General features: G+C 41.7%; 4 protein-coding genes across 17 annotated transcripts; 3 read left to right on the forward strand and 1 right to left on the reverse strand.

Annotated features, from left to right (window-relative positions):
* Window positions 1–2,803: 2,803 nt before the first annotated feature.
* On the forward strand, window positions 2,804–40,350 carry nek3 (NIMA related kinase 3). Of its 8 annotated transcripts, none has more exons than XM_063054400.1 (17): window positions 2,804–2,819; window positions 3,587–3,785; window positions 6,191–6,321; window positions 8,276–8,369; window positions 11,311–11,408; window positions 12,605–12,688; window positions 12,948–13,015; window positions 13,866–13,952; window positions 15,603–15,657; window positions 19,329–19,529; window positions 19,631–19,709; window positions 19,804–19,865; window positions 23,020–23,131; window positions 23,659–23,814; window positions 23,930–24,064; window positions 37,113–37,239; window positions 39,717–40,349. In XM_063054400.1, exons 3-17 carry the CDS (start codon window positions 6,202–6,204, stop codon window positions 39,784–39,786), a joined length of 1,548 nt encoding a protein of 515 aa, XP_062910470.1. In that variant the 5' UTR covers window positions 2,804–2,819; window positions 3,587–3,785; window positions 6,191–6,201; the 3' UTR covers window positions 39,787–40,349. The 8 variants fall into 8 exon arrangements, with proteins under 8 accessions (XP_062910470.1, XP_062910475.1, XP_062910473.1 ...); XM_063054399.1 differs by lacking the exon at window positions 2,804–2,819 and adding an exon at window positions 2,827–2,867; XM_063054398.1 differs by lacking the exon at window positions 2,804–2,819 and adding an exon at window positions 2,879–3,489.
* An 874-nt stretch (window positions 40,351–41,224) lies between these two features.
* LOC134349695 (serine/threonine-protein kinase Nek5-like) lies at window positions 41,225–85,258 on the forward strand. 3 transcript variants are annotated; one of them, XM_063054397.1, is made up of 21 exons: window positions 41,225–41,949; window positions 48,826–48,966; window positions 49,841–49,937; window positions 50,769–50,866; window positions 60,179–60,262; window positions 61,006–61,076; window positions 63,046–63,132; window positions 65,411–65,465; window positions 66,840–67,040; window positions 67,415–67,499; window positions 68,073–68,197; window positions 69,548–69,732; window positions 70,301–70,379; window positions 70,480–70,590; window positions 71,747–71,830; window positions 76,577–76,651; window positions 76,791–76,856; window positions 79,908–80,049; window positions 80,640–80,792; window positions 82,089–82,206; window positions 82,971–85,258. In XM_063054397.1, the coding sequence occupies exons 2-21, from the start codon at window positions 48,850–48,852 to the stop codon at window positions 83,251–83,253; spliced, it is 2,316 nt and encodes a 771-aa protein (XP_062910467.1). In that variant the 5' UTR covers window positions 41,225–41,949; window positions 48,826–48,849; the 3' UTR covers window positions 83,254–85,258. The 3 variants fall into 3 exon arrangements, with proteins under 3 accessions (XP_062910467.1, XP_062910464.1, XP_062910465.1); XM_063054394.1 differs by having other exon boundaries at window positions 41,317–41,354; XM_063054395.1 differs by having other exon boundaries at window positions 41,317–41,354; window positions 79,929–80,049.
* A 326-nt stretch (window positions 85,259–85,584) lies between these two features.
* alg11 (ALG11 alpha-1,2-mannosyltransferase) lies at window positions 85,585–93,657 on the reverse strand. Its single transcript, XM_063052915.1, has 4 exons — window positions 93,403–93,657; window positions 89,129–89,362; window positions 87,177–88,102; window positions 85,585–86,089 (listed from the first exon to the last, which is right to left on the reverse strand). Exons 1-4 carry the CDS (start codon window positions 93,438–93,440, stop codon window positions 85,812–85,814), a joined length of 1,476 nt encoding a protein of 491 aa, XP_062908985.1. The 5' UTR covers window positions 93,441–93,657; the 3' UTR covers window positions 85,585–85,811.
* Window positions 93,658–93,707: 50 nt separating this feature from the next.
* Window positions 93,708–236,289, forward strand: LOC134349697 (copper-transporting ATPase 2-like). 5 transcript variants are annotated; one of them, XM_063054410.1, is made up of 22 exons: window positions 93,708–93,765; window positions 139,650–140,877; window positions 143,470–143,697; window positions 150,293–150,453; window positions 152,560–152,721; window positions 155,193–155,269; window positions 155,359–155,530; window positions 166,611–166,844; window positions 168,079–168,170; window positions 176,889–177,016; window positions 183,241–183,395; window positions 192,880–193,014; window positions 205,408–205,602; window positions 211,960–212,142; window positions 212,342–212,467; window positions 212,959–213,160; window positions 213,856–214,002; window positions 214,913–215,055; window positions 224,186–224,389; window positions 224,508–224,625; window positions 229,285–229,387; window positions 234,860–236,289. In XM_063054410.1, exons 1-22 carry the CDS (start codon window positions 93,760–93,762, stop codon window positions 235,122–235,124), a joined length of 4,464 nt encoding a protein of 1,487 aa, XP_062910480.1. In that variant the 5' UTR covers window positions 93,708–93,759; the 3' UTR covers window positions 235,125–236,289. The 5 variants fall into 5 exon arrangements, with proteins under 5 accessions (XP_062910480.1, XP_062910481.1, XP_062910477.1 ...); XM_063054411.1 differs by lacking the exon at window positions 93,708–93,765 and adding an exon at window positions 121,291–121,622 and having other exon boundaries at window positions 234,860–236,288; XM_063054407.1 differs by lacking the exon at window positions 93,708–93,765 and adding an exon at window positions 126,574–126,915.
* The last annotated feature ends 29,680 nt before the right edge of the window (window positions 236,290–265,969 follow it).

Consider the following 265,969-nt stretch of genomic DNA (forward strand, 5'->3'; position numbering starts at 1 on the left):
GCCTTGTCTGGCTGGCTGCCGGTGACTAGTGGTGTTCCACAGGGGTCTATGTTGGGACAGCTTTTTACGTTAGAGGTCAATTATTTGAATAACGGATTTGATGGTTTTGTGGCCAAGTCTGCAGATGGTATGAAGATAGGTGGAAGGGCAGGTAGCTTTGAGGAAGCAAGGGGGCTATGGAAGGGCTTAGATTAGGAGAACAGGCAAAGAAGTGGCAGATGGCATACAGTGTTGGGAAGTGTATGGTCATTCACTTTGGTAGAAGGAGTATTTTCCAAATGGAGCGAAAGTTTAAAAATCTCAGTTGCATGGGGACTTGAGGGTCCTCATGCAGGATTCCCTACAGGTTAATTTGCAGGTTGAGTTGGTGATGAGGAAGGTAAATATGATGTCAGCATTCATTCCAAGAGAATTAGAATATAAAAGTAAGGAGGTAATGTTGAGACTTTATAAAGCACTGGTGAGGCCTCACTTACTGTATTGTGAGCAGTTCTTATTTAAGAAAGGATGTACTGACATTGGAGAGGGTTCAAAGGAGGTTCATGAAAATAATTCTGGGACTGAAAGGCTTATCATGTGAGGAGCGTTTGATGGCTTCTGGCCTGTACTCAATGGAATGCAGAGGGATGAGGGGGGAATCTCATTGAAACTTAATGAATGTTGAAAGAACTCCATAGAATGGATGCAGAGGGTATGTTTCTTAGGGTGGGGGAATCTAAGTCCAGAGTACACAACCTCAGAAATACAGGGACACCCATTTAGAATGGAGATGAGGAGGAATTTCTTTAACCAGAGGGTGGTGAATCTGTGGAATTCATTGCCATATGTGGCTGTGGAGGCCAGGTCATTGGGTATATTTAGGGCAAAGGTTGATAGATTCTTGATTAGTCAGGGCATGAAAGGATACGGGGAGAAGGCAGGAGACTGAGGCTGGGAGGGAAATGGATTAGCCATTACGAAACGGCAGAGCAGACTCGATGGGTCAATAGCCTAATTCTGCTCCTACATCTTATGGTCTATTTGCTTTCTTTTTTGACTAGATTTTGAACTAATTTTAATTATCTCCCCTCTTGAACCCTGAAATGACATTTCTACTGTTAACTGCTTGCTTGTTATAACTAATTTTCTCTCTCAATGATATAATTGAGATTGCTGTTGTGGATTTTGACTCACTTCTGGCTTTGGTAATAAGTATCTTTACTTATGAGAATAATTCCAGGAATGAAAGGGTTACTGTATGAGGAACGTCTGGCAGCTCTTGGGCTATATTCCTTGGAATTCAGGAGAATGGGGTGGGGGGGGATCTCATAGAAACATTCTGAGTGTTAAAAGGCCTGAACAGATTAGATATGGCAAGGTTATTTCCCATGGTAGGGGATTCTAAGACAAAAGGGCACAACTTCAGGATTGAAGGATGTCCTTTTAGAAATGAGATGCAGAGAAATTACTTTAGTCAGAGGGTGGTAAATCTGTGGAATTTGTTGTCATGAGCGGCTGTGGAGGCCAAGTCATTGGGTGTATTCAAGGCAGAGATAGATAGGTTCTTGATTAGCCAGGACATCAAAGGGTATGGGGTGAAGGCAGGGGAGTGGGGATGACTGGAAGAATCATCCCCATGATTGGATCAGCCCATGATTGAATGGCGGAGCAGATTCGATGGGCTGAATGGCCTACTTCTGCTCCCATACCTTATGGTCTTATAGTTTCACCCACAGGAGCCTACTCCGCTTGCTGCTTGGATCAGAATCTCAACAATTTGGTACTGGCCGTTTCAGCTCTGCGATCTTCCGTTCACCCCCCTTTTTTCAGCAATTTAAGACCAGAGTTGAATGGGTCGAATTGCCAACTCATGGCAGAGATAATCAATAGCATGTTCATGGAGTCAAGCGGTACAGACTCGGGTCTTTTACCTAACTATCAATATTATCAAATGCCCGTCCAGTGTGACACAGCAGATGGTGTTCCAGTGACACAGATGCAATCCTGACCTCAGGTGCTGATGTAGGAATGTTACAGGTACCCCCTGTGACTGCGTCCATTTCCCCAAGAGCTGTAGTTTCTTCTCGCATCTCAAAGACATTCTGTGCGGTGATTTCATTGGCCGATGTGAATTGTCCGCAGTACAGTACAGGTAAGTGACATAAGAATTCGTGGCCGTGGATCGTTGTGATTGATAAGCTGAAGACAGATCAGCTTTCCAGGGAATTAAGTGGTGGAATGGGGCCGAACGAGCAACAAATGCCTATCTGCTTAACCGAGCTGATCGGACTACATAGTAAACGCAACAATTACCGAGAAGAAAATGAACATTACAAAGTAATTCATGCTCGCATCAGCCCGAAAGAGAAGGAAAACTGGGCCGAGGAAGGTGGAGCTTTAGAAATTTGAATTTAAGCAGTGGAGAAAAAATGGGCCCTACACTTGCAATGAATAACTTTAGGTGGTAGAGGATCTGAGTGGCAAAGGAAACTCAGACTTGAATGAAGGCTTCACCAACTTTCTACGTTTGTGCATGTCGCTTCCAGCAGCTTCATTCCATTTCAATGTGAAACGGGTAGTGAGATGCTGTTTTTACAAAACTGACAGCTCAGTTGCGCAGAATGGTCCGAAGCTTTTGCCTGTTTTAGTTTAACACTGCATCTGCTCGTTGGCTGAAAACCGTTGCACTATCTGGCGACAAATAACGACCAAAAACCGATACACAGAGAGGGAAGTCTGATCGTAACAGACAGAACACAATTTCCGGGTACCCCAGCCACGTGATGATGGGACCGCCCGCTCCGACCTCAAATGCCGCTTATTTCCGGCCCTTGAAGTTGGTACGGGTGGAGTAAGAGCGGTTTGACTGTTTTATTTGTATTTGATTGGTTAGTTTACAGTATTTAGCGGGCAGCGGGGGAAGAGTGGGGTCCTAGGTTTCAGTGAAGTCCCTTTGTTTCATTGTATGAGATCGTGGGCAGCGCCAGGACCTGCTGGTAGAAATTAACGCCTCCGGGCGTTTATATCCACCCTGGATAGACGGGAAAGGTGGAGACGGCAAACGCCGGCTGCCCTGTTATCAGCCTAGTTCTGATTCCAAAAGTACTATGTAGGAAAGTTTATGGATTTTTTGATTGTCATTTTCCATCCCCTCTTATACTAGAAAAGTTTACATCCTGTCCTTAACAAAAATATCCTCTCATAGATTTTCCAGTGCTGACTACTGACTGGGTCATACCAACCTGTTGGGTTTAACACTGTTATAGGTACTACCAAATTACATCACCGTTTTGGTACTGAAAGGATTTGTTTGCATATTAACCGGCACCACTGCGCCCTCACTCTGACACCTTTAGCATTATGTGCCTTTGCTGCCGCTCGGAGTGGTGAAGTCTGAAATAGTTTATTTGGACGCTAAAGCCTCGGCCTTCATACCAGCTCTCCTTTAAGTCTAGTTCAGGCATTCAGGTACACAATTAGTCCTGGGTGAGGGAGCAGCGGCCTTTTAAGGTGTGTCTATTTCCCCTTACAGCTGTTCTAATATTACGTCTGCAATTATTGTCGTTTTAGTACCAAGCTGTCTCACAATTTATCAATTGACCTGCAGAGAATTCGGGGTTACACAGGTATCAAACCGAATTTATTGAGGGGGAAACCCCTTCTCCTCGCAAAGAGGCGGGGCATTAACAAACGAGGTGCTGGGAAAAGTATGGTTACACCACATGGAGGAAGCTTTCTGCTTGAATGAACTTTGTCACTGGGAGCCGAAAAGTGCATTTTAATCCTGCCCTCAGCTTTGTATTCAGGTAGCAACTTAAATGTGTACCAAATATTTGTGATCATTAGATATGATTTTAGAAGTTTGGCTGTTAATGTTGAAAATGTGGCAGCCAGTTTATGTACTGGAAGGTTGTTGTTGCAGGAATCTGGTTCAAGAAATGTGCTGCAGGCGATGTTCGTGAGGGAGGAACGCTGTCGTAGGGAACTTCTTTTCATGGTGATTCAGAATCATGCATTGGCCAGAGAAGTCAGAATGGGCTTTAGCTATCTGTTCATACAAAAGCATCATCACTTTTCCCTTTGTTTTGCAATGAAATTTCAAGCCTCTCTCATTCAACATGCTGAGTACACTTCAGCTCATAATCTTTAGAAACCATAGAAAAACTACAGCACAGAAACAGGCCTTTTGGCCCTTCTTGGCTGTGCCGAACCATTTTCTGCCTAGTCCCACTGACCTGCACACGGACCATATCCCTCCATACACCTCCCATCCCTGTATCTGTCCAATTTATTCTTAAATGTTAAAAAAGAACCTGCATTTACCACCTCGTCTGGCAGCTCATTCCATACTCTCACCACTCTCTGTGTGAAGAAACCGCCCCTAATGTTCCCTTTAAACTTTCCCCCCCTCACCCTTAACCCATGTCCTCTGGTTTTTTTCTCCCCTTGCCTCAGTGGAAAAAGCCTGCTTGCATTCACTCTATCTATACCCATCATAATTTTATATACCTCTATCAAATCTCCCCTCACTCTTCTGCGCTCCAGGGAATAAAGTCCTAACCTATTCAACCTTTCTCTGTAACTGAGTTTCTCAAGTCCTGGCAACAACATTATGTAACATTGAAGTTCAATTGGAGTTAAGTTTAAACCTGTAAGGAAAAGAAAAACAGGACTTACTGTAAATGCCCAATTATATTATAATATTAACTGAAAATAAAAATCCACCATTCCCACAGTAATTTGAGACTTCTGGATTCTTCCAAGGTTCCTGTGAGAGAGACAATGAATTCCCTGGCATGCTGGTAAATGAGAAATTTTCATCGATGCCCATTTTGTTCCATGGTATTTCACGTACTGGTTCACCACTTTCAATGCTGGAGAAGTGACAATACAGTTTAAAAGTAAAGCAAGTATCTATCTGTAGTGGAGGAGATCAAAGTTGTTCCCCTTATGTCACAGAACAGCCAGTTGTATGCTGGTACGGCCCCTCAGAACTTACACTTATGGAGGAACTTCAATAAAGTGATCACTTGATTTGTTATCTCCATAAGATATAGGAGCAGAATTAGGCCACTTGGCCCATCGAGTCTGCTCTGCCATTTCATCATGGCAGATCCATTTTTCATCCCAGCCCCAATCTCCTGCCTTCTCCCCGTATCCCTTCTTGCCTTGACCAATCAAGAATCTTATCAACCTCTGCCTTAAATATTTGTAAAGGCTTGACCTCCACAGCTGCCTGTGGCAATGAATTCCACAGATTAACCACACGAAATTCCTCCTCATTTCCATGCTAAAAGGCTGCCCCTCTATTTTGGGGTTGTGTCCTCTGGTCTTAGACTCTCCCACCATAGGAAACATCCTCTCCACATCCACTCTATCAAGATTTTTCATCATTTGATAGTTTTCGATGAAGTCACTCCTCATTCCTCTGAATTCTAGTGAATACAGGCCCAGAGCCGTCAAACACTCTTCATGTGACAAGCCGTTCAATCCTGGAATCATTTTTGTGAACCTCCTTTGAACACATCCTTTCTAAGATAAGGGGTCCACAACTGCTCTCAATACTCCAAGCAAGCAGAAGGCTACCTCTGATAGCCTTCTGCAACTGTCGCCCATCTACTTCAAGTTTCTACGTGTTGTGCATTCAGAGGTGCTCTTCCAGTGTTGTAGCGTGTGGTTATTTGAGTTATTGTCGCCTTCTTGTCAGCTTGAACCAATCTGGACTTCCTCCTCTGACCTCTTACTAAAAAGGTATTTTTGCCCACAGAACTGCTACTCACTGGATTTTTTTTCACACCATTCTCTCTCATCTCTAGAGACTATTGTGCCTAAAAATCCCAGGAGACCAGCAGTTTCTGAGATACTCAAACTATTCCGTATGGCACCTACAATCATTGCACGGTTAGTCACTTGGATCACATTTCTTCCCCATTCTGTTGTTTGATCTGAACAACAACTAAACCTCTTGACCACGTCTGCATGCTTTTATGCATTGAGTTGCTGTTACGTGTTTGGCTGATTAGATATGTGCATTAATGAGCAGGTGTACCTAATATAGTGGCCACTGAGTGTAGTTAGATCTATGAGGAATGAATAATTTTCATACATATAATGATTGTTCAATAATTGGACTTATAGAATGACTTATAAAGATTTTACTATCATGCACGGTGGTTACCCCGTTAAAATAAAAATGCAATTTTTTTTCCAGACAGATGATTAATGATGGACCGTTACAAGGTACTGAAAGTTATTGGGGAAGGTTCATTTGGCAGAGCTCTTTTGGTCCAAGCTCGTAATGAAAATCATCAATACGTGATGAAAGAAATTCATCTTTCAAAGGTAAAGGTGATGTGAGATTATACTTAACTCGTTGTTGTGGATATTTGATTAAATTCCCTCTTTATGGTCCTTCCTATTCATCCATGGAATAACGATGCAAAACAACACTGGATTAAGAGCTAAGTAAAATGGATGATAAAATGCCGCCATATTGATGTGGCATCAGACGTGTTAAGAGACCAAAGTAATCTCCAGTACTGTGCCATCAGCCCTTATTGACAGCATTTCCTATTGTTGACAGTCTGCTGTAGGAAACAAATGAAATTAATTAAATTAGAGCTGGAGTTCCCAACTTGGAGTCCATGGATCCTAGGGGTCTATGGCATAAGAAGGCTTGGGAACCCCTGAGCTAAAGCCTGGAAATCCGAAATAAAACCAGAAAATACACCACATACTCAACAGGTCAGGCAGCTTCTGTGGAAGGAGAAACAATTAATATATTAATACCTCACAGAGGCTCTTTGACTTGAAATGTGTAAGCAACATGGCACGGCAAGTGCAACTGACTGGGTTAGAGATTAATATGTTGTCTGGTCGCATGGAGTTGATGCAAATGCAGTAAATGAAAACCTCCACTGGAGATACTGGAAATCTCAACAAAACAGACAACGTTAGAAAAACGCAGCCGCTATCAGTGGATAGAGAAACAAAATTGGTATTTCAGGGCAAAGACCATTTGTTAGAACACTCAAAGTTCAAAGTAAATTTCTTATCAAAGTGTGTGTACTTCACCGTATACTACCTTGAGGCATTTACGAGAAAATAAAGAAGCACAATAGAATTTTTGAAAACTATAAATAACAAAGACTGACACACAACCAATGTGCAAAAGAAGAATAGTCCTTTTAAGATGGTTTCTGGTTAAGATGGAAGCGAAAATCTGCAGATGCTGGAAATCCAAGCAACACTCAGAAAATGCTGGAGGAACTTTGTTTAATCATTTCCATAGATGCTGCCTGGCCTGCTGAGTTCCTCCAGCATTTACTGTGAGTTATCTGGTTAAAATGGCGCTACTTTCTGGTTGTCAAAAAACTAAAAAATCTGACTAAAAAATCACTAAAAATACCTTCCCTGGAGTAAATTGTGTTAAATTATTGCCACAAACAATGAAACGGCGAGCGATGGTGAGGTGAGTTTGGGGGATGAGCTGAGATGGTGTGTTGCAGATGGAGTTCCGATGCCTGTACAACTGGTCCGGGAACGAGGTTTGGATTGCTCTGGGCGCTGAACTGATTTGAAGAGCTTGAGAGCGGCTTTGGGCTAGGTGACGAAATCGGGGCCCAGAGTGAATCACTGGGCGGTGTGGTCTAGGCCCAGAGCCTTTCACAGCAGCAGTGCCGGGTCCTAGTGCAAGGTACAAGAGCCAAATTCGAGCCAAGAGCAGAATTTGCTTATTCTCCACGACAGTCATCTCCAGGGTACTGAGGCTGTGAAGACTGCCCTGCCTGCTGTGCTCTGTGCCACTAATATGATGAACTGATAAGCGAGGCTTTGGGCCTATTCCGGGCTGTTCTAGGGTTCAGATCTGACGACTCACTTTTGGTTCGGAATGCTGTTGTTCGCTTCAGTTGTTTGCATGATTTGTATTTTTCTTCCTTCTCTTGCACATCAAGAGTTGGTCTTTTATTATTTTTTATTTTTATTCTTTTTCTTTCTTTAATTGAGTTCTTTCAGGTTTCTTACTCTGTGAGCAAGCAAATCTCAAGGCTGTATAATTTGTACATTCTTTGATAATAAATTGAACTTGGAATTTGAAGTTGTGCAAATAATAAAAAAAGTAAAAGTGTTTCCAGCATTTTCTGTTTTTGTTCCAGTGATCCTAATAGTAGGGTAGGGTACAATTTATTTAGTTGCATCTATTAATCCAAACAAGTAAGAAACATTATTAATATATTTTTCATAATATCTTTCCCAAGCAAAATGTGTCTACATTCTTTTTACTTTATTTGTTTAGAATCCTATAGGACTACAACAATCAAGGAGAGAAGCCATACTCCTTGCCAAAATGAAGCATCCCAACATAGTTGCATTTGTGGACTCATTTGAAGGTGAGTGATTTGCGAATGCAGTCTTCCTGAGGTTTTATTTTGGTAAATATCCTCATTTTCCTATTGAACACCACTGAAAGGACTGGATTTAATAGGTCTTTCAGCACAGAGATGGGCTATTTCTTGTGACAGGTCCTTGCTGTTGTTTGTGCACTGCTTGAGTCTTATATTATTATCCATTATATCCCCACCATGGAGCACATGTACAGGAGTGTTGTCACAGGAAGGCAGCATCCATCATCAGGGACCTCCGCCACCCAATCCGTGCTCTCTTCTCACTGCTACCATCAGGAAGAAGGTACAGGAGCTTCAGGACTCGCACCACCTGATTCAGGGACAGTTATTACCCCTCAACCATTGGGCTCTTGATCCAGAGGGGATAACTCCACTCACCCCAACACTGAAATGTTCCCACAACTTATGGAACAACACACACAAAATGCTGGAGGAACTCAGCAGGCCAGTCAGCATCTATGGAAAAAAGTACAGGTGACGTTTCGGGCTGAAACCCATTGGCACGATTGGAGAAAAAAAGGCTGAGGAGTAGATTTAAAAGGTGGGGGGGAGGGGAGAGAGAGAGACGCCAGGTGATAGGTGAAACTTGGAGGGGGAGGGATGAAGCAAAGAGCTAGGAAGTTGATTGGTGAAAGAGACAGAAGGCTGTGGAAGAAAGAAAAAGGGGGAGGGGAGAGGAGCACCAGAGGGAGGCAAGGATCGGGCAAGGAGATAACGAGAGAGGGACAAGGAGATGGGAAATGGTGAAGGGGGGGGGGGGGAGGCATTACTGGAACTTTAACAAATTGATGTTCATGCCATCAGGTTGGAGGCTACCCAAACAGAATACAAGAATACAAGGTGTTGTTCCACCAACCTAAGTGTGGCCTTATCCCAGCAGTGGAGGAGGCCATGGATGGATGTATCAGAATGGGAATGGAAAGTAGAGTTAAAATGGGTGGTCACTGGGAGATCCCATTTGTTCTGGCGGACAGAGTGTAAATGCTCAGCGAAGCGGTCTCCCAATCTATGTCGGGTCTCGATATACAGGAGGCCACACTGGGGGCACTGAACACAGTAAATGACTCCAACAGACTCACAGGTGAAGTCTTGCCTCACCTGGAAGGACTGTTTGGGGCCCTGAATTGTAGAGAGGGAGGAGGTGTAGGGGCGGGTGTAGCACTTGTTCCACTTGCAAGGATAAGTGCCAGGAAGGAGATCAGTGGGGAAGGACGAATGGACAAGGAAGTCACGTAGAGAGCGATCCCTGTGAAAAGCAGAAAGTTGTGGGGTAGGTGGGGAAGATGTGTTTGGTGGTGGGATCCAGTGGAGGTGGTGAAAGTTTCGGAGAATTATGTGCTGGATGCAGAGGCTGGTGGGGTGCCAGGTGAGGACAAGAGGAACCATAACTCTGGTAGCTTGGTGGGATGACAGGTTAAGAGCAGACGTGCGTGAAATGGAAACAATGCGTTTAAGGGCAGCATTGATGGTGGAGGAAGGGAAGCCCCTTTCTTTGAAAAAGGGGGACATCTCCTTCATACTAGAATGAAAAGCTTCATCCTGAGAGCAGAGGCGGAGGAATTGAGAGAAGGGGATGGAGTTTTTCCAAGTAGCAGGATAGGACGAGGTATAGGCCAGATAGCTGTGAGAGACCCACAATCTATGGACTCACTTTCAAGGACTTTTTATATCATGTTCTTGATATTTATTGCTTATTTATTTATTACTATTATTTCTTTTTGTATTTGTACTGTTTGTTTTCTTTTGAATGCCCAAGTTGGTGCGGTCTTATTACTCTATTACGGATTTATTGATTATGCCTGCAAGAAAATGAATCTCAGGCTTGTATATGGTGATATATGTGCACACTTTGATAATAAATTTACCTTGAACTTTGTATCAGGATTCCATTAAGTGGATTTATGCTAACCAGTTCAGGTACCTTTGAGTTAGGAAGAGTCTCCTGAATTCCCTCTTTGATTCATTAACACCTAATTTATATGTAGTTATGAGACTTCAACCTTGGAAACAACTTCTCCAAGCTTAATCAGGTGATCGCTTTACTGTTTTCTCAAAGCAAAAAGCATTCTTTTCCTGGGATGACATGATGATATATTAGGTTTTGTGCTACTAATTGGCAATGGAATTTATGGACCAGTGTATTTTATAATTTCTGTAGAAAAAAATAATTTTTATAATAAGACTGCAGAAGTTCACTTCAGCAGGCACAGTACCTCAGTCAAAGTAAATTTATTATGGAAGTATGTATATGCCACTATATGTTTTAGTGGCCACTTTATATGGCACCTGCTGTAGCTAACAAGGTGGCCACTGAGTCTGCTGCTGCTGTAGCCCATCCACTTCAAGAGATGCTCTTCACACCACTGTTGTAACACTTGGTTATTTCAGCTATTGTCGCCTTCCTGTTAGCTTGAACCAATCTGACCATTCTCTTCTAACCTTTCTCTGTAACAAGGCATTTACACCCACTGCTGCTCACCGATGTGTTTTTTTTTTTGCACCTTTCTCCGAGACTGCTTTGTGTGAAAACCCCAGGAGTTCAGCGGTTTCTGAGAAACTCAAATCCCCCCGTCTGGCACCAACAATCATTCCACAGTCAAAGTTACATTTCTTCCCCATTCAAGTGTTTGTTCCGGAGAATATCTAAACCTCTTGACCATGTCTGCATGCTTTTATGCATTGAGTGTGGCTGATTATATATTTGCATTAATGAGCAGGCATGCCTATTAAAGTGGCCACTGAGTGTATACTACCCTGAGATTCATTTTCTTGCCGGCATTCGCAGTAGATCTAAGAAATACATCAGAATCAATGAAAAACCATACAGAAAGAGTGACAAACAACCAATTTGCATTATAGATCTTTTAAAATTTAGTTTGTCCTGTACATCACATTAAACATAACAAGCATAATTTATTTTTTACAGTTGAACGGCATCTCTATATAGTCATGGAATATTGTGACGGTGGCGATCTCACACAGAAACTTCTGCAGCAAAAGGGAAAACTATTCCCAGAAGAAATGGTATACATGATTTGTTAAAATTGAAGTGGACTCTGATATCAGGAGAGCAGAATTAGCCAGAATATATCATATTCAGTTCCAGGGATGTCTGGGAATAAAACTGCAACAATCAGAGATTGAGGGTGAGATAACAAATATCTCATCCTCATTGAAATGACCGTGTCTTGCTGAGATCTTTTGCACTTTTGAGGTTCCAGACTGCATGTGAGTAATTCTCTAAACTGCTCAGCGCAGTGCGAAAAGGTTCCCAAAACCTCCACCTCTTGTTGATTGCATTCTAACTTCCCTGAGGCCATTGACGCTTGGAAAAATTGACCCTTCACATTGGGTAAGGCTTTCCAATTAACCGTTTAGATTGCTATTGATTGGCTTCGAAATTGCCCTCAACTCTGTAATGATCTCAGCAGCCTGGATTTTCCATATCAATGCTGTCAGACACAGGTTTTAGGGGATTTCTAGCATCCGCCAGTGGACTGATGCCCTGGTGATGGACTTTCGCACAAGTGAAACTTGTTTCATCAGAGCTGTCTCATCAGTGTGGCTCCCGTTTGTACGAAGTCAAAATGCTCTGACACATTGATATTTGGAGAATCACAGGCAACAAATTGGGGTGTAAGCAACACTCAACACGCTGGAGGAACTCAGCAGGTCGGGCAGCATCCATGGAAACGATGAGTTGACGTTTTGGGCCGGAACCCTTCGTCAGGACGTGGGGTGTAAAAAATGCATTTGTTGTAGATGTGATTAAGCAGAAATATCAAAACTTATTTTTTAAATTAATAATTTTAATTAGCAAGCAATTTTGAACCAATTACAGGAATAATTTACACAAACTTGGGTTGTATTCCAGGGAATTTAGAATGCTGACAAGTGGGAACTGTTAATGAAAATACTTATGGATAGTCTGTATGGGAATCCTGGACATGAAAGAATACTTTAGAAATTAAAACCTGACTACCAGGGCCAGTTGGAATCTGACCTGAGCCACAGACTTTTAATCTTTTTGATACCCAACCCAAACATGACTTGGGTCCCTTTGGGCTGGGTTAGATGACCAGTCGCTAACTATGATCTCATTAAATGATAGAAGAGGCTAGGGTTTCTGTTATCTGACAAGGTAATTTAATTGGAATATACAGTTATTCTTCATGATGTTTTTGCCCAGTTACACTGTGAATTTATTAATATTCCTACAGGTACTGAATCTGTTTGTACAAATCTGTCTTGGAATGAAGCACATTCATGACAAACGAGTTCTACACAGAGATATTAAAGCTAAGGCAAGTGTGCCTTATAATAGCTTAAAAATAAATTGAACAGAGAATGTGGATTTTGCTAAAAATAATATAATTCTGCCAGATTAATAGTTTTTTTAGTCTGTTTTTAAAATGTGAAAGAAGAAATGCTTGGCAGTGTTAATTGGCAGGTTTATTGAATTCAGTACTTAAAAAGCAATATTACCTTCAATGAATTATGAATATATAATATTTTAGAATATAATAAGCAAATAATTTACCTTTGCTTGATTTTAAAATTCAGAATATTTTCCTCACTAAAGTTGGAGTGGTTAAACTGGGAGACTTTGGATCTGCTCACCTTCTGAACAGGTAAATTCCAGGTGATGTCAGGGATTTGAGTCGATGCTTTTGATCATAGACCTTTTGACAAACCTCAAGTTGTATTAAGAACCATGCTGCAGGGTCAGCTTGCATAGGTGGGCGGTCTGGTAGCGTTAATCTATTATTGTGCTAATTGTACGATCGGGGTTCAATTCCCACCGGTGCCTGTAAGGCTATGATGACATTGGAAGCACAATGACACTTGTGGGCTGCCCATCATAATCCTCACTGATTTGAGCTGACGCAAACAATGATTTTCAATTGTATGCTTGGATGTTCAAATTTATTATCAAACTATGTATATGTCACCATAGACTACGAAATTCATTTTCTTGCAGGAATTCACAGCAGAGCAAAAAAAAATAATAGAATCAATGAAAAACAAAACACAACAAAGACAGAAAAACAACCTATGAGCAAAAGAAGACAAAGTGTGCAAATACAAAAACATATAATAAATAAGTACATCACTGATATCGAGAACATGATTTGTAGAGTCCTTGAAAGAGAGTCTTATAGGTTGTGGAGTCATTTCATATGACAAATAAAGCTAATCTTCAAATCTTCAGAATAAAAGAGTCATAAAATTTTACAGCAGTAAAAAGGGACCATCTGTTTGCTTGAAACAGCTGCTTAACACATACGAACTGCTGGAGGAACTCCGCGGGCCAGGCAACAGCTATAGGAAAAAGTGCAGTTGACGTTTCGGGCCGAGACCCTTCAACTCCCCTTCAGCTGCTCAAACTTGTACCCGATAGCCTTGAGTGTTACATACTGTCCAATTGCTTCTGAATTCAAACGTTGTTTTCTTAATGTAATATTTCTTTCCTGTCTACAGCCCCATGGCTTTTGCTCATACCTACGTTGGAACACCGTACTACGTATCTCCAGAAATCTGGGAGAATAAACCATACAATAATAAAAGGTTTGTACTTGCATACAGTTGAGATGATGGGCAGGAGCTGATCCTGTTATGGGTGATATCATACTTTTCTAGGATGGATTTTATTTTTAAAGCCTCAGATGATAAGTGGGACACAAAAGAGACAAATACTTCAAATAGCTCGTATCTTACTCTTAGTTCTTTATGACATAGAAGGAGGTCGTTCCACCCATACCTTCAAGCAAAGCCTAATTTCAGCTCAACAGGGGGTCTCCTTTTATGCTAAGATGTTAGTTTTCAAATCCATTGTTACGCAGTCACCATTAATCTGGAAAAGTAAACAGGTCTTTCAAACTTAGAGCAAAACAGAAGGCTATTCAGCCCATCGTGACTATCCTTTGTTGTGCAAGACAATAACAGTTTCCATTTTGTGAAAGGAACAGTGACTGTATTTGTTTAATTATTTAGAGCAGAAATAACACAAATCATCCTCTGTGGTATCATATTCATATCTGGCTTCTTGATAGACTAAGTAGCAGGTGACCTTTACCAGAACATAAATGTTTGGATGGTGGGTAGGAGCAAAATTGGCCTTGACCATAGGCCAAAGGATATAGGTGCAGAATCAGACCAGTCAGCCCATCAAGTTGAGACTTGGGTAACACCTGTTGGGGGGTGGGGGAAGAAAAGTGCTTAATGGCACTGCCATTAGCTTTCATTTTGGATGAGGTGTTTGATAAATATTGATACCTCCAACTCCCAGCAACAGCATTTTCATTACAACTAGAATCAGAATCAGGTTTAATATCACAGGCATATGTCACAAAATCATGGACTTTGCGGTAGCAGTACATTGCAATACATAATAAATGTAAAAAAGAACACTTACAGTAATTATATAATGCATATCAAATAGTTCAGTAAGTAGTGCAGGAACAGAAATAATAATAGTGAGGTAGTGTTCATGGGTTCAATGTCCATTTAGAACTTGTACGGCGGAGGGGAAGAAGCTGTTCCTGAATTGCTGCGTGTTTGGCTCCAGGTTTTTGTACCCCTCTTCCTGATGGGTAACAATGAGAAAGGGCTTGTCCTGGGCGATGGGGTCCTTAATGATGGACGCTGCCTTTGAGGCATTGCTCCTCGAAGAAGTCTTGGATACTACGGAGGCTAGTACCCATGACTAATTTTACAACTTAATGCAGCTTACTTCGATCTTCTGTAGTTACCCCCCCCCCCCACACCTCAAACCAGACGGTGGTGCAGCCAGTCAGAATGCTCTTCACGGTACCCCCATAGACATTTTTCAAAATTTTAGGGGATATACCTAATCTCCTTAAACTCCTAATGAAATATAGCTGCTGTCTTGCTCTTTGTGTAACTGCATCGATATGTTGGGGCCAGGTTGGGTCCTCAGAGATATTAACACCCAGGAACTTGAAATTGCTCACTCTCTCCACTTCTGACCCCTCTATGAGGATTCTATTCTTTCCGAAGTCCACAATCAGCTCTTTGGTCTTACTGACATTGTGTCGAGGTGGTTGCTGCAACACTACTCAGCTAACTGGTATATCTCACTCCAGAACTAGTTATTGAAGCAAAGGTTTCTTTAGGAAGAGTACACTAATGAAGACATAAAAGTGCTTTTATTTGATTGTAACAGCATTTTCAAATGTATTTCTTGTACTGTTTTAGCGACATCTGGGCCTTGGGATGTGTCCTATATGAAATCTGTACCCTGCAACATCCTGTAAGTAAGTTTTATGATGTTTGATGTGCTTCTGTAAGCAGGGAAAGCAGCTGAGGTATCTGGTATAGTTTAACATAGTTATCTTACCTGGTATAGTTTAACATAGTTATCGTCAAATATAACTTCATGGGTTGAAAGGGAAAAAGGCATTGTTGGCATGGAATACACAAGAAACTTTTAGTTGCTATTTGGACTTCAAATACTTGGTCCTACTGAAGTCAATGGAGCAGAATGTCAGGAGTTCAGTACAAATGGTGGCTGTGGAGAGGAAGATTTCACTATAGAGTCTGGGGTTCACCTTCAGAACAAACTTTCTCTTTACTACAAGCTGATGCCAGTGGGGAAGTCACCGTAGAACAAATGCTCCCTGATCCAAAGCTTTCATTATTTTAATGCTTCTTCCACTCCCCCCACTATCTCTACCCAACATGCATTTTTTATACATAGACTGAAGTAAACCTTCGCTGAGTTCTATACCTAATAAAGTGGCCACTGAATGTATGTTCATGGTCTTCTGCTGCTGCAGCCCATCCACTTCAAGGTTTAATGTGTTGTGTGCCCAGAGAAGCTCCTGTTCACAACACTGTTGTACACATGGTTATTTGACGTACAATCGACTTCCTGTTAGTTTGAATTAGACTGGCCATTCTCTGAACTCATCTCTCATTAACAAGGTGTTTTCACCCACAGAATAGTTTGCTCTCTGCACCACTCTCAGTAAACTCTAGGGACTAATATTTGTGAAAATCCCAGGAGACTAGCAATTTTTGAGGTACTCAAACTCCCATATGGCACCAACAGTCATTTCACAGTCAAAATCACATAGTTCACATTTCTTAGCTATTCTGGTGTTTGGTCTGAACAGGAACTGAACTTCTTGACTGTGTGCCTGCATGCTCTTTTGCATAGAGTTGCTGCCACATGATTAGCTGATTGGATATTTGCATTAACGAGCTGGTGTACAGGTGTATCTAATAAAGTGGCCACTGAGTGTATGTGATATTTGACCTGACGAAGGGTCTCGGCCCGAAACATCGACTGTACCTCTTCCTATAGATGCTGCCTGGCCTGCTGCATTCACCAGCAATTTTTATGTGTGTTGCTTGAAATTCCAGCATCTGCAGATTTCCTCGTGTTTGTGTTTTTAAATTTCCATTTGCCATTTTTCAGCTCACTTTTCCAGCTGGTGCAGATCCCGCTGCAAGCTTTGATAGTCTTTCTCGCTGTCTGCACTCCCCAATCTTGGTGTCATCTGCAGATTTTCTGATCCAGTTTACCACATTATCATCCAGATCGTTGATGTAGCTGACAAACAACAATGGACCAGCACCGATCCCTGTGGCACATCATTAATCACAGGCCACCAGTCAGAGGGGCAACCATCTGCTAGCACTCTCTGGCTTTTCCCGCAGTGCCTGTGTCTAATCCAATTTACAATCTTATTTTCAATTGCAAATGATTGAACCTTCTTGACTAACCTTCCATGTGGGACCTTGTCAATGGTTTTGATAAAGTTCATGTAGAAAATATCCACTGCCTTATCTTCATCTACTTTCCTGATAACTTCCTTGAAAAATTCTGTGCTTGGTTATAGGCCTGACTGCTTTGGCTTTCCGCCGCTAGGTCAAACAGTATCCAAAATGGTTTACCTGTTGTTGAGGGGGCGGCTACAGGGATACTCTTCACTGGCTGACTATCCCCTTTCCCCCTCCTGATGGTCACCTAGTTACCTACGTCATGCACCTTGGGTGTAACTACCTCCCTGTGTGTCCTACTTAACAATCCCTCAGTATCCCAAATAATCCGGAGTTCATCCAGTTCCAGTTCCTTAATACAGTCTTTTAAAAGCTGCAGTTGGATGCACTTCTTGCAGGTGTTACTGGCAGGGACACTTGAGGATTCCTCTGCTTACCACATAAGAACACAAGAAAAATAGGAGCAGCAGTAGGTATTCTGGCCCATTGAGCCTGCCCTGCCGTTCAATAAGATCATGGCTGATCTGACCATGGACTCATCTCCACCTACCTGCCTTTTCCCCATAACCTTTAATTCCCCTACTAGGCAAAAATCTAACCAACTGGATCTTAAATATATTTATTGAGGTAGCCTCCTCTGCTTCATTGGGCAGAGAATTTCACAGATTCACCACTCTCTGGGAAAATCAGTTCCTCCTCATCTCTGTCCTAAATCTACTCACCAGAATCTTGAGGCTATGTCCCCTAGTTCTAATCTCACCTACCTGTGGAAACAACTTACCTGCCTCTACCTGACCTATCCCTTTCATAATTTTATATGTTTCTATAAGATCTCCTCTCATTCTTCTGAATTCCAGCGAGTACAATCCAGTGCGACTTAATCTCTCATATTCTAACCCCCTCATCTCTGAAATCAACCTAGTGAATCTCCTCTGCACCGCCTCCAAAGCCAGTATCTCCTTCCTCAAACATGAGGAATTCTGCAGATGCTGAAAATTCAAGCAACACACATCATAGTTGCTGGTGAACACAGCAGGCCAGGCAGCATCTCTGGGAAGAGGTACAGTCAACGTTTCAGGCCGAGACCCTTCGTCAGGACTATCTCCTTCCTCAATTCTCCCTTCTCTTCCTTCAAGGGACCTACGTTCAGTTTAGCCACCCTTTTCCACTTTATATAATTATAAAATCTTTTACTATCCATTTTCATATTTTGTGCTAGTTTATTTTCATAATTTATCTTGCCTTTTTTTTATTGCTCACTTAGTAGTTCTTTGTTGCTTTTTAAAGTTTTCCTGATTTTCCAGTTTCTTGCAAGAGGAGCATTCTTCTATCCTGTCTGGCATCTGCACTGCTCTAAATGTGCAATAAGAAAGGAAGAATAAACACAGAAAAAAATCTACCTACGGCCTATGCCTCTACTTGCCGAAGCCTTGATGAGCCAAAGCCTCAACACTCCCTCTAACATTGGCCCATTCGTACAATGGCTGCCCCGCTTTAATCTAACTTGTTTTTATTGGACCCTGCCAAGTGCCTAATTATGTGCAATCCAATGCCTGCTCAGGAACTGTGACATGCAAAAAGTGCCGACTGCCCCCATTCGCTTCTTTTAAACTCTTCTCTCCCTCTGTCAATCCAGTACCTGCTTGGGAACTGTGGCATGGAAAGTATGCCGAGTGTCTCAACTTGCTTCTTTTAAACTCTCCCTTTGCGCAATCTAATGTTCCAGTGTCTCCTTGGGAACTGTGGCATACAAAATGAGGCCACTTATGAAGTTACTGCTAGGGCTAGCAGCCAGGCATGAGTTCATTATAGTGCACTGTAGCCTACAGTTGGTGGCTCTGGCCAGATGAATCTGTAGGGGCCACTTGAAGTTCTTTACTACACACTCTCTCTGCTGTGTACAGAACCAAGAGTGCAGTTTTCCTTTCTGTGGGCTCACTAGCACCTACTACACAGCTGATGCTCGTATATGTTTAGTACCGGTGATCAAAGATAAATTTCTCTTCCAGGATTCCACGAGATACAGCAGCTAAGAGGCAAATAGCAAAAATTGCTAACGGCTATATCCTTTGACAAAGTGAAACAAAATGCTCCATTGAATGAAGTGCTCTTTTAATATTATAATGTGTTCTAATTATTCTGTAAAATATTTATGATGGTGCAAATTAAGTTATTTTAACTATTTTGCTTCATCAGTTCCAGTCTAATAGTTGGAAGAATCTCATACTGAAGATCTGTAAAGGCTCTTACTCTCCAATCCCAAGGCATTACTCTTATGAACTACATTATATCATAAAACAAATGTTCAAAAGAAACCCAAAGGATCGCCCTTCTATTAACACCATCCTTGCTAGGCATTGCTTTGCTAAGCTAATTAGCAATTTTTTATCACCTGAGGTAAGACAATCTAGTCTTTTTTAAAAATTATTATTTAAAGGGCCATTCTTGTGCTGTAATTTTTCAGCATTTTGGTCCATTGTATTCAACTTTTTTCACAGATGATGAAAGAGGAGTTTAGTGAGCCGACAGCAAAAAAGAAAAGATATGCACAATCCAAGCAAAAGAAAGTACAGAAAGGTACTTAATAATTTTAAAGACGCACTGTCACACATATTCTAACAACGGTGAGATTTATTCCGTGTGCAGATCAGCATCTGTTAATCTTTTTCAGCCAGTATATCAAGTAAGTTTGAAGAACTGTCCTCCAGTGCAGGTGGAAGCAAAGGAAACACGGTTTGTATGAGTTCTTGGTAAATATGCTCTAATTTTAAAGTGCAAGAACATGCAAAGTACAAATGCTTATACGTTTAAAGAGTGAATATAACATGGAACGTAGAACATTACAGCCCAGTGCAGGTCCTCCAGCACACAAAGTTGTGCTGATCTTTTAACCTACGCTAAGATCAGTCTGACCTTTCCCTCCTAGATAGCCCTCCATTTTTCTATCATCCATGTGCTTCTTAAATGCCTCTATCACCATCCCTGGCAGGACCTTCCACACACGCATCAGAGTTCCTATTTATTATCAAAGTATGTATATCATATACAATCTTGAGATTCATTCTTCTTGCAAGCAGCCAGAAAAACAAAGAAACGCAGTAGAATTCACACAACAAAGACGGCGTCACATATCCAATTTACAAATGAGGACAAATCAAAGGTTTCAAAAGTACATTTGATGTCAGAGAAATGTGTACAATATACATCTTGAAATTCTTTTTCTTCGCAGCCGTCCACGAAAACAGTGGAGTGTTCCAAAGGATGAATGACAGTTAAATGTTAGAACCCCAAAGCCTCCCCAGTTCCCCATCCCACATGTAAGCAGCAGCAAAGCAACGATCCCACCTCCCCCACCAGCAAAAAAAAAGCATCAGTGCCCCCCACCGAGCACTCAAGTGTACAGCAAAGCATCAACAAAGACAGACTTGCAGTACCCCAAAGACTGCTCATTCAACTTGGTATTCGACATACCACAGGCTCTCTCTCTCTCCCTAATAAGGGAGAAAAAGGTGTCTCCATTTCACAAATAAATGGAGCAAATAATGGAAAAAAAGACAAAAAACACATGGAATATGAAGTGTAGAGTTCCCTGTAAGTGAGTCCATGGCTACGGAGCCTGCTCAGCGCAGAGGTGAGTGAAGCTGGTCGAGAAGCTTGATGGCTGCAAGGCAACAACTGCTCCCAAGCTTGGCGGTGTGGGGAGCCAAGTCTCTTGCATTTCCTGCCTGGCGGAAGTAGCGAGAAGAGAGGGAAACTGGTCAAATGCAGGCAGGCGGCACTGAACACTGGTTCAGTTTCCACTCTTATCCTCGACAATTTTAATCTTGCTTGATGCCTTAATCGGCACTTAATAATGGAGCGGCTACATGTTCGTCTTCGGTGCAGAGACCACCTCCAGCGATGGACGCCCTGACTGTACCTGCACTCGCGGGAATCTAGTTCGGCAAATTCCCCAAGAGATTGCGGAAGTGCCAGATTGTTTAGTCAATTCAAAAGTACATCATTAAAAGGGAAGTTGCAGACTGCAGCGACCGCAGTTCAAAACAAGCGTGTCTACTAGACTATCCAGTAGTTTTGTGAGCTGCCTGCAAATGTTGCCGTTGGTCGCTGATGTCGTCTTGCTGAGTCATCTGCATACACTCTCTGTATTAAAAATAACTTAATCTCTGACAACGCCCTGATACTTTCCTCCAATCACCTTAAAATTATGCCCCCTCATGTTAGCGGGAAAAAGTCTCTGATTGTCCACTCAATCCATGCCTGTTATCAACTTGTACTGCAGTCATTTCTCATCCTCCTTTGCTCCAAAAAGAAGAGCTCCAGTTCATTCAACCTACCCTTATAAGACATGCTCTCTAGTCCAGGCAGCATCCTGGTAAATTCTCTTTGCATTTTCTCTAAAGCTTCTACATCCTAAAGATGATCACTGTACCTTCATAGTTGTTCTGAATCTCTAATAGCACCTTAGGGATGGCACAGTAGTGTAGCACTTTAGTATAGCGCTTTAACACGCCAGCAACCCTGGTTCAATTCCCGCTGCTGTCTGTAAGAAGTTCTCCCCATGACTGTGTGGGTTTCACCTGGTGCTCCAGTTTCCTGCCTCATTCCCAAGACCTATGTGGTTAGTAGGTTCATTGGTCACATGGATGTGATTGGGTGACAGGGGCTTGTTGAGCTGTAAGGGCGTGTTACCAAACTGTATAAATAACAAAATAAGATTCATCTGAAGGACAGCATTGGTGTAAGAAGGTGATTCCTTGCTACCTTTTCAGGGTAATTATCGATGGCCAGTGAATGCTGGCCATGTCAGTATCCTGAAAAATAAGTAACGAACCCAAATTTTTGTGATCTCTTTCCACCTCTTCCCAATCTGAAGTAAGGTCTTGGAAAATAACACACACCACATTAGAGGATATAACTGATGATTGGGGAAATCCAGATGTCTTGGGAGAAGAATTTGTATTCTCAGTTATACAGAAAGTTGGGATTATGCAAATTGACAATGAACAGTTAATTAACATAAATCAGGGGTCCCCAACCTTTTTTGCACCGTGGACCAGTTTAATATTGACAATATTCTTGCGGACCGGGCGACAGGGGTGGTGTTCAAGTAGGGTTGCCAACTTTCTCACTCCCAAATAAGGGACAAAGGTAGCAGTCAAATACGGGACACTTGTGTTTACCCCAAGAAAGACTACCATGACCATGAAGCCTCGTGCGGGCACCTGTGTGCGCATGCGTAATGTGCACATACATGACGTGCGTATGCGTGTACGTGCCAATTTTTTTTTTTTACAAATTGGTTTTGGCTTAATCTTCCTGATTCTGTTAAGTGAAACTAAACTGTACATACATTATTTCTACTTTATATAGGCTGTGTATCGTATCATTCCTGCTTTTACTATATGTTACTGTTATTTTGGGTTTTATGTGTTATTTGGTATGATTTGGTAGGTTATTTCAAGTTCAACAGTGTGTGACAGGGAATGAGGAAAGGTGCAGCTGACTCATCGTTTCACATTGCCAAATTGTATCATTTCCTCGCGGCCTGGTAGCACATGCTTTGTGGCCCGGTGGTTGGGGACCACTGACATAAATCATGGGACGAGTGTAGGACAATCCCTGATCAATTCAGTGTTCTTAGGTCACTGCTCTGGTGTGGGTAATTTCACCTAGTTCCCTCCAAGCACCATTATTGTGAAGTGCACCAAGATTTGGAAACACTAGTTGCTCAGAGCTGCTTTCCTCACTAATGTGGGGCTTAGTGATCCTCCACAGTGTTGCAAATATTTTGACAATGATACTGAAATATTCAGAGAATGGGGTGTCACGGGAGATGTTAATTTTGGAATTCAGCACCTGTTTGTTTGATAATTCCTCTGTTAAGGAAACTTCAGCGGTACCTGCAGATATTCAGAAGTGGAATCTGGCAGAAGGGGAGAACATTGCCAAGAGCCTAGCACAGAAGACACTGGAAGAGACAGCTTCGCAAATGGAAGGTAAGGTAGTTTTTATCCTCCCTGATCTGTTCACCTGAACTTCCAAATGTGTAAATTGTTCACTATTACCTGGCATCATTTATAGATTGCACAGATTTTAAACTTACCTTGGCCATGCCACTTATGACGTATATATTTTTCATAATTTAAGGCAGTCTAACTTAATTATTTCTGGTATATTTGTTTTTGGTCTTTTTATATCCTATTTTCTGTTTTGTTCTGTACATTTGTCTCCCGTCTGCGTTCTGAGTGGAAAACAACTGTTCCTGTTGTTGAAATTACATATATCATGTCACGATCTTTATATTTTTTGAAATGTACAATGAGTTATTGCTCATATCTGATTAGATACAAGTTGGTTAGCACAATTAACGCAGCTTTTTCTCCTAAATTTAAACAGGTGGGATTAAAATCCATAACGGAATAAAATTGTCCATAGATTGTGTATATTGGAACCTTGATGAACAAAGCAGCATTTTCCTTGCATCCTGATCTTTATTTTTTCTTTTTTTTAACTTCATTCATAGCAACACCAAAGGGAAACCAAGTGATAATCCAGAGTAGGAAAGCCTCCAATGTGCATGCTCGAAAGAAGTGGAATGAATTCCCTCCAGACACAGTGTTAGGGATTCTTGAAAATGCTCCACTGTCATCTAGTGTCCCCGCTGAGGAAGTTAGCTGTGGTAAATTTGATTCTCTACGTCTTTGGCATTTTGTACAATGTACGTTGTTCATTCTTAATCTTCATGGGAATGTTCTGGTTTTCTGTGGAGATACTGATATGTTGCTGTTCATTAGGTGACAGTGTGACAGTTTATCCTAAATCCAATCAGCGAAAACAATGGAACCAAGTGCCTCCTGAAACAATAATGAATTTCTTACAAAATATTAACATCAACTTGGCTTCTAAGACCTACACAGTAAATAAAGGAGGTAAGAAATGGGTTTAAACTGCTTAAAATCCTTTTCTGTTATCTGTTTTGCTTGGAGTTCTGTATCTAATAATTTTTTTTTAACAAGAGAAAATCTGCAGATGCTGGAAATCCAAAGCAACACACGCAAAATGCTGGAGGAACTCAGCAGGCCAGGTAGCATCTATGGAAAAGAGTAAACAGTCAATATTTGGGGCTGAGATCATTCATCAGGACCCTTGAAACAGTCCCGACAAAGGGTCTCAGCCCGAAAGGTCGACTGCTTGCTCTTTTCCATAGTTTTTCTTTCCCTTATTGGTCATTAAATCCTCAGATCTTTCTGACTGATTTTTGTAACTACATAAGCCACTATTGCATTTCTGCCGAAAGTGGCAGTTGTGTCTGGTTACACATTTCTGCTAATGGTGCTAATGAAAGTTATCTTAATAAAAAGCAAATTGTCATTTTGTGCATCCCCCCCCCATTGAATCTTACAATTAATTGGCCTGACAGTGTTTCTCATCAAGCATTATAGGTGATCTAATTCCCGATTAGAGTATGTTTCCTTGAACCCATGTACTTTCTCAATTAGAAAACAACACCAGGTTTAACCACACACCAATACAATATGGTCCAGCTCCAGTGTGTTGATATGCTGTTATGGAGTTATCCAGCTGCTGTGCATCCTCTTTCAGCACAAGGAGTCACTAATCACAGAGGAACATGGAAAACCTACAGCACAATACAGGCCCTTCGGCCCACAAAGCTGTGCTGAACATGTCCTTACCTGAGAAATTACCTATGGTTACCCATAGCCCTCTATTTTTCTGAGCTCCATATACTGTCCAAGAGTCTCTTAAAGGACCCTATAGTATCTGCCTCCACCACCGTCGCCGGCAGCCCATTCCACGCACTCGCCACCCTCTGCGTTAAAAAACTTACCCCTGATATCGCCTCTCTCCTTCCAAGCATCTTAAAACTCTGACCTCGCGTGCTAGCCATTTCATCACTGGGAAAAAGCCTCTGATTATCCACACGATCAATGCCTCTCATCATCTTATACACATCTATCAGGTCATCTCTCATTCTCCATCACTCCAAGGAGAAAAGGCCGAGTTCACTTAGCCTATTCTAATAAAGTATGCGCCCTAATCCAGGCAACATCCTTGTAAATCTCCTCTGCACCCTTTCTATGGTCTCCACATCCTTCCTGTAGTGAGGTGACCAGAACTGAGCACAGTACTCCAAGTGGGGTCTGACCAGGGTCCTACATAGCTGCAACATTACCTCTCGGCCCCTAAACTCAATCCCATGATTGATGAAGGCCAATACACTGTAAGCCTTCTTAACCACAGAGTCAACCTGCAAGGCAGCCTTGAGTGTCCTGTGGACTCAGACCCCAAGATCCCTGTGATCCTCCAGTTCAATAGCCATTCTCTGTGAGAGTGCTGACCAGATCCCAGTTCCTTTCACTGTTCTGGCATTGGTACTTCCAGCCTCAACAGGAAGCCTCCTTGGGTTATTTAAACGAGCTCCTGGAATTAAAGTAGTGAGATCACCTTGAGGGTTTTGCCTCTCTCTCGACTCTACGCACTAAAGTCTAGACACAACGAAATTAAGATTATCTCAACAACTTTGCATGTTGTAAATGAGCAGAATATGATTTTTGAGCCACTGGAGATTAATATTGGTATAAATTATCCATAAAACCCCCCTTTCCCACATTCACCTCAACTACGGTATCTCAGGTGGGTTTTCTACGACCACTTCCTCAGATGTAGACAAGTGATCGCTATCCATTTTACGCATCCCCAATTATTCCTTCCTCCACCACCCCCCCCCCCTATTCAAGCTCACTTTCTTCAGTGGAAAAAAATTGTTCTCAGGTCACTGACAATGGCACTTTCAAACTCCTGTAGTTTGATCATTAGCCATGCTTGCTCTATCTGGACCCTGTTCTTTTTCTCCTGGTTAACTTTTCTCTCTCTACTCCTCTGCAAGATGTTTCACAATACTTGACAGGGACTGCTTCATTTAGTCAGAATTGTTTACATTTTAGTACGTTTCCTAATGTTACTGTCGCCATTAACTAGCAGAATACATTTAGTACTATAGCCCTGATCTATTATTGCAATGTAATGAATAACCATTCAATTTGAGAACAATGTTTTTAGCAACTTCATGTTTTATTACTAGTTCAAAAACTAGTAGCTTTCTGTTTTAAAACTTTTCATATTAATTTGATTTAGTTATCAGTGAAGGCTTAAAAGGTTTGATTGATATCTTTAAGTTAATGAGTTGACGTGGAGACTGTTGTGTAGTCATTCCATCAGTTGCCAAACAGGCTTGGGGAACCATCTTTTATTCCCCTAATCTTCTGAAGTGAAGGTCTGCTAAATGTAAGGATTTGAAAGTATCTATCAGAATTAGGACTTCTGATTATGGTTAATGTTCAATCTTTTCATTTTAAAGTACAGAGAATACTGGCACAAAAGTAAATATTTAAATTACAATGTCTGAATGTCTTGGTGCAATCAAGAACTATTTGTTTGTGACTTTGGACTTTTATTGAGGCTAATCCAGTTGTACCAAAGCTATGGTAAATGTGGCACTGCATCATACTGTAGAAAGATTGAGTATATTTAGCTGCTTCTCCAATAGGTGGAGCTGTCATCTTTTATTAACAGTTTCTTTCAAACACAGTGGATTCCGGGGGATTGCAGCACATTGGGACCAGTTCATTTGGCTCAGTTAAGTAGCTGCCCCAAATAGCTGAAGTTTTTATGGAAATATTTAAAAAGACAAACTACCATTTAACTCATAAAATATTATGTATTTAAATGAAATACAAAATAAATTAGAACACTACCAATGCTACTATAGTACCTTAAAACTGTGCTTTTGGTCCTAATTTTTATCAGCTGAGGAATTAATCCAGTGTACCTACATGCTGCCGTGCACTTTCGACTGTAAACGAAAATTAGTATAGACACCTAGTGTAGATAATGGACTGCCTTCATACAATGCTTTCGATGATTGCATCCTCCAAATCTTCATTTTCATTGTAACATTCAAGATAATTGTCGATACCTTCAAATTTTTCGTAGTTTCTAACTTATTGAGTGGCGCATGGCCAAGTGGTTAAGCTGTTGGACTAGCGATCTGAAGATCGTGAGTTCGAGCCCCAGCCGAGGCAGCATGTTGTGTCCTTGAGCAAGGCACTTAACCACACACTGCTCCAGTCCACCCAACTGAAAATGGGTACCGGCAAATGCTGGGGGTTAACCTGGCGATAGACTGGCATCCTATCCGGTGGGGGGCGGGGGAGTCTCGTACTCTCAGTTGCTTCACACCACGGAAACCGGCATAAGCACCAGCCTGATGAGCCTATAAGGCTTGGGACAGACTTTAACTTTAACTAATTTAATGAAGTAGTGAAATGGTTTAATTTTCACTCCCAGCTATTTCTGAATGCTTGAAACTGCAGTGAACAAAATGGTCCTGAACTGTCTTATCGCATATTTCCTGCCAACTATCAATGACAAAACCACTGATTTTTGAACAGAAGTGCATACAACTGACACCATTTAAAAACTGTTCACTCTAAGTGTGGTGTAGTGTCTAACGGACACACGAGTGCACACTTCTGGAGCTAGATATTGTTTGACAACAGTCTCCTGCCCCATTTAAGCAGCATTGTGTCCCAAATAAACAATGGGAATCACAGCTAGTTTTCGGATTGGTTTTTGTTCTTAAAGAGTTGTCTCAAATTTTGTCCAAATAAGCAGCTGCCCCAATTAACCAACGGCCCAATTAACCAGAGTCTATTGTATTCCATTTATTCATTGTTGGGCTAAGCTGTGCAACGAATCAGGCGATAATCCTGTGCCCTGTAACACTAGGGTTGACCCTGGGCTAGACTATGGTCGATTTCTGTACTCATCACGGTGGCAAGGTCTAAATTTGGTAGCTTGACAATGTCATTTTCAGAATTCTATACCCTGGCTAAGTTCGAGCATGAATGATGGTCCATCCATATCCAATAAATATAGTCTGAAATATATCGGCACTAGAGTATTTTGTGTGGGTTGAGTTTGAGATTCACAGGGAAGCAACAACTACAGTGAGACAGATTTCAAATACTTTAAAAAAAAATGATGGAATGTTATGGAATCTCCAGTCATTTGAAAACAAAAAACAATAAAGTAAATGTATAATTCTAAAATAAATAATAAAACATGCCCAACTCCTGTCATTGCCTCCCTAGGGGCTGTCTTTGTCTTTGGTACAAGGTGCCTTGCTGTTGGGCCTGAGATGTGTTTTCTCAGCTGCTCCCATCTCAAACTTGGATTGTGCCCAGTACATTTTCTCTGCCTCTGCATAATCTGGAAGATTTGTGACTTTCTTGTTGTTTGCTTGTCTGTAAAAGGAGCCACATGCTTGTAATTATCCTCATTTTTTTCAGCAATTTATTTGCACAGTATTCAGTGCTTTTTATACACAGCACCCGCTGCCCCCGCAGTCACAATCTTCTCCAGGCCTCAGTAATTGGTCAGTGTTGCCACTTGACAAAAAAAGATGAACCAACTTCAGAGAATCTTAAAAGAAGAATGAATGAAGATACAGAGAATAAAAATAACACAGAAATTGTTATAAACCAGCGATTAATGTAATTAGAAAGGAGATTTGTATTTGTTCTCTTTTCCACAATGTGGACCTCTCTAGCCAGAGCTGCACTTGCTCTCAGATTTATTATCACACATACAGGATGTGCTGGGGTCAGCCCACACCCAGTGTGGCCACACACTCTGCGTCAACATCGCGTGCCGACGATGCTCGGCAGAACCACGGAGAGCTCAACCAGGCACCCACAGCAAAACAAACCCCGTCCCTCTCCCCCACCGTCCCACGCACATCCACAGTTCTCCAACCCCAAGGTAAGGCCGTTGCTGGACTCCAGCCTTCGGCGGTAGGGTTGAATGCCCCTGCCCGGCTCCCCTTTGAGTAGGTGGCGGCAAGTTGCCTTCCTGAACTGAAGCAGCCCTCCTGAAACACTTGCTTCCATAGTGTTGGGGAGGGAGCTCCAGAACTCAGTCCAGATAACGATGAAGTAACAGGAATGTGTTTCCATGTCAGGAAAATGTGGAAAACAATGGCAAAAGAGATTTGCAAATTGATTTTTTTTTCAAATTACATTACAGTAGTTCTACTACAACAGAGATAGATAGGCTCTTGTTTAGTAAGGAGAAGGTAGGAGAATGAGGTTGAGAGGAAAAGTAAGTCAGCCATGATTGAATGGTGGAGCAGACTTGGTGGGCCGAATGAATTAATTCTACTTCCATGTGTTATGGTCTTAAGGTCTAAAAATTCCCTTTTGGGTGGCTGTAGTTTTAGAAAAAGACTGTGGCCATTCACCCTGTGTATACCCCTAATGATTTTATGGACCCCATTGAGATCACCCCTCAGCTTGTACTCTAGGAACAACAGTCTCAGCCTGTGAAGACTCTGCTCGTATCTCAAGCCCCTCAGTTCTGGCAACACCCTAGTGAATCTCTTCTGCAGGCACATCCTTCCTATAGCACAGTAATATGGATGAGATATTGGAAACGTTGGAGGGTGATGGAATTGCTGTATTTAAACTGATCTGAGGATTTGATCAGGGAGGTGTAAGGTACTTTTGATGGAAGCTGAAAGGAATGATCAGAACTTTAAAATTACAGCCAGACCATCCTGGCCTTTGTACAAAAGGCAGTGAAAATCTTCAACTCACATCAGATCAAAAAAAGATGGCCGCGCTGCTGTGTTTGGCTGCTTATCGTTGCCTGTTGCCATTCTTGTTTGTCCTGGTTCTGCTTGTGTCTCTGTGTATACATGATGTGCAAGCCACTATTGTTTACGATCGTCAAACACTACTGAATATTCGAGCCTCTGTTGTGGATTTATTCACTCGGGATTCCGGACAAAGAAGCTTTAACTGCGCTCTATTTTGCCAACTACCTGAAGGTATATGGGCTGGGCCCTGCGGCTACCACTGTAGGAAACGAGCTAGGAGGCAGAGTAAACGTGCAGGTGCCTCGGTTAAGCTGAGGAACCTTGCCCGCTCTCACTCGGCACCGGTCTACCTTTTGCAACTTGACGATGTTGGACCCGGTCGGCCACATCGCTCCATTCCTCGGCGCTCCCTCGAGACCAGGTATGCCTTTCTCCGACCGGCTATCCCAGACACAGACCAGGACGCCAGGCCGCTGCCCTGCGGGCTCCCCACCAGGCCATTTGTGAAGCGCAGTGGAGAAGTCTTCCAGAGCCTCCGCCCCTTGGCGAGGGAGCCGTTGTCGGGTTATACTGCAATCCCAGTCAAAATAGCTCTGATCAACGCGAGATCCTTACCCAATAAGACTTCTATACTCAATGACTTTTTCACTGCCCAAGGATTGGATTTCTTACTGGTGACGGAAACCTGGTTAAGCACCGGTGAGCTTGCTCCACTTGATGAACTCTGTCCAGATGACTGTAACTTTTTTAGCACGCCGAGACCCTCTGGACGTGGAGGGGGTCTAGCTGCTGTGTTTAAGAAACATTTTTATTGCTGTCTACAGAACTCTGATATTTCCCCAGCTTCGAGGTGCAATTAATTAAAGTGGGCCTGGTCAATCCCCTTTTAATTGCTCTTGTGTATCGTCCACCAAAAATACATAAAGATTTTATTACTCAATTTGCAGACTTACTCTCAAATACTTTGCCCAACTTTGATCGAGTTCTGATTCTTGGTGTCTTTAATATTCATGTTTGCTGTCCCGCTAAGCCTCTCGTAAGTGATTTTATGCATCTGCTTGAGTATTTTAATCTGGCTTTGCTTATCACCGGACCCACTCACATGCTAGGCCATACACTTGACCTGGCCTTATCGTCTGGTTTTCCGATCTGCAATGTGGAAATAATTGATGCGTGTCTGTGGGATCATAGTGCTGTTATGTTTGATGCACCTTTGCCTCTTTCCTCCACTAAATTTCATCTTCCTGTACGTTGCTCTCGTTACATTAACTCTTTGACTGCCAATAAGTTCTCTGAGGCTCTCATAGCTGCTCCTAATACCTGCACTATTGAGACTTCTCCCCATCTCAGCACTGAGAAACTTACTTCCTTATTTATTACCACCTGCTCTTCTATTCTGAATACTGTTGCTCCCTTTAAACTCAAAAAGCCTAAGCCTAAAGGTCTCCTTTGGCTTAATGACACCACCGGAGCCCTGAGGAGGAAGTGCAGAATATCCAAACGAAAGTGGAAGCGTGATAAGCTTCAAATTTCCTTTGAAATTTTGAGATACAATCTTTACAAATATCAGGTTGCAGTTAAGCTGCGAGAGGAAAATACTTTTCTAACCTAATTTCTAACAACTCTCATAATCCCAAGGTCTTATTCAGTACCATAAATTCTGTCATTTGTCCCGCCCCCCCCAGTATTAGTTTAGATGTGTCCCCTGCTAAGTGCAAAGAATTTTTAAAATTCTTCATTAGCAAAGTTGAAAACATTAGAATGAACATTTCCCCCCCCCTACCCATGACCTAACCGTCTCACTAGTCTGTTCATCTAAACTGGATTGTTTCCAACCCATCACGCTACCCTCTCTTACAAAGATTGTGTCCACCACGAAACCTGCAACCTGCCCCCTTGACATTGTCCCCACTGCCCTCCTGAAGGATGTCTTTGACATAGCCGCTCCCAGCATCCTCTCTATTATCAACAGCTCCCTGGCCACTGGGACTGTTCCAACCTACTTCAAGCGCGCTGTGGTCCAGCCCCTCCTAAAAAAAACCCAACTTAGACCCTACTTTATCTAGTAACTACAGACCTATTTCTAAACTTCCACTCCTGTCAAAGGTTCTCAAAAAGATTATTCTTAGTCAATTCCTGCCCTACCTACACCAAAACAACATCTTGGAAAGATTTCAGTCAGGTTTTAAGGCTTATCATAGCACAGAGTCTGCCCTGCTGAAAGTGCACAATGATCTCCTCCTCTCTACCGACTCAGGTGACTCTGCCATCCTAATTCTTTTTGACCTCAGTGCAGCATTCGATACTGTGGATCATGCCATTTTAATAGACTTTTTCCAGTACGGGGTTGGTGTTGATGGCACTGCCTTGAATGGGTTCGCATCCTACCTCAAAAATAGAAGCTTCTCCGTCAACATAGGCAAATTTTCCTCTTCTCCAGCTAGCTTCTCCTGCGGGGTCCCACGAGGTTCCATCCTAGGTCCCATTCTTTTCTCTATGTACATGCTTCCCCTTGGCCAAATCATTCAAAGACAACATTTCCTTCCATTGTTATGCTGACGACACACAGTTTTTTCTCCCCTTGAAACTAAATGACCAGTCAAACCTAGTCAGCCTTATGAACTGCCTTGAGGACATAAGGTTTTGGATGGCACAAAACTTCCTACAGCTTAATGAAGGCAAGTCTGAAGTTGTCCTATTTGGCCCCCCTGAATCCATCAAAGTGATTACCAACAGCCTTGGTAACCTGTCCACCCTTGTCAAACCCCGTGGCAAAAACCTTGGTGTGATATTTGATTCCGCCTTTCAGTTTGACAAGCAAGTTAGTGCGGTAGTAAAAGCCATTTTTTTCCAGCTTCGAACTATTGCCAAAATCAAGTCGTTTCTCTCTTTCAAAGATCTCAAGAAAGTTATCCACGCCCTTATATCCTCCCGCTTGGACTACTCCAGTTCCCTGTATACTGGGATTAGTCAGTCGTCCCTGTCCCGCCTGCAACTGGTCCAGAATGCCACAGCCAGGCTCCTGACAGGTGCCCAGAAGAGGGACCATATTGCTTCTATCCTGGCCTCACTCCACTGGCTACCAGTACGGTTTAGAATTGATTTTAAGGTTCTCCTGTTTGTTTATAAAGCCCTAAATAGGCTGCCCCCCCCTCCTATATCGCAGACCTTCTAACCCCTTATTCTACTTCCAGGTCCCTCAGGTCAGCTGACTTGGGGCTCCTGGCTGTCCCACAATCTAAACTTAAGTTCTGGGGTGACCGCGCCTTTGCTGTTGTAGCCCCAAGACTGTGGAACAGCATTCCCCTTCCTATCAGATCTGCCCCTCCATTGACTCAAAAGTCCAGGCTCAAAACTTACCTTTATTCACTAGCGTTTGAATCTTCCTGATGTGGCTGATTTTTTGGCTTGTGCTTAGGCTCATGTGTTGTTTATTTTGTGCCTATAAGCTGTGTGCCTTGTTGTTTATATCTGTGTTTCTTGCATTTGTGATTTTAGCTACCTGTTATGGATTGTACAGCACTTTGGCCAACATGGGCTGTTTTTAAATGTGCTTTATAAATAAATTTGACTTGACTTGACATCCCCCCCACAAAAAAAATCCCTGAATTCCAAATGAAGTGAAATTACTGAACTTAGCAGTCACTTTCTGTTAGATAGGAGTAATACAGGCTGTGGGGCAAATTAAGGTAAGTAGAGTAACATGGGCTGTGGAACAAATTAAAGTGTGTGGAGTAAGAATTAGTATCAGATTTATCTCTGATACGTGTCTTGAAATCTGTTCTGCAGCAGCAGTGTAATACAATACATTAAAATATACTCTGAATTACAATTAAAAAGTACAGCAGAAATATTGAGGTAGTGTTCATGGATAGTTCAGAAATCTGATGATGGAGGGAAAAGCTTACTTAGGCCCATTACGCCGCTGGCATTTAGGGCAGCAATGAAGCTCCTCCATCTCTGGCTCCGTTCATCATGTCAGTAGCTTCCTCTCAGATCTCACTACTATCAGTCATACAAGTCCTGAATGGAGACTCAGGTGGTCTCGCTCAGTTGTGGAAGGATTCTTCATTGCTTTCTTCATCTGTAACAATTTTGTTTTACCAGTCAGGATTATTAGGCCTGAGCTGAACCTCCGAACCTAGGGGACCGGTGGACCACCCTTTGACCTGTTTGGCATGGGTGACCCTACCAACACCCAAAACAAAAAGTCCTGACTCAAGCCAACATAGCTCTCCAGGTCTTTGAGGTATGCAAGCTTCTAAACCCAAAGACAAGGTTGTGGTCCTCTTGGAGCGATGGGAAAGAAACTGTCCTTAAAATGTGTGTGTATGTCTTTGGGCTCCTATACCTCCTCTATGATGGTAGTAAGGAGAAGAGGGCATGTCATGGTTGGTGGCAGTCGTTAATGATGGATGCCACCTTTCCAATGCATCGCCTTTTGAAGATGTCCTCAATGCTTGGGAGGCTGGTGCCCATGGAGCTGGCTGAGTTTACAACCTTCTGCAGCTTTTTTCCAATCCTAAACATTGGCCTCTTCTTACCAGATGCTGATATAACTGGTTAGAATACTCTCCATAGAAATTTGCAAATCTTCTCAAATTCCTAATGAAGTAGCCAGTGGCATGCCTTCTTCAATATGTTGGCCCCAGGATAGATTTTCAGAGATGTTGACACCCAGCAACTTGAAATTCCTTACCTTTTTCACCACTAACATCTCAAAAAAGTCTGGTGTGTGACTTCCACTTCCTGAAGTCTACAATCAATTTCTTGGTCTTACTGATGTTGAGTGTAAGGTTGCTATTGCAACACCACTCAGTCAGCCAATCTGTCTCACTCCTGCACATCTCCTTATCACCATCTCAGATTCTGCCAACAACATTTGTGTCGTTGGCATATTTTTTGGTGTTTGTGCTGTGCCTAGCCACACAATCGTGGTTGTAGAGAGGGCAGAGAAGGGGCTAAGCAGGAATCTTTGAGGTGTTGATTGTGAGTGAGGAGGAGATGTTATTTCTGATTCTCACTGACTGTGGTCTGATGATAAGTGGATGCAGATTAGATTGAATGTCCGACTCTTGTACTCTTGTTTCACCTTGCAAGGAAGAAATGAACAACAAATTAGTGCAAAGGAATCAAGAAACTATTAGATGACTGAAAAGCCATTTTTAATTTTTTTAGTTCATCTCAAAGTAAATGGTAAGAGATGAACTGGAGACATTAAAAATTTAACTGCCTGTCTTTTGGTTGTTGGGTTTATATGCCTGTTAATAAATCATTAATACTGACTCACAGAATCTCTTTTCGGACCTAATGTCTCATGACAGTCTATTGTCACAGTTCCTACCCTACTGTACAATTCTGGAATTTACTGGTATGGGATGGTAAATTTGACAAATGAAACCTTTTAGAACCTCGTAGAAGTTGAGGTGGACAGATTCAATTTATTCTTTAATGTTGCATCCAATGCACATTACAGAGGAGATAACATTTCATCTCATCACTCTAGTAATTATATTCCTTTTGTAAATCATATGGAATATATGAATGTCAGCAAGTTTCAGCAGAACAATTTCTTACCGCTCCAAAACAGACAATAAATATTTTGTATATTCAATATGGACGTGTGGTCGTATTTCTTAAAAAAATAGCAAAGCATGGTTAAGACTCGCTGAAGCAGTTTATGAGAGTTTAACCCTGTACTTAATGCATGTTGTAACTAAACCAACTTCTGCAAACACTTTAAAAAAACTTGTTTTTTTTTTCAACACAAACCGACATGGAACATTTTTGGGAAGAGAAAGGCCATAATAATAAAAAAAATTAGAAGCAATTCTGGAAATGTAGAACTAAAACAAAATATAGTGGATTCTGGTTAATTAGTCCATTTGGCTAATTGTGGCAGCCGCTTATTTGGGACAATTCTTAAAGAACAAAAAAAATTGGGAAAACAGCCGGGGTTCCCTTTGATTATTTGGGACACTATGCCGCTTAATTGGGACAGAGTCTGTTGCCAAACATTTTCTAACTAGCTTCAGTCGCATGAACCTCTGTGGCCGTTAGACACCTCACCGTGCTTAGAATGAATGGTTTTTGAATTGCGTCAGTTGTGTGTGTTTGTGTTCAAAAAGCAGTGATTTTTGTCACTGATAGTTGGTGAGAAATAGTTGAAAATTGTTTTGCTCACTGTAGTTTCAAACATTCTGGTGTGGAGATGCTTGAAATGGCTGAGTGGAAGTGAAACTATTTCACTACTTTAACAAGTTAGGAACTACAAAGAATTTGATGGTGTTGACAGTCATCTTGAATGTTACAATGAAGATGGAGATTTGGAGGATGCAATCACCCTAAGCATTGTATGAAGGCAGTCCATTATCTGCACTAGGTGTCTATGCTGAATTTGTTCATTTACACTCAAATCAAAAGAACGTGTCTGCAAACACTGGATGAATCTCTCTGTCGATAACTATTAGGAACTAATACAGTTTTATACTACTGTAGCAATTTTGGTGGTGTTCCAATTTGTTTTCTATTTCTTTTAAATACGTTTTTTTTACTCAGTTAAATGGTAGTTTGTCTTTTTTTCATATGTTTTTAACTATTTCCATGAAACTTCAGCTAATTGGACAGCCGCTTAACTAGGCCAAAATGTACTGGTCCCAATGTGTCCAAATTAACGGAATCCACTGTATATAAATTTTGTATGTAAATATAAAAACAGCATGAAAATATGAGTGGTCTTCTGTTATTTTAAACCCCAGCTCAGGAAGCTGTAAACATTTTTTGTGGGAGTGAAGGAAGAGTGGTGCCTTGCTGAGATTCCTGGTTGTCTCCATAGCAACCATTATCCTAATGCTCTCTATAAGTCAAAAGCCTTTCAATTTCCCTAGGTTCAGCTCTCACTAGTAACAAACAAGCAGAAAATGCTGTAAATGCTCGGCGAGTCAGGCAAAATTTGTGCTTTGTCTGAGAGCTGTGAGACCAGTCAGAGCACCTGCACAGCTCTGTTCTCACTCCATCTAATCTGGCCTCTCCTAACACATGGTCACATGGTCCTCCCTCCTGGGAAGCCTCAGGTGGATGTCCCCGTATCACATGGATACGGAGAGGAAGCTGTCCAGGGTGGTGCAGTGTTTACTGATGTTTCCAGACTTGGCTGACTTAATGTGTAGGTGGATCTATGGATAACAAATCAGCAGACAAGGGCTGAGTGTATTAAATGTTAGCAATCGCTTGGAAAGTGATCTTCTGCCATTAATATTTCAATTTGATCCTGATTTAACAGAGTATTGTTTTTCCAGTGTCAGGAACCTATCACATTGGCCCACTCTCGGCTGACACCGGAAAGGCTGATAATGTCGATGGTGAAATAGAAACTATTGAGTTGGATCCAGACAGATTTGAACCTAGATCTGATGATGAAGACACGTAAGTTCAAAAATGATTCAGGCAATGGTATAGCAAACTCCTCAGCACCTTCATTTAAAAGGAACTGACAGCATGGGATAGTGAGCAAAAGTACTTTTGCCCTTCTGGATAAGTGTTGAGTGGAAGGTCTCTTAAAAAGGGAGGGCAGAGCTAACACTGGGGTTGCTATCAGTATTTATCTCAATCTCATTGTGGTGATTATCTGCAAATTCACCTGATTGTTTCATTGGCTTGATTTGTAAACCTTGGGCAACTTACTTAGTCCTGATATTGCAAGATAATTACAGGGGACAAGGCCATTCCCTCTAAAAAGATATAGATTAGATTAGATTATTAGGACACTCAGTCCTCGTTTATTGTCATTTAGAAATGCATGCATTAAGAAATGATACAATGTTCCTCCAGAGTGATATCACAAAAAAAACAGGACAAACCAAAGACTAACACTGACAAAACCACATAATTATAACATATAGTTACAGCAGTGCAAAGCAATACCATAACTTGATAAAGAGCAGACCATGGGCACGGTAAAAAAAAGTCTCAAAGTCACAATCGACTCCCGATAGTCCCAATAGCAGGCGGCAAAAGGGAGAAACTCTCCCTGCCGTAAACCTCCAGGCTCCGACATCTGCCGATGCACTGAAAGCAGCCGACTCTGAGTCTGTCCAAAAACTTCGAGCCTTCAACCGGCCTCTCCAACACAGCCTCCTGAGCACCATCCTCTGCCGAGCGCTTCGACCTCACCCCAGCCGCCGAGCAACAAGCAAAGCCGAGGACTCAGGGCCTTCCCCTCCCGAGATTCAGGATCACACAGTAGCAGTGGCGGCGAAGCGGGCATTTCAGAAGTTTCTCCAGATGTTCCTCTGTGCTCTCATGTCTGTCTCCATCAAATCAGGATTGTGCACGGCACCCTACTTGACAGATAACAGACATCACCACCGGAGTGGCCACTGTGCGCTGTGTTGCGTCCCCATCTCCTCCTCCAGTTGCAGTTAGGAATGAAATGACTACTGTCCAGAAATTGCAACATCCTGTTGCCCCAGTCATTCTGTAATTCTTAAGCTACTTCCCTCCGATCCATTAGCTCTTCTAGGCTGTCCAGCTGAATGAAGTTTCTTAATTTGAGGCTCTCCATTGGTTGGGGTGGATGCTGGATGTTGTGTCCCAGCCGTCTACGTGATACACAGGTCAGTATGAAAGCCAGGGCAGTACAATATGGAGAGCAAGCTGTTGCCCATGTAGCAGACTGCTCCTCACCACCAAAGGAATGGCAAAGACCGATACTTCTTGGCCAAGCGGCATTGTGGGAGTCGCCAGTCAGCATTGAGCTCAATGAAGGACTGCTTAGGGACCCAGGCTTTGGATTTTTCCTTGGACTTTACTCATGACGCCTTCATTGTGAATGGGTATAGCTGCAAGGCAATAGAGGTTTGAGATCAGAGTTTTCCTTCTCCTAGATGAGCTGCCAACCTTGGCTGACAAGCCTCATTTGCCTGAAGCAACTGGTTTTAAGGCACCAGTAACCCACCTTTGCCTCTTATCAATAGAAATGGTTCTGCTGGTCTTGGTAGCTAAGCTACATTTGAAGCCCAGAAGCTAGACTTGGTTGTCAGAGGCTATTTGGCATGTATGCCATTGAGAGCATTTGATAGCTAGTGCAGTTTATCCCTGCTACAACCCCCCAGTTATAACTATCTTAAGGAGCCTTCTTAATCTATGCTTTTCATATAAACTAGAAATAGTTCCAGTACGATTCTGTGGCACAACAACCCACTTGATATTCCTCTCACTATCCCACCATCACGTCACCAGCACGATGCTATCTCGACTATCTACTCAAGTCAAGCTTATTCTCATATGCACAGAAAACAGTCTGCAATGAAAAACTTACTGGGAGCAGCATCAGAAGCACAACGTATCATATAAGGAATATTTACAGGAAAAACATCAATTACAGGTTTGACAAGAAAAAACATAATTATACCAAAAAACACATTTGAAGTTGTCATGGTGTTGCTACTGAGACAGGCTTGTGCAGGTTAGTTCAGGAGCCAAACGACTGAAGGGAAGTAGCTTGAACCTGAATGTGGTGATGTGGGACTTAGGGCTTCTGTACCTGCTGGCAGATGCCACTTTTTCCCATTATCGTGCACCCACATTCCTGATTTTATTTTTGCTTAATGTGTTATATCACTTTTCAAGTAGGTCAGCAAGGTCCAAGATTGGGGGGTTTTGGAGAGTAGCAGGTGTGTATTCTGCACCTGAATGCACTGGAATTCTAGAGCAACGTTAGGTTTCCCATGGCTTTAACATTTAGCATAATTCCTATGAAGGCAGGGCTGTCTGGAGTCATCTGAAATGATGCCAGAGCAGAGCTATCTGTCCAACTCTCAATATGATCCAGATTGAATAAAATACTGTAGATGTTTGCATGGAGCTTTCTGCTCTCTTACTGTTTGTTTTCTCTCTTACAGGGACTTTGAAGAAGAAGACGAGCCAGACTGGGTGGATGAAATGAAGAGTCTGCTGGAGAATAATCTTTAACCAAAATGTTATTTTCTTTTCTATTTAAATTCTATTAAGTCATCAGGTGTACATTGTTAGCCAAATGCCTGGTTGAAATCCATAAAGAAAATTGGGCTCAAAATGCAGAGGATTAGTAGTCTTCTAATTTTAATTTAGTAATTAAAGTTTGTTTAACTTTTTATTTTAATAAGCAAATCCCTGTTGAATCTTAAGACATTGAGAATAGTTTCCCTGCAATAACAGTAGTCAGTTTATTAACTTAAACTGAACGTTCTCTGGAAAAGCTGTGAATTAAAGGCAATACTGATTTTATGAACTGCACTTTGCACTCTTTGACTTTTCATCTCATCGACCAACAATACTAAGAATTTGTTTCTGCCCTTGAACTACATCTCCCTCTCATCCTCTGCTCCTAATTAGCTCTATCTGTCTGATCTGTTACAGGTGCCAGAATCTTCATCCTTCTTTACTTCGTGTTCTCTGTACTTCTTGTCTTGATTGTTTGCTCTTTTCCAAAGCTGCATTGCTACCTGGGCCTCCTGGAGAAGGCACAGTCTTGAGTACTCACACAAGACACTGGAGCAATATCTTAATTGTGTTTTTATTTATTCTGAATAAAGGTTGTTCGTATAAAAAGAACCTCAGAAAATGAATGTACTTGCTGGATTAAAAAATACACATCAGCGAGAGAAAAAATAATTAACACAAGATTCTGTAGATGCTGCCGGAAATCCAGAGCAACACTGACAAAATGGTGGAGGAACTCAGCAGACCAGGCAGTATCTATGGAAATGAATAGAGTCGACACGTCTTCAGCTTGAAACATTGACTCTTTATTCCTTTCCATAGATACTGCCTGACCTGCTGAGTTCCTACACTGTTTTGTGTGCAGCATGGGGGAAAAAGGCTGGCTTTATTTGGTTTTCCTATATATCTGCATGAAAATATAGGGAATGTCACATACCAGTCTTTCAGCCATCCAGGAGTATTGTACTTAACATCTAATCTACAATTGCAGGAAACTATCCCTGTTTCCAAGAGAGAGGAAAAAAACACATGAAAAGGAATAAAATTAAGAGTCATCAGTGCAGTCATGGACATCTCAAAAAGTTGCTAAAGAAAATAAATCCACTATTTAGCCATTTTATTTTCTAGATCAACAAAATGTTAAGTTCGCAAACATGAAGTTATCACCCATTAACAGGAGCAGTTATTGGACTATGTTCGTAACTTCTCGTAGGAGTAAATACTGGATCATTTGAAATTACTTTTTGCGCTGTGCTGGTGAAATTTACTTTGTAATCACGTGCCAAATGTTATTTTCATTTTGGAACACTATTCAATGCTCCTGATTTCAATGAATTATTACAGTCTCATCTACATGTCCTGGGTCTTTAATGTTTTCGACTCTGATTGCAGTCTATGAGAACTCTAATATGGTTGAAGAGCCTTCTCAACACAGATCCCACAGATATCCAGCAGAGAGCAGCATACTGAAAATGATACCGCATTGTGACACTTTGCTGACGAACTCGTGAAAGTCTGTTGGTTGCTGTCAGTCAGGAAATATGAGCTTCATTGTCAAGGTCAACCAAAATGCTACAAAATAAATTTAAGACCAACTTGCACCCTTCATGGATTTTCACTCTGTATTGAATATGCTGGAAATCCAAAGCGCGCACACAAATTGGTGGAGGAACTCAGCAGGTCAGGCAGCATCCATGGAAAGGAATAAAGAGTCGACACTTCTGCCGCCCTGATGAAGGGTCTCAGCCTGAAACATCGAAAATGCCCTGCAAATCAGACAGCAACTGCGGAGAGGGAAATATGGTTTCAGGTTGATTATCTTCCATCATAAGGCGACACTGTATTATGCTGCTGCCATAAAACGCTCATTTTCGTGGCATTTATTCCCATGATGATAATGAACTTGTTTCTTCTGCACCTTCTGATTGGCCAGTCAGAGCGACAGGACTCATGATTCCTGGTTGCAATGCATGTCGGAGGTTGTAGTTCTCCGTAGATCACCAATCTTGGTTTCCTTGCACCCATAGTCCCTGGGACCCATGTTGCTCGGTCTCCTTCTCCAGGGACGCCGGTGAAAGGCTTGATCTTTTGACCGGAGAGGTTGGGGTGTGGGAAACTCACGAAGGATAAGCGCTCCGATGGTTTTGATTGTCAGTAAGTACCTGTAAACTTCAGTAGGTGTTGGTTTAAAACCGAACTTCAGGTGTGCTGGTGCAAGGGAGGCTGTTGTTTGTTAGTCGTCATGGTAACCGCCCGGGATAGACGGTGCAAATCATTTTATGCCCGAGAAACCTGTCGGTCTGCAAACTGCAGGGCTGGAACTGTCACCGACAGCACAAGGCTCAGCAACTAATCCCGTTGTTTTGTAAACTGGAGCAGTTTGTTGGCGCGGTCGCAGTAATCCCGGGGGGAGCAACATTAAAAACGAATCTAAGACTGGGAAGTGTAGTCTTCAGATTAGTCCCGATTTCGACATTTGTTTATCAGGATAATTGTTAGGAATAAATAGGTTTAACCTCAAACTCCAAAAAAATCTAATCTGAAACAGTTGCTCTGTGTTGCCTGCCTTCCTCTGTTTTTTACATCACCGAGACAATAAATCTTCAACGTCCAACAATGTTCCCTTTAATTTGTTATTTTTTACAGCTGCACGGACCAGCCATTGTTCTGAACAAGAAATTTTTACCTGACCTGAAATCTGCGCGGCTCTTTAAAGGATTTTTTAATTGTAATATTTGGATTAAATTTGAAAAATCACATACTTTTGATTTTATTGATTAATTGAAGGATATAATTAAATACAGTACAGCAAAGAAAATCTTTCACGTTTCGAAAACCTTTTTTCTCGACTCTTTTCATTATAAGTCCATTGTCTATAAACTCTATCCGGATTAATTATGTTTCCAGATGAAATCTACGCCTTAACCCCCATTAGACCATCGAAGTGTTTCACTTCTAGTCTGTTTTTGGATTTACATTTGATTGATTCATACTTCAGACAGCACTAGAAGCTTGATATCCTACTGATATCACCAAGAATTGGCAGTTCTTCAAAGGCTTCATTTCTAAGCATGTAGTTCAGTGTAACAGTGAACATATTAACTTGCTCAGAAACGGGAAATTTGTAATTACTGTGTTTTTGAGGAAACGCTTTCGTAGTAGTTCGTAATAATAACTGAGTATTTTTTTGTCAGTCGTACAACATTCTCTTTTCCAAATTCATAATCGGTAGCGTTTGCAATAACAACAGGGTCAAAAGCTTGCCTTTCTCTTAACTCATCGTCAGGAAATCTGTTATCTAAGTGATTACACACACGGAATGAATCGAATAATAGGGGCGGTATCGACATCGGAAATTATAGATACAAGCAGATCTTTCACTTTTTCACTTCAATAAGGGGCGTCGCCAAGATACAGTGGCCGTAACTTGTTAATTTTTGGTTTTGCTTACTGAAGAGCTTCAATTATATTCCAACAGCTTTTCTGAAAGAATTTACAAAGAGATGCCGTATTTAACATCGTTAAGGACAGTTAACTCTTCTCGATATTGTGCATTTGTTAAAATCTTCAGGCAGTAGTTGCAAATTGGATCGTTACATTCATTAACTCGCTCTTTGCAATACTGGATCAACACTTATATTATCAAAAAATTATACTAACATTATATCAAAGTAAATTTCAGCTACGTGGGCTACAACAGCTATGTGCGCAGGAGCTAATCAGTTACTGCGCGGCCATGCACCCCCGCAGCTTAGAGAGAGCAGTGTGCCCAAACCGTGTATTTTGCTACCGAGACCTTGTATTTTGCTATTTGGAATTATCATCTGTTGCTGTTGATTATTCTCTCCTTATTATGAACTGCTACCATAAACTTTTGTTATGATTTAGTAAAATAAATTATATTGGAAAACAAGGCCTAAAATGAGAGGATTGGCCATGGTCAGTTCTGCTTGTTTCAATGAAAAGACACTGTTATTCTAAGCTTTATATTTTAATAGTGTTAGTCCATAGTGCATTATCGAAATTGGAACTGCTTCATGGGTCAAACTGAAATACACTCATTGGCCACTTTATTAGGTATGAGAGTGGAACACAGTCTGGTCTTCTGTTGCTCTAGCCCATCCACTTCAAGGTGTGTTGCTTCAGAGATGCTCTTTTGCACACCACTGTTGTAACCTGTGGTTATTTGACTTACTGTTGCCCATTTGCCAGCTTGAACCAGTCTGGCCATTCTCCTCTGACCTCTCTCATTTACAAGGCATTTTAGCCCACAGAACTGGCTCTCAGCGGAATTTTTTTTTGTTTCTATACCATTCTCTGTAAACTCTGGAGACTGTTCCCAGGAAATCAGCAGTTTCTGAGATACTCAAACCACCTCATCTGACACCAACAATCATTCCATGCTGGAAGTCACATTTCTTCTCCATTCTGATGTTTGATCTGAACAAAAACTGAACCTCTTGACCTTGTCTGCATGCTTTTATGTATTGAGTTGTTGCCGTATGATTGACAGATTAGGTATTTGCATTAACAAGCAGGGGTACAGGAGTATCTAATAAAGTGGCCACTATGTAGAGTCTTAAAGGGTCACAGAACACTACAGCACTGAAACGGCCCACCTGCTCCATGCTGAACCATTAATATCCCTCGTACCATCAACCCGTACCTGGTCCATAGCCCCCCATACCCTTCCCATCCATGTACCCATTTATTATTTATATTTTATCGAAAGGACAGGCAGGTAGGCAGAGGGGGTGGCATGGCTTTGCTGGTAAAAATGAAACCAAACACTTAGAAAGAGGTGACATAGAAATCATTGTGAGTAGAATTAAAGAACTTCAAGCATAAAAAGCCCCTGATGGGAGTTATATACAGGTCTCCAAACAGTAGTCAGGATGTGGGCTACAAATTACAATGGGAACTAGAAAATGCATGTCAAAAGGGCAATGTTACAATAGTCATGGGGGACTTCAATATGAAGGTAGATTGGGAAAATCAGGTTGGTGCTGGACCCCAAGAAGGGGAATTTGTAAATGCCTATGAGATGGCAATTTGAAAGGCGCAGGATAGAGATGGGGTTTAATAGAGCAAGATTAGTGAGAAGTTAGAGGATTGGGAAGCTTTTAACAGAAGCCATGAGGGAAAAGATGAAATATGAAGGTACTATAGCCAATAATATCAAAGAGGATACCAAATTTTTTTCCCAGATAAATAAAGAGTAAAAGAGAGGTAAGAGTAGATATCAGACCACTAGACAATCACATTGGAGAGGTAGTAATCGGGGACAAGGAAATGGCGAACGTACCAAATAAATATTTTGCATGTCTTCACTGTGGAAGATACTAGCCGTATGCCAGAAGTTCAGGAGTGTCAGGGGGCAGAAATGAGTGCCGTTGCTATTACTATGGAGAAGGTGCTTGGGAAGCTGAAAGGTCTGAAGGTAGGTAATCACCTGGACCAGATGGATCACACCCCAGTGTTCTGAAAGAGCTTGCTGAAGAGATTGTGGGGGCATTAGTAATGATCTTTCAAGAATGACTAGATTCTGGAATGATTCCAGAGGACCAGAAAATTGTAAATGTTACACCACTCTTCAAGAAGGGAGAGAGGCAGAAGATAGGAAATTATAGGCCAGTTGGCTTGACCTCAGTGATTGGGAAGATGTTGGAGTCAATTACAGTATTAAGGAAGAGGTTTCGGGGTATTTGGAGGTACATAGTAAAATAGGCTAATGTCGGCATGGTTTCCTTAAGGGAAAAATTTGTGTGACAGATCTGTTTGAACTCTTTGAGGAAATACCAAGCAGAATAGGCAAAGGAGAATAGCTGGATGTTGTGTACTTTCTGAAGGCTGCTGACAAGGTGCCACACATGAGCCTGCTTAGCAAGATAGGATCCCGTGGTACTACAGGAAAGATACTAGCATGGATAGAGCAGTGGCTGATTGGCAGAAGGCAAAGAGTCGGAATAAAGGGAGCTTTTTCTGATTGGCTGCTTATGCACAGTGGTGTTCCACAGGTGTCAGTGTTGGGACCGCTTCTTTTTCCATTGCATGTCAATGATTTGCATGATGGAATTGATGTCTTTGTGGTCAAGTGTGCAGATGATACGAAGATAGGTGGTGGAGCAGGTGGTGTTGAGGAAACAGGGAGGCTGCAGAAGGACTTGGACAAATTAGTAGAATGGGCAAAGAAGTGCCAGATAACTATAGCGTCAGGAAGTATATAGTCATGCATTTGGTAGGAGGAATAAAAGTGTAGACTATTTTCTAAATGGAGAATAAATTGAAAAATCTGAGATGCAAAGGGACTTGGGATTCCTTATGCAGGAGTCCGTAAAGGTTAGCTTGCGGATAGAATTGGTGGTAAAGAAGCAAATGCAATGTTAGCATCTATTTCAAGAGGACTAGAATATAAAAATGACAATGTAATGCTGAAGCTTTGTAAGGCACTTGGAGTATTGTGAGCAGTTTTGGGCCCCTTATCTAGGAAAGAATGTGCTGGCATTGGAGAGGGTACAAAAGAGGTTCATAAAAATGATTCTGGGAGTGAAAGTCTTGTCATATTAGAAGTGTTTGATGGCCCTGTGCTGTACTCACTGGAATTTAGAAAAATGAGGAGGTGTCTCATTGAGACCTAATGGTTGTTGAAAGGCCCAGATAGAGTGGATGTGGGGGAGGGTAGGAGCAGAGAGGACAACCTCAGAATATAGGGATGTCCATTTAGAAAGGAGATGAGAGGGAGTTTCTTTAGCCTTAAGGTGGTGGATCTGTGGAATTTGTTGCCACAGGTGGCTGTGGAGATCAGGTTATCGTGTATATTTACGGTGGAGGTTGGTTGATTCTTGATTAGTCAAGGCATGAAGGGATATGGGGAGAAGGCAGGAGATTGGGGCTGAGAGGGAAATGGATCAGCCATTATCAAAAGGTGGAGCAGGCTTGATGGGACAAATGACCTAATTCTGCACTTACGTCATATGCTCTTATGGTTTACCTAATAAAATAGCTACTGAGTGAATAAAGACATGGCCTTTAATAAATCCAGCCACATTATAATGTTGTTAATTAAATTATGACAAATCAGTTTTTATTGTGTATCAATTGCTCTCACAGCTGATTGGAACATTGGGTTTTATTATTTCCTTACCAATTAATGATGGTTCATTCCCAGGACAAAATATAAAGGTGACTTGTAAAATCTTGTACATGACTTTACCAGGGGTTTTCAGTCTGAAGTCTGAACCTGTGGGAATTAGTTCTGTTCATGGATAAATGTACCAGGTTCCCAATGTTAAGAAGAGATCAGATGGATTTGTTCAAAATTAGGGTTGATTTGAAGAAGAAAAATATGGAAAGTTATTTTCACTCTTAGCTGAAGCTGGAGATTGGTTCCAAAGGGAAAAGAATATTAGGGGTTCCTTGATGTTAGTCTGGAACTGAGCATCATTTTCACTCATTTTTATTTGCTCAAACCTGAAGAAATAAGAGACTATACTGTCTATAAAGACAATCATTCCTCAATAGAAGATGTAAGTCTGAAATAATGACATTGCTATGATTAGCCATATGAAGACCTTAAGGTGACATCAAATCCATCAAACTTAAAGTAATTATTATTCCCGCAGCTATTGGTTATACTCCACATTTTCTTGATAGTAACACATAAAATGCTGGAGGAACTCAGCAGGTCAGGCAATATCAATTAAGGGAAATGAAAAGTCAATTCTGGGAAGGGAGTTTCGGATAGGTCTTACAGAACGGATGCACAATGATTTGATTTTCAACTGCTCTGCACATGACTGCAAAAAAGTGCACCTAACCTGGGTTTGGTTGTACAAGTCGTCGGTTAGGTCGTATTTGGAATATTGTGTTCACCCTGCTTAACAACGATACCATTAAGCTTGAAAGTCTGCTTAGGAGATTTACAAGGATATTGCCAGGATTCAAGGGACTGAGTTATGGAGAGAGGCTGAGTAAGTTGGAACTTTTCTCTTTGGAGCGTAGGAGATTGAGGAGTGATCTTTTTCCTGGAGTTGGGGAGTCACAAACTAGTGTGCATCGGTTTAAAATGGGGGGGGGGGGGAAGATTTAATAGGAATCTGAGGTGAAATCTTTTCATCCTGTGAGTATATGGAATGAGCTGCCAGAGGAAGTGTTTGAGGCAGATAAATTATCAACATTTAAAAGGTTCTTGGGCAGGTACACAGATAAGAAAAGTTTATAAAGCTATGGGCCAAACACAGGCAAATAGGACTCGTTTAAATGAGAATCTAGGCCAGCAAGAATCTGCTGGGTCAGAGGTCCAAGCTTTGTGAATCTATGGTCTCACCAATGTAGAAGAGGCAATAGAATGTAGTAGACAAGTTGGAGGAAGAATCCATGCATCACTGCATCACCTGGAAGGGCTGTTTAGGTCCCTATGTGGTGGTTAGGAAGGAGCTGTCAAAACAAATATTGCACCTCCTGTGGGGTAGGGGGAAGCGCCTGGGCTCATGGGGTGGTGGGTAGAGATGGGTGAGCAGATCAGCAGTCACAGAGGGAGTGGTTCCTGTAGAAGAAGAAAGGAAGGATATTGGTGTGGAGGAGATGTGGTTAGTGTGAGGGTGCCAGTTGCTCTGAGACCCACTCCTACCCATATCTTCTGTTCCTACTCCTTTCTTCTTTCTGCAGGGACTGCCACCTCTGTGACTTCCTGTTCTGCTCATTATTACCCCCTGCGCCCCCCTCCCCAGCAACCTTCCTTTCTGATTCACTTCCAGTCCTCCTTCCGCCCTCCTCAGTCCATCAGTCCCTGCTGGTCCCTGTTTCACTTCTTCTTTATACTGGCTATCTTCCCTCTCCATTTTCAGTCCTGAGGCAGGGTTTTGACGTGAAACAGGTACAAGTCCTTTCCCACCATCGATGATGCTCAACCTGTTTGGTTCCTCCAACAAACCTTTTGGTGTTGCTTCAGATTCCAGTATCTACTGTATCTACTGTCTGCATAAAAATGATCTTCAAATTTGCAATTAAAAGATGTATTTTTTGTTTTAGGTTTCTTACAGATTATCTACCACAATGGATAAGTATGATGTTATCAGGCAGATTGGTGAAGGAGCATTTGGAAAAGCTTTCTTGGTTAAAGCCAAAGGTGACAGCACACGGGTTGTGATAAAACAGATTAAAATGGCAAAGGTGAGGGTGACATCCAAAATAAATCTACTCTAGACTGAAAATATGTTTAAATGTAAGATATTTAATGAACGAAACCAGTTGTTTCCTGCCAATAAGACAAAAATTGTACAGATTATATGTGGTTTGCATTTGTAATAACTACCTAACTGGTGAAACGTATTAAAGTGGTTATGATCTTTTTAACAATCTCTCTGGTCTTCACTCTGCTTCCTGGTCTTCTCCCCATTCTTTCTGACTACCTTCTAGTCTTTGCCTAATCTTATATTTTCATAGAAACGTAGAAACATAGAAAACCTACAGCACAATACAGGCCCAAAGCTGTGCCGAACATATCCTTACCTTAGAAATTACCTAGGTTTACCCATAGCCCTCTATTTTTCTGAGCTCCATGTACCTGTCCAGGAGTCTCTTAAAATACCCTATTGTATCCGCCTCCACCACCGTTGCCGGCAGCCCATTCCACGCACTCACCACCCTCTGCATAAAAAAACTTACCCCTGATATTTCCTCTCTACTTCCAAGCACCTTAAAACCGTGCCCTCTTGTGCTAGCCATTCCAGCCCTGGGAAGAAGCCTTCTTAACCACAGAGTCAACCTGCGCAGCAGCCTTGAGTGTCCTGTGGACTCGGACCACAAGATCCCTCCGATCCTCCACACTGACGAGGTCTTACCTTTAATACTATATTATATTCCGTCATCATATTTGACCTACCAGGACTATAAAAATATGTCCTGAAGAGTTTCCGGCATCTTCAGTGGGAGGTTAATGACCTGAAAAATTAACTCCTTTCCTCTATCCATGAGCTGAGTTGCTGAGTACTTCCACGATTTTCTGTTTTTATAACTTAAAAATATTTTATCTTTTTACTCTCAGATGTGCCAGAAAGAAAGAGAAGCTTCTTTTAAAGAAGTGATGCTTATGGAAAAAATGAAGCATCCTAACATTGTTACATTTCTGGATTCATTTGAAGGTCTCTATTTTTCTTTCTTTTCAGATAACTGCAGTATATTTTCAGTTAACTGGTGATTTAAAGTACTGATTTCTATCATATGGGTAAAGACAACGAACCATTTGTGATACATTGCCCCATTGCTTCTATTTCACAGGAAGTGTCCTGCTCGGCTAAAATATTTTGACTGAATTGATGTTTGACACTAACCCTCCTTCTCCTCCTTCCTTTGCAAAACAATATGTTAGGATAAAGAGCTGACCCCAGTCCTTTAAGTACGAAAAAGGATTGCATTAAAACTGCAAGTCTATATTTTGTGTTTATATACTTGAACATATATTCTGTGTTTAGAGTCCATTGTTATAGGTGCTGTGCTTCAGAAGCTGGAGAGACCCTCACACATTTGTATTTTATATGAACAATAAAGTAACTTCCTATGTGGGCCAGGTGTGATTGTTGTCTTGATCAATCCAAGGAATGTTTAGGTCTCCCATGGTCTAGATTTCTATAAATGGCATCCAGAACCCCATTCCAGAACCTATAGAAAGCCCTCTGGGCTTCCCATCATTTGGATTCCAGTCTGTACTTCCTACCAAAATATATTGATGCCGTGGCGTTAGCAGAAGTCTGAACAGTTGAGTTTTTGACTTATCCTGGCTCCTACTTGTTTAAGCACAGCCTAAAATTAAAGTTAATTCCCACAATCTGTTGTTTGTTAGTTGAATACTTTTTCTTCTTGACTGCTTTCTTGAATTTCATTTAAAGCCATATGGATGATGTTAGTTAAATAAATCTCCTTTTAAAAGCCATGGACATGATTTATAAAAGGAATCATTTGTATCTCATTTGCAGAGAGACAAAATCTATACATAGTAATGGAGTACTGTGATGGTGGTGACCTGATGCACAGAGTCAATATGCAACAAGGTGTTTGGTTTGAAGAGGACCAGGTAGGGACCAAATATGCTCTTGATTTGGTGGATAGACATGAGGCGTGCTGTATGCTGTAGGATGTGGAGCAGGGGAAGAAATCCTGGATTCACTAGACTTAAACAGAACAATAGAATAGTACAGCACGGGAACAGGTTCTTCAGCTCACTATGTCTGTGCTGAACACAATGCCAAATTAAACTAATCCCTTCTCCATGCACATTCAAGATTCAAGATTCAAAGTACATTTATTATCAAAGTATGAATGCAATATACAACCCTGAGCTTTGTCTTCCCACAGACAGCCACGAAACAAAGAAACACCATGGAACTCATCAAACACCCAACGTGCAAAAGAAGAGCAAACAAGGCAAATGGCAAAAATGAGCAAAAAACACAATATAAAACATCAAACCACAAAGTAATCGAAACAGTCTAGAAATGTTCAGTTTAGTTCAGTCCAGTTCAATTCAGTAGCTTGTTGTTCGTTAACTGCCGGCCGCAGAGCCAGTCTGCCCTGATCAAAATCGCACAAAATGGCGATGAAAACAGGAGTAATCATAAATCTGAAACACATCGTAACATGAACCATAGAGTCCAATTCACAAACCGCATTTATTAAACCTTGCCCAAGACCCAAGATTCCAGCGCCATCCTCCTGCAGTGTCTAGCAAGAGGGAGAGAGAGACCGGTCAACCACAGGCACTTTCACTCAGAAGCAGCGAGCAAGAGGGAGAGAGGGACTGGCCAAATGCAGGCAGATGACACTAAATACTCATTTTCCTTCCACTCTCATCCCCGTTGATTTCAATCTTGCTTGGTACTTTAATCATCGAGAAATGAAGTCGATCAAGGGGTTGCGCCTTGTCTCCTAACTTCTTGCCCTCAGGCCAAGCACTCTGCTCAGAAGTCCCTCACAGACAGCAGAGTGCCAGGTTGCTCAATCAGCCTGAAAACACCATCAACATGTAAATCACTGGTTCCAATAGGAGCAGTATCATAATTGAAAAAAGAAGAAGTAAAAGAAATAGCTTAACTCTCCATTCCCTCCATATTCATGTGTCTATCTAAAAGTAAACACATCCATTCTCAAACAAGAGAGAACCGCAGATGCTGGAAGTCTGAGCAACACACACACACAATCTCCTTTTAAGGTTTCCCTTCTCATCATAAGTGCACGTCATATAATATTTCTACTTTGTCGAGAGGCCTTGACGAAGGATGGTGAGGTCCCAAATGCTGAAGTACCTGAGGCAAGGATCAAGACAAGTTGTGAAAATGGAACGAGAACGGAGCGTAGAACAATATGCTGGACAATATCTTTAGTTGAGCTTATGATTGAGCATTGAACCTCATTTCAGATACTTCATAAATACTGAAGTTGGTGCCAACACATGATTGCCATTTAACGGGATGGTCCTGAGTCCGTAAAGGTGCTGCGCCAGTTACTCTGGGGCGTTTGAGCTTCTAGACCCCAGAAGCTGGCATGGTTGGGTGCTTGTCATACCAGGACACTCTTCCCCACAGCCAACTCCAGATGGCCCTGGCTGTCCAGAGAGATGCTGATGATAGTCATGGATGAGAACCGGATCCAAGATTGTCCTTTACAGGCATCCAGCACCTTTCCTCAGGTCCGAATACCTCCCAGTCCAGAAGGTGTTGCTGAGTATCCCAAACAGTTCATGAGTCCAAATTTCTGCTCACCATGAAGACCACATTCCCCATTGATAAACCTGGTGGTGGTGGTGGGGCCAAGGGACTGGTGCTGATAGGTTTTGATTTAGAGATGTGGAAAGTGGGATTGAGCTTCAGGGTACTAGGGAGCTGCAAGATGTAAGCCGCTGGGTTTACTTTCTTGAGGACCTTGAAGGGCCCAATGAACTTGGGCACCAACTTTCTAGACTCCACCCAGATAGAGAAATCCTGAGTGGAACGTCAGACCTGTTGTCCAAGTTGTGAGGCAAGTTCCTGTCTTCTCCTTCAATTAGCCTTGGTCTCCGACCTCCGGGTAGAGTCCAAAAGCTGCCTTACCTTAATCGATTTCTGCTTGCAGTGTTGGACAAGATCTTCGGCTGCAGAAACCCCAACCGCGGCCTGTTGCTCAGGGAAGAGTGACAGAGAATACCGTGTGCTGAATGCTGTAAAGTGTGGTGGGTGACTTCGGCCCACGTCAAATGACTGCACCTTTCCACAGGTCTTCCTGAGGCCAGGCATCTTAGGGTTTGTTTCAAATCTTGGTTGACTCTCTCTGTCTGGCCATTGGACTATGGGTGAAACCCACGAGAGACATGCTGGTGCACCAATCAGTTTACAGACACCCTCCAGAAACGGGATATGAATTGTGGACCATGATCCATGACAATGTCTACTGGAATACCATGGATTCTGAAAACCTGGTCCAGGACAATTTTGGCCATCTCCACTGCAGATGATGGCATTGTCCAAGGCAATTCTTTGACTCTGGTTGATACGTCAAGACAAAATTTAAACGGTTAAAGAAAAGAGGCCACCTGGGCTACCTGGAATTCAGATGCTTGGCCTCCTGAATATAAGCCGGGTTCTTGAGGTCTGTCCAAACAATAAACAAGCTCATGGCCTCCTCAAGCCTAAGATGCCATTCCTCTAATGCCAACTTAACTGCTAGAGGCTCCTGATTCCCAATGTCATAGTTTCTTTCTGCTGGACATAGCTGCCTGGAGTAGAATGCACGCAGGTTCAGTTAACTGTCTGAAGGTGACCATTGAGACAACATTGGACCCACTCTGATGTCCAAAGCATCCACCTCCACAATGAAGGGAAGGTCCAGTTAGGTGAAACCAAGTTGGGAGCCTATGTGAACCATTGTTTGAGCTCTGCAAAAGCAGCCTCTGCTTCAGTAGTCCAGATAAAGGGGCCCGTGGATTTCTTAGAGCCCTCAGTGGAGCTACCATGGAGTTGAAGTTCCTGATGAGCTTCCAGTAAAAGTTAACAAACCTCAGGAATCGTTGGACTCGTATGACATTGGATGGTTGTGATCAATCTCTGACTGCTTGGGTTTTGGTAGGGTCCATCTTGAGATTGCATGGGAGATGATGAAACCCAAAAATGAAATGGTCGTCATATGAAATTCGGACTTCTCTAGCTTGACATAAAGTCCATGGTCTAAAAGTCTCTTTAAAATATCCCTGATGTAAGTGACATGCTCCTCCATGGACTTTGAGAAGATTAGGATATCATCAAAGTAGACGATGGTGTACTTATGTAGAGTATCCCGGAGCATGTTGTTTATAAAGGCCTGAATCTGCTGGAGGTTTGCAAGGCTGAATGGAATAACCAGGTACTCATGGAGTCCTGTTGATGTATTGAATGCATTCTTCCACTCATCACCTTCCTTTATATGGACCAGATTGTATGCACTCCGCAGGTCTAACTTGGTAAATACAAACAACAGGAATTCTGCAGATGCTGGAAATTCAAGCAACATACATCAAAGATGCTGGTGAACGCAGCAGGCCAAGCAGCATCTATAGGAAGAGGCGCAGTCGACGTTTCAGGCCGAGACCCTTCGTCAGGACTAACTGAAGGAAGAGTGAGTAAGGGATTTGAAAGCTGGAGGGGGAGGGATATGATAGGAGAAGACAGGAGGGGGAGGGATAGAGCCGAGAGCTGGACAGGTGATAGGCAAAAGGGGATACGAGAGGACCATGGGACAGGAGGTCCGGGAAGAAAGACAAGGGGGGGGGTAACCCAGAGGATGGGCAAGAGGTATATTCAGAGGGACAGAGGGAGAAAAAGGAGAGTGAGAGAAAGAATGTGTGCATAAAAATAACAACACCTTATATTCCATCTGGGTAGCCTCCAACCTGATGGCATGAACATCGACTTCTCTAACTTCCGCTAGGCCCCACCTCCCCCTCGTACCCCATCTGTTACTCATTTTTATGCACACATTCTTTCTCTCACTCTCCTTTTTCTCCCTCTGTCCCTCTGAATATACCTCTTGCCCATCCTCTGGGTCTCCCCCCCCCGCCGCCCTTGTCTTTCTTCCCGGACCTCCTGTCCCATTATCCTCTCGTATCCCTTTTGCCAATCACCTGTCCAGCTCTCGGCTCTATCCCTACCCCTCCTGTCTTCTCCTATCATTTTGCATCTCCCCCTCCCCCTCCAGCTTTCAAATCCCTTACTGACTCTTCCTTCAGTTAGTCCTGACGAAGGGTCTCGGCCTGAAACGTCGATTGTACCTCTTCCTATAGATGCTGCTTGGCCTGCTGCGTTCACCAGCAACTTTGATGTATGTTGGTAAATACACTTGCCCCTTGGAGAATCTCGAAGGGAGTATTCATGAGTGGAAATGGGGTTACGATTCTTGGCTGTTATGTGGTTTATAATCAATGCATGGCTGCAGGCTCCCATCTTTCTTTCGAACGAAGAAGATGCCTGCGGCGGCTCATGAGGTGGAGGGCTGAATGAATCCCACAGCAAGACCCTCGTTTATATACGCTTACATTGCGCTTCTCTCTGGATCTGAGAGCACGTATAATTGGCCTCCATGGAGGACAAGAAACTGGCAGAAGATCGATAGCACAGTCGTAGGGTCAGTGTGGTGGAAGAGTCGAGGCCTTTCCCTTGCTGCAGACCTCCCTGCTGCACCTGATGACCCTGTGATCTCTGTCTCAGAGGCCGATGTTAGGCTGTGTTTAAAGATAGTGAACCATCACAAGGCAGAAGATCCTGATGGAGTACCTGGTAAGGCTCTGAAAACCTATGCCAACCAACTAGCAGGAGTATTCAAGGACATTTTCAACCTCTCACTGCTACAGGCAGAAATTTCTACTTGCTTCAAAAGGCAACAATTATACCAGTGCTTAAGAAGAATAATGTGGGCTGCCTTAATGACTATTGCCCGGTAGCACTCACATCTACAGTGATTAAATGCTTTGAGAGATTGGTTATGACTAGACTGAACTCCTGCCTCAGCGAGGACCTGGACCCATTGCAATTTTCCTATAATAATAATTTTCTTGAGGATGTAACTAGTAGAGTGGATAGGGGCGAACCAGTGGATGTGGTATATTTGGATTTTCAAAAGGCTTTTGACAAGGTCCCACACAGGAGATTAGTGTGCAAACTTAAAGCACACGGTATTGGGGGTAAGGTATTGGTGTGGGTGGAGAATTGGTTAGCAGACAGGAAGCAAAGAGTGGGAATAAACGGGACCTTTTCAGAATGGCAGGCGGTGACTAGTGGGGTACCGCAAGGCTCAGTGCTGGGACCCCAGTTGTTTACAATATATATTAATGACTTGGATGAGGGAATTAAACGCAGCATCTCCAAGTTTGCGGATGACACGAAGCTGGGTGGCAGTGTTAGCAGTGAGGAGGATGCTAAGAGGATGCAGGGTGACTTGGATAGGTTGGGTGAGTGGGCAAACTCGTGGCAGATGCAATTTAATGTGGATAAATGTGAAGTTATCCACTTTGGTGGCAAAAACAGGAAAACAGATTATTATCTGAATGGTGGCCGATTAGGAAAAGGGGAGGTGCAACGAGACCTGGGTGTCATTATACACCAGTCATTGAAAGTGGGCATGCAGGTACAGCAGGCGGTGAAAAAGGCGAACGGTATGCTGGCATTTATAGCGAGAGGATTCGAGTACAGGAGCAGGGAGGTACTACTGCAGTTGTACAAGGCCTTGGTGAGACCACACCTGGAGTATTGTGTGCAGTTTTGGTCCCCTAATCTGAGGAAAGACATCTTTGCCATAGAGGGAGTACAAAGAAGGTTCACCAGATTGATTCCTGGGATGGCAGGTCTTTCATATGAAGAAAGACTGGATGAACTGGGCTTGTACTCGTTGGAATTTAGAAGATTGAGGGGGGATCTGATTGAAACGTATAAGATCCTAAAGGGATTGGACAGGCTAGATGCGGGAAGATTGTTCCCGATGTTGGGGAGGTCTAGAACGAGGGGTCACAGTTTGAGGATAGAGGGGAAGCCTTTTAGGACCGAGGTTAGGAAAAACTTCTTCACACAGAGAGTGGTGAATCTGTGGAATTCTCTGCCACAGCAAACTGTTGAGGCCAGTTCATTAGCTATGTTTAAAAGGAAGTTAGATATGGCCCTTGTGGCTACAGGGGTCAGGGGGTATGGAGGGAAGGCTGGGTTCTGAGTTGGATGATCAGCCATGATCATAATAAATGGCGGTGCAGGCTCGAAGGGCCGAATGGCCTACTCCTGCACCTATTTTCTATGTTTCTATGTTTCTATAATATAGAAATAATAATATAATTGTCAATAATACAGAAACTAGTGTCTTCCACATGATCCCCTATCTTCTTCTGCAACACCACTGTCTGGAACTTGGTGGTTGACTGTCCAAGACAGTTGTGGACATGGGCTGGCTCAACTCTTGCAGTGATATGTTGAGTCAACGGGAAGCCCCCAAGTCCAGCTGCCCCAGAGTCCACCAAAGCCTTCACCCGTCTTCTGTTAATACCCCAGGAGATCTCTGCCTTTAGTGTGATGCTTGAATCCTTAGGGTTGGGAATGGAGGCTGTTTCTGTCACAGTCCTCCCAGCCCAGGACAGTCTTACCAGTTGTCCTGATGGCTGCAGCTTCGGACATTTGGCCCACGGGTGACTTGCTTCCCTGCAGTATTAGCATCAGCCTCGATTCCGACGCCAGGACCTCTCATTGGCAGAGAGCCTTGTGTAACTGATCTGCGTGGGGTCGACTGAGTCCCGAGCAGGAGGCGGGCTGATCATCGAGGGGGGTGGAACCGTGATGGGTTGGGGCCAGGCTTGAGTTAGCCCTCTTTGGCCTCATGATGTAGTCCCTCTTATGATCCACCAGACGATTATTGAGGCGAATGGACAGGTCAATGAGAACCTCTCCCCCTTGCTGGCTCTCTTAAGGTGATGGCAGCCTTTAGTTTGTCCCGGAGTCTGTGGTGGTATAGAGTGGCTAAGGCTTCTCTGTTCCAACCACTCTCTTGGGCCAAAGTCTGGAACTCAATAACATAGTCAGCCACTGACTGTCCACCCTGTCAAATCTTCATCAGGCAGTCTTCATCTTCATCTGGCTCCACTGGGGATGGAACATCTTCCTCATGGTGTCCATGAATTCCTCCAAGTCCAAACAAATCTCTGACCTTCGTTCCCAATGCACAAAGGCCCAGGCGTGGGCTCTCCCGGTCAAGAGGGAGATCATGAAGGCCACCTTTCTGTGCTCTGAAGGGAACTGGGATGGCTGGAGTTGGAACACTAATGAGCATTGAGTGAGGAAGCCATGGCAAGAACCCAGATATATTGGCTCCACAGAGTGACCGACAGGCTCATCCAAGTGACTCTGTCTTCCTGCTTGTGGAGGTTGACACTCGGCAGCCTGGAGGCTGTGCATCTCCAGGCTCTGTCTGGAAATCTTTTCACTGTGGCTGGCCACAGCAGTTGAAAGACACTGATACCCTGCTGGATCCATGTTTAGGGTCAATCATACCGTGACGAGAGACCTTGATGAAGGATGGTTTGGACGCAAATGCTGGAGTATCTGAGGCAAGGATCGAGACACGGTATGAAACTGGAACAAGGACTGAACACAAAACAAAATGCCCAACCATATCTCTGTTGAGCTTACGATTGAGCACTGAGCCTCTAGATGTGTATTGTAACATCTACTCTGGGAGAAAGATTCTGACTGTCTATCTATACCTTTTATAATTTTATAAACTTCAAGCAGGTCTCCCCTCTGCCACTAATGCTTCAGAGAAAATAACTCAAGTGTGTCCAACTTCTCCTTCTCCTTCTAATCCAGTCAGCATCCTAGTCAAACTCTTCTGTATCCTTTCCAATCTCTACACATCCTTTCTGAAATAGGGCAACAAAAATTGCACACGTCTTTTGTGCATGTACTATCTAACAAGTCTCCTCAGGTATCTTCCAATTCTGATGAAGGGTTGTGGACTTGAAATATTAATTCTCCTTCATTCTGCACTGATGCTGAATCATTTTCAGAACTTCATTATTTGATGCCTGTGGTATTTTGATTTTCAATCTTGTGCAGGTGACAGGGAGGATGCCAAGACTAATTTGAAAGGGAAGGTGACTGCTGGGTTTGCAGACTGAAAGAACAAGGCAAAGCCAAATAGCTCAGACACCCTACAGATTCCATTTAATCAAAGGCCCATGACTCACATCTGACACGTGCAGATGCTCTCATCTAACACCAGAGGACTGCAAGTCAGCAATCAAGACAGAAGTTGTTAGTTATCAGTCTCGCAGGAGGTGGAAAGAAGACTTATAAAGTAGGCAGCTTTCCATGACAATTGGGGAAGGCCAAGCTCAGAAGTTGTTCTCATTGTTTCATGGTTAGGTACAGTACAGAAAGAGACCCCTTGGCTCTCCAAGTCTGCACCAACCACCAAACATCACATCTTAACCCATTTCGTTTTCCCCATGTTCCCATCAACTCCCCAGATTTTATCAGCAGACACCAAGGGTAATTTACAGTGGCCAATTAATCTCTCAATTTGCATACTTTTGAGAAGTGAGAGGGAAGTGGAGAACCTGAAGGAAAGCCAGGCAGTACTTTGGAAAATAAGGCCAGAATCAAACCTAGGTCACGGTGAGGCAGCAACTCTGCCAGCTGTGAGAAAGTCATTTTACAAGGCCAACCTTGGCTGCCTTGATTATGCTGCTGGATTGAAGTAAATGTTGTACTCCCATATCAATAAGGCTAATGGGTTACAACTTTAATTTGTAAACACGAGATTCTGCAGATGCTGGAAATCTTCAAAGTTTTAAAGTACTTTTATTATCAACAAATAAATAAATTATATAACCTTGAGATTTGTTTGCTTACAGGCAGCCACAAAGCAAGAAACCCAAAAGAACCCAATTAAAAAAAAATAAAGACCAACGCCAGATGCACAGAGAAAGGGCAAAAACACAATTCATACAAACAATAGATGTGAGCAAGAACATTCCAAACCAAAATGAGTCCTGAATACTCAAGAAGGGTCTCACCCTGAAGTGTCATCTCCATAGAATATTCCCCTCCGTAGATGCTGCCTGACTTGCTGAGTTCTCCTAGTATTTTATGCGTGTTACACTTTAATTTGTATGCTTAGACTCCCACCTTCCTTAAGTTTGGAACCTACATGAGGCTGGTTGGGAATAAGGCAGGTTGGAGCCAGAATGCCAAGTTTTCAAATTCTGACCAGTCCAGGGGAGAGGATGTGGGTACAGGGAAGGAAAGTGGGATAACTGCTAAAATGGCACTTATTAGGGTTTCCACAGTTGATTGTTCTTGAACTTAAATGTGAAACCTAAATGGTACTTCGCTAACCTTTCCATTAGGTCTTGGACTGGTTTGTACAAATCTGCTTGGGACTGAAGCACATTCATGATAGGAAGATCCTGCACCGGGACATTAAAACACAGGTAAAAGGTGAAGAAAATAGTAATAATAAGCAGATATATTCAATCCTGTTGGAAACATTTTGAGTTTTTTTCAAAATATTTTACCTTTAAAATATCTTATCACTCTAAATATTTGATGGTTTGCCAATCGCTAATCAAAATTGAATATACTTGAAATATTTGTAAGTGAAATAGTATCTAGAAATATAATTGTAATCGTTTTCAGCGATTACTAGATTTCAAATTAATAAATGTGAATGGTTTAATTAAAAGCCATTCTAGGAGCCTTTGTGTTGTGCCACACTCAGTTTATTACTAAGCTAACAAGACTTTCTGAAATGTCTATAATCCTAAATATATCTGAATTTCTTACCTGTGTATTCTTTTTCTGTTCAAAACTGTTTGCTACTCCCTTATGTTGGGAGTACCAAGTGAAATAGGTCATAAATGAGTACCACTGGCCTCGGGACAATGTTCCAATGGCCACTCCTGATAAAGAACGACCATTTTTTTCACTACCTCATTTTATCGTGGTGATACAAAACGTTTCAGTTCCAATGAATTAAACACGGTGCAACTATGTTTATGTTCCTTCTTTTCTTTTGACTTTGTGATATTAACTGGCATTTGGGAAAAATAGTGAATTTCATGACTGGAATTAAACATTGGTTTTTCACGCTAGAAAAATGGTCACAATTGGCTTGTGAGTATGCTGTCTTTGTCATAGATATCTTTATGAAAACTAATAATATTTTCATTCTTAGAACATTTTTCTTTGTAATAATGGAAAAACTGCAAAACTAGGAGACTTTGGAATAGCACGTATGTTGAACAAGTAAGTTGTCTTTGAGATTACAGTTCTCTTATGCAAATAATCTAATGGATTGTGTACAGGAAACTTCAACCAAGATATACCATGGCCTTCAATTATGAAGGGAGGTTGAAAAAGTTAAATCAGGTATATTTAGAGATAACTCAACAGATTGACAGGAAGGTTTGATATAAATAGAGAAAACCTATTCCCTTGATGAATGAATCAACAACCGGAAGTTATAGATTTAGAATCATTTTCGAACAAATGAGAAAATAACTGAGGAGAAATATTTTAACTCCGAACGTTGTCATAATCTGTAATGTTCCTTCTAACAAAGTGGTGGAAGTTGGTTTCGCAAGTAATTGTAAATGAGTCATGGAGGGCTGTGGATGAGAAAATTAATCTGTTATAGAGAAAAGGCAAGTGTTCTTTGAAATGACAAAAGCAGCTTTTACATTAGGTCTAAATGATTCCTAGATGTTGTGACAACCACCAATATAAGAGAACCTCACTTTGTATATTAACTTTGCACACTTTGTTTATTGCCATAAAAACATAGAAATTATGTCATTGCAAGTTTTTGATTCCTAAAATGTAAACAGGATTATCAATTGCATCTTTCAATTGCATTTTACAACCACTTGGAAAAATTCTTGTAGATGAGGAAAATGCTCTGAGATTCTGAGGCAATTTTTCCTCTTGACTTGCATTACGGTTAAGATACTTTGGAAATAGTTTTATACTCAATACCAAATGCTGAAGATCTGTTCCCCATAGGAATTCATAATGCCAACAAAACTGGAAATAATAATGAGCTTTATATTTTATTTTTGAACCCATGAAGCAGTGGTCTATTATTGACAATGGATCACATTTTTCAGTAACAGGATTTTTTTTTCTTCAGCTAAAGTCTGATATTTATTCTGTTTTTAGAATATTTGATTGTAGACTAGTATATTCCTTCCACATAGTCTAATATTGAATTGCTGTCATGATACAAATGAAAATCATTGCCATGAAATTAATTATGTTAATTGAATTAATTAATTGTAACAACAGATTATGTAAAAGTAATGCACTAACTAATAACACACTGTTATTTGAATTATTTTGTTTTTTACTATTCAGGAAAAGCTCCAATAGACAATAGACAACAGACAATACGTGCAGGAGTAGGCCATTCGGCCCTTTGAGCCAGCACCGCCATTCACTGTGATCATGGCTGATCATCCACTATCAGTATCCAGTTCCTGCCTTATCCTCATAACCTTTGATTCCACTATCTTTAAGAGCTCTATCCATCTCTTTTTTGAAAGCATCCAGAGACTTGGCCTCCACAGCCTTCTGGGGCAGAGCATTCCATATATCCACCACTCTCTGGATGAAAAAGTTTTTCCTCAACTCCGTTCTAAATGGCCTACCCCTAATTCTTAAACTGTGGCTTCTGGTTCTGGACTCACCCATCAGCGGGAACATGCTTCCTGCCTGCAGCGTGTCCAATCCCATAATAATCTTATATGTTTCAATAAGATCCCCTCTCAGCCTTCTAAATTCCAGAGTATACAAGCCCAGTCGCTCCAATCTTTCGACATATGACAGTCCCGCCATCCCGGAAATTAACCTTGTGAACCTATGCTGCATTCTCTCAATAGCAAGAATGTCCTTCCTCAAATTTGGAGACCAAAACTGCACACAGTACTCCAGGTGTGGTCTCACCAGGGCCCTGTACAGCTGCAGAAGGACCTCTTTGCTCTTATACCCATGGGAGTGTATTACAGACATCAGTGCTTGTAAAGTTACTGTGAGCCACGTAATAGTTTTTCAATACTTGAGTTAATTAAGCTGCTAATCAAATTGGGTTTTATTTCAGAGAGTGGTTTTATATTAAAATGTATACTGTGGCTCAAAGTGGATCAAAGGTGTCAAATTATTTATGTTGCATCATATAATTTTTGCTATTTTGGTTTCCTGTTTTGTATTCTTCTTGTAGTACCATGGAGTTAGCACATACATGCATAGGAACACCATACTATTTATCTCCTGAAATATGTGAAAATCAACCATACAATAACAAAACGTAAGTATTTTGCATTTATCCTACTGCCGGTATCACCTTTTATTTAGTATCACCAAATTTTGACCATAAAATATTGGAGTGCAAACACATTATGGTCTAAATTTGGTTCAGCATTCATTCAGTTAAGTCCAGTCAATGAATAGGGCAATAAGTTATCGCAGTTCGGATCCCTCTCTGAAATTGGAAGTTTCATCAATTACAGGCCAGTGAAAAGATAATTCAAATGTAAACAATAAGAACATTAGAAAAAGGAGCAGTAGATAATCTGGCCCTGTGAGCCTTCTATACCATTCTTTGTGATCATAAGTGATCTACCTCAATGTGCTATCTACCTATCTATTCATTCCCTTAATATCTAGGAATCTATCTATTTCTTTTCTGAATTAATGAACTCAATGACTGAACCTCCACAGCCTTCAAGAATAGAGAAGTCCAAAGATTCATCTCCCTCAACGAGAAGAAATTTCTCCTCATCTCAGCCCTTGAATAGCCAATCCCTGATCTGGAGGTATTGCAGGTGCTGGAATAACGAGCAAAATGTAAATGCTTGGAGGAACCCAGCAGACCAGGCAGCCTCTGTTGAGGCAAGGAGATGGTTGAGATTTTGGATGAGACCCTGCATGGGGACTAATTGTATAAAAGAAGCATAGTCAGTAGAGAGAAGAGAGAAGGAACCAGCTGAGGTGGAGGATGATGGGCAGTTAGAGTCAGGTGAAGAAGATGAGGGAATAGTTTTGAGATAGAGCCTAGTAGATGATCAAATTTCAAAGTTCAAAATAAATTGATTATCGAAGTACATATAGGTCACCATATCGAACCCTGAGATTCATTTTTCTTGGGGGTATTCACAGTAAATACAAAGAAACAACAGAAAAAAAAACAAGTAAAATAATATCAAGAACATGAGATGAAGAGTCCTTGATAGTAAGTCCATAGGATGTTGGAATAGTTCAGTGTTGGGGAAGTGAAGTTAAGTAAAGTTATCCCCTCTGGTTCAAGAGCCTGATCATTGAAGGAATAGCCTTTCATGAACCTAGTGGTGTGGGTCCTGAGGCTCCTGTACCTCCTTTTTGATGGCAGCAGTGAGGAGAGCATGGCTTGGATGGTGGGGGTCTCTGATGATGGATGCTATTTTTCTGTGACAGCACTCCATGGGGATGCACTTAATGGTGGGGAAGGCTTTACCCATGATGGGCTGGGCTATATCCACTAATTTTTCAGTCTTTTTCTGTTCAAGGGCATTGGGGTTATCATACCAGACTATGATGTAGTCAGTCAATAAATTCTCCACTGCACATCTATAGAAGTTTGTCAAAGTTTTAGTTGACATGATAGGTGGAAGCAGGCTTTACTGATAAGGGATGAAGATGTACTTCCATAATCTACTCAATCATTCCTGGTATGGCAAACCAGCCACTGTTGCAACCTGTCCAGTAAATCTTCACAGCAATGCCTTTATAGTAGATATAGTCTTTCTTTAGGTAAGGAAACCAAAACGGTGCACAACACTCCAGGCACAGACTGATCACATTTTTATATAATTGTAGTAATATGTCGTTATTCCAGTACTTAAGTTTCTTTGTGTTAAAGACTAAAATACCATTTGCCTTCCTAATTACTTGCTACACTTGACTTTGGGCATTGGGATGAAATTAGAGCTCCTGGTGAAAATACACACAATTTCCAAATCCTGTGAACTCCACACAGAAAGCATCAGAGCTGTGCATTGGTGCCTCCTCACCCTGTTCATATCACAAAACTGACTACTGCTGAGGGTTGCTAAAATATTATCCATGCAAGCTGAGCATCCTCTTAGCTTTCAGCCGTATGTCAGTGAGGATACACCTTGTAGGATTAACTTCCCTAACACTTTGATCACATAATGGCAAAAGAAAATATTTTACATTTAAACAGAATCTGTTAAAATCAAAGTGTAACATTCAAAGAGCTTAGGCAGAAACTGAAATAAAGAATGAAACAATTTTGTGTGATTGTAGTTATTTTATTAGATCGGTGGCAAAACTAAGTAGAATATTTATCAGGGGCTGATCTAGTGTGACATTATGATGATCAATTGTATTCAAAGACAATACCTTAAAGTACGTATTGCAGTGAAGTTAAACCATGTAAAAGTCTTCCTTGGAATAACATCACAACTATATTGAAGTCTTCTGTACTGAATAAACGCTAATTTAACACAATTTTTTATATTTATGGCTAAATCTTTTATATGGATTTCTTTTCTCATTGTTTGTGAAATTGTTTTTGATTTTTATAGTGATATTTGGTCTCTTGGATGTGTCCTATACGAGTTATCCACCCTGAGCCATCCAGTAAGTGCCATGATTGTCAGAATTAATACCAATGATGTATATTTATGTGCAATTCTGAATGCTAAACAGCCAGTGCACCATCAATTCAAGAATATAAATGCAAAGTTCCTCCAGCATTTTGTGTATGCTTCTCAGATTTCCAGCATCTGCCGATTTTCTCTTGTTTGTGATATAAATGCAAAACATGTTTATTTAAATACAATTCTGTTCCTTCCCACTAGCATGAAATAGTGCTTAAATCATTTCCAAGATTAAATAGACTTGGGCAACTAAATGTTGAAACTCTACCTAATAGTACTATTATAATACTTTGACTACATATACCCTCAGAACTCAAGGTTCACAATTGCTTTCCTAAGAGAATTAAATATTGCCACAATAAATGCTGTACTTTCCTGTGACGTTACTCATCCAGAAACAAACATTTCTTTGTAAAGAGTGTAGTTTTGATCTCAAGAATATTGGCCACTTAATTTTAGCTGTTAACCTCAGGGCCTGTTCTGCACTGTATCTGTAAATAAACAAATACATTAAATTAAATTAATGTGCTGGAAGTCTGATCCTGGTTCACTTTGCCACTTGATTCGGCACTGAATCCAACAGCAAAGCCAAGGTGTCCTCAACTGAGGGGGCCAGATGGACTCGACATCTGACCCCACTGCTGTATGACACCGTGGACTGGCACAATGTAAAACCATTCCATTAGTTTGCATGAGCTGCTCCTGTTGATTGAAAAGATAAATTGATTTCTAATTCTATTTTTTAATGCCAGTTTTTAAAATTAATTTCTGACAGTTAAACACATTTTCAGTAAATTGTCTTTATTTTGCAATTATTTAAGAATATTTAGATGGTTTTTAATGTCTCTGATCTTTGGAGATATTTAAAACCTGTTCAAAGACTGCTGATCGTGGCAAGGTGTAAAAGAGCCGGCAGGTAATCAGAGGACAGGTCCATGGAATCTGCCAGCTGAGAAGTGATGCTGTCTATGGATCACTCTGCTTAGCAGGTTGGCTGCGAGGTCGCGAGGCCAAATAAATTAAATGCAGAGCAAAACGTACATATGGCTGGGAAAATCAAGGCAGAAGATGATGTGCGGGACCAAACATGTTCCTCAATTGAAATGACACCCCCGAACTTGCAAACAATGAACTTGCCGCTGGGTTTAGTTTTCTTTATTAGTATTTCGACCATCACTATACCTTTTGTGTGCTTTCTGGTGTTGGGATATAACAGAGAATAAGAGCTGAATTGATTTAGATTGAGCATATCAAGGTATGTGTGTAATAAAGCACTGCAGATGAGCAAGCTGGTATTATTTATACTAATGTTTATCATGTTTTGGGGTAAGATTTCGGTAATTTTATCTTGCAGTTTGAGGGCAGTAATTTGCATCAGTTAGTGGTGAAGATCTGCAAAGGTCACTATGGGCCAATACATCCCAGATACACTTACGACATGCGGATCTTGTTGGCTCAGCTATTTAAAGTTAATCCCCGTGACAGACCATCTATCAATTCAATATTAAAAAAGCCATTCTTAGAAAAGCGTATCAGAAAATACCTAAGCCCTGAGGTAAGACTTTGTTCTATTACATTTTATTTTATTTTACTTTCAATATATCCACATTAAGTTTTATTTATTGTACATTTAAAGCTAAAAACATGAACACTGTCTAGAGGTCCTAATGCAAAGAAATGGAATATTTTATATTTTTATTGCAAAATATCACAATGTAATTAACAATTAATCTTGTCCCATGGATATCCCTGAATTATTAATTCAAAAACTAGAAGCTGCTTTAAAAACTGACCAATTTAATCATAATAAGATTTGTATAAGGGAAAATAATGTCACAGTGAATTGAATCTTGTTCTGCATTTTCAAAATTTTGGTCATATTTCCTGTCAGTTAAATAAACAACATCTGTGTTTGTATTATGTTTCCAGCTGTTAAAAGAAGAATTCAGCCATACGGTCATTCACGGAAAGAAGTCTTCATCACCCAGACCTCCTAAGGCTACCCCAAGACCAGGTAGAACAGCACTTTATTTTTAACTAAATTGGCCTATGCAACGCTGTGAGAAATTCATGAATTAAGTGGATGGAAGGGGTGTGTGTTGGAGCTGAAGTAGATTGGGACAGTTTATTTTGACTTTGCACAGTAGCGTAAAATAGTCATATTACATTTTCTGACTCTCCTAATTGTGATTGCATTGATTTCATTAACAAAACTGTAATATGGTATTTGTCATTATTATGTATTCAGTTTCCTCCTGTGGTATTTATAGAATGTACTAGCTAGGTAGGAAGCAACTCCCTCCTCTGAAACATCTCTTTGACTTGTAACTCAGCAGCCTGGGGAGATACTGACATTGACTGAGCCAATTCTCGCTACTTTTGTCATTTACTCAACAATATACCAAGTTTTAAAATTTAATAACTTTGTAAGCTGTTCAAAAATATATTTCAAATGAATTATGTTATGACACCTTCTATCTGGGTGCTTTTTTTGTAATTCACAGAGATGATGTATGAAATATACTGTAAAACATTTGGAAATACATCAGTTATTGATCCATTGTCTATTATTGTCTTTGCCTGAAAGCTCCAAAGATACAGAAAGGTAAATGTGATGTGAAGAAACCAGTAAAGGAATGTGTGAATAAGAAACTGCTACCAGCTCATTGTGGATGGAAGCCATTAGGATTGGTTAACAGACCAAATATCAAGGTGCAGTATAAAGAGTCCAAGTATACTCACACATACTGACAGAGATCACAACTGTGGTCCAATGGAAATTATTTGTACCAAGGAATCAGGATTGTAATAATTTAAATACCAAGAAGTGTACATTGTACATGTGGAGCCCATAATGAGCCCAAGATACTTCCAAGTGTGCTGTAGAAAATGAAATATTTCTGAATTGTCTTTACTTCTGTTATGTGTAGTCATGCTCCTTTCCCAAATCACAGTAATGAACCACACAAGGTTTTATCATAGTCTGGTGTCCCAATCGTTATCATTATTTTTCTACTACTTCTTCTTGGACTCTTAACTCCCAGTGGAGCATAGGCCTCCTGTTTGCATCATCCAAAGTTGACGGTATGGTTGGTATGGATGTTTCTGTAATCTATTGTATCCACTATACATTGGGATTGCCCGATACAGCTTCACCAGAATCCTGTTGGCCATCCTTACCCATTTCCACCTCACCGGGCGGGGACATGGGGTTGGTCTTTCAGAGATTATCATTATTTTTACCAGCTTTATATCCCAGAAGGGGGCCACAGTAGTGCAATGCTATTACAGCTTGGGGACATTGAAGTTCAGAGTTCAGTTCCAGCACCATCTGTAAAAAGTTTGTTTGTTCTCCCCATGACTGCACGTGTTTCCACCAGGTGCTCCGGTTTCCTCCCACAGTCCAAACACAAGTTAATTGATCATTGTAAATTGTCCTGTGATTAGGCTGGTGTGAAATGAGTAGATTTCTGGGTGGCGTGGCTCATTGGGCCAGAAGGGCCCGTTCTGCACTGTAATAAAATAAAATAATTTCAGTAGGTCATTCTGGAGAAAAAAATGGAAATACAGTATGGGAAGCAATTCAATTAACTGAGTGCAGAATTCCCCAACTATTGAGGTACGATGTAATATTGTACCTCTAAATGCATATCCAAATGCTAAATCCTAGTTCAGTAACTGGAACACTATCAATCCCCACAACACCCAAGTTTTTCATGAATATCTCTTACATTATGGTTGTATATTGTGAGTTATTGTTTGCCAACAGAAATTCAATACTTCAAGGTAATTCATTATACCATAAGTTACGTGCTTAGTATGTCTCTTAATAGAACATATAATAATGATAATCCGCAACATTTCCAAATGGGGGACAATATTTTGCACTCACTAAAGATGTAATACAGCTAGTCTACCTTCTCTGTTTGCAGGGAATTCAATAAAAATGATTTATTGCAATTATTTATTGATATAAGTTCAGACATAATTAAATTCTGATTCTAGAACACAATTATTATTAAAATGAAAAAATTAAAACAATTTTGTTAACTATCCCTACAGCAATTTAACCACCTATCACCTGTGAAACCACAGTCTCCCAAGTTTGATGGACGATACGGACATTATCATGGTTATCTAGATTACTTGGAGAACAGACGAAAGGAACACGTAGCTTCACCTGTGTCCAATTTCAATTGTTTAATTGAAGATCATGGACAGAGAGTGAATCATGATGCAATCCAATGGTACATCTGTATTCTTTACCAATCACTGTATATCTGTAAAAAAATTAAAGATTTTGTGCCTAAAGACCAAACTGCGTTTTGAATTAATACTTTGCATGCATTTTTTCAGAAGGCAGTTAAGTGTTAACTGTTAAAGATTGCCTTCATCACTTTTAGTGATATGTTGAGCGAGGAGTACACATTCTTTTTAAATAGAGAAGTTTCTTTGAAGCTAACCACGGCAGTGTTAACTGTCCTTCACAGATTGATCTCCCTGCCTTGGGAAAGCAATCACTCTGAAGGTGAAGTAGAGCCACCAACAAGTTGTGCTACATTTTCAACTGAGATTGTGATCAGCTATGCTGATATCTCCATATATAATTACCTCTGCAATGGATATTTGCGAAATGAAATAATATACATTTTGTAGCAAGATAGGTCTTCCAGGTTTTCATTTTGTTCATTGTGAATGAAAAGTAATTTTGTTTTTCATGTCTCAATTTCAATTGGGGACATGGGAGTTAATTGATAGAGCAAACGAGTGCAATGGAAAAGCCCTAACAAACATCCCCAGATTTTGTTGTTTCAGGCCACATGTGGCACACGAACAATACATTCAAAGGAAAATGGAAGCACAACAATATAAGATTAAAGCAGAGAAACAATTGGTAAGTAGCTATATTTGAAATTGATCATATGGGAATAGTTTTGTTACTACTTCTAATCAAAAGGTTTTTATTACTTTGATTTATGGCTTGTATGCTACAGGGTATACGGCCACTGTCATCAGACCCTTCTGGTCATCGAAAACAGTATCCCGATGTACAGGCTAGACAGCATCCTGAGGAGAAAGGAAAGAAAAAAGGAGCAAATGACGAGGTAAGCCATTTAAGAAGTTGTAAGTTGTTCACTTGAGTGTGAATGCAGTGCAGTGAAATGGGATGGATTTTATGGCTCAATTGTTCTCAACTAAGTGAAAAATCAGGCTCAAGGATGAATTTAAGCCATATTATAAAACTCATTGTTTTTGTTATCCACAAAAATTTGCTAGCACCACACACCAATCAAAATTACTTGTGGTGCACTGTTCCTTATACTGTATATGGAGTTAGACAATTTAGTTTTGTGTGGAGCACCAGAAATTGAATTAATTTAGTCCACAATTCCAAAGCCTTGCTGGACAAATAATTATTTTGGGGCCCCACTAATTCATACCTTGTATAAAATCACAGTGACACAGAAAACTGTGTGATAGTTATACTGTACATCACTTTGTTGATGTTCAAGATAAGATACTGGAATGTAAAAAGTATCCTTCACCAGTAATTGAAAGTATTGTGCTTGAAATTATGTCCTATGTCACTTAGGGAACAGAAGTTAGCTTGCAATAAGCACAATGATGTATTTGGACTTGGGTCAGAACGAGAAGTATATACGTAAGACCTCAGGATGGCACAGAGACACAGCTAGTAGAGCCAGCATCTCCCAGTTGCAGCAATTTTGTTTTAATCCTGTGCGGAGTTTATGGGTTTTCCCAAGTGTTTTGGTTTACTCCCGCATTCCAAAAATATACAGGTTGGTAGGATAATTGGCCACTGTGAATTGTCTCTGGTGTGTAGAACCATGGGGTCAGGGAGGGGAGGTGTGGGGTCAGGTGACTGGGACTTGTTCTTATTGGGAACAATTGACATAAAAATGAATGCTTGCTGATCGACACAGACTTAGTGGACAAAATGCCCCATTTCTGTGCTGTATCTCTTTATGACTCCATGGCTCTGCTTGTTAGAATTTACTGTGTCTTCACCACGGAATCTCCATTGTGCATGATTATTAAACTTCATGTTGAGCAAAACTGTAATTCAGTCACAATACCGTGCATTACAAAGATTTCAGGAAATCTTACTTTTATTTAAATTTTCCTATTTTCTAGGAAGTGTGCACAGAATCTCAGGATCTTAATAGATGTCAATGGCATTTTCTTTATGACTATCATAGAAGAAGTATAGTTTTCAAGCATTGACTTGTTATTTTTCAGGAATACTGTCAGCAACTTAAGGAAATAAGGCAACAGTATCAGTATGAGGTGAAAGAAATTAAAGAAAAAATAGAAGAAAAGGAGGTAAGGAGTGGAACTATTTGCAGAGGTGTAACATCAATTTGATACATGTTAACGTAAGCTGAACAATGCTATAAAACAATGTGACACAGATTGGTGCCTTTGAACCGTTTAACATCATTTATCTTAATTACGATAATTTGGCTGCCTGGCTTTCCATCTCCCCAGGATTCAGGATTAGTTGTTGTGAAGTATATTTTAGTCTGCCGACTACAATAGTTTCATATTTTCACCTCCTACAACAGGTTCGAAAATAAAATGTATTAAGGAATCCATTTTTGATTAAGTTTTTTTATAAACTGCTATGAGATATTTTTCCACATTTAACTTGCCGCCCAATATAATATTATTTCAATAATATTGCTTTAAGGAGATGTGCAAAATATTCTTGTTGAATTAGGAACTAAGAACATTCAGTACCTTGTCCACACCACCCACACCATACACATCCTCTTCTTTGCTAGTCTATTAACATGAAAATGCATGTCTGTGGGATGTTTACACACTTCATCGATAATAAAGGAACTCACTGTAGTATTTCATACAGGAATGGAATTATTATAGTGTTTCTGCACTATATTATGCTGTACTAAGTGCACCATATATTGTTAGGGACGTAGTTAGCTCTGTCAGCCTAGATTTAATCAATCTCTGCTCTAATACAAGTTTGCGTGTCAGGAAGACAACAAATGACACTTCCCCTACCTTTTCCTAATCTGCAATGCCGTCTTTAAGCTCAAAATATTATTGAAGAGTCTGTGGGCAAACCCCATTTTGCCCCTGGGCCCCATTCAATGTGGTCATCATTGATCATGCACTTCGGTACCCAGTTCCTACATATCTATCTATATCTTATCATCCCTTAAGAAATAGCCTGTGAAGAAATGTATCTTTATCTTAATTCTGAATTGTATACTCCATATCCCACTATGACTCCTAGTTCTGGACTCAAAGAAATCTTCCTGTATCTCATCTGTCTGGTCCTGTTAGAAATTTATAGGTTTCTACAAGAGCTCCTGTTATTCTTGTATATTTCAGTGAATATAGGCCTAACCAGCCCAATCTCTCAAAGTACATATATGTCATCATACACTAACCGGAGATACATTTTCTTGTGGGCATTCACAGTAAACACACACTAACACAGAGTCAATGAAAAACTGCACACAAAGACAGGCAAATAACCGATGTGCAAATGACAACAAATTGTGCAAATACAAAAAGAAAGACAAAATAATAATAATAATAATAAATACATAAGTAAGTAAGTAATAAATATTGAGAACATGAGCTGCAGAGTCCTTGAAATTGAGTCTATAATTTGTGGAACCGGTTCAGTGTTGGGGTGAGTGAAGTTATTCATTCTGGTTCCGGCGCCTGATGGTTGAAGGGTAATAACTGTTCCTGAAACGAGTGGTGTAAGACCCAAGGCTCCTGTACCTCCTCTGTGATGACAGCAGTGAGAAGAGACCATGATCTGGATGACCTGTATCCTTGATGATTGATGGAGCTTTCCTGAGATAGCACTCCTTGTAGATGAGCTCAACGCAGGGAGGGCTTTACGTGTGATGTTCTGGGCTGTATCCAGTACGTTGGAGGAACTCAGCATGTCAGGCAGCATCAATGGAAATGAATAAATAGACATTGTTTCTTCAGGACTTGGCCCAAAACGTCGACTGCTTATTCGTTTCCATAGATGCTGCCTGACATGGTGAGTTCCTCAAGTATTTTGTGTGTGTTGCTTTGGATTTCCAGCATCTGCAGAATTTCTCAAGTTGATGGGCTGTCTCCACTACTTTTTGGAGGCTTTTCCATTCAAAGGCATTGGTGTTTCCATACCAGGCCATGATATAACCAGTCAATATACTCTCCACCTTGCACCTATTGAAGTTTGTCAAAGCTTTAGATGACATGCTGAACCTTTCACCATTTCTGCCACCACAGGAATCAGAGTAGTTAAGCTTCTTTGTCCTCATTTATGTCAAGCATATTTTTCCTCAGATAAAGCACACTAAACTCCATTTGGGACTTTACCAATACCCTATGCATCTACAAGAAGATATCAACGCTCCTGGACTCTTATCTTCCTGCAATAAAGACCAGCATAACATTCGCTCCTGCATTTAGCATTTCATAGTTTCCGTTGGGGGAAAACAGAGGAATATAGAAGTACTGATCCTCTTCTAATTACATGCATTCTAGAATCACACATGTGTTTCAAGTGAGACGTACGATATCAACCGAGCAAATCCCAGAGACAAAATGGCTTATCTTCAGGAGCTCAGCAAAGAGAAAGATCCTGGTCAGGTAGTGAAGATTAATACTGAAATTGCTATAATATTTAATAATTTACTCAGGTTTAATCCAATGAAATATAACAAGGTACATTAACTGAGTAGTTTTTAAATCAATTGTTCAAAGTGGTGTGTTTCATATTCCAACATTTGATTTTCAGTAATTCTCTGTGCCCTATAAAGTCCAGCCTTAGTTCCAAGAGTACCATTTCCATAGGTCTGAGATATGGGTAGCTTTGTTCTGAAAGTCCCAGAATCTGAGTTCTCTGCTGAATTGAAAGATCATCACTAAGTTCTGTAAGACCAGAAAACAGGAGCAGAATTAGGCCATTCAGCCCATTGAGATTATGCTCCACCATTCCATCATGGTAGATTTATTTTCCCTCTCAACCTTGTTCTCCTGCTTTCTCCTGTAACCTTTGACACCCTTCTGAATCAAGAACCTGTCCACCTCCACTTTAAATATACCAATTGACTTGGCCTCCAGATCAGTCTGTGGCAATGAATTCCACAGATTCACCACCCCTGGCTAAAGAAACTCCTCCTCATCTCTGTTCTAAAGGGACACTCTTCTATCCTGAGGCTGTGCACTCAATCTCCTGCAGTTGGATACATCCTCTCCACATCCACTCTATTCAGGCCTTTCAATATTTGATAGGTTTCAAAGAAATTCACCCCTCATTTCTTCTGAAATCCAGCGATTACAGGCCCAGAACCATCAAACACTCCTTATATGTTAATTCTTTCATTCTCGTAAACCTCTCTGGACCATCTCCATTGCCGGCATATCCTTTCTTAAATATGGGCCCAGAACTGCTCACAATGTCCCAAATGCAGTGTAACCAATGCCTTATTACATCTCAGCATTCCATCCTTGCTTTTTTTTCCCTAATACTCATAAAATGAATGCCAACATTGCATGTTCCTTCTTTACTACTGACTCAACCTGCAAGTTAATCTTTAGGAATATTGCACTAAGATTTCTAAGTCCCTTTGCATCTCCAATTTCCAAATTTGCTTCCTGCTTAGAAAATAGTCTCATGCCTTGGTTCCTTCTACCAAGATGTGTGATCATACACTTCCCAACCTTGTATTCCATCTGCCACTTCCTTACCCATTCTCCTAATCTTTCCAACGGCTTCTCCAAGACAACCTTCTCTGTCACCTGTCTTTGTATCATCTGTAAACATGGCCACAAAGCCATCAATTCCATAATCTCTTTGGCAATCTCTCTTGCAATCAATCCCTTCAGTAGGAACTTTCTTTTACTAGTGCTGCTGGAATCAGGCGACAGTTTGTAAGAACTTCTGCACCTTGTAGCTATAGTGTCATCAAGCTAGCTGAGCAATCAATCACATTAAAGGATTCACATAGACAGCAAGAGCGAACCAAAATATATAAATTTTAATTAACTTTTCAAAGCTTAAACGTTGTGCCAAAGAAAGATTAGATACAGTACTGTGCAAAAGGCATGGAAACGTATATATAGCTAAGGTGCCTAAGAATTTTGCACAGTATTGTAGTAATTTAATGTATTGCACTGTACTGCTGCCACAAAAAAAAACAAGTTTCATGACATATGTGAGTGATAATAAACTTGATTCTGATATGGGTCTCTGTTGTGGACAGAAAGTGGGAAAGGGATAGGGAGAGGGGAATCATGGTTGGGGAAAGGGGAAGGGAGAGGGGAGGGAACAGTAGGCACCAGAGAGACAATAAACTAATTGCTTGGAATCAAATGACCTTGCCTGCTGTCTCAGGGCTGGGTGAGTCTGCACCCACGCCACCCCCGTTCCTGGCACTGCTTCTTCGCCACTGGTCCACATCCCTCCTATGGGGCTCCAGCCTCGTGATTCCCAACATCCTTTGCTCCCGCCAGATTTACAAATTCTCTGTCTGCTCTTTGTTGACAAATACAGTACTGTGCAAAAGTCTCAGGCACCCTAGATTTTTACATATATACTTAAGACTTTTGAAGAGAAATATGTACAGACAGACAACACATATCAAAGTTGCTGTTGAACACAGCAGGCAAGCCAGCATTTCTAGGAAGAGGTACAGTGTACAGACAGACTATTAGTTTACAAGATTATGTTCGGTAGAATTTGGAATGATAATGTAATGACAAATGATGTTGTCGTTATGCTCTTCATGGCCTTTTCCATCATTATGGTAGGAAGTTTCTTGAACTTACATGAATTTCAGGTACTTTAAACATACAGTACTCTGTGTGTGTGTGTATATATGCTCAAAAATAACATATAAAGAGAATTTCATGGCTTATCATGTTTTCTTCCTCCCACAATTGTAAATTTAGATCATGAATCAAAATGAACTCCAGACCATAAACACATTAACAACATAATGCATTAACAAAATAGTTAAACAATGGAAACACGTTCTCGCGAGTTTTGAATTTTTTACTCAACTATTCAATATATTTTACACTTCCTAGGTTATTGAGGAAGAACTGAAACACATAAGATTTCATCATCCATTGGAAAGTGAAGTAGTAGAACAAGAACACAAGGTGAATTGTGAACTTACATTTCCTGGCAATACTTTGGAGTATATCACTGTTCATAGTGGATTCCCGATGCAGTATATTTGAAAGACAGTAATCTAATGTTTCATAATAAATAGTCACACAAAACTTCTCTTCCTCAAAGGGTGGTATAAAGTTTGAAATACGGCTGGATGGAGAATTGTATCATGAAGATTCCCAGCAAAAGGAGGTAAAGGAAATGGCTGTTATGTTTTCTAAACTTAAAGTATACTGATTCCCTAGGAAGAAGGAATGGTGAAGTGTGACCTTATAGAGGTTTATAAAACTATGAGGGCCAAGGATAAGGTTGATGAGCATAGTCTTTTCCCCTGAATAGATTAATAACTATTCTCTTAAAATATAATATCTTGACCAATCTAAAATAAAGAGGATAACTAGTAAGGAAAAGCTCACAAATTCTTAAATTTTAGCAGGCATTTTACTCTAAAATACTTAGGGGATTAACATGACCTCTACCAGCAAATGTGATGTGTCAGAGTGGTTGGATTTAGTGAAGAAAACCCCTAACAAGCCAATCAGAAGGACATAATAGGGTAATTGACCTGGCCCTCCCACTTGCCAAGTTAAGGCAACCATGTTTAAATTTTCCCTAAGGCTTGGATTGTAAGACAGATACAAGCAGCTGTCCATCTACATACGATTCATTGACAACACTCTTATTCTCACTGATCTGGAAGTGACCCAATGCTCACGTTGAGTAAAGTTTGCAGAATTTCAGTTACTTTGTTCATTTTCCGAGATAAATCTAACAATGAGTAACATCCTTCCAATGAATTACAAAGGTACTCTTCCAAAAGTAACAGAAGATACTTAAAAAGAATGGTTGTTTTCCCTCCACCATAGTGGAGAGAGCCTTTGACTGTATCTCATCTACTTCCCACATTTCTGCTCTCAATCCCTCTTTCCCCTAGATTGAACAAGGATAGTGTGCCCTGCATTGGGATTAGGAGGTCAGGGATGAGGAAATCCCGTGAAGAATTTAAAAGGATTAAGATTACTTTTGAGAGGGAAATCATGAGCCAGGAACAGGGAATGAGATGATCCTGGTAGGAAAGTTTCAGGAAATTCTCAAGAGCTTTCTATAGCTATGTTAAGAGTAAGATGATGGTTGAAGAGAGAGTAGGTCCCCTAGAGATTAACAGGACCACCTGATTCTCGACCCCTAGGTGATGGGTGCCGTTTTTAAGGTGGTTTAATCCCCAGTGCCTAACCATAGTCCTCAGACCTTGGGGGAGGCTTGAGAGGAAATTGTAAATGCCCTCATAGAAATATTTGCTTAAGCATTAACCACTGGTGAAGTTCCCAAAGATTAAATGGAAGGCCGCTAATGTTGTTCCATTGTTTATGAAGTGTAGCAAGGTCAAGCTTGGAAACTACAGGCTGGTCAGTCTGACATAAGTGGTGGGGAATTTACTGGAGGGAATTCTGAAGACAGGATCTGCTGGCATTTGGATAGACAATCTGATTAGGAATCTGCATGGCTTAGTGCAAGGGAAGTAGTGTATAACATGTCTTTTTTTAGTTTTTTAAAGAGGTATCCACAAAGATAGATGAGGGTAGGACAGTGGAGGCTGTATATCTGGACTTTTGCAAGGCTTTCGACAAGTACCCACATGATAAGTTGTAGAAGGTTTGCTCTCAAAGAATCCAGGGAGAGTTAATTAAGTGGATTCAAAATTAGCTCAGAGTTGGGAAACAGAGGGTGATGTTTGAAGGTTTTCCCTTGGAATGGAGGCCAGTGACTAATAGTGTACCTCAGTGGTCAGTTTTGGTACTCTTGCTATTCGTTATTTATATGAATGATTTGGGTGGAGATTCTCAAGGCCTAATCAGTAAATTTGTGGATGGTAAGAAATTAGGAGGTGTTGTTGACAGTGAAGAAGGTTGGCATAGTTTACAGGGGAATCTTGGTCAGAAGGGAAGTGGGCTGAGAACTGGCAAATGGATTTCAATACAGATAAGTGTAAAGTGATGCATCCTTGGAAAGTCAAACCAACATAGTTCTCATACTCTGAATAGTAGGGCACTATAGAGAGTGTAATGTAACATAGGAACCAAGGAATACAAGTGCACAGTTCGTTGAAAGGGGCATCACAGGTAGACATGGTGGCGAAAAAGGCATTTAACATGCTGGTGTTCATCAGTCAGGGCATTGGGTATAGGAATTGGGACATTATGTTGTAGTTGCATAAGTCGTTGGTGAGGTTAAAGTTGGAGTACCTTGTACGCTTTTGGTCACCCATCTGAGCTAATCCAATTTGGCACATATCCCTCTAAACCTTTCCAATCCTCTTACCTGGCTAAATACTCTTTTAAACATTGTAATTGTACCCATCTCCACCACCTCTTTAAGAAGTTGGTTCAATATACCCACCACCATCTGTATGGAAAAACTTGCCTCTTGGATCACTTTAAATCTTTCCCCCCACTGTGAACCTATGCCTTCTAGTTCTAGATTAATCTATTCAGGGGAAAAGACTGTGCTTATCAACCTTATCTATGGCCCTCAAAGTTTTATAAACCTCTATAAGGTCAAATCTCACCATTCCTTCTTTCCAGGGAAATCAGTCCTAACCTATCCAGTCTCTCCTTATAACTCAAATCCTCCAGTCTAGGAGGACTCTCTAGCTTAAGCACATATTTCTAAAGCGTGATAACCAAAACTGCATTAAGTGGCATCAAACTAACATAATTGTAGCCTGACATTCCAACTCGTAGAAGTCATAGAAAACAGGCCTTTCAGCTCAACTCATCAACTTCTGACAATTTAATTTAATTTAATTGCGAGGAATAATGAAGAGCCCAGGCAAGTTGAACTCAAAAGGCATATTTCCCTTCGCAGAAATGTCAGTAATCTAGAAACATACATTTTAATTCAGTCAGTCAAAGAATTTGAGGAGAGTTGAAAAATAGACGGTCAACGAGTCTGGAACTTGCAGGATAAAAGGTGTGGAAGGAGAAAGCTGCACCTCATTTTAAAACATACAGTATGAAACCTTTCAGAGCCATATCAAAAGGGCTATAACTAAAACTTGGGAAACGAGATTAACCAGAAATCCATTTCTGGTAAGCAAGTATATGATGAGTGGAATGTCTTCCTTTGGTGCCATGAATTTCCACAAATCTAAAATTCACCAAAATTATAATACAGCCTTAAATTTGATATAATTATTCTAAAAGATAAATTAGCAAAGATACTTTATATGCTAATATATTTTAGGAATTGGATCTTTTAAATAAGAGACTGACCCACGAGGAAGGCAACAACCTCAAACAGAAGAAATGGCAGTTCATCGAGGCAGGAAGTTTTATGCATAACCTAGCAAGTAAAACTTTGGAAGTAACAGCTTCTCACATGGAAGGTACATAATAATTTTACTGTCCATTCATTTTACTCCAGTCTATTGATGTGTTTCTAATTCCCATATTAGTACCATTATTTAACAATCAACAGTCTCTAATAGTTAAGCTGTTAATTAATATAACTGAATGAAATGTAACAATTTTAGTCTAACATTGTGTATCTAATATGTTTCCTATGTTATTAGATTGTTAAGTTGAACAAGAGGGTGCTATAAGAAAGATTATCACCACCTTCTCAAGGACTTTTGGGAATGGACAATAATTAACTGCCTCACCAGCAGTGTCTATGTTCTGAAAAATAATTTAAGTTCCTGATTTGAATCTAATTCACTCTATTTCTATTCTATTCTTCTCCTGTTTCTCTTCAGTCCTCCAATTTTGCTGATTAAGAATAAAGACATCATTCACAAAAGCCATAGGTGCCTCATTGTTCTGTCTTGGGTCACACTTACAGCAATTTGTGACTCCAAAATTTTGAGTTAGGTAACAAAAATTGTGACATGCCACAGAGTTTCTTATCCCAGAAAATTTACGGCAATGTATGACTCTATATGACTGTTTCTGCACTTACTTTTTATCCTTTGTTTAGTTACTTCTGCAGTTGACCAGGTGGTTGTGATAGAAGCAGATGTTTCAAGAAACAGAAATCATTGGGAACTGAAACGACCAGATACCCTGCTGAATGCACTAATGGCTGCTGAACTGTCTTCAGGTGGTCTAACTGTTTCTGCAGACCACACTGGTAAAGAAAAATTTTGCATTTAAGTAGATACTACAGTAAAGTGGAATTTAATTACAGTATGAGATAAATTTTAATCAGAAAACATTGTAAGTTCTAAATTATGTACTAGTAAAACATAAATTTGTTCCTAAAATCAGTGATATTTTTAAAAAATCAGAATTAATTTAGAAAATGTGAAATAACAACAAAATGTGCAAAGAAATGAGTATCTTATTATTTTTGAAAAACTGTTTATCCAAATTTGAACACTTAACATTAAGTATAAAAATCATCAGCCCAACCTTACTTGCCTATTTCCAACAATACCTTCCTCTCAAAAGCCTTGAAATATGTGTAGCTCTCCAAATATAGGGCAAAAACGTGTGATGTTCAGGAGGTGAAATTAGTTAATCTTAGCAATAGTGTAAAGAACAGAGATATGCATGTCACACCCCTAATGTAATTGCAAACTAAAAAGGACAGGTTTGTATGGTTGCTAGGAAGATACAGTAAACCAAAGTCAATGGCTTCAGATTTTTCTGTATTTAAGGATATTTCTGCCCATTTTGTACTGGATGTCTGACAATTTAGGGACAAAGGAGGTATAAAGACAGATGGTATTAAGTTCAGATAGATGCTGTTAGTATAGATGTGGAAACTGGTGTTGTTTCATGATGATGCAAAATAGGAGATGGCCAAAGATAATTCTTTGAGTCTCTGGAGCTTTCCAGAAGTGATAGAATGGATACTGGAACAGAAACTGATATTGATTCTCTCGCACTGATTGAATAAAATATTAACGAGAAACACAAGAGATTCTGCAGCAATTTCCTAATACCTGAAAAACTATATGCCAGATAAAGTTGATTCTTATGGTAACCTCATTAGCACTGCATTGGAAATATGCTAAACAGTTGGAGGAACTGTGTCACCAATGAGATATTAATCTGAGATGCACAGCAAAATGCATTTTTTTTTGCAAAAGGCCAGTACATGGCTGTAACATAGAATTGGGGAAGCTAACAGAATGCTTTAGTAATTTCTGTAGTGTGTTATCACTACACGCAATAAAAAATGACATTCAACAATTATATAGAATAAAGAATTACATGGTGATTAATTTAGTGATTTGGTTTGAAGGAGTATAAGTAACTATTGGCACAAAAGTGAAGTAAATGCCTTTTCATATGGTACTGGATCTTCCTACGACAGAGATAAGAGAAAACCTGTGTTCACTGTATCGCAAATCAAGCCGCCGCTTCATTTAGTCTTTTAATACATGCCCATTATTGATTCACCCATGTTTTGGTTCAATAGATGGTAAATCAACTCCGTTGAGACCAACAGAGGAGAACTGTGATTCTGAATCAAATTCTCTGTCTGGCATTGAAGTAGATAATGAACGACTGGAGCCCAGATCTGATGATGACGACACGTAAGCATTTCCTTTTACTATTAGTTTACCAAAGCTTGTCAAATGTCAGTCTTTATGCTCCAAGTGACTCTTATCCCAACTTTCTTAAGTACAGCAGGAGCAAAGTCAATAATAAGCAGCATTTAAAGACTGCTAGTGGATTTTCTGCTTCAGAGCTCCAGCAAGCTAGGTTTAATCTTGACCCTTGGTGCTGTCCACTTGGCATTTGCACAATCCCTCCATGCCCGTGTAGGTTCCATCCCACACCCAAAAATATACATGATGCCCCAAGTTGGTGAATAGTCTCTCCGGGAGTGAATGGGAACGTGGGAAGAATGTGTGCTTGACTGTCAACACAGACCTGGTGGGTCAAAAGAGCCTAGTATTTCCATGCACTTCAACGTATTTGGGCAATTACATTCCAAAGCCATACCAGATTAAGCTGTATGAATTTATTCTGACACAGGATTTTCACATGGGGAGATATAGGATAAAATTCCTTTTGCATTGCTGTTTTCCACAGGAAGAACTGAATGAATCTACATAAAATCCATGTCTTTCAGTGACCTTGAAGCATTTCAGATTTTACACAGGTCACCACAATTGATTTGGAAATGATCCAGTTTTTAAAAAAAAAGATATGGCTCTAGCTTCATTTTGAGTTATAAGATTCAGTAGTTATGTAGTGTTACTCACAATGGACTATTTTGCAGCGACTTAACAATATTTTTCAATGTTGTAATGTACAACCTTATTATTGTAAAATTTCTATGAATATTCTTTAGAAATTTTGAAGAATCAGAAGATGAACTCACAGAACAGCTGGTGGAGTCCTTGCAAGAACTAATTGCTCAACCAGCGGAAGCTCGTAATCATGAAGGGAAAGGAGCCAGTCAAAGTGCACATGGTGCACGGGGAGAGGAGAGTGAGGATTACACGGAAATGAATGTCTTCAATACTGAAAGCAAGCTGGTACAATGCTGTGATCAAAACAAAATGCCTGTACCTGATTCAGTTAAGATTGCACAGAACAAAATGCAACTTCCTGAGAATAATGTTTATGGGTAGTCATATACTCTTACAGCCAATGAACTAGAATGTCATTCCAAACATCCCAAGTCTAGAATTGATTATTTTAAACAAACACTAATTCCTCAAGCTGTTATTTGCATATTTTCTATTTGACTTTCACTTGCAGTAACCAACTGACAGACCACTTCCAATCTGTATCCAATGAATATATAATTATTTTATGTTTCTCCCCAGCGAGTAAACGTGTGTATGTTCATACCTGGAAAAAATGAGCAAAGATGTCACCTTAGCAGAAACAGTTGTAGGTCTGCTTGCCTACTCATCCCATGGAATTTCCTTATTTAGTCTCAACATTTGTTTTTAGAAAACATGGCATTGAGCCTGTTTATGAAGATTTTATAATAGATTTGATCGGCACCTTTAAAGGATTATTAAATTTAATGCCAGTTATAGAACAGTTAATCATAATCTGACTGATGGAAGCATCTTCTGGTGTATGATTGCACGATTCAGCGGTGTGGTACTGCTGTCACTGCAACTACACATCTTGCACCCATTGCCATCAACTCTTAACAGTCCTCTTCTCACAATTATTCATTTTTAAAAACTGTTTTCTTGTTCTTGCCCACCACACACACTGTGAGTTATGGATCCAGTGTCATCTGCAGGAGTAAGCAGTGGCAGAAGCAGCTATTTTTGGCAACACTGCCAGAGGTGATCAATGAACAGAGCTTGCTGGAGTAAACTCCCAGTGTCACACCAGGGACACGTACTGTGTCATGTGGCACCACAATTATGCTCATTGGGATACAATAGGAACGGTTCTGAGCACTCAAACTAGGCATACAAGAAGTGCTGTGGAGCAGCACAGATGATCTAAACAGATTGATAAGTTATCCTGGCTTTGCCAGCAAACATACAAAAAATAAATTTAAAGTTCAAACTTTGAGCTTTAAAAAATTAAGTATTTCTGAAACAATAGAATACAGCAAATATTCAAGATATTTTAGCTGCTTTTTCCTCCAAAATGCAAGGGGGTAAATAAGAGATTCCCACCACACCACCAACATGGGCAGTCAGCTGCTCCCCAGTCAGTGTAATTCAGATTGCAATAACTTACAGGCCCTACTGGCTGAATATACAGTGGATTCAGGTTAATTGCACCATCAGTTAATGGGGGCAGCCGGTTATTCGGGACAAATCTTAACAAAAATAGAGAAAATAGCTGGATTTTAAAAATTTATTTGGGGCGCTTTTCCAGTTAGTTGGGACAGGAGACTGTTGCCAAACAGTTTCTAACTAGCATTAGTCACGTGCACTTGCATGGCCATTAGACACTACACCATGCTTCAAGTGAACAGTGTATAAATAATGCCAGTTGCATGTACAAACAATAGTGATTTTTGTCACTGATAGTGGGTGAGAAATAAGTCGTAAGACAATTCAGAACTGTTTTCGTCACTGTGGTTTCAAGCATCCAAGCATGGAGATGCCAGAAATAGCTGGGAGTGAAAGTAAAATTATTTCACTACTTCAGCAAGTTAGGAACTATGAAGAATTTCAAGGTATTGACAATCATCTTGAATGTTTCAATGAAATTGAGGATTTGGAGGATGGAATCATTAAAAACATTGAATAAAGGTACTCCATTATCTGCACTTTGTCCACACTGATATTGTTCATTTACAGTCAATCAAAAGAACACAGTGTACACTGGGTGAATTCCTCCATCAATAGCAATTAGGAACTAATACAGTTTTATGGTATTGTAGTAATATTAGTAGTATTCTAATTTATTCCATATTTCGTTTAATTATGTAATTTGTAACTCAGTTTATCTTTTTTTAAAATAGCTTTTTAATTATTTCCATGAAGCTTCAGCTTAGTGGGGCAGCTGCTTAACTGGGCCAAAATGTACTGGTCCTGATGTCCCGCCAATGAACTGGAATCCACTGTAATTGCAAATGTTTCTGCATTCACATTCCTGGGTTTGCCATTCAATAAATAAAGGAGATACTGCCTCCTGTTAGCTGTTCAATTGTCTGTTATCATTCGTGACTAGATCTATTCTTTGCCTGCTGCTTTTATCATCTGTGCTGCAGCTTCAACAGATTAACAACTCAATATTAGGTACATGGTTTTGGACCTGGCAAGCCCTTCTGCATCTCGCAAATCAGCATCTGTCTGACCTTCATCCAACAAAGGTAATAAACTTACCTTTATAATCCAAGTTTTATGGCTATTGTACTTAGCAGTTATTATTATCTTTACACTTCCTTATGTCAAGTTGTTTATATCGCCACTGAAATAGCAAACAAGACAAATGAACTTGGAAAAAAATTAAACACCTGATTTGAATAGGGCTTTTTTATGGTCATATTTATTGGTGAACATGAAGTCTTCAAAGATTTATTTTTATTTTTGTACTATACACAAAACAGTAAACATTCTCGAATATTTACAAACTATTATATAATATTTGCATTGTTTTGCCTCTACTCCCTTAGGATGGAGAGTGAGGAGAGACTCCTTATTTTACAAATATTATTTAGTAATTATCTTAGCTTGAGCCATTATTTAGACACATTTAATAATCATCTTGGGCTAAAGAAAGGTTCCAAAGCAGATATAAATGATGTTTCAAACTCAAGGTCGGAGAATCTGCTCACAGACTGGCGTGCATTCTTTCTAATTTCTATCCTTTTTTCAGGTGATAGTGTTAGAATAGTATTCATAGCATCGGCGTAACTTTCTTCACTGTCTGCCAAGAAACCTGTTTTAGCTCCACCAAAAGGTACCACAATGTCAAGCTTGGGACCGCCCGAGTTATGGGCCAGAATAATGGTTCCTGCAGCCATGCATTCCACAACACCTATAAGAAAAAGGGGAGAAAATGATTAATGAGGCAGTTCAATAATGCAGTGACAAAAGCACATTCATTATATCATAGCATTAGGAACTTCATAGTTTTTTGCAAAATTAGTATTTTGGAACACTACAGTGGACAGTTCCAGAAATCCCTTCCTTTTAAAGCAACCTATTTCTAGGCTTTATCAATACAGAATCTTCATGGTGATTCAATGCCTAAATATAGACTTGTACCAGGACTACATGGTAGGTAGTACAAAAAAGTATCAAAAGTTGATTCAAACCACGTTCCAAATTTCCTGGTTCTAGTCTAGGCTCATTTTTTTTTAACCAATTTTTCTTATCTAACTGAAATTTTAATCTTTCGATCACATCACATCTTTCTTTCCAATTGCTCCTGTTGAATGGAGGGATGGGATTTTGCTGCATTTCCCAACAGATTAAGAAGTGCTACCACAACCACATATTTAAATATCTCAAAGAAAGCAATCCAGCCTCAGTCTATTGGTCCTATTGAATGAACTGCAAACGGGATCGGTAGCACCTGATGCAATTTCTTCTTTAACAGCTGTATTATTAATATGCAGAAAGTCAAATTGCAAAAAGAAACTACATACCTAAATTGTTTTAGTAATTCATCACTTAGTATCTTTAAAATAACATGCAAACACAATTACAGCGTGAAAATTAATTATCATGACTCAGGTAGATTTACTTTTTGTTGTTATGGAGTCGGGATTTAACAGGGCATTTGTTCTAGGATGGAGAGACTTGGAGAAAGGGAGATTTGTTGACCTATTGTTTATATGCTCATCTGTATTTATTTCAGTTGCACTGATTTAGTGTTCCATAAACATAAAAAATGTTACTTATCCATGTAGTTTTGTTTTGAAGGTTAAGTTGTAGTTAAGTCTAAATTTACAGGCAATCCCTTAAGCACTTAATGCTAAATATCTCAAAAAGCACACGAGTCTATAATACTTCAAGCATTAAATATTATATAACCGTGAAGTGCACGCTAAAATGGTCCAAGTCAAAAGAAACTAGAAAGAATCACAGCTGAGATGTACATGATTATATAACATGCTCACCTATACCAAAATGTTCATTCCACATGGTATGCAGACCAATAGTAGCTTCAGACAGATGTTTTTTAAGTTCTTCAAATGAAATGTTAATCTTAAACTCAACATTCTCTTTTACTTCTAAATTCTCACAGAGTGTTTTTAGGCAAGATACTCGCTCTTCATCCTCAGCATTACGGCAGCCTCCAATCAGTATTAGTTTCACACTGCATTTCTGAGTATATTTCTGAAGGAACCGATGGAAAGCTTTAATTTGTAGAGCATGGTCCTTCTCTGGCCGAAACTGCCCAATTGAAACAATGGAATGTTCTGTCTTGTTACCATCATCTTCTAACGGAATATTTAACAATGTCTGAACATCACAAGGTGGACAGACAACATGGGTTCGATCACCTGCTTTCCAAAGAGCGAGAATATGATTCAGAGTCCATGTGGAATTTACCATTATAATGTCACTGCAAGAACCAACCAATCCATATAGCATGGCAAAAATATGGTAGTACACAAGTTTGAGATTGCTCAGGATAGGATTGTTTGATATAAAGGCTGCATTGTTAAATCTTGGGTTTCTGTCCTTCACCACAGAGAGCATGTCCGTGCTAATAGTAGGATAGTGAACATAGCACGCTACTTGGCAACCACCTAAGTACTTGAAGAGAGGAAACACATATGCATAGCCCATGGAATCTATACAAATATCAGGAACATACTTCATAAGGGCCTCCCATCCAAGCAAAACAGATCCTAGACTTTGACCTAGCAGTGTAAAATATGGATAAAACTTAGCTTCCACAAGATATCGCTTTTCAAGAAAAATAAATTCAACAGGTTGGGGTAGTTTGATATTGAATCGTCTGTGTGCTCCAGCCAGTATTTCTTGATCTGTGACATCATAATCTCCAGTGTAAATGATAATTTTAATATTGCTGTATCTGTGAATCCCAAAACATAAAAATTAGAACATGACTAACAAAATGTATCATTTTTGTAAGTGCAGGCATATTATAGAAAATACTTTGTAGCACACTTGATGATCTTGATATATAGCAAGCATATATTAGTAACATTTATGATAAATGCAGGTTGGTCTTAATTTTAGTTATGCAATTAATTCATAGAACCTGATTAAAAATATTCTACTTATTCAAATATATATGCAGTAGAAATCTGCACCAACATTCATGACATTTGTACTATTTAGATAGTCCTTGAATTGTGAATGTTCGATTCAGGAATTTTTATTGTAATAGCATTAATTTCTTAAGCTTGAATGAAAGACTGCTGATGCTGAAATCTGAAGCACAAACAATTTTCTGGAAGAACTTGGTGGCTCGAGCACCATCTGTAGGAAAAAAGGGAACTGTTGATATCTTGGTTCAAAACAGCATCCTTTCAGTTCGAAGTCCTTTCCTACCATAGCAGCTGCTTGATCCACAAGGTTCCTCCAGCAGATTGCTTTTTGACCCTCTACAAGTGTTCCTTGATTTTCAAAGCTATTTTTCTTGTAAAGAATAGTCTGCAGATAGAGGACAGAGAGGGGAATGTCTAGGAGCCATTAATAACATGCTATGCAGGCTCAAACATGTTTCTGTCATGCATTACGAGTGTAATTTTACTAACTACTACAGTAATTTAGAAGCGCAGCAAAAACTGTGAGGTCTGCTTCAGTGTAGTATAGCCCACAGTAATCTTCTTTTGACAGAGCTGTGGTTATAAATGCATGATAGAAACACATTTATTCTATGCAGAGACACAGACACATTGTTGGGCTGGAGGGGATCATGTGTAGGGAAGAACAAGGTCATAAGTTGATTTGAATACTATTAAAAAATATTATCATTGGGCTATAAGTTTGCTTTTTACCTGCAGTCACAATTAAACAAAATATTTTTACAATTTAATCTTTTAGATGCATTTTTATGAAAAAATGCCAAATGAGTCTCCGTGAAGTAACTCACCTTTCCTGTAAGGCTCTTATTGCACACCATAACACCCTTTCTCCTCCACCCCCGGCATTGCAGTAAGGGTGAAAGAATGCTACTGACAAAGACTTCTTGACGTTGTTTCCCGGAGTTTGAGATGCTTTCTTCTTTGAACAGACCCAGAATCGAATGTATAGCAAAATAACGATGAGGGCAAACAATAAACCAGTGGTTACAAAAAGCACGGGAATGATTAACGACAGCAGAAACCTAATGTGGGGATAAAAAACAACATCAATGTTTGTATCACAAATGTAAAAACCTTAAGACTTTAGAAAATGGAATTTTCTTGCCACACTACTTGTAACCTCTCCCCTGAGGTTGGCTCACTCGCAAAGACACACAGAAGTTCTTGGATTTTTTTGGATCCGTTTTGTATTACCCTTTTTACTCAGAACTGGTCTAAGGAAATCAAACATCTCCTGTAATTTGTCCAAAGTACCTAAAAACATATTTCACTAGTATACTTGTAAAATTCAGAAGCAATCACTGTAAGAAGGCAGGATGTGGTGGTAGGCTGATGGTTTTGTAACAGTCCACATGGATAATTTCCCAAGACATTCACCTGTGGAATTTAAATTCAGCTAAATAACACAGAACTCCTCCAAGTGGACACAGAAGAGACTGCAGATACTGGAGCAACAAACAAGGTGATGGAGGAACTCAGCAGATCAGACGGCTTTTGTAGCGAATAAAGATAGTCGACATTTCAGGTCCAGTCCCAATGAAGAGTCTCAACCCAAAATATTGATTGACTATTTCCATCCACAGATGCTGTTTGGCCTGGTTTGTTGCTGAGGAATTTAACAAACTTGACCTCAAAGCTCAGATCCGAAGTGAGTATGCACACTATTAAGAGCCCGCAACTAAGATGACATAGTCATCAGACAGAGTGGAAAGTAAAATCTGAGTAGCTGAACTGTACATGGACAGTCTCAGAATACATTAAACATACTAATATATATGATTAAAACACTGTGGTTTCTGATAAGTGTGTAAAAGTACCTCATTGGATTATTTGACGTTTTTTATTTAGAGATACAGCGTAGAATAGGTCCACTTGCCCACTGAGCCGCACTGCCCAGCAACCCACCAACTTAACCCTTGCCTAGTCACAGGACAGTTTACAATGACCAATTACCTACTAATGAGCACATCTTTCGGAAAGTAAGAGGCGAAGTTCATGGGGAGCAACGTACAAACTCTTTACAGATGAGTTCAGAATCGAACTTCCGACGCTCCGAGCTGCAGCTGTGTCACGTTAACTGCTATGCTACCGTGACTCCCTTTTATACTGCATGGTAGTTTGTACATTTACTGTTGGAGAATTTTTTGAATCACAATCATGACAATTTTCTGAATTGTCTAATTCTATTTGTACAAGTATCATCAACTGGTTGGCATCTGTCTGTCTCGAAGGACAATGAGTGATGGTGATTATCATCACAAGCCTGGGTGGAAGGTATGGAGATCCTGGGATGCCCAGTCATCAAAATCCCCCTCTGGGCCTCACCAGTGTAGTCCAGAGGAAAGCTTATGAAGCAGTATGTTTGGCACCAGCTTGGCTGCAGGAGTTGCTGGAAGGATGTTCAGTGATGTCCAGCTGCCTGAGGGGCTCCACTCCGGATTTGCTGTCTGGGCTTATGCCATAGTCTTTGTCTCTCCTAAGGCTGCCCACAAGGCAGTGGGACTATTCACCTATAGCTGGGGACCTGGTTCATGAACACCAGGGTGTGTCCACACACTGGTGGGCCTGCTCCGTGTGCAGGAGGTCCTCTGTAGTTTAGCCTGTGTCCGAAAGGAGTTCAGTTTCTGTGTGTGGCCGGCCAGGAGGCACGACATGAGGCTTGCTGTTGGAAAGGCTATGTTCTGGCAGGAAGAGACTTACACATTCAGCTCTCCTCTTCATAAGACTGCTAGCCAGCTAAGCACCCCAAAATTGCACCTCCCCAGCAGAGAACATGTTAGCCAGGAATACTAACCAATATACTACCAAGGACTCAGCAAATTTTAAAATCAATTTTCATGTGGCAACATCTGCCTTTTCTCCTTAACTGTAACCATAACACTACATTTCACCTGATGGCTTTTCCCTTGTACTACCTCAAAGAACATGTGCTTTGAAATGTTCAGTATAGATGCCTTGATTTCACTGTACCTCAGTACATGCAATTGTTGTCAGACCATAAGACCCAGGAGCAGAATTAGGCCACGCAGCACATCAAGTCTGCTCTGCTATTCCACTATAACTGGTTTAGTATCCCTCTCAAACCCATTCGCCTGCCTTCTCCCCTTAACCTTCCATACACTGATTAATCTAGAACCTATCAACCTCAACTTTAAATATACTCAATGACTTGGCCTGCATAGCAATCTATGGCAAAGAATTCCACAAGTTCACCACCGTCTGGCGAAGGAAAATTTTCTTAATCTCTGTTCTAACTGGATGTCCCTTAATTCTGAGGCTGTGCCCTCTGGTCCTAAGATTCCGAACTATAGGAAATTTCTTAACATCCATTTTATCCAGACTTTTCAATATTTGATAGGTTTCAATGAGATCCTACCTCATTCTTCTAAACTCCAGTGAGTACAGGCCCAAAGCCATCAAATGCTCCTCATATACTAACCTTTTCATTCCTGGAATCGATCTCGTGAACCTCCTCTAGACCCTCTTCAGTGAGTTTAAGATTCAGGACCTGAAAAATTAATTTTCTCTCTCTTTCCACAGGTACCAACAGACCTTGTATTTACAACAGTGTCTGTTCTCATTTAGTACGAGGCATGCAAAGAGTAGAGGGATCACACAAAGCCAGCCTATGCAAGGTCTAACTCTCCTACCCCTGGAATTGAACACTTCTCTCCTCTCACACCAGACCCTTGTTCAGTGTTTACAGCAGCAACATACACCGGAAGATAACAGGGATAACCCTGGGTATTATGGAGCAGTAAGTCCTACATTAGTGGTAGGCAAACTATCAGAGATGATTCTTAGAGACAGGATTTACAAGCATTTGGAGCAGCATAGTCTGATTGGGGATATTCAACATGGCTTTGTGAGAGTCAGGTCATGCTTTATCAGCTTGATTGACTTTTTCAAGTGGCAAAACAAATTAGAGCAGTGGAGTAGTATACATGGACCTTGGCAAGGTGTTCGACAAGATTCCCCATGGCAGGCTCATTCAGAGTCAGGAGGCATGGGATTCAGGGGAGCTTGGCTGTGTGGATTCAGAATTAACTTGCACACCTAAGGCAGAGGGTGGTATTAAATGGGCCATTTTCTGCCTGGAGGTGAATGACCAGTGATATTCTGCAGGGATCTACTTTGGGACTGCTACCCTTTGTGATTTTTTATAAATGAACCATTTCTACTGATAGGAGAAGGGGTAAAGGCAGGTTACTGGTTCCTTAAAACTTTGAGCAGATAGGGTTCATCAGCTATGGTTGGCAGCTCATCTAGAAGGAAAACGCTGACCTCAAACCTCTGCTGCCTTTCAGCTATACTCACTCATGGGGAAGGCTTCGTGAGTGAGTCCAGAGCTGGCGTTCCTAAGGCAGTCCTACATTGAGTTCAACACTGAGTAGCAACTGCTGCAATGCTGCTGGTGCCAAACTGTATTGGTATCTGCCGTTCCCTTGGATTCATCAGTTCCGTGGAGAGGGGGAACCTGCTGCACGGGCAACAGTTTGCTCTCCATATTGTACTGCCCTGGCCTGCATATCAAGTAGATAGCTAGGATGCAATATCCCTGGTTGACCCTGACGAACAAAGGGCCTCAACCATAACTGCTACGAGCTATGAGCAGTGTGCTGTGGGTAATGTGTTTTGCACCTTGGCCCCAAGGAATGCTATTGTGTTTGGCTACATTTATTGAATGATAATTAAACTTGAACTTAAAAGCACAACATTGTGGGCCGAAGGGTTTTAATGTCCTATGTAAAATTCCATTTTATATATGAAAAATACTGGAGGATCTCATCTGTGGAAGGAAATGAACAGTCGACCCGTCCTCGGGCCAATTACTCCGGCATTTTAAGTGTGTTGCTCAAGACTTTCAGCATCTGCAGAATCCCTGGTGTTTCCGTATTTACAGTGAGCTCAGTTCTCCATTAATGATCCATCAGAACGGACACTTCACAGAGGAAGCAACCGAGCGGCGACACCAACCCCGGACAGACCGTGGGCGTCACTAACAACAATGGTGGCTGCCCGCCCGAAGAGCGAAACCCCCGCTTTCCTTTCCTTTCCTCACCTCAGAAAGTCACACACACACCCGCCACTCGCGGCCATCGGTGACAACACGGCAGGTTCACCTCCGACCCGGACCTTCTCTCCGACCTCCCGATGTACTGTAGATCCTCTTTCAAAAGATTATATATATTGTAAAAATTTATTCTCGCAGAACCATTGTCGCAACAATAAAAAAAAGAAAGAAGAAGAAAAGGAAAAGTGGTGGTTAAACAAGCATCTTCGGAGGATCCCCCAGTTCAGAAACAGGCGGTGACATCACGGGCAGGGACGGACGGCGCGATGACGTCACGCACGCTCGCCCCGGACGGCGCGGTGACGTCACGCTCGCTCGCTCTGATCGGCGCGGTCCGGTGATCGGATGTGGGTGAGTGACGGGTGACCGGGACGACTTTCTGGTCCGTGTGGACTCGCGGAGTTCTTTCAGTCCCGTCGTAATATCTGCAGTTAAAAAAATGCCACGCATGCCATATCTTTACACCACCTTGTCAACGTTTTGGAGTTTTGAATCTTGCAGAGTGGCACTGGTTTGTTTATAAAGTGAAATCCGCAATCCCCTTTGAAGATGGTGACAGTTGCGGCACTGACATGTCCGCCCCTTCCTCAGGAGGTTGTGAATTTGCGATTTACCTGTAAAAATGAGGATTTCTGCAGGACTGCTCTCAGCTCTTGTGGCTTTTACGTTGACACACAACTTTCTTGACGTTTGATTACAACAAATAAGATGCCGGATGAACTCAGTGGGGGTCAGGCAGCATCTGTGGAAGGAAATGGACTGTTGAAGATGCGGGCTGAGACCCTTCTTCTAGACTGGACAAGATGAAGTACCTGGACTCGGAATGTCCACTGCCTGTTTCTCTCCACAGGAGGGCCTGACCTGCTGCGTTCCTCCAGCATCTTGTGTATCGCTCTGGGTTCCAGTCTGCAGTCTGTTGTATTTCCATTTGACTGCTAATTGGACGGGGTGGTTGCAAAGTTGGACAGGATAGATTGTTCATGGCTAATATTAAACAAAAAATGATGTTATTCACTCTGTGTTTTCTGTTCTCTACTTTGGGAGAACACAGCACAGCATGGAACATTTGGTCCTCAAGGTTGTGCTAACCTATTAATCTAATCCAAAACTCTGAAGTGTCCCTATTGCATCAGATCAGCCTCACCACAGCAGAGTGTTCCAGAACCTACTAGTCTGTTTTAAAAAAAAACTACCTCTGACCTCATACCTAAACTTTCTTCCACTTACCTTTAGTGTATATCCTCCGGTATTAGCCATTGCCCCCCAAGTGAAAGATGGTGGCTTCCCACTCTATCTATGCCTCTCAATCTTATACACCACTATCAAGTTGCCTCTCATTCTCTGTTGCTCCAAAAAAAGTAAAGCTCTAGCTTGCTCAACTTTTCCTTAAAAGTCATGTTCTCTAGTCCAAGCAGCATCCTGATAAATCTCCTCTGCACCCTCCATAAAGCTTCCACTTCCTTCCTATAATGAAGCAAAGGGAACGGAACACAATACTCCAAGTGTGGTCTAACCAGAGTTTTATAGAGTTTCACCATTAACTCACAGCTCTTGAATTCAATCACTCAACTAATGAAGGCCAGCACACCATACATCTTTTTAAACAACTTGCACAGCAACCTTCTCTCTGTTCCTCCACAATGCTAGGAACCGTGCCATCTAACTTGTACTCTACCTTCTGTCAGGAAATGTAGGGGAGAATTGACTCAAACACAACAGTAGAGACGATTTGGCAGTGAGTAATAACTTTAATAATAAACTGTAAACTAACAAGCCATGGGGGCCACAAAACAAGAGAGAACCAATACTAAACACAACAAAGCAACAATGTAACTGAAGGACAAGAGTAATTGGTTGAGGCTGGTTGGTTCAAACAAGTGACCAAGGATTGTGGATGAGACATGTGTTTAAATAGGCTGCAGGTGATCAGTTGGAAATGAGTGGCAGGTGACTCCTGTTAGCTGGGTGGAAACTGAGAGGTGACTACCTGTGTAGGTCTGGCACCTTCAAGTTCAGTCTTCAAAATGTATCACTGTACTCTTCAGCTTCATCTTCCACTTCTGCACCCAGATCTGTTTATATCCCGTTTCAACCTACAACAACCTTCGACGCTATCCACAACACCACCAACCTTCATGTCATCTGTAAACTTACTAATCCATCCTTCCACTTCCTCATCCAGGTCGTTTATAAAAATCACAAAGAGCAGCAGTCCCAGAACAGATCCCTGCGGAACACCACTAGTTATCGACCTCCAGGCGGAATATGCTCTGTCTGCTACGACCTCTGCCTCCTGTGGGCAAGCCAATTCTGAATGCAAGCAGTCAAGTTTTTATAGATCCCATGTCTCATCACTTTGTGGATGGGCCTGCCATGGGGAATCTTGTCAAGTGCCTCACTGGGATCCATGTACACCACATCTACCAATCTACTTTCTTTTTTTTTAATTTTATTTTTATTTGGATAAAGAATTCACAATTATCATGTACTTTTTTCACACATATAAACTTTTCCATTTTTTATATGTATAAAACTACAATTATTTATACATTCTTAAGTACACATTGAGATGATATAAAAGGAAAATAAACATTTAAATAGATAATTATGTACTGTGGTAAATCTAACCTATTAGGCTAAGTAATGAAATTAGTTGTTAAGAAAAATGGTAATAATAGTTTCCATACAACCCTTCTGGACCATTTCCACTGGTCCAAAATCTACCAATCTACTTTCATCAATTTATTTTGTCACCTCCTTGAGAAACTTAATCAGGCGTATCCTGACCCTCACCCAATTTTTTTCCCCCGACAGATACTGTCTGACCTGCTGTGTATTTCTAGAACTTTCTGCTTTTACAGGTCATCTCTGCATTATACTGGAGTGGAGTAGTGGGGGGAGGGGGGGCAGGTTCACATTCATAGAAAATGAGGCCATATCACAGTTTTCTGTAACATAAGGTGTGATGCGTCCATGAAGGAAAGCAAGCTGAAAAAAATTTAAATAAAATAAAACATATAATATTTATTGTTGGTTTACTTTTCCCTTCAAAAATTCTGTGAGCAAATTTTATTCCATAACTTAAAATACTAAGTAATGATTTGTGAATTCTATAAGAGTAAATTTCCTTCTCTAATTGGCTATAATGTAGGAGGTCACCTGTATTTTCTAGTTTGCTGTCAGGTAGAATCAAAGTCATTCATACCATGGGCAGTCACTGCTGAGATGTTCTTGAAAATGCTCCTGCAAGTGGATTCAAACCACCCCTGAGACCTTACCTCTCATTAGAGTGGGGCATGTGGATTTTAACAAAATTTGAGAATTGGGAACAGCCCTATGAGTCTTAAAATAAGATAAAAATTCAGAACAGGAATAAACTGTGTGACACCTTCAGTCTGCTCTGTGCTTTGTTTTTGGCTGTTCTTCTGTTTCGAGCAACATTGTATCATTTCTTAATGCATGCATTACAAAATGACAATAAAAGAGGACTACGTGTCTTCATAATCATTTTCCTGCAATGTCCCCATGTCCCTTCATATATAGAAATTTGTCAATCTCTGTTTTTAATGAACCGTTTAACGTAAAGAATTCCAAAGACTCACTAGCCTCTGAGCATAGAAATTTCTCCAGATCTCATTCCTAATTGGCTTTTACTTTATTGTGAGACTGCGTACTCTCCTTCTGGACTCTTACTGACAAATCCTCCAACCTCTCAAGCCCAGTAAGAACTTTATGGGAATTATGCACCATTGATAGTTTTACCAGGACTGAGGAATCTGTGTATGTCATGGCTCTCAGAAAACTGCTCTCTTGTTGCCCATCATCTATTCTTAATATTTCTTAAGATTCAGGATTGTTTAGTATCATTTCCAGTACACAAGTGTAAAGGAGAACAAAATAATTGTTCCTCTGGATACGATGCAGCACAAAAAAAACACAATAAGATAAAGAAAACAATAATAAAAATACGTAAACTAGCTTATATACATAGGTTGATTGTATGTCCATGAAGTGTTGCTAGGTACAGGAGAGTCTGTACATAGTTGACTCTGATAGGAAGTAATAAAGTAATGGGTGTTAGTGAGTGGAGGTGTTGATCAGCCTTAGTCCAAAGGAAAGTAACTGTTTTTGATTCTGGTGGTCCTGATATGGATGCTACGTTGCCTCCTCCTTGGTGGGAGCGGTCCATGAGCAGGGTAGGTGGGATGCTTCATGATATTGCTAGCCTTTTCCTGGCACCCTTCTGTATATACTATATGTCCTTGATGGTGCCAGTGATGCATTGGGCAGTTTTGACTACCTGTTGTATAGCCTTCATGTCGGCTGCATTGCAGTTTCTGTACTGTGCTGTGATGCTGCTTGTTAGGATGCTCTCTACCGCACATCTTCAGAATCTCGTGAGTATGGAGGTGCACAGTCCAGCTGTCTTCAGCCTTCTCAGAAAGTAAAGTCTTTGCTCAGCTGCACGAAAAGAAGATATGAGTTGGATTTGGTAGACAGGGTTAAAAATAATCTCAAGAGGTTCTTCAGCAAAGGCCAAATAAGAACAAAAGTAATATAAGCAGGAGTACGCCATTTATCTCTTCTGCTTGTTCTGCCATTTGATAAGATTATAGGTTGCCTTTCACATTAGCACCACTTTCCTACAATACTCTACAACTTTTGGTTGCCCCTGATGCCTCAAAATGTATGATCTTGGCCATGAATATACTCAGCAACTGGAACCTTTGTAACCTTCTTGAGTAAAGAATTCCAAAGATTCACTACTCTTTAGATCGGGGTTCCCAACCTGGAGTGCATGAACCCCTTACTTAATGGTATTTACCCCATGGCATAAAAGAGGTTGGGAACCCCTGTTTAAGATGGATAAATGTCTTCTGTCTATCCTGTATGACCAGCTCCTCATTTTGTGACTCTCCAACCAGGGGAAGCATTATCTCTTTGTTTACCTGGTTGAACCCTTTAAGAATTTGAACGAGATCACTTCTCATTCTCATTCTAAACTCAACGGTATATGAGCCCAGTCTACTTATGATCATTTCATGTAATAAAGCCTAGAACTCCGGAATAAATTTGGACTAATTTCACTCCACTCCCTCAATGGCAATTATATGTTTGGACAGGGAGATCAGATTGTGCAGAATACTGCAGAAGTGATCCTGTGTAATTGAAACCTGATATCTTTACTCTTGTGCAATTCCTTTTGTCATGAACATGTGCCGTTTATACATGTTGTGTATCATACACAGGGACACCCAGATCTGTCTGAACACTGATATTTTTCAGTCTTTCTCCATTTAAAAATTACTCTGCTTTTCCAATATTTCTATCAAAGCGGATGACATATTCTACTGTTATGTCGTCACCTATTACCTGAAACCACACCTCATCCAGCTGACTACACAGCTAAGTCTTAAAAGGAGATCAAGAGTTAGCTGGCTTGGAGAATTGGCTTCTTGAAAAAAACTGAATTATGCCTATATTGCAGATCAAAAATTCACGTATTTGTAAGGTAGAAATTCTTACTTCCTTAGTTCTAAAGTCAATTTCAAATCTAAAATCTGTTCCAAACATTTTTTCTGTGATTTTCACTCAGGGATTATGTTGTTGATATCTTTCATTCTGATTTTCTGCACCAAACAAAAAAGCATTCACAAAATGTTGCCTTTGTGCTAGGTATGCGGTTGCTATGATACAACTGTAGTCTCTGCTGGAGCAGAGGATACACTAAGTAATTCAATCACAAACAAGAGAAAATCTGCAGATGCTGGAAATCCAAGCAACATACACAAAATGTTGGAGGAACTCAGCAGGCTAGGCAGCATCTGTGGAAAAGAGTAAAAAGTCGATGTTCAGGGACGAGACCCTTCATCAGGACCAGCAACAACCTGGCACTCAACGTTAGAAAGACAAAAGAGCTGATGTTGACTTCAGGAAGGGTAAGACGAAGGAACACATACCAATCCTCATACAGGGATCAGAAGTGGAGAGAGTGAGCAGCTTCAAGTTCTTGGGTGTCAAGGTCTCTGAGAATCTAACCTGGTCCCAACATATCGAAGTAGTTATAAAGAAGGCAAGATGGTGGCTGTACTTCATTAGGAGTTTGTAGAGATTTGGTATCTCAACAAATACACTCAAAAACTTCTATAGATGTACCGTGGAGAGCATTCTGACAGGCTGCATGACTGTCTGGTATGGGGCGGGGGGCTACTGCACAGGATCGAAAGAAGCTGCAGAGGGTTATAAATCTAGTCAGCTCTATGTTGGGTACGAGCCTACAAAGTACCCAGGACATCTTTAGGGAGCGGTGTCTCAGAAAGGCAGTGTCCATTATCAAAGACCTCCAGCACCCAGGACATGCCCTTTTCTCACTGTTACCATCAAGTAGGAGATACAGAAGCTTGAAGGCATACACTCAGTGATTCAGGAACAGCTTCTTCCCCTCTGCCATCCGATTCCTAAATGGACATTAACCCCTTGATCACTACCTCATTTTTTAATATACAGTATTTGTTTTTTTGCATGTTTTTTAATCTACTCAATATAAGTATACTGTAATTGATTGATTGATTGATTGATTTATTTATTTATTTATTTATTCTCTCTACTATATTATGTACTGCATTGAACTGCTCCTGCTAAGTTAACAAATTTCACGTCACATGCCAGTGATAATAAACCTGATTCAGATTCTGATTCTGAAGTGCAATTTAAATTGAATAAATGCAGAACAATGAGACAAGAGTGGAGAGTGAAAGAACATTAATATATGTTCAATGGTTGTCAAAACTAATGAAAGCTGCTAAGGCCTTGAAATACTTAGTCAGGTATAAAGATAATGTCAGAAGGTGTATGTGGATGCTTGTATTTTCACCTATCCCTTAAAATAACAGAAAAAATACGGACTTGGAAAAGCCACATGACTCTCTCAGATTTCTCTAGCATTCAATAAGATTATAGCTGATCTTTGGATTCTTTCAACCTGATCCTCTTATTCTTTGACTTTTCTAGATTCCAACATACCTTTAATGCAGTATGTGATCTATTAACTTTAGCCTTCTGAGGTAGAGAATTCCCAAAATCACAGCCCTCCAGGCAAAGAAATTTCTTCTGATCTCAGTTCCTTACTCTGTTAGGCACGTGGCCAAGTGGTAAAGATGTTCGTCTAGTGACTAGTTCGAGCCTCAGCTGTGGCAGCGTGTTTGTGTCCTTGAGCAAGGCACTGAACCACACATTGCTCTAGTGTCTGTGTGAGGAGTGGCGCCCCACACAGACTTCCAATCTGCGCTTGTAAGGCATGAAAATGCCCGACGCAGGGCTCTTATGATCTGAGTCGATGTTCCCTACCCTGAGAAAACGCACCCTAGTTCTAGGAGAGAATCATCCTCTTGCATTTGTTACCATCTGCCTGCCTGAACATGTTCTGTTCACTGTTTAACATCCCAAGTGGCTGCCCTATCTTTGGCAGTACCCCATGACATATGCTGTGAAACTCCATCCTCAACATTCTCTGCCTCTCGTAAATAACCTCGCAATAAATAAGGTTTTGCCATCTCATCTGATAGACTCCTCTGTATATACTTCTGACTACTGGATCATGCTCACCGTATATATTATAGCTGCTGGGTAAATGTAGATTCCTGTGTAAGGTTGCAAGTAGATCTGTGCTTATGTTTCCAATTGTTGTATTGGAGCGTGGTATCCAAATGTTGGAATCAGTACAGAAATGAGCAGGAAATGCAAAATTTAGAGTAACTGAGTTCTTTATTGGAAAGCCTGGAGCTCTTTAGTCTAGGGAAGAAAAAAAACCAGTGGATATGTTATTCAAGAATATTCAGGAAACTAATAAATTAAGGCACAGTGATATTCCAGTTTCAAATTTAAGGTTTAAGCTTAGAAGACAACATTTAGATTAATGGCATTATATAGAGCATGCTGAATATGCGGATGGAGATATCACTAATCAGATAATACAGGTTGTGTGGGAAATGTTTGAAGAATATTATAGAGAAATGGAATTTTTGTCTAACTTTATATCAGATAAACCTGATTCTGAAATAGATGGATTTTATAATGTGTTCTAGTCTGATGTCTGACTTGTGTAATATTCACATTGCTGATCAGAGATTCCCAACTAACTTGAATGCTTAGGGCCCACAGGTGAATTGGAAGCATTTGCCTTTGACTCTGAGGTGTAACAGATCCCAATTGAATTGACACCATTGCAGAGATGTATGTCAGTTTACAAATAAATTTACAGCACCGTTTGAACTTCTCTGCAGGATGCTGTTTATTAACATTAAAATCTAATACTTTTCATTGAAATAACCTAATATTTTTGCAATAGTTGATCTTAAAGTTGTGTTCATCTGGAAGTAGTTGTACATCACACCTGCGACAAACTTGTTTCTGTTTCTAAGTACAATGTAATATTTATAGATCACTCTGAAAGGGACATTAAAAAGAGTAAGTGACATGATCCATGTAGTCAACTATTGCAAGGCATATTGGTGCTAACAACTTAAGAGAAAACATTGGTGGGGATCTCTCCTCAGTCATCATATTCATTAGAGTAGGACGTAGGGAATCCTAGAAAAATGATGCAAACTCTAGTTGTCGTATTATTTTCACTGTTTCCTTCAGTGTTCGAGGTGTGGGTAGATGCTCAATTCTTTTAGAGAGCAATTTCCAGAACTATGATCCAACAGCAATGACAAAATATTTCCAAGTCAGATTGGTGCCTAGTTTGCAGGGCCACTTTCAAGTGGTTGCATTGCCATGTTTTTAAAAACGTAAACACGAGGAATTCTGCAGATGCTGGAAATTCAAGCAACACACATCAAAGTTGCTGATGAATGCAGCAGGCCAGGCAGCATCTCTAGGAAGAGGTACAGTCGACGTTTCGGGCCAAGACCCTTCGTCAGGACTCTCGGCCTGAAACGTCGACTGTACCTCTTCCTAGAGATGCTGCCTGGCCTGCTGCGTTCACCAGCAACTTTGACGTGTGTTGCCATGTTTTTGCTGCCTTTGTAGTTCTGGTTAGTAGAGGCCATGACACTGCTGCCTAACGAGTTTGGTGAGTTTCTTCAGTGCATCCTGTGGATAGTACAAACTACTGCAACTGTGCATCGGGGTGGAGTGAGTGAATGGTTGGGGATGGGTTGCTTATCAAGCAAACTGCTATGTTCCTGTATGGTGTCCAGCTTCCTGAGTGTTGGAACTGCACACTTCGAAGCATATAGATAGCATTCCATCATACTCCTGAATTGAACCTGCTAGATGGGGGCAGGCTTTGGGAAGTTCACCAAGATATTGCCAGGGAAATTTAGGTTGTGGGAAGATAGATTTGGTTTGTTTTCCCTGGAGCAAAGGAGGCTGATGGGCTGTTGTGATTGTAATCAGAGTCACTGAAGCTGGTGTTACATAAGTCTGTATTCCTGGAAACCCTCTGGGTAGCGTCCCCTAAACTCAAAGAAAATCATGTTTTATACCCTTAAGATCAAAGGTAACAGCAGCTAATTCAATACAATTTCAATAGTTACTATGGTATTGCTTACTTCAATATTTTGAGTCTGACAGTGCTTCTGTTGAGTTACACACAATGGGAGACATCTCTGAATGTTCAAACACATTTGCTGGGACAAAGTAATTCACACAGATGGTCTAGGCACAGACATCCATATACTGAAAATTAATGTTTTGAGGACTGACTATCTGAATACATGCATGTCCCAACTTGTGATTGATCAAATATGCCTCTGACCATGTTTGATGTGTTAAGGGTGGCCCGATAGTGTAGTGGCTAGTGTAATGCTTTACAGTGCCAGTGAGTAGGGTTTAATTCCTGCTGTTGTCTATAAGGAGTTTGTACTTTCTCTTTGTGACCGCTGGGTTTCCTCTGAATGCTCCGGTTTCCTCTGAATGCTCCAGTTTCCTCCTAAATTCCAAAAGGTCGTATGGATCATTAAGGGATAGTCTGTTGGTGCAAGCTATGTTGGTGCCAGAAGCACAGTGACACTTGTGTGCTGCCCCCAGCACATATTCAGACCATGTTGGTTGTTGATAAAATTAAAGCATTTTACTATATGTTTTGATGTACATGTGACAAACAAAGCTAATCTTTAAGTGACAACGGAAGTCACCATACTTGATCTCAGTATTAATGGTGCAAGTAGCTTAGCCACGGTTTCCCGCTGTGATGCAGACCAATTAACATAACCCTATACCTCGCAGTGACGGAGGAACCAAGGTACAATATCCTCGTTAGTAGCCACTATCAATGGTTAAAGCCCTGGGCATTGCGGTTGCACGTGTTTCTACACTGACGGAGCAGGCTGTCAGACGGAACTATTGACTATTTCTTTAGTCAGCAGGTGTTGAATCTGTGGAATTCATTGCTACAGACGGCTGTGGAGGCCAAGTCACTGGGTGTATTTAAAGTGGACAGTACTGCAAAGCTCACATTCACACTCACACTCACACATACATACAAACATAAACATATATATATATACAAAGCTAATTACTCTTATTTCTGTTTCCCAACCACCTTCCTATTTTAACCAATATACAGTACTGTGCAAAAGTGCTAGGCATATATATATAGTACTGGGAGGCTGATAGGTTCTTGATTAGTAAAGGTATCAGAGGTTACAGGGAGAAGGCAGCAGAATGGAATTGAGATCAATGCCTTGATCGAATGGCAGACCAGACTCAATGGGCTGAATTAACTAATTCTGTCTTATGGTTTTACATTTAGTTGATCCATGCCTAAAGGTGTCACATTCGTTTCACTTCACAATCCATCTTTCTTAGCAGCCGGTTCCCTGCTGTGAGCCAGCAGCCAGTGCTCTGTAGAGAGTACTGTTTGGTTACAAAGCTGTCCTTTTATCTTCAAACTGATTACTGCTTGTAATTTTTATTAAGAACTGAAGACTGGTTCTTGTTTGAAATATTATCTGCTGTATTTACATAATTCCATAGCTCCTGTTTCCCTGACATGACCGAGCTGAGAAAGGTAATTAAAATTATGAGAGGTATAGATATGGTAAATTGTCAAATGGGTGGATGGGTGGAGATTCGTCTCTAACAAAGGAGGTATAAGGCGTTCCTTCCCTCCACTAGCCTGCAGGTCATCTTTGGACATGGTGTAGCACCTGCTTAGCCTCCCGATCCGGGTCACGTGAAGCCATGCGAGCAGGTGGGGGATGGTCATATGAGCAGATGGTGCATATCACGTCCTGGTTATTGGGACCACTGATGCCAGGCAGACAATCTCAGAAGAGTTTTGATAATGGCTGCAGTCACCCATCTTGTAAAGACACTGGCCAGAATTGGCAAACCACCTCTGTAGAAAAATCTGCCAAGAACCATGATCATCCATGTCATACGACATGGCACATAATGAATGAATGAAATAGTCAGAATCGCTTTCCATTTGAGGTATCAAAAGGAAGAGAGCATAGTTTTAAGATAAGAGGGAAGAGTTTGAAAGGGGATTTGAGGGGAATGGACTTTATCAATGAATGGTTGGTATATGAAACTCACTAGAGTCAGATGCAGTCACTATGTTTAAAAGACACTTAGACAGGCATTTACATAGGAAACGTACAGAAGTATCTGGACTTTGTGAAGGCAAATGCGACTAGTATAGGCAGGCAAAGAAGAGGTGGGCCAAAGGAGATAATTTCTGTCTGTGTAATTATTTGACTCTGACACTATAACTACATATAATATATAAAAAGAGAATCCATTTAGTATAGATGACAGTTTTTTTCTGATTTTTTGTAGTTAGATCTTAAACAATATTTCCTGCAGTACATCATAGAATTGCTTTTGTTTTATAATCCTGCTCGAGCTCTCTTAAATTTAAACAATCTCTCTCAAGAGAAAATTGGCAGGTCAGCTTTTATTTCAACTATGCTCCTAAACTGTGGAAATATATCTAAAACTATCAGAGATGCAGACTGAGGTGACACTTTTAAACACCAGCACAAACCTATTTATTTAACCTTGCTTTTAAGTAAAATCATTTAATCTGTTATATGTTTGCACTTTATCCGATTCTAAAGCAATTTGAACTACATCACTTGTAGGAAAAGTGCTCTATAAATAAGTTATTATTATTATTATTATATTTTCAGCCATTATGCCTTACCCAGTTATTTGTTTTTCTCTGCCAAACAATGGTTAGTGTTGGCTGAAATGTACTCTGAACCAACCACTATGAATGCATTTGTCAATAGGGCACATTATGTAGCAGTTGCTAGCATGGTTTCTGGGTGGCTTTTTCCTTCCCTAGCTAGAGTAACAAAGTCAATTCTAGTTATAATCTTGAACTGCTATAGCTTCTCGCCTCCAAACATCATATCCTACCCCCCTCCACCTCCACAACCCAAACCTTTCTGCATACTTACACCATCATTGCAGCTCTTGATTGGCTCTTTAAAGAAAATACAGGTTGCACATTCCTGAATGCATGCAGAACTTAACTTTAATCCCATTTGACACAAAATGGATGAGAATTCAGGGATTCTAGAGCCAAGCTGACTATTCCTGATCGGCTCTGCTTTTCCAAATTTACATAAATCCTACCTCTTAGGGTTTTCACCAATTGCCCTACCACTGACATGAGGCTCATAGGCCTGTAGTTACCTGGCTTACCCTTGATAAGAAAATTAACTGTCTTCCAGTTTTCTTACTGTATGACGAGCTGAATCATAGAACTGTAGTTAAAATTTAGTTCACTTTAACTTGAGATGAACTTCCATAGACAGATAACAGCTACCAATGACCCTGTGACCTCAGTCTCAGAGGCTGCCATGAGAGCATCCTTCAGGAGGGTGAATCGATGGAAAACATTTGGCCCAGACAGCATACCTGGCCAAGTACTGAAGACCTGTGCTAATCAACTGGCATGGTACTGCAGACCAGTTCTAATCAAGTTGCTGGAGTGATTATGGACATTTTCAACCCCTTGCTTCAGAAGTCTGGGTACCCACCTGCTTCATGCAGGCTTCAAGAAGTGCCTAAGAACATGGTAGTCTGCCTCAATGAATATCGTACAGTAGCACTTACCTCCACTGTGATGAAGTGCTTTGGGAGATTTGTCATGAAGAACATCAACTCCTGTCTGAGGAAAAGACCTAGATCCACACCAATTTGCCTACTGTCCCAACAGGTCAACAGCAGGTGCCACTTCATTGGCTCTTCACGCAGTCCTGGAACATGTGGGCAATAAGGACGAATACAGTTGGATGCTTGTCATTGACCACAGCTCAGCATTCAACACTGTTACCAATGGAAACTCATCACTAAGCTCCAAGACCTGGGCTTCTATATCTCCCAGTGGAAAAGGATCTTTGATTTCCTCACCAGCAGACCTCGGTTTGTATGGATTAGCAACAACATCTCCTCCATGTTCACCATCAGCACAGTTGGACCACAAGCTCTCTGTTTTACTCACTTTATGACTATGATTGTGTGGCTAAGTACAGATCCAAGTCTGAATCTCCAATGCCATATTTAAGTGTGTTGATGATACCACTGTTAGTTGAATCAATGGTGGTGACAAATCAGAATACTGGAGGGATTCTGATTCTGAATCTGATTCTAGAGATTGAAAATCTGATTGGGTGGTGCCACAACAACAACCTCTCATTCAGAGTCAGCAAAACCAAAGAGCTGATCATCAGGGGATCAGAGGTAGAAAGTGTCAGTAGCTTTAGATTCCTCTGTATTAACATATCGGAAGATCTGCCCTGGGACCAGCAGGAAGAAGACACAAGAGTGCCTCTACTTTCTTAGAAGTTTGCATAGATTCAGCAAGTCATCAAAAACATTGGCAAACTTCTATAGATGCACAGTGGAGTCCATCCTGACTGGTTACATCATGGCCTGGTATGGAAACACAGGAACGGAAAAGACTACAGAAAATGCTGAACACAGCCCAGTCCATCACAGGCAAAGTTCTCCCCATCACTGAGTATATTTACGTCGAGCCCTGCCAGAAGAATGTAGCATCCATCATCAAAGACCCCCAATATCCAGGCAATGCTGTCTTCTTGCTGCTACTATTGGGCAGGAGGTACAGAAGCCTTATATCCGGCACCACCAGGTTCAGGAGCAGTTATTACCCTGTTACCATTAGGCTCCTGAACCAACATGGATAACTTCACTCACAACAACTCTGACCTGGCTCTATGACCTACAGACCCACGTTCAATATTTTGTTCAGGGTGATTGCAGTCCTGACGAAGGGTCTCGGCCTGAAACGTCGACTGTACCTCTTCCTAGAGATGCTGCCTGGCCTGCTGCATTCCCCAGCAACTTTGATGTGTGTTGCTTTAATATTTTGTCTTATTTTGCATATTGGTCATTTGTCAGTCTTTGTCCATGTATAGATTTTCATAAGTTCTATTGTATGTCCTTATCTTCATGTAAATGCCTGCAAGAAAATGAATCTGAAGGTAGTAAATGGTAACATGTCTGTACTTGATAATAAATTTTCTTTGAATTTTCTAACTTTGATGTCTTTGGTGCTCAGTTATTTCATTGCCATGTATTTTTATTTTACAAGATAGTCTGAACAGACCCAGTCTTTTGTTCATTTGTTCATTGGTTGTACTTTGATGGAACATCAGTGTCCTTCATTTCAATAAGGATTGAACAAAAGAATGGAATACAAAATAAATTATATTCTTAAGGGATGATGTGAGGATAACATTGAACAAATACTGTGACCTTTTCACAAACTTAAAAATATAATGCCCACAAATCCCTTCTCACAACAGTGAAAAGCTGAGCAGATAAGTATAGGTTTTCTCTGAAGTAGAGCAAATTGCACCCTTTTGTTTGAATTCTAAGCACCTGGTAGGATTTAACTCCTGATTTTCTGGTGGGATTTCTCCAGCATAAGAGATGTTGTTCTGTTGTAAAGCTCCCTCAAATGATATTAATAATTCATGGGACGGAAGGCCTTGGAAGAAAGAAAAGGGGAGGGGAGCACCAGAGGAAGGCGGAGGACAGGCAAGGAGTTATTGTGAGAGGGAAAGAGAGAAAAATAAATAATAATAATAAATAATAAATTAGGAATGGGGTAAGAAGGGGAGGAGGGGTGTTAACGAAAGTTAGAGAAATCAATGTTCATGCCATCAGGTTGGAGGCTACCCAGACAGAATATAAGGTGGTGTTCCTCCAACCCAAGTGTAGCTTCATCTCAACAGTAGAGGAGGCCATGAATTAACATATTGGAATGGGAATGGGACGTGGAATTAAAATGTGTGGCCACTGGGAGATCCTGCTTTCTCTGGCGGACAGAGCGTAAGTATTCAGCGAAGCGGACTCCCTGTCTGTGTTGAGTCTCACCAATATATAGAAGGCCACACCAGGAGCACCGGATACAGTATATTACACCAGCAGACTCACAGGTGAAGTGTCGCCTCATGTTTCAATGTACATGAGATAAATAAATGAGCCTGGATCTGAAAAGCAATAACTGATGAGGCTCAAATTAACTAACCCTGTTTCCCCGTAATGATGGCTTAGAGGGCCGGTTCTCAAAATGCATTCTTTGCCAGGGTGCTCAGTTATTACTTAACATACTGATTACACTTAATTCTGCACCTCTCTTGTAAATACGATTTTTTTGTTTTGCAGTCAAAACTCTGTGGCAAAGGTGATTCATTGACATTTTAAACACCTCTTCCTGGACTGGGATGGACCAAAAGTATGGAAGCAGCCATGGAGCCCACATGATAGAAAGCTCCCCATTCAAGATTTATCCACCCATTGTTTACAGGGATCCATACCAAACCTCTCAAACAAAAAAACCAAAGCCCACACAGGCAAGACCAAAACAGTTCTCCAAGGTTCATGACATTCTATGAACTCAAATGCAGTAGATAAGAGGTATACTTTGCTTATGCTTACTTTCCCACATAGCCCTCCGTTTTTCTTTAATCCTACTGGAGATTCTCGGAAATGCCCCTAATGTTCCTGCCTCTACCACCATGACTGGCAACGCAATCCACACACCTACCACTTTGTTAAGAAAACGATCTCTGACATCCCTTCTAAACTTTCCTCCAATGACCTTAAAGTTATTGACGCCCCCCCCCCCCCCACCCGGCCCTGGAAAAATGTCTCTGGCTGTCCACTCTGTCAATGCTTCTTATCATCTTGTAGAGCTCTGTCAGGACACTTCTCATCCTCCTTCATTTCAAAGAGAAAAGCCCTAGCTCGCTCAATCTATCCTCATAAAACATACTCTCTAATCCAGGCAGCATCCTGGTAAATCTCCTCTGCATCCTCTCTAAAGGTTCCATATCCTTCCTATATTGAGGTGACCTTATCTACTCTTTAATCAGCCCAGGCAGAACAAGCATGGAGACTTTAAAAATGTAAGTACAGGCATTTGTATATTATTTCTGTAGTATTCCTCCTCTGCTAAGACCCTAATTGTATTTGAATTTCTTCCTTGTATCCATCCGTCCAAACCCCTCCTCTTCCTCTGTACTGATATAAAACCAAAGATGAAGTAGAAATTTAGTTAGAGAAGAGAATTAATGATGCTAACTCACATTCCAGCATTTCATGCAACTACCTATTCAGTCACCAACACTCTGCTGGCATTAGACTTTTTAAAAAACCATTTAGCACAGCTTACTGCAGAAGAAGTCACTCAGTGTGAAGTTTGCCCCCAGTTCCCCATGAGTCGTTGTTCATTTCCTAATTGAGCTCTCTTGTGATAGTGGCAACCAAATAAATGACTTGACTGTTTTGGTAATGGGTTTCTCATGCTGATAATCATGTGAGTCTAATATTCATCCAATTTATCAGATCGGTGTTCTGATGCTTTTTGTTAACATGATTTCTGTACTTACTGTTGGATGTACATTGTGAAACGTTGTACTTTGTGTTAGAAGGCTTTGCTCTCTGTAAACATGTATGGTAGTTTATTCATCACAAGGCGATCAAGACCATCCATTTTCAGAGTGAGTTTATTTCTTCATGTTTGACTTTTTTGCCTTAACTTAAAGTTTTTCATTTCTGTTTGGAATTGTGTGAATACTTAGAGTACACAGTTTAAATGTGTATTGGATTTAAACTTTTCATTATTATCTGGTTCAGTTGTTATTTTCCACTGGATGTATTCCATTGCTTTAGCTATTAGGCTGATTTAGCGTCATTGTGTGGGCAGTAGTATAGTTCGTTGCAAATATTTTGGTCTTCACTTTTATATTATTGGATGACTTACCTCCATACTTCATCCTTTCTCTCATTGCTTTGTTAGGTGCCTTCTATTGATTTTTAAAAGCTTTACAATCCTCTAACTTCCCACACTGTTCAAGTTTAAGTTCAACTTAATTGTCATTCAACTGTAAATGTGTATACCGCCGACTGAAACAATGTTCCCCCAGACCAAGGTGCACAACACAGTATGTATAACTCACACACAACACATACAGCAATATTACCATAAATAAATTAACAAATAATAAGGTGCATTTTACGACACAGGTTAAAAAAGAAAACAGTCTAACGCTACTGGTGCTTAATATGTGGTGAGACCTGGGTGGTGGCAGGGTGTTTGGTAGTCTCACGGCCTGGGTGAAGAAGCTGTTTCCCATCCTAATAGTCCTTGTCCGAATACTACAGTATGTCCTGCCTGATGGTGGGGGGGGGGGGGCAAAGAGATTGTTGGATGGATAGGAGGGATCCCTGACAATGCTAAGGACCCTGTGTGTGCAGTGCTCTTGATAAATATCTCTGATGGGTAGAGGAGAGATCCCGATGATCCTCTCAGCTGTCTTCGCAATCCTTTGTAGGGACTTGCAGTCAGATGCCCTGCAGTTCCAGTACCAGACAGTGATGTAGCTGGACAGGACCCTCTCGATGGTGCTCCCTTAAATATTGGTTAGGAGGTTGGTGGGGGGTTTGGGCAAGGAGAGAACCTCATTTGCCTCAATCTCCTCAGGAAGTTGGGACGCTGATGTGCTTCCCTGACTGAAGATGTGACATTCAGGGACCAGGTGAGATCGTCTGTTGTGTACACTCCTGGAAACTTGGTGCTCCTAACTCTCTCCACAGAGGAGCCATTTATGTGCAATGTGGAGTGGTCAGCCTGCACCTTCCTAAAGTTCACAATCATCTCTTGGTCCTGTCCATGTTGAGATTCAAGTTGCTGTGCTCGCACCATTCTGCCAGCTGCTTTACCTCCTCTTTGAAAGCTGTCTAGTCATCGTTGTTGATGAGGTCAACCAGTTTGTGTCATCAGCAAACTTGATGATTCGGTTCTTTTACCTAAAGTTCCCTAACAAATCTCTTTCATTGAAGCTCGACGTATATTTATTATGAAAGTTCATATATGTCACCATGTGCACCCCCGAGATTCATTTTCTTGCGGGCATACTCATTAAATCCTTAGGATAATAACCATAAAGTACCAATGAAAGATTTCACCAACTTGGGCATTCAACTGGTGTGCAAAAGACAACAAACTGCGCAAATACAAAAACAAAGAAATAATAAGAAAAAAAATAAGCAATAAATATCGAGACCATGAGATGAAGAGTCCTTGAAAGTGAGTCCATTGGTTTATAGGTTCATTTGGAAAGTGGGGTTGAGAGGAAAAATAAATGAGCCATAATTGAATGGTGGAGCAGAATCAATGGGCTGAATGGCCTAGTTCTGCCCCTATATCTGATGGTCTTATCTTATAATTTTGAGTTTTTATCTATCCTATTCATGGCTAATGAATATAAAGGGCACTGTGCACATGTGTAAGCACTTAATGCTTAATTGATGGTATTTATGCAAATAGAATTAGAAAACTCAGAAAACTGGCATGATTATGATTTAAAAAATTCTCCAATAGTACGTGTACAACCTACAATGCAACGTGAATTTTTAAAAGTTTAAAATTAATGTATGCCTCTGAACTTGGATTTTTTTTTGGTTTCTAGGGATCTTTTTTATCAATTCAGAAAAGATTTACAGGGGATGGGGCGGAGTAGATTGATTTAACCATTGGATGTAATGGGCACAGATGTTAGATAAAACATAGCAGGCCAGGCAGCATCTCTAGGAAGAGGTACAGTCGACGTTTCGGGCTGAGACCCTTCGTCAGGACTAACTGAAAGAAGAGATAGTAAGAGATTTGAAAGTGGGAGGGGGGAGATCCGAAATGATAGGAGAAGACAGGAGGGGGAGGGATGGAGCCAAGATCTGGACAGGTGATTGGCAAAAGGGATATGAGAGGATCATGGGACAGGAGGTCCGGGGAGAAAGAAAGAGGGAGGGGGGGAAACCCAGAGGATGGGCAAGGAGTATAGTGAGAGGGACAGAGGGAGAAAAATGAAAGAGAAAATAAATAAATAAATAAATAAATAAATAATGCATGGGGTATGAAGGGGAGGTGGGGCATTAACGGAAGTTTGAAAAGTCAATGTTCATGCCATCAGGTTGGAGGCTACCCAGACGGAATATAACGTGTTGTTCCTCCAACCTGAGTGTGGCTTCATCTTTACAGTAGAGGAGGCCGTGGATAGACATATCAGAATGGGAATGGGACGTGGAATTAAAATGTGTGGGCACTGGGTGATCCTGCTTTCTCTGGCGGACAGAGCGTAGGTATTCAGCGAAACGGTCCACGGCCTCCTTTTCTGTCTAATATTTTTTTTCTCTCTCCTTTTTCTCCCTCTGCCCTTCTCACTATACTCCTTGCCCATCCTCTGGGCTTCCCCCCACCTCCTTTTCTTTCTCCCTGGGCCTCCTGTCCCATGATCCTCTCATATCCCTTTTGCCAATCACCTGTCCAGCTCTTGGTTCCATCCCTCCCCCTCCTGTCTTCTTCTATCATTTTGAATCTCCCCCTCCTCCCCCCACTTTCAAATCTCTTACTAACTCTTCTTTCAGTTAGTCCTGATGAAGGGTCTCGGCCCGAAATGTCGACTGTACCTCTTCCTAGAGATGCTGCCCAGCCTGCTGTGTTCACCAGCAATTTTTATGTGTGTCGCTTGAAATTCCAGCATCTGCAGATTTCCTCGTGTTTGCAATAGGAAACAACAGAACATTTAGGCAAGGAATTGGATGTGATCAAGAACAGAACTCTATAGAACACTTGGAAATGATCTGTAAGTTCGGTAGAAGAAATGATTATTGAAGATATGTTGCGTTAGATAAAACATAATTCATTTAGAGCAGAAAGGGAAAGATCTTTTCACACTGACCTACTAAGCAGTAGAATCAACTAAAAGCAATGATGATTAGAGCAGAATTTGATAGGCTTCATAGATAGTTGCACGAGAAGTGGAGAAACAAATGGATTTATTATAGAGGGTAAACACCTTCATGGACAAATAGAAAATGCTGGAGTACTGACCAGGTTAAGCACCATCTTTGTGGGTATAAACAGCATCAATGTTTCAGGTCAAGGACCCATAAGACCATAAGTCATGGGAGCAGAATTAGGCAATTTGCCCCATCGAGCCTGCTCCATTATTGGATCGCAAACAACAGGAATTCTGCAGATGCTGGAAATTCAAGCAACACACATCAAAGTTGCTGGTGAACGCAGCAGGCCAGGCAGCATCTCTAGGAAGAGGTACAGTCGACGTTTCAGGTTGAGACCCTTCGTCAGGACTAACTGAAGGAAGAGTTAGTAAGAGATAAGAAAGTGGGAGGGGGGAGATCCAAATTGATAGGAGAAGACAGGAGGGGGAGGGATGGAGCCAAGAGCTGGACAGGTGATTGGCAAAGGGGATATGAGAGGATCATGTGACAGGAGGTCTGGGGAGAAAGATGGGGGGGGGGAACCCAGAGGATAGGCAAGGGGTATAGTCAGAGGGACAGAGGGAGAAAAAGGAGAGAGAGAGAAAGAATGTGTGTATATAAATAAATAACGGCTGGGTTACAAGGGGGAGGTGGGGCATTAGCGGAAGTTAGAGAAGTCAATGTTCATGCCATCAGGTTGGAGGCTACCCGGACGGAATATAAGGTGTTGTTCCTCCAACCTGAGTGTGGCTTCATCTTTACAGTAGAGGAAGCCGTGGATAGACATGTCAGAATGGGAATGGGATATGGAATTAAAATGTGTGGCCACTGGGAGATCCCGCTTTCTCTGGCGGACAGAGCGTAGGTGTTCAGCAAAGCGGTCTCCCAGTCTGCGTCGGGTCTCGCCAATATATAGAAGGCCACATCGGGAGCACCGGACGCAGTATATCACCCCAGCCAACTCACAGGTGAAGTGTCGCCTCACCTGGAAGGACTGTCTGGGGCCCTGAATGGTGGTAAGGGAGGAAGTGTAAGGGCATGTGTAGCACTTGTTCCGCTTACAAGGATAAGTGCCAAGAGGGAGATCAGTGGGGAGGGATGGGGGGGACGAATGGACAAGGGAGTCGCGTAGGGAGCGATCCCTGCGGAAAGCGGGGCGGGCGGAGGGAAAGATGTGCTTAGTGGTGGGATCCCGTTGGAGGTGGCGGAAGTTACGGAGAATAATATGTTGGACCTGGAGGCTGGTGGGGTGGTAGGTGAGGACCAGGGGAACCCTATTCCTAGTGGGGTGGCGGGAGGATGGAGTGAGAGCAGATGTGCGTGAAATGGGGGAGATGCGTTTGAGAGCAGAGTTGATGGTGGAGGAAGGGAAGCCCCTTTCTTTAAAAAAGGAATACATCTCCCTCTTCTAAATATGCCTCTTTTGAGTTACTCTCACTGCAATCTGCAGCACATAATTTCCCTTTAATCCATATACATTTGAACCGTCTTAATGAACTACAGGTTTCACAATCTTCCAAAGGACTTGGCAGACATAACTCTCAAGCAAGCAGGTGCAGTTCCTTTAATCCATTATTGGATTATGGCTCATTTATTATCCCGCTCAACCCCTGCCTTCTCCCTGTATCCTTTGACACCCTTACTAATCAAGAAACTATCAACTTCTGTTTTAAACATATCCAATGACTTGGACTCCACAGCTGTCTAAGGCAGTAAATTCCACAGTTTCTTCACCCTCTGGCTAAAGAAATTCCTCCACATCTCTGTCCTAAAGGAATGTCCTTATATTCTGAGGCACAGCTCTCTGGTCCTAGACTCCCCCACTATAGAAAGCATCCTTTCCACATCCACCCATGAATTCGATGAATATCGAATTCAATATTCGATAGGCTTTAATAAGATCCCCACCCATACATCTAAACTCCAACAAATACAGACCAGAGCCATCAAACACTCCTCGTATGAGAACCCTTTCTGGGATCATTCTCTTGAACCTCCTCTGGACCCTCTCCAGTGCCAGCACATCCTTTCTTAGATAATGGGCTCAGAATTGCAGGTACTCCAAGTGCGGTCTCACCATGGTGTATAAAGCCTCAGCATCACATCCTTGCTTTTATGTTCAAGACCTCTCAAAATGAATGCTGGTGCAGCACTTGCCTTCCTTACCCCTGAAGTAAGAAGCTGGGAGGGGATAGGTGGAAGGGGTAAAGGGCTGCAGAAGGAGTAATGTAGTAGGAGAGGACGGTGGACCATAAGACCCTCAACTGAAAAAGGAGAAAGCAAATGAGTTTAAGTTGCACAGAGGAAGAAGATGAAGAGAACAGAGTGAACGTCTGTGACGGGATGGAAATCAAGTAATAATTTGATTAAAAGCTATCCATTAGAAGCAGAACAGAAAAAGGAAACAAACTGAAACAGAAAGGTCCAACCACATCTGTGGAGAGAAAAAGAAAGGTGAGCTATCTGAAGTTGTTAAATTCAGTGCAACATGGCGTCAGTGAGCCACAGTGATGTTCTGCAGGCTGCCTACAAAACTTCTAAATATGCCTCTTTTGAGTTACTCTCACTGCAATCCGCAGCACATAATTTCCCTTTAATCCACATACATTTGAACCGTCTTAGTGAACTACAGGTTTCACAATCTTCCAAAGGACTTGGCAGACATAACTCTCAAGCAAGCAGGTACAGTTCCTTTAAGCGGATGAAGGTGATGAAGGTTCAGTGCCATGGCTGGAAGCAAGGCGGGGTGGGGGGGGGGGAGGTGTGGAACTCCAAGCCAGACTGAAATACAGAGGAACGAGTACCCCTCTACCCAGCATCTTGTCAGCAAGGGTGTAGTCACTGGACAATAAGATCAAGGAACTGAGGGCAAGATGCTGTATCGGTGGGAAAACTTCCTACAACTTCTCTAAACCAGTCCTGGGTCCAGCATGTAAATGCAATTGTGAAGCACGTCAGTGCCTCTCCTTCCTTAGAAGTTTGTGAGGACTCGGCATGACATCTAAAACTTGGACAAATTTCTATAGATGTGTTGGTGAGAGTTTATTGACTGGTTGCATCACAGCCTGGTATGGAAACACCAATGCCCTTAAACAGAAAATCTTACGAAAGGTAATGGATATGGCTGGTGCATCACAGGTAAAGTCCTCCCCACCACTGAGCACCTCTACATGGAGTACTGTCACAGGAAAGCAGATTCCATCACCAAGGACCCCCCACCACCCAGGTCATGCTCTCTTCTTGCTGCTGCCATTAGGAAGAAAGTACAGGAGCCTCTGGACTGACACTACCAGATTCAGGAACAGTTATTACCCCTCAACTATCAGGCTCTTGAACTTGTGGGAGGAGAAGATGGCGGTGCAATGCAGCGCGCGTGGCCGCTCCGAAATGATATCGTATTTGTTAAGTAGGTTCTGTGCACAATCCTAATTTGATGGAGACAGACGTGAGAAGCACGGAGTAATATCTGGAGAAACTTCTGAAATGCCTGCTTCACTGCCGCTGCTACTGTGCCATCCAGAATCTCCGGAGGGGAAGGCCCCAAATCTTGGCTTTGCCTATTGCCTGTTAGCGGGGCCGGGGTCAAAGCACTCAGCAGAGATGGTGCTCGGTGCTCGGTGTCGGAGGGCTGATCGGAGGCTCGAAGTTTTCGGACGGACTCAAGAGTCGGCTGTGGTCAGGTGCTTCCAGGGTGCTGCATCAGCAAGTTTGCGGTGCTGGAGGTTCATGGCAGGAAGAGAGTTTCTCTTCCTTCTACGTCTGCGTGAGATGATGGGACTTTCGAGAGACTTTGAGACTTTTTTTTTACTGTGCCCATGGTCTGTTCTTTATCAAATTACGGTATTGCTTTGCACTGTTCTAACTACATGTTATAATTATATGGTTTTTGTCAGTTTTTTTTAGTCTTGGTTTGTCTTGTGTTTCTGTGATATCATTCTGGAGGAACATTGTATCATTTCTTAATGCATGCATTACTAAATGACAAGTAAAGAGGACTGCGTGTCCTCATAATCTAATCTAATCTAATCTAATCTAACTTCACTCAACTTCACTTGCCCTATCACTGAAGTGTTCCCACAGCCTATTGATTCACTATCAAGGAAGCTTTATCTCATGTTCCCAATATTTATTGCTTTTCTACTTATTATTCTTATTTCTCTTTTTTTCTTTTGTATTTGCACAGTTTGTTGCTTTTTTCACATTTGTTGCTAGCCCATCCTGTTGAGCATGGTCTTTCATTGATTCTATTATGGTTCTTGGATTTGCTGAGTATACTCACAAGAAAATGAATATCAGGGTTGTATATGATGGCATATATGTATTTTGATAATAAATTTACTTTGTACTTTGTAGAGTGTTAAATCCTGAAGGCTGCAGTGTGCCAGAACAAAGGTTATATTCCCTGTGCCTGGACTGAGGCATCTCTGGAATAATATTGGAGTCCACAACCAAAAAGGGACGCGTGCAAAGCAAAATTGAACTCACAGCCCCTGCAAGCTTAGGCTTGCCTTTACAATTGAACATACATTTTCATCAAAGTTGTCAGTTGGCCGCTCTGATGTAAAAATCACACTGAATTTCTGCTTTGGATTTGGATAGAACGTAAAGAATGACTGTTCCATGTGTCCAATGAAGACACAGTCATAGTGTGGACCATGTGAGTTACTGAAGGTGCACCTTTGACTTCAAGGACTGATTAAAGGAGAAGTTATTGAATGTAAAAAAAAAGTGACTTCAGCCAGGCCAAGATGGTAGAGGGGACTATTTGATCTTCTATCAAAGTACAAAGTGATGAACCCTCACCTATTGTGCTGTGGGATGAAGGAAATAGAGGGATTGGGATCCACTGTGAAGATGTGCCATTTGGGAAAGCTTGAAATGTAGATGTGTTTAAAAGGAAATGGAGGTGTCACAAATATAAGGGGAAGGGCACTGAGACAAAGTGGAATTAATTAGGAAGAGAAGGCTCAGACTACTCTCGACCCACAGAAACAATGAGTCTACCAGGACTGTTATGCTTGTGGATCTTGGGGAAGAGGTTGAAATGGGCTGTGCAGGAATGGAGGATCATAAAGCTGGAAGCTGGAGAAAGAAGATCCCCAAGGATGTAAGGTAAAGTGACTAACTATGAGACTATGGAGTCACAATCCAGGCTCAAAGGAACGGGGCTGGAGTCAACGTAGCGCTAATTCTGGAATTCAGAAGTCTTAGCTTCATTCTTCTTCATTTTGGTTCTGAGTAATCATTTCTTAGCAGAAGCCTCAGTTTCATCTATCCATGACTCCAACTTAGTACTTTCTGAGCCTGACATCGGATTAAGTTCTCTTTTGGCAGTCCTTGCCTCTGTGCCTTCTATCTTCTGGCCAGGAGTCTTCATCCCAGACTGTAGATTCCTCTGATCTGGCTCAGTAACTAAGCTGCAAAGTTATAGGCTGGCGAGCCTGAAGTCAGAAGTGGGTAAATTATTCATAGGTATTCTAAGGGACAGGATATACAAGTATTTGAATAGGCAGGTCCCGATTAGAGATAGTTAACGTGGCTTTGTGTATGACAGGTCATGTCTAACCAATTTTATAGAGTTTTTCGAGAAGATTACAAGGAAGGTTGATGAAGGGGAGGTGGCAGAAGTTGTCTCAAAGGACATTAGCAAGGCATTTGACAAAAGCCTGCATGAGAGGCTGGTCCAGAAGGTTAAGGTGCTTGGTATTCAGGATGAAGTAGTCAATGGAATTCAACTTTGGCTTATCATGAGAAGACAGAGATTGGTAGTAGATGGTTGCCTCTCTGACTGGAAGCCTGTGACTAGTGGTGTGCCGCAGGGATCGGTGGAGGGTCTGTTGTTGTTTATCATCTATATTAATGATTTAGATGATAATGTGGTAAACTGGAGTTGTGGTGTTATGCTGATGTAATACAGTATAAGATGTTGGTGAAGCCTAATTTGAAGTATTGTGTGCAGTTCTGGTCAGCTGCCTAGATTAGATTAAGAGGACACGCAGTCCTCTTTTATTGTCATTTAGTAATGCATGCATTAAGAAATGATACAATATTCCTCTGGTGTGATATAACAGAAACACAGGACAGACCAAGACCGAAAAACTAACAAAAACCACATAATTATAACATATAGTTACAACAGTGCAACAATACCATAACTTGATGAAGAACAGGCCATGGGCACAGTAAAAAAGTTCAAAGTCTCTCGAAAGTCCCACATCTCACGCAGACGGGAGAAGGAAGAAAACTCTCCCTGCCATGCCCGACCACAGTCCGACTCTGAGTTGTCCAAAAACTTCGAGCCTCCGATCAGCCCTCCAACACCGAGTACCAAGCACCATCTCCGCCGAACGCTTCAACCCCAACCTCAGTCGCCAGCAGCAGGCAAAGCCAGGGATTTTGGGGCCTTCCCTCTGGAGATTCTCGATTGCACAGTAGCAGCAGCAGTGAACCGGGCATTTCAGAAGTTTCCCCAGATGTTCCTCTGCGCTTCTCACGTCTGTCTCCATCAAATGAGAATTGTGCACGGTATCCTACTTACAAATACGATATCATTTCACCGGAGAGCTGCGCGCGCAGAGTCGCGCCGCCAACTTCTCCTCCCGCTTACAGGAAAGATATCAATAAGCCTGAAAGATTTACAAGGATATTGCTGGAACTTGAGTGCATTGAGGAAAATTTTGAATAGGTGAGGACTTTACTCCCAGGAAAGCAGGAGAATGAGGGGAGGTCTTATAGAGGTCTACAAAATTGAGAGGGTTATAGATAGGGTGAATGCATGCAGGATTTTTCCCATCAGGATGGGAGAGACTTGAGGTCAAACCTCTTCACTCAAAAGATTGAGTGAGTCTGGAGCGAGCAGCCAGCAGACATGGCCAATGTGAGTTCAGTTGTAACATTGAAGAGTAGTTTGGAAAGGTACATGGATGAGAAAGGTATGGAGGATTATGATGCAGATGGATTGGACTAGGCAGAAGACCAGGCTGGCACAGACTAGAAAGGCCGAAGGGCCTGTTTCTGTGCTGTAGCGCCCTAGGACTCAATGACTTAGCTTTGTCATTTTAGATTAGTGGGCTGGACTCAGTAGGTTGCATGGTGCCTTTTGTGCTGAAATAATTCTCTACTCCTAAACAGTTAGACTTTCCTAATCATGAGGCTTCATAATTACCAACAGTAATTAAATTAGTTCCCCTTGTCTGGTGAGCACAAGAGGAAAATTGAATGGTGCTTTATTGGCAGATATCATGTTTTATCCAGGTTCTTCATGAATTCTGTGCGCACTTTAATACGATGGAAGTCTGCTTGTAATAGATACAGATCAAAGGTGTTAGTTAGTAAAAGGAAATGGTTACAATTAAGGCACATTACACAGAAAACCAATAAAAATAAATTTTATGGATGGCAGCAAAAATAGCAGATGGAAATATTCAAAACAAAAGGCTGTTTGGTAAACCTACGTTTGAAAGCAAGTTTTATTAATGAAGCTAGCATTTGCATTGCTTTATTATAGGCATGTGATTTTGCTTTGTTCTATAATTAGCATGTGCTTATTTATTTACATCACCATAAATTGGTGCCTCACCAAATCAGAGATAATGAAACCAGGTCAAGGTGTGATACACGTATTCGTTAGATTGAGTAACTCCTTATAACTTAAACAATTCTTCAGCGGGCTGTGGCTCCCTTCTCCAGACAGAAAAGAAGTAACTGAAGCGATACAAGATTGGTTTCAACCAGCTGTCGTAGGTTTAGGGTGAAAGGTGAAATATTTACGGGGAATCTAAGGGGGGATTTCTTCACTTACAGGGGATGCAAACGAGCAGCCAACAGAAGTGGAGGGTACTACAAACACGAGGAAATCTACAGATGCTGGAATTTCAAGCAACACACATAAGGATGTGTGAACACAGCAGGCCAGGCAGCATCTCTAGGAAGAGGTACAGTCGACGTTTCGGGCCGAGACCCTTTGTCAGGACTAACTGAAAGAAGAGCTAGTAAGAGATTTGAAAGTGGGAGGGGGAGGGGGAGATCCGAAATGATAGGAGAAGACAGGAGGGGGAGGGATGGAGCCAAGAGCTGGACAGGTGATTGGCAAAAGGGATATGAGAGGATCATGGGACAGGAGGCCTAGGGAGAAAGGAAAACGGGGAGGGGGGAAAACAAAGGATGGGCAAGGAGTATAGTGAGAGGGACAGAGGGAGAAAAAGGAGAGTGAGAGAAATAATGTGTGTATATAACTTGTTCAGTTGTATCATTTTAGAGAAATTTGGATAGATAAGGTATGGAGGAGAGCTTTGGTGCATGTAGATGGGACTAGGTAGAAACACCATGATGGTTTCTTTAAGGACACTGTTTCTGTGGATACTTGATCTGATTTCACTCTGATCGTTAAGTGGACGGAGATGAGATCACAAGCACCTACAATTACTCTCTCACTGTTTATTGTTAGTATGAGGTTCTGTGGATATTAGAGTGGCATTGAATGATTGCATTACCAGTGTTTCTGACCTGTTCTTCCACTGCTTGGACAGGTTGCAACTCCTTTGCACACAAAGTTGGAATGGGGAGACTTAGCAAATCTGGGAAGTGAAGAGAATGTGATTATGGGGTAGCAGTGAAGTGAGAAAAAGGATTAAGCATGAGGGTACCCTCACCTTCGATGATTTTAGCCCGGTACTGATCACAGCTTCAGCTACAGATACCCCAGTAATGGATAGCATTATCCCCTCCATGGAGATTAGGACTTCCTGGAGTTTGTTCTATGATCTGTGCTGCTGTGTCCCAGAAGTGAGAAGGGTGTTTTAATGAATGTCGTTAATTATTTCATGATAGCTCTCTCATGAATGAACAGCAGGCAGTGTGTGCTTGCTGTTAGTTGTGGGGTGAGGTGTGCAGCGCTGGTGGGACTCTGAGGATGGGATTGGACACAGTTTTGTTGAGTCTGAGCCCTGACGGATAGGTTGTAGACTGAAGTCTGATGAAGTGATCGGCAGTCAGTAGTGGAGCTGGTGGGATGTGATATTCACTCTCCCGGACCACTGAGATAAGACAATTTAACCTTTTGTGGCACTCATACAGGATCTCTGGGATTGGTTACTGGTGTTAAGCTCTGTGGCTGCTCGCTTCTGCTGTGACATAGGAGCAGAATAAGGACATTCGCCCCACTGGGTCTGCACCTCCATTTGCTCATGGCTAACTTATTTTCCCTTTCAACCTCATTCTCATGTCTTCTCCCTGAAACCTTTGACTCTTGCTGGTCAAGAACCTATCAACCTCCAATTTAAATATACTCAATGACTTGACCTCCACAGATGTCTATGGCAATGTATTCTATAGATTTACCACCCTCTGTCTAAAAAAATTCTTCCTCATCTCCATTCTAAAGGAATGTCCTTCTATTCTGAGGCCTGTGCCCTGGTCCTAGACTCCTCCACTATCATATGTGGTGCATTTGATGACCCTGGGCCTGTACTCAGTGGAATTCAGAAGAATGAGGTGGGATCTCCACTGAAATCTATCAAATGTTGGAAGACTTCAGTAGAATGGATGTGGAGAGGATGGGGGAGTCCAGAACCAGTGGACACAGCCTCAGAATAGAGGGATGTCCATTTAGAATGGAGATGAGGAGGAATTTCTTTAGCCAGGGCATGGAATTCATTGCCAAAGGCAGCCACGGAGATCAAGTCATTGGGTATATTTAAGGCAGATGTTGACAGGTTCTTGATTAGTCAGTGCATGATGGGTTACAGGGAGAAGGCAAGAGACTGGGACTGAGAGGAATTAGATCAGCCATGATGAAATGACAGAGCAGACTTGATGGGCCAAATGGCCTAATTCTGCTCTTATATCTTATGGTCTTATTGGAAACATCCTCTCCACATCTACTCTACCTAGGCCTTTCAATATTCAGTAGGTTTCAATGCGATCTCCACTCTCCCCTCCAGTGAGTACAGATGTTTCTGACAATACAGACTACTTGTTTCACTTTTCACTTAATCCACCAAGATCTCCAGTGTATGGACCCGAAACCTTGAAACTCTCTTAATTTCAAAGGCTCTTGGGCCCGTAGTGTACATACATCTATTGATGCTTCTGGACACATCTTCAGTGATGTTTCTGGAATCATCGGGTGTTTCAGGTCTTTCAACATCATACACCCTCCTCCAGGTGACCCAGCCGGGGCTGATCAGACCCCAGCTTGTGTCCAGATGGCTAGCTACTTATGACTCCATGGCTCCCCTCTTTTGAGCCACAGCCATCTTGAGGCCCTCTCTGCCACATCGGTGGTACTGCGGATGGCTCTCCTCTTCCTCTCTCCCTCGACGCCCAAAATGCTGAAGGATCTAACTAAAGAACGAGCTACGAATCCCCTACAACCAACCTCCACTGGGAGACACCTCGCTCTCCAGCCAGCCTGCTGACAGTTGCTGACCAGTCCTGCGTACTTGGAGAGCTTCCTTTCAAAGACCTCTTCCAAGCTATCTTCCCATGGGACTGTCAGCTCCAGCAGCACCACTTGCTTAGTAGACTCAGACACTAGGACAATGTCTGGTCACAGGGTGGTGGCTGCGATATGGGTGGGGAACTTCAGCTGTCCTTCGAGGTCCACCAACAGCTGCCAGCCCCTTGCAGAGGTCAGAATGCCTGCAGATGTTCTTTTGGCGGGTATTGGCTGCTCCCCAGCTCTGACAAAGGCAATGGTCTGCTTGGAGGGTGGGGACCGCTTCGCCCACTCAACTCCTGCACTGACGGCTTCAGCGATGGTCTTCAGGACCTGATCATGCCTCCACCTGTACCGTCCCTCACCAAGTGCCCTTGCGCAGCCGCTGAGGATGTGCTCCAGGGTTCCTCGCTTGGAGCACAGTGGGCACACAGGTGACTCTGCCTTGCCCCATGTGTGCAGGTTTGATGGACTTGGAAGCACATCGTACACTGCCTGGATGAGAAATTGGATGCTGTGTGGTTCGGCTTTCCAAAGATCAGCCCAGGTCACTTTCCTCTCAACTGCATTCTCCCATCTTGTCCAAGCTCCCTGTTGCTTCATTCCCACTGCCTTGCAGACTCTCATCTCCTCCACTACTGCTCTCACCTCCTCCTGAACTAGACGACGCCTTTCCTTCCGTCTGGTGTCCATTTGGGGATTTGGAAAGGATCCTAGCCCAGCTCGGCCTCGTGTGACCACTCCCACCAGCCCCCTGTGACGCAGCCTCGCCTCTGCCTCCTGAACAGCTTCCTTTGCCCTCCACTTCCTGCCAGTGCTTACTTGGATCCCTGTTCTAGCCACCTTCGGGTCCCTATGAGTCCCTTGAGTCCCTATACTGTAGCACTTCTCTGGCTCTTGTTACCTTGAGTCCTTCCTCCAAGGATTTGAAGGGCAGTTGCAGTTTGTTGTGGTGTCCATAGAGTGCGATGCTGCTCAGGCTCTTTGGCAGCCCCAGCCATCTCCTGAGGTGGTTGCTAACCCTCCTCTCTAAGGTTTTGACTGCCGAGATCGGAACTGCATAGACGAGGAGGGGCCACAGGATTCTGGGAAGAATGCCATGCTGATACACCCAGGCTTTAAACTGCCCAGGTAGGCCAGACTTGTCCACAGATTTCAGCCAGCCATCCAACTCGGAGCAGGTCGCCTGAATGGATGTTGTGTCCCTTAAAGAGTTGTCAGAAACTTTGCCTAAGCTCTTGACTGGCTTTTCTGTGATAATCACTCTGCATGATTACCATCAATTTCTCCATGAGCCTTTCCTTTAAGAAGTGCAGGCTCTTTTTAACTTGAACCAGACACTGTTCCCTGCTGATATATCTGGCCACTTATTAATCAGGTTACTTAAAGAGCTGTCATTTAAATGACAGGCAATGTGAACTTGATATTAAGGGTGGCATCTAGCATAGTGCTGTTACAGTGTCGGCAATCACCGATCGGGGTTTGATTTCTGCTGCTGACTGTAACGAGTTTGTCCATTCTCCCCATGACTGTGTGGGTTTCCTCTGGGTGTTCCAGTTTCCTCCCATATTCCAAAGACTAGTCAGGGTTAGTGAAATGTGGGCCCGCCATGTTGACACCGGAAGCTGGCGACACTTGGGAACTGCTCAGCACAATTCTGGCTGATTTCATTTGATGCAAATGACATATTTCATTGTATGTTTTGATGTACGGGTGACAAGTAAAGCTGATCTTAACATATTGACTGTATTTCAATCAACTGCATTGTTTCTGGATATTTGAGTGTTGCCCTCAGTTTGAAGCTGAGTGCTAAAATTTCTTCTGCTCTGCGAGTCAATTAATATAATGTTCCTTCCTGAAACAGTTAAAAGTTCTTGTTACAGGATTCACCATGTGTTTATTCGGAGTTGCTAACCTGCACCTTCTGTTGCTTAAGAAACCTTTTTTAACTACACCATTCAAGATTGGACGCAAGTGACTGCTTTGAATGCAAACAATTCACATTAAACCTGTACTTCAAGATGATTGGAACAGAGTCTTCATCATGCTTTCTGACGGAAAATCTGTTTATTAAGTCCTATGATTTAAATTTAGTTTGATATTGCTTCTTAATTGTGGGCATTAAAATTGAACCGTGTTTTAATTAAAACTATCACAGCCAAGGTTTGAAATTCTTTCATGGATTAATTACTAATACTGTAGCAACGAATTGCACACAGCATTGTATGATGACAGACTTGGGCACCTTTGCACAATGTTTTCCCCTTGTTTCAGATATCAGATACAATAAACGGCTTTCAGTTTGACCTGTGGTGTACAAAGATTAATAGCACTGGAGGCAGGTCACTGAATGCATAGTGCAAAGAAATCGTTAGCCAATGACTGAAGTGGGTGGAGTCTATGTGCAGTTTGTTGTATTTGTTTAAACAACTCAGAACTCAAATCATTCTGTTTACCTGGACTTCATAGCAGGAGTTCTTTCTTGTCAAAGGGTACACAGGGTTTTTGATATTTTACGCTTTCACTGAATAGTTGAGAAAGCAGCAATGAAAGGATCTAAAAATGAAACCATGCACAATGAGGTTCAAGACCAAGCCAAGGCAGATAGCATGGGTTCCGAACGGGGTGACAATGATGCTTTATCTCCAGTTTCTGGAAATGCACTTCAGTCACCTGTCACTACAAGCACTTGGGCACAGCATGGAAGGGATAAGAACTTGCTGCTCTGTGATGAAAGCAACCTTTCACAGGTGTGTGATTCTAGCAAAGAAGAGGCAAATTCAGCTCAGGTTAGTGCCATACCATTTCATGTGGATCATGTTCAGATGGTGTCGAGGTCGGCTTGTCACTCTGAAATGAAATCCAGATGCCTTGCAATTGCTTTCTTGAATTTCTACTGTACACGAAAAGAATTTCTTTGAACAGTGTTCGATATTGAGTATTTAACAAGTGAATTCTATTTCAGTTGGAATTTTCAGCATCTGTGATTGTAACCCAACTTACTTGACAGGATTGCAGCTCGCAGCCTTGTAGCTGAAAGAGTAGGTGTGGCGAGGATGTTTCAATTAGTAGGAAGCCTGAGATTAGAATAAAGGGATCTCACTTTAGAACTGAGAAATTTCCTCAGCCAGAAGGTAATAAATCTGTGGAATTCTGTGCCACAGAGGGCTGAGGAGGCCAAGGATATTTAGGGTATAGATTGATCGTTTCTTGATTCAAATTTTGAAGTTCAAAGTAAATTTATTGTTAAAGTGCATATATGTTAAGGAATAGATCAAAGATTAACTTTATTTGTCACATGTACATGGAAACATGCAGTGAGATGAGTTATTTGCATCAATAGAACCATAGAACACTACAGCACAGTACAGGCCCTTCGGCCCTCGATGTTGTGCTGACCCATATAATCCCAAAAAAAGTACTAAACCCACACTACCCTGTAACCCTCTATTTTTCTTTCAGTCATGTGCCTGTCCAAGAGGCTCTTAAATACCCCTAATGTTTTAGCCTCCACCACCATCCCTGGCAAGTCATTCCAGGCACCCACAACCCTCTGTATAAAGAACTTACCCCTGATGTCTCCCCTAATCTTCCCTCCCTTAAATTTGTACATAAGCTCCCCGGTGTTTGCTATTGGTGCCCTGGGAAGCAGGTACTGGCTATCCACCCTATCTATGCTTTTCATAATCTTGTAGACTCTATCAAGTCCCCTCTCATTCTTCTATGCTCCAAAGAGAAAAGTCCCAGCTCTACTAACCTTGCCTCATAAGACTTGCTTTCCAATCCAGGCAACATCCTGGTAAATCTCCTCTGCACCCTCTCCATAGCTTCCACATCCTTCCTATAATGAGGTGACCAGAATTGAACAGAATACAAGTGTGGTCTCACCAGAGATTTGTAGAGTTGCAACATGACCTCTCTACTCTTGAACTCAATCCCCCTATTAATGAAGCCTAGCATCCCATAGTCCTTCTTAACTACCCTATCAACCTGTGCAGCGACCTTGAGGGATGCATGGATTAGAAACCCAAGGCCCCTTTGTTCATCCACACTCTTAAGTAACTTACCATTAACCCCGTATTCAGCCTTCTGGTTTGTCCTTCCAAAATGCATCCGACACAGTCAGAGGATGTGCTGGGGGCACTCCATAAATGTCACCATGCTACTGGTGCCAACATAGCCTGGCCACACCTACTAACCCCCTGCCTTTGGAGTGTGGGAGGAAACCAGAACATCTGTAGGAGAGCCTCGCGGTCATGGTGAGAATATACAGATAGCGGCAGGAACTGAGCCCCGATTGCTCAGACTGTAAACCATTACGTTAACTGCTACGTTACCTTGCTCTCCAAAATATATACTACCTCGAGATTTATTTTTTTTTGCAGGCATTGACAAGAACAGAGAAATAAAATAGGATTTTATGAAAAACTATGCACAAAGATGGACAAACATCAATGTGGAAAATAAGACAAAGCATGCAAATAAAAGTAATATTGAGAACCTGAGTTGGTCAGGGTGTTAAGGGTTACATGGAGAAGGTGGGAGAATAGAGATTGCTAAAGAAAAAAACAGTCATGATTGAATGGTGGAACAGACACAATGGACTGACTGGCTTAATTCTGCTCTTATGTGTTAGGGTCCTATGGTCTTATGTAGTTTAATGCACAGATTAAGTTTCTATAGTGATAGATAAACAAATCTCTAAGTATCATCATATAAAAGTTTACAATTACAATAGTAAGTAACATGTCAATTATGGCAAAAATTTATCACCCTGCTATGTTTAATGTAGATTAAGTTCTATTATTAATTGGAGAAAAATATTCAGCTCTTTATGTGAAGTTACTTATTAATGTCATTACTCCATGTCCTAGCCTAGAAGATCGAAACCAATAGTCAAAAGTCCACTGATACTAGGGCTTGTTAGTGGGTGAGGGACAGAACAAAGGAGTACTATGGTAACTGCTTTCTGTGCTGCTTTATGTTTTAGTCAACTGCTAATGGTTAGAATTGTAAAAACAAATATCCTTCAGAACTTTAAGAGTGCCAAATTATGACCAGTGCCCAATGAGGGTCATCATAAACAGTTACAAAAAGGTAGAGTCGAAACAAAGAGAACAAAAGAGAAAAATTTAAAAAGTCCAGTAGTGTTTGACATCCTTTTAGTGGAGTATTGCAGGACAGATGCTTGACTTCAGAAGAGCGTTCCAACTTTGGTAAATGTTAAAGTGGGTGTAAGATCAAAGTCCACTTTTCAAATCTAAAACTGAGACAAGAAATTATTATAAAATGATTGAAATAAAAAAGGATGAAAATAAAGACAATGACTTACGGTAACTGGTTGGCCTTGTATAAGGTGAAGGACCTAATTAGCCCTTGGTTTACTGTCCAGACTTTTCTAATAGAGGTGTTGGTGCTGCTAGAAGTACGGAGAGGACATCATTTTAAGGTGGTTGGGCAAAAGTATAGGGGGTGTCAGAGGTAGGTTTTTCATACAGAGAGTGGAAAGTGCATAGAAAGCACTGCCCCAGCTGGTGGTAGAGACAGATACATTCGAAACATTTAAGACACTCTAAAATAGGCACATGCATGAAAGAAAAATAGAGTGCTTTGTGGGAGGAAAGGGTTAAACTGAATTTGGAGTAAGTTAAAAGGTAGGCACAATATTGTGGGCTGAAAGGTGTGTGCTGTGCTGTATAGTTTGATGTATCATAAGTGTTGGTGTTCTAATGAAGGTAGCCCCAATTTTTCCAAATAATCACATTTTCTTCCTTTCAGTGTGTAGTTTAATGAATCCGCTTTTTCTTTCTGTTTAATGCCTCAACATGGTGCCCCAAACTGCATATAACACCCTGATATCAATCTTTCTAGTGGTTTACCATTTCATTTTATCTTGTGTTTTCCATATTATTTTGCAATAAAACCATCATCCGTCGGCTTTCCAATAACCTTATGTGATTTATGTTCTACTTTTAAAATCTTCTGAACCTCAGCCAAATTCCTCTACTCTCTCATATCAACGAGTCTTTCCATATATCTGCTCACATTTGCTGGCATTGGATTTCATCTGCTTTCAACCTACGTGTAAAATTTACATACGATGCCTTTTGTCCAAATAATTGTCATATAAACAGAGGCATTCTCAAAACAGAATTGTGTGAAACATCAAAATTTGCTTTCAATTATTTAGAGAACATGTAGCAGTGCAAATGATGCTGCAATTCTTTTATGCATCTTTGATATTTTTACCATATTTACTCTGTCTGAGCAGTTAATTTTTTTTACTAAATGTAAGGCTTTGTTACATTCTGTATCACCAATTTTTTCCAATTAATAGATTACTTTTTGACCTAATTTTACAAAGATTTTGTCAGCTTTTCCCCTGATATTTTTGCTTTGATGGTGTTGTACTCCACAGAAAGTGGGAAATGTATCAATGGGTTAATGAAGGGATAATTTTTATATAGGAGTTTTGGTAGTGCAGGTTGGACCAGAAAAGTAAGAGAGGCTTCAGAGCAAGCACATTTAATGGTGAAGGGGAATTGACAGCTCAAAGAACTTCTCCCTTCAGGATCCTGCCGAAGGGTCTCGGCCCGAGACGTCGACTATACTCTTTTCCATTGATGCTGCCAGGCCTGTCGAGCTCCTCCAGCATTTTGTGTGCATTGCCTGGATTTCTAGCATCTGCAGATTTTCTCTTGTTTGCTCTTAAGGATATTTTCCCTTTCCATTGTCATTTTCTTGCAATTAATTTAGTGAACTGAAACAAATCAATATAAGCATGAATTTTGGAAACCAGAAGTGTAAAACTGAACACTTGACTCACAGACATGAGGAAATCTGCAGATGCTGGAAATTCAAGCAACACACATCAAAGTTGCTGGTGAATGCAGCAGGCCAGGCAGCATCTCTAGGAAGAGGTACGGTCGATGTTTTGGGCCGAGACCCTTCGTCAGGACTAACTGAAGGAAGAGTTAGTAAGAGATTAGAAAGTGGGAGGGGGAGGGGGAGATCCGAAATGATAGGAGAAGACAGGCGGGGGAGGGATGGAGCCAAGAGCTGGACAGGTGATTGGCAAAAGGGATATGAGAGGATCATGGGACAGGAGGTCCGGGAAGAAAGAAGAGGGGGAGGGGAGGAAAAACCCAGAGGATGGGCAAGGGGTATAGTGAGAGGGACAGAGGGAGAAAAAGGAGAGAGAGAGAGAGAGAGAGAGAGAGAAAGAATGTGTGTATATAAATAAATAACAGATGGGGTATGAGGGGGAGGTGGGGCATTAGCAGAAGTTTGAGAAGTCAATGTTCCGCTTACAAGGGTAAGTGCCAGGAGGGAGATCAGTGGGGAGGGATGGGGGGGAATGAATGGACAAGGGAGACACATAGGGAGCGATCCCTGCGGAAAGCAGAGGCGAGGGGCAGGGAAAGATGTGCTTAGTGGTGGGATCCCGTTGGAGGTGGTGGAAGTTATGGAGAATAATATGTTGGACCTGGAGGCTGGTGGGGTGGTAGGTGAGGACAAGGGGAACCCTATTCCTAGTGGGGCGGTGGGAAGATGGAGTGAGAGCAGATGTGCCTGAAATGGGGGAGATGCGTTTGAGAGCAGAGTTGATGGTGGAGGAAGGGAAGCCCCGTTCTTTAAAAAAGGAAGACATCTCCTTCGTCCTGGAATGAAAAGCCTCATCCTGAGAGCAGATGCGGTGGAGACAGAGAAATTGCAAGAGGGGGATAGCATTTTTGCAAAAGACAGGGTGAGAAGAGGAATAGTCCAGATCGCTGTGAGAGTCAGTAGGCTTATAGTAGACATCAGTAGATAAGCTGTCTCCAGAGACAGAGACAGAAAGATCTAGAAAGGGGAGGGTGGTGTCAGAAATGGACCAGGTAAACTTGAGGGCAGGGCTCTTCTTTCATTTTGTCCTGATGAAGGGTCTCGGCCTGAAACGTCAACCGTACCTCTTCCTAGAGATGCTGCCTGGCCTGCTGCGTACACCAGCAACTTTGATGTGTGTTGCTTGACTCACAGGATGAACCACTGAGCAATTGGATGCATGTTCACCTATTTCTGAAGACCATAGTTTTTTTTTGTTTTATTTCTTTATGTCATGTGAATATTATTAACAAAATCTGCATTTATTGCTGTTTCCTAAATGTCCTCTGAACTGAGAAGCTGATGGTTATTTTAACACGTCATTGTCAAGAACCCAAAAATAGGATAGGAATAAGCCACCAGGCTTCTTAATAATGATCGTGACCAATCTGTGCAGGATTCAACACCTCTTCTGTGCCAGTCCCCCATAACCCTGAATTCCTCTATCTTTCAAATATTTATCCTTCACCTTAAATATATCTAATGATCTGATGTCCACCACCCTTACTGGAAGAAAATTCCAGTGACTCTCTACATTCTAAGAGAAGCTACAGTTTTAAATGACTGGCCTCTTTTTTTAAAACTATGTCCTTTGTTCATAACTCACCCACTAATGTAAACATTTCCATATCTACCCGGCCAAGCCCCCTTAGGATCCTTCATGTCTGAATAAGGTCACCCACCATTCTTTTAAACTCCAAGGAATATAAATACAAAGTGTCTAGCTTTTCTCGTTATGATAACCCTCACTGGAATAACATTATCAATCATGCCTCAGTTTATACTACTCTTGCCTCTGAATGAGCAAGCTTTGGGTTCAGGTCCCATTTCAGAGAATTGAGCATAAAATATTGGCCTAATACTACAAAATAAGAGCCCAATTATTTAAAACTGAGAGTGCTAGAGGCTAGATCAATAGATATATTGAGAGTGTAGATTGATAAATGTATGGCAAACTGAGAAATTGAGGATCATGGGGAACTGACCAGATAAGGAGAAAAGGCCAGCACAGATCAGCAGTGATCCTGTTGAATGGCGGGGTGACCAATTCTGCTCCTATTTTATGGTGTTCGTTTCTCACTATCGAAGGGCTGTTTGCTCTATGCATCATGTTATTCATGATGTCTTAATATACACGAAGCTAAATAAAGTTGAAGGATTCTGTATACTTGGAAAATTTCTGTCTGGGTCTGCAGAACATTGTGTTAAACCTTTGAATTTCTATTGCTGATTATATGGAGAGTTTTCTATCCTCCATCAATGCTTCCTCTTCCTTTGAATTTACACAGTTCCTACCTCTCACCCAAAATGTAGGAATAAGTAAGGCTATGTAATGCGAAGCTTATGTTCCTTTCACTGATTCAAGGAACTACACAGTAGGCCTGGTAGAATTTTGTGGGTTAATGTTCTGACGAAGAGTCATTGATCTGTAACGTTCTTTCACTCTCTAGAGAAGCTGCCTGATCTGTTGAATATCCCAGCACTCTCTTTTTGTTTTGAATTTCTAACATCTGCAGTTTGACAACTTTTGAAATGTAGTTGCCTCAGATGCCAACACATACAATAGTCACGTTTTGGAATCAGTGACTCACAGTTATATGCTTTGGAAAGTGAAGTGCAGTTCTGGTCTGAAATAAATGGAAAGTATATGATAGAGAGGATGTAGTGGTGAATTACCGGGATGTTGCCTGGGATGGAACAATTCACAATTCAATTATGATGAGAGACTGTGTCATTTAGGTCTGTTCTCCCTGGAGCTAAGGCAGTTAACATAATTAAAGCACATACATTTTTGAGGGTTTTAGACAGGCCAGATGCAGAAATATTTCCCCCATATCAGAGCTAGATGAACCACAGCTTTAGAATAATGGGGAAGAGATATGAGGAAGACCTTTTCACCTAAAGAGTGATAGGTAAATGGAATGTACTGCCTGAGAGAGTGGTTGAAGAAGGATCTCTGACAGCATTTAGGAAGTGTCTAGTTGAGTACTTGAATTGCATAGGCTTGGGCGCGGCAGGGGGTGGTGTGTAGGGTGCTGTGGACTACATGCTGGATGATGGAATTAATAATGAAGGGTAAACTTGGCATGGCTGAGTTGGATGGATGGCTTGTTTCCATGCTGTATCATTATATGAGTTATCAAATAATTATGGAAGTATTATGGCACAGAAGGAGGCCATTTGGCCCATGGAATCTCTACTATCTCCCAGTAGACAGTTATTCACTTTTTCTCCATAATTCTGCACATTATTTCTTCTTCTGTTCCCATCCACCTCCTGACCGCTCAGCTTAATTCTGTTTCTACCACCCTTTCAGAAAGTACGTTCAAATTCATGGCTACCTGCTGTGTGATTCTTTTTAGCTTTTATAGTCTATCCTTTAGCTGAAATTCCTCAGCCCTAGAACCATTCCAGATTTTTCCACTTAGACCAAAGGACATTGGAGTAGAGTTACACCGTTCAGCCATCGTCTACTCTGCCATTCCATCATGACTAATTTATTATCACTCTCAATTCCATTCGCCTGCCTTCTCTCTGTAACATTTGATGTTCTTACTAATCCATCCTCTGGCTAAAGAAATTCCTCCTCATCTCTGCTCCAAAGGGACATCCTTCTGTTCTGAGACTGTGTCCTCTGGTCTTAGACTCCCTCACTATAGGAAACATCCTCGCAATGTCTACTCTACCTAGGCTTTTCAATATTTGAATAATTTCAATGAAATCTCCCCTTGTTCTCCTAAACTCCAGCAAGTACAGACCTAGAGCCCTCAAACACTCCTTATGCATTAACCCTTTCATTCCTGGGATCATTCTCGTGAATATCCTCTGGATCCTCTCCAGTGCCAACACATCCTTTCTCAAGTAAGGGGCCCAGAATTGGACTCAATACTCTAGCAGTGACCTGACGGTGTTAAGAATACACAACATGAGAAATAGAAACGGAAGTAGGCTATCTGGCCCCTCAGTCCTGCTCTACCATTCAAGATTATGGCTGTACTCTGTACACATTCCTTGATTCCCTTAATAAACAGAACTATATGGAACCCTGTACTAAACATCAAGCATAGAATTGTAAAGCAGCCGGCCCCTTGGTTCGTGAGGTCCGTGCCAGTCACGATGCTGATTTAAACTGCACATCTGCTCACACATGGTCTACTTCTCTCAATACCTAGCCTGTTAAAGTTGAGTGAAAACTTGCCCCTCAGGTATCTTTTCAATCATTCTCCTCTCACCTTAAACCAGTTACGTGAACTCTAATAGTCTTTTTCTCTCACAACCATGATCAAGATCAGAGTTTTGTTGTCTGCACTACAAAGATGGAACCTCCCAAAGGCACAGCTTGTAAACTTCTATAATGTAAACAGAACTCTTACCAGTCCTTAATATTGAAACCGAACAGAATCACAGAAAACATTCCCTAAAATATACAGAAAATTTAGTAATGCCATGTAATAATTGAATTTGACTTATTAAAGTTACCAGGAGCCAACATTTGCATCATTAGGTAATACATCATTTCCGAAGTTTGGAAAAGTATTTAGAACTTTAATTGCTTTATGTTTAAGGGAATATGTAATACAGAGTTAGAGTAATTTTAGAAGCCTTTAGTCTGAATGACAATGCACTTGGGGAAATTACAGTTCAGATTGTGAATGGAGATTAAAGGTGGAAACCCCAGGAGCTCTACCATTATTTGAGAACTAGTATGTCATAATTACCTTAATTATATGAACAAAAAATATAATGAGCTTCAGCAATTACATTTCTGATTTCCTTATCTATCCAGTTTAACCATTTGAGAACTATTATGTTAGGCAATTACATTTTTTAAAAAGATAAAAGCAACCAAGGGTAAATTTGTTCTGTTTTGGATGTGAGCACTGGTAATTATTGCTCAGCCTGGTTGCTGTGAAAAAAAAATCACAGTGGGTCATCTTTATTTCAAATTAAAAGTATTCATTCACAAATTACAGTACATTTGTAAGTAACCATTCATACAATCGAGATTAATGTTAAGCCTTCTTAAAATGTCATATCTATTCCTTGTGAAAAAAGTTGTTTTTTTTTTCATTAGTTCCGGTCCCAAACTGTGGCCTTTCCCAAAAGAGTCTCTGCAGTGGTCATAGCAAGCTTCATTGCATCCCTCAGCATTTAGTTCTACACCCAGGATACTCCTGTTTATAGTATTTGTTCACCAGTACCACCTTGCATCTGAAGACCAGCTAGTTTTAGGCAGACCAGAAGTCATCTTTGAATGAAATGATGATCTTCCAGCTGCAGTTAATGTTTTTCTCAGCCTGTTTCCTTGGCAACAGCCAGAAAAAGTGCAAAGTCCTGTGTTATGCATAAATTTAGGATGAGCTTTCATGAAAATTAAAGCATCTCTTATAAAAACCTCTTGGTAAGCGGAAAGAGATACCCACACCACATCCACCCCGATCATGGAGCACTGCCACAAGAATGCAGTATTCTTTATCAGGAACTCTCACTAATCAGGCCATGCTCTCTTTTCACTATTGCCATTGGGAAGGAGGTACAGAAGCTTCAGGAACAGTTATTTCCCTTCAACAATCAGGCCCCTGAACCAAGTGTGGTTAACTTCATTCACCTCAACGCTGAACTGATTTCATAACCTATGGACTCACTTTCAAGGACTCTACTACTCCTATTCTCAGTATTATTTGCTACTTTTTATTTGCAGAGTTTATTTATTTTATAAATTGCTTGTTTATCAATCTTTGTGTGCAGTTTATCAATGATTCTATTGTATTTCTCAGTTCTACTGTGAATGCCTGCAAGAAAATGAATTTCAGGGTAGTAAATGGTGACATATAAGTACATTTATAATAAACTTACAGAGAACTTTAAACCCTGAGGAGAGTGTACATTGGTGCTGAGGCACTGGCTTTGCCTGAAGGATTTGATGGGAAATGTCCTTTCCACCACCAATCAAGTAAGGTCTTGGTGCTTGTCTGAAAACCCTGGCAAGGAGGCATTCTGTCAAATGAGAGAATGCTTGAAAAACAGTATATCACTATCTGACAGGATCCAAATTAAGGAACCATTTTGTGGCATTGTGGCCAGACCCATTCTTCATAACTCTGGAGGAGAGCCTCAGTCCTCACCACTTATCTCTTGTAGAAAAGTCTGCAGAAGAACACCCTTGATTACAATAATCAGGCAGTATTCCAGACCCTGCGGAAAGGAGATGGTAGATCTTGTTGTGTGGTTCCCAAAGCATTTGTTAGTGATGCCTGGTGTTTGTGAAAACTGGATTTAGGCACAATTTGATGCAACCATGAACAGTGTGTCCATTTCTTCCAAGTGTTCTGGTTTCCTCCCATGGCCTTGTGATGTGCCAGTAGATTAAATGGGCGGCAGAGGATTTGAGGTGGAGTTGCGATGGATGAGAGGGCGTGATGGATATAGAAGTATGGATGGGTTATGGGGAATGCCATAAGTAAATTGGCATGAATTTCATAGGCTGAATGGTCTTTCCATGTGGCAAGAAAAGACTCTGCTTGAAAAAGGCACCGGTGAAGCAAATAGATAAAATATTCTGGATGGGGAATGTCACCAAGAATGTCCCAAAAAAAGCTCTGTCAAATCTGGCTCTGGCAGATAGTTAGAAACTAAAAGGAGAGAAATGCCTACTCAAGCTCATCTTTACTGAGTCTACTTATGACATGTACATTTGCTCTTGTCAGTAGTGCTAGTGGCGGCCCTGTGGAGATGTCCCTTCCTTCACAATGAGGACAACCCGCACTATTGTGTCTTGCTTCCAGATAAAATGCCTTTCAAACAGATCGAGCAGCTCTGAGTTGGGTATCCACATGATGTGGTGGGACCTCCACAGCACTTGATCATCATCTGTAATCTTGTGGGCAGGTGTGCTAGAGTTGTTGGGGAAGGTTTAACTGAAATTGGCAGCAGGATGGGAGCCAGAATGATAGGGCTGATGATGGGGCAGTTGGTATACAACGATGCAGTGTGTAGTGAGACTGTAAGGAAGGACAGGCCGAAGGTAGGGCAAAATTGCAGTCAGTGGGATAAGTTGCAGTGTAACATGGGGGCAAAATCGTAAAGAACGATAAATACAAGACTAAAGGTGTTATATTTGAATGCATACAGTTGCAAAATAAGGTAGATGATATTGTAGTACAATTTGAGATTGGTAGGTATGATGTTGTGGCTGAAAGAATATCTTATTAGCTTAACATCCAAGGCCACACATTGTATTGAAAGGGTGGGCTGGTGAGCAGAGGGGTGGGGTAGGCTATGTTGGTTAAAAAAAATTAATTCAAATCCTTCAAAAGAGGGGACACAGGATTGGAAGATATAGAATCCTTGTGGGTAGAGTTAAGAAACTGCAGTGTAAAAATGATATATAGGCCTCTCAACAGAGGCCAGGATGTGGGCTACAAATTACAAAGGGAGATAGAAAACGCATGTCAAAGGGAAGTGTTACGATATTCAGGGGGATTTCAATATGCAGGTAGATTGGGAAAATCAGGTTGGCGCTGGATCCCAAGGGAGAGAATTTGTAGAATGCCTACGAAATAGCTTTTTAAAAGCAGCTTATGGTTGAGACCACTCGGGAAAGGCTATTCTGGATTGAGTTTTGCGTAATGAACTGCATTTGAATAGGGTGCATAAGGTAAAGGAACCCTTAGGAGGCAGTGATCATAATATGACAGACTTCATCCTGCAATTTGAGAGGGAGAAGCTAAGATTAGATGTATCAGTATTACGGTGGAGTAAAGGGAATTACAGAGGCATGAGAGAGGAGCTGGCCAAAGTTGATTGGAAGGGGACACTAGCAGGGATGACAGTAGAACAGCAAAGGCTAGAGTTTCTGAGAGAATTTGGAAAGCACAGTATAGATACTGTACATCCCAAAGAAGAAATATTCTAAAGGCAGGCTGACAAGGTAAGTCGAAAATAACATCAAAGCAAAATATAGGGCATATAATAGAGCAAAAATTAATGGGAAGTTAGAGGTTTATGAAGCTTTCAAAAACCAACAGAAGGCAACTAACAACACGCACAAAATGGTGGAGGAACTCAGAAGGCCAGGACTGCCGAAGGGTTTCAGCCTGAAATGTCGACTGTACTCTTTTCCTAGATACTGCCTGGCCTGCTGAGTTCCTCCAGCATACTGTGTGTGTTGCTTGGATTTCATGCACCTGCAGATTTCCTCTTGTTTGAGAAGGCAACTAATAAAGCCATAAGGAGGATAAGATGAAATATGTGGCCAATAATGTGGCACTAGCAGTATGCCGGAAGTGCGGGTGCATCGGGGGGGGGGGGGAACACTCCTCTCCTATCAGACACCTTCCTCTCCAAAACTTTACCTTTCCTACCCACCTGGCTTCACCTATCACCTTCTAGCTAAGATCCTTCCCCTCCCCCTCCTTTTTTATTCTGGCATCTTCCCCCTTCCTTTCCAATCCTGTAGAAGGGTCTTGGCCTGCAACATCGACTGCTTATTCCTTTCCATAGATGATGCCTGGCCTGCTGAGTTCCTCCAGCGTTTTGTGTGCATTACTTTGGATTTCCAGCGTGTGCGGACTTTCGCGTCTTTATGAATTGCAGCCTTCTGTGTTGCCCTGGAGGTAAGCAATCTCTGAAATAACCTTGTACCATTTGTTTCTTTCAGGTGCCTTTAGGAAAACACAATGATACTCTTGTCTACACTTCTACAGAACAAAGCCCGAAGTCTTTACAGTACAGCATCAATAACGTTGGACTGGAGGCCAGCCTGAGTGAACTATTTCCTCTACCAGTTGGGATCAGCAATGTTTATATCAATATTGTTGGCATGACTTGCCAGTCATGTGTGCAGTCAATAGAGGGACACATTTCTAAACAGAATGGCATTGTTAGTATTAGGGTGTCTCTCAAACACAATACTGCTCTGGTGCAGTATGAACCAACGATAATCACCGCTCAACAGATATGTGAGGCAATTGATGACATGGGCTTTGAAGCATTTCTCTCTAATCAAGATCCACCTCTGCTTGAGAAGAAAGTTCATTTACCCATTGAAGCAATGGTGAAAATCAAGGTGGAAGGTATGACTTGCCATTCTTGTGTAAGCTCAATTGAAAACAAAATCCGAAAGCTGCGTGGTGTGAATCGAGTTACAGTCTCCCTTAACAACCAAGAAGCAGTTATAATTTACCAGCCTCAGGTGATTCAACCCGAAGAGCTTCAAAACCAAATTAATGACGCGGGTTTTCAAGCCACGATCAAGAGCAGGACCCGCTCTCTGAAACGAGGTGTGAACAGCTCACAAGATGGTAAACAAAATAAACCAGTGAAATCAAAGAAGGCAGCATCACGTTCTGCCAGGAACCCCATGACAGTAACTTTCTGCATAGAGGGGATGCATTGCAAGTCCTGTGTCTGTAACATTGAAGGAAATGTCAGCGAGCTCCCAGGAGTGCAAAGTATCACAGTGTCTTTGGAGGAAAAAAAAGCTATTGCAAAGTATGATCCTCTCTTGACTAATCCAGCATCATTAAAATCAGCTATAGAGGCTTTACCACCAGGAAAATTTAAAGTATATCTTCCAAATGGAATGGAAATGAGAAGTGAGACTTCTTTATCAATTCCACTGACACCATTAATACATGAGCCAAATGGTAGTATTCAAAAACACTTTCAAACTTCCACCATCACAACTGCCTTCAACATTGGAGGAATAGCTCATAATTTTTCCATCCAGTCTATAGAGAGTGAGATCTCCAAGAGAAAAGGGGTGAAATCAATTGAAGTTTCAGCAGCTGAACAGCAAGCAACAATCCACTTTGACCCAGCATTAACAAACTCAGAGGAACTGAAAACTGCCATAAATGAGATGGGGTTTATTGCCTCTGTGTCTGGTAGGATATCAAATTTTTACTTGACTGCTGATGATTTTTGAATAATATTTTCATTGTTCTAGTAAGGTATTTATTAAGAGTAAGGAGCATCTAAGATGCATTTCTCACAAGAGTTTTGATGGAGGTCCAAAGAGTGATGTTGAAGGAAGGCAGATGGGTGGAGCAGAGGTGAGGAATGCGGACAATGTGAAATGCTGCTCACCAGCATAAGTCTGGTATTGGAGTCACTGGAGGAGGGCGCAGAGCAGTTAATAGCATTTTAGTGCAAATAGTCTTTTTCTGTAAACCTGTTTCCAGATAAATGCCAAGAAGTTGGTTTTGATGTCTCGTGAAAGGAAAAGCAGGTAAGTTCAGCAGAGGATGGTTATGATTTTCCTATGAAACATCAACAGATCTCCTGCTTGTCAGGCATAGAGACAGCAGTAAAACAGGCCATTCGGCCCACTGAGCCTGTGTTGACCATACTTTAGAATTAGAATCAGAATCAGGTTTATCATCACTGACATACGTCATGAAATTTGTTTCTTTGCAGCAGCAGTATAGTGTAATACGTATAAATTGACTAAGTTACAATAAATATATAAAAAGTAATAAACTAGATGGGCCAAAGGTGCTGTATTTCTCTGTGACTCTACATAAGTAGTGCAAAAACAGAGAAAAAATGAGGAAGTGTTCGTGGATTCACGGCCAGTTCAGAAATCTGATGGCAGAGGAGAAGAGGCTGCTCCTAAAACGTTGAGTGTGTGTCTTCAGACTCCTGTACCTCCTCCCTGATGGTAGCAATGAGGTGAGGGCACGGCCTTGATAGATCTCCTTAATGCTGAATGCCGCCTTCTTCAGGGATCCCCTATTGCAGGTGTCCTTGATGGAAGGGGTTCTTGTGCCCATGATGGAGCCAGCTGAGATTACAAGCCTTGGCAGCTTTTTCCGGCCCTGTGCATTGGCACTTCCATACCAGCTGGTGATGCAGTCAGGCAGATTGCTCTGCACAGTACATCTGTAGAAACATGCCAGTCTTACCTTAACGCCTTTTATTCCCCACATTATTATCAACTCTCCCTCATTCCCCCACACCCTCAAATCCTGCCACTTAGCTGCACAGAGAGGCAATATACAGCAGCCAATTAACCTAGTGACCTGCACACTTCAGCAGTATGGGGGGAAATTGGAATACCTGGACAAAACACAATTCATCATACAGAGAATGTGCAACCTCCACGTAGACATTGTCCGAAGTTCAGGCTGGAACCCAGGTCACATCAGTGTGAGGCAGCAGATCTATGAGCTGTGCCACTGAGCCACCATGATTTTTCTTACATTATGGAAAATTTCTTATTTAACAGGAGGCCACCTTCATCCTCCTCACTGGCCCAGGGAAAATTTCGTCATTGTTCTATTGATGTTGTAAGATTCTGGTTAATTTTGTTGAGTTTTACAGCTTGGAAATAGGCTCTTTGGCCCAACTCATTCATGCTAATCAAGATGCCCTCCTGAGCTAGTCCTATTTGCCTGTGTTTAGCCCATATCCCTCTAAACCTTTCCTGTCCAAGTATCAGTACAAATGTCTTTTAAATGTTGCACCCGCCGCTACCACTGCCACTGGCTCCTCATTCCATATACCCACCACCCTCTTGAAAACTAGCCCCTCAAGTGACCTTTAAGTCTTCTTTCATCTTAAACTTACACCCCTAATTTAGACTTCCCTACCATGGGGGAAAAATGACTGTGACAACCCCTCTTACCTACAGTATGTCACACATGATTTTATGAACCTCTATAAGATCACATCTCAGTCTCCTTCACTCAGGGGAACTGGTCTCAGCCTATCCATTCTATCAAGCCCTCCAGTGCTGTTAACGTCCTTGTGAATCTTATCTGCACCTTCTTTACCTTAATCACATTATTCACATAACATGCGAACAGAACTGCTCACAATACCTCAAGTGCAGTGTAACCAATGTTTTCTGCAGTTGTAACATGATGTCCTAACTATTGTCATCTACAACACCGCCCACAAATGCAAGCATGCCATATGCTTTCTTTCAAACCTGTCCTCATGTGTTACCACTTTCAGGGAATGATGTAATTGTACCCCTAGGTCTCTCTTTTAAACAATGCTTCTCAGAACTCTGCCATTTAGCATGTATGCCCTGCTCTGATATATCTTTCTGAAATTCACCACTTTGCACTTGTTTGAATTGTATCTTCCCAGGACAGTGATTTGGTCCTGGGGCCAACAAGGGGGTAAATTTTAGTGGAGTTGAAAAATTGAAAAAGCAGTACTGTTCATGGACAAGGCTTTCATGTGAGTTTGCAAGAAGCCTACTCCATTACAGAAAACAGTGGTATTTGTTGAAACTCTTGCGGAAAACAGCACCTCTCCCCTTTAGCCATTGAACTAGTCTCCTCCCATCAGAAAGTAGAGGTGAAGTTCCACTTTGCTGTGTTTACTTCTCGTCTTCCTGAAAATTCAAGCATAATTTTTCTTTCTATCAAAAACTTTGGTAACGTCCCTCTTTGGTCAGAGGTATTCATGTCTCCTAGATTATAGATACTGGTGGCATGAATGACTCTTTTTCATTATTTTAACAGAATCTTCAAGTCATTCCAATACAACAAACAATGAACAGTCTGCTGAAAGGAAGGATCAAGCTTTGCCATCTAAAGAGTATGTCCTTGAGTTTCTGCTGCCCAGGACCAGGTCCAGTAGCCAAAATAATGAAGACCCTGTGGCAACAGAGAAATGTTTCCTACAGATTACTGGTATGACTTGTGCTTCTTGTGTTGCCAATATTGAAAGAAATCTTCAAAAAAAAGAAGGTAAGCAATGATTTTCTGCTGGCCATGTAATAACATTTAACAGTCAGTATGAACTAATTGCACAGTTTATCCAGCTGTAGAATTAGGCCGCTCGGCCCATGGCTGATTTATTTTCCCTCTCAACCTCATCCTCCAGCCTTCTCCCCGCAACCTTTGATACCCTGACTAACCAAGAACCTATCACCCTCTGCTTTAAATATTCGCAATGACATGGCAATGAATTCCACAGTTTCTCCACCCTCTGACTAAAGAAATTCCTTCTCCTTTCAATTCTAAATGGTTGTCTCTCTATACTGAGGCCGTGTCATTTGGTCCTAGGCTCACCCACTATAGGAAACATCCTCTCCGCATCCACTCTGTCCAAGTCCTTCTGCAGATGTCCTGCTTCTTCAACACTACCTGGCCGTCTTATCAATCTTTGTATCGTCCGCAAATTTGGCCACAGAATCATCAATTCCATCACCCAAGTTGTTGATGTATAACACGAAAAGAAAGTCGTAATACTGACCCCTGCGGAACACACCTGATACTGGTAGCTAGCCAGAATAGGCACCCTTTATTCCGACTCTTTGCCTCCTGTCACCAGACAATTTTTTATCAATGCTATTATCTTTCCTGTAATACGACAGGCTCTTATCTTGTTTAACAGCCTCATGAACAGAACTTTGTCAAAGACTTTCTGAAGCTCAACATAAATAACTGACTCTCCTTTGTCTATCCTGCCTGTATTTTCCTGAGAGAATTCCAACAAATTTGTCAGGCAAGATTTTCTCTTAAAGAAACAAGATTGACTTCGGTCTTCTTTATCATGTGCCTCTAAATACCTCAAAACCTCATCCTTAATAATGGACTCTAGCATCTCCTAGCCACTGAAGTCAGGCTAATTGGTCTATAATTTCCATTCTTCTGTCTCCCTTCCTTCTCACTGAGTGGGTGGAGTGGCATTTGCAATTTTTGTAGCCCTCTGGAACCATTGCAGAATCCAGTGATTCTTGAAAGATAATTACTAATGCCTCCACATTCTTTTCAACTACCTCTTTCAGAACCCTGGGGTGTAGTCTGTCTGGTTCAGATGACTTATCTACCTTCAGACCTTTCAGTTTCCCAAGCACCTTCTCCTCAGTAGTATCAACTACATTCACATCTGCCCCCTGACACTCTTGAATTTCTGGCATACTGCTAGTCTCTTCCATAGTGAAGACTGACGCAAAATACTCATTAGGTTCATCTGCTATTTCTTTGTTTCCCATTACTACCTCATCACCGTCATTTTCCAATGGTCCAATACCCACTTTCACCCCTCTTTTACTCTTCTTGTATCTGAAAAACTTTTGGCATCCTCTTTGATATTATTTTCTATCTTTCCTTCACATTTTATCGTTTCTCTCATTATGTTTTTTTTAGTTGTTTTCTGTTGATTTTTAATCGATTCTCAATCTTCTAACTTCCCACAAATTTTTGCTATCTTATACGTCCTCTCTTTTGCTTTTATGCTGTCTTTAACTTTCCTTTCAGATATAGTTGCCTGATTTAGAATACTTTAGAATACTTCTTCATCTTTGGGATTTATCCATGCTGCACCTTCTGAATTACCCCCAGAAGCTCCAACCACTGCTGTTCTGCCATTATCTCTGCCATTTGACTTTGGCCAGCTCTGCTTTCATGCCTCTGTAATTCCTTTTACTGCTCTGTAATACTGATACATCTGACTTTATCTTAGCCCTCTCAAACTGCAGGATGTACTTCATTCATATTGTGATCACTGTTTCACCAAGGGTTCCTTTACATTAAACTCCCTAATCAAATCTTGTTCATTATGCAAAACCCAATCTAGAATTGCCTTTCCCCTAGTGGGCTCACCACAAGTTGCTCTAGAGCGCCATCTCATAGGCATTCTGCAAACTCCTCTTGGGATTCAGCACTAGCCTGCTTTTCCCAATTTACCTACATATTGAAATCTCCATGACTATCATAATATGGCCCTTATTACATGCCTTTTCTATTTCCCATTGAAATTCTACATCCTGGCTATTGTTTGGCTTCTGTATATATCTCCCATCTGCGTCTCTTTACCCTTACGGTTTCTGAACTCTACACACAAGAATTCTACATCTTCTGATCCTATGTCACTTCTTTCGAAGGATTTGATTTCATTTTTTGACCAACAGAGCCACCCGGCTCCCTCTGTCTAGTTGCCTGGCCTTTCAATGCAAGGTGTATCCTTGGATGTTAAGCTACTAAGATCTTCTTTCAGCCACATCTTAGTGATGCCCACAATGTCGTACCTGCCAATCTCTAACTGTGCTACAATATCATCAATCTTATTTCATATACTGTGTGCATTCAAATATAATACCTCCAGTCCTGTATTTATCACCCTAATGAAATTTGCTTTCATGTTATATTTCACCTCATCATACTGAATGCAACTTTGCCCTGTCATCGGCCTGTCCTTCCTCACATTCCCACTACGGATAGCAGTGACTTGTATACCAACTGCCCCATCCTCAACCCTATCACTCCTGCCGATTTAGTTTAAACCTTCCCCAACAGCTCTAGCAAACATGTTTGCAAAGGTATCAATCCGCTGTAACCGTTCACTTCTGTGCAGGTCATACCTTCCCCAGAAGAGATCCCAGTGATCCAGAAAATGATTTAGAAAACTTAAATTTTTTAGCAAATCATAACATGAAAATAGTTATATTGTATAGTAGTTTATAAGGCACTTTGGGGGCAATTTGTGGTATTCCCAACTCTGGATCGGAAATTTAAAGGCCAACACTTTGATTTTGCTTTAACTTTCAAACCTTGCATTGTTCAATAACAATGTACCAAAGTTACATCAGTGTTTGCTTTTCAAAATATTTGATTATACATGTACTGTTAATGTCAGTGTCAATATACTGGTCATTACACCTATAATCCTGTGATATTTAGTTTAGGACAAAGGTAAAGCTACATTGTCTTGTTTATTCAACATTTCAACTTCTGAATTAAACACTAAATTGAGGCTCTAGCTCCAAGCTGAAGCCCATTGGCACTTCTAAAAGAAGAGAGGAGAAGTTCTCCCAGTATCACTCGGTTAATCAACGCCCAGTCAAATTATCCCATCCTTTATTGCTGTATGCTTTATCTTCCATTATAAAAGCTCCTGTACTTACATGCAAAATAGTGTTGACCTGGTTGCAGACTGTAGAACAAAAGCTTGCCCTAATCTGTGGACTGTTGTCCTATATGTGACTGGGGCACCTGAAAGTAAGAGAGTCCACATTTCGGGGGCCTTGTTTTAGGGTGAGAGGGAATGATCTAGAAGAGACCTGAGGAGGAACTACTTCACACTGAGGTTGGTGAGTATATGGGATGAGCTGCCGGGGAAGTGGCTGATGCACAAACAATGGTATAAGAGGCACTTTGATATGGAATGGATGGTTTTAGACAAGTATGAACACAATGCAGGGAATTAGGGCAAACTGGGCGGGCACTGTAGTGGCATGCTCTTTCTGGGCTGAAGGACCTATATCCTTGTTGTGTTGTTATATGACTCTTATTCTATATCAGGCGCAGACTTCTTCCTCACCCTTCTTGTCTATTTCTTCAAAACATTAAGAATCCTGGAATCCAAATCCTGGTCACTTTGGAACCATAAGTCTGTTAAATGTTGGATCATATCCTTAATATCTATCTGTATCACTGATTAACCTGATTGTGAATGCTGCTTACATTCAGATCAAGCTCTTTCAGTTTGTCGTTTCACCATTTTTTTCTGCCTTAACTTTAATTGGAAGTATGCTCTCATGTTTGTCTACCTTGTGCCTAAAAAATGCAGAAGTTTTCAGGTAATATTACCAATATTTGAGCTTGAATCCTATTATGGCATTTAAGGAAGTCAGATTCATTCAGTCAATTAGCCAACTTGTGATCATTTTCACTGATGGTGGCCTCAAGGGTAAATGGAGGTAAACAAGGCATTTGACATGCTGACCTTCATCAGTCAGGGTATTGGCTATTGAAACTTGGGTTGTTATGTTGCATTTGTTGTTGGGAAGACTGCACTTGGATGGTTTTGGTCACTGTTATAGGAAAGATGTCATTAAGCTGGAAAGAGTGCAAAGAAGATTTATGAAAATGTCAGGACTTAAGGGCCCTGGTTATATGAGAGGTTGGGCAGACTAGGACTTTATTGCTTAGGGCATAGGAGACTGAGGTTGACCCCATGGAGGTGTAGAAGACCACAAGGAGCATAGATAGGGTAGATGATGGGGTAGATTTTTTTTCCAGGGAAAGGGTAAGCTAGGGGGAGAGGAAAATTTTTAAAGGGACCTGCGGAGTAACATACTCACACAGAGGGTGGTGAATAAACCATTTGAGGCAGGTCCAAAAACAACATTAAAAAGATATTTGGGTAATTACATGGATAGGGATTGTCTAGGGCAGGGGTTCTCAACCTGGGTCTGTGGACCTCTTGCTTAATGCTATTGGTCCATGGCATAAAAAAGGCTGGGAACCTCTGGTCTAGAGGGATATGGGCGAAACATAGGTAAGTCGACCAGTTTAGGTGGGCATCTTGGTTGGCATGGAGTGGTTGGGGTGAAGGGCTTGTTTCCATAATGTATGAGACTATTATCTAGATTGTTGGAGGTACAGAAATCATAATAGTCTTATCCATTCTGTGCCTCCACATTTACTGTAGGTATTAACTACATTCTCAGACAGTGTAGCAAACAAGTTGGTTGTAGCAAATAACTGCAATAAAATGTATTGGTTAAACTAGATAGATGCGTCTGTATTTCCCATCCATTCGATTCTGACATAACATGACCCAGACTAGTTGACCCCTGCAAATTCCTCCACTCTAACCTCTGGAGACAGGTCAAAAATTGAGTCATTTGTTCCACAGACAAGTCAAGCAATAATGTGACATAGTCAGAAACTTGTACCTTCCTGTTAGCCTTCCAGGCTCATCAATAACCATTACTGCATAGGTCAAGTCCAAAATGGCCTACGGTGACCTCATCAGTCCATTGTAATCTGCTTTACCGAACCCTGGTAAAATTAAGTCATTGTGAGTCAATGGGAAAGTTATCCACTGAGTGAAATCATTCCTGGCACAAAGGAAGATGTATTTGTTGGATGACATTATTTCGGCCCCAGGATATTTCTGCAGGGACTCCTCAAGACAATGTCATGTGTCCAACCATCATTCGTCACTTTATCAGATTTTGGGGAGGAGGTTGTTGGCCTTGCTTTGCACGTTCATAGAGTCATAGTTTGATGAACTTTTTTTTTCATTTCCCATATATTTTACAAATTTTCAGTGTTACGTACCCCGTAACTGGGTTGCCAAACCAGCAGAAATGGATCACTCAGTTGGAGTCTGGAGTACTAGAACTAAGAAAGTTTTATTAAAGAAACAAGCAACACAGTAATCGAAAGGATAATAAATGCAACAGTTCAGTGATGATAAACACACATGTGCACAGAATTAAGATAACAGCATCAATCAAGCTCTATCGTTGTCTAGGGGTAAATGACCAAATTTCAAAGTGACTCAAAGTTCAGTCCAGTTTCGTAGTTCAGTTCGCAGTAATCGTTGCCATGGCGATGGACAACGTGGGGGAAGAGAGAGAGAGAGAACAGGAACAACTGATCATTCAGACACTGCTTCACTCACAGACCAGCGAGATGGCTCACAAGCAGCTTTTGGGCGGGTCCTTGGTGATGTCACCTGAGGTCACCGACTGTGACCCCTCCTCCAGATGCGGTCGATCCTCTGCAGTGAACCCGGCACCCAGGCAAGGGCGGACACACACCGGGTTCCCGCTGATCATACCTTTCCACCCTGTGCGTTGTCTGGTACTTCTCACCGACTCGTGAGAGGCGTACCGCTTCCAGGGTCTCGTTACCTCGGGTGTCGTGTGTGTTCTGCCTTAGTGAACCTGTCCCTTTTTATCCCCCTGCTGGGGCATCGCCTGTCCACCACTTCAAACAGTTCAGGGTTCAAAGGGGAAGCCGCTCCTGACAGCTCTCTCTCCCACGTCCCTTCATTACACATCTCCAGACGCTGCTCCATTGTTCCTTATCTCTCCTTCCCCTGAGGGCAGGTGGCAGACCAACTGCTGATGCCACTGATGCTAGCCCAGGCCAGCAAACATCTTAATTTTATGTGTATTCTCGTCACATCAGGAAGTGTGGATTTTTTTTAGGGTGGCATGGCAGTTAGCTCAATCACTTTTACAGCGCCAGAGATCACTTGTCTGTAAAGAGTTTGTACATTCTCCCCATGACCATGTGACTTTCCTTTGGGTTCCTGGTTTCCTCCCAAATCTCAAAGGCATCCATGTAGGGTTAGGGTTAGTAAGTTGTGGGGCACGCCATATTATTGCCAGAAGCATAGTGACACTTCCAGGCTGCCACTAACACAATCCTCCTTGATTTGATTGGACGCAAATGACACATTCCGTATGTTTTGATGTTTCGATGTACATTTGACAAATAAAGCAAATTTTTTTATCTTTGTAAACAGCTCAGCACATTTTGCCAGCTGTTTTCTGACTGCATATGAAATAGCATTTTAAACATAGTGGGTGTCTTTTAGGTATACATTCCATTCTGGTAGCACTAATGGCAGGAAAAGCAGAAGTGAAATATAACCCGGATATCATCCAACCTACTGCCATTGCAGAATTAATCAAAGATTTAGGTTTTGGTGCTACCGTGATAGAAGACACATCTTCAGCTGGAAAGCTAGAACTCAATGTAAGTATTTTTCATGTTCTGTGAAATAACTAATGGTACTGGGTCCATTAACATTATTTTCAATTATTTTGTGTAATTGTTAGTTAAACTGGCTTTCATGTCATCTGCAGACTCACACTCAAGCATTGTGCATATGCATCCATGTCATTTATATAAAGTACCAGTAGTGAGGGTCCCAACACTGATCCATCACACTATTACTCACCAGCCTCCATTCTGACAAACTAGCTTTAATCACCACCCTCTGCTTCCAATCTTCAAGCCAGTTCTGAATGCATCTAACAAAGCATTCCCTGGATTCTGTGGGACTTAATTTTCCAAGTAATAGAGTCAATCACATTTTTATTACTGAAGCTTTATGACATTCAACAGGTAAATACAATAACTTTTGATGAATGACGATAGTATACGATAGACAATAGTATCATATATATATATGATATTTTCTTTATTATTAATGGATCAGCTGAAGTAGCTTACTGAGTGGCGAAGCACAGAGTAACTCTGAGAGAGATCGAAGAGAACACGTCACTAGAATGCCATAAACAAGCCTAAGCATAAAAGGATTTTCTCTGATATAAAACTGCTGAAAAATGAATGAATTGAAAAGTAAAAAATCTCCAGGGTGTTAAAAATTTGAAAAGAAAACAGACATTTCAGGAAATACTGTAGATTGGTCGATATCCGTGGAGCGAGAAACAGAGTTAATCAAAACAGGATTATAAAAACAGTGTGCAATCTGTCTGTCTGGGGCTACAATGCTGATATATTTAAAATTTTTCTTTACATTATTTAAACTGGACAATAATTAGAGATGGTGTTGGAAATTCACTCCAGCATAATTTACAGCTGTTGGACAGATTATCTTTATGATTTTGTTCTCTCCTGTTTCAAAAGTCTTTGTGTTAATATTCTATCATGCTGTATTTCTCTTGACAGAAGGAATTCTCCACTCTTTCTGTCAAGTGAAATATATTCTGTCAGCCCAAGGGATTTATGCTATCTCACAGAGTAAAACCATTTTATTGCAGCAGGCTATCAAGAAGGTGAATGGAATGTTGGTCTTCGTTGCTAGAGGGATTGAATTTAAGAGCAGGGAGGTTATGCTGCAACTGTACAGGGTACTGTGAGGCCGCACCTGGAGGACTGCATGCAGTTCTGGTCTCCTTACTTGAGGAAGGATATACTGGCTTTGGAGGCAGTTCAGAGGAGGTACACCAGGTTGATTCCAGAGATGAGGGGATTAGACTATGAGGAGAGATTGAGTCGCCTGGGACTGTACTCGCTGGAATTCAGAAGATTGAGAGGAATTCTTATAGAAACATATAAAATTATGAAAGGGATAGTTAAGAAAGTTGTTTCCACTGGTAGGTGAGATTAGAACTAGGGGACATAGCCTCAAGATTCGGGTGAGTAGATTTAGGACGGAGATAAGGAGGAACTGCGTTTCCCAGAGAGTGGTGAATCTGTGGTATTCTCTGCCCAATGAAGCAGTAGAGGCTACCTTAGTAAATATATTCAAGACAAGGCTGGATAGATTATTGCATAGTAGGGAAATTAGGGGGTATGGGGCAAAGGCAAGTAGGTGGAGGTGAGTCCATGGCCAGATCAGCGATGACCTCATTGAATGGCGGAGCAGGCTCGACGGGCCAGATGGCCTTTTCCTGCTCCTATTTCTTATGTTCTTATGTTATTAATCCTATTTTCTCACACATTTCCCTGCAATGTGTTTGTCTTACTTGCCCTAGTAACCTATGCAAAGGTGATTTGCAGCAGCAAGTTAACCTAGCACAGCTTTGGGGTGTGGGAGGAAATTGAAGCACCCAGTGGAAATATTGGGAATATTGGGACCACATGGTTATAGGAAGTACATGCAAATTTCACATAGTCCATGCGTGAGAGCAGGATTGAGGCCAGGCCATTGGAACTGTGTTAGAACAGCACTATGTATGTGCTACTGTGTCACAATGGTGCCCGGTACATTCGTGCTTTCATCCCGTTTATAAATACCACCTTCATGATGTAGATTGATCCTGAATATTAAAGTAACCATGTTAGCATTGTCTTCTCATAAAAGGTCCTTTGCAATATAACCTATACTTTTAGGTTACAGGAATGACTTGTGCTTCTTGTGTTCACAATATTGAATCAAACTTATCAAGAGTTGATGGCATTTTGTATGTGTCAGTAGTCCTTGCCACCAGCAAAGCCTACATCCAGCTGGATCCAGAACTATTGGGCCCACGTGATGTCATCAGGATAATTCAGGTACATCAAATTCTGAAAGGCTGAAAATAATCATGTGTATAGTGTATATACCCTTTGATTACCTTAAGGCTCATGATTTAACTTGTTTTATTTCGCTCCTGCAGTAATGTGGGAATGCATTGAGAGGCAGTGAAGCCATACTGATCAAAATTCCAGAGGTCTATTTCCATCCCTTCTTCTTTGCAATGATGTCAAGGCTCTACTCATCTTCACCTTCAGTGTTTTACCTCATTTTATTTTTCAATCTTCTATAAAGTTATCATAAGCATTTTCCACTTGGCGAAATGCCATCCTCTTTTCTCAGGGTATCTGCCTTTGCTCTGCTCTTAGCTATTCTTCAGCTGCTTGCCCTTTGAATCTGTGGTGTTTAAATTTACAGTGTCACCTATGGTTTATAGTGGGTAATCTCACTAACTGAATACAAACTATAGTGCAGTGCTGAGGAAAGATTGCGCAATTACAGGGTCCCATCATTTAGAAGAAACATTAGATTGGGACCATAAATCCCTTCAAATGAAAGGAAAATATTCCGGAGGACGATCAAGTCCTCTCTAGTGCTTTCCCAAGGCAATGTTAATCCAACATCTGGCAGATCTTTCACTTACCACAGAGTAAAGATGTCTTCATGAAAGCAGAAATAAATAAAATAGATATCCTTCAACTGACCACACAGAAACAAGTTACAATATGTAACTGATAACTAGAATGTATATAACAGAGAGTCATAGTCAACGAATATGGGCACGTGGCCAAGTGGTTAAGGTGTTCGTCTAGTTACCTCAAGGTCGCTAGTTCGAGCCTCAGCTGTGGCAGCATGTTTGTGCCCTTGAGCAAGGCACTTAATCACACATTGCTCTAGTTTGTGCGAGGAGTGGCGCCCCACACAGACTTCCGATCTGCGCCTTGTAAGGCATGAAAATGCCCGACGCAGTCCTCTCATGGTCTGAGTCGACGTTCCCTCCCCTCCCCATAGTCAAAGAACTATATAGCACAGAAAATGGCTTTCAGTTCACCATACCCATGTTCACCTTTTCTGTTATCTACACTGATTCCATTTCCTGGATTAAGTCAAATCGACATCCTTCAATGCCTTTAAGTGGTGCATGTCTTAACATCTTGTATCTGATTCCACTACCTTCGCTGGCCGTGAGTTCCAGGTATTTAAGACATTCTGGACAAACAATTTTTCCCTCAAATTCTTTTCAAAACTTCTTCCTTACATCTTAAACCTATATCCAAGAAATTCTGCAGATGCTGGAAATCCAAAGTGACTTGCTGGAGGAACTCAGCAGGTCAGGCAGCATCTATGGGAGTGAATAAACAGTCAACGTTTCGGGCTGAGACCCTTCTTCAGTCCTGAACTTACGCCCTCTTGTTTTTGATAACACTAATGCCACCAACATGGGGAAAAGATTCTGACTATCGATCCTATCCATGCCTTTCTTTATTTTACATACAGTACATATCCTGATCAGGTTGTACCTGAGCCTCCTTTGCTCTAAGGAAATCAAACCCAGCTTCTCCAACCTTTCACAAGTTAAAGTCATCCAACCCAGGCAAATCTTGGTGAAACTACCCTGCACTCTTTCCGCTCAACCACATCTTTTGTACATTGTGACAAGCAGAATGGCACACAATACTCAAAGCGCACTCTTTAAGCGTTTTGTAAAATTGCAACATTGAATACACCTAGAAAGTTAAGCATGCCACCTGCCTTCTTCACCAACTTATTGACCTGTGTTGCTACTTTCAGGGAACTTTGAACCCTAAGGTCACTCCATTCAGCAACATTGCTTAGCCCCTTACATTTTACAGTATAAATCTGCATCCTGTTTGACTTCCTGAAATGCATCACCTTGCTCTTGTCAGGATTAAGTTTCTTCTACCAATGATCAACTCACCTTTCCATCTGATCTGTATCTTGCTGTAACTTTAGACAACCTTCCTTTCTATCCACAGCACCACCAACTCTCCTGCTCTCTGCAAACTTTCCAGTCGTACCTCCTACATTCACATCCAGGTCATTGATATAGATCACAAGCAACTGATCCCTGCAGTACATCACCTATCAGAGGATTATCCCTTAACTACTGCCCTTTACCAGCTATCACCAAGACTTTCAATCCTACCTCTTAGGGTTTTCTCCAGTAATTTCTCCGTCATTTTCATAAGGCTCACTGGCCTCTAGTTACCTGGTTTACTTCTGCTATTTACTTATTTAGTTTCCTACTGCCTACTTTATGGCTTTCTAAAAATACAGTTTATAGTACAATATTCTTTTCCTACTGAAAAATTGGAAGGGTAAGGGAACTTCATAATTTGTTGGATGTGGCCAAACAAATTGTGTCGATTGGTCATGTACAGTTATCTTTACCATTTAATTTGTTAATGAAGATGTGCAAGGATAAGCACACCTCTAGTTCTGTGACTCTGACTGGATTCTATCTACTGAAACAACTTTTCTATTTTAGGGACTTGGCTTTGGAGCATCTGTGGTCAAAAGAGATACAGCAGTAAATAATCTGGACCATAAAGAGGAAATAAGACAGTAAGACAATTAATATCTTTCTTAATAGAAAGAGGAAATATCAGTTTAGCCTGAATGATAATATGTTATTGTTTTTTTGTCCATTTAAGGTGGAGGAAGTCCTTCTCGTTTAGCCTTGTTTTTGGCATCCCTGTCTTTGGCCTAATGATATACATGATAGTGATGGACAAGCACAGTGGCTCCATGCCTCCAGAACAAAACATTATTCCGGGTTTATCGCTTCTTAATCTGGTTTTCTTTATTCTGTGTACTCCTGTTCAGGTGAGTGAAATTTTTTGGAAAATGCAGAAGTGATCTGGTAATCCTGCTGAAGTATTGGGCACAGGACAGTCAAGCTGAATGTAAATTAACAAATGTTACTGTAGTATAGGACATCAGTTGTTCAAAATCAACTTTTTCAACAGATTAATCATAAAAGGCCCCTCATCTTCACTTCTGTGAATTGATTTAAATTCTAGCTGTATTGCTCCAAAGTCTCTCCAATATAAGTAAAGAAAGTTAAAACCATTTGGCCTGGCTGACCTGCCTGACATCTCCACTGCTTTTCTGTTGGGATATTCTTTTATTGTATGTTGAGATGCTATTGGTGATATTAAATGCTCATCTAACAACACACATCAAAGTTGCTGGTGAACGCAGCAGGCCAAGCAGCATCTCTAGGAAGAGGTACAGTCGACGTTTTCAGGCCGAGACCCTTCATCAGGACTAACTGAAGGAAGAGTGAGTAAGAGATTTGAAAGTGGGAGGGGGAGGGGGAGATCCAAAATATAGGAGAAGACAGGAGGGGGAGGGATGGAGCCAAGAGCTGGACAGGTGATTGGCAAAAGGGATATGAGAGGATCATGGGACAGGAGGCCCAGGGAGAAAGACAAAGGGGGGGGGGGACCCAGAGGATGGGCAAGGGGTACAGTCAGAGGGACAGAGGGAGAAAAAGGAGAGTGAGAGAAAGAATGTGTGTATAAAAATAAGTAACGGATGGGGTACAAGGGGGAGGTGGGGCATTAGCGGAAGTTAGAGAAGTCGATGTTCATGCCATCAGGTTGGAGGCTACCCAGACGGAATATAAGGTGGTGTTCCTCCAACCAAATGCTCATATGGTGGCTTTGCAAGGAAAAACTAAAATTCTAGATACATGCACTAAATAGAAGCAAACATTTATGTTCTTAAGAGTATAAGCATATGAGAAATAGGAGAAGGAATGGGCCTTTTTGTACCCTTGAATCTCTTTGCTTTTCGAAAACATTATGGCTGATCTTCAAAATCAACAGCGTTTTCCTGCTCTATCCCTTGACTAACTTAATACCATAATTCTATTGATCTCTGCTTTGAATCAATGACTGAACTTCCACAGCCCTCTAGGACAGAGTATTCCAAAGATTCGCTTCTTTTTGAGTGAAGGAGTTTCCTCTCATCTCAGTCCTAGGTGGCCTATCCTTTACTCTGAGCCTGAGAACCTTGACTATAGATTAATCGGTATCTAATCTGTCAAAAGCAAAGAGTTCTGTTTATTTCCCTGAGATCACTTCCTACTGATCTAACATCTTTTTCTCATTAATTATTTTAGAAAGGCGTTTAATGATTAAAGGAGATTGTTCCTTCCAAAGCTTTAGCTGACATTTCGAGTTCTAAAATGCTTACTCAATGCTATAACTTATTTAAGTGTGAACATTTACTCTGCACGGAGGACGTTTACGCGATGCTAGCAACATGGGACCAATATATGCTCTTTAATCCACTTTATTTAAACTTTAGGGATATGGGAAAATGGCGTTGAAGCTAACATTGGATCAGCCATTATCTTAATCAAGAAGCATAGTTAGTATGGGTGGGTCTAAATGGCCTTCTGTTCCAGTACATTTTTAAAAGTGTTTTTGTATCGGTCTAGGTTTCAGTGAGTAGAAATTTGATTGCATGCTGAAGTTATATTCCAGAAGTTTTAATATATTAAAACTTCTGGAATGTAACTTAGTCAATAGTTCCATCTTGATAATGGGATGATCTTTGAGCCAAAGATAATAGACCTAAGACACTAATTAAAGAACAAATGCATTATCCCTGTATCCTGACCAATATGTATCCTTCAATTAACATTGCTAAGAGAAATTATCTTGTCGTTATCATATTGCTGTTCAGGGGAACATAGTCTTTGAAAATTGGCTGCCATATTTTCAATATTGCAGCTGTCATAAGACTTTCATGATATTGTAAAGCGCTTTGCGACAGCTCTGGTTGTGAAAGGCTCCAAGTAGGTGCTGGTCTTACTGATCTAATATTGCAAAAGTTTTGTTTTCAAAATTCATCATTAGCTGGCCATTAACTATGCATTCTTAGAATCTGTTTTATATGATCACTACACTTGCCTTAGTATCTAACATTATTAGATTATTCTTTTGAATAACTGGATACATTAGGATATTGTATGATTAGAATTCTATATTCTATCTTGAAAATGTCAACTGCTCAGTTCAACTTGTACTTGACTTGTTGGGTACTTGGTAAGCTACCCAGCAGGAGATAACAATGAAGATAACAGTCCTTGTAAATAAATGAAGGCTGCTTTCAAAAACAGGCACATGGTTTGAGAGTGAAACAAAGGCAGAAAAGCAAAGGAAAAAAATAACTGGAAGATTTTTGCACTGGAACGTTGTGATGTATTCTCTAGTCTATCTTTGACCTGTTTGGCATGGGTGACTCTACCAAGAGCCAAAGCATAAAGCCCTGGCTCCAGCCAACATAGCTCTCGGGTCATTGAGGCACGCAAGCCTCAAAACCACTACAAGGTTGTGATCCTCTTGGAGGAGACAGCATCTATGGAGGGGAATAAACAGCCAACATTTCAGGCGAGACCCTTCGTTAAGACACAAACTGTTGGAGGAACACAGTGGGTCGGGCAGCATCTGTGGAGGAGAATAAGCAGTTGATATTTTGGGTAAGACCCTTCAACAGTCCTCTTTGTTCCCCTCCATGGATGCTGCCTGACCTGCAGAGTCTCTCCAGTATTTTGTTTGTTTGTGTGTGTGTGTGTGTGTGTGTGTGTGTGTTGCTCTGGATTTCCAGCATTTGCAGAATCTCTTGTGGTTATCTCTGAGCATGTACTTCCTGCTGCTAGTTAACAAACATTTCTGAAGTGACTTTGGAGAGCACAACAGCTTTTCAAGTTCATGTGCATCCCAATTGTTGACTCTGCCCCAGTAGCTGCTTCCTCGGGTTAGACCAGTGTTTCCAAACTTTTTTAGCCCCATGAGCCCCTAAATTGAAAAAGATAAAAGAGAGAAGAGAGTGGATATAGGATCACTAGAAAATGAGGCCAACAAGATATTAACGGGGCTCAAGGGGATGGCAGATGAACTAAATGAGTATTTTGCATCAGTCTTCACTGTAGCAGACACTAGCTGTGTGCCAAGTGTTGAAGGGTGTGAGGGAAGAGAAATGAGTGCAGTTACTATTACAAGGGAGAAGATGTTCAAAAAGCTGAAAGACCTAAAGGTATATAATTCACCTGAACCAGATGAACTGCAACCTAGGGTTCTGAAAGAGGTAGTGGTAGAGATTGTGGAGGCATTAGTAATGATCTTTCAAAAATCATTGGACTCTGGAATGGTTCTGGAGGACTGGAAAATTGCAAATGTCACTCTATGCTTTAAAAAAGGAGGAAGGCAGCAGAAAGGAAATTATAGTCCAGTTAGCCTGGCCTCAGTGGTTGGGAAGATGTTGGAGTCAATTGTTAAGGATGAGGTTATGGAGTACTTGGTGACACAGTCAGCATGGGGTTCTTTAAGGGAAAATCTTGCCTGTTGAATCTGTTGGAATCCTTTGAGGAGATTACAAGTAGGATCGATAAAGGAGATGTAGTGGGTGTTGTATATTTGGACTTTCAGAAGGCCTTTGACAAGGTGCCACACATGAAGCTGCTTACCAAGTTAAGAACTCATGGTATTACAGGAAAGTTACTAGCATGGTTAGAGCATTAGCTGATTGGTAGGAGGCAGAGAGTGGGAAAAGAAGGATTCTTTTCTGGTTGGCTGCCAGTGACCAGTGGTGTTCTGCAGGGGTCGGTGTTGGGACCGCTTCCTTTTATGCTGTATATTTATAATTTAGATGATGGAATAATTACTTTGTTGCCAAGTTTGCAGATGACACGAAGAATAGTGGAGGGGTAGGTAGTATTGAAGAAACAGAAAGGCTGCAGAAGGATTTAGGCAGATTAGGAGAATGGGCAAGAAGGTGGCAAATGAAATGCAATGTTGGAAAATGCATGGTCATGCACTTTGGTAGTAGAAATAAATGTGCAGACTATTTTCTAAATGGGGAGAAAATCCAAAAATCTAAGATACAAAGGGACTTGGGAGTCTTTGTGCAGAACACCCTAAAGGTTAGCTTGCAGATTGAGTTGGTGGTGCGGAAGGCAAATGCAATGTTAGCATTTGCAAGAGGTTTAGAATATAAGAGCAGGGATGTGTTGCTGAGGCTTTAAAAGGCAGTGATGAGGCTTTACCTCGACTACTGTGAACAGTTTTGGGCTCCTTATCTTAGAAAAGATGTGCTGGCATTGGAGAGGGTTCAGAGGAGATTCACAAGGATGATTCTGGGAATGAAAGGGTTATCATATGAGGAATGTTTGATAGCTCTGGCTCTGTACTCACTGGAATTTAGAAGGATGACGGGGGATCTCATTGAAACCTTTCGAATATTGAAAGGCCTAGACAGAGTAGATGTGGAAAGGATGTTTCCCATGGTCGGGGAGTCTAGGACAAGAGGGCACAGCCTCAGGATAGAGATGCAGAGAAATTTCTTTAGCCAGAGGGTGGTGAATTTGTGGAATTTGTTACCACAGGCAGCTGTGGAAGCTAGGTTGTTGGGTGTATTTAAGGCAGTGATTGATAGGTTCTTGATTGGCCACTGGATCAAAGGTTATGAGGGAAGGCTGGGGAGTGGACATGTGCACATGACTGATGCTAGAAAGAAACTGTTCAACAACAGTCCGCTGTCCCAATTAAGTGGCATCATGTCCCAAATAAATTACAGGAATCCTGACTATTTTCTCAGTTTGTTTTCGTTCTTTAGGAGTTATCCCAAATAAGCAGCTGCCCTGATTAACCAATGGCCTAATTAACTGTAATCCACTGTACATACAGTATGTGTATAAATGTGGCTACACAGATTGATAGGGGAGTTAAAAAAAAAGCACGTGGCATAGTTGCCTTTGTAGCTGGAGCGTCAAGTTCATGAGTTGGGAAGTTATATTGCAGCTTTATAAAACTGATATGGCTGCATCTGGAATCCTGCATTCAAGTCTGTAGCCCAATTGTAGGAAGGATATAGAAGCTTTGGAGAAGGTGCAGAAGAGACTTACCAGAATGCTGCTTGAACTGGAAGGCAGGTGCTATAAGGGGAGGTTAGACAAATGGGTTGTTTAATCTGGGGTGGTAGTGGTGGAGAGGTTTTAAGATTGCGAGAGGCACAGCAGAGAAGACTTTTCTTTTTTCCAGTGTTGAAATATCTAATACCAGAGGGTATTAAGTTGGGAGAGGGTAAGGTGAAAGGAGATGTGTGGGCCAGATTTTTTAACATGGAGAGTGGTCGGTGCCTGGAATGCACTGTCAGGTGTGGTATTTGAAGCAAGTACGATAAAGGCATTTGAGGGGGTCTTAGATAGGCACATGAATATGCAGAGAATGGAAGAATATGGACATTAGGTAGGCTGATGGGATTGGTTTAGGCAAACATTTAATCACTAGTGTAATTAAGCCACTTCTGCATGGACTGCAATGTTCCGACAAGAACTGTCCTTTGTTATTCAAGTAACAAGCCATGGGTAACAAAGGACATTAAGGACATCCTGAACGCTAAAAAGAGGGCATTTAGAGATGGGAATGGGGTGGAGCTGAGGGCAATACAGAGGGACCTGAAAGCCAGGATCAGGGAGGCTAAAGACAGGTACAGGAGGAAGCTTGAGTGGAAACTCCAACAGAACAACATGAGAGAGGTTTGGAGTGGGATGAGGACCATCACTGGGTTCTGGCAAACTAGCAACAGAGAAGCTGAAGGCAGTGTGGACAGGGCCAATGAACCTAACCTGTTCTTTAACAGATTTGACATTGTGGCCCCTGCCCATTCCCCACATGAGTCATCTGTTGTCGGCCCCCAACCAACACATATTCCACTCTCCCCTCCTACCCCTCCTCACAGTCCCCCACCCTGCTCTCATGACTACACCCCTTCCCCACACGAAACCACCACGGTGGGCTTCACAGCTGAACAGGTGAGAAGACAGCTGAAACGTCTCAACCCAAGCAAGGCTGCAGGCGCGGATGGTGTCAGTACCAGAGTGCTCAAAGCCTGTGCCCCTCAGCTATGTGGAGTACTTCGCCATGTATTCAACCTGAGCCTGAGGCTCCAGAGGATTCCTGGGCTGTGGAAGAAGTTCTGCCTCGTCCCTGTGCCAAAGACGCCGCACCCCAGTGGCCTCAATGACTACAGACCGGTGGCATTGACCTCCCACATCATGAAGACCCTGGAGAGACTTGTTCTGAAGCTGCTCCGGTCTATGGTTAGGCCACACTTAGATCCCCTCCAGTTCGCCTACCAGCCCCGACTAGGAGTTGAGGATGCCATCGTCTACCTGCTGAACCGTGTCTACGCCCACCTGAACAAGCCAGTGAGCACTGTGAGGGTCATGTTTTTTGATTTCTTCAGTGTGTTTAACACCATCCGCCCTGCTCTGCTGGGGGAGAAGCTGACAGAGATGCAGGTGGATACTTTCCTGGTGTCATGGATTCTTGGATTACCTGACTGGCAGACCACAGTACGTGTGCTTGCAACACTGTGTGTCTGACAGAGTGATCAGCAGCACTGGGGCTCCACAGGGGACTGTCTTGTCTCCCTTTCTCTTCACTATTTACACCTCGGACTTCAACTACTGCACAGAGTCTTGTCATCTTCAGAAGTTTTCTGATGACTCTGCCATAGTTGGATGCATCAGCAAGGGAGATGAGGCTCTGTACAGGGCTATGGTAGGAAACTTTGTCACATGGTGTGAGCAGAATTATCTGCAGCTTAATGTGAAAAAGACTAAAGAGCTGGTGGTAGACCTGAGGACAGCTAAGGCACCGGTGACCCCTGTTTCCATCCAGGGGGTCAGTGTGGACATGGTGGAGGATTACAAATACCTGGTGATACGAATTGACAATAAACTGGACTGGTCAAAGACCACTGAGGCTGTCTACAAGAAGGGTCAGAGCCATCTCTATTTCCTGAGGAGACTGAGGTCCTTTAACATCTGCTGGATGATGCTGAGGATGTTCTACGAGTCTGTGGTGGCCAGTGCTATCATGTTTGCTGTTGTGTGCTGGGGCAGCAGGCTGAGGGTAGCAGACACCAACAAAATCAACAAACTCATTCGTAAGGCCAGTGATGTTGTGGGGATGGAACTGGACTCTCTCACAGTGGTGTCTGAAAAGAGGATGCTGTCCAAGTTGCATGCCATCTTGGACAATGTCTCCCACCCACTACATAATGGACTGGTTGGGCACAGGAGTACATTCAGCCAGAGACTCATTCCACCGAGATGCAACACTGAGCGTCATAGGAGATCATTCCTCCCTTGGAGAATCAGACGCCCTGAGCCAATAGGCTGGTCCTGGACTTATTTCCTGGTGTAATTTACATTACTATTTAATGATTTATGGTTTTATTACTATTTAATCATTTATGGTGTAACTGTAACAAAAACCGATTTCCCTCGGGATCAATGAAGTACGCCTATGACTATGACTAATTAGTTTGGCTCAACATTCTAAACCCTGAATTTCCTATTTCAGTTTCAACTACAGTGTCGTTTAGGATTGAGTTCAAGATTTGCACATTACTAGTGACCAACCGGTCAAGTTGTAAATCACAGTGTATTTTGAAATGTTTAATTTAGTTGGTGATTCTAATAATCTACACAGTAAATGAAAAGCAGTCTCTCTAACCAGGTGACCATTTTGTACTGAGGTTTCATTGTAATTCAATGGGTCCATATCTTCATCTCTTACTCAGAAGTAATCATATACATGTTGCAATTCACAAATAACTCTTTAATGATAAAGAATTTTTTTTATTATATTTACAGTATGCTGTAACTTTGTTCACTGAAGGATGGGTTATATTTAATTGGTTGGTGTGTTACAGGTTTTGACGTGAAAGTCAGGAAGTCTGATTTCTAGTGGTTGAATTTCCGTTGTAGAAATATTAAAACAAACAATGGGCTATGTTAGGATCCACCAACGCCATTAGTTAAACAGATTTAGGAACTAAACTTAAAAAAAATGCTTCAAGACTGGTGAAACACTGGCCTTGATCCAGAATGTCCATGTGAAAATATCTTGCGTATAAGAAATAAATTAAGCAGGAAAAACAATTACATTCCATTGCTAATTGAAATTCTTAGAAATTTTCATGGAAATAAAATGTTGTAGAAAGAGGATTATTTATGGAAAGAGTAAGTGCCAGACGTAGAAGAGCTTGAAGGGACAAAGAGAAGGCCTTGGCGAGTTGGATTAAGGAGAACCCCAGGCATTCTACACATGCGTGAGGAACAGGATATGACTAGAGTGAGGGTAGGACCGAACAGGGTTAAAAGAGGAAACGTGCCTGCAGTTGGGCGAGGTAGGTCGGTACTTAATCAATACGTTGCTTCAGTATTCACCAGTGATTGGACAGTGTAAAACAGACTGACATACTGGAACATGTCAATGTTAGGAAAGAGGATGTGTTAGAGCTTTTGAAAAACATTAGGATAGATATGTGAGGCCGCTTTGCTGGGCATCTGCGCTCTGTCCGCCGGAGAAAGCGGGATCTCCCAGTGGCCACACATTTTAGTTCCGCGTCCCATTCCCATTCTGACGTGTCTGTCCACGGCCTCCTCTGCTGTGGAGATGGAGCCACACTCAGGTTGGAGGAACAACACCTTATATTCCGTCTGGGTAGCCTCCGGCCTGATGGCGTGAACATCGACTTCTCTAACTTCCGCTGAGGCCCCGCCTCCCCCTCGTACCCCATCTGTTACTCATTTTTATGCACACATTCTTTCTCTCGCTCTCCTTTTTCTCCCTCTGTCCCTCCTAATATGCCTCTTGCCCATCCTCTGGGTCACCCACGCCCCCCCGTCTTTCTTCCCGGACCTCCTGTCCCATGATCCTCTCGTATCCCTTTTGCCTATCACCTGTCCAGCTCTCGGCTCTATCCCTCCCCCTCCTGTCTTCTCCTATCATTTTGCATCTCCCCCTCCCCCTCCAGCTTTCAAATCCCTTACTCACTCTTCCTTCAGTTAGTCCTGACGAAGGGTCTCGGCCTGAAACGTCGACTGCGCCTCTTCCTATAGATGCTGCTTGGCCTGCTGTGTTCACCAGCAACTTTGATGTATGTTGCTTTAATTTCCAGCATCTGCAGAATTCCTGTTGTTTGAGGATAGATATGTTCCTGGGACTGGATGGGATATACTGCAGATAACTACAGAAAGTGAGGGAAGAGATTGCTGCGCCTTTGGCAATAATCTTTGCATCCCCACTGGCCCCAGGAGTATTGCCAGAAGATTATGGGTAGCAGATATTATTTCTTTGTTCAAGACTGGTAATAGGGATAATCCTAGAATTATAGATCAGTGAGGCTTGTGTCAGTATGGGCAATCTATTGTAGAGAATTCTTTCAGTCATGATTTATGAGCAGTTAGAGAAGCATTGGCTGATTCATCTTAGTCAATGTCGACTTGTAAGGGGCAGGTCGTGCCTCCTGAGCCTGACTGAAATTATTTAAGTAAGTTAAAAAACAAGTTGATGAAGAGTGAGCAGTATATAGATATTAGTAAGGCATTTGACAGGGTTTCCCATGATAGGCTCATACAGAAGGACAGGAGGCAGGAATTCAGGGAAACTTGGCTGCATGGGTTCAGAATTGACTTCTTCACCAAAGACAGACGGTGGTTGTGGTTTGAGTCTATTCTACCTGGATACCAGGGACAAGTGGTTTTCCACAGAGAGCTGTTCTGGGACTTCTGCTCTTTGTGATGTCTATAAATGACTTGGATGAGGAAGTGGAAGGGTGGGTTAGTAAGTTTGCAGATGACACGAAAATTAATGATGTTGTGGATAGTGTAGAAGGTGTCGTACGTTACAACAGGACATTGATAGCTTGCAGAGCCATGCTGAGAAGTGTCAGATGGAGTTGATGGGGTGGTTAAAACATAGAAAATAGGTGCAGGAGTAGGCCATTTGGCCCTTCGAGCCTGCACCGCCATTCAGTACAATCATGGCTGATCATCCAACTCAGAACCCTGTACCTGTCTTCTCTCCATACCCCCTGATCCCTTTAGCCACAAGGGCCTTATCTAACTCCCTCTTAAATATAGCCAATGAACTGGCCTCAACAGTTTGCTGTGGCAGAGAATTCCACAGATTCACCACTCTCTGTGTGAAGAAGTTTTTCCTCACCTCGGTCCTAAAAGGCTTCCCCTTTATCTTCAAACTGTGACCCCTCATTAAGAAGGCATATGGTGTGTTGGCCTTCATCAATTGGGGGGGGGGGTTGAATTCAAGGCCTCCAATGTACTGTTGCAGCTCTATGAAACTCTGGTTAGGCCACTCCTGCAGCATTGTATTCAATTCTGCTTGCCTTATTGTAGGAAAGATGTGGAAGCTTTAGAAAAGGTGGAGAGACTTAACAGGATGATGTCTGGATTAGTGAGTGTGTCTCATGAGAAAAGGTTGAGTGAACTATGGCTTTTCTCTTTGGAGTAAAGGTGGATGAGGGGTACCTGATATGACGAGAGGCATCAACAGAGTAGGCAGTCAGCACCTTTTACCCAGGGCGTAAATGGCTAATACAAGAGGGCATAATCTGGAGATGTTTGGAAGAAAGTGTATGTGGGATGTCAGAGGTAGGTTTTTTACACAAAGAGTGGTGGGTGATGGAACACACTGCCAGGGTGGTGGTGGAGGCTGATGTATTAGATACATTTAAGAGACTTTTAAGATAGGCACATGGATGAAGGAAAAAATGGAGGGCTATGCAAGTGCAAATATTGATTTAGAAGTATGTTAAAAGATGAGCATAAAATTCTGGGCCAAAGTAACTGTACTGTGCTATACTGTTCTGTGTAGTGCTGTACTGTGCTGATGAAGGGTCTTGACCCAAAACATTGACAGTTTTTTCCTCTCCATAGATACTGCATGACCTACTGAGCCCCTCCAGTATTTTTGTGTGTGTTTCACTGTTCTCTGTTCACTGAAGACCAATTTTCTGTCCGACCTATATTCCATATATTTCACTGAAGTAGACTCCTAATTGTCATATATTTTCCTAGTTTATTGGAGGATGGTACTTCTACGTACAAGCCTACAAGTCTCTTAAGCATAAATCTGCCAATATGGATGTGCTCATCGTTCTGGCTACTACTGTTGCATATCTGTACTCCTGTGTAATACTGATTGTGGCCATCGCTGAAAGGGCAGAACAGAGTCCAGTGACTTTCTTTGATACTCCACCAATGCTGTTTGTCTTCATTGCCTTGGGGAGATGGCTGGAGCATGTAGCAAAGGTAATTCTTCAATTGTATATTGCACTGGTTTTTATTTTCCATCTCTGAAAATGTCATTGAACTTAATATCTAATCCTAACTGAATTTTCATTCCTGTTTTCTCTGTGTTCCTTTTAAATTACTTATTCTTTCAGTTTTATGAATCTCAAGCTTCATATAGTCATATTGTTGCTAACATTTGGTCTTTTCATCAGGGTGTCAAAATGTTCTTATTCCTGGTCATATGAGCTTTCCAACATGGCAATTAAATTATGTGAACTTTCCTTTACAAACCTAATCACTGTTAAAATTTGCTAGGACAAATTGGTACAATGGAGCCCTTTACCAACCCAACAAAACACCTCTCTTATTTTATGTAGTATTAATACAGTTATTAAGCTGTATTAAAAACTTTGCTGACGGGAGTTCAGAAATCACATGATTTGGGTGTAAAATGATGGCAATGCAAGATTATCTACTGCAGTTATTTGGATAGATCTGATACACTGGATGAATGGATATCCAGCACGGGGGGATCCAATCACAAACAAGAGAAAATCTGCAGACACTGGAAATCCATGCAACACGCACAAAATGCTGGAGGAACTCAGCAGGCCAGGCAACATCTATGGAAAAGAGTGCAGTCGATATTCGGGTCAAAACCCTTCAGCAGGACTGCCGAAAGAATCCAACATGGGGGATTAACTTGGATGAAGTTTGCATACAAGACCATAAGACACAGGAAAAAAGTTAGGCCATTTGACCTATTAAGTCCGCTCCGCCATTTCATTATGGCTGATTTATTATCCCTCTCAACCCCATTCTCCTGCCTTCTCTCCATAACCTTTAATCCCCTTACCAGTCAAGAACCTATCAACCTCTGCTTCAAACGTACCCAATGACATGGCCTCTACAGCTGTCTGTGACAATGAATCCACAGATTCACCAGCCTCTGACTAAAGAAATTCCTCTCATCTCTGTTCTAAGGGGATGCCCTTCTATTCTGAAACTGTGCCCTCTGGTGCTAGACTTCCTCACTATAGGAAACATCCTCCCCTTGTCCATTCTATCGAGGCCTTTCAATATTCAATAGTTTTCAATAAAACCTGCTCTTATTCTTCCAAATACCTAGGAGACACTTCAACAAGAAATCAGGAGTGGAGTTGAGAATGAAATGGATGTAAGGGAGAATAATGGGGTGAGAGTTTCCTTAATAAAACATTTCAGATTTCTAACGGATTATTTTTTATTATAGAGTAAGACTTCAGAAGCTCTTGCCAAGCTGCTATCCCTTCAAGCTACGGAGGCAACAGTGATAACTCTGGGACCAGACAATTCAATACTGGGGTAAGAGAACATACTGAATTAAACCAGTTGTAATAGCCTCTTACAAATTTTTGGAACAAAACTTTCATTTAGATCACTGCCCCTATGTAATATGTTATAGTTCTATTTACATTGTTTTCCACTTTAATGCTCTCTGACGTGTACAGAAGATGATAACTTGCTCTTATGCTTCATCAGCTTCCAATTAGTAACTGCACGAGAACGGTGCATGTTGACCTGTTATGCAGATACCCCTATACCTATTAACCACAAGTCATGAAAGATTTAGTTTCACTACCTTCACCTGTAATATGGAATTGCCATAAATTAGGCTTGTTTCTTAAAGCCTTGAAGGTTAGGCAGACCACTGTTTTTTGACGAGCCTTGTCATTCTCCTGCTTGAGATCAAAACAATTGGATATTTACTGCGGTTGTGATGTTCAGTTGCAGTTCACTATTAACTTTGGATGGTGCATTGTGAAACATGACAGTTGATTTTTTTAAAAAAAGCATTAAAAACATTTTATTAACTGAAAGGACTTAGAGAGATATAGTGCCATGTGTTGGAAGTAAGAGAAAGAATTCAAATAACATTATTGTAGATGCCTCAAGCCATGTAGATTCAGTAACTACCTATTCAGAATCAAAATCAGACTCAGAATCAGGTTTACTATCACTGACATATGTTGTGAAATTTGTTATTTTGTGCAGAGAAATAGTGCGATACTCAAAAATTACTAGAAATTACAGTCAGAGTATATTGAAAAAATAAGTATTGACAAAAGAGAGCAAAAAGTGAGGTAGTATACACAGTCCATTCAGAAATTTGATGGCTGAGGGGGAGACACTGTTCCTAAAACATTGACTGCATGTCTTCAACCTTCTGTATCTCCTGTCTGATGGTAGCAATGAGAAGGATGTCCTTAATGGTGAGGGTCCTTAATAAGGGATGCCGCCTTACAGAGGCATTGGCTTTTGAAGATGCCCTCAGTGATGGGGAGGCTAGTGCCCATGATGGAACTGGTTGAGTCTACAACCCTCTGCCGGTTTTTTTGATCCTGTGCATTGGAGCCTCCATACCGGACGGTGATAAAACAAGTCAGAGTGCTCTCCACAGTACATCTGCAGAAATTCGCTAGAATCTATAGTGACATATCAAATCACCTCAAACTCCTAGTGGAATGGAAAAATACCCCAGCAGGGATGACAGTGGAACAGCAATGGCAAGTGTTTCTGGGAATAAAGCAGAAGGTGCAGGATCAGTTCATTCCAAAGAGGAAGAAAGATCCTAAGGGGAGTAAGGGGAGGCCGTGGCTGACAAGGGAAGTAATGGACAGTATAAAAATAAAAGAGAAGAAGTATAACATAGCAAAGAGGAGTGGGAAGCTGGAGGATTGGGAAACTTTTAAAGAGCAACAGAAGGTAACTAAAAAGGCAATACGCGGAGAAAAAATAAGGTACGAAGGTAAACTAGCCAAGAATATAAAGGAGGATAGTAAAAGCTTCTTTAGGTATGTGAAAAGGAAAAAAATAGTTAAGACCAGAATTGGGCCCTTGAAGACAGAAGCGGGTGAAATTATTATGGGGAACAAGGAAATGGCAGACGAGTTGAACAGGTACTTTGGATCTGCCTTCACTAGGGAAGACACAAACAATCTCCCAGATATAATAGTGGCCAAAGGACCTAGGGTAATGGATGAACTGAAGGAAATTTGTATTAGGCAGGAAATGGTGCTGGATAGGCTGTTGGGTCTGAAGGCTGATAAATCCCCAGGGCCTGATGGTCTGCATCCCAGGGTACTTAAGGAGGTGGCTCTAGAAATCGTGGACGCATTAGTAATCATTTTCCAATGTTCTCTAGATTCAGGATCAGTTCCTGTGGATTGGATGGTGGCTAATTTTGTCCCCCTCTTCAAGAAGGGAGGAAGAGAGAAAATAGGGAATTATAGACCGGTTAGCCTGATGTCGGCAGTGGGGAATATTCTGGAGTCAATTATAAAAGATGAAATTACGACACATCTGGATAGCAGTAACAGGATCGGTCTGAGTCAGCATGGACTTACGAAGGGGAAATCGTGCTTGACTAATCTTCTGGAATTTTTTGAGGATGTAACTATGAAAATGGACAATGGAGAGCCAGTGGATGTAGTGTACCTGGACTTTCAGAAAGCCTTTGATAAAGTCCCATATAGGAGATTAGTGAGCAAAATTAGGGCACATGGTATTGGGGGCAGCGTACTGACATGGATTGAAAATTGGCTGGCTGACAGAAAACAAAGAGTAGCGATTAACGGGTCCCTTTCAGAATGGCAGGCGGTGACCAGTGGGGTACCGCAGGGTTCAGTGCTGGGACTGCAGCTGTTTACAATATATATTAATGATTTAGATGAGGGAATTAAAAGTAACATTAGCAAATTTGCCGATGACACAAAGCTGGGTGGCAGTGTGAAATGTGAGGAGGATGTAATGAGAATGCGGGGTGACTTGGACAGGTTGGGTGAGTGGGCAGATGCATGGCAGATGCAGTTTAATGTGGATAAATGTGAGGTTATCCACTTTGGTGGTAAGAACGGGAAGGCAGATTATTATCTAAATGGAGTCAAGTTAGGAAAAGGGGAAGCACAACGAGATCTAGGTGTTCTTGTACATCAGTCACTGAAAGTAAGCACGCAAGTACAGCAGGCAGTGAAGAAAGCTAATGGCATGCAGGCCTTCATAACAAAGGGAATTGAGTATAAGAGCAAAGAGGTTCTTTTGCAGCTGTACAGGGCCCTGGTGAGACCACACCTGGAGTACTGTGTGCAGTTTTAGTCTCCAAATTTGAGGAAGGACATTCTTGCTATTGAGGGAGTGCAGCGTAGGTTCACAAGGTTAATTCCCAGGATGGCGGGACTGTCATATGTTGAAAGATTGGAGCGACTGGGCTTGTATACACTGGAATTTAGAAGGCTGAGAGGGGACCTTATTGAAACATATAAGATTATTAAGGGATTGGACACGCTGGAGGCAGGAAGCATGTTCCTGCTAATGGGTGATTCCAGAACCAGAGGCCACAGTTTAAGAATAAGGGGTAGGCCATTTAGAACGGAGTTGAGGAAAAACTTTTTCACCCAGAGAGTGGTGGATATATGGAATGCTCTGCCCCAGAAGGGTGTGGAGGCCAAGTCTCTGGATGCTTTCAAGAAAGAGATGGACAGAGCTCTTAAAGATAGCGGAATCAAAGGTTATGGGGATAAGGCAGGAACTGGATACTGATTGTGGTTGATCAGCCATGATCACAGCGAATGGCGGTGCTGGCTCGAAGGGCTGAATGGCATACTCCTGCACCTATTGTCTATTGTCTATTGAAATATAGCTTCTACTGTGCCTCCTTTGTAATTGATCAATATGTTGGGTCCAGGATAGATCTTCAGCGATGTGCTATATTGCGCTGTGGTCTGGGTGCAGATTGATGGGACTAGGCAGATTAATGGTTCGGCATGGACTAAATGGGCAGAAAGGCCTGATTCTGTGCTGTAGTGTTCTATGACTCCATGTTGGCATCCAGTTAATAAAATATGGAGAAAATATAATGATTTATGCATTGACTTTGATATTGGAAAGTGTAAAGGTCATAATAACCCTCAGTTATCATACCACCAGCTCCATTCAGTAGATTAAATATAAGGCAAATCATTACTTCTACCATATGTGTGGTAAATCAGAGAGGTTACTTCTCAGACATACACAGGCCAGAGTTAAAATGAGAATAAATGCCCATACACATCTGAACACCTCCCCATTGGAAACAGTTCATTTACTTGCTCCAAATAAATCTTAAAAGGTAACTGAACCTTATGCTAAAAATGAAGCTTAAGCAGATGAATAATGTTTCGAAGTTCATGTTGGACTTCTCCAATGTTCTTTGCTTAATTCCTGCTTTTAATGTGTTCACTCCTGGTTGCGTTCAGTTACATGGAAAATGCTAGCTATCTACTATCTCCTTTTATGTGGGCTTGGTCATTAAACATCAGTCGATTGTTTAAGTGCAGGATGCATCATAATTATACCCATTACTTAATAGTCTGTGCCTACTTAATGCAATTAATTTCACAGTTCAGTGTAATTAAAATAACATTGTCCTTTGTAATCTAATTGCTATGTGAAAATGTAATTTCTGCAACCACGTGAAGCATTGATCATCTACAACCTGTTGCAAAGCATTCGTTGCATGATTCTCTTGTCTCCTTACATACACTCAATGGCCACTTTATTAGGTCGACTCAGACCATGAGACCATGAGAGGCCTGCATCGGGCATTTTCATGCCTTACAAGGTGCAGATTGGAAGTCTGTGTGGGGCGCACAGACTAGAGCAATGTGTGATTAAGTGCCTTGCTCAAGGACACAAACACGCTGCCACAGCTGAGGCTCGAACTAGCGACCTTGAGGTAACTAGATGAACGCCTTAACCACTTGGCCACGTGCCCAACACGTACCTTTATTAGCTACTGGAGTGAAACCCGGAGTGGTCTTCTGCTGCTATAGCTCATCCACTTCAAGGTTCGACAAGGTTCACAATGTTCAATGGATTTTTTTTTGTTTTTCACACCATTCTCTGTAAACTCCAGAGACTGTTGTACGTGAAAATTCCAGGAGATCAGCAGTTTTTGAGATACTCAAACCACCCTGTCTGGCACCAACAATCATCCTACGGTCAAAGTCACTTAGATCACATTTCTTCCCCATTCTGATGTTTGGTCTGAACAACAACTGAACCTCTTTACCATGTCTGCATGCTTTTATGCATTGAGTTGCCACAACATGATTGGCTGATTAAATATTTAAATTAATGCACAGGTGTACATGTGTATCTAATAAAATAGCCACTGAGTATATAATCAAAAAAAATGGGTGAAATTATTCAAATCGTGCAGATGAAGCACCTGCTATTTTCATCAGTCATCATTTCCTGATCATTTGCTTTTCCTTCCAGTCTACTTTCTTGCTTAATTTTCACCTTTAATATTAACATTTTATACAATACAGTGAACTGCATTTAATTAAGATACTTCAGTGGAAGCTAATTCTATTCAATTGGAAGACAAGTACTAGCTTTACAGATGGAGTTGTTTCTCAGAATCAGAATCTGGTTCATTATCATTGACATATGTTGTGAAATTTGTTGTTCTGCTGCAGTGCAAAGCGTAAAAAATTACTGTAATTAAAAAAAAAGTGGAAGAGATGAATAACGAGATAGTGTTCATGAGTTCACACACTGTTCAGAAATCTGATGGCAGAGGGGAAGAAGCTGTTCCTAAAACACTGAGTCTTTGGGTTCCTGTACCTCCACCTCGATGGTAGTAATGTGAGAAGGGTATGTCCTAGATGGTGAAGGTGTTTAATGATGGATGCCATCTCCTTGGGGCATTTCCCTTGATGGCAGGGTGGGTTGTGCCATGATGGAGTCAGCTCAGTCTAAAACACTCTGCAGCCTTTTGTGATACTGTGCATAGATGCTGCCTGACTTGCTGAGTTCCTCCAGCATCTTGTGTGTGTTGCTCAAGACTTCAAGCATCTGCAGAATCTCTCATGTTTCAATAGTTGCTTCCTCTCCCAGCCAACAAGCCTCAACACAGCGGCCCCAGCTACATTTATGTGGCTACAAAGAGCAGGGCAAGTTATTTGTAACTCTACGCCAGATTCTTGAAACAAACACTCTGTTCTGAATTGTCATGGCAAGGGTACCTGGTGGACAGTAGATTTATTCTCCTTTGAAAAGGTGTAACATCCCCACTGACATGTTCAAATCTCTGGGCCATGTCTGCTGAAAATGGAAAATGGGATATCATTGAATTCCTTTATCAGGTGTATACAAAAATTCAGCTTAAACATCTCTCATCTCACCTGCATCCACCCAACCGCCCCCCCCCACTTGTGATTGGATCTGCAGATCCCACATTGTCTTCATCAGCCGCAGCATTGGAGTGGAAGCAAGAGACTGCCAATGATGAAGGAGACTGAGCTAGGGGAATCTTAGGCAGTCTCAGGAGAAGAAGAAATGATGGCACCACTTTCACCAGATCACTAAAAGTAGCATGCAATGGTCTCTCCTCCTGCTCATATCCGCATGTACGTGTTCATGCTATTTTACAACTAAAGTAATTAAAGTTAACTGGGTGGATTTACTTTTGGCGATGGTGCAATGAAAAGATGTTGCTTTGGCTCATGGGCCGGAAATGTAGTGTAAATAAGGAAGGCAGTTGTGATTGCCCTAAAATAATGCAGGTGAGCAACTAACAAATTAGCGAAAGCAAATGCTCTCTTCCTGATTTTCCAACATTAAGCATCTGACTTAACATAAGCGACTTAAGCAAGACTTAAAAAAAAGAGCAGATTCCTTCACATCATTTGTTCAGATGATGCTGTGATTGAACATATTTCACAACATGTCAGTAGTGATAAACCAGATTCTGATTCTGAAACAGCCATTTAGAAGAATCTACCCATTTTTATGCTTTGGTGCCTCTGTTTGCAGCTGTGGTATACAGGTAATTTTCTCCCATACCGAACTTCTCGATCCGTTCCCATAATCTATTATGTTGAGGCTGAACATGAGCAGGAACAGGAAAGGAAATGACACAAGTATCAGTGAAAAGGCTGTATTGACAGAGACCAGGGTGTCTACTAACATGATGTATATATCACACACCAGGCACCACTATGCTACATTAGAAATAACTTGCTTAATGAGGAGGAGTTTACATGTTATGGAAATGTATGGCTTGGCAATTCTGATAATGCAGCACTTCCTTATTACTACACTGCAGTAGCAGCCGAACTCTTTGTGCTTAAGTCTGCAGAAATGCACAATCTTCTCACAATTCCTCCTGCAAGTAACAAATAGTTATTATGCACATTTCCTTTACATTGTAATTAGACAGCACAGTAAGACCCAGGAGCAGAATTAAACTGTTTGGCCCATCGAGCCTGCTCTCAACCCACGTTCTCCTGCCTTCTCCCCGTAACCATTCCAAACACACATATGCTAGCAGCTAGAAAGACAAGGGCAGCAAAAGCATAGAAACAACACCAGCTGGAAGTTGCCCTCCAAGCTACATACTCTCCTCATGTGGAAATATATCCCCGTTTCTGGGCCAAAATGCTGCTACTCACTCCCTAACAGCATCAAGGGTACACCTACACCTCATGGTTCACGAAGGCAGCTTACCACCACCTTCTCACGAGCAATGATAGATAGGCAATTAAATGCTGGTTCATCCTGTGAATAAATACAACTATATTGGGCAATTTTAAAACTTGTCTAACACAAACCTATTCTGCCACTGTTGGGCTGATTAGGTTAAAAGCCTGGATTTTATACTTTTCCACAAATCATGCACTGAGACGCTTGTCTTCATTGTTGAGTCCAACTTCTTGACTGAATTCAATACACGGTTATTGTGCTTTTGGATTTTTCTTACTCCAAGAAACAAATTCTTATCCTTCATATTTGATATTAGAAACTAATCATGAGAGTCAAAGAAAAACTACAGAGAATATTTTTTTAAGGGGACATTAAACCATTTCTCAATGTATTCTCATGGAATTCAATAAACTTACGTGCCTCAGGTGCTGGAACCTAGATGGCATTTCTGAAATCAGCAGGTGATTAATGCTGCACAATGGGCTATATCAGCCATTTGTTCAAGTTCATAAGATCTTTGTTTTTATTAACAGACAAGGAGGATGACATGTATATCATTAATAGCAGCTTTCAGAACTTTTGTACTACACAAATATAAAATCTTTAACTTAGTTCCCCATTCTGGCTCCCTTTGTACCTCTTCTCACCTGCCTGCCTGTCACCTCCCTCCAGTGTCCCACCTCCTTTCCTTTCTCCGACGGTCCACTCACCTCTCCTATCAGATTCCTCCTTCTTCAATCTGTTATCTTTTCCACGTATCGTCTCCTAGTTTCTACTTAGTCATAGTCATAGTCATACTTTATTGATCCCTGGGGAAATTCGTTTTCGTTACAGTTGCACCATAGATAATAAATAGTAATAAAACCATAAATAGTTAAATAGTAATATGTAAATTATGCCAGGAAATAAGTCCAGGACCAGCCTATTGGCTCAAGGTGTCTGACCCTCTAAGGGAGGAGTTGTAAAGTTTGATGGCCACAGGCAGGAATGACTTCCTATGACGCTTTGTGTTGCATCTTGGTGGAATGAGTCTCTGGCTGAATGTACTCCTGTGCTCAACCAGTCCATTATGTAGTGGATGGGAGACATTGTCCAAGATGGCATGCAACTTGGACAGCATCCTCTTTTCAGACACCACCGTGAGAGAGTCCAGTTCCATCCCCACAACATCACTGGCCTTACGAATGAGTCTGTTGATTCTATTGGTGTCTGCTACCCTTAGCCTGCTGCCGCAGCACACAACAGCAAACATGATAGCACTGGCCACCACAGACTCGTAGAACATCTGTGGTGGCCAGTGCTATCATGTCCCTCTCTCCCAGCCATCTACTTTCCCTCTCACCTGACTTCACCAAACATCTTCTAGCTTGTTTCCCTTACCCCTTCCCCTCCACCTTCTTACTCTGGCTTCTTCTCCCTTCCTTTCCAGTCCTGATGAAGAGTCTTGGCCCAGAACATTGATTCTAATCCTCTCCGTAGTTGCTGCCTGACTTGCTGAGTTCCTTCAGTATTTCTCTTGTGTTTTGTCTTTGATTCTGTTTTTTTTTGGTTCAGCGAGGAGCAGGTAGCTGTGGAACTGGTCCAAAGAGGTGATGTTATAAAGGTTGTCCCTGGTGGCAAGTTTCCTGTGGATGGAAAAGTAGTGGAAGGTTCCTCAATGGCAGATGAATCTCTCATTACAGGTATGTTCTGATTCATATGCTGGATTTCTCCCCACGTCTTGCATTTAAAAATGTCAATTCATTGTCTCCCTGTAATGACATTTGATAAAGTAAAACAGGAAAAGGTGCTGTTCATCTGTATAGTGCCATCTTTATTCCCCCCATCCACTTGTTGTATATATGCTGAGAGGTCTGCATACAGCAACCCAAGGCAGAGAAGCACAATGAGTTTCACATCTCAACTCAGTGCATTGTTTTTGCTTAAATTCATCTAATCACTTGGCAACATAGAGCTTAATGGTTATTGACTGAAGTCAAATGTTTATTCCCAGAATACGTTTGGGTGCTTATCCTGCCTTCTTATGCCAATGAACAAAAACAGTAAGATTTGTCCAATCATAGGCCAACTCTCTGGTGCCATCTGTCACCACATCAGTATCAAGAACAGAAGAAAGTCTTCCGTTTTTGAGCTTTGATTTAAAAGAACATCTACTGGTGGTGCTAAACTCACGATGGTCTACTTGAATATGCAATTTTCTCCCTGTACCCTGTGGGTCAAAGGTCCCTTAAGCTTGATGATCTCTTCAGAAATTCATAGGAGCTTTGGATATCACTTTATCAGCAGAATAGGCATCTAAATATCACGATCTCTCTATTGATGCAGTTGGTGTTTGGAAACCCAGGAGGACAAATTAGGCAAGGCATTTTGCAGTTTTTACCCTCTTACAACATAGGAGGAGGCCACTGGGTTCATCAATTCTATGCCTTATCTCAGAGCAATCCCATCAAGACATTTCTTTCATTTAATTCCCTGCAGCCTATTTTCTCTCATATACTCTCCACCACTACTTACTCTAGAAATAATATTACATTAACTGATTTACCTACCAAGTACATCTTTTGGATTGGGGACGTGAGGGTGGAAATGGACTTTTGGTCGCAGGGACAAAATCCAATCTTCACATGGGCTGCACCCAAGATTAGGATTGAACCTGGGCCACTGGAACTGTTGGCAGCTCTAACCTTTGCACCTCTGTGTTATTGTACTGTACCTAATTGATTAAAGATTTAACAGCAAATTGGCAGGTTTTGCTTGAATTGTGTTCTGATATGCAAGGAGAAACGGAGGCAATTTATGGGCAGGAGGAACAGATTGAAATCCTTTTTCATTCAGGCCTTCCAAAAGGTTTGCACTGACTTTTGTTTGTTGCAGGAAGATATAATGAGGGCAAAATATGTTGGATCTTATTTTATTTCCACAAGTGCTCAAATTTGTGTGAGATAAACTAAGAATTGTTATCTGGAGAAGTAATCGATTAAAGAGATGTATCTGAAGATTGATATTTCTGTCAGTGGTGGTCAGCTGTGTTGTAAGCATTTCTAGTTACTTCAGGTGGACACCAGCCACAACCAGAAAATGATGCTGATTTCACTTCACTATGACCTATGTGAAAGCAGTTTTGTACAAAGTTGCACCAATTTTTTTGGTGCAGGACTTCTAAGAAGTCAAAAATCTGCAGGACCCAAAATAACAAGCAATATACTTGCATTTTTCTCAAATGTAATAACATTTGCCACTAACCTATGTCCTGAATAAGAATCAAAGTCTTCCTTTGATTCTTAGACTGTTGGTACCTGCCTGATTGTTACCGTTTCATTATTCTGCAGTCATTTTCAAGAGTGGAGATTTAGTTGTAATAATGAAACATCACTAGTTATTCACATATTCTGAATCATGTTACACAATAACTGCAGTATTCACGTTTCATATGAACTTTACTCCATCATCATTATTATAATCTTTGTCGTAATCATTTAGATATGTATTTTATGTTTCAATAGGTACACTTAATGTCAGGGAAATGTATACAATATACATCCTGAAATTCTTTTTCTTCACAAACATCCACAAAAACAGAGGAGTGCCCCAAAGAATGAATGACAGTTAAATGTTAGAACCCCAAAGCTCCGCCCTCAGCTCCTCCCTCCCATGCATAAGCAGCAACAAAGCAATGGCTCCCCCCCACCATCAAAAAAGCATCAGCGCCCTCCCACCAAGTACTCAAGCGTGCAGCAAAGCATCAATAAAGACACAGACTTGCAGTACCCCAAAGACTACTCATTCACCTGGTAATTCGACATACCACAGGCTCTCTCTCTCCCTAATAAGGGAAAAAGGCATGTCCCGTTTCACAGTGAGAGGGGAGACATAACAAAACAACTCGCTGACTCATGGTGTTAAAGGACTGCTGCGTCACTTTTTCCGAGCTCTGTGCTCTGGGCACACAGCCAGCAACAAGCCTGCTGCTTCTGATCTTCCTTGTTCTCCCGCGACGCATCAGTTGTTGGCAGTGGTGGCACCGCCCTTGAATCAGCCCGCCTCCAGAGCCATGAAAATCCAGCACCCTGAAGATGCGTTAGTCTTCTAGGCCACGTCCTTGACTTATCGAGAAACGGATGGTCTTGAGGCCCCGAGAGCGAAGAACTGAAGTCAGAGTGTAACTCCAGGTCAGGATCTTCAAAAGAATCTTGAAAAGGAAAAAAGGAGATATCAAAAATAGAAATAAAGCTGTTTCCGAAGATGCAAGCAAAGGAATCGCTGTTTAGCGCCATCATCACTCAGCTCCGCCTCTTCATATCTCCATCTTAATTTTTCCACTTGGTTCTCCCTATTTGTATACCAATACAAAGCAGATAAGTATACTTCCATATTTCCTTACAACATAGAAAGTGGCCATTTCAACCCATCGAGTCTCTGCTAGCTCACAAAGCATTCCCATTCCTCACTAATTTTTCCTGTAACACACCCGCTCCTCCTTCATCATCATAATGTGCTGTGCCATATGACGTGGACGACCATGATCTTCCGTCTGTTGATCATGACTGCTCTTGGCAAATTTTTCTACAGAAGTGGTTTGCCATTGCCGCCTTCTGGGCAGTGTCTTTACAAGATGTGTGTCCCCAGCCATTATCAATATGCTTCAGAGATTGTCTGCCTGGCGTCAGTGGTCGCATAACCAGGACTTGTGATATACGACCATCCACCACCTGCTCCCATAGCTTCTTGGGACCCTAATTGGGGGGCTAAGCGGATGCTGCTCTTTGCCCAAGGGTGACCTGCAGGCTAACAGAGGGAAGGAGCACTTTACACCGCCTTTGGTAGAGCCATATCTCCACCCTGCCATCCTGCCCTCTCCATACTCTCATCAGTTCACCGCAGACTCTGCTGCTCACCGACACCCGGTGGGCAATTTATAATGGTCAATGTATGCTCAGACAGTGGGTGTGGGAGAAGACCCGTCCACCTGGAGGAAACCCACATGCTCACGGGAAGCATATACAAACTTTATACAGAAAGCACTGCAGGTTGGGTTTGACTCTGGGTTGCTGAAGTCAAGAGGAGGCAGCTTTGCTAGCAGTACTAATCTAAACACAAGAGTAAAAGAAAATAGGATTTAAACAGGACACCAGGCCCCAGAAAGGCTCAATATGGCCATGGCTGATCTGTGCTGGACTCAACTCTTCTGTGCTAAAACTCTCAGTGACTCAATCTCCATCTTAAATACGTCATATGATCTGCTGCAGACGAACAGAATGAGTTACAAGCCCAATATACTGCATTCCTACTTTTACAATGTCAAAAATAAATGTTTAAATAAGGAAAAAATGTTCAACTAAAGATTGCTGGGCAATTAGTTTTCATATTTGAGAGACTGGATATTTGTGGGATCGCCAGTGTGGTGAGTTAAGGCTGGTCATGAGGCTCCATTTAATTGGATGGTAGATTGAGCTAGTTTAATTCTCAGTGACCTGTTCCACACAGTAGTGAACACTGAAATGATTAGTCTAGTCATCTAATCTTTTAGTGCTTCAAGAATCACTTTAATTGCAGGAATAAAATATTATTGCATCTGCTGCTATTTTCTTAAATTATTAAGTATTGGAGTCCTGGGTAATAAAAATTGAAAAGATGCTTAGATACAGTACAGTGCCATTTTATTGAAACAAGTCAAATTTGATGAAAAATTCCCTTAGGCAATAATGGAATATTCTCCATGTTGGAAATTTTATATTTATTATACTATGATGAGCATTCGGTCGATGATGCCAGATGAGATGAACTTGTTTATCTCAACTGCCATTCTCATTGCGACAAACACAATAACAGAGAGAGCACCATCGCTCGGTGAGAACCAGCTAAACCACATACAGATGGGGTGGGGGGTAGATTATTACACACCCTGGTTACAGTCAGAGTGACCCATAAGCAAACAACTGTATGAGCTGAGCTAAAATGTAACAATAAACGAACTTGAACATCTCACCATAATTCCACAAGTGCATTTTAAAACAAGAACGATAAGTCGCACTGGCTGCTAGGAATGCTGGGGCAAGCTGTCGGCCATGCCCCCCAAGCGTCATGATACTTTTCATTACTGAATCCCTGGTGATTATGGTGGTGACACTATCTAATCTACTCAATATTTTGAATAGATTTTGAATTGATAGTTACTTGGATATATATCAACCAAAAGATTTATTCAGAAATTTGGCTTAGTATTTCAGTAGATTTATGAGTAATAGCTTCAAAGTAGTAAGAAACCTTCTGTAGTAATGGCTCAAACCACACCCACCACTGTCCTCTTTACTGTCTGTACTGAACTAGTGCAGATTTCCCAACCATAGCTAACTGTAAAAAAATGGCGCTGTTCTTAGGATTGAGGCTGAGAGAAATTCTGGTAGGAAAGTTCCTGGCTTAGTTGGCTGTAGTGTTCTAACAATGAGGAACTTCCAAAACACTCACATAGAATACAAGAGTGTTTGAACTATTTAATTGCCTTAACAAATTAGTAAATTTGCAATGCATTTCAACACAGAGCAAGAACAACGTAGGCAGGTCTTGTTGAGAAGAACATGGATGTTGGAATGATTTGACATCGTTTAATTCACCCACCCAAACTGATCGTAATTTCCTCCCAGCATCATTCTCATTGTAGTGACATCCATTATCTCTGTGAACCTTGAGATTTCGCTTCTATTATTCCATGTGAAAGATTAGTTCAATTACTGGTTTTTGTATGAAACTTAAATTCCTGAATGCTGACACTTGCTTTTTAACACTTTGAACCTGTGCTCCCTGTGTTGTGTTTACAGTTTAGTTTATATAAAATTTCAACTAAACATACTTAATCATCAAGAATTCTATCCATATTCTTTGGTAGCCCATTCCAGGTACCCACCAACCTCTCTGTGAAAAACTTGCCCCTCTCACTTTACGTGGTTATAGATTTAGACGTCCTTACCTTGGGAAAATACTATGGCTGTCCACCTTATCTATGTCCTCCATGATTTTATAAGCCTCTGTTAGGTCATCACTTAAGCTCCTTCACTTCAGAGAAAATATTCCCAAGCTATTATTCTCTCTTTGTAACTCAGTCCCTCCAGTTTCAGCAAAATTCTCGTGAAATCTTTTTTGCACTTTTTCTGCTGTGTACATACATCTAGTGTCCAGAAGCATCAATAGATGTATGTACACAGCTAACTAAACACCTCTGTTACCTTGCAATAGGCAACCTGCTGGAGGAACTCAGCAGATCAAGAAGCATCTTTGGGAAGCAAGAAATTGTCAGATTTTAGGTTGAAACCCTACACCAGGACTGGTGCAGGGTTGAGTCCTCTGAATCTGATGCAGGGTTTTGACCCGACATGTTGACAATTTCTTTTCTCTCTCAGATACTGCTTGACCTGCTGAGTTCCTCCAGCAGGTTGTTTGTTGCTCCAGATTACAGGCATCCACAGTCTCTTGTGTCTATATATTTTCTATAGTATGGCAATTAGTTCTGCTCACAACATTCCAGGTGCAGTCTCACAAATGCCTTGTGTAGCTGACTCAGCTCTTGTACTCCGTGCCCCATACAAAGAAGTGAGGCGTTCCCTACACCTTCTTCACCACCTTCTGTCCCTGTGTTGTCGTTAAGGGATATATGTACTTGTATCCCTAGATCTTTCTTTTCTTCAGGTGGGAGTCTCAAGCGTCTGCAGCCTTTATTTGGAACTCATGGATTCTTTCCAGCATATGAATGTTCTCAATGTTTCTTGACAAGCACACCAGTAAAGCATACACTTGGTTGAGTATAGTTTATGTTCTTGTCTAGACTTCAAGTTTGCACAAATCTAAAATGTATGCATATTGAGTATGGAATTAACACCTTTGATTTACACTGTGCACAATTGTGTTTTTTTAGGTGAACCCATGCCAGTTCTCAAAAGAGCAGGAAGTGTAGTGATTGCTGGTTCCATTAATGCACAGGGGACTTTGCTGATTCAAGCTACCCATGTGGGTTCAGATACAACCTTGTCACAGATTGTTAAACTAGTGGAGGAAGCACAGACATCAAAGGTAAATCTGACACCTTTGGGCTATCCACTTAATGCCCAGTTGTATCTCTTACTCATCAACAGGAGATATTGAAAAGTGATTCATTTGTAATTAAACTGTACAATTAAAATATAAAAACATGATATGCTCATCACTGGGAGTTTGAAATAAAATCCGAATTTGTTGGAAATACTCAGGTTCAGCAGCTCATCTGAAAGAGAAACAAAGTTAATATACGGTCAGTAGTCAATCTAAACCATTAACTCTGTCCATTTCAATGTTATTGCTGTAAAATCATGTTGTAAATTTAGAGCAAAACTTCACAAGTATTTTTGACTCCTATTAACAATGTAATTTTTGCAAATTTTATGGTCGATGAAACGTAGGAGAGTCACCGGAGATAATGTTTACCTTCACAACTTGGAATTTGATCACCCACCCATTGCAAATCCTTCCCAATTTTCATTTTTAATAATACTGATGAGTGTTGCTGATCCCACCACTGTTTCAGGCAGTGAGATCCAGGCACCCTCTATCCTTTGGATGCAAAACCCCCAGTCAATTATGCTTGCTACTTGTTAATTTCTCTGCCACAGAAAGCAGGTCCTTCTTGCTCAGCTGGTCATGATTGTGTACATCTAAATTAAATTTTCATTCACTCTCCTTCAAAATGAGGAAAATAACCAGAGTATGTTTAGTACAGTAATGCCTCAATAATCGAGCATGCTCAGGGTTTTGGTGGTGTCAGATTGGAAGATTTCCCAATTATTTCAGTTGACACCCAACTCACTTTTAATTCTTTTTTTTTGTTGTTACAGGGTATTATAATGAATTACGATATATTTATAATACAAATAATAAATAATAAAAATTTCAGTATACCAGATAAGTTTAAAGGGAGGGTGGGCCCCAGAAAGTGAAAAGGGAACACAGGAACCATGGACCCAGTGAATGGAAATGGAGTCTTTCAATATTTATAGTAACTTTTCAACTTCTCACTTTATCATACATTCATGTTCTATGATTTGTAGAAGGTTTATCAATTAATTAAAATTAGATTTTCCCTAAATATGAATCCATGAACACCACCTCATTACTTTTGCTCTCTTTTGCAATACTATTTATTTTTTTATGTAATTATTAATATAACACACTATATATAAACAAAATGACAAATTTCACGGCATATGTCAGTGATAATAAACTGAATTCTGATTCTGAAACACAAAAACTCTACAGATGCTAGAAATCTTAGCCCTTCCCTTCCAGGTTTATTGTCTGTGAAAATTCCTTAATGTGATCAGCTGCCCAACCAGCTTGATAACATCATCACAGTTGTATGCCAGAATCCATTTGAAATGAGACAGGACACAAATGAGGCAGTTTTGGACTAAGATTGCTGAATCTTTGAATAAAGCTTGAAGCAAACGGTGTGTCAACATGTTGCCACTGACCTCAAAATCATTGTCTTGCATCCACCCCTAGATGTATCTTAGATGTTACAACCTGCCAAATCTTTTTCTTTTGCCAGGACCCCTCAATTTACCTCTGAAAAGCGGCCAGAGAGTGAGTGGGCCAGTGAAGGAGTGGAGCTTTGAGGCTTTGACTCGAGAGATTCTGGCAGTTTTGGCAGTTGGACTGTGCAATCAAGTCAATCAAGATTTGAGTAGCTCAGCAGAAAGCAGTTGATTAGACAATCAAGATTTGAATAGCTCAGACTCAGCAGGAAGCAGCTGATTGGGCAATTGAGGTCAGGTGACCAAGCAGTTTGAACAGCTCAAACAAATAAATAGAGGACACCTCAGGACATATTCAAAACCCGGACTCCAGCAACGACCATGGAGACATTCAAAGCGATCGCGCAACCACCAACTGCGACTCCAGCCTTGAACTCCAGGCCGGGTCTTTATGTGCTGCTGTTGTGACTCCCGTCTCCCCTTCCCCCACCACCACTCCGCAGCCCCGTCTCCCTCAGATCCCACCGTCAGCTCCTGGGCCCTCAGAGGCTCCATCTTCCTCTCACCCCAACCCTCCCCTCTCCACTGACACCCCCAGCCTCCCCCCTCCCCCCTCTGATCCCAGCTCTCATCCGTGCCGGGTCTTTACCATCCCCTCCGACCTTCAACTGTCGGAGGCAGAACGCTCTGTTCTCAGTAAGGGCCTCACGTTTGTCCCCCTTCGCCCACACTTCAGCGAGTTCCGTGTTCGCCATGATGCGGAACTTTTCTTCCGCCGTCTCCGTCTCCGAGCCTACTTCTTCGGCAAGGACTCTTCCACCCCCACCGATGACCCCTTCTCCCGTCTTCATCCCTCCTCTTCTTCATGGACACCCCGCTCTGGTCTTCTGCCTGCTCTGGATCTCTTTATTGCCAACTGCCGACGGGACATCAACCGTCTCGACTTCACCGCACCTTGTCCCCATTCCAACCTCACTCCTTCGGAACGCTCTGCTCTCCGCTCCCTCCGCACTAATCCTAACATTATTATTAAACCCGCTGATAAGGGGGGTGCTGTTGTAGTCTGGCGTACTGACCTCTACCTTGCCGAGGCACAGCGACAACTCGCGGATACCTCCTCTTATTTACCCCTCGATCGTGACCCCACTAAGGAACACCAGGCCATTGTCTCCCACACTATCAACGACTTTATCCGCTCAGGGGATCTCCCATCCACTGCTACCAACCTTATAGTTCCCACACCCCGCACTTCCCGTTTCTACCTCCTACCCAAGATCCACAAACCTGCCTGTCCTGGCCGACCTATTGTCTCAGCTTGCTCCTGCCCCACCGAACTCGTTTCTGCATACCTCGACACTGTTTTATCACCCCTTGTTCAATTCCTTCCGACCTATGTTCGTGACACTTCTCACGCTCTTAAACTTTTCGATGATTTTAAGTTCCCTGGCCCCCACCGCTTTATTTTCACCTTGGATGTCCAGTCCCTATATACTTCCATCCCCCATCAGGAAGGTCTCAAAGCTCTACGCTTCTTTTTGGATTCCAGACCTAATCAGTTCCCCTCTACCACCACTCTGCTCCGTCTAGCAGAATTAGTCCTTACTCTTAATAATTTCTCCTTTTGCTCCTCCCATTTCCTCCAAACTAAAGGTGTAGCTATGGGCACCCGTATGGGTCCTAGCTATGCCTGCCTTTTTGTTGGGTTCGTGGAACAATCTATGTTCCGTGCCTATTCTGGTATCTGTCCCCCACTTTTCCTTCGCTACATCGACGACTGCATTGGCGCTGCTTCCTGCACGCATGCAGAACTCGTTAACTTTATTAACTTTGCCTCCAACTTTCACCCTGCCCTCAAGTTTACCTGGTCCATTTCTGACACCTCCCTCCCCCTTTCTAGATCTTTCTGTCTCTGTCTCTGGAGACAGCTTATCCACTGATGTCTACTATAAGCCTACTGACTCTCACAACTATCTGGACTATTCCTCTTCTCACCCTGTCTCTTGCAAAAACGCCATCCCCTTCTCGCAATTCCTCCGTCTCCGCCGCATCTGCTCTCAGGATGAGGCTTTTCATTCTAGGACGAGGGAGATGTCTTCATTTTTTAAAGAAAGGGGCTTCCCTTCCTCCACTATCAACTCTGCTCTTAAATGCATCTCCCCCATTTCACGTACATCTGCTCTCACTCCATCCTCCCACCACCCCACTAGGAATAGGGTTCCCCTGGTCCTCACCTACCACCCCACCAGCCTCCGGGTCCAACATATTATTCTCCGTAACTTCCGCCACCTCCAACGGGATCCCACCACTAAGCATATCTTTCCCTCCCCGCCTCTCTCTGCATTCCGCAGGGATCGCTCCCTACACAACTCCCTTGTCCATTCGTCCCCCCCATCCTTCCCCACTGATCTCCCTCCTGGCACTTATCCGTGTAAGCGGAACAAGTGCTACACATGCCCTTACACTTCCTCCCTTACCACCATTCAGGGCCCCAAACAGTCCTTCCAGGTGAGGCATCACTTCACCTGTGAGTCGACTGGGGTGATATACTGCGTCCGGTGCTCCCGATGTGGCCTTTTATATATTGGTGAGACCCGACGCAGACTGGGAGACCGCTTTGCTGAACATCTACGCTCTGTCTGCCAGAGAAAGCAGGATCTCCCAGTGGCCACACATTTTAATTCCACATCCCATTCCCATTCTGACATGTCTATCCACGGCCTCCTCTACTGTAAAGATGAAGCCACACTCAGGTTGGAGGAACAACACCTTATATTCCGTCTGGGTAGCCTCCAACCTGATGGCATGAACATTGACTTCTCTAACTTCCGCTAGGCCCCACCTCCCCCTCGTACCCCATCTGTTACTCTTTTTAATGCCCACATTCTTTCTCTCACTCTCCTTTTTCTCCCTCTGTCCCTCTGAATATACCTCTTGCCCATCCTCTGGGTCACCCCCCCCCCCGTCTTTCGTCCCGGACCTCCTGTCCCATGATCCTCTCGTATCCCCTTCTGCCTATCACCTGTCTAGCTCTCGGCTCCATCCCTCCCCCTCCTGTCTTCTCCTATCATTTTGCATCTCCCCCTCCCCCTCCAGCTTTCAAATCCCTTACTCACTCTTCCTTCAGTTAGTCCTGACGAAGGGTCTCGGCCTGAAACGTCGACTGCGCCTCTTCCTATAGATGCTGCCTGGCCTGCTGCGTTCACCAGCAACTTTGATGTATGTTGCTTGAATTTCCAGCATCTGCAGAATTCCTGTTGTTTGCAAATAAATAGAGGGGTAGCTCAAGCGGAGCGGCCACTGAGTGAGTGGGCCAGTGAAGGAGTGGAGCTCTGAGGCTTCGACGAGAAGAAGCGGAGGATGAGCTTGTTCCCAGTTAGTCTTTACAATGCCTCTGGAGATGGTAATGTGCCTCTCATGTGAGATGTGGCAGTCTTGGGGGAAGTCCCCTCTCCCGCAGAGTCACATCTGCCAGGTGCACGTGGCAGGGCGATCTGGAAGACCGTGTAAGGAATCTGGAGCAGCACCTGGATGACCTTTGACTCATAAGGGAGAATGAGGCAGTCATAGATGAGAGCTACAGGGAGGTAGTCACACCTAGGCTGCCAGAAGCAGGTTGTTGGGTGACAATCAGAGGGGGGAAAGCGAAGGTGAATAGACAGGTAGTGCAGAGCACCCCTGTAGCCATTCCCCTGAGTAATAACTTTACTGTCCTGGATACTGTTGGTGGGGACGACCGACCAACTGATACTGAGTCTGACCCTGTGGTGCAGAAGGGTGGGATGGAGAAGAGGAGAGCTGTCGTCATTGGGGACTGTATAGTCAGGAGAGCAGACAGGAGATTTTGTGGACGTGAGAAGGACACCCGCATGGTTTGTTTCCTCCTGGGTGCCAGGGTCTGGGATGTCTCTGACCGGGTGCATGACATCCTGGTACAAGAGGGAAAGCAACCAGAAGTTGTGATACATGTTGGCACCAACGATACAGGCAGGAAGAGGGATGAGGTCCTGAAGTGTGAGTTTCGGGAACTTGGCAGAAGGCTGAAGAACAGGACCTCAAGGGTGGTTGTTCTCAGAATTGCTGCCAGTGCTACGTGACAGTGATGGTAAGAATTGGAGGAGATGGCAGTTGAATGCGTGGCTGAGGAGTTGGTGCAGGGGGCAGGGTTTTAGGTTTTTGGATCATTAGGATCTCTTCTGGGGAAGGTGGGACCTGTACAGATTGGATGGGCTGCACCTGAACTCGAGGGGGAGCAATATTCTTGCAGGTAGGTTTGCTAGCATGGTTCAGGAGGGTTTATCCTAATTTGCAAGGGGGACGGGACCCGGAGCGATAGAGCAGTGAAAGAAGTGCGTGGAGTAAAGCCAGATTTAACATATAGAGAGGATTTGAGGAAAGAGAAGCAGAATAAAGGGTGTAAAGGTAGTAAGGTAGAAGGGCTAAAGTGTGTGTACCTCAATGCAAGAAGCATCAGGAACAAAGGTGATGAACTGAGAGCTTGGATACATACATGGAATTATGATGTAGTGGTCATTACAGAGACTGGGCTGGCACCAGGGCAGGAATGGATTCTCAATATTCCTGGAGTTCAGTGCTTTTAAAGGGATGGGGAGGGGGAAAGGGAGGAGGGGTGGCATTACTGGTCAGGGATACTAATACAGCTACAGAAAGGGTGGGTAATATAGCAGGATCCTCTTTTGAGTCAGTATGGGTGGAAGTCAGGAACAGGAAGGGAGCAGTTACTCTACTGGGGGTATACTATAAGCCCCATGGTAGCAGCTGAGATACAGAGGAGCAGATTGGGAGGCAGATTTTGGAAAGGTGCAAGAATAGCAGGGTTGTTATCATGGGTGACTTTAACTTCCCTAATATTGATTGGCACCTGATTAGTTCCAAGGGTTTAGATGGGGCAGAGTTAGTTAAGTGTGTCCAGGACAGATTCCTGTCACAGTATGTGGACAGGCTGACTAGGGGGAATGCCATAGTAGATCTAGTACTTGGTAATGAACCAGGTCAGGTCATGGATCTCTCAGTGGGTGAGCATCTGGGGGACAGTGACCACCACTCCCTGGCCTTTAACATTATCATGGAAAAGGATAGAATCAGAGATGACTGGAAAATTTTTAATTGGGGAAGGGCAAATTATGAGGCTATAAGGCTAGAACTTGCGGGTGTGAATTGGGATGATGTTTTTGCAGGGAAATGTACTATGGACATTTAGAGACCTCTTGCAGGATGTTAGGGATAAATTTGTCCTGATGAGGAAGATAAAGAATGGTAGGGTGAAGGAACCATGGGTGACAAGTGAGGTGGAAAATCTAGTCAGGTGGAAGAAGGCAGCATACATGAAGTTTAGGAAGCAAGGATCAGATGGGTCTATTGAGGAATATAGGGTAGCAAGAAAGGAGCTTAAGGGGCTGAGAAGAGCAAGAAGGGGACATGAGAAGGCCTTGGCGAGTAGGGTAAAGGAAAACCCCAAGACATTCTTCAATTATGTGAAGAACAAAAGGATGACAGGAGTGAAGGTAGGATCGATTAGAGATAAAGGTGGGAAGATGTGCCTGGAGGCTGTGGAAGTGAGCAAGGTCCTCAATGAATACTTCTCTTCGGTATTCACCAATGAGAGGAAACTTGATGACGGTGAGGACAATATGAGTGTGGTTGATGTTCTGGAGCATGTTGATATTAAGGCAGAGGAGGTGTTGGAGTTATTAAAATACATTAGGACGGATAAGTCCCCAGGACCTGAGGGAATATTCCCCAGGCTGCTCCATGATGCGAGAGAAGAGATTGCTGAGCCTCTGGCTGGGATCTTTATGTCCTCGTTGTCTATAGGAATGGTACTGGAGGATTGGAGGAAGGCGGATGTTGTCCCCTTGTATAAAAAAAGGTAGTAGGGATAGTCTGGGTAATTATAGACTAGTGAGCCTTATGGCTGTGGTGGGAAAGCTGTTGGAAAAGATTCTTAGAGATAGGATCTCTGGGCATTTAGAGAATCATGGTCTGATTAGGGACAGTCAGCATGGCTTTGTGAAGGGCGTGTCTAACAAGCCTGATAGAGTTCTTTGAGGAGGTGATCAGGCATATAGATGAGGGTAGTGCAATGGATGTGATCTATATGGATTTTAGTAAGGCATTTGACAAGGTTCCACGTGGTAGGCTTATTCAGAAAGTCAGAAGGCATGGGATCCAGGGAAATTTGGCCAGGTGGATTTAGAATTGGCTTGCCTGCAGAAGGCAGAGGGTCATGGTGGAGGGAGTACATTCGGGTTGGAGGGTTGTGACTAGTGGTGTCCCACAAGGATCGGTTCCGGGACCTCTACTTTTCGTGATTTTTATTAACAACCTGATTGTGGGGGTAGAAGTGTGGGTTGGCAAGTTTGCAGATGACACAATGGTTGGTGGTGTTGTAGATAGTGTAGAGGATTGTCAAAGATTGCAGAGAGACATTGATAGGATGCAGAAATGGTCTGAGAAATGGCAGATGGAGTTCAACCCGGAGAAGTGTGAGGTGGTACACTTTGGAAGGACAAACTCCAAGGCAGAGTACAAAGTAAATGGTAGGATACTTGGTAGTGTGGAGGAGCAGAGGGATTTCGGGGTACATGTCCACAGATCCCTGAAAGTTGCCTCACAGGTGGATAGGGTACTTAAGAAAGCTTATGGGGTGTTAGCTTTCATAAGTCGAGGGATAGAGTTTAAGAGTCACGAGGTAATGATGCAGCTCTATAAAACTCTGGTTAGGCCACACTTGGAGTACTATGTCCAGTTCTGGTCGCCTCACTATAGGAAGGATGTGGAATCATTGGAAAGGGTACAGAGGAGATTTACCAGGATGCTGCCTGGTTAAGAGAGTATGCATTATGATCAGAGATTAAGGGAGCTAGGGCTTTACTCTTTGGAGAGAAGGAGGATGAGAGGAGACATGATAGAGGTGTACAAGATATTAAGAGGAATAGATAGTGGATAGCCAGCGCCTCTTCCCCAGGGCACCACTGCTCAATACAAGAGGACATGGCTTTAAAGTAAGGGGTGGGAAGTTCAAGGGGGATATTAGAGGAAGGTTTTTTACTCAGAGAGTGGTTGGTGCATGGAATACACTGCCTGAGTCAGTGGTGGAGGCAGATACACTAGTGAAATTTAAAAGTACTAGACAGGTATATGGAGGAATTTAAAGGGGGGGGGTTTATATGGGAGGCAGGGTTTGAGGGTCGGCACAACAATGTGGGCTGAAGGGCCTGTACTGTGCTGTACTATTCTATGTTCTATGAAGCTATGACTAGAATCCACAGCTTTGTAATGAGGTTGTCACAGCAAACTGCGATGGTACTCTGATTATCAGGCACCTGCATCTTGTCTTGGACATGGTTATGTTCCAGTTCCAACAAAAACTAAGTTCTAGATCGAAGTAATTTGTTCTTAGTTTATGAAGTTGAGTGTTCACAGTATACTCAATTAATCTGAAATAAGTAATTTCATCTGAGTATCTGCAGTGTTAGAATTTCTATTAGGAAATAAACACTGCAACTATGATAATGTTCAAGTTATTTAAATTCAAAGTAATAATGAAATCACAATTGTGTGCTTATATTGAAATCTAAATGTATCTGTGTGAACATGACTCTTTTCTATTTAAGCATTAGGACTTCATTCTTTCTAATTTTTAATTCTTATTATCTCGTTTTGGAGAATTATAAGGTGTGACAAACAATGTAGAAAATGTACATACTTTCTGTGTGAGACATTAAAAACAAATGACGGAGTGCTATACATTAGAGATTTAGTTTCAAATTTTTATGGAAAGTATTAGCAGTCTAAACAACTACATTTGGACACCAAAATTCTTCTGATGTTTCATTCTTCTGATGTTACATTAATTATTAAAACTCCTGTTCTCTTATGGTATATTGTATGAAATTGGCAGAGAATGGAGAGTCAGAAGACAAAGATAAAAACAATATAGATAATAATCTTCATGGAAATTGGCAGTAATACATTTTTGACATGAAAATATATCTTAAATTTGTATTTCATTTTATGATTTTTTGCAGGCACCAATTCAGCAACTTGCAGATAAACTGAGTGGATATTTTATTCCTTTTATTGTTATCATCTCTGTGGTTACTCTCATCACTTGGATCATCATTGGTTTTGTTAACTTCGACACCATGAAAACACATTTGTCGGTAAGTAGCCTCAATGATCTACTACTACAGAGTGTCGGGCTCGAAGGCTTCGTGCAATTTGTTTTAACGTAAGGGTAAAGCAAATGTCACTGTTTTGTAAAACTTTTCAACAATGCCTTTTTTTATGGCGTTCTTTGTAAATCTAGGATGACATCTGAAACCAGTAAACATAGAACAGTACACAAGGTGGGACCTGTACAGAGGGAATGGCTAATATCTTAGTGGGAAAGTTTATTAGATTTACAGAGAGGTGGGAACCTGAGTACTAGAACAGATGGTGGAGTTGTTGTGGAGAAAGATATACAAAGTCATGTATTAAAAGGTTGAGCATGGTGTGACTAATGTTCTGAGCTGAGTATATTTCAGTGCAAGGAGTACTGCATGAAAGGCCGATGAGCTTACATAGAAACATAGAAACATAGAAAATAGGTGCAGGAGTAGGCCATTTGGCCCTTCGAGCCTGCACCACCATTCAGTATGATCATGGCTGATCATCCAACTCAGAACCCTGTACCAGCCTTCTCTCCATACCCCCTGATCCCCGTAGTCACAAGGCCCATATCTAACTCCCTCTTAAATATAGCCAATGAACTGGCCTCAACTGTTTCCTGTGGCAGAGAATTCCACAGATTCACCACTCTCTGTGTGAAGAAGTTTTTTCTAATCTCGGTCCTAAAAGGCTTCCCCTTTATCCTCAAACTGTGGTCAACAGTGTGGATCAACACAGAATTATGACATTGTAGCCATTAGTGAGAACTGGTTGTAGGAGGGGCAGGACTGGCAGCTCAGTGATTTGGGGTTCCATTTTTTTAGACATGGTAGAACGGGAGGGATTAAAGGGGGAGGGGTTTCATTGTTAGTCAGGGAAAATATCGCGGCAGTGCTCGATCAGGACTGACTGGAGAGCTCGTCTAGTGAAGCTTCATGGGTAGAACTGAGGAATAGGAAAGGTATGACTACATTTATGTAAGACAGTGGCTATACTTCTTTAGGAGTTTGAAGAGATTTGGTATGTTAACAAATACACTGAAAAACTTCTATAGATGCACTGTGGAGAACATTCTGATGGGCTACATCACTGTCTGGTATGGCGGGGGGTGCTACTGCACAGGACGGTAAGAAGCTGCAGTGGGTTGTAAATTTAGCTGGCTCCATCTTGGATACTAGCCTACAAAGTACCCAGGACATCTTTAGGGAGCGGTGTCTCAGAAAGGCAGCGTCCATTATTAAGGACCTCCAGCACTCAGGGCATGCCCTTTACTCACTGTTACCATCAGGTAGGAGATACAGGAGCCTGAAGGCACTCATTCAGTGATTCAGGAACAGCTTCTTCCCCTTTGCCATCTGATTCTGAAATGGACATTTTACCCTTGGACACCACCTCACTTTTTTGATATATATTATTTCTGCTTTTTTGCATGATTTTTAAACTATTCAATATACGTATACTGTTATTTATTTATTATTATTATTTTATTTTGTTTTTTCTATATTATCTGTTGCATTGAACTGCTGCTGCTAAGTTAATAAATTTCACAACACATGCTGGTGATAATAAACCTGATTCTGATTAATGGGATTATATTATAGACCACCAAATAGTCCATGGGATTTAGAGGAGCAAATTTGTAGAGAGATCGCAGAAACATAAGATTGTGATAGGCTATTTTAACTTTCTACATATTGACTGGGACTCCCATACAATAAAAGGGCTGGATGGGATAGAGTTTATAAAATGTGTTCAGGGAAATTTCCTTAATCAATACATACTAATCCCAATGAGAGAGTGTGCGATGTTGGATCTGCTGCTAGGGAATGAGACAGGATAATGACGTAAGTTTGTGTGGGGAACACTTTGTATCTATTGATCATAATACCGTTAGTTTTAAGGTAATTATGGAAAAGGATAGGTCTTGTCCACGGTTTGAGATTGGAACAGCAAATCATAAACACGAGAAATTCTGCAGATGTTGGAAATCCAAAGCAGCACACACAAAATGCTGGACGAACTCAGCGGGTCAGGCAGCATTTATGGAAATGAATAGATAGTTGACGTTTCGGGCTGAGCCTCTTCTTCAGGGCTGCGAAGGAAGTGGGGGAGTTGCCAGAATAAAAAGCTGGAGGGAGGGAGAGGAGGCCCAGCTGGAAGGTGATAGGTGAAGCCAGGTGGGTGGGAAAGGTCAAGGGCTGGAGAAGAAGGAATCTGATAGGAGAGGAGAGTGGACCACAGGAGAAAGAGAAGGAGGAGGAGACCCAGGAGGAAGTAACTGACAGGTGAGAAGAGGTAAAAGGTCAGAGTGGAGAATAAAGGAAGTGGGGTGGGGAGCAAAATTTGTTTACCAGGAGAGATCAATATTCATACCATCAAGTTGGCAGGTACCCAGATGGGATGTAAGGTGTTGCTCCTCCACTGTCACCTTGGCACAAGAGGAAGCCAATGACCGACATATAGCAGAGATATTTAACACATCCTTAGCCATGGGGTGAGGTGCTGGAGGCTTGGAGGATGGCTAATGTTGTTCCGTTGTTTAAGAAGTGTTCTAAGAATAACCAGGAAATTATAGGCTGGTGAGCCTGATATCACTAGCGGGAAACTATTGGAAGGTACACTAAGGCAGTGGTCCCCAACCACCGGGCTGCAAAGCATGTGCTACTGGGCCATGAGGAAACAATATGATTTGGTGATATGAAACGATATGAGTCAGCTGCACCTTTCCTCATTCCCTGTCACGTACTGTTGAACTTGAACACCCCCCCCCCAGTCAGCTGGTCTGCAAGGATATTGTCAATATTAAACTGGTCCGAGGTGCAAAAAAGGTTGGGGACCCCTGCACTAAGGGACTGAAGGAGACTGATTAGGAATAGTCGAAGGGTTTCAGCCAGAAACTTCAACTGTACTCTTTTCCATAGATGCTGCCTGGCCTGCTGAGTTCCTCCAGCATTCTGTGTGTGTTGCTCGGATTTCCAGCATCTGCAGGTTTTCTCCTGTTTGTGATAAGGATTCTCAACATGGCTTTGTGCGCGTTAAGTTGTGTCTACCAATCTGATACAGTTTTTTTGAAGAAGTTACTAGGAAGGTTGATGAAGGCAAGGCAGTGGATGTTGTCTACATGGACTTTAGCAAGGCCTTTGACAAGATCTCACATAGAAGGTTCAGTTGCTTGGCATTCTAGATGAGGAAGTAAATTGGATGAGACGTTGGCTTTGTGGAAGAAGTGGTCGTAGATGGTTGCCTCTCTGACTGGAGGCCTGTGACTAGTGGTGTGCTATAGGGATTGGTGCTGGGTCTATTATTGATTATCATCCATATCAACAAACTGGATGATAATGTGGTAAAGTGGATCAGCATATTTGTGGATGACATCAAAATTGGGGGTGTATTGGATGGCGAAGAAGACTATCAAAGCTTGCAGCGGAATCTGGTCCAGCTGGTGAAATGGGCTGAAAAATGGCAGATGGAAGTTAATTCGGACAAGAGTGAGTTGCTGTGCCTTGCAGTGACCAACCAGGCATGGTGAGTGGTAGGGCACTGAGGAGTGTTGCAGAACAGAAGGTTCTGGAAATACAGATCCATGCGTGAAAACAGTGTCACAGGTAGATAGAGTCATAAAGAAAGCTTTTGGCTCATTGGCCTTCATAAATCAATGTTTTGAGTACAGGTGTTGGGATGTTTTGTTGAAATTTTATAAGATGTTGGTGGGGACTAATTTGGAGTATTGTGTGCAGTTTTGATCACCTACCTACAGGAAAGATGTAAATAAGATTGAAAGAGTGGAGAGAATTTACAAGGATGTTGCCGGCACTTGAGGACCTGAGCTGTAGAGAAGGGTTAAATGGGCTAGGAGTTCATTCCCAAAAATGTAGAAGGTTGAGGGAGATTTGATCGAGGTATACAAAATTGAGGGGTATAGATAGGGTAAATGCAAGTAGGCTTTTTCCACTGAGGTTGTGTGCGACCAAATTGAGCTGATAAAAATCAAAAACCCACAAATGTTGGAAATCTGTGATAAAAAACATTCATTAATGTCTAGTCAGACAGGATCTGTAGAAAGGAAAATGGTCAATACTTCAGGTCAAACTAAATGCCAATTTACAGTAAACATGTATAAACATTCATGTGTCACTATAAAATATACACCAGCTTTACACCTCAAGCACTCCGGACTTGATAGCATCTGACAGTTAGCACCAGTAACTCTGCTGTCTGAATTACTGTTTTTCATAATGCAACATTAAATCAAGGCCCCACCTACATCTCCAGTGGGTGTTAAATTCCTGCCAACATGGCCAGAAAAGCACAATGGTTCTGCTGGTGTTCTGTCGAGTATTCATCCTAGAGGTGTTGTTTAAAACAAATGATCTGGCATTTACTGTTTGTGGAGCCTTGCTGTATTCAAATTGGCTGTTGTGGTTTCTACACCTTTCATGGTTATTGGCTGTTAAAGTGTTTGTACTATGTGAATATAGTTTGAGTGCAAATTCTTCTGTATCACCTAAACTATTTCCTCCTGCCTATATTTTTGTGTATGATCTGCTTTTGGTGGGAGGTTTTGTTTGTAAGTTCATCTTCTCTTAAGAATTAAACGGCCAGGGTGCAAGGACTATTATAATTTTTTGGGGTGTTGCATTTTGATATGAAAATTGAGTCAAACATGAAATAATCCGTGTCAAATCTTTGTATTTCTAATAACTTCTGCAACCTAACAGGGTCAGGTGAATAGGCTCAGCTGCAGAATTTGCTGATATTGCCTGTCTATAAGTGTGGTGGCAAAGTATAATCGCCTAGTAATATTGGTTATCTTATGGCCTAGAGATTGCTCCGTGCTTTTGACATTAAAGCAGCATTGTGGGTCACACAAATGCAATGTATGAAAACCACATTTCCGGCATAAATTTGTATTGCCAGATTCACAGAACAGTGTTGTCCTGTTTCTCTAAGTAATCCCTTATTGAAAGTGTGAGGGGATCCAGGAGTGCCCCTATTAACTGTTTGAAGAGAGACAGAGAGAGACATTCATCATTGATGGTTTGTTTGGAAAGGAGAGAGAGAGGGAGGCAGAGTTATTTACCACTCTGGATTGGTTACGCAACCTTTGACCCTGGTTGCAGGACAAAGGCCTGCTGAGACAGGATGTGCTAGTTTGTTGGATTTTGTTTGGACATTTGGAAGTAAGCACCTGCAAGGTCATACTGTTATTCAGTGTAATGTGATGGAAGCAAGGTGTAGTGAAGGTCAGAGAAAGTTGATGAAGAGATTGTTTAGCCTCTTTCATATTCTCATCAGCCTGATGGTGGTACTAAGTTTAATAAACAATGGAGGCATGTTGACAGCTCTCCAAGATAAGAGTGTTTCAGCAATTCAGCTCATGAGCAAAGCTGCAGTTGAGGCCTATAGCAAGACCAAAGGTTTAAATTATGATGTGTCAGAGACTTTTCTACCTTCCAGAGTTCAGCAGGACTTAGAGGGTAGTACAGCTGATAAGGGTAAAGTGTATAAGAAAGGTTTGTCTTTGTTGAGAAAGGAATGTATCAGGGAATGGAACAGAAGCGAGATTCTGGAATGGTGGCTTTAAGAGAGATAGCTCTCACAGGAGAGGAGGTTCAGAGAGAGTCAGTGGGATGTTACCTTAAAGATGGGGTGTTGATGAGCAGGTGGAGACCAGCCACTGTGCCTGCAAGTTACGTGGTGGTTTTGAAAGGTTACAGGGCTGAAATTTTAAACATGGCTTACAGTATGCCTTTAGGTGGACATCATTGTGTGAGAAATGAGGAAAATGGGAACGAGGGGGTTCCCCTCCTTTTATTTATTGTTGGAGATTTGATTCAGAAGGCAATGAAGGGTAATTTGTTGGAACCTGTGTCCAGTTCCAGGCCAAAAGGACCTTACCCTACTCAGAGAATTCTGGAAGGGATATCAGACATCCCACCCTGCAAGAACTCATTTCAGGGAGGTAGCACCATCAATTTGCGGGAGACTTACGGGAGAGGTGGGATGTCTGCAATAGAATAGCTCCTTAGCAGCTGGCCAGCTAGTTTAAATAACGTTAGCTATGCTAATGAATGAATGACACCTGTTAAACTCACCTCAACATGTCTTTTACATTTTAACCCACCATGGGCAATAGAAAGGTCACTGTTGCAAACAGCACAGCAAGCAACAGTGTCATTATTTTTGACCCCTATTAGGCAGGGATACACTTTAGTGTAGTCTGGGGTGATGTACATTTTATTTTTTTTGGAACACTCTGCAATGGCGCGATCTCGCTCGCTGTCTCTCTCGTGGTCGCTCGCGCACTCTCAAGCGTTCTTGCTTGCTTTCTCTCTCTCTCGCTTTCTCGCTTGCGCTCTCTCTGTCTCCCTCACGCGCGCTCTCTCTCTCGTGGTCGCTCTCGCGCTCTCTCTTGCTTTTCTCTCGCTCGCTGTCAAAAAAATTGATTGCCGTGATATTGTATATAATTTGCAGGCATCAGGGAGCCACTATTAATATGCAGGAGACTCCCGGAAATTCCGGGAGAGGTGGGATGTCTGGGATATAGTAAGCTTTGTGACTTTGCTAAGGAAAGTTTACAAAATGGTCGAGTCAAAATAAGACACTTGTTTACTGGAATTGCGGCTGGGAGAATTGTTGGAGTACAAAATGGAGTCAATAAATCTGATAATGGAATGGAAAAACATGTTCACCCATTGAATCTAGACTCACCACGATGTCAGAATTCCATTGTTTTGGAAAATATTACTGATAAGGTCCACTAGTTGGACCCAAAACCGAAAAAACAAGTAAAAGGACTAATTTTGGATTCCAGACCCAATCAGTTCCCCTCTACCACCACTCTGCTCCGTCTAGCGGAATTAGTCCTTACTCTTAATAATTTCTCCTTTGGCTCCTCCCACTTCCTCCAAACTAAAGGTGTAGCTATGGGCTCCCGTATGGGTCCTAGCTATGCCTGCCTTTTTGTTGGGTTTGTGGAACAATCTATGTTCCGTGCCTATTCTGGTATCTGTCCCCCACTTTTCCTTCGCTACATCGACGACTGCATTGGCGCTGTTTCCTGCACGCATGCTGAGCTCATTGACTTTATTAACTTTGCCTCCAACTTTCACCCTGCCCTAAGTTTACCTGGTCCATTTCTGACACGGCCCTCCCCTTTCTAGATCTTTCTGTCTCTGTCTCTGGAGACAGCTTATCCACTGATGTCTACTATAAGCCTACTGACTCTCACAGCTATCTGGACTATTCCTCTTCTCACCCTGTCTCTTGCAAAAATGCCATCCCCTTCTCGCAATTCCTCCGTCTCCGCCGCATCTGCTCTCAGGATGAGGCTTTTCATTCCAGGACGAGGGAGATGTCCTCCTTTTTTAAACAAAGGGGCTTCCCTTCCTCCACTATCAACTGTGCTCTCAAACGCATCTCCCCCATTTCACGCACATCTGCTCTCACTCCATCCTCCCGCCACCCCACTAGGAATAGGGTTCCCCTGGTCCTCACCTTCTAACCCACCTACTTCCGGGTACAACATATTATTCTCCATAACTTCCGCCACCTCCAACGGGATCCCACCACTAAGTACATCTTTCCCTCCCCCCCTCTCTCTGCTTTCCGCAGGGATCGCTCCCTACGCGACTCCCTTGTCTATTCGTCCCCCCCATCCCTCCCCACCCCTCCCCACTGATCTCCCTCCTGGCACTTATCCTTGTAAGCGGAACAAGTGCTACACATGCCCTTACACTTCCTCCCTTACCACCATTCAGGGCCCCAGACAGTCCTTCCAGGTGAGGCGACACTTCACCTGTGAGTTGGCTGGGGTGATATACTGCGTCCGGTGCTCCCGATGTGGCCTTCTATATATTGGCGAGACCCGACGCAGACTGGGAGACCGCTTTGCTGAACGCCTACGCTCTGTCCGCCAGAGAAAGCAGGATCTCCCAGTGGCCACACATTTTAATTCCACATCCCATTCCCATTCTAACATGTCTATCCACGGCCTCCTCTACTGTAAAGATGAAGCCACACTCAGGTTGGAGGAACGACACCTTATATTCCGTCTGGGTAGCCTCCAACCTGATGGCATGAACATCGACTTCTCTAATTTCCGCTAATGCCCCACCTCCCCCTCATACCCCATCCGTTATTTATTTTTATACACACATTCTTTCTCTCACTCTCCTTTTTCTCTCTCTGTCCCTCTGACTATACCCCTAACCCATCCTCTGGTTCCCCCCCGCCCCGTCTTTCTCCCCAGACCTCCTGTACCATGATCCTCTCATATCCCCTTTGGCAATCACCTGTCCAGCTCTTGGCTCCATCCCTCCCCCTCCTGTCTTCTCCTATCATTTTGGATCTCCCCTTCCCCCTCCCAAATCTCTTACTAACTCTTTCTTCAGTTAGTCCTGACGAAGGGTCTCAGCCTGAAACGTCGACTGCACCTCTTCCTAGAGATGCTGCCTGGCCTGCTGCATTCACCAGCAACTTTAATGTGTGTTGCTTGAATTTCCAGCATCTGCAGAATTCCTGTTGTTAAAGGACTAACTGGTGTTTTGAAATGGTGCACAGGTGCAGTGAATGACATCATTATGAATTTAGCCCAGCCTATGAAATGGTATCTTCACAGAGTGAACTTTGAGAAAAGTAAAATGGGTGGAGAAGAAATTAGAAACAAGAAAGAACAAAGAAAGAGAATGGATGACTGGATTGATAGAGTGGGGAAGGCTAAATACCTTATTAAGATTGACTTGTTAAAAGGATACCGGGGTGTTCCTTTAACAGAGAGGGTTAAAGGGATAGCAACATTTGTGACATGGTCTGGACTGTGTGAATACAATGTTTTACACTTTGGGATGAAGAATGCTCTAGAAACATTTCAAAGAATGATCAATTCGGTGATTAGAGGGTTAGAAAGCACAGGAGCTCACATCAATGATTTAGTGGTCTGGAATGACACGTGGGAAGAGCATATTGCAGTTGTAGAAAAATGGTTTGACAGACTTTCCAAGGCCAGTCTTACTGTGAACCTTGCTAAAAGTGAGTTTGGCCATGCCACAGTTATATATCTGGGTTATTTGGTGGACCAAGGCCAACTGGCTTCTGTACAGGCCAAGGTTCAAGCTATTGCTGAAGTTCCTGTTCTGACTGACAAGAAAGCTTTGAGAAGGTTTTTAGGAATGGTTGGGTATCATCATAAGTTTTGTAAGAACTTTGTTGACATTGCTCTCCCCCTAACAAAACTCCTAGGGAAGAGTGAAAGATTTGAATGGAGTGACCTTTGCCAGGAGGCATTTGAATGTCTGGAAACCATCCTGTGTTATCATCCTGTGCTCAAAGCACTTGACTTTTCAAAGCCATTTTCTATAACAACAGACACTGGTGACGAAACTGCTGGGGCAGTACTGTAACAGAAGGGAGCGGATGATATTGAACACCCAGTAGCTTATTTCTCAAAGAACTTTAATGTACACCAGAAAAATTATTCAACTGTTGAAAAGGAATTACTAGCACTTATTCTGGCTTTACAACATTTTGAGGTCTATGATCAGAGACCTCAAAACCTTTCTGTTGCTCAGAGACCACTTGTGGTTTACATAGGTTATAATCCATTGTTGTTTCTAACTAAGATGAAGGATAAGAATAGAAGGGTGTTAAATTGGAGTCTGATATTGCAGGAAGGTGATTTAAAAATCAAACATGTGAAAGGTGCTGACAATGTTATAGCTGATTAGTTATCCAGATGTTAAGTTGGAAATTGTACACATTTTTTTTGCTTTGTCATCTGACGTTGTTTCCCTGTATTGTTTAAAACCCTGTGATGGACCTTTTTAAAAAAAAAAGTCATCTTCGACAATTTTTTTTCCCTGACGAAGGGGAGTGTGAGGGGATCCAGGAGTGCCCTTATTAACTGTTTGAAGAGAGACAGAGAGAGACATTCATCATTGATGGTTTGTTTGGAAAGGAGAGAGAGACAGAGTTATTTACCACTGATATGTTGCTTTTGGAAAAGAGAGAAAGAGAAAGATGAAAATCAACAGTTGGACTGTCACTTTAAGGCATTGGAAGTAACTTTGGATTTCTACTGAGTTTGGAGTTGGAGACAGCACCGAGCAGCTCGAAGGTTGCTATGGTGACCAAAGGCAGACTGTTGATATCAAGGACTTGTTGGCTGCTTGTGCACTCCTTTACAGACAAAGGAAGGAGGGACTCTTTGAATGACAGGTGATGCTCAGCCTGGTGCAATAAATGGGAGGTCAGATGATACAGACCTCAGGACACATGATCTGGACACTGAATGAGCATTGTTGTGCCCGCAGAGAAAGTGGGTTTTGGAGGATCGATCGGGCAGATCGATCCAACTTGTTATTCCACCTGTGAAGAAGGGGTTGAGTGGTGGGGAGTTGTCTATGTGTCCACCCTTGCCGGGGTGATAGCTCCACCACAGGAAAACCAGTCCCCCCGGTTAAAGTCACAGTCGGTGACTTGTAAAGGATTTCGGAGGACGACAAGAAGATCGATGGCATCAGCTTGCATGAAGACTCAACTCTCTCTCTCTCTCTCTCTCTCTCTCTCCTTTACTCAACATCGTAAGACTGTATCTTTTTACCCCTTGACTTAAAGAAGCTTGGCTTTCATACATATATATTTCCACACTTACTGATTTACGTACATATATATATATATATATATATATATATATATATAATCATTGCTAACCTGTGTGATTTATCTATTTTTATATTACTGTATTGCATAGTTACTAATAAATATTAGTAGCTTATAGCAATACAAGACTCCAAAGTGCTTTCTATTTCTGCTGGTTCTTTATCCCCGTCACAGGGTACGTGACAAAAGTTATATTGTCAATTTGAGCAAGTTGTTCCCTATTCCTGTTTTTGCACATTCTTGTGGATGTTGCTATGTAATCAAATGGCTGAAGTCCTTTTAGGTAGCTCTTAAAAGGCATGTGCTCCCCTACAAATAAAACTCTTACAAATATAGGAGCGGATTACTGGTGGAAGAATGGATTCTAGAATGATGGAAGAGAGGGCAAGCCATTGGGGTGTGATAAGGGGAAAGGAGAAGAGGCGAGGTTAATAAGCCCCGGGTATCAGAGCGGTCTGAAGTGGCTTGTAAAAGTCAGTGGCAATGGGAGGGTATTTGTTTATTCAAAGAGCCATGGAGGATTTCCAGAGCTGTAACCTCAAGCACCTGCCTGGAGGCTTCTGAGTTTGCTTCTGTAAGGACTATGAATAATTCTGTAAGGTCTGTGAATATTTGGATTTTGGAGAAATTTGCAATGCAAGCCACTGTCTGTTGCTCTGAGCTGAAGGCAGAGTAGACGTTGTCTTCTTCCCTTGGACATGGAGTCTGGTGGTCTTAGTAATACAGCAGTAGGCAGGAACTTGTGAGATATAACAGAAGTCAGCTGCAGCAGCCTGGAATAATGAAATGTAAGATACATTTGACTTATTATTGTCACATATATCATGAAGAGCTTTTGTTTGCATGTTATCCAGACAGGTCAGTCCATACATAAGTATATCTAGGCAGTGCAAATGGGGAAAAAAAGCGCAGGATCCAGAATATAGTGTTATGTGATGGAGAAAGTGCAGTGCAGGTAGGTAAATAAAGTGCTATGGCCATGATAAGGTAGACTGAGAGATAAAGAGTTCATCTTTATTGTTAAAAAAAGGTCTGTTCACAAGTGTTATAACAGCAGGATAGAATCTGTCCTTGAGCCTGGTTATATGTGTTCTCAAGTTTTTCTTACTTCTGCCCAGAGGGAGGAGAAGAGAGAATAATCAGGTTGGGAGAGGTCCTCGACTATGTTGGCTGCTTTCCTAAGACAGTAGGGAGCAAAGAACAAAGTCAACGGTGGGGAGGCTAGTTTTCAGATGAACTGACCTGCATTGACAACTCTCTACAATTTCTTAACAGTTTTGGTTAGAGCAGTTGCCATTACCAAGCTGTAATGCATCCAGATAGGATGCTTGATATGGGACATCTATCAAAATTGGTGAGGATAATGTTGACAGCATCAAACTGAGTTTCACAGTGGGGAAAAATAGAATTTGGAATAACAAAAATCTCACTGGGAATTGAAGAGAAATTCCCCGCAGGTGAAATGTGTGCAGAATTGAGAAGGGTCTCGACCCAAAATGTTGACTGTTCATTTCCCTTCACAACTGTTGCCTGACCTGCTGAGTTCCTCCAGGTTCTTTGTTGCTCCAGATTCCAGCATCTGCAAAACTGCTCAGGTCAGTGTTAACCTGAGTTTCACTTGTTTTGTTGTTGGAGCTGCATGAGTAAATTTCTAGCCTAGTGTTCATCAAAGGGCATTCAACATTGTCTGGTTTTATACTGTATGTTGACTCATTATGTTATGTTTTTGACTCTCCCTTTCTTAGGGCTACAATAAGAATATTTCTAAAGCTGAGCTGATCGTCAGATTTGCATTTCAGACCTCCATTACAGTTTTGTCTATTGCATGTCCATGTTCGCTGGGACTGGCGACACCAACAGCTGTGATGGTGGGTACAGGAGTGGGGGCTCTAAATGGCATTCTCATCAAGGGTGGAGAACCACTGGAGATGGCACACAAGGTCAGTGGCTGGAAAGTGGTCAAATAAAAAAAAACCTCCATGAAAGGTAATAAATTTTTTTCACCAGCAAAAGCACTGGATGAATATTTTGATGAGCAGCCAATCAGAAGATGACAAAGGCTGGTAATTTTTCTCAACAAAAAGAAAAAATTTGCAGGGTCATGGTGGAGGACAGGTGAGTATATGATATAGTCATAGAGCAATATAGGCCTTTCGGCCCATCTGGTCCATGCCAACCACAACATCCTCCTTGCTCGTCCCAGATGCCGACACTCACTCATAACACTCACAACACGCTGGAGGAACTCAGCAGGTCGGGCAGCATCAGTGGAAGCTGCCCGACCTGCTAAATTCCTCCAGCGTGTTGTGAGTGTTGCTTTGGCCCCAGCATCTGCAGATTATTTTGTGTTTACCACTCATAACACTCCAAGCTCCTCCCCTCCATGTACCTGTGGTAAACCATATATATATATATATATATATATATATATTGTAACTGGGTTACCTGTCTGGACACGCCCCTCTGCTGACTGCCCCTGTGGCTCCTCCCACAGACCCCTGAATAAAGGTGATTTCGCCTTTGCTCCCCTTCCTCAGTCCAGGGGCAGACACTCAGCATGCTGGAAGTCATATTTTACTGCGAATAAAGGCCTTTCAGTATTTACCCTACTTCAGTCTTTTGGAGTAATTGAAGGTGCATCAGTACCTATCTAAATGCCTCTTAAATGTTGCAATTGTACCCACCATGACCCCTTCCTCTGGCAGCTCATTCCACGCATTCATCATCCTCAGCATGAAAAAGCTGCCTCTCAGGTCCTTTGTAAATCTTTCACTCTATATTTATGCCCCCTAGATCTGGTCCTCCCTACCCTGGGGAAATGACTGTTACTATCCCTTAATCTTTGCCTCTCATATTTTTAAACATTTCTATAAGGTAGCCCCTCATTCTCCCACATTCTAAGGAATGAAGGCCTAGCCAAGTCAGGCTTTCAAATATTAATCTTCAGCTGTACTCACAGCAAATATATTTCTAGTTCGACTATGTAGTTCTGTACTAAATTACTGCATCACGAATTTTCTAAGTCTTTACTAAGGTCAGCTTTCTCTGCAGCAGAGGAAGCTGAGAGATGACATGATAAAGGTGTATAGAATTAAGAGAGGCATAGATTGGGTAGGTAGCCAGTGTCTGTTTCCGATGGCATAGTTTAATACCATAGGGCATAAACTTATGATGAGCAGGAGGAAGTCTAAAGGACATCTAACAGAGAAACAACCTCCGGTTGTTTAATCATAAATACCGAAGCCTTGTTGGAGTCTGGAATGAGCTACCAGAGGAGGTGGTGGAGGCAGGAACAGCAACAAAATTTGAGAGGCATCATTACAGGGTTTTGAGGAATCAGGACACAGAGGAGTATGGAATAAATGCAGGCAAGTGGGATTAGTATAGATAGACATCCTAACCAACAGGGGAAGTTATAGTATAGGAAGAAGAGACCGGATGCAGCATGTCTAAGATTGCTGATGATACTAACTTGTGGGAAAAGCAGATTGCATGGAGGATGCAGGGAGACTGTAGAGAGATGTAGATAGGTTAAATAAGTGGGCAAGGTTCTAGCAGGTGGAGTACAATGTTGGTAAATGCGAGGTCATCCATTTTGGAAGTGAAAATAGAAGATTGGATTTTTTTAATATGGTGAAAGACTGCAGAGGACTTGGGAGTGTTTGTGCATGAATTGTGAAAGATTGGTTTGCAGGTGCACCAAGTTATCAAGAAGGCAAATGGAATGTTGGCCTTCATTGCTAAAGGAATTGAATTTAAGAACAGGGAGGTTATGCTGCAACTGTACAGGGTACTGGTGAGGGGAGTTCTGCTTCCCTTAGTCCCCAAGTCTGGATCCCTCAGGAAGACAGATAACTACCGCAGTATCAGCTTGACCTGCATCTTAGCAAAGTTATACAATCAGATGATCGTGAACAGGATTCGCACTGCCATTGACCCTAAGCTAAGGTTCAATCTGAATGTTTTTTGACAGAAGCGCACAACAGTAATGCAAATACTTGCTCTCTGTAGAATCATCGAGGAAGTCAAGAAAAACAACCTACCAGCCGTGCTTACTTTCATCGATTTTCGCAAAGCTTTTGACTCCATTCACCGAGGTAAAATGCTGAAGATCCTGAAAGCTTACGGAGTGCCAGACCATCTACTGAGAGCAATAGAGTTCAGCTATACCAAAGCCATGGCGAAAGTTGTATCACCAGATGGAGAAACAGCAGTGTTCGAGCTCCTAGCTGGTGTGCTGCAAGGAGACATTCTGGCACCCTACATCTTTATAATGGTCCTTGATTATGCTCTGCGACAAGCTACCAAAGATCATGACCAGCTTGGTTTTACCATAAAACCAGGACAAACCAAAAGGGTCAGACCAGTTACACTCACAGATCTCGATTTTGCAGATGACATAGTCCTGCTGTCTGACCAGATGGAGGAAGCACAGCAGCTACTGACAAAAGTGGAAATTGAGTGCAATAAAGCTGGACTTCACCTAAACGCTAAAAAGATAGAGTACATGGCGTTTAACTGCAATGAAGGTACTCTCAAGACTGTAAAGAATGATACCATTAAGAAAGTCTTTGACTTCAAGTACCTCGGAACAAGAATGATGAGTTCGGAGAATAACATAAAGATACGAAAGGCGCTGGCGTGGAGGGCTATGAACGACATGAAGGAAATCTGGAAGTCGAACCTGACCAGAGGGCTTAAAAAGAGGATCTTCATAGCAGTCATAGAGTCTATTCTCACGTGCGGATGCGAGTCGTGGACACTCACCAAGACGATGCAGAAGTCTCTGGATGGTTGCTATACACGAATGCTCCGGATGGCTCTTGACGTGAGTTGGCAACAGCACATGATGAACGTCGAGCTCTATGACGACCTACCGATGCTCACCACTAAAATCGAGGCGAGAAGACTGCAACTAGCAGGGCACTGTCTACGCCACCCCGAGCTACCTGCCAGCCTAGTCATCATATGGGAGCCCAAGCGTCAGAGGATGAACCCTGGGCGCCCTCCCAAGACTATGGCTGACAGGCTCCTAGAAGACAGTGGCGTGGCTAATGTAGATGAACTGAACACATTGATGAGGGAGAGGAAGAAGTGGAGAGTCCGTCATCGTGCCTGACGCTGGCCCCCTCGGCCAGAGTCGACATAATAGTAGTAGTAGTAGTACTTGAGGAAGGGTATATTGGGTTTGGGGACAGTGCAGAGGAGGTTCACCAGATTCACTCCAGAGATGAGGGAGTTAGCCTATGAGGAGAGATTAAGTCATTTGGGATTATACTCACTGGAATTCAGAAGAATGACAAGGGATCTTATAGAAACATACAGTTGAAGTCAGAAGTTTACATACACCTTAGCCAAATACACTTAAACTCAGTTTTTCACAATTCCTGACATTTAATCCCAGAAAACATTCCCTGTCTTAGGTCAGTTAGGAACATTATTTTAAGAATGTGAAATGTCAGAATAATAGTAGAGAGAATGATTTATTTCAGCTTTTATTTCTTTCATCACTTTCCCAGTGGGTCAGAAGTTTATATACACTTCATTAGTATTTGGTAGCATTGCCTTTAAATTGTTTAACTTGGGTCAAACATTTTGGGTAGCCTTCCACAAGCTTCTCACAGTAAGTTGCTGTAATTTTGTTCCATTCCTCCAGACAGAACTGGTGTAGCTGAGTCAGGTTTGTAGGCCTCCTTGCTCGCAGATGCTTTTTCAGTTCTGCCCACAAATTTTCTATCAGATTGAGGTCAGGGCTTTGTGATGGCCACTCCAATTCCTTGACTTTGTTGTCCTTTCTTTCTTTTTAAATCTTTTTATTGAATAATTATACAAAAAGGTAAGCCATATAGGCGACTTCGTTGTCCTTAAGCAATTTTGCCACAACTTTGGAGGTATGATTGGGGTCATTGTCCATTTGCAAGACCCATTTGCGACCGAGCTTTAACTTCCTGGCTGATGTCTTGAGATGTTGCTTCAATATATCCACATAATTTTCCTTCCTCCTGATGCCATCTATTTTGTGAAGTGCAGCAAAGCACCCCCACAACATGATGCTGCCACCCCCATGCTTCACGGTTGGGATGGTGTTCTTCAGCTTACAAGCCTCGCCCTTTTCCCTCCAAACATAATGATGGTCATTATGGCCAAACAATTCAATTTTTGTTTCATCAGACCAGAGGACATTTCTCCAAAAAGTAAGATCTTTGTCCCCATGTGCACTTGCAAAGGTAGTCTGGCTTTTTTGTGGCGGTTTTGGAGCAGTGGCTTCTTCCTTGCTGAGCAGCCTTTCAGGTTATGTCGATATAGGACTCGTTTTACTGTGGATATAGATACTTGTCTACCTGTTTCCTCCAGCGTCTTCACAAGGTCCTTTGCTGTTCTGGGATTCATTTGCACTTTTCATCTCTAGGAGACAGAATGCGTCTCCTTCCTGAGCGGTATGACGGCTGCGTGGTCCCATGGTGTTTATACTTGTGTACTATTGTTTGTACAGATGAACGTGGTACCTTCAGGCATTTGGAAATGGCTCCCAAGGATGAACCAGACTTAACATCATAATCTGACCTCAATCCGATAGAAAATTTGTGGGCAGAACTGAAAAAGCGTGTGCGAGCAAGGAGGCCTACAAACCTGACTCAGTTACACCAGTTCTGGCTGGAGGAATGGAACAAAATTACAGCAACTTATTGTGAGAAGCTTGTGGAAGGCTACCCAAAACGTTTGACCCAAGTTAAACAATTTAAAGGCAATGCTACCGAATACTAACAAAGTGTATGTAAACTTCTGACCCACTGGGAAAGTGATGAAAGAAATAAAAGCTGAAATAAATCATTCTCTCTACTATTATTCTGACATTTCACATTCTTAAAATAAAGTAGTGATCCTAACTGACCTAAGACAGGGAATGTTTTCTAGGATTAAATATCAGAAATTGTGAAAAACTGAGTTGAAATGTATTTGGCTAATGTGTATGTAAACTTCTGACTTCAACTGTATAAAATTATGGAAGGTAGTTGGACCAGAACTAGGGGACATGGTTTCAAGATTTGGGGGAATAGATTTAGGACTGCATGGCCAGATTCCACTTTGACTTCATCGACAAGTTTGCAGATACTGTAATACCACCATAGTGGGCTATATCTCAAAAGTAATAATAAGTCAGAGTACAGGAAGGAGATAGAAGCCCAGTGACATGGTGTCATCACACCAACCTTTCTTTCATTGTCAGCAAAACAAAAGAGCTGATCATTGACTTCAGGAAGGTGGAGTGGTGCACATGCTCCTGTTTACATCAAAGGTGCTGAGGTTAATTAAGAGGGTTGTGAGTTCCAAGTTGATGCCACGGCTAAGAAAGCTCACCAGTGCCTCTACTTTATCAGGAGGCTAAATAAATTTGGCATGTTGGCTTGGTGTTCAACTGCTCTCTCCATGACTACAAGAAACTGCAAAGAGTGGTGGACACATCACAGAAACCAGTCTTCTCCATGGACTCTGCCTATACTTAACACTACTTCATTCAAGCAGGCAGCGTCATCAAAAATCCCACCATCTTGAGGCATTCTCTCTACTTCTCCTCCCACAAAAGCCTGAAAGCACATATACCCAGGCTCAAGGACAGCTTCTACCCTGCTGTTCTAAGACTATTGAATGGTTCCCAAATACAATAAGATGGATGCTTGATCTCAGAGTCTACCTTACACTTCCTGCCTACCTGCACTGTGCTTTCTCCGTGACTGTAACACTTGATTCTGCACTCTCTTATTGTTTACTTAAATGTATAATATTAATGAATTGATTTGTATGGATGGTTTGCAGGAGAAGTTTTTCACTGTATGTTGGTATATGTGACAATAATAAATCAAATTCAATGATGGTCAGCTTGGATATGGTGGGTCAAAGGTCTTGTTTCTATATTGTACGACTCTTTGACTCTGTTAAATCAGAAATCATATGACACTTCCTATTACTGCCATTCTTGGCCAGCTTCAACGTTCTAATTCATCATGACTTTTATAGTGATGGTTTATAAGATCTATTTGCAGAATCCTATTCAGTTTTAAATAGAGCTTGGTTCTTTGAGTTGTCAAAGCAGCAATGATTTCTTTACTATGTCTGGGGGTGCTGACTGAGTTACTTATATGTACAAGATAGAATTTAATTTTTTATCATCTAATCTTGTTACATGGTTTAGTATTCTTATACTTTAGAGGAGAGGCTGGAAATTGAAATTGATAAAAATTATAACTTGTATTTGTGAACTTATTGTGCTGTACTGAATACAGCTATTATGTCTCTAGATAAAAGTGGTGATGTTTGACAAGACTGGTACAATTACACATGGTGTTCCAAAGGTAATGAGGGTTCTCGTACTGAGAGATCTAGCTGAACTGCCACTGAAGAAACTGATTGCAGTTGTTGGCACTGCAGAAGCCAGCAGTGAACATCCTCTTGGAAATGCCATCACTAAATATTGTAAAGAAGTAAGTCACAGACATTCCCTCAAAGCTGCCACTAATTTTAAATAGACCTATAAAATCCTTTTTTGGATTTCACAATGATACACTTGACCACAGATTAGTGGCAGGAATATCTATGAAAATGTTGATCCAATGTTATTTTAAATATTCTGTAAAGTAACATATTAGCTATCTTCTCTTTTTCAACCATTCTCTTGTAAAGGTGAAGATAATACCAGAACTCAGCTTTCAAAAAAACCAAAAAAAAACAAAAGTCTTCTCCCACTCCATCTTCCTACCACCACCAATCTCTGTTCCTGCCTTTCCACCCTCAGTTCTACCAGGAAGTGTGAGTAACTTGTAACTTCAAATTTTCAAACCTTTTGTCCTAACTACATTGGCTAATTTCAGATCTAGTTCTAATATCCTATAAGTAGTACTAATATTTTCTTATACTGAATTACCCTGAATTGCATGGAATACTTCAGATCAGGCTGAACTCATAGGATTTACAAATTCAGCAACGTTTCCTTACACTTATGTTCAACACCTGTGTGTTTTAAACACATTGGCATTTCTACATCCATTCAGGATTTATGGACCAACAATCATTTTTTAAATCTTTTCTTGGGCCTTGTCAAAGTTTTGCTATTCAGGGAATATATTTAGTTTTCATTTCCCATAGTAGGCCACCATGAAATTTATTTCTTCACTTATACTTTTCCTGAACCACCTTAGTTAGTTTCTCCATCATTTTCTGTTTTATTTCAGATTTCCAGCAACGGCTATATGGATTTAACATCAACTTGTATTACAGTAAAGTTTTTCTGTCAATTTCAGGAACTTGGGACAGATGTGCTTGGGTACTGTACAGACTTTCAGTCTGTTCCAGGCTGTGGCATTAGCTGCAAAGTTACCAATATTGAAACAGTGTTGATGGAAAGTGAACGAACTCTCAACAAACAAGGGGAAGAAAGCACACATTTAGTGCAGTTTAATGACTCACCTGCCACACCGTTCTCACAGATTACTGAAGGAGAAGGTAATTATTTTACTCCTAAATTTGCAATACTTTCTTTTAGGATGAAGTCAGATTCATGGCACCAGTGAAAGGTGGATAATAATATTAAAAACTAAATTAATTTTATTATAGTGAAACTATTGCAACTTCGTTTTTGCCAGTGAAAGCCTCTGGTTTAAAATAATGATCTTTGTGATTGTCGAGCCCATAAGAATATGTGATATGAGAAAGGGTCCATTATTTTATACTAAAGCCCAAAAGGTTGTTGAAACTTCTCAGAAAAAATCAGGAAGGAAATACTGTACATAGAGGTGCAACACACACGGATTGCTGGAGGAGTTCAGCAGGTCAGACAGCACCTATGAAAGTGAACAAACAGTCAACATTTTGGGCCGAGATATTTCAAGACTCATGAGAGGTCCTGATGAAGGGTCTTAGCCCAAAATGTCATCTCTTTATTCCTTTCCATAGGTGCTGCCTGACCTGCTGAGTTCTTCCAGCATTTTGTGTGTGTTACTCTGGATTTCCAGCATCTGCAGAATCTCTTGTGTTTATAATGCAAGGAGAGCAGCATTCTAACTCTTCTCCATATTACTGAATACCTGTCTTCCTTAGCACTTTTTGGACATTCTTTTGACTGAAATGTCACTTAAAGATCACAATGATACGACTTGGTGTGTAATGAAGGAATGAATTAAACTTTTTGTCATCTTTAGGTGCAGTGGCTTCCCAGGTCTATTCTGTGTCAATTGGAAACCGGGAGTGGATGATGCGTAATGGATTACATGTTGGAATTGACGTTGATGAGGCTATGATTAATCATGAAACAAAAGGACAGACTGCAGTGCTGGTAGCAATCGATGGTAATCAATCCAACCATGGAGCTGCAATAGTTAATTTAGAGCAGAACATGATTGTGATTACAAGTTATAATGCAAAAGGAATGGCAACAATTCCAACTACACGAGTAGACGAGTTAGGCAAAATTTATTTGACACATCTCGAATAATTTCATTTAAGCTCATGGTCATGAAGTACAGCACAGAAACAGGCCCTTCAGACCATCTCATCTGTGCAAACTGTTTGTCTGCCTAGTCCCATCGATCTGCACCAAGACCATAGCCCATCCATACCCCTCTCATGCATGTAGCTATCCAAATTTCTCCTAAATGTTGAAATCGAACCCACATTCACCACTTCCAGGCCTGGGAGAACTGACAGGTTTAAGGGATCAGACACAGCAATAGCCCCTGTTGGGGGGGGGTGTAGAATTGCTTTTACTGCACTACTCATGGGACTGAGTTCAGGGAGTCATTATTGGATAAATGAGCAAAGAAAGTTTCACAAAAGAATTCAGAAACTGCTAATACTGGGAAGGTTCATGTGAAATGAGTCCAAAAAAGAGAGTGGGGGAAAAAAAGGAAGTTTAAAATAAACTAGAAATTTTAAATAAAATATGTTGGGACTTGATAGAGACTGAGGAGTTTATGGTTGTACTGAGTTTAAAATATTCTGTGTGTACTCAGTGACCACTTTATTAGATACATCCTGAATGTAATAAAGTGGCCACTGTGTGTATGTGTGTGTAAAATGAGTCAGTTATTATCCCAATTTGACAGGAGTAATAAATCAGTAAAAGATGATGACTAATATTGAGCCACTTCCTGAATCCATACAAGTTTAAATCACTTTGGGTCAGTATAAAGTTTGAAAGTTTGTGTCTGTATTTTTGTTATATTTCCATGGGGTATCAACTGTGTTCTTTCTGGAAAGGTACACTCTGTGGGATGATTGCGATTGCAGATACTGTCAAACCCGAAGCAGCCCTGGTTGTGTGCACCTTGCAAAGTATGGGAGTGAATGTGGTGCTCCTAACAGGGGACAACTGCAAAACGGCAGCAGCAATTGCCAGCCAGGTACCTGTCAATAATATCTCATTGCTCCTCACATACAGAGTGCCTTGCTTTTAATTAATTATAAAACAGTACAGCACAGGAATATGCCCTTTGGTCCAGAAAATGAGATATATTTAAATCCCAATTCTTGATTTCTGCACAAGAATTTTATCTGAGAAGATAGGTGGCTATCTCTAGAAAGGTTTAGCACAAAACTCAGTGGCCGAGGGAACTCAACAGGTCAGGCAACATCTGTGGGGATGAAGAGCTAGACAACATTTTGGGTCATTTGGAGGGAAGATAGCAGGTATAAAACTCTGAGAGGGTGGGGTGAGTCAGTTGCTGCTAAGTTGAACCAGGTGATGTGGGGAATGATGGTCAGAAGGATCTAGATGGTGGAGGATATATGGAGGGTAGACCAGGGAGAAGAAACCCAGGAGGATAGATGTTGGGGTGATGGGCACAAGGAACTGTGGAAGTTGAACAAAGGGAGCGAGAACAGGTGGCCCAGAAAGAATGTGAAAAGAACTCCAGGGACATGACTTAACTGAAATTGGAAGGTTCAATATTCATACCACTGGGCTGTCGGCTACTCACATGGAATAAAAGGTAATCTTTTTCCAGCTTGGCCTCATCGCAGCAGTGGAAAAGGAAAAGGACAGACAGGTCTTTATGGGAAGGAAAGTTCAAGTGCCATGCTACTTGCTTTCTCTCTTTCTCAATCTTAACTCAGTTTCTCTTTTCATAGATCTGCTTGAACCGAGTGTTCTCAGCACTCTCCACTTTTTATTTCAGATTTTCAGCATCTGCAGTTCTCTGACTTTCTTCAATTCTCAAAGCACCCCATCCTACTATGTAGCCAAGGAATTAGCTTAACAATAAAGGTCTGTTGATATGTTGATTAGAATTGTCTCTGAGCACTAAAGAATAACCTGATGCATTGACTTCATCTTTTATCTTGAAATACAAATGCAATAGGTTAAAAAGGTTGAAAGGTTCATTTATTATCGAAGTGTGTATGCACTATATAACTCTGAGATTCGTCTTCACCAGATAGCCATGAAGCAAAGAAAAGCAAGGAGGTCGTTCAACCCTCCCCACACAAAAAAATTTACATTATGCAATGGGAACAAGAGCATCAGCTCCCCCCCACCCCATGCAGAAAAAACTAATTGGACAAACTGTTAGAGCATCAAACCCCAAATCCCTGTACAATAAAACACTTAAAGATCGCGCCAAATTTAAATTGTGCTATGGTAAAAAGAGCATCAACCCGCCCCCTGCCCCCCAGAAAAACAAACCTGGCAAAATGTGAGAACATCAAACCCAAACTCTTACCCCCCCCATACACAAAAAAACCTTACAGATCATGCCAAATTTAAATTATTCTGATGGAAACAAGAAAGAGCTAGCAAAAACACAGAATGTAAAAGACATAAACTCGAAAAGAGTCCGGTCCAATCCATAAATCGCAGAACTCCAGCAGCCTTGAGGGAGAGGGAGACCACTCAAATGCAGAGGCAGAGCAGTGAGGGGGTTAGGACATTCTCACACAGACACCTTATCCAGTGGCATTGAGTGATGGGCCATCCCACTGTTAGAGCTGAGACTTACCAAGCAGGATCACTTCCACTAACGAGTAGAAAACCTGCCGATGCTGGAAATCCGAGCATTTTGTGTGTCTTGCTCTCTTCCACTAATCTGCCAGCATGCCTGAGGTTGAGGAGGTTCCAGTTCAAGAGGCTGCAAGTAGGGACTGATGATAATAAGTTTATCTTTAAGCAAGTCCAATTGAAATGTAGATCGTACAGAATAAAAGATGAAAGAGATTGCTGCAGGTGCTGCAAATCTTAAGCAGGATACGTAAAGTGCTGGAGGAACTCAGCAATTCAGGCAGCATCTATGGAGGGAAACAAACAGTCAAGAGACATTTCAGGCTGAGATGCACCATCAGGACAGAATCAGAATAAAGATGATTATAAATACAAAACTTCCACTGTTTATTCATTTCCTGCAGATGCAGCCTCACCTGCTGAGTTCCTCCAGCATTTTGTGTCTTACTTGTGCTTCTAATTTTTAATCACTGTTGTAAAGTTTCAGAGGCTGAAGGACAAACTGAAAAAAGTACACTATATCAATTTATAGGAGGCATAGATATGGTAAGTCTTTTTTCATAGGGTGGAAATGTCAGACACTAGAGGGCATAGTTATAAGGTGGGAGAGCAAAAGGTTATGGGAGATTTCCAAGGCATATCTTGTAGGACAGGTGTCTAGAATGCTTTGCACAGACATCATGGGCCAAAGCCCTGTACCTGTGTCATACTGTTGAATGCTCCATGCAAAAGCAACAGGCAGGCAGTAAAACAGGGAAGTCACCCAAAGAGCATATCCTATGCTCTAATCTATGTACTTACTGTATCTAGATAACTTTTAAATGTTGCTAATGTACACAATCACTATTACTCATAGCTCATTCCAAACGTGCACCACCCTTTGCATGAAGAAGATGCCTCTGACGTTCTTAAATCTGTTGCTCCTGATCTTAAACCTATAGAATGTAGAACATAAAACAGTGCAGCACAGTACAGGCCCTTAGGCCCATGAGGATTCGCTGAACTTTTAACCTGCGCCAAGATGAAGCTAACTTTCCCTCCCGCATAGCTGTCCATTTTTCTTTCATCCACGTGCCTAAATAATGTTCATGGTAATTTTTGAACCCTCTCCAGTTTCAGCACTAAGATAAAGGGCCCAAAACCGCTCTCAATACTCCAAGGGAGGCCTCGCCAGCGCTTTATAAAGACTCAACATTACAGACTTGCTTTTGTACTCTAGTCCTCTTGAAATGAGTTCTAACATCGCATTTGCCTTCCACACCACAGACTCAACCTGCAAATGATCCTTTAGGGAATCCTGCACAAGGACTCTCAAGACCCTTTGCACCTCAAATTTTTGGATTTTCTCTTCATTAAGAAAATTGTCTACCTTTTTATTTCTTCTACCAAAGTGCATGACCCTACACTTCCTGACACTGTATTCCATCTGCCACTTCTCTGTCCATTCTCCTGATCTGTCTAAGTCCTTCTATAGCCCATTTCCTTCAAACTACTTGCCACTCCACCTATCTTTGTATTGTCTGCAAAATGTGCAACAGAGTGATCAATTCCACCAACCAAATCATTGACATATAACATAAAAAGAATCGGTCCCAACAGAGACCCCTGTGGAACATCAGTAGTCACCAGCAGCCAACCAGAAAAGGCTCCCTTCATTCCCACTCTTTGCCTGCTGCCAATGAGCCACTGCTTTATCCGTGCTAGAATCCTTCTTGTAATACCATGGGCTCGTAGCTTGTTAAGCAGCCTCACGTATGGCACCTTGTCAAAGGTCTTCTGAAAATCCAAGTACACTACATCAACCGATTCTCATTTGTCTCTCCTGATTCCTATTTCCTCAAAGAATTCCAACAGATTTGTCAGGCAAAATTTTCCCTCGAGTAAACTTTTCTGACAATGGCCTATTTTATCATGTGCCTCCAAGTACCCCAAAACCACTTCCTTAACAATCAAATCCAATATCTTCCCAACTACTGAGGTCAGACTAACTGGCCTCTAATTTCCTGTGTTCTGCCTCACTCCCTTCTTGAAGAGTGGAGTGACATTTGCAATTTTTCAGTCTTCTGGAACCATTCCGGAATCCAGTAATTCTTGAAAGATCGTTACTAATGCCTCCACAATCCCTTCAACGATCACCTTCAGAATGCTGGGGGTGTACACCATCTGGTCCAGGTGACTTATCTACCTTCAGACCTTCCAGTTTCACAAGGATTTTCTCCCTAGTAATGGTAACTTCATACACTTGATGACCCCTGATACCTGGAAATTCCACCATATTGCTAGTGTCCTCCACAGTGATGCAAAATACTTAGTCAGTTTGTCTGCCATTTTGTTGTCCCCCATTACTACCTCTCCAGCATCCTTTTCCAGCAGTCTGATATCCATTCTGATTTCTCTTTTACACTTTAAGTATTTGAAGAAACTTTTGGTATCCTCTTTAATATTATTGGCTAGTTTACTTTCGTATTCCATCTTTACCTTAATGATTTTTTTTTAGTTGCCTTCTGTTGGGTTTTTAAAAGGTTCTCAATCCTCTACCTTCCAACTAATTTTTGTTTTGTTATATCCTGTCTCTTTGGCTTTTAAGTTGGTTTTGACTTCTCTTGTTAGCTATGGTTGTGCCATCTTGCCTTTAGAATAATTTTTGGGATGCATATATCCTGTGCCTTCCAAATTGCTTCCAGAAATTCTAGTCATTGCTGCCCTGGAGTCATCCCTGCCAGTGTTCATTTCCAATCAATTCTGACCAACTCCTTTCACATGCCTCTGTAATTTCCTTTACTCCATTGTAATACTGATACATCTGACTTATCCTTCTCAAATTTCAGGGTGAATTTGATCATAATCAATTACAGTTCATTGCATAACACCCAATCCAGAATAGCTGATCTGCTAGTGGGCTCAACCACGAGCTGCTCTAAAACGTTATCTCATAGTCATTCTAGAAATTCACACTCTTGGAATCCAGCACCAACCTGATTTTTCCAATCTATCTGCATATTGAAATCCCCCATGACTATTGTAACAATACCTTTTTGACATCCATTTTCTATCTCCTGTTGTTGTTATTTGTAGACCATATCCCTACTCCTGTTTGAGGGTCTATATATAACTCCCAGAGACCTGACCACTGTGGCTCCCCACTGGTAGTTCCTCCCCCTCAGTTGTATCTAAAACTGTATGCTTATTATTGAATCATTTATGTATTATAGTGCAATACATAAAATTACTGCAGTACTGCTGAAAAATCTTTCTTTTTCAATCTTTTTATTAATTTCATAGAATGAAAACATAACATAGCCAAAGACTTTTACACAGTACTGTATGTACAGGAAGTATATCAATAAGCTTGAAAGAATGCTGAGAAAATTTACATGGATGTTGCTGGGACTTGAGGATCTGAGTTATTGGGAATAGCTGAATAGCTTATGACTGTATTCCCTGGAGTGTGGGAGGATGAAGTGAGATCTTATAGAGGTATACAAAATGATCAGGGTATAGACGGTAAATACATACAGGCTTTTCCCCCTGAGATTGGCTGAAACTAAAACTAGAGATCATAGGTTTCTGGTGAAAGGTGAAATGTTTAAGGGAAACCTGAGGGAAAATTGTTTCACTCGGAGGATGGTGCGAATGTGGAACGATCTGCCAGCAGACATGGCAGATACAAAGTTTTAAGTAAACTTATTATGAAAATATGTATCTGACACCAATACTATCCTGAGATTCATCTTCTTGCAGGTATTCAGAGTAGAACAAAGAAATACAATTGAATCAATGAAAATACACACTGCAAAGAAGACTGACTAGCAGCCAATGTGCAAAAGAACAAATAATAATATAATAAATAAGTAAATAATACAGACCATGGGATGTGGAGTGCTTGAAAGTGTTCGTAGATTCAATCGCAGCATGTGAGAGAAGTTTGGATAGATACGTGGATGAGAGAGCTATAATTCTGGTGTGGGTATATAGGAGTAGGCAGGGGAAAAGCTTGGCATGGACTAGAAGGGCTGAAGGGCCTGTTTCTGTGCTCTATTGCTCCATGACTATGAGCTATATGTTTCTACTTTTCTAGATTTGACCTCCGTTGAACAGTAATATTTCACACTGGGAGAACAAATAGTTGTTGAATATGCACAATGATTGATAGGGCCTAGAGCATATTGAGAAATAGAGGGACTCTGATGTACAAATCCAAACACCCCTGAAGGTGGCAGCACAAATAAATTGATGAACATGGGGGAAAAATGTAAAATCTATTGCTTCCAGGCCTCTGTGAGCTCTGTCTTAGAGACCGATGTCAGAACATCTTTCAAGAGGGTGAACCCTTGCAAGGCGTCAGGTCCCGATGGTGTACCTGGCAGGGCTCTGAAAACCTACGCCAATCAACTGGCAGGAGTGTTCAAGGACATCTTTAATCTCTCACTGCTGCAGTTGGAGTTTCCCACCTGCTTCAAAAGGGCTACAATCATATAGTGCCCGAGAAGAGCAGGGTGAGATGCCTCAATGCCTCTCTTTCAATTGCATTTGCATCTACTATGATAAAGTGCTTTGAGAGGTGGTCATGGTTAATTCAGCTCCCAACTAATCAAGGACCAGGACCCACAGCAAATTGCCAGTCACCACAATAGGTTTATAGTGGATGCAATCTCACTGGCTCTGCGCTCATCTGGATCACTTGGACAATAGTATTACCTATGTCAGGCTATTGTTTATTGATTACAGATCAGCGTTCAACACAATTATATCCTCAGTTCAAATCAACAAGCTCCAAAACCTGGGCCTCTATACCTCCCCCTGCAACGGGATCCTTGACTTCCTCAATGGGAGACCACAGACTGCGCGGATTGGAAATAACATCTCCACCTCGCTGACAGTCAACACTGGTGCACATCCAAGACGCATGCTTAGCCTGCTGCTCTACTCTCTCTACCCCACGACTGTCCGGTTAGGTACAGTTCAAACAGCATCTACAGGTGGCGACGAGGAGGCGTACGGGAGCGAGACAGATCAACTGGTTGAGCCGTGAAGACCAAAGCATTGATTGTAGACTTCAGGAAGGGGAAGTCAAAGTTGAAAGTACATTTATTATCAAAGTATGAATACATTATACAACCTTGAGATTCATTTCCTTACAGGCAGCCACAAAACAAAGATGCTGAAAGGGGATAACTTCACTTGCCCCATCACTGAAATGTTCTCACAACATATGGACTCACTTTCAAGGACTCTTCATCTCATGGTCTTGATATTTATTGCTTATTTATCTATTATTATTATTATTTATTTCTTTATGTACTTGTGAAGTTTGTTGTCTTTGGCACACTAGTTGTACACCCAGTTGGTGCGGTGTTTCATTGATCTGTTATGGTTATTTGATTTATTGAGTATGCCTGCAAGAAAATGAATCTCAGGGTTGTATATGGTGAAGTGTATACTTTAAATTTTTGAACTTTGAGAATGCCATCACCCCATGGCTCGGCTCAAAGCCTATTACCTCCAAGTAGGAATGATACAAGTTAGGTACCAAATGAAATCCAACTCAAACCAGGATCTATACAGTACAGGGTCCTGGGGTGCATTATAAACAGAGGGACCTAGGAATGCAAATGCATAGCTCCCTGAAAGCAGACTCACAGGTTGATAGGGTGGTGAAGCTGGCATATGGCATGCTGGTCTTCATCAGTCAGGGCATTGAGTATACAAGTTGGGAAGTCATGTTGCCGTTATACAAGATGATGGCAAGGGCTCACTAGTGGTATTGTGGACAGTTCTAGTCACTCCATTATAGGAAGTGTGTTAATAAACTAGAAAGAGCGCAGAGGAAAGATTTACCAGGATGATTTATGACCCTAAGTTATAAGAAGTTGTATAGACTAGAACAGAGGAGATTAAGGGGTCACCTGATAGAGGTATGTAAGATCACGAGTGACATACACCAGATGAAAACACATAGTTATTTTCCCAAGGAAGTGGTGCTTAAAGCAAGGCAGCATAGTACATTCAGTGCCACTTTATTAGGTATACCTGTACACCTGCTTGTTAATGCAAATATCTAATCAGCCAGCAACCCAGTGCATAAAAGCATGCAGATGTGGTCAAGAGGCTCAGTTGATATTCAAAGCAAACATCAGAGTGGGGAAGAAATGTGATCTAAGTGACTTTGACTGTGGAATGGTTGTTGGTGCTAAACAGGGTGGTTTGAGTATCTTAGAAACTGCTGACCTCCTGGGGTTTTCATGCACAACAGTCTGTAGAGTTTACAGAGAATGGTGCAAAAAACAAAAAAAAAATCCCGTGAGTGGCAATTGTGTGGACAAAAATGCCTTGTTAATGAGAGAGGTCAGAGGAGAATGGCCAGACTGGTTCAGGTTGACAGGAAGGTGATAGTAACTCAATAAACCATGAGTTATAACTGTGGTGTGCAGAAGAGCATCTCTGAGCACACAGCACAACACATCGAACCTTAAAGTGGAGGGGCTACAGCAGCAGAAGACCACGAACATTCCTGGATTGAAGGGCTTGTCATATGAAGAGCATTTGATGGCTCTGGGCCCGTATTGACTAGAATTCGGAAGAATAAGGGTGACCTCATTGAAACCTATGGAATTTCTTTAGCCAGAGTGGTGAGTCTGTGGAATTTGTTGCCATAGGAAGCTGTGGAGGCCAAGTCTTTATCTATATTTAAGGCAGAGGTTGACAGATTCTTGATTGTTCAGGGCATGAAGGGATACAGCAGGAAGGCTGGAGATCATGGCTGAGAGGAAAATTGGATTAGCCACGATGAAATGGCAGAGCAGACTCGATGGAACAAATGGCCTAATTCTGCTCCTATACCTTATAGTCTTATGGTCTTGTATACTACTGCTGCAAAGAAAATAAAAACAAATTTCTTGACACATGTGAGTGCTGATAAACCTGATTCTGATCTGAGTCTCTTCTGTGGACTTTGAGTGGGAAGGCTGCAGGGAGTGGAGAATCATGATTTGGAAAAAGGGAAGGGAGAGGTGAGGGAATGGGTTGCAACAGAGAGACATTCTGTATAGATCAATAAGCTTATTGTTTGGAATCAAATGACCTTACCTGGTGTTTCAGGGCTGGGTATGTCTGCACCCACGCCATCCCCCACCCTTGGCACACCTTGTCTGCCACCTGTCCAATACGCCTCCCATGGCGCTTCACCCTCGTCATTCCCAATATTCTTTGCTCCTGCCAGATTTACAAACTTGTTCTCTGCTCCGTGTAGACAAAACAGTATTGTGCGAAAGTCTAAGGCACCCTAGAGAGATAAATAGAGATAGATATATAGGTATATATATAGAAAGATATATATAGAGAGATATAGATATAAATATAGAGATATAGATATATATACCTAAGACATTTGCACAGTACTGTAATTGTACATATTTGGAAAATCACAAACCTATTTACTGGGTTTAAGGGCATAATTCACAAAATATAAAGATAAATATTTTATTTATGGCTAAAAATGTATTTCTCTGTTCTTTCCCATTTTTTATTCATTCTTTAAGGTTGGCATCAAGAAGGTGTTTGCAGAAGTTCTTCCCTCACATAAAGTAGCCAAAGTTCAGGAGCTTCAGGATCGGGGTAAAGTAGTTGCAATGGTTGGAGATGGGGTGAATGATTCACCTGCCTTGGCTAAAGCTGATGTGGGAATCGCCATTGGAACAGGCACGGACGTGGCAATTGAAGCAGCGGATGTTGTACTTATTAGGGTGAGCAAATGTTCAATAAGCAGCATGCATACAATATTTGAATAGTTTTTTTTTAATTTTCATTATCTTTACCTCTTTTGTAATTTGTAGTGATACGCGTCCTGTCTTTTGCCCCCAGAATGACCTCCTGGATGTTGTGGCTAGTATCGATTTATCAAAAAAGACAGTTCGTCGAATTAGAATAAATTTTATATTTGCCTTAATTTATAACCTGGTAGGAATTCCTATTGCTGCTGGTGAGTAGAGGTTCTTCTTTACATATTACTCCTTTATTTTAATGACTTGTTCATCTTATAAGCAATTAATAACTTTGTACATTCAAAGGCTGCTCAAGCTATAAATGGGAGGAAACTGGGATAGGAACCAGTGAAAAGTTAACAGAGCATTGAACCTACATTGAACTCCAAAATAATGTGCTGATGGCTTCAGTAGGAAAAGTTGATGAATTTGATAGCACTAATGAAGGCTGGGAGTTGTATATCGAGAAGGTGGAACTGTATTGTAACGTGAACAATGTGGAAGAGCAAAAGAAAGCCCCTACGCTTCTTAGCTTAATGCGCCCAAGAATGTACAGTCTCTTATGCAACTTAGTAACCCCTGCAAAACCATATGCAGTGCTGCATATTGTGTAGTATCCTCTGCCACGAATAAAAGACATTTTTGCATCTTTAGCAGGCAGGGAGAGGTTTTCAAAGATTGTCTTGTCACAAGCCTATCTGCAAATGGAGACTGAGTAGTCAAGCAGGAAGTTCTTCGCAATCAGCACTCACAAGAGACTGCTCCGGTACAATCGTCTCGTCTTTGGTGTCGCATCAGTTCCAGCAATTTGGCAACGAGCAATGGACCAAGTGCTCCAAGATATCCCAGGAACACAATGTTACCTTGATGACATCATCGTGTCTGATAAAAATGATGGGAAGCACCTCCAGAACCTTGGTAAAGTGTTTACCAGGCTGAATGAGTATAGTCTGCATGCAAAGACAGAAAAATGTGAGTTTTTCAAGAATGAAATCTCATATTGTGGACATGTCATAGTCATGCATGGCTTACATAAGTCACAGGAGAAGATTGAAGCAGTGCTACAGGCACCCAAACCAGAAAATGTCTCACAACTCAGGTCATACTTGGGCCAATGTAAACTACTACCACCAGTTTTCCCAAACATTGCATCCTTTGAATGCACTGCTACAGACAGGAGCAAAGAGAGAATGATCAGAAAGATGTGAAAAAGTGTTCAAGGAAACAAAGAGACTAATAACATCCGATGAACTGCTCCCCCATTATGACCCATCCCCCTGCCCATCAGACTGGTGTACAATGCATCCCCTTAGGGCATTGGAGCCATTTTTCATCACACATTATGAAAGATGGATCTGAATGCCCTATTGCATTTGCTTCAAGATCACTGACAAACACAATGCAACTACGCACAGATCGACCAAGAGACTGGTATGAGGAATAAAAAAAGTTTCACCACTACCTCTACGGACAAATGTTTACACTAATGACAGACCACCGGTCCCTTGTGTCCATTTTCAATCCCAGGAAGGAATTCCAGTGATGACTGCTACCCGGTTACAACGTTGGGCATTATTCCTGGGAACCCACTCTTATGACATAGAGTTCAAGGGTACCAAATAACACAGCAATGCTGATGGCTTGACACATCTTCCGTTCTTGGCAACCACAGAAAAGTCTTCATACTGTGATCCAGCAGAAGTTTTCCACACTGCATTACCAGTTGCTGGTAAATTCTGAAATACAACCGGAAACAAGGAATAACCCAACATTGTCAAAAGCCTTTGAAATCACCATGTAAGGATGGTCAGCTCATGGTAACCCTATGATTCGAGAGTTCTCAGCGAGACAAGACCAACTGTCGGTATGTCATGATGTAGTTCCCTTGAAACTATGCACCAGAGTGTTAGAGAATCTGCATGAAGACACCTGGATACAGTCAAGATGAAGAGTCTTACCTGGAGCTATGTGCGGTGGCCCGGAATAGATAAACAGATTGAAAACTTGTCCAAAAGCTATTTGGGATGCCAAAAAGTTCAAAATGTACCCCACAGGCACCATTACACCCATGAGAGTGACCGTCTTCACCATGGCAAAAAGTACATATTGACTTTGCTGGGCCATTCATGGACTCCATGTTTCTGATTGCTGTGGATGCTTATTCAAAGTGGCTGGAGGTTATACCACTGAAGTCAACCATCTCAGCAAAGACTGTCTCTGCTCTGAGGCCTATCTTTGCTAGAAATGGCTTACCCAAACAAATTGTGAGTGACAATGGATCACAATATATGTCAGAAGAATTCTGACTATTCATGAAGAAAAACAGTATGTTTATTTGGAATATAGGTTTATGAAAGAGAAACAGAATGTTTTATACATATACAGTTTTATGTTGCATTAATCTAAAGAGGGATGAAGTGTAATGTATGAATCTATTTCTTTCAGAGTAATGCCCCCCCTTTAGTACTATGTAATGATCTGCTCTCTGTGCATGCGCTGTTGTCTACACATGTGCATTGCTATCTCTCTCTCTCTCTTTCTCCCCTCAATGTGAATACACCAGTTAAAGCCATCTTCCTTGTGCATGCTTTAATTTATATGTAAATGTGTACAGACATAACAAGTAGAGTTGATTATCTCGAGACGGAGAGTTATCAGACATCCCACCTCTCCCGGAAGTTCTGGGAGTCTCCCGCATATTGATAGTGGCTCCCTGATGCCCGCAAATTATATACAATATCCTGGATATCGATTTCTTTTTTGAGAGCGAGCGAGAGAGAGAGAAAGAACGCTCCATGGCAGAGTGTTCCAAAAAAAGAAAATATAAAACGTACATCACCTCAGACTACACTAAAGTGTACCCCTGCCTAATAGGGGTCAAAAATAATGACAGTGTTGCTCACTGCACTGTTTGCAACAGTGACTTTTCTATCCCCCATAGTGGTTTAAGATTGTAAAAGACATGTTAAGGTGAGTTTAACAGGTGTCATTCATTCATTAGCATAGCTAACGTTATTTAAACTAGCTGGCTAGCTGCTAAGGAGCTACTCTATTGCAGACATCCCACGTCCCGCAAATTGATGGTGCTACCTCCCTGAAATGAGTTTTTGCAGGGAGATGTCTGAGTTATGGAGGACACACTGGATCCAGTACATAAAAATACCCACAGTTTACATGATCAGTCCTATATAATTCGTCTATGTGAATGGATTTCTTCTAGAGATAGTTTTAACAAGGAGGCAAGAGTTTCTCTGTATTATAAAATAATGGGGAGAAAGAAATTAAAAACAAGAGAGAATCTGCAGATGCTGGAAATGCAAGCAACACACATAAAATGCTGGAGGAACTCAACAGGCCAGGCAGCATCTATGGAAAAGAGTGCAGTTGACATTTCGGGCTGAGACCCTTTGGCAGGACTGGAGAAAAAAAGATGAGAAGTAGATTTAAAAGGTGGGGGAGGAGAGAGAGAGAAACACAAGGTGATTGGTGAAAATGGGAGGGGGAGGGATGAAGTAAATAGCTGGGAAGTTGATTGGTGAAAGAGACAAGGGTTTGGAGAAGGGGGAGCCCGATAGGTGGGGATAGAAGGCTGTGCAAGAAAGAAAAGGGGGAAGGAGCACCAGAGGGAGGTGTTGGACCGACAAGGAGATAAGGTGAGGGAGGGAAGCGTGGATGGGGAAGGGTGAAAGGGTCGGGGGGAGCCATTACAGGAAGTTTGAGAAATCGATGTTCATGCCGTCAGGTTGGAGGCTACCCAGATGAAATGCAAGGTAGTGTTTCTCCAACCTGAGTGCGGCCTCATTGCGACAGTAGAGGAGGCCATGGATTGACATATCGCAATGGGAATTGGAAGTGGAATTCAAAGTGTGTTTGCATTATTGAAGTATTGTAATTAATTCTATTAAGTGCTGTAAAATATATTCATCATTGCATACAATGGTGTATGATATTTATTTTGTGACTTGTATAACAAACAAGTTAAACATTCTGTCACATTTGCAATGTAAAGAATTAAAATATTTTGTTGAACTGCCACAGATGTTTCAGCTGAGGAATGTTAACAGAGAGAATATAGAAACAATATATTGTGATGTGCAGCTCTCCCAGGGTGTCCAGGGAGGTGAATCACCCCTGGTGAAGGGGGCAGCTCACTCGCCTTTGGTCCCCACTGGATACTTAGCTCTCACCTGTGGCTCCAAGTAGCTGTTTGCACGTGACCACAGGCAAGTCCCAGTACACTGCTTCGACAGGTGGGCTAAACCAAGTGAGGGTGGCTGGCAGCCTCATATCCCGGTGAGATAGGGACATGCCTGTCCTGGCATGCAAAGCCAGCTCTGGCAGACTGGGCAGATGAGACCTACAGTGAGATCCGACAGCTAGGAAGGAGGTATTGCGATGCTCCTTGGAGGGCGAAGGGCATGACAAGGATTAGAAGATGGTATGGTCATCCACTGCAACCAAGGAAGACCCCAGTTTGTGATACTTGTTTGTACCACTGGAGCAGACTTTTGAGATCTATTTCCCCAGTGCAATGGCTTTTCCTCTTTTAAAAACTCTCCCGCACAGGTTTCTTGTCATCGATGGATGACCACCATTTCGATATGCAAAACCTGTGAATAATTCTGTAACTAAGTAAAATGGTGTCAAGATTATGATTTTTCACTTGCGGATAAGTAAGCGATGTTTCCTATGTTGATGCACAATAAAGCTGCCTCTGGAATCCATGTTTGGTTTGAAGTCAGAGAGCTTCTCTTTCCTTCGATTTGTGTTGTTAACTGCTAGTATGCATATGACTAGATTTCACTTCAGTGTAAAATGGGGGCAACTTCCTTAATGATTCATTGTTTTACATTTCAAATATGCTATGTATTTTCCAGGTGTGTTTTTGCCTTTGGGCCTAGTTTTACAGCCATGGATGGGTTCTGCTGCAATGGCTGCTTCCTCTGTTTCTGTGGTCGTTTCTTCATTATTGTTAAAACTGTAAGTAGCATAACAATTTTACAATGTTCAGTCAGCTAGTAAGAAATAATATATGCTGTTTCTCAAACAAATTGACAATTTAAAAAGGCTGAAAAATACTTTTTTTGCATTTTGAAAGATAATGATGAATTACAGGTTGTTGTGGATAACTCAGCTTCGCCTTTAATTCAATAATAAATCATTATATATGGAATTGGAGGCTACAATTCTGAAGTGATCTAATAAAAGATGCAGAGAGCATGTCTCTTCACCATGAAGCACTTAGTCCTTCTGTCCTTGTCCTTCTTGATCTCCCTCTGGATTTATGACACACCTGATCACATCATAGACTTTCATTATCCGTCCCGGTGGTAGAACACATTGGCACTGTTACAGTGTCATAGAAGAATACAGCACAGAAACAGGCCCTTTGGCCCATCTAGTCCATTCTGAACCGTTTAATCAGCCTACTCCCATAGACCTGCACCAGGACCATAGCCCTTCATACCTCTACCATCCATGTACCAATCCAAACTTCTCTTAAACATTGAAATCGAGCTTGTTTGCACCACTTGTGCTGGCAGCTCGTTTCACACTGTCACAACCCTTTTTATTCCCTTAAGCTTTTCAATTTTCACCCTTAACCCATGACCTTTAGTTGTAGTCTCACCCAACTTCAGGGGAAAAAGCCAGTTTGCATTTACCCTATCTATATCCCTCATAATTTTGTATACCTCTATCAAATCTCCCCTCAGTCTTCTACATTCTAAGGAATAAACTCCTAACTTATTTAATCTTTCCTTACAATTCAGGTCCTCCTGATCCGGCAACATCCTTGTAAATTTTCTCTGTCTTCTTTCAACCTTATAGTAGATAGATGACCAAAACTGTACACAATACTCCAAACTAGGCCTTACCAACATCTTATACAACGTCACCATAACATCCCATCTCCTGTACTCAACACTTAGATTTATGAAGGCCAATGTGCTAAGAGATTTCTTTACAACCTTGTCAACCTGTGACACCACTTTCAATGAATTATGGATCAGTATTCTCAATCCCTTGTTCTACAGGATTCTTCAGAGGGCTATGCGGTAGGGTAGGGTAATTCCAGGCAGTTTCTAGAGTAGGTTACATGGTCGACACAGCGTTGTGGGCCAAAGGGCCTGTCATGTTTCGTAGGTTTCTATGTTCTATGTTCAGTACCCTACCATTCACTGTAAGACCTACCGTGGTTGATCCTATCAAAGTACAACACCTCACAAACTTTGCAATCAAACTGAAATGTTGATTTATTTCATTGCAAGCAGTAATGGACTGGCATTACTAAGTACAAGATAACATTGTGGAAATAAGCTACAGTTGAATCATGCTCTGAGGATCCCCGCAGCATCTGTTGACCCTGTGATCTCTGCTTCGGAGGACGAAGTCAGTCAGTCTGTCTTTCAAGAGGGTGAACCCTCTCAAGGCAGCAGGGCCCAATGGAGTACTTGGTAAGGCACTGAAAACCTGTGCCAACCAGCTGGTGGGTGTTCAAAGACGTTTTCAATCTCTCACTACAGTCGGAAGTGCCCACTTGCTTCAAAAGGTCAACAATTACACCAGTGCCCAAGAAGAGCAGCCTATCGTCCAGTATCACTCACATCTACGGTGATAAAATGCTTTGAGAGGCTGGTCATATCTGGAATTAACATCTGTCTCAGGAAGTACCTGGGCCCAGTGAAATTTGCCTTTTGCCACAACAGGTCTACAGCGGACGCAATCTCAATGGCCCACCACGCGACCCTGGATCATTTGGACAATTCAAGTACCTACGTCAGGATGCTGTTTATTGACTATAGCTCGGCATTTCACACCATCATTCCTATAGTTCTGATCGAAAGGCTACAGAACCTAGGCCCGTGTCCCTCCCTCTGCAACTGGATCCTCAACTTCCTAATTAGAAGACCACAATCTGTGTGGATTGGAAATAACATCTCCACCTCACTGACAATATGTGTGCTTAGCCCACTGCTCTACTCTCTCTACAGCCAGGACTGTGTGGCTAGGCATAGCTCAAACAGCATCTATAACTGTTCTGATGATACAACCATTGTTGGCAGAATTTCAGATGGTGACGAGAGGGTGTACAGGAGTGAGACATACCAGTTAGTTGAGTGGTGTTGCAGCAATAACCTTGCACTCAACGTCAGCAAGACCAAAGAGCTGATTGTGGACTTCAGGAAGGGTAAGACGCGGGAACATACACCAGTCCTCATAGAAGAATCAGAAGCGGAGAGAGTGAGCAAATTCAAGTTTTCGAGTGTCAGTTCCTCTGAGGACCTAATCTGGATGCAACATTTTGATGCAACTATATAGGCAAGACAGCGGCTATATTTCATTAGGAGTTTGAGGAGATTTGGTTTGTCAACTAAAACACTCAAAAACTTCTACAGATGTACTGTAGAGAGCATTCTGACTGGAACATCACCGTCTGGTATTGGGGGGAGGGGCTAATGCACAAGATCAAAGTAAGTTGCAGAAACATGTAAAACTAGTCAGTTTCATCATGAGTATTGGCCACTGTAATATCCAAGACATCTTCAAGGAGTGGGCCCTTAGGAAGGTGGCATCCATCATTAAGGATCTCCACAACCCAGGACATACCCTCTTCATACTGTTACCATCAGGAAGGAGGTACAGGAGCCTGAAGGCACACACTCAGCAGTTCAAGAACAGCTTCTTCCCCCTGCCATCCGATTTATAAGTGGACATTGAACCCATGAACACTACTCACTGCCTTTTTAAATTTTTTTTTGCACTACTTATTTTAACTTAGCTATTTAATAGACATATAGATTAGATTAGATTATGAGGACACTCAGTCCTCGTTTATTGTCATTTAGAAATGCATGCATTTAAAAAATGATACAATGTTCCTCCAGAATGATATCACAAGAAAAACAGGACAAACCAAGACTAAAACTGACAAAACTACATAATTATAACATATAGTTACAACAGTGCAAAGCAATATCATAATTTGATAAAGAGCAGACCATGGGCACGGTTAAAAAATAGTCTCAAAGTCCCGATCGACTCATCATCTAACGCAGGTGGCAGAAGGGAGAAACTCTCCCTGCCATGAACCTCCAAGCGCCGACAACTTGCTGATGCATTGGAAGCACCCGACTGCAGCCGACTCTGAGTCTGTCCAAAAACTTCGAGCCTCTGACCAGTCCCTCTGATACAGCCTCTCCGAGCACCATCCTCTGCTGAGAGCTTCGACCCCGCCCCGGCCGCCGAGCAACAAGCAAAGCCGAGGACTCGGGGCCTTCTCCTCCAGAGGTTCTGGACCACACAGTAGCAGCAGCAGCGAAGCAGGCATTTCAGAAGATTCACCAGATGTTCCTCTGTGCTCTCACGTCCGTCTCCGTCAAATCAGGATTGTGCACGGCACCCTACTTGACGAATAACAGACATCACCACCGGAGTGGCCACTGCGAGCTGCGTTGCGTCGCCATCTTCTCCTCCCGCTTATACTTAATGTTACTTAATATACTTAATTTGCCCACTGCTGCTTAGGTCAGCAGCATCTGTGGAGGCAGAGGGTTTACTGATGTTCTGGGTTGAGACCCTGCATCAGGACTGGGAGTGTAGAGGAAGGATAATATGCAGAGGTGAGGGGTTTGGATGAGGTAGGAGCTGGCAGGCGATAGGTGGAATCACGTCAGGAAGGGATGATGGATACGTGGAGGCACCTTGGGGGATGGGAGTGGAGGTAGAGACAGACTCCACATCTACCATATGATTCTTCACTATTTCTGCTAGCATTTCTCTCTATATTTATTTATCATCTATTTCATTGTACTGCTGCCGTAAAGTTAACAAATTTCACAACATATGCCAATGACGTTAAACCTGCTGATATGAGGATGGATAGATAATTTATGCAACAAATCCTACTTTGAAATAATTAGGTTATTTGAAACTGTTAACAATAAAGATTAAAAATTATCACCATTACAGTGACAGGCATTTTAGCCCTCAAGTATAAAATATAGATGTATTCAGTGCTGTGAGCATGAGCAAAAATTGACTTGTAAAGAGATTTGATGGATTTGCTGTCACATTGAGAAGACAAATTCTTCTTTTCCTTTTTTAAAATTGATTTCCTGGCATGCATCTCACATTCCATGTTCTTAAAGTTATACCATTGTGTTTAATGTGGGAGAAATCACAAGTATAAATACAATGGAACTGAGGGAAAATAAAACCTGTGGATTATGTTTTGCTTATCATAATAAATATAAATTTATCAACTGAGCGAAAAGCAAGCTGGTGGAGAAACTCAGAGGGTCAGCAGCATCTTTGGAGGCAGAGGGATTACTGATGTTCTGGGTCGAGACCCTGCATCAGGACTGAGAGTGTAGAGGAAGGATAATATACAGAGGTGAGGGCTTTGGATGAGACAGTAGGTGGAACCACGTCAGGAAGGGGTGATGGGTACATGAAGTCACCTTGGGGGATGGGAGAGTGGAGGTAGAGACAGACTCCATCAGCCTCCACATCTACCATATGATTCTTCATCATTTCTGCCAGCATCTATGCGATCCCACCACAGAACACACCTTCACTACCCATGCATTTCTAAAACCAATTTGTAAATCCCTGGGTCACTGATCCCTCCCCTGGCACTTACCCCTGCAACTGTAGGAGCTACAATATCTGTCCTAACACTGCCTCCCTTGCCATCATCCAGAGCTGTTATCACCCCCTCCACATGAGGGAGAAACTCACGTGCATCGTCTTCAATCTGCTCTATAGTGTTTGATGCTCAATGCAGCCTTCTCTACATCGGTGTGACCAGGTTTACACTTACAGTTATTACATAAATTGCAGGCTACTTCGACAACATTTCCAGAAGTTTGTTCTTCGCTACATATTCCAGCATCTGCACTATTTTGTATCTCCAGTGGACTTTTCTTCAATCAGATCATTGTTGCTGTACATAATTGACTTTCAGTATTGAAAATAACCATAAAACATACAACTAGAATTAGGCCATTCAGCTCATCGAGTCTGCTCTGCCATTCCATCGTGACTGATTTATTATCCCTCTCAACCCCATTCTCCTGCCTTCACCCTGTAACCTTTGCCACCCTTACTAACCAGCAGTATATCAACCTCCACTGTAAATATACCCAATGACTTGGCCTCCACAGCCGTCTGTAGCAGTGAATTCCACAGATTCAACACCTGCTGACTAAAGTTGTTCCTCCTCATCTCTGTTCTAAATTGGTATCCTGTATTCTGAAGTTATGCCCTCTGGTCCTAGACTCCCCCACCGTAGAATCTACACATCCATTCTGTCTAGGTCTTTCAATATTCAATAGGTTTTGATGAGGTACCCCTCTTATTCTTCTAAACTTCAGAAAATGCATTGAGAATGTACTTGATGATTAAGGTGTAACATTGTCTTATTCATTGACTTATTATTTTCAATTTTAGCTACAAGAAGCCAAATACAGAAGAACTTGAATCTCAAGCACAAGGCCACATGAAGCAGTTTACACCGTCACAAATTAGTATTCATATAGGAATGGACAACAGGCATCCAGACTCTCTGAGGCTCAGGGCCTGGGAACGATTAAGACGTGTCAGTCGATTATCATTACCATCTGATAAGCGATCAAATCAGGGTGGATCTGCTCATGAAGAACACGAAGAATGCTCTTTGCTGGTTAGAGAACAAAATGAAGAGCATTCCATCTAAAGATTTATGAAGGTTATGAATTGAAGAAATAAATTTACAAAACCCGTAGTCCATTCAACCAGGACCTCATTAAAGGGTCAACAGTAGCTAAATTGCCCATCATGTATACCCTTATTTGATGTTTTCCATGCATTTATACCAAGCTGTTTTATTGACCTTCATGTGCTTTAAACTAAATTGTGTAAGAACATTTTTTTAAGGTTTAAGTTTGTGAAAAAGACATTTTGTACTTAATTAATGCTACTTAGTCTTTTAAAGTCAGTAGTGCATAAAACCTCAACAAAGCCTAACAATTTTGTTATTTTAGACTTCACACCATGTACAATACTGAACAAACAGAATTCCATTAAATGTTAGCTGGTATAAATATCAATATCTTTAACGACTACCCTCTTTTATTTTTAAAACTGCCAATAACAATGCTTATACCTCCCTATTGTTTTAAGTCACCAGATGAAAAATAATTTGCATAAACAGTTTAAATTAGTATAAACCCAGAGCACACGCAAAATGCTGGAGGAACTTAACTGCTGAGTTCCTTTGGCATTTTGTGTGCTGTAATTGATTAGCTTCCTGTTTTTAAAACTAAGTTAAATCTTTTATTCACCATTCCTCATTTCCGAACAAAATCTGGGAACCATACAGTTGAGAAAAACATCTGATGAGTTCTTTACTGACTGAATTGTGCTTGCTAATGGTTGGTACCTGGGCTGAACAAAGGTGAAGTTACCAAGTTCAGAAATGTACTCAGCATCCACTGACAAAAGCATCTTAAAGCATCCTCACTCCTAGATTCAATTATCCTTGACTTGAATCCACAACAAATTATTTAGTTCATCCTCACCTTCATCTCGGACAGACATGTAATCATAAAGGCCATGGCCCAAGTGAAGAACAAGGTCTTATGGTAGTGGTGGCAAAATCTTTCTGAGAGCATGTGCACAAATTGGCGATATTCTTCTAAAAATTTCTCTTGCAGGCTATGCTAATTTTGAGCAGAGATTATGATTAATTAATGAATTAGTAAATAATTATGGATGTTCTAAGGAAAAAAGATGAGGTCTATTTACGTTTTGCGCTGTACTTTTAAAAAAAACTCCTTCATGTGCTTTCACAAGTAGGTAGTCATTTCAGATCTGTTTAAAACTTCCTTGTTGCCACTGTTATGTTTTGTAACTCCAAAACATTAAACTAATTGAAAAAAATACGGATCAGGGAACAACTTATCTAACTTCATTTTTACTTCAAGTGATGCACACACATACGACGTGATGGCGTGATAACATATGCCATTCACATACTTTTATAGATAACCTGCAATAAATATTTAACCAACAAAGAATGCTTAATAAACAATATATTTATAATATTACTGATACACTAAATATACACAACCCTTGTGAAACAACATTTCTCTAAGGTTTAGGTTTGTGAAAAAAGACATTCTGAACTCAATTAAAGTCAGTAGTGCATAGAATACACAAGAGAGAATTTTGGTCATAAATTCATAACTTAATCTCTTCTTTCTGCCGTGAAACTCAGAGATCCTGTATTCATTATTATCTTCAAAAATGGAGATAAATGCAATCATGGTAACTACAAACTGTGTCTCCCTGGGCAGGGCATATTGTTCACACCAGGCTCTGGGAACAGATGGTTCCAAACTCTGTCATAGCTAAAGATTAACAGATACACAGAAGGAATGGGAAAATGATGTTACCCAAGCCTCCTTGAAAGAAAATGTAAAATCCATAATAGGTCCACCTGGTCATTGGAATCTGCTGGCCATGATTGCTCAAGATGGAGAAGGAACATTCCAGATGGCACTGAGGACCTCAAGTTCATGCATTGAGATCATAAGGAAGCCCTGTGTAAAAGTGGAAGGAGCACAGCAACTCACAAACTAACCACCTGCCTTTCCCAATAACCACCTGAGGCAGTCTGCTAGTCCCATCTTGGCCTTCTCAGGAACTGGAGTGGAATCAAGTAATCTTTGATCTTAAGGGACTGTGAATGGAGAAAAACAAGAGAAAGAACAGGAAAGTATACAGCTAATTCCTTCCTTTTGTCAGCTTTCCTCGGGTGCAAAGCTCTACAAAATCAAATCACTGAAGAACATGTTAGAATGAAGAAATAACATACATCAGATCTTGACACTGGAGATATTTTGTGGCATATATATTTTAAACAGTAGATGGGTGTATGCTTTTCAGCACATTCAGGAACTAGTTAATAGGAGGGTGGTGACACAGTAGTGTAATGGTTAGAACAATGTTCTACAGTGCCAGTGATTAGGGCTCAATTCCTGCCACTGGCTGTAAGGAGTTTGCATATTCATCCTGTGACCACGTGGATTTTCTCCAGGTGCTCTAGTTTTCTCCCACATCACAAAATATATGGGTTAGAGTTAATAATTTGTGGGCATGCTATTTTGGCACCGGAAGCATGGTGAACCTTGCGGCTGTCCCCAACACTTTGTCAGACTGTGTTGGTCATTGAAGCAAAGAATGCATTTCACTGTATATTTCTACGTATATGTGACAACTAGTGCTAATTTTTAAACTTTGAATGCTGATAGCTGTAGTCTGTGCTATGTGATAATAGGACAGAGGCAACATATCCCTTTAATGTTGCCACAAGTACAAATTTCCTGAAAGCTACTCAGATTTGATCTTCTTCACAGATCAGGTTCCAAAGTTGTAATGAAGCTGTTGAAGGACACATTATAATAAAGACAGTTACAGTATAAATGTTTTTTTTTTGTTCTGGATGTGGATGCTGCTGCTCATCCTTAATCACCCGTCAGAGGCGGTGAGGTGTCTTCTTGAACCGCTGCCATCCTTCTAGGCTGACTTGGAGGGGAATGGGAGCTGGTGGTATTCCCACGTACCTGCTGCCCCTTTCCTTCTGGTTGGTGATGGTGGTGGATTATAGAGGTGCTTCTGAAATAACCGCAGAATACTTTGTATTTGGTACTTACTACAGCCAGAGGTGGAGGGAATGAGTGCTAGTGTGGTGGATGAGACGGCATTCAAGCAGACTGCTTTATCCTGGATCTCTGGGTGCTGTTGGAGCTGCAGTCATCCAGGCAAGTATGATGGAGAGTATGCTATCATACTCCTGACTTGTGCCTATAGTTGATGGCTTAGGGTATCAGGATGTGAGTTGCTTACGACAGGATACCCAACTCTGATCTCTCACCGTATTTCTGTGGTTGGCCCAGTGTTGCTTCTGGTCAATAATACATTTCCAGGATGTAGATGGGGGGAGGGAGGCAGAAATAGTAAAGTTGTTCAATATCAAATGTTGCTGACGAACATTGCCTAGCAGATTTGCAATACAAATGATATTTACTGCATGTGCATCCTTGTTGGTTTGTTATCCAATTCTTATTCATGCTGCCATAGATTGGAAAACAAAACTGCAGATGCTGGACTCTGCAACAAAAGCAGAAAATGCTTTTGCTCAGCTAGTGAAGTGGAATCTGTAGCAAGAGAGATCGATGAAGATTTTGCATTCTGAACTGGGAAATTCAGAAAGTCAAAAGAAGAGCCCCTAATCTGGAATGTTCCACATTCCACGGATGCTGCTTGAGTAGTTGAGTTCTTCCGGCATTTTCTGTTTAAGTGCTGGAATAGATTGCTTTCTATGAGAAGTTTGAATGGATTGAACAGCTTTTCATTTTTAACTTACAACTGTTGAAAATTATTTCTCGTTGAAGCAGGTGAAGATGGTTAGGCTGAAGATACCATCCAGGAAGGCTCCTACAGTTATGTCCTGAGCAATGTTCCCTCTAATTTGTAATGACCTGTGCTGTGCAATTTTTTGCCCAGTGACAACAACATGTGCAAACTGAATAATTTCTTCACTAAAAACAGCATAAATAAGCCAGTTCTAAAATCTGCAGACAAATCATCGCAAACTCCATGTTGTCAACACTTCCGCATCAGAAACCGGAAAAGGAAATGTGATTGTCATGATTGTGAAATATACTTAACATGCCAGCCTTTTGTCTGCAGTTTAAATTCCCTTGTGTGCTAGTAGCAAAAGATGCGTGCATGTGCACATGCGCACACCTTAGAGGGAACATTGGTCCTGAGGTTGATATAATTAACTTCCAGTAGCCTCAACCACAAACAAATGCTCAATTGTCGTGTATTCATGAGATTGTTTACTTTCAAACATGCAGATGAGGGCAGTATTTTGGTTGTTAAATTCTAAACAGTATCTAAAATGTTTCTTAACAGATCATGAATGAATTGGCATAATATACAGTATTTCTAGAACTATATCAGCAGGAAATACACATTTTGGGGTACATATTAATGGAGAATATTTATAAATTATTTTTCTAAAAATGTAAAGTTTTGTGAGTTTTGTATTCTTGCTGTCCAACATGATAATATATTCTATTTCTGAAAGCAAGGAACTTCCCAGTTTGATTTTCAACAAATTAATTGTAAAAAGTTCAAGTTCTAAAGGCCGTTATGGTCTAACTTATAACACAGTCACTTAAAACAAAGGTTTTTCTTTAAGACTTGATATTACAGGTTGACCTCTGAGCAGCCGAAGCTGGCATTACACAAAATAATGCTCCTATTTCTTAAAGAGTTGATGAGAAATTTCTGTTTAATTTTGCTGTGCTAAATTAAAATGTACAGCTGAGTTAACCTCTGGAATAAAAAAAAAGCTTGGGAAATGTTACAACAGATTTTGATAGTTTACACAGTAAAGGGAAAGAACAATCCTTTAACAGCTGAATGATATGTTTCAGCAGTGTATAATATCCTCAACATTTGAAACATAGAATCTCTGTTTAAAGAAATCACAGATTATGTAAAAGGCATACTTATGTTCTTAAAGTACAATTTACAATATTGGAACTTTTGCAGTAGGTGTAAACAGTTAAAAAACTTACCATTGTAATTGATGGAAAAAGTTATACATTCCCCCTCTCGCTTCTTTTTCCATTCCCCAGTTTGGTTACCCTCTCACCCCTTTTCTTGACAAGGTCCTTTACGGGGTGCATATCCAGAATATTAAGATGCATATTATCCACAGTGAATTGGCCGCTTGAGTTCAGAATTGGCTTGCCACAGAAGACAGAAGGTAATGGTTGATAGAGCTTTTTCTGGGTGAGCGGCCTTGACTAGTGATCCTCCAGAGGGACCTATACTAGGACTTCTCCTGTTTGTGATATATATGAAGGACCTGTGTGAAAATAGAGATAATAAGTTAGCAGTTGATATTAAGATTGTTGATGTGGATAATGGATACAGCAGTACACAGATCAGATACTGATATGGGCAAAAAAAATGGCAGGTTAGTTTAATCTAGCCAAATGTGAGGTTTTGGACTTTGGGAGATCAAATGTAAAGTTTTAGCAACACACATAAATGCTGGAGGAACTCAGCAGGCCAGGCAGCATCTATGGAAAAAAGTACAGTCGCCATTTCGGGCTAAACCCTTCGGCAGTCCTAGAGAAAAACAACTGAGGAGTGGATTTAAAAGGTGGGGGGAGGGGAGAGAAAACCACCAGGTGATAGGTGAAACCTGGTGGGGGGGGGGGATGAAGTAAAGAGCTGGGAAGTTGATTGGTAAGAGAGGGAAAAGGGGATGGGAAATGGAGAGGGGAGGAGGGTTGGGGGGCATTACCAGAAGTTTGAGAAATTGATGTTCATGCCATCAGTTTGGAGGCTACCCAAACAGAATATATGATGTTGTTCCTCCAACCTAAATGTGGCTTCATCACGATAGTGAGGAGGCCATTAGATGGACATATTGGCATGGAATGGGAAGTGGAATTAAAATGGGTGGCCACTGGGAGATCCCGCTTGTTCTGGCAGACAGAGTGTAGACGCTACATGAATTTGTCTCCCAATCTACATTGGGTCTCACCAACGTACAGGAGGCCACAGTGAACACAGTAAATGACCCCAATAGACTCACAGGTGAAGTGTTGCCTCACCTGGAAGGACTGTTTAGGGCCCTGAATTGTAGTGAGGGAGGAGGTGTAGGGGCAGGAGTAGCACTTGTTCCGTTTGCAAGGATAAGTGTCAGGAGGGAGATCAGTGGGGAGGAATGAATGGACAAGTGAGTCGTGTAGGGAGCGATCCCTGCGGAAAGCAGGAAGTGGAGGGGATGGAAAGATAGACCCGACGTAGATTGGGAGAGCTTCTATCGACGCAGAACATCTGCCAGAACAAGTGGGATCTCCTGTGGCCACCCATTTTAATTCCACTTCCCATTCCGATATGTCCATCCATGGCCTCCCCACTGTCATGATGAGGCCACACTTAGGATCGAAGAACAACACCTTATATTCCATTTGGGTAGCTCCAACCTAATGGTATGAACATCGATTTTTCTAAATTCTGGTAATGCCCCCTAACCACCCCCCCTTCTCCATTTCCCATCTGCTTTTCCCTCTCTCACGTCATCTCACCAATCAACTTCCCAGCTCTTTATTTCATCCCTCCCCCACCAGGTTTCACCTATCACCTAGTGGTTTTCTCTCCCATCCCCCCACCTTTTAAATCTACTCCTCAGCGTTTTTCCTCCAGTCCTGCTGAAGGGTTTCGGCCCAAAATGTCGACTGTACTTTTTTCCATAGATGCTGCCTGGCTTGCTGATTTCCTTCAGCACTTTGTGTGTGTTGGTCGGATTTCCAGCATCTACAGATTTTCTCGTTTGTGAAATGTAAAGTTTTTATTAAATTTCAGGTATAAAACTCTGGAGTATTGCAATCAATTTTCAAATCAAGTTTAAGTTTATTGTCATTCAACCGTATACCTATATACAGCTAAATGAAGCAACGTTCCTCGGGACCAAGGTTCGTAATACAATACATGTAACTCAATAACACCACAATGGTAATATTACCACAAATAGAGTAAATTAACAAATAATAAGGCACAAGTCAAAAAGTAAACAATATACATAACTCGCATTTCGTACGTGATGAGACCTGAGTGGTGGCAGGGAGTTAGGAATTCTCATGGCTTGGGGGATGAAGCTTGAGTGAAGATAGAAAATCCTATGGCATTACAGGGAAATCCTGGCATGGACAAAGGAATGGCTGATGGGCAGGAGGCAGTGAATGGGAATAAAAGGGGCCTTTTCTAGTTGGCTGCCAGTGACTAGTGATGTTCCTCAGGGGTCAGTACTGGGACCGCTACTTTTCACATTGTTTGTCAGTGATTTAGATAATGGAATTCATGGCTTTGTGGCAAAGTTTGCAGATGATTCGAAGATAGGCAGGGGGGTAGGTAGTGCTGAGGAAGCAATGCGTTTGCAGCAGACAGACAAATTGGAAGAATAGGTAAAAAAGTGGCAGATGGAATACAGTGTTGGGAAATGTATGATAATGCATTTTAGTAAAAGGAACAATAGTGTGATCTATTATCTAAAAGGGGAGAACCATCAGAGGGTCAGACAGACTTAGGGGTCCTCATGCAAGACTCCCAATAAATTAATTTGGAGATTGAGTCTGTGGTAAAGAAGGCAAATGTAATGTTGGCATTTATATAAAAGCAAGAAGATAATGCTGAGCCTTATAAGACATTAGTCAGGACACACAGAGCATTGTCAACAGCTTTGGGCCCCATATTTCAGAAACGATGTGTGATCATTGGAGAGAGCCAAGAGTAGCTTCATGAGGATGATTCTGAGAATGAAGAGGTTAACATATGAAGAGCATTTGGTAGCTTTGGGCCTGTACTTAGTGGAATTTAGAAAAATGTGTGGGGATCTCATTGAAACCTACCGAATGTTAAAAGGACTAGATAGGATAGATGTGGAGAGGATGTTTCCTATGGTGTGGGTATCCAGAATTTGAGGGCACAGACTCAAAATTAAGGGGTGACCTTTTAGAACAGAGGGAAGGAGGAATTATTTTAGCCAGAGAGTAGTGAATCTGTGGAATGCTCTGCCACAAATTGCGATAGAGGCCAAGTCTATGGGTATATTTAAAGCGGAAGTTGATTGTTTTCTGATCAGTCAGGGCATCAAAGAATATAGTGAGAGAGCAGGTGTATGGGGTTGAGTGGGATCCAGGATCGGCCATGATGGATTGGCAGAGCAAACTCAATGGGCTGAATGGCCCAATTCTGCTCCTATGTCTTATGGTCTAAAAGGGAGCCAGTAAATTTTTCTTTAGGGTCAAATTGTCTAATACTATATATAGGGAATGTATTTAGTGAGTTCAAAAGAGATGCGTGGAACAAGATTTTTTTTCACACAGAGAATGGTGAGTGCCAAGAATGTGCTGCCGGTGGAGGCAAATATAATATAAGGCTTTCAAGAGAGTTTCAGACATGCAGTGAAATGTGCAGAAAATGAAGCGATGTGGATATTGTGTAGGAAGAAGGGACTTGTTTCATTTAGGTACTTTATTAGTTTAATTATTTTAACACAATGTTGTAGGCCAAGGGGCCTGTTCCTGTGCTTCTTTTTCTTTTTATTCTCTCTCTCTCACTCCATCTCTCTCCCTCTATCTCTCTCTCCTCCTTTATTTATCTTTTTTCCTGTTTTCAGTGTTACGTACCCCGTAACTGGGTTGCCAAACCAGCAGAAATGGATCACTCAGTTGGAGTCTGGATTACTAGATCTAAGAAAGTTTTATTAAAGAAACAAGCAACACAGTAATCGAAAGGATATTAAATGCAACAGTTCAGCAATGATAAACACACATGTGCACAGAATTAAAATAACAGGATCAATCAAGCTCTATCGCTGTCTAGGGGTAAATGACCAATTTCAAAGTGACACAAAGTCCAGTTCAATTTAGTTCAGTTCGCAGTAATCGTTGCCTTGGCGATGGACAATGTGGGGGGAAGGAGAGAGAGAACAAGAACGAATGATCATTCAAAATGGCTTCCACACACAGACCTGCGATATTGCTCACAAGCAGCTTTCGGGCGAGTCCTTTGTGATGTCACCTGAGGTCACCGACTGTGACCCCTCCTCCAGATGCGGTCGATCCTCTGCAGTGAACCTGGCACCCAAGCAAGGGTGGACACACACCGGGTTCCCGCTGATTGTACCTTTCCACCCTGTGCGTCTATGGCTTGGTTCCGCAACCAGCCTTCCAAATGACTCCCGCCGACTTGCGGGGGGGGGGCACCGCTTCCAGGGTCTCGTTACCTCATGGTGTCGTGTGTGTCTTGCCTTAGTGAACCTGTCCCTTTTTATCCCCCTGCTGGGGTATCGCCTGTCCATCACTTCAAACAGTTCAGGGTTCAAAGGGAGAGCCGCTCTAGACAGCTCTCTCTCCCATCCCTTCATTACACATCTCCAAATGCTGCTCCATTGTCGTCCTTATCTCTCTCTCTCCCGAAGACAGGTGGCAGACCAACTGCTGATCACACAGGACAGCTAACGTCTATGTGTATTCTTGTCACAGCAGAAATTCTTTTGTTTGAACATTTGCACAACTTAGAGCTTTGAGTTCCAGAATCCATTCTTTTAGGAGCACCTATCCCTTAAACTGAAGTTGTAAGAAATATTATAATGCAGTTTTATCAATCAACAATAGGATATTAGAATAGCCTTTTCAATTGACAATCAGATTCCTTATAAATTATATTAATTATCTTATTACTGTAAAAACAACTCTTAAGTGATGGAGAAACTTTGCTTAAGGGGTTACACATCATCTCTATGACTACTAATGCAAATGAAAGCTCAGGATTAACCTTGCAGACATCTTGGAATGCACTATCTTTCCAGTAAGGTTAATAGGGACTAAACCCAATCCAAGTATAAATAGGACTCATCTTGGAATTATACTTAATTGTCAATAATAACTCTAAATTTGACCTGAGAAATAGATACGGGCTATCAACTCAAATACCTAAGTGATGTTTGGTCACTCTTGACTTTGTCATGAAATTTTTGTGTTTTCAATGTCCAAAGACAAAACAGTACTTCTCCAGAGACAAGAAAATCTGCAGATGCCGGAAATCCAAGCAACACACACAAAATACTGGAGGAACTCAGCAGGCCAGGCAGTATATATGGAAAAGAATAAACAGCCGACATTTTGGGCTGAGAGCCTTTATCAGGACTCCAGAGAGATCTCTTCTTGAATCCCCACAGTAGGGGAAACAAAAGAAGACCAGAAAATGTAAGCAGGAAACAGAAAATGCTGCGAAAGCTCAGCAGGTCAGGCAACATCTGCGAAAAGCGAAGCAGAGTTACGCTCTCAGTCCAAGATTCCTCAACATAACAGGGAAAGTGAGAAAACACAAATTTACATTGAAGGGAAGATGGAAGAGGGGTTAATCTGGATGGTTCTACAAATATTTGCTTACTAGGACAACGCTGACTTCACACTACAAGAGATATTTCCTTTGTCCTATTCAAGCCATTCCCTACCCTCCCTGTACTTCGATACTACAATTTTCTTAATTTTTCAGTTCTAACAAAGGGTTGTTTGTCTGCAACATTAACTCTGTTTCTCTTTCCACAGACAATGTCTAACTTGCTGAGCATTTCCTGTTTTGGGGGAATGGGTAGTGTAGTGGTTAGCGTAACGCTATTACAGCTTGGGGCATCTCAGAGTCCAGTGTTCAATTCCAGCACCCTTCTGTATGGATTCTGTGTACGTGGGTTTTCCCTGGGTGCTCTGACATCCTCCCACAGTCCAAAGGTGGACCAGGTAAGTTAATTAGTCAATGTAAATTGTCCCGTAATTAGGTTATGGGGATAACCTAATTGGGGGCTGTGGGGCAGTGTGGTTCGAAGGGCTGGAAGGGCCCACTCCATCACTAAAACAAAATAAAGTAAAAAAATAAAAAATAGTTGTTGCTGGAAGCATGGCCACACTTCCAAGCTGGCCTAGCACATCCTTGACTGGGTTGGTCTTCGATGCAAATAGCACATTCACTGCAAGACTTTGATGTTTCATTGCACATGTGACAAGAAAGTTAATCTTTAAATACATTTCTTCAGCATAATACTAATTTTCTTCTACATGTATTCTCTGAGAAAACAATCCATGGGTTTTTACATAGTTGCCAGCTCTCCATTGCACAATGGGGGCAGGGCCTTAAACCATTTAGAGCCTCTGGTGACTGTCACAAGTTTCAGGCTTCCCCAGTACATGGTTCTGCAACATCGGTCATGTGGCCCTGGATGACCAGCAAATTTCAGACAGAATCAAAGGATATCTATCACCGTTAATGATTTTCCTAAATATTTACCTTGGAAACAGCTTGCCGAATGAACCATGGCAACAAAGACCAGACCTTGCTAACAAACACACTTTTCACACCTTACTGGCAAAGTCAGGAAGCAACGGATTATGGTATCATATATAGCACAGCCAATTCAAGGGCAGTACATGCTGGCTTTGAGACTCCAGTTGTGTATCAAGACAACATATAGTTACTTCAGCACAAATGCGACACAACTCATCTGACTCTTGTCTGTTTTTTTTTAATGTGAGGTACATCAGAAGGTAAACAGCTCTGAATATTGATATGTTTATTATGCATCTTTTTGGTACCTAGTACTTTCATGTGCTATGGTTAACTACAATGATTCATGGGTTATTGTTCTTCCATGAATAATATTCAGGTTAGTGACAAAATGACCTTTTTGCAGAACACATTTTGTTAATTAAATGCTGTCATGGCATGCAACACAATGAATCAATAGATCTGAATTACTGTAATTACACATCATAAATATCGAACTGTTTTGCTCGCAGCATTTCTCTTCCTTCCTAGCATCCAGATTAAATCTAGTACAAGCTCGTCAGTCCTACTACTGAAAGAGAGTGACTGTATTTCTTTCAGCACTGACATTTCAGTTCATGATAATGGTGACCTCTAAAGAAGCTCAAATAACTTTTCAGTAAACAACTTAATTAAAGAAGTATGAGAAAGTTAAATGTTTCAACATTGAATTCAAAAGAAAACTAGAACAGTTGCTAAAATCAGAAATACTTACAGCTGTTAATAATGCTAACCTCTTTTGAAATCATCTCCCAGCTTTCAGCTTCATAAGACCATAAGGTATAGGAGCAGAATTAGGCCATTTGACCCATTGAGTCTGCTTCACCATTTCATCATGGCTGATCCAGTTTCCTCTCAGTCCTTATCTCCTGCCTTCTTCTCATACCCCTTCATGCCCTGACCAGTCGAGAATCCATTAACCTCTGCCTTAAATATATGTAAAGATTTGGCCTCCACAGCTGCCTGTGGCAACGATTCATTATATAAGCTAACATCACCAATAGCTTGAACCTAGTCTACCCACATAGACACTATGGCCAAGAAAGTACACCACATCTCTAAATCAGTGCAAGGCTAAGGAAATATAGCATGTCCCCATTTACCCACGCCAATATTTTATAAATGCACCATAGAAAGTATCCAATCTGGATGCATCACAGCTTGGTATTGTAATTGCTCAACCCAACACCATAAGAAAATTTAGAGAACTGTGTACACAGCTCAGTACATTATGGAAAACAGCTTCCTCTCCAAGGATTCCATCTATACTTCTCACTGCCTTGGGAAAGCAGCCAGCATAATCAAAGACCCATACATGAGGTACTTCAGAACTCTTAGTGAAGATACAGTAAAGAATTCAGAAGAAACGTTTAGTGATTTTGGAATATCACAGAATTATTGTAATAGTACCTAAGTTGTTCAGTATTAGAATCAGATTCAGATTTATTATCACTGACTTATACGTTGTGAAATTTGTTGTTTCATGACAGCAGCACTGTGCAAAGACATAAAATTACTATGAAATACAAAATAAATTAATAGTGCAGAAATGGAACAACGTGGTATTTATGGAGTAATTAGAAATCTGGTGGTGCAGGGGAAGAAACTCTTCCTAAATCAATGAACGTGGGTCTTCAGGCTCCTATACTTCCTCCCTAACGGTAATAACAGGAAAAGGACATGTCCCAGATTTCTGCTCATGAAGAAACCACAGCAAGAAAAGAAATTTGGAATCCTTGTGGCATAATTACATTGCATTGCAATTGTTTAGTTAACTTGACTCTCCAACTTTAATGAAGCATATTTTCATTAAGAAAGAGGATGTGCTGGAACTTTTGAAAAACATTTGAATACACAAGTCCCCAGGGCTGGACAGGATATACCCAGGTTAGTAAAGGAAGCAGGGGAAAAAATTGCTGTGCCTTTGGCAATGATCTTTGCTTCTCCACCGGCCACAAGAGTCGTACCAGATGATCGGATGGTTGCAAATGTTAATCAGAATTGCCTTGCCCATAGACGACTGGGGGTGGTTATAAAAGGAGTGTAATCTGCTTGGAGGTTTGGGACCAGTGGTTTTCTGTAGGGATCTGTTCTATTGTGATTTTCATAAATTACTTGAATGAGGAAGTGGAAGGGTAGATTGGTAAATTTTCAGGTGTCAACGTGGTTGGTGGAGTTATGGATAGTGCAGAAGGTTGTTGTAGGTTACAATGGAGCATACAGAGCTAGGCTGAGGAGTGGTAGATGGAGATCAACCCAGAAAAGATATAAGCTAGTTGTAGAAATGAACTATTCAATCAATGTCACAAGCTATGAGTACTAGTTTCTTGTCATTTTACCAATTTTAACAATCTTCTCCTGAATACACTGATATTTTCACACAATTGATTGGCATCTACTGTACTTGACAGAATAAGGGGGTAGGGTGGAGAGGAGGTGTACAAGCTAACAGGTGATAGCCAAGACCAGATGAGCAGAAAGGTGGGTGGGTGGGGAGACGGAATGATGTAAGAATTACGTGTCAAGTCGAAGAGGTAAAGGGCTGAAGAAGAAGGAATCTAAGAGGAGAAGTCAATGGACTGTGGAAGAAATGTAAAAGAGGACAGTGGACCATGAAACAAAAGGAAGGAGAAGGGTAACCTTACATAGGTGAGGGGAAGTGAAGAAATGAGTGGGTAACCAGAATTGGGAATGGAAATTGTGTCATTTGCTGTTCATCGTCACTTTAGAAATTTTAAAGGAAACAAGTTAATTGCACCATTTCCATTAATTTAGCCCCATTTTCAATAGTCCATTGTGTATTGTTTATAGCTAATTGGTGTTATTAATTACTATTCCAAACATACTTTGCCCATGTGCTTAATAAACTGCTTTTAGTATCATTATTATTACATCATATTTTGATCACTAAAAATTAGTGATGTGTAATGGAGGAAGCATAGTTGCTTAATTGATATATTATTTGACCATTGAATTATTATGTAGACTACAAACAGTTACAATATCCAATTGATTAAAGCAGAAATATCTGAATGTGTTACATGACCTCACAGATTAACATGAGTACTGTACTGTTCTTTAAATAAGACAGTCAGGATAATTTGATTAAATTACTTCCCCAGTTCAAGTAGATTAATTGTCACAATGGGTTCCCTTTGATTTCTCATCTTTATTTTAACTGTTTCAATATCAGCTGATGACAGTTTGAAGCTATCATTTTCTTTTCTAAAATCTCAGCAGAGGCCATCATTTGTCAGTTTTCAATTGTATCAGTGTGTGGGTGCATTGTTCAAAAACTGAATTTTGAATAGTGCAATCATCACCACAGAAATACCGTGAGATACTTTTATTTTTGCTTCATTAAGCAAATCTAACAGCATGGTAATGAAGAAAAAGGCATTCTACCAGTTATATATGCTGCAATATTTCTGCAATCAAAAAAGCATCTGAAAGCATTATAGTTAACTCAATGCAGCTTTTGAAAAAAGGACAATGCTTTTGCTGAACAACTATATTTCTTTATTAGTTGCAAATAATTCCAACCTTAATTATTTAGTTTCAAGCAATGAAATCTGCTTTGATGAAGCAGGTAAATTCTTTGCTGAGTCCCTGTCTTGGTACCTTCTGTAATAGATAAGTCTCTGGAATTATTCTACCACTGACTCTACTTGGCACCTTTTTGTATGTTCCTCTCTACATCGTTCAGACATATACTCAGTGAATACTTCATTAGCTACACCTGTTCACCTGCTTGTTAATGCAAATATCTAATCAGCCAATGATGTGACAGCAACTCAATGCATAAAAGCATGCAGACATGGTCAAGAATTTCAGTTAGGGAGGCATTTATATCAAATACAAAAGAGTGTTGCAGTTACTAGGGTAGGTAATGGAAACAGAAGAGAGGAAATTGTGTGGACTAGGTTAAGGCTGGGGCATTGTGCATTAAACAAAACATTGAAAATGGTAGGGAAACACCAGACAGGATTGTGTGAGGAATGTCAGGAAGAGGAGTCAGTAGAACATGTAGTTCTGAGTTGCAGGAAGTATGGGATACAGAGAGAGATGATGAGAAATAAATTAAGGGAGTTGGGGATGCAGGAATTCACATTAAAAGGGTTGCTGGGCATGGGTGAGAGAGCACAAGTCCGGGTATTTTTAGTGTTTTTAAGGGGTACAGGGGTTTTTTAATAGAATATGACGAATAAACCAGAATAGGATACTAGGATGGTCAAAGAGGGGAGGGTGAAGTGTAGGTTTGTATGTGTGTGTGAGATTGGGTGAAGGGATTTAGAATGTATGTCTAGTGCACATTCTAGAGCAGAGGGTGGCGGTAATGCACCATTAAGCTGGATGCCAACCGCCGTAAAACAAGATACAGACAGAAGAATTTCAGTTGTTTTTCAGACCAAATGTCAGTATGGAGAAGAAATGTGATCTAAGTAACTTTGACCATGGAATGATTGTTGATGCCAAACTGGGTGGTTTGAGTATCTCAGAAACTGATGACATCCTGGGATTTTCATGCACAGCAATCTCTAGAGTTTACAGAGAATAGTGTGAAAAACGGAAAAAATAAAACAACCACTTAGTGACAGTTCTGTGGTCAAAAACACCTTGTTATTGAGAGAGATCTGAGGAGAATTCTTGACTGGTTCAAGCTGACAGGAAGGTGACAGTAACTCCGCTAGCCATGCATTACAACAGTGGTGTACAGAAGAGCATCTTTAAATGTACAACACATCAAACAAAGTGGATGGGCTACACTACAGCCAGCAGAAGGGCAGTATGGTAGCATAGTGGTTTATATCCAGACGTATGCTTTGGCAATATGATTCTGTTGAGTCAGTCCAAGGACAAGATCAATAACTGCATGCACTCTGAATCAGATTAACTAGAAACTAGACCCATCCACACAATAGATTATTCTAGTGAATGATACTTTTGATGAAAAAAGTTCCAATAAGCCATTTCTTGAAAAGTACAAAAGAAAAAAAAGACATTAAAACAACATTGCCATATTAAGTAATGGCACTAATTGGAGAGGATTCAAGCCTTTCACAGATACACATGTAAGCTTTTATCATTTCTGTGAGTTACTGCATTCAGAAAATGACTTTCAAGCACATAATTGATCAGTCAATGGGAATGGAATTTGGAATGTTTTCTTTGGTGAAGTCCTTAAGCAGGTTGAAGCTTAAAAGTCATTCAGTGCTGCTATGAACTTAAGGTACTCACTTTTTTCAACAAAATCCTTTCAGAATTGAACTCAGAGTCTGAATTAACCAGTTTGCAGGCTTTCTTTGTATGAATAATCCTGAATTTTTTCACACTGTTACCAAGGATACAGGTGGCCAGGAACTGCACGTCCACGGGTACCAGGGACAGCTGACACTGCACCTAAAGAATAGGTTAGGAGCGCTTTGGTCTCCAACTCAATTTCCAGAACATTTCAGTGCCTGAGCATTTAAGTTAACCTGAAACTCCAGTGTGGCTCCAAAGCAGTAATCCACCAACGACGGAAATATTTATTAGGTATGTACCATTTAATTCAAAAGAAAACAACATCAATAAGAAAAATGATCTGGTGCTTTCCCGGTGTATATGACAAGGCTTTTCGGGCTTTCTGCCAGGTACAGGTATCAATTGTAACTGATCTTTTGATGCAAACTCTGCCTTCTTCATCAGAGATGATGTCTGGGCATGTCTAGTTTGGTGGTATTTATATCCCTGTAGTTCATCCCTCCTGATTGGTTAGTCCTCATCCAATCAGGTTTTTGTTCTCCCACCTGTTTACAATCGAATTCCAGTTCTTACTTAGTGCGAGACCTTTGTCTTTGTTAAAATTTGATCGGTGCTGGGCCTGTTGTTTGTCATTTATATCAATATTCAGGATGATGATGTGGTAAAATGGATCAGCAAATTTGTGGATGACACCAAGATTGGGGGTGTAGTGGAGAGCGAGGAAGACAATCAAAGCTTGCAGAGGTATCTGGACCAACTGGAAAAAAGGGTTGAAAAATGGCAGATGGAACTTAATGCTGACAAGTATGAGGTGTTGCACTTAGGGAGGATCAACCAATGTAGATCTTACATGGTAGAGGCATAGAGGCAGGGCAATGAGGAGTGCAGTAGGACAGATGGATCTGGGAATACAGGTCCATAATCCTTTGAAAGTGGCACCACAGGTAAATAGGATCATAAAGAAAGCTTTTGGCACATTGGCTTTCATAAATCAATTATTGAGTACAGGGCTTCGGATGTTGTGTTGAAATTGTATGACGTTGGTGAGGCCAATGTGGAGTATTGTGTGCAATTTTGGTCACCTACCTACAGGAATGGTATCAATAAGATTGAAAGGGTGCAGTAGAAACTTACAAGGATGTTGCTGTGTCTTGAAGACTTGAGTTATAGGGAAAGGTTGAATAGGTTAGGACTTTATTCTCTAAAATATAGCAGATTGAGGGGAGATTTAATAGAGGTATACAAAATTGAGGGTATAGATAGGGTAAATGCAAGCAGGCTTTTTCCACTGAGGTTCGGTGGGACTAGAACTAGATGTCATGGGTTAAGGGTGAAAGGTGAAATGTTTAAGGGAAATGCTGGGTACCTTTTGCTAGGTCTTATGACAGAAAACCAATAAACAGAGTGGATCTGTTCAAAGGCATGATTATTACTTGCAATGAGAAGACCACCTCCACTCCTCAATGGATGACTGGGGCTTCTGTTTTACAGCTTACAAAGTTCATTTTTATACAAGTTTTTAGGCTATTCTTTGACTGTTAACTGTTCTGGGGGTCATCTGCAGCAGTCAAGGCCACACAGTATAGCAACCTTCCCTTAGTTACACAATGCACAATGATCAGAACATTACTTACCTCCTATTACATATACACTTAGCATATAACCCAAAGCACTCTGGGATTATACAAATTCTATTTTGTCACGTCACATGATTAATTACATAAAAATATGCAAAGTTTCAAATATACTTCTGCAGGAAAATGAGGGGAAACTTCACTCAGAGGGTGCTGAGAATGTGGAATAAGATGCTAGAGCAAGTAGTGGATGTGGAGTCGATTTCAGCATTTAAGAGAAATTTGGATAGGTTGAATTTCAGGGTTGATAGGTACATGGATGGGCACATGAAGGGCTATGGTCCTGGTGCAGGTTGATGGGATTAAGCAGATTAATGGTTTGGCATTTCTGCTTCTGTGCTGCAGTGTTCCATGACTCTATTCTATTCTACCTCAGTGGGTCAAGTAGTATCTGTGGGAGGAAAGCAACTGTCAACCCCAAATGTTAACAATCATCGCCATTAACTTCATTTAGGATTTCTGTGGGTCAGTTCCCAGTGCTATTTCAGTCAGGAATCCAACTTTGCGGAAAAATATCCAACCTTACGGTACAACCAAAAGCTTCTCTTCTGTACTGGGGAACAGAGAAGCAAAGACCGACCCTCCCCTCGAGTGTAAATATTGTTCTTGTTGTTTAATTTACCCTTTTTGGTTTGTGCTTTACACTTAAACCTTTTCAGACTGCACATGAGCAATGATCTCTTTTTGATCGTGGTTCTAAAGTTAGTGAGTCCTTGTTTTCCATGTGATAATGAGTTCTTCTTTCCATGTTAACACACTTCCTCCAATCCTATGACTTCCTGGCATGAGATTTTATGTGACAGTTTGTCAAATCCCTTTTGCAAATATTAATATTGTAGTATATCTAAATGTTCCTTTCTTTTGACTGTAACAATCAGCTTGTCACCTCCTCAAAGAACTCTAGCAAACTTAATCTTCCTTTTTCATAAAACTATATCGTCTTGGTTCAATTGTATTAAGCTTCTCTAAATAATATTGTCTTTAATTAGAGACTACAGCATCTTGCTAACAAGATGTAAATGGCTCATAGTTTTCCACCTTTCGTCTCCCTCCTTTCTTGAAGAAGAAAGCTATACCTGAAATTTTTTAATTCATTGGCCTACATAGGAGCTTTGAAAAAACTTCAGTCAATGCCTCAACACCAATGCCCTTGAATGGAAAATCTATAAAAAGTAGTGAATATGGCCCAGTCCATCATGGCTAAAACCTTCCTCACCACTGAGCACATCTATGTGGAGTATTGTCACAGGAAAGCAGCATTCATCATCAGAGACCCCCACCACTGAGATCATGCTCTCTTCTCACTACTGCCACCAGGAAAAAGATAAAGCAGCCTCAGAATTCAGGGACAGTTATTGCCCCTCAACCATCAGGCTCTTGAACCATCACTCAACTTCACTTGCCCCATCACTGAAATGTTCTCACAAACTATGGACTCACTTTCAAGGACTTTTCATCTTGTGTTCTCGATATTTATCGCTTATTTATTTATTAATATTATTGTTGTTCCTTTCTTTTTGTGTTTGCACAATTTGTTGTCTTTTGCACACTGGATTTATGCCTAGTTGCTGTGGTCTATCACTGATCTGAATATTTATTGAGTATGCCCACAAGAAAATGAATCTCAGAGTTGGATATTGTGACATAAATGTAATTTGATAATAAATTTTAACTTTGATGCAGGCTATTGAATCCTTGTGGATTGTTTGCTTTAATCCTGTTAGTTGTTCCAATACCTTGTTCCTTGTGATAGGGTTTATAACAATATTTTTCATGCAGTTTGCAACAATCCCATCTATTATCTTTCAGATATTTGTAGTGCCCTTCACCGTGAAGACTAAAGTATTAGTTTAAATTATAAATCATATACAAGAAGAATGTTTCTTCTCATTAATTCCCCAGTCTCACCTCCAGGGGATCCACACTTACCTTAACTACTCTCTTCCTTTTAGTATATCCATAAAGGTTCTTGCTGTTTGTTTTGATATTACTTGCCAATTTTCTCTTAAGAATCAATTTTCTCCCTCGTTATTAGTTTTGTCATCTCTCATTGCTGATTGCTGACAAATTCCCAGTTTAAGCAAAACCTATTTATTGTGTGTGGTTTTATCAATAAAACTTCTGAATAACATTTGGGAAGCTGTTGCCTCATCAGTGTTTTAATTTGAAAATTTTGGATTGTTGCAAAAAATTACCAAAAAAATGTGATGAGGCCAGTCAACATCTGGCCAGATAAATGAGGATTCAAGAGGACTTCTATGAATTCCTCAGGATCAGCATCAGATAAAACTTTTCAAAGTCTATTTATCAAATAACTTCACTCACCCACCTTGCTATCCAGTTATCACATGAACAGTGCTCCTCAACGCTTCCACACCTTGATCCAACTGAATAAGGCACTTAATCACACATTGCTCTGCGATGACACTGGTGCCAATCTGTATGGGACCTAATGCCCTTCCCTTGGACAATATTGGTGTCATGGAGAGGGGAGAGTTGCAGCATAGGCAACTGCCGGTCTTCCATACAACCTTGCCCAGGCCCACGCCCTGGAGAGTGAAGACTTTCCAGGCGCAGATCCATGGTCTTGCAAGACTAACGGATGCCTTAAAAATATAATCAAAGAAGAACATATATTTAAAAACGCAAACAACAGGAATTCTGCAGATGCTGGAAATTCAAGCAACACACATAAAAGTTGCTGGTGAACGCAGCAGGCCAGGCAGCATCTCTAGGAAGAGGTGCAGTCGACGTTTCAGGCCAAGAACCTTCGTCAGGACTAACATATATATAACATAACGGCAGGACATATATTTCACAGCCATACCATCTGTGTTGCCAGTAAGCATAAGGACAGCTCCCTGAGGAACACAAAAACTGTGCTTTACTGGGATTATTGTGACTCCCAACTAAGGGGTATGACTACCACTTTATCTTGCTTCTCAGAAACCCAGATGAAACAATGAATACACTGAAGGCAAGGTTAAGGCAGATCTTTTGGTCCTGACGTTTGTTCCAGAACTCTTCACTACTGTGACAGATGTAAGTTTTACAAAAAGAAAAACATACCCAACTTGAAGAGGCCAAAAAATATTTCCAACATACCAATATTGATTTTAAACTAAAGAAAAAATCTTCAATGGCCATGACTGAGAAAGCAACGAGCTTTTTCAGTGTTGTGTTTTGTAATTCCAAAACAAGAAAATGAAAGAGAAACAAGGAGCCAATAGATAAGTGTCTGTACTTCATTTTTACAGGAAGCAAGGCATACACATCATATGGTAGCGTCACAACATATGCAATTCAAGTATTTTTCCATATAGTATAACTCATAATGAATTATTTAAATGAACAAGAATCCTTAAACAATATATTTACAATACTGTATTACCCAAATACTGCTGAAATATTAAACACATAACATCCCTCCCTGCTTAGCTATGAACTCCAACTCAATATAGAATGCATCTAAACTGTACAGATTGGATGGGTTGCACCTGAACTCGAGGGGGAGCAATATCCTTGCAGGTAGGTTTGCTAGCATGGTTCGGGAGGGTTTAAACTAATTTGCAAGGGGGATGGGATCCAGAGCGATAGACCAGTGAAAGAAGTGCATGGAGTAAAGCCAGATCCGACATATAGAGAGGCCTTGAGGAAAGAGAAGCAGAACAAAGGGTGTAAAGGTAGTAAGGTAGAAGGGCTAAAGTGTGTGTACCTCAATGCAAGAAGCATTAGGAACAAAGGTGATGAACTGAGAACTTGGATACTTACATGGAATTACGATGTAGTGGCCATTACAGAGACTTGGCTGGCACCAGGGCAGGAATGGATTCTCAATATTCCTGGATTTCAGTGCTTTAAAAGGGATAGAGAGGGGGGAAAAGAGGAGGAGGGGTGGCATTACTGGTCGGGGATACTATTACAGCTACAGAAAGGGTGGGTCCTCTTTTGAGTCAGTATGGGTGGAAGTCAGGAACAGGAAGGGAGCAGTTACTCTATCAGGGGTATTCTATAGGCCCCCTGGTAGCAGCAGAGATACAGAGGAGCAGATTGGGAGGCAGATTTTGGAAAGGTGCAAAAATATCATGGGTGACTTTAACTTCCCTAATATTGATTGGCACCTGATTAATTCCAAGGGTTTAGATGGAGCAGAGTTTGTTAAGTGTGTCCAGGACAGATTCCTGTCACAGTATGTGGACAGACCGACGAGGGGGAATGACATACTAGATCTAGTACCTGGTAATGAACTGGGTCAGGTCACAGATATCTCAGTGGGTGAGCATCTGGGGGACAGTGACCACCGCTCCCTGGCCTTTAGCATTATCATGGAAAAGGATAGAATCAGAGAGGACAGGAAAATTTTTAATTGGGGAAGGGAAAATTATGAGGCTATAAGGCTAGAACTTGCCGGTGTGAATTGGGATGATGTTTTTTCAGGTAAATGTACTATGGACATGTGGTCGATGTTTAGAGATCTCTTGCAGGATGTTAAGGATAAATTTGTCCAGTGAGGATAAAGAATGGTAGGGTGAAGGAACCATGGGTGACAAGTGAGGTGGAAAATCTAGTCAGGTGAAAGAAGACAGCATACATGAGGTTTAGGAAGCAAGGAAGGACCTTAAGAAAGGGCTGAGAAGAGCAAGAAGGGGGCATGAGAAGGCCTTGGCGAATAGGGTAAAGGAAAACCCCAAGGCATTCTTCAATTATGTGAAGAACAAAAGGATGACAGAAGTGAAGGTAGGACCAATTAGAGATAAAGGTGGGAAGATGTGCCTGGAGGCTGTGGAAGTGAGTGAGGTCCTCAATGAATACTTCTCTTCGGTATTCACCAATGAGAGGGAACTTGATGACGGTAAGGACAATATGAGTGAGGTTGATGTTCTGGAGCATGTTGATATTAAGGCAGAGGAGGAGTTGGAGTTGTTAAAATACATTAGGATAGATAAGTCCCCGGGGCCTGACGGAATATTCCCCAGGCTGCTCCACGAGGTGAGGGAAGAGATTGCTGAGCCTCTGGCTAGGATCTTTATGTCCTCATTGTCCATGGGAATAGTACCGGAGGATTGGAGGGAGGCGAATGTTGTCCCCTTGTTCAAAAAAGGTAGTAGGGATAGTCCGGGTAATTATAGACCAGTGAGCCTTACGTCTGTGGTGGGAAAGCTGTTGGAAAAGATTCTTAGAGATAGGATCTATGGGCATTTAGAGAATCATGGTCTGATCAGGGTCAGTCAGCATAGCTTTGTGAAGGGAAGAACGTGTCTAACAAGCCTGATAGAGTTCTTTGAGGAGATGACCAGGCATATAGATGAGGGTAGTGCAGTGAATGTGATCTACATGGATTTTAGTAAGGCATTTGACAAGGTTCCACACGATAGGCTTATTCAGAAAGTCAGAAGGCAAGGGATCCAGGGAAGTTTGGCTAGGTGGATTCAGAATTGGCTTGCCTGCAGAAGGCAGAGGGTCGTGGTGGAGAAAGTACATTAGATTGAAGGGTTGTGACTAGTGGTGTCCCACAAGGATCTGTTCTGGGACCTCTTCTTTTCGTGATTTTTATTAACGACCTCAATGTGGGGGTAGAAGGGTGGGTTGGCAAGTTTGCAGACGACACCAAGGTTGGTGGTGTTGTAGATAGTGTAGAGGATTGTCGAAGATTGCAGAGAGACATTGATAGGATGCAGAAGTGGGCTGAGAAGTGGCAGATGGAGTTCAACCTGGAGAAGTGTGAAGTGGTACACTTTGGAAGGACAAACAGCAGAGTACAAAGTAAATGGCAGGATACTTGGTAGTGTGGAGGAGCAGAGGGATCTGGGGGTACATGTCCACAGATCCCTGAAAGTTGCCTCACGGGTAGATGGGGTAGTTAAGAAAGCTTATGGGGTGTTGGCTTTCATAAGGCGAGGGATAGAGTTTAAGAGTCGCAATGTAATGATACAGCTTTATAAAACTCTGGTTAGGCCACACTTGGAGTACTGTATCCAGTTCTGGTCACCTCACTATAGGAAGGATGTGGAAGCATTGGAAAGGGTACAGAGGAGATTTACCAGGATGCTGCCTGGTTTAGAGAGTATGCATTATGATCAGAGATTAATGGAGCTAGGGCTTTACTCTTTGGAGAGAAGGAGGATGAGAGGAGACATGATAGAGGTGTACAAGATATTAAGAGGAACAGATAGAGTGGATAGCCAGTGCCTCTTCCCCAGGGCACCACTGCTCAATACAAGAGGACATGGCTTTAAGGTAAGGGGTGGGAAGTTCAAGGGGGATATTAGAGGAAGGTTTTTTACTCAGAGAGTGGTTGGTGTGTGGAGTGCACTGCCTGAGTCAGTGGTGGAGGCAGATACACTAGTGAAATTTGAGAGACTACTAGACAGGTATATGGAGGAATTTAAGGTGGTGGGGGGGTTATATGGGAGGCATGTTTTAAGGGTCGGCACAACATTGTGGGCCCAAGGGCCTGTACTGTGCTGTACTATTCTATGTTCTATATTCTATATGTATAATATACTATATAATACAACTTCTATACAGACATCCACAATGTAATAAATTTTAAATTGTCCCATTCAGACCTAAAGAATTAATCGCAGTGCAGGATTTCTTACACTTATAGGATGACGTCTTTCTTGACAAGACCTTCAGCTTGGAAGGTGGAACTTGTGCCTGTAAAAGCAATCTCAGGTCTGGGCCCTCCTTCATTGTGGTTGTACTGTAGGTTGCGGTTCTGACAGCTCTGGACACCTTTCTTCACCTTCCCTTTTCTTTGTCTAGTTTACGCATCTTGATCTTGGGGAAATGCATTTACTTCACTGGAGTGTTCACTTATTAATCCTTCTATTGTTCCCTTTACAATCTGATCTCTCTCCTTGGTTTCCTCATCCACAACATCATCTGATGAATCCTCTATTTTCACATCTCCACTGACTCCTTTCTTTTTGGCCTTCCATTTATCCAGCTGGGCTTTGGTCTTTGCATCTGCCTTTACAATCAACTTTTTGTCTCCCACTTGAAGTTCATGCAATAACTTTAATGCACATGGAAAAGATTCTGGTTCTTTAAACTCACAATAGTCTAATGCTTGCAAATTTTCCTGAAGCTCCTTAAACTCTCTTCCAGCTTAAAACCAAGCTACATTTCGCAAGTAACTGTCTGATTAACATATCGGAATCTTTCTTACAGTAGATATGTTGCTTACAAAAACTGTTGTAGTCATACCTTTGCTTTCACCACTTTCAAGATTCCTCTGAATAACATGATCCTTCCTTGGTCCAATATGCTTTCCAACCGAGACACAAAGATTGGCCCCAACACCTATTTGCTCTCTGTTACTTGATGATGTACAGCATGGAAACAGTTGAGGCATCATCCAATATCTTTCTTAATTCACTTTCTGTTGACTCTATTTCAGGGTGGATGGATTTCCAATCAAGTTGTAGTTGTCAGACAATCATGTCCCCACAATACTGGCCCTTTTTGTTAAATGATATACAAGCCCAATGTGGCTTGTTAGTTGTTGAACTTCACTGTTACGAATGTCATTCCCACTGGAATGATCTTTTCTGCGGCACAGTATAAGATCTTAGCTGGATATCTACATGCTTCAGTTTAGTATCTTTGAAATGCCGTTCACTAATTTTGTGGAATGACAATTTGCCAAGCCAGAGTCTAATTCAATTTTAATTAATTTGCTGTTCACTTCCAGTGTAAGCCATATGGTTTGTCTATTGTTAGCTTTCACATTTTAAATCTCAAGGCTACCCAGTCTTGTGTCACTCTCATCATTTTCAGATTTTTCATCACCAAAATGCAGATTAGTGCTCTTTTTGAAACTGGAACTTATCTTTTCCTCTTCCCTGTGTAGTCCATTGATTTTTGTCTGCCGGACAAACCCTTTGTAAAGTGTCCTCTTTTGTTACATTTTCTGCAAGTTTTGCCTTTAAATCTGCATTGGTCTGGTGTATGTGAACCCCTGTCACAACGTTAACATAATTTGTTCAGCCAGGTCGGTTTCTATTTAGACTTGCAATTTTGTTCATGCTCATTTTCGTTCCTGACTGCAACTCAGTTGTGTCTTTGATAACTGTTTCCATTGATACAGCAATTTCAACTACTCTTTTAAATGTACGCTGTGTTTCAGTTAGGAGCCAATTTTGAATGCTTTCTTGTAAGATTTCCCCAAACTAAATGACTTCTCACTGTATCATTAAGCCGATCGGTGAACTGACAATGCTTGGACAACTTCTTCATTTAACCACATACACTGGACTCCCCTTTCTTTTGATTCTGCTTATGAAACCTAAAGTGTTCTGCAATCAATAATAGATTCAGGTCTACATGTTTCCACTGTACCTTCATGATATCAGCACAGCTCATTTTGGCTGGTTTGGTTGGAGCAGTTAAACCTCTAAGCAAACTGTATGCCTTTAAACCCAATCCACTCAGCAAAACTGGCACATGCTTCTCACTGGCTATTTACTTTACTTCAAAATACTGCTCAATCTGCTCAGTATTCAATATCCAGTTATTTGTTGCGTAATCAAACACATCAATCTTTCCAATTTCTTCTCGTTTTCATGACTATTGAATTGAATTGACTTGACTTGAATTGACTATTTCTTACATCCTTCACATACATGAGGAGTAAAAATCTTGACGTTATTATCACCCAATGCTTACTGTTTATTAACCCATGAACTCATCAGTTTCTTGCCTTTTTTAAAAAAAATCTCCTGTATCTGTCTACTTTTCTGATGGGCACATGCTGTGCTCTTTTTTTCACTTGACCGTTTCTAGCTGCACTTTGTAAAAAAAAAATTCAAATGTTTCACTGCGTTTCAACAGGTAGGTACTTGGTTCGGGTTCATTTTTAAAATACTTTGTCATCACGGGTATATTTTGTAACTCCAAAACATAAAAAGGCTAATTGAAAGGAAAACAAGGAACCAGGAGATAAATGTGTGTACTTTGTCTTTATTTTAAGTGAGGCGGGCACTTATCACATGTAGCATATTTTTACATATATCCCATAATGAATTATTTTAAAAATGAACAAGAATGTTTAATCAAACATAATAAATACACAACCCTTAAAAATGAAAGTGCATAAAAATGCTGGAACTACTTAGCAAGTCATGTCACCTAGGTGGAGAGTAAGGGAGTTCAGAACAATGTCCTATCTTGGTTTAATACCAGCCTACTTAATTGAATCATAGAAAGTGATTTCCATCACTACCGGCACCTACTGCTTGCGCGTATGAGTGTATGCTATGCTTGAAAGACTAGTGCATTCCACTCCCACTGCATCTACCCATGACTTTCAACAGCAAGGGCAAATGCTTCATCATATGAGAGGTCACTGGCCAAAGTGTTAAATCTGTTTCTCTCCCTGTCAGTGCCAAGTATTGCCAGCATTTTACGTTATAGTTTTAATTTTAATATTCTTTCCAAGTTTGCGTCTGACTGCTGACATCATGAGTCCTGAAGCCACAACACCTCCAAAAGCAAATCTCCTGTAGTGATCAGTTTTCTCACCCTTTCTTACCATAGAGTGCAGGCCTACACTTTGAAACCCAAAGTGCCTTTTAACCTGACAGAAGCGGACATGGTTTGGATAAGAGACAATGGCCCGTGCAGTATTTTTGGCGGTGGCAGTAAGTTCGGAATCGAGTTGTGACTGGAAAATGGCAGAGAGAGAGAACTGCAAGGAAAGAGCCAAGCTGCTGAAGGAAGTTTTTGGCGAGAGTGGAAGTGAACTAGAGATGGAGGTCGGCGGGAAAGAGGAACGGAATGGAAAGAGGAAGAAAAGAAAGCAGAGATACGGGATATCAAACTCTGAGGAGTCAGCGGCTGATCAAAATAGGACAGCAAAACAATGGAAAGAAGATGAGATTAAAGCAATTATAAAACTAAATGAAGACGGGCCGTCTTTTGTTGATTGGAACCCGATTCGTTTGATGAAGATGCTCAACAAAATTATAAGCAAGATTAAAGGAGCAAAGATTTTAAGAAATGGATCGCTATTAGTGATTTGTCGGGATAGTGCTCAGCAAGGCAAAGTGATAAGATTATGTAAAATAGACGGCAAAGAAGTGCAATGCTCAATACCCAACAATAGAAAGTGGACTAGAGGAGTTATTTCGGGGATACCAACAAAAGTTACTATGGATGAGATTAAACAGAACATAAAAGGAGCAAAAATTATTGAGGCCAAACGTTTGAAAGTTACAAGAAATGGGAAAAAGTGTGATAGTTTATCAGTAATGATTAACTTTGATGAAGAGAGATTGCCGACAAATGTTTACTTAGGGTAAACAACAGGAATTCTGCAGATGCTGGAAATTCAAGCAACACACATAAAAGTTGCTGGTGAACGCAGCAGGCCAGGCAGCATCTCTAGGAAGAGGTGCAGTCGACGTTTCAGGCCAAGACCCTTCGTCAGGACTAACTGAAGGAAGAGTGAGTAAGGGATTTGAAAGTTGGAGGGGGAGGGGGAGATCCAAAATGATAGGAGAAGACAGGAGGGGGAGGGATGGAGCCAAGAGCTGGACAGGTGATAGGCAAAAGGGATACGAGAGGATCATGGGACAGGAGGTCCAGGAAGAAAGACAAGGGGTGGGGGGGAAAACCCAGAGGATGGGCAAGGGGTATATTCAGAGGGACAGAGAGAGAAAAAGGAGAGTGAGAGAAAGAATGTGTGTATAAAAATAAGTAACAGATGGGGTACGAGGGGGAAGTGGGGCATTAGCGGAAGTTAGAGAAGTCGATGTTCATGCCATCAGGTTGGAGGCTACCCAGACGGAATACAAGGTATTGTTCCTCCAACCTGAGTGTGTCTTCATCTTTACAGTAGAGGAGGCCATGGATAGACATGTCAGAATGGGAATGGGATGTGGAATTAAAATGTGTGGCCACTGGGAGATCCTGCTTTCTCTGGCGGACAGAGCGTAGGTGTTCGCAAGATCCTACATCTACGGACTCCAGAGCCTGCTGGCCATGAAATTAGCAGGCATGAACTTCAGATTGCCTCTGCCATTGATCTCGCCGGCTCCAACACCTCAGGGCATATTCAAAACCCGGACTCCAGCAACGACCATGGACACATTCAAAGTGATTGCGCAACCACCAACTGCGACTCCAGCCTTGAACTCCAGGCCGGATCTTTATTGTGGTGTTGTGCTATTGTGACTCCCGTCTCCCCTTCCCCCACCAATACTCTGCAGTCCCGTCTCCCCCAGATCCCACCATCAGCTCCTGGGCCCTCAGAGGCTCCATCTTCCTCTCACCCCAACCATCCCCTCTCCACTGACACCCCCAGCCTCCCCCCTCCCCCCCTGATCCGAGCTCTCATCCATGCCGGGTCTTTACCATCCCCTCCGACCTTCAACTGTCGGAGGCAGAGCGCTCTGTCCTCAGTAAAGGCCTCACCTTTGTACCCCTTCGCCCACACCTCAGCGAGTTCCGTGTTCGCCATGATGCGGAACTTTTCTTCCGCCGTCTCCGTCTCCGAGCCTACTTCTTTGGCAAGGACTCTTCCTCCCCCACCGATGACTCCTTCTCCCGTCTTCAACCCTCCTCTTCTTCATGGACACCTCGCTCTGGTCTTCTGCCTGCTCTGGATCTCTTTATCGCTAACTGCCGACGGGACATCAACCATCTCGACCTCACCGCACCTTGTTCCCATTCCAACCTCACTCCTTCGGAACGCTCTGCTCTCCACTCCCTCCGCACTAATCCTAACCATATTATTAAACCCGCCGATAAGGGGGGGGATGCTGTTGTAGTTTGGCGTACTGACCTCCACCTTTCCGAGGCACAGCGACAACTCGCGGATACCTCCGCTTATTTACCCCTCGATCGTGACCCCACTAAGGAACACCAGACCATTGTCTCCCACACCATCACCGAATTTATCCGCTCAGGGGATCTCCCATCCACTGCTACCAACCTTATAGTTCCCACACCTCGCACTTCCCGTTTCTACCTCCTACCCAAGATCCACAAACCTGCCTGTCCTGGCCGACCTATTGTCTCAGCTTGCTCCTGCCCCACCGAACTCGTTTCTGCATACCTCGACATGGTTTTATCCCCCCTTGTTCAATCCCTTCCTACCTATGTTCGTGACACTTCTCACGCTCTTAAACTTTTCGATGATTTTAAGTTCCCTGGCCCCCACCGCTTTATTTTCACCATGGATGTCCAGTCCCTATATACTTCCATCCCCCACCAGGAAGGCCTCAAAGCTCTCTGCTTCTTTTTGGAGTCCAGACCTAATCAGTTCCCCTCTACCACCACTCTGCTCCGTCTAGTGGAATTAGTCCTTACTCTTAATAATTTCTCCTTTGGCTCCTCCCACTTCCTCCAAACTAAAGGTGTAGCTATGGGCACCCGTATGGGTCCTAGCTGTGCCTGCCTTTTTGTTGGGTTTGTGGAACAATCTATGTTCCGTGCCTATACTGGTACCTGTCTCCCACTTTTCCTTCGCTACATCGACGCCTGCATTGGCGTTGCTGCCTGCACGCATGCAGAACTCATTGACTTTATTAACTTTGGCTCCAACTTTCACCCTGCCCTCAAGTTTTCCTGGTCCATTTCCGACACCTCCCTCCCCTTTCTAGATCTTTCTGTCTCCGTCTCTGGAGACAGCTTATCCACTGATGTCTACTATAAGCCTACTGACTCTCACAGCTATCTGGACTATTCCTCTTCTCACCCTGACTCTTGCAAAAACGCC

The sequence above is a fragment of the Mobula hypostoma genome, chromosome 7 (assembly GCF_963921235.1).
Source record: "Mobula hypostoma chromosome 7, sMobHyp1.1, whole genome shotgun sequence".
NCBI classification, from domain to species: Eukaryota; Metazoa; Chordata; class Chondrichthyes; order Myliobatiformes; family Myliobatidae; genus Mobula; species Mobula hypostoma.

Excerpts from the sequence above, each read along its gene's own strand:
- nek3 (XM_063054405.1), top strand. The coding sequence starts at position 6,202 with ATGATGGACCGTTACAAGGTACTGAAAGTTATTGGGGAAGGTTCATTT. Across the intron at positions 19,530-19,630 it reads GCAATTTTTTATCACCTGAG|ATGATGAAAGAGGAGTTTAG; the intron begins GTAAGACAATCT and ends CTTTTTTCACAG. Across the intron at positions 23,815-23,929 it reads CGCTGAGGAAGTTAGCTGTG|GTGACAGTGTGACAGTTTAT; the intron begins GTAAATTTGATT and ends GCTGTTCATTAG.
- LOC134349695 (XM_063054394.1), top strand. Across the intron at positions 67,041-67,414 it reads GAAAATACCTAAGCCCTGAG|CTGTTAAAAGAAGAATTCAG; the intron begins GTAAGACTTTGT and ends TTATGTTTCCAG. Across the intron at positions 69,733-70,300 it reads AATCATGATGCAATCCAATG|GCCACATGTGGCACACGAAC; the intron begins GTACATCTGTAT and ends TTGTTGTTTCAG.
- alg11 (XM_063052915.1), bottom strand. The coding sequence starts at position 93,440 with ATGGCCGCGAGTGGCGGGTGTGTGTGTGACTTTCTGAG. Across the intron at positions 89,363-93,402 it reads TGTGTGTGTGACTTTCTGAG|GTTTCTGCTGTCGTTAATCA; the intron begins GTGAGGAAAGGA and ends TCCCCACATTAG. Across the intron at positions 86,090-87,176 it reads GAATGAACATTTTGGTATAG|GTGTTGTGGAATGCATGGCT; the intron begins GTGAGCATGTTA and ends TTTTTCTTATAG.
- LOC134349697 (XM_063054407.1), top strand. The coding sequence starts at position 126,673 with ATGAAAGGATCTAAAAATGAAACCATGCACAATGAGGTTCAAGACCAA. Across the intron at positions 152,722-155,192 it reads ATGTCATCAGGATAATTCAG|GGACTTGGCTTTGGAGCATC; the intron begins GTACATCAAATT and ends TTTCTATTTTAG. Across the intron at positions 155,270-155,358 it reads CATAAAGAGGAAATAAGACA|GTGGAGGAAGTCCTTCTCGT; the intron begins GTAAGACAATTA and ends TGTCCATTTAAG.